At 32.0% G+C, this 288358-nt stretch overlaps 16 protein-coding genes and 1 long non-coding RNA gene across 28 annotated transcripts in view; 12 read left to right on the forward strand and 5 right to left on the reverse strand.

Annotated features, from left to right (window-relative positions):
• Nucleotides 1-988: 988 nt before the first annotated feature.
• Nucleotides 989-8355, forward strand: LOC132724757 (leucine-rich repeat-containing protein 74B-like). Its single transcript, XM_060709714.1, has 12 exons — nucleotides 989-1139; nucleotides 1698-1915; nucleotides 2242-2349; nucleotides 2578-2671; nucleotides 3004-3053; nucleotides 3759-3840; nucleotides 4316-4401; nucleotides 5090-5284; nucleotides 5768-5863; nucleotides 6502-6765; nucleotides 7276-7361; nucleotides 7693-8355. Exons 1-12 carry the CDS (start codon nucleotides 1130-1132, stop codon nucleotides 7850-7852), a joined length of 1449 nt encoding a protein of 482 aa, XP_060565697.1. The 5' UTR covers nucleotides 989-1129; the 3' UTR covers nucleotides 7853-8355.
• Nucleotides 8356-25154: 16799 nt separating this feature from the next.
• On the reverse strand, nucleotides 25155-39090 carry LOC132724736 (post-GPI attachment to proteins factor 2-like). Its single transcript, XM_060709686.1, has 6 exons — nucleotides 38925-39090; nucleotides 34737-34881; nucleotides 32956-33066; nucleotides 28088-28200; nucleotides 25949-26057; nucleotides 25155-25357 (listed from the first exon to the last, which is right to left on the reverse strand). Exons 1-6 carry the CDS (start codon nucleotides 39063-39065, stop codon nucleotides 25224-25226), a joined length of 753 nt encoding a protein of 250 aa, XP_060565669.1. The 5' UTR covers nucleotides 39066-39090; the 3' UTR covers nucleotides 25155-25223.
• A 5866-nt stretch (nucleotides 39091-44956) lies between these two features.
• On the forward strand, nucleotides 44957-70388 carry LOC132724737 (cubilin-like). Of its 3 annotated transcripts, none has more exons than XM_060709687.1 (9): nucleotides 44957-45206; nucleotides 54971-55049; nucleotides 63689-63782; nucleotides 65586-65701; nucleotides 66097-66261; nucleotides 67057-67147; nucleotides 67787-67911; nucleotides 68529-68786; nucleotides 69291-70388. In XM_060709687.1, the coding sequence occupies exons 2-9, from the start codon at nucleotides 54983-54985 to the stop codon at nucleotides 69503-69505; spliced, it is 1131 nt and encodes a 376-aa protein (XP_060565670.1). In that variant the 5' UTR covers nucleotides 44957-45206; nucleotides 54971-54982; the 3' UTR covers nucleotides 69506-70388. The 3 variants fall into 3 exon arrangements, with proteins under 3 accessions (XP_060565670.1, XP_060565671.1, XP_060565672.1); XM_060709688.1 differs by lacking the exon at nucleotides 44957-45206 and adding an exon at nucleotides 50180-50562; XM_060709689.1 differs by lacking the exon at nucleotides 44957-45206 and adding an exon at nucleotides 54195-54573.
• A 4200-nt stretch (nucleotides 70389-74588) lies between these two features.
• LOC132724752 (leucine-rich repeat-containing protein 74A-like) lies at nucleotides 74589-76565 on the forward strand. Its single transcript, XM_060709710.1, has 4 exons — nucleotides 74589-74995; nucleotides 75214-75521; nucleotides 76089-76182; nucleotides 76483-76565. Exons 1-4 carry the CDS (start codon nucleotides 74644-74646, stop codon nucleotides 76563-76565), a joined length of 837 nt encoding a protein of 278 aa, XP_060565693.1. The 5' UTR covers nucleotides 74589-74643.
• A 2041-nt stretch (nucleotides 76566-78606) lies between these two features.
• LOC132724761 (mitochondrial adenyl nucleotide antiporter SLC25A24-like) lies at nucleotides 78607-80137 on the forward strand. Its single transcript, XM_060709722.1, has 3 exons — nucleotides 78607-78867; nucleotides 79190-79275; nucleotides 79648-80137. Exons 1-3 carry the CDS (start codon nucleotides 78676-78678, stop codon nucleotides 79766-79768), a joined length of 399 nt encoding a protein of 132 aa, XP_060565705.1. The 5' UTR covers nucleotides 78607-78675; the 3' UTR covers nucleotides 79769-80137.
• A 3885-nt stretch (nucleotides 80138-84022) lies between these two features.
• Nucleotides 84023-92166, forward strand: LOC132724758 (dynein axonemal assembly factor 6-like). 2 transcript variants are annotated; one of them, XM_060709716.1, is made up of 7 exons: nucleotides 84023-84095; nucleotides 88256-88354; nucleotides 88710-88791; nucleotides 89173-89263; nucleotides 89864-89960; nucleotides 90790-90875; nucleotides 91933-92166. In XM_060709716.1, the coding sequence occupies exons 2-7, from the start codon at nucleotides 88265-88267 to the stop codon at nucleotides 92057-92059; spliced, it is 573 nt and encodes a 190-aa protein (XP_060565699.1). In that variant the 5' UTR covers nucleotides 84023-84095; nucleotides 88256-88264; the 3' UTR covers nucleotides 92060-92166. The 2 variants fall into 2 exon arrangements, with proteins under 2 accessions (XP_060565699.1, XP_060565698.1); XM_060709715.1 differs by lacking the exon at nucleotides 84023-84095 and adding an exon at nucleotides 86521-86580.
• Nucleotides 92167-93323: 1157 nt separating this feature from the next.
• LOC132724738 (leucine-rich repeat-containing protein 74A-like) lies at nucleotides 93324-104938 on the reverse strand. 3 transcript variants are annotated; one of them, XM_060709690.1, is made up of 13 exons: nucleotides 103829-104938; nucleotides 102059-102458; nucleotides 100281-100588; nucleotides 99205-99298; nucleotides 98727-98776; nucleotides 98298-98379; nucleotides 97746-97831; nucleotides 97161-97355; nucleotides 96774-96869; nucleotides 96187-96453; nucleotides 95661-95746; nucleotides 94882-94903; nucleotides 93324-93804 (listed from the first exon to the last, which is right to left on the reverse strand). In XM_060709690.1, exons 2-13 carry the CDS (start codon nucleotides 102441-102443, stop codon nucleotides 93694-93696), a joined length of 1782 nt encoding a protein of 593 aa, XP_060565673.1. In that variant the 5' UTR covers nucleotides 102444-102458; nucleotides 103829-104938; the 3' UTR covers nucleotides 93324-93693. The 3 variants fall into 3 exon arrangements, with proteins under 3 accessions (XP_060565673.1, XP_060565674.1, XP_060565675.1); XM_060709691.1 differs by lacking the exon at nucleotides 103829-104938 and having other exon boundaries at nucleotides 102059-102623; XM_060709692.1 differs by lacking the exon at nucleotides 94882-94903 and having other exon boundaries at nucleotides 93325-93804; nucleotides 103829-104936.
• Nucleotides 104939-108402: 3464 nt separating this feature from the next.
• LOC132724740 (leucine-rich repeat-containing protein 74B-like) lies at nucleotides 108403-124548 on the reverse strand. Of its 2 annotated transcripts, XM_060709693.1 has the most exons (15): nucleotides 124235-124548; nucleotides 123098-123311; nucleotides 122115-122314; nucleotides 120102-120134; nucleotides 119652-119768; nucleotides 118868-118961; nucleotides 117161-117210; nucleotides 116415-116493; nucleotides 116004-116089; nucleotides 115205-115399; nucleotides 114154-114249; nucleotides 113299-113559; nucleotides 112798-112883; nucleotides 112182-112250; nucleotides 108403-109154 (listed from the first exon to the last, which is right to left on the reverse strand). In XM_060709693.1, exons 2-15 carry the CDS (start codon nucleotides 123303-123305, stop codon nucleotides 108986-108988), a joined length of 1743 nt encoding a protein of 580 aa, XP_060565676.1. In that variant the 5' UTR covers nucleotides 123306-123311; nucleotides 124235-124548; the 3' UTR covers nucleotides 108403-108985. The 2 variants fall into 2 exon arrangements, with proteins under 2 accessions (XP_060565676.1, XP_060565677.1); XM_060709694.1 differs by lacking the exon at nucleotides 112182-112250 and having other exon boundaries at nucleotides 124235-124546.
• Nucleotides 124549-128151: 3603 nt separating this feature from the next.
• On the forward strand, nucleotides 128152-134353 carry LOC132724741 (uncharacterized). 2 transcript variants are annotated; one of them, XM_060709695.1, is made up of 9 exons: nucleotides 128152-128303; nucleotides 129513-129584; nucleotides 130672-130976; nucleotides 131439-131543; nucleotides 131675-131779; nucleotides 132115-132310; nucleotides 133050-133130; nucleotides 133398-133505; nucleotides 133909-134353. In XM_060709695.1, exons 2-9 carry the CDS (start codon nucleotides 129531-129533, stop codon nucleotides 134182-134184), a joined length of 1230 nt encoding a protein of 409 aa, XP_060565678.1. In that variant the 5' UTR covers nucleotides 128152-128303; nucleotides 129513-129530; the 3' UTR covers nucleotides 134185-134353. The 2 variants fall into 2 exon arrangements, with proteins under 2 accessions (XP_060565678.1, XP_060565679.1); XM_060709696.1 differs by having other exon boundaries at nucleotides 128167-128303; nucleotides 129408-129584.
• Nucleotides 134354-145272: 10919 nt separating this feature from the next.
• On the forward strand, nucleotides 145273-151639 carry LOC132724742 (uncharacterized). Its single transcript, XM_060709698.1, has 9 exons — nucleotides 145273-145420; nucleotides 146662-146724; nucleotides 147490-147794; nucleotides 148218-148322; nucleotides 148443-148547; nucleotides 148884-149079; nucleotides 149811-149891; nucleotides 150158-150265; nucleotides 150653-151639. The coding sequence occupies exons 2-9, from the start codon at nucleotides 146680-146682 to the stop codon at nucleotides 150926-150928; spliced, it is 1221 nt and encodes a 406-aa protein (XP_060565681.1). The 5' UTR covers nucleotides 145273-145420; nucleotides 146662-146679; the 3' UTR covers nucleotides 150929-151639.
• A 6477-nt stretch (nucleotides 151640-158116) lies between these two features.
• On the forward strand, nucleotides 158117-161917 carry LOC132724743 (uncharacterized). 4 transcript variants are annotated; one of them, XM_060709699.1, is made up of 7 exons: nucleotides 158117-158275; nucleotides 158650-158871; nucleotides 159369-159461; nucleotides 159689-159884; nucleotides 160205-160285; nucleotides 160779-160892; nucleotides 161182-161917. In XM_060709699.1, the coding sequence occupies exons 2-7, from the start codon at nucleotides 158705-158707 to the stop codon at nucleotides 161464-161466; spliced, it is 936 nt and encodes a 311-aa protein (XP_060565682.1). In that variant the 5' UTR covers nucleotides 158117-158275; nucleotides 158650-158704; the 3' UTR covers nucleotides 161467-161917. The 4 variants fall into 4 exon arrangements, with proteins under 4 accessions (XP_060565682.1, XP_060565683.1, XP_060565685.1 ...); XM_060709700.1 differs by having other exon boundaries at nucleotides 158117-158221; XM_060709701.1 differs by having other exon boundaries at nucleotides 158269-158362.
• Nucleotides 161918-170701: 8784 nt separating this feature from the next.
• Nucleotides 170702-174492, forward strand: LOC132724760 (uncharacterized). 2 transcript variants are annotated; one of them, XM_060709720.1, is made up of 8 exons: nucleotides 170702-171000; nucleotides 171597-171790; nucleotides 172018-172041; nucleotides 172292-172396; nucleotides 172733-172928; nucleotides 173089-173169; nucleotides 173480-173587; nucleotides 173874-174492. In XM_060709720.1, exons 1-8 carry the CDS (start codon nucleotides 170899-170901, stop codon nucleotides 174165-174167), a joined length of 1104 nt encoding a protein of 367 aa, XP_060565703.1. In that variant the 5' UTR covers nucleotides 170702-170898; the 3' UTR covers nucleotides 174168-174492. The 2 variants fall into 2 exon arrangements, with proteins under 2 accessions (XP_060565703.1, XP_060565704.1); XM_060709721.1 differs by lacking the exon at nucleotides 173089-173169.
• A 19171-nt stretch (nucleotides 174493-193663) lies between these two features.
• LOC132724744 (uncharacterized) lies at nucleotides 193664-198463 on the forward strand. Its single transcript, XM_060709703.1, has 6 exons — nucleotides 193664-193857; nucleotides 194416-194508; nucleotides 196125-196320; nucleotides 196626-196706; nucleotides 197151-197311; nucleotides 197600-198463. The coding sequence occupies exons 1-5, from the start codon at nucleotides 193808-193810 to the stop codon at nucleotides 197217-197219; spliced, it is 489 nt and encodes a 162-aa protein (XP_060565686.1). The 5' UTR covers nucleotides 193664-193807; the 3' UTR covers nucleotides 197220-197311; nucleotides 197600-198463.
• Nucleotides 198464-201012: 2549 nt separating this feature from the next.
• Nucleotides 201013-208889, forward strand: LOC132724746 (uncharacterized). The gene is made up of 9 exons (XM_060709704.1): nucleotides 201013-201194; nucleotides 203514-203727; nucleotides 204403-204596; nucleotides 204820-204843; nucleotides 205087-205191; nucleotides 206001-206196; nucleotides 206367-206444; nucleotides 206757-206864; nucleotides 207451-208889. Exons 1-9 carry the CDS (start codon nucleotides 201151-201153, stop codon nucleotides 208006-208008), a joined length of 1521 nt encoding a protein of 506 aa, XP_060565687.1. The 5' UTR covers nucleotides 201013-201150; the 3' UTR covers nucleotides 208009-208889.
• Nucleotides 208890-226912: 18023 nt separating this feature from the next.
• LOC132724753 (kinesin-like protein KIF16B) lies at nucleotides 226913-258154 on the forward strand. The gene is made up of 7 exons (XM_060709711.1): nucleotides 226913-227050; nucleotides 228304-229090; nucleotides 252578-252721; nucleotides 253392-253487; nucleotides 253750-253845; nucleotides 255423-255527; nucleotides 256067-258154. The coding sequence occupies exons 2-7, from the start codon at nucleotides 228714-228716 to the stop codon at nucleotides 256206-256208; spliced, it is 960 nt and encodes a 319-aa protein (XP_060565694.1). The 5' UTR covers nucleotides 226913-227050; nucleotides 228304-228713; the 3' UTR covers nucleotides 256209-258154.
• On the reverse strand, nucleotides 229430-232286 carry LOC132724748 (uncharacterized). The gene is made up of 3 exons (XR_009624957.1): nucleotides 231963-232286; nucleotides 231314-231464; nucleotides 229430-230774 (listed from the first exon to the last, which is right to left on the reverse strand). It is a non-coding gene; the product is annotated as an uncharacterized LOC132724748 (long non-coding RNA).
• A 27429-nt stretch (nucleotides 258155-285583) lies between the features above and the next one.
• Nucleotides 285584-288358, reverse strand: part of LOC132724754 (uncharacterized) — a 4475-nt gene continuing 1700 nt past the window's right edge. The window contains exon 3 of the mRNA XM_060709712.1: nucleotides 285584-286221. Within this exon, the coding sequence (XP_060565695.1) occupies nucleotides 285772-286221 (450 nt within the window). The 3' untranslated portion in view covers nucleotides 285584-285771. The remainder of the gene's footprint in view (nucleotides 286222-288358) is intronic.

The raw sequence follows: 288358 nt of genomic DNA on the forward strand, positions 1-288358 counted from the left end.
ATTTTCTACACTTCGTACAATAAACAAATTTTAAATATTAAAGCATTTCAATATGATCAAATTAATGTAGAATGCGACTTGGTAATTTATTCTCTTTTTACTTATTTATTGCTCAGATACTGATCTTTTTCTCTTTATATTAAAGTAATGGTTGAAATTCAGGTTTTTAAGTGACTATTCTGGAATCTTTACCTGATAAAAAGTAACACTTTCAACATTATTCAGTTGATTTTGCCCTAAAGAGCAATGACCAATGATAACATTATTGTGAAAAGATTCCCCAAAGTAGAAATTGTAACAATATTTGTATCATGTACACAGCAGCTCTTCATCAATGGAGGGAATAAAGGAGTCTATCTATCTAACTTTTTATATCATAACATTAACAAATTTTGTTTAAATTGTTTGTTGAGTAATAATTTATCTATCTAATTAAACACATCAAGCGTTCTTATTGATAGTGACATTGATTCATCGTATAAATACCTTGTACGGTCATACTCAATCATTTAAATGTGCAAATATATTTTGTAAAAACATAAAAATTAATGGCGTCATTCTATGCACATTAAGTGAACATGGTTATGAACAACATTGCTGCAAAAGCAACTACACCAACAATAACGTTTTTGTAATAAATATGGTTTCATTATAGTGCTTCCAACACTTAACATGATTTATAACTATGGTTTCCATATTTATACTGTTACTTTTTTGTTGCAAAACACAGCAAATTGTGGATTAATATTGTATTTGAAGAGCATGGCGTAATATATCAGTTGTGCATTGATACACCAGGGACAATTAAAAAATTACCCTTTTAAAAGGAAGTATCGACATGGACTTTAAATATGGAAATGTAAATATAAAGAACATTGATTTTACAGAGAAGTTGTTAGATTTTATTATAAAACATTGATTTGTATAATGATGTTTGCTTAAAACTTCACACAAAACATATCGCACCATTAACATAGACCGTCGCCCATGCACAACATCAATATATTAACTTGAAATGCATTTAAAATAGTTTAATGGAGCAGCATCCTTATTCATTTTGAAGCAATAAATTGAAGCTGGATTAAATTAGTAAATAAAATATGAATTACAGAGTAAAAAGCACACAATAATGATTACAGGTACATATTTTTTCAGTTTTTATTACCTATTTAATATTTATCAATGTATTTTTATAACATAACAGTAGCAATTAAATAAAATAGAATTGAATGACAGTCATAAATAAATCCTAAACTTACCGGTATATTGATAACTTTGAAAGGCATTAAAACTTTTTAAATCAAAATCAACTAATATTTTTATAGAAAATGTTACGAGTATTATATGCTGTAGAACAACAAACCAACAACAAGCAAATATAACATATTTTAGAAGAAAATCAAACAAACAGAAAATACGAAAACTATTTAGTACTAGTCAAACGTACATACATGATATGAGCCGTGTCACGACAAAACCAACATGGTACGTTTGCGACCAGCATGGATCCAGACCAGCCAGCGCATCCGCACAGTCTGATCAGGATTCATGATGATTGCTATCAGTTTCTCTACTTGTAATAGTGTTTGTAAGCGAACAGCATGGATCCTGATCAGACTGCGCGAATGCTGGTCGCAAACGCACTATGTTGATTTTTGACATGGCTCTGCTCATATATTATTTATTTTGCATATCAGAAGAAGACACCTTACTAGATTGTGATGACGACGAAGAACAGACGCCAGATATCAACACGACAAATGATGTTTGTCAAAGAATATATTTGAAAGCTTGTATTCTGTTCAAAGTTACACCATCAACATTCTTGTATAGACACTTGACTACAGTAAAGGTACCACTACAAAACCATGCTATCGGTGATATCGGTGCCAAAGCAATGGCTACAGCACTTGTGGTAAGAACAACACTACCCTTTTCTGTACATTGATATCAGATTGCATTAAATAAAAGCTGTTTAACAAGGTAAGTTGTTTGTTTAATAAGGTGGTCTTAAGTTGCGTTTCAGTTTATTTCAGTTTAGATACTTATTTCATAGAATGAAAGTGTACGTTTTATACACTTTTTCACGCAATTTTGTAAAGAGAAAAGGGAGAGATAAAGAAAAGTATATTTTAATACAATGATAATAACACTAATAACAAAAATTTAATAATAATAATGCTGACAATAATAATAGTAATAAAATGAAAAAACTATAAACGTCGACATATAAATTTTCAGGTGAACAAAGTGGTTCAAGTTGTAGACCTTTCCTCAATTGGGATTTCGATTGACGGCCTTGAATATATTCTAGAAATGCTGGAAGAGAATGTTTCAATAACGGACATTGTAAGTCTGAACCAGTTTATAATAATTCTGACCACTTATTTCTTTGAACTATAAAACAGAGATAACAACTTGATTAAAGTACTCAATGTTTCAGAAAGCTACAGTAACAAAATGCTGCTAAAATAAGACTTATTAGAATTACTTTATATAATTTACAGGTTATTCTCATTTTGAATTCTTTTTTTTTCAAATTAACAATTAATAGTTTGAATTTAATTTGTTTTTCAGAATCTATCCAACAATTTCTTTAATTCCAAAGGAGCGAAACTGATATCCAGCGTGTTCATTAATAATCAAACAATTAAAAAGTTAAATATCTCAGGTATTATGCTTTTACTTCATTATTTCGTCAGATATAAGTACAACATATTTTGCAAAAGATATGCCAAACAAATTTATTTACAAATATCTATATGCAAGTAAACTGTACTGATAAGGAGTTAAGAGCTGGCATTATTGCGTTTTTACTTTGAGCAGAAAACTAATTCTGATAATTTCATTGTAAGTTATTCATCTGCTTTAGAAAGAACATGTTCAATCAAAATATTGTGAAATATGTGATAAAATTTCAGACGAAACGAAAATTATTGTTGTCTTTGTTAAAACATAATTTACGTAATTTAATCAAATGGAGATGCTTTTTCTTCTTTTCAGGCAATGGGTTTAAGGACGAAGATTCTCGTTTTCTAGCTGAAATAATCGAAGTAATAATACATATATAAATTTTAACAATTCTTTTCTCAAATTATGTTGACAATTATTTTCCCGTACATAAGATAAATTTTTACAGCAGAACTAATGACAAAATACCTATTATTAATTCATCTATTATTATCGAAGAAGGGTATTATGACGCACAATAAAATACAAAACTACTTTTTCAATGTCCTTCTTTACAGTTTCCGTCATACCAGTAATGTCTCAATTTAATATTTATTTGCGAAACCCAACGAAATGATATAGAACCTATTAAAGATAATTTGACATCAGCATATTGTTGAAGAATTTTTGAAGGTGACCAGTTGTACAACATTCTTTTACAAAATGGGACTATTTTGTGTTAAAGTATTCATTGTTTTGAAAGGTTTTGATCAAGTTTGCGATGGTAAATATCATTTAACAGCCGAATGACTTTTCTCTTAAATGATTCATAAAAAATGCAAAGAAGGAAACGTGAAATGTCAAAAAAAAAATTGATAAACACACGCATTTGGATGAGTTTATGCAATCATATTAATATTATACATACATATATGTTACAGTTTGCTTGTTTATAAACTGCCGTTCCATTATATTTGAGCAAAACCATTTATTTTATACTGTTGCCATGATTGCCTGTTATTATAGAATTTCAACCAAAAACAAATACAATAAACAACTAATAAACATATTTTGCCAACTATTTTCAGGAAAACAACACAATACAAGAGCTTATCATCAGTCGAAATTCATTTGGAGAATCGGCCGGAGAAAACTTTGGGAAAGCTCTTGGTAAGTAATTTGACCAACAAACATTTACAGATTTGAATTCGAAATTAAAACCTTCAGTTATAAGTATATAACTAAGATAAATTTCTGTATAACCAAACATATATGTGCAGGTTTCGCTCAATATCACCAAAACCTAACGCTACAACCATACGTATATTACTAATCATTTTGGTACATATTCTTTGTGGTATAAACAATTTATTAATTTGCCCAAGATAGTTCCATTTCACTATAAATATGTATTGATGCATTGATGCGAACATGACAACAGACAATCATGAATTCTGAAATATCTGTTATCTTAGAGAATTTGTCAATAAGAATGTGTCTTTCTGACATTAATATCGAGCCATTATCTATTCTAACCAAACATTACTTCTGATTCCAATATGATGTTTAAACTTTTGCTGATTTGTGACAACGATTTGCCAATGTCTTTGATTAATGTTCATGTCACCGTCTATTTTCCCTTCAGAGCACAATAGGACTTTGATACATTTCGATATCAGCTGGAACCATCTCCGACAGCAGGGGGCAATCGAACTTTGTCATGGTTTGCAGGTATAGAAATAAAAACTATTTAATCAATGCTATCTCCCACTTGCCTTTTTTTTAATATTTTCATTATCTCAATGCACTATTTGCTTTTGTAAAAGGTATTTACAAATGAACAGTTGGTGTCAATATGAATTTACAACTTAGTGCTTCAAATTGTCGGGAAATGTTTGCCGTTAGTTATTATCTCGACGGATCAAAGCATGGGCTTCAAGTGTTTGACGTCACAGATTTTTATTTCCTCGAGATAAACTACTTCGTTACTCCAAAGAGAGTGCCCAGCAAATATTACCCGAACTATATAAGTAAAAATGAGTTTGCAATAAAGGACATATCCATATCTAAAAATTATCAATTAAATGGTTCAGTAACAATAAGGTAAATAAATAACATTAGATTAATTATAACAAAACATATTGCTTGCTGTCTTCTTTTTAATGATAACAAAGTTGAACACAAATTAATATTTCCTTACAATTTCTTTAATTGGTCAATTGGTAAAGGTTTATGATATGACAAGATGGTTTGCCAAGAAGCATGCCAGAAAGTTAACAATTCATGTTAAGGACTTGTCACACAATACATATACAGTAGTTTAAACCTATATACCTGAACTGAACTTGTACATATATATTTTTAAAGTTCTTTAAGTGTGTATGGACCAATGGTCTTATATCCCATCTTTGTTTTTTAGAATAACAATACACTTGAGGTGTTAAGATTGAGCTGGAACGGTTTCGGATTAGAAGGATGTCACGAGATGGGAAAAACATTAAAAGTCAACAGAACACTTACAGAACTCGACCTGTCGTCAAACAGAGTAAATTTTGATGCATTTAAACTGCTATTACGTGGTCTGGTAAAAAACAAGATTCTGAAAACTCTAAAGGTTTGCCTTTATACGTATTAAAATATAACAATGTATTTATTTGATTATTTTTTATTTGGGCATCCGTATTAGTGTCACGTACAGTTCAGAACTGTTCACTATTTAGAGAACATGATGTAAAATCGGCCGGATAGCTAAGTCGGGAGAGCCGCGGAACGGTATTCCGAGGGTCCCTGGCTCGAGTCCCGATCAGACTGCACATTTTTTCACCTTTTGACCTAAGCATGATTAAATAAGTATTTCCTTTGACTATTATACTTAAATTATAATATTGTATAACAATGATTGCACATTGGAGTTTTAAAGACAAGCACTAAATTAGAGTCCAACCTACGTCAACGATATTACTATTTGCAACGAGTAGATTCTAGATATAATAAATAAAGTACACAAAACTACATGATAAAGATTTTCTTATTTACACGTTCAAATTTCCTTACTGACAAATTCAAATTAATGAGGAAAACCAATTTTCTTTAACAGATAGGATTCAATCCTATAACAACGGACGGTGCAATGTCCATATTGCGAGCAGTATTAGATGATAGATGTAAGAGTCTGACCACTCTTGACATGTCGGTGAGATATATTCTATATCCATATTCTATATTGTTCAGCTATTGTGAATGCTTGCATTTTGTAGGTAGTTGCGCTTTTGAATGTTGTTTTTACGTATGAATTATTTTTTTACAATAGTATCTCTGATTGTTTTTTTTTTTTTTTTTTTTTTTTTTTTTTCAAAATAAAATTATAAACATTATATGAGTTTTTGGCACCATTATACTCGTAAAAGCAGCATTTTCATGAAAATTATAAAATGTATTTTAAAGGAAAATATTGTGAAGTGAACTAAGAAAGTAATTTTAATTACCAGAAACTGGCCAAAATATGCGAAAATAGCCCTTATTGCGTTGGTCACACAGCAATAATATGTTGATAAATACCGCAAAATCAGTATATTTAATCATATAATACATTTTAAATCATTAACAACATGTAAATAAGTACTTAAATCTACGGAAGCCCATAGGGGTCATTTTGTCTTAGTAGATCTACTTTTTTTAAATTCGTAGTAAATTTTTTTAAGTTTGATTTACTTAAAATAATTTGGCTTATTTGGAGGCATGCAGCTTTAAAGGGAAATTGTTATAAAATTTTGCTCTATTAAAAACAATCTGAACCAGACAATAAAACATATACTTGTATTAAATCTACAGGACGTGTCAGTTGACAACGACTTTGTTACACTTTTAAAAAAAGTTCAACACATTCGACCACTGTATGTAACGCATGGTAACCTGTTACGTCACGATGATCTGAGGAAGGGAGACAATCCAGTGGTTTTGGATACAGATGATCCAGTTACTATATTGTTTGAATGTGTGAAGACAAAGAACCTAAGATTGATTGATCTGATGAAGAACTTGGATAAAGACAACAGTGACACGTTATCACGGGAGGAATTAAACAGAGGATTGTCGGTATGAGAAATTTTGTTATTTATGGTCAAATGAAAACGAAAAGGTCCGCTAACACAGTTCGAGTATGCACTTTTGGCGGAAAATGTAATGCAAGTACGTTGGATGCCCCGTAGCACCGACTGAAACAGAAGTTACCATTTAAACATAAATTCGGCTGAACCTATAATTGAAAAAAAACCAAAACCCAAACGTTGCTGTGTTTAAGCATCACCTATAAAAAGTATAGGAATTTGATGACATTAAAAGAATACTAAATATATTTGAAAATTGATTTTTTAAAATCTATGAAACGTATACAACGACAAGGATTTTCATATTCATTTTCAATCAAAAGCGTCTTTTTTCAATTACAGCTCAGAATAAACTCCGTTTCTTTTTTTCAGGCGAATGCATTAGAGTATGTTCAATTGAAACTCCTCTTAATCGTTTATACTATTGAAAGCTATTAGAACGGAATGACCTGTTTTACTGTACAGATCATGGCCATTTATTATTGTGATGTGTTTTCAGGAAATTGACGTTCCACTGAGCAGACGATCTCTTGACATACTGATGGAAAAGCTAGATATAAACAAAGACGGACAAGTGGATTTCATGTATAATTTCTTTGTCTCATTGAGTTATAAAAATAAGGTCATACTATCTGATCGATTAAGCAACAAAAGAATTTATAAAAAGCTCGTATTTATTCTTTGATTAAACAGTTAATATGATTTTGTCATATTGTATTTGGCTATTATTGAGAACATTGTGTAATGAACTAAAACACATCAAACGTATTTATTGATAACTCTTTATTATTACAAACGTACATTAGACCTATATCAAAAACACGTTAACTTTCAAGGGACCAAAAAGGCTATTAACATTATAAGTATTATAAAATCAAATTTTTCTAATTATTTACCAAATTACTAATGATTTCAGGGAACTGATGACAAAATACAAGGAGCACGTGAGGCGTGTGACCAAACTTCAGCGGGAAGCAGACGTTGACCTCAAACATTATAAACATTTTGATAAACTGGAACAGCTTAGAGAAATGGTCCGATTACGTCTTAGTCTAACACCAAATACAGGCCATTGAATAATAAAATATTAATATTAATGCAAGAAAATCAAAATTTCCCCAAATCTGCGCCTTCCTAACTCGAGTTTCCAAAGAAAAATTGACCACTAAATAGTTACATGTATAACTTTAAAATTTTTTCATTGTTTTAAAGGCATCGGTCCAAATGAATTCTGTTGTAAAAAGGAAACTGCATTGTTTTCAAAAATATTTCGTTGTTAAAGAATGTTTGACACTAAATAGTAAAATATGTTAAGTAAAAATAATTTGTTTATTTTAAAAGCATCATATTAAGGTTACAATAACACTGGCCACCGTTCAGATACAAAGGCTGATAAATTTAGTGCATTCAAACATAGAAAAATATTGAAAAATGATAACTTAAAAATGATTACAGTATTTATTTATAAAGTGCGCTTTCCCTGTAAGCCTGCTTCTATTGTTATATTTCTAAACTTTTGTATATATCTCTGTGTATAGTTTTTTGCATTAAATGCTTTATTCAATATATTGTGTGAAATAAATGTGTCCTCAACTGTTTTATTGTCCTTTTAAATGAGTTTGCATTGGCCACCACCTTGCATTTCCGGGGTACTTCGCGCATGGCTATTGCCACTAAACCTTATTTTCCCATCGAGTAACGGTCAGTGCATACAAGTAAGTAAGTAAGTAGGAAATAAGAATTATGCTTAAACTACTATGAGTTTTAGATCTGTTAACTTTGTTATAGATCTCAAGATGAAGAAAGCAGTCTTAAACTCTTAAATAGTTAACAAGACACAAAGAACTGTACATTTCGAGAAAAATTCCCGTTACCATAGCAACCCAAAGTTTGATGTTACGAAATTCAAAGAAGTAATGTACTGCCGTCTTTTTTTGTAAATCTCATTATCTTAACTCATTTGTTTAAGTAAATGACATACCCGTTTCTAAAACTCTTTTTGTAAGTGCAACAACCACAGGCTTGACGTAGGGACATATAGCAGGACCATGATAGTGCTGTTACCGCTATAATAACATGTCGGGTTTCTAAATGGTCAGCATGAAAATACCAAAGTCATTGCTTAAATGATAGTTTCATCACATCTGGTCCAGTGTTTGTGATTATATGTTATATGAAACAATGGACAAGCAAGCTAGATGCCAACGTTTCCTTCATAAATATTAAAGGCAATGAATAAAGGTTCCATTTGGAAAATAGAAAAAACTTAACTATTTTTTAGCTTGGTGTCTTTGACATCAGTAAATCGTTGAAGTCTTTAAATCATATAGTTAAGAAATCAGTCAGTCTACAAAGGCTCTATATAGGAAAATCTGTTTTTAACTAGAATTATCACTGAATGCGATTCATACCCCCACCAATGTCCTTGACAGAAGACGACTTAGAAAGGTGGTTAAGGGAATAACTTTAGTGGCACAAATACATAAAAAGAAATTATCTTCAGTGAAAAAAGACTAATTGTACAGGTAATAGTATAAATATATATTATCAAATAATGTTCGGAACAGCTACAAATAACCTTTCATGTACTAAACATTTTATTTATAAGTCAATTTTTGACCTTCTTTTAAGTTTCAAGCAAATACCTGTGCTAGTTTCATAAATATTCAAGTACATGTTAAAATTTTAGAACATTTTCTAAGTCATTTTTTTACCTTAAAGTGTGACCTTCAACTTTAGCAGGCACAAAGGTGACATAGATTCTGCACATAACCTTGTTGAGGTGACATTTGAGTAAAGTTTGAAGAAAATTCTTTCATTAGTATAGGAATTATAGAGAGGACACGACATATTGTCTAATATTTGATTGTATGTAAATTTGAAGACTTAAAAAGGGGCATAACTTTGAGCCAAGTTTGAAGAAAATCCTTCAAATAGTGTAGGACCTACATAGCGGACACGACATACTGTGTAATATTTGATTGTGTTTGATATTTGACCTTCAATTGTGACCTTGACCTTGAGCTGACACATGGGCAACATGGGTTCTGCACATCCCCTTGTTTAGGTGAACATTTGAGCCAAGTTTGAAGAAAATCCTTCAATATGTGTTGGACTTACAGAGCGGACACGACATATTAAGTAATATTTGATTGTTTGATATTTGACCTTCAATTGTGACCTTGACCTTGAGCTGACACATGGGTAACATGGGTTCTGCACATCCCCTTGTTGAGGTGAACATTTGAGCTAAGTTTAAAGAAAATCCTTCAATTGGTATAGGAGTTATAAAGCGGACACAAAAATGGAGACGGACCGACCAACCACCGCTACAAAGCGAATCCATAATAGCCCCACAGTATGTGACTGTATGTGTACGTTGACATTTCTGTAAGTTTATCAAGTTATAAATATAAATAAATACAAAAAAAATGACAGCAGGAAACCAGTTCTTTTTTCATTAAAACATACTTTTACATACTTTAAGACCTGAAATTTTACTAAGAACTGACATGCATATCATTTATTAAGTTTTCATCAACATTTTTACACAATAGTGTGAGGTTGTTGTCATCGGCAATTCGCAAATATTGTTTGAATGTTCTCATAAAATACAAAACGTTAGACAAAACTGAAAGCATCTGAACTGCCGCAGTCGGTAGGCTATGTTGCATAATTCAAATCATCTGGACAGAAAAATAATCACTAAAAAACTTACCTTAACCGAGCTATTTTGGCAGTGTACGTTCACTTTTGTTGTCACATGATAAAAGTTGCTTACCCACGGTGATTTTAAAAGCAAGACATTACCGTATGTATATTTTATCCATATTGCCACTTTTTCATGAAATTTCATAAACTTAACTTTTAAAGATTTTCAAATAATAATAGGATACAGACTTATTGAGACAAGATTTTGGACAGATCGTCCAGTATCAACACCAAAAAGGGACTAACTTAAAAATATTACTTAACTTTGATAACATATCTTAAAGTGACATTATGCCCATCCAAGGGTATATAATGAGTAAATGGGTGAATATAAAATAAGTTTTCATTTTGCCATAATTCCTTTTTATTTAATAATTAAGTTTGCATAAACAATAAATAACGCAGAGATCCCAACGAAATTGCTGTAAATATCCATTAGAATTTACATGTAACACTTAGTTTATAAAAAGAGTGGGGCAGTCTTTTTAGATTTTAGGCAGATTTATAATTTTATTCAAAACATTTTCCAATAACAACTGTTGGTCAAACACTATTTTGTCAGTTAATCTTTTGAAATATAAAGTCAATTCAGCTCAATTTGACTATGAAAATATGAGCATAATGTCACTTTAACATTCCTAAAAAATAAGTTTATATAAGCACAAGAACAGTAATATGTGATAACATATCCTGACCAAACTATGAGTAGATAAAAGAAAACAAAGAAGGGGAAAAACTTGTTTATCTTCTATGAAAACTTTATTTCCCAAAACGATATAAGTGAAAGAAAAATAGACATTAAGAAATTCTTAACAGGGGGTATAAATAACAAAATTTTAGCACTGTCTATATAAATAACATACAAATTGTATAGTATATATTTTCAATGCAATATTTCAAGCACAATTCTTTATCTAAATAGTCATGGTCAAAAAAACTTTATAAATTCATAAATAATAAAATAAAAAGAGAGCATATGTTAAATTGCAGAACATAAAAAATTACTGTGTAAAACCATTAGCACTCTAAACTACAAACCCACAATAACATTTGGCACATATTATTTCAGCTTGATATTTAACACTTCAACGTATAGCCACTTTTTATTTACACTAGATTTTTATTTTGCCGGAGTACTTTCATTTTCGGGACAATACAAATGAACCGCGTCAAAACCAACGTTATACATTTGCGACCAGCATGGATCCAGACCAGCATGTGCATCCAAGTAGTCTAATCAGGATCGCTGTTCGCTTACCAACCCTATTTCAAGTAGAGAAACTGATAGCAAACAGCATGGCTCCTGATCAGACTACGCGGATGCGCAGGCTGGTCTCGATCCATGATGGTCACAAATGCATAACGTTGGTTTTGTCGTCACGAGGCTTAAATTTTTTTGTTTTCAAGAATATGGCTATATAAAATATATAATGACTTTGAAATGAAGTCTTCGTTGTTAACCTTAATGATTCTGATATGAAGTGTTCATTACCTTAATGATTTTGAAATGAAGTGGTAATTGTAACATATACCTTAATGACTTGGCAATGAAGTTTTAGTTGCAAATCTTAATGACTTTGCAAAGAAGAGTATGTTGTTAGAGTAACCTTAATGACTTTGAAATGAAGTGTTTGTTGTTAACCTTAATAACTTTGATATGAAGTGTTCGTTGTTAACCTTAATGACTTTGAAATGAAGTGTTCCTTGTTATACTTAATGACTTTGAAATGAAGTGTTCGTTGATTACCTTAATGACTTTGAAATGAAGTGTTTGTTGTTAACCTTAATGACTTTGAAATGAATTGTTCGTTGATAACCTTAATGACTTTGATATGAAGTGTTCATTGATAACCTTAATGACTTTGATATGAAGTGTTCGTTGTTAACCTTAATGACTTTGAAATGAAGTGTTTGTTGATAACCTTAATGACTTTGAAATGAAGTGTTCATTGAAAACCTTAAAGACTTTGAAATGAAGTGTTCCTTGTTAACCTAAATGACTTTGAAATGAAGTGTTCATTGTTAACCTTAATGACTTTGATATGAAGTTTTCTTTGATAACCTTAATGACTTTGAAATGAAGTGTTTGTTGTGAACCTTAATGACTTTGAAATGAAGTGTTCGTTGTTAACCCTAATGACTTTGAAATGAAGTGTTCGTTGATAACCTTAATGACTTTGAAATGAAGTGTTCGTTGACAACCTTAATGACTTTGAAATGAAGTGTTCTTTGTTAACCTTATTGACTTGGAAATGAAGTGTTTGTTGTTAACCTTAATGACTTTGAAATGAAGTGTTCGTGGTTAACCCTAATGACTTTGAAATGAAGTGTTCGTTGATAACCTTAATGACTTTGAAATGAAGTGTTCGTTGACAACCTTAATGACTTTGAAATGAAGTGTTCGTTGTTAACCTTATTGACTTTGAAATGAAGTGTTTGTTGTTAACCTTAATGACTTTGAAATTAAGTGTTTGTTGTTAACCTTTATGATTCTGAAATGAGGTGTTTTTGTAAATCTTAATGTCTGCAATGAAGTATGCTTTGTTAACCTCATTGACTTTGCAATGAAGTGTTCGTTGTTACCATCACTGTAAATGTTGTATGTAAAATAAAATTTGTTTTAATGACATATCTTTCACTTGCCACATTTAAACCAATCATGTTGCCTGATCACTGAAAATACACTGATTAATATAAATGCACCAACCATGGAAAAATGCCAATATAAAATGCTCTGACCACTATACAAGCACTGACTAATATAAATTCACTGAGAACTACAAATCCACTGGCCAATATAAATGTAGCAACCATTTTAAAAGCACTGACTAATATAAATTCAAAGACAAGTATAGTAAATGCACTGATCAATTTATTATCCATTAACCATTGCAATGACTATCGTAAAATTACAAACCACTGACCAACCTTTGTTAATGTATGTTGTATGCATTTCTATAGAAAAAATTAAATGACTTATTCAAATTGACTTACAAATAACAGCTAGGATTCCCCCCCCCACCCCTGAAAAAAAAACAAAAACTAAAATAAATTTGATAATATGAAAAACATAATTATAACAAAGAAAACAACTATATATATATCGAAGATTTAAATCCATTTTACATTAACATGCAATTGACATTATTTTTTTATTGATTGCACTTCATTGTATTTAAAATAATTATGTAATTAAATTGACAGTGTCCCACTATTTTTTTTAGTTTGATTTTAAAGCAACATGCCTCAAGATTCATGCTAATTTTGATGAATATTTTGAAAATGTGTCTAAAATTAAAATATTTATTCAGAAATGATCAAAAGTAATTTCCACATCACAAACAGCACTCACAGTCTATGTAAAGTACTAAAAGAGGTCAAAATATACAAAAATTACTATCATAGTCAAATACTAGAAATATGGTGATAAATACTGCAAATCAGTCTTTAATTGCACAATACATTATTTGAATCTGGAATCTTTAAAAGTTTCCTAAAACTTTATTACAGTTTTGATTGTTTGAAGTTTGATTTTCTTGAATTATTTTGGCTCATCTGGAACCATGCAGCTTTAACATTTAACAAAAATATATATCTCTAAAATGTCAGCTTGATTCTTTTTCAGTTATGTCAAATAACCTTACAGATTGCACTAATCATTTTTTCAATGCATTAAAATATATTCATTATATTTATCCAATATTTTAACATGATACTGCTGCATTACATATATATATAAACCAACAAAAATATCAGCAGTTTGATAACATAAATATAACGAGGAAAAAGGCCTCCTTGAACACATACATGACCTTTAATAACCTATCTCCTAGAAAAAACAACATACAATTATTGGCAAGTTTAGCATTAAAATAAATAACCTTGAAATTCATAATCTTAAGATTTGCACTTATAAATCTTATACGTCTTATTGCACAGTTTTAATTGCGTAATCAAATCAATAAACACCTCTGAATAAAGACAGAAATCTGTTCTGAAATCTCTAAGTAATGTTCTCTACATTTAAAGCCCTAGCACATTTCTATTCTGGAAGCCTTATAGTTAAAAAATATACATCAAAAATAATATTTGTTGCATTGTCATTATAAAAGGATATAGGTTTCTTAAGTTACCTAACTTTGAGTTATCTAACTTGTCATAAAATGTAAAACAGAACTAAAAATAAGAATATTGGTGATATTGATGATCTCTCCATAATGCTACTTTATAGCACTGCAAAATAATGAGAAAAATAAGACAAAAATCAGTTTCTGTCAGTGATCTTCACTCCAAGATAGTTACATACAAAGACCTAAGATATCAGTCAATATCATAGTGTGTTCTGAACAGCATGGATCCTGATCAGACTGCATGGATGCGCAGGCTTGTCTGGATCCATGCTGGCCGCAAACGCACTATGTTTGTTTTGTCATGACACGGCTCATATTAAGTTTCTATAGGTACTTTAAGTGTAACGTACAGACAGAAAAGAACAAAATAATATCAACAGGAACTATTAAAATACATAGTCATAAAAAATCATTTTGTTGTATCCATTTACAAGTATACAAAATGCAAAATGTTTCCTACCTTATAAAATGCAGGCACCAAAAAAAATATTCTTGATGTTAAAGTTAAAAAACAAAATAAAAAAAAAACAAAAAAACAATAGAATTCTTTGACAAACTTACAACTCTATTTTTTCATATCTTCACATGATGCAGTTTGAACAAATATGGTAGATACATAGATAAGCTTAGCATAAAATAGATTTTTGTAAAAAAATATAATAAAACAAAGAAAACAACTTGAAATATTAATTTTATACAAAATGGATAAATAATTGCTGCAAAATCTGACGTCAAATATGTAAAATCTTGTAATGGCACTGATTTTTCATTATCACAAATGCTTTTTTTATATAATTTATATAGAGAATTAACCATTAAATTACTTGACATGATAGATATTGTATATATCATAAAATCTCAACTTATTACCTTAATTAATAGTAACTTTAACAACATATGAAACTTCATACCACCCTGTTGTATTTTTTCCTGTAAAATTAACTCAAAAGCTATGGAAACTAAAACATCACTTAATATAATCAGCAAAACAATCACACAGCGATTCCCCATTTGCTTAAAACAAGAATATCTAAAAAAAACATCATGCTTTTATATTAAATATGATTTTTTTGTTATTTGCTTTAATAACATACATAATATAGAATATATCATAAACTTTGACATTTAACATAAATTCAGCATTTTTTGTTTGTTTGTTTTGGGTTTTACGTCACACCAACACAGTATAGGTCATATCCCGACGTTCCAGCTTTACTGGTGGAGGAAGACCTCAGGTGCCCTTCCGCGCATTATTTCAGGCACGTACGGGCACCTGAGTAGAACCACAGGCGTTCAGTAAGCTAGCTGGATAGCTTACTCACATGAAAGAATCCAAAGTCCCCGTAGGGATTCAAACCCACAGTGGTGAGGGGCAAGTGATTTGAAGTCAACAACCTTAACCACTAGGCCACGGTCCAATCTGCTGGCTAACTGACCATAACATCCTATATATTATCATGGACTGCTTTAAAAATAGAGATCATAGAATACATTCAGGCATATCTGCAAATGAATGATAATACTAGAAATGTGTCATCATGCCACGGATGCCCCCGCATGCAGCCAAAATTTCAGATGGTGCATTAATTATTTTTTTCATTTTAAGTTCAAAGCCCTTAAAACTTTTCAATGTTAACACAAACCATTTCCATACAATGTTCAAGGCACTGAAATTATTCAGTCTTAACCTTTTAGAAATAGCATATAACATATTAGTAGCCAAAATAATGGCTAAAAGAATGAGTGGTGAAACTGAAAGTTCAAAATTTTTCCAACATTCAGGAAAAAGTTTGTCTAAAATCATTGAACCATGACCAAATTCAAACTTAAACTGCTTATTCCTAAGATGTATCTATATTATTTTCAAAGTGAAAGGGACATAACTCTGCCAAAAAATCATCAAACCATGACAAAATTCCAACTTGACCTGCCCATTCCTTTGACAAATCCATATGTCAAATTAAAGTTGAATATGTAACACTGTTGTGTAGATAATGAACAGAAACTGTAAATTTCATATTATTTTCAAAGTGAAAGGAGCATTACTCTGCCAAAAATCATTGAACCATGACCAAATTCGAACTTGGCCTGGGCATTCCAAAAACATATCCATATGTCAAATTTGAGTTGAATGTGTTGTACCGGTGGGGAGATAATAAACGGAAACTGAAAATTCTTACTACTTTCAAAGTGAAAGGGGCATAACTCTGCCAAAAATCATTGAACCATGACTAAATTCGAACTTGGCCTGGGCATTCCAAAATCATATCCATATGTCAAATTTAAGTTGAATGTGTTGTACCGTTGGGGAGATAATAAACGGAAACTGAAAATTCTTACTACTTTCAAAGTGAAAGGGGCATAACTCTGCCAAAAATCATTGAACCATGACAAAATTTGAACTTGACCTGCGCATTCCTTTGACGCATCCATATGTCACGTTTGAGTTGAATGTGTTGTACCTTGAGGGATATAATGAACGGAAACTGAAAATTTCATATTATTTTCAAAGTATCAGGGGCATAACTCTGCCAAAAATCATCGAACCACGACCAAATTCAAACTTGACCTGTATTTTCTCATGACATATCAATATGTCAAGTTTGAGTTGATTGTGTTGTATCGTTGGGGAGATAATGAACGGAAACTGAAAATTTCATATTATTTTCAAAGTAAAAGGGGCATAACTCTGCCAAAAATCATCGAACCATGACCAAATTCAAACTTGACCTGTATTTTCTCATGACATATCAATATGTCAAGTTTGAGTTGATTGTGTTGTATCGTTGGGGAGATAATGAACGGAAACTGAAAATTTCATATTATTTTCAAAGTAAAAGGGGCATAACTCTGCCAAAAATCATCGAACCATGACCAAATTCAAACTTGACCTGTATTTTTCATGACATATCAATATGTCAAGTTTGAGTTGATTGTGTGTTGTACCGTTGGGAGATAATGAATGGAAACTGAAAATTTCATATTATTTTCAAAGTAAAGGGGCATAAACTCTGCCAAAAATCATCGAACCATAACCAAATTCGAACTTGACCTGTATTTTCTCATGACATATCCATATGTCAAGTTGGAGTTTGAATGTGTCCAACCGTTCTTAAGATAATGAACGGAAACTGAAATTTCATATTATTTTCAAAGTAAAAGGGCATAACTCTGCCAAAAATCATCGAACCATGACCAAATTCGAACTTGACCTGTATTTTTGTCATGACATATCCATATGTCAAATTTGAGTTGAATGTGTGCCCCAACCGTTCTGAAGATAATGAACGTAAACTGATGATGACGGAATGACAGAAGGATGGAAGGACGGAATGACGGAACAGGGTAACACTATATGCCCCGGCCATTACATGGTGGGGGCATAAAAATGGTCAAAGAACAGAAAAGGCCGGGTTGCATATGTATACAAAATATCATGAGGCTGTGATGTTACTTAAATTTTCTACCACTAAATGACCATTGATGTTGAAAAATTTAACTTAGTTGGTAAACCGGTAAAGAAAGAGCATCAGACCTGAAATGGAATCCCACAATATGGGACCACATGTTAATGCTGTGAACCACATATCAAGAGGCTGTGGGTAAGTAGTTGCTGAGAAAACTGTAACGAAAATTTCCTACTATCTTTGATCATTTAATTATGTCAAAATTTAACTAAGTCGGCAAACAAGAAAGTGGATGAGCAACAGACTTTTGAAATCGAATCCCACAGTATGGGACCACGTGATTAATGCTGGTATACCAAATATCAAAAGGCTGTGATAAGAAGTTGCTATGTAAACTGTTACGAAAAATTTCCAACCATTAATGTCAAAATTTAACTAAATTGGAAAACAGGAAGTGGATGAGCGACAGACCTGAAATCGAATCCCACGAATATGAGACCATGTGTTAATGCTGTATACCAAATATCAAAAGGCTGTGATAAGTAGTTGCCAAGAAAACTGTTACGAAAATTTCCTACTATTGACCATTAATGTCAAAATTTAACTAAGTCAGCAAACAGGAAGCGGATGAGAGACAGACCTGAAATCAAATCCCACAGTATGGGACCATGTGTTGATGCTGAATACCAAATATCAAAAGGCTGTGATAAGAAGTTGCCAAGAAAACGGTTACGAAAATTTCCTACCATTGACCATTAATGTCAAAATTTAACTAAGTCAGCAAACAGGAAGCGGATGAGAGACAGACCTGAAATCGAATCCCACAGTATGGGAACATATGTTAATGCTATGTGCCCAATATCAAGAGGCTGTGATAAGTAGTTGCTGAGAAAACTGCTACGAAAATTTCCTACCATTGACCATTAATGTTGAAAATTTAACTAAGTCGGCAAACAGGACTTGGATGAGCGACAGACCTGACATTGAATCCCACAGTATGGGACCGTGTGTTGATGCTGTATACCAAATATCAAAAGGCTGTGATAAGTAGTTGCCAAGAAAACTGTTACGAAAATTTCCTACCATTGACCATTAATGTTGCAAATTTAACTGAGTCAGAAAATAGGAAGTAGATGAGCGACAGACCTGAAATCGAATCCCACAGTATGGGACCATGTGTTGATGGTGTATACCAAATTTCAAAAGGCTGTGATAAGTAGTTGCCAAGAAAACTGTTACGAAAATTTCTTACTATTGACCATTAATGTTGAAAATTAAAACTAAGTCGGCAAACAGGAAGTAGACGAGCGACAGACCTGAAATCGGATCCCACTGTATGGGACCATGTGTTGATGGTGTATACCAAATATCAAAAGGCTGTGATAAGTAGTTGCTGAGAAAACTGTTACGAAAGTTTTTTCCCCGCCCGCCCGGACGCCTGCCCGCCCGCCGCCCAACATTCACCATACTATAACCCGGGTTTGCACCAGTGCAACCCGGCCAAAAATATATAAATTAACATTTAAACAATACAGTACATTGAATAAAAGTAAAATATCATGAAGACAGGAATACCCCAAAGAGCTTAATACTTATTACTTACAGAGTTTAATTCATTATTTTTATTTTAAACATTATTTGTTCAAGTCCCTTTGTGTAGGAAGTGTATCTTTTGATATATTACTTTTAGTTTAAACATTTAAATAATTAAGGTCCCTTTGTGAAGGAAGAGTGACAGGGCTTGCACCTCTGATCCCTGGGTTAAGCCACTCACATTTTCATCACTAATCAACCCCTACCCTATTATGTTTAGAGTGATTTAACTAAAGGGTATCTAAAGGAGATCTAAACACCTACACCCATCTATTCTTTTGTTTTTCATTTCTCATTAATGATCCTTTATGTTGTAATTTAGGTTGTTTAACTGAAATTTTATATATGTATATAATGATGCTTATAAATCAATTTTCACACATCGAAGAATATGTAAAATATGTACTGCAAATATTTGTGCACATTATATGTAATCATTAAAATACAGTATATGCATTCATTTCTTATCATAGACTTTAAAAAAATTCTAATAACCTCCCTTTATTTACATGAAATGTTAAATTTTGTAATATCTTTACAAAAAATGCTTTTTGGAACCTACAATATTGATAAATCTTAATTTGAGCATCATATTTATGATATAAATCCATAGAAAAATTGGGTTATGGGATCTTTAAACATGACATGCAAAAATCTTAACATACCTAAGGATTAAAAGTAAGTGTATAAACATTATAATTACAATATTACTACTCTTTTAATACAATCATTTCACATTGTCAGATGTAAGACCATTGTGTGTTTACTTAAATCACATATCAATCATTTCATGGTTAATCAATCTATAAACATATTGCATATATTTTCTAAATGAGCAATATTTCTTCATGTGGAACAATACCATAAAGGATTTAGTCAATTAACATAATTTTCATAACTTAGATGACATAACTGATGTAGTCATAACAACATAACTAATGCAGTCATAATAACATAATTTTCATAATAACATAATTGATGTATTCACAATATTATAACATAATTGTCATAATAACATCACTGGTGTATTCACATTAATTTAATTCTAACAACATAAATGATGTAGCCATATTAACATAATAACATAATTGATGTAGTCATAATAACATTACTGATGTAGTTATAATAACATTGTAGTCGTAACACATTTTTTTTTTTACTCAAACAGATTAAAAAGATACCCTATTGTTCATAATTTTCTATTTAAGTGCTACATATATTTATTTAAGCACTATATGGAAAAATCTGCAAAGATTATTAAGAAATGTGTCACAACGTTTTTTGGGTCATTTTTGCTCATAAAAATGATTTTTCAAGAAAAAGAAAAGCGGGTCGAGAACACAAATTATTTGTAAAGTCCTATATAAAATGGTTATGCAAATCTCTGAAAAATATTTCCAGTCATGTCATTTCAAAAAGCCTCTGTAGAGTTCCTTTAACAAAGCGCAAATTTTATGGTAAAATCAGTAATTTTGTGAGGTGTTATATTTCATTAGTTTCGGAACTGAAGATTTTTGTGGAAAAAAAAATTAACACTTAGTATTATATCAAATTTTAGACAACTGAAAGTAGAAATTCATGTATATTTAGTATAACCTTTGATTTTGGAAAATTCTGATATCTGATTTAACGGTATGCCTTTAAATAGAATGTAATTCAGGCATTGTCATGGAAGAAAAAATGTTTGATAATAACTATCTAAATCATGCTATATATAAAAATAAATAAATTATATAAAATACAAATAAAAACTAAAAGTAAACAAGCATTTGATAGTATTGCGGGCAATACAGTAGTCCCCTACCGGTCCCTCAAAAAGTTCTTTAATTGTCATACACTCCTGTGTATTGCCATTTATAATGAATTTGAGGATGAAGTCTGTATTTGAAAATATCGACCACAAAACATAATAAAATAAGTTTGTCTATATCACAGTAATGTGTTAAGTTTCCATGCTTAGTAAGGAAATTATGTTTATACAACCTTGTCATATTATTACGATGTGGGATTTTAAAGTAAATCCTATAAGGATTAAAGAAGTTGGAGTGAAAATACCAGTTTCTCGAAAAAAATCTAAGTTCAAGGGGGACATAATTCTGGAAATAGTCTTGCTAGAGTATTTAACCTTCTCAAAAATGTCGAGTGATAATAAGAAACATATATATGAAGTTTGAAGTAGATACATTAGGAAATAAAGAAGTTATTTTAAAAAAGACAACATTTTTTCCCCTAAAAAATCTAAGTTCAAGGGAGGTAATACTGATATTTTTTGTGCTAGAGTTATAAAACCTTGTCACATATGATGTGGTTGATGACCAGAACTTATATTTAAAGTTTGAAGTAAACACCTTAAGAAATAAAGAACATATAGTGAAAAAGCTGAAAAATTTAAATCAGAAATCTTGAAATTCAGGCTATTTGTTGCCATAGCAACCAGAATTTTCAACATAGGAAGAAAAGAAAAAGATGTGCATAATCTCCAGACTCCCATCTACCCATATTTCAAGTTTCATAAAAATATTTTCAGTACTTTTTGAGTTATCACTGGATCCAGTTTATGTGTTAAATTTGCCATATTTTCAGACTATTTGTTGCCATAGCAACCAGAATTTTCAACATAGGAAGAAAAAAAAAAGACGTGCATAATCTCCATACTGCCATCTATCCATATATCAAGTTTCATAAAAATATTTTCAGTACTTTTTGCGTTATCGCAGGATCCAGTTTTGTGGACGGACGGACTGACGGACTGACAGACAGACGGACAGACAGACAGACGGACAGAGGGTAAACCTAAAGTCCCCTCCGGTTAAACCGGTAGGGTACTAAAAAACTAATTATGTTTCTTGTGATAAATTTACTTAACTATAACCCTAATACTACACTGAATATTGATAATAAATCAATTTGTCTCCTTGGTGCAAAAATATGGTTAGTTATAAAAGAGAAAAAATACCCACCATTTAATAACAAAATTCTAATAACATAAGAAATTTTTTAATAAAAACCCCACAAATTAAATAAGCAATAATAATGAAAAAATTTAAAAATGAAAAAAAAAACACCACCAAATTAATTAAATAAAACCAGAAAGTTGGAAAATGAAAAAAAAATCCTGGATTTTCTTTTTTTATAGTTAAGAAGAAGAATATCTAAGTGAGTTGGAAAATCTTAAAATTAGAAAACAATCCATAAAATGTTTACTCACAATAATAGCATTATCTCATTTTCAGTAGACTTTGGCAAAACCTGGTTTCCATTTTTTTTCAGAAAATTAGAAGTCCTCCTACACGCCCCCCCCCCCCAAAAAAGCAATAACAAAAAAAAAAAACAACAAAAAAAACCCAAACAAACAAACAAAACACTATCAGCAAAGAATAATCATGGACTGTCAATCATAGACAATTTCTATACATTTTCTCCCAAAGAGCTTGACACTCAATAAAGAAAAAATTGTAGCAAGGCGGAACAAAACATCTATAAATATACATAAAAGAAAAAAATATATCAATATGCATAAAAGAATAAAGTAGAATAAAGTACACAAAATAACCTTGGATAGCTACAAAACCCATCATAGATTTTTTAATAAACATATCTTTCTTGAATATTTTTGGATTTCCTTTTAGATAATTACTGGACAATAAAATAGCAACAGGTTTAAAACAAGATATATTAAGGACAGCACTTCTAACAAATATCTTTGGTATCAATGTAAATTATAAGCGGGATATTACGACCCTTTAATTGCTCACCTGCCTGAAAATTGTTACTAATTATTAGTTTTATTTTATGGTCAACATGGTTAACTTGATTTTTCTTTTGACCAGATTACCTGCATTTTGACCCTGGATGATCCACATTCAAACAAGTCAAGTCAAAGATATCAGCAAAGAAAATGTTTTCACATTTCATATGGTGACATTCAAACTAGAACTACAACATTTAGAGTTGCAATAAGCAAAATATTTGCCCTGAGCTTTTTTAAGCGCATTAGATTATTATATTCATCTTCCCAAGACCTTTTTCTCTTTAATAAAGAACTTGACATATATTTCATAAATATAGATAGTTTGAGCAAGTTTCATTAAAATTTGATCAATTTACTTTTTCTTCAAACAGACAAGCTAAAAATGTGATCTATAGAGTGTAAACAAGGCTATCTTGTGATTTCATTGGGAAACCCAAAATGACTTGCATTAAAACTGCATCTTAAAATCATCAAGCCAGATATTTGACCTATAAACCTCCTTTAACCCTAGATGACCTATGTCCAAACTTGAACTAATATCAATAGAACAAAATTAATATTCTGAGAAAGTGAGATGAATATTCAAATAAATTGTAACCTCTTGAATTTTTTTCTGTGTTTTGAAATCATTACCTAGTTTTGACCTTAAGTTAACAAGAGCCATGTCAACATGCCCATCCCCCGCCAAATGTGTTTGCTCATTGGAAGAATGTATATGTAGTAGAGCAGAATAATTCCATTTTAAGAGGTCTTTTGGTAATGAAAACTGATGGCTATAGTGATTACAGATGTGAAACCTATATGAATACTGATGGCTGAAAATAACAAAGGACAATAACTGAAAAATAATGCAGGGTAGGTTATCATTTTTGTGTGCTGCATCCCTCCTGGGTAAAATCTATCCACCATATGAAGTTTCAAGTTGATACCTCAAATACTTTGTGAGAAAAAAATTGAATTGAAAAATTAAGTATGAAAAATAACAAAGGGCAATAACTCAAAAATTATAAAAGGTAGAGTAATCATTCTTGTGCAGTGCACACCTCCTGAGTGAGATCTATGCACCTATGAAGTTTCATGTTAATATCTCATAGGCTTTTGGAGTTATGCTCTGGACAAAAATCAATTTTGAAAAATAACAAAGGGCAATAACTCAAAAATCATGCAAGGTAGAGTTATCATTCTTGTGCACTGCACTCCTCCTCAATGAGGTCTATCCACCTATGAAGTTTCAAGTTGATAACTCAAATACTTTTAGAGATATGCTCCGGACAAAATTGTCTGACGGAAGGACGGACGGACCGAAGGACGGAAGGTCGGACGGACGGAGACTATTTCTATATCCTCCGCCGAAAATTTTCGGCGGGGGATAATTAAAACTTGTTAATGTTCAACACACACTGGTTTATAAATAATACATTTTTAAGATAATTTTTTTTCAATATCAATTTTAGCACCTTTGAACAACTTATGGAATCTGACAGAAATCTCCACATAGCCTTTACAGCGGACCATCAAAATCTCAGCAATGATTTTGGTAGATGTTGTTCAAATAAATTATCTCAGCAAAAATTTCGGGAGATGTTGTTCAAATAAATTATCTCAGCAAAAATTTCGGGAGATGTTGTTCAAATAAACTGTGTTCAAATAAACTGTGTTCAAATAAACATTGTATAACAATGGAAAACAGACAACAGGTGACATAAGGCAGACAGATATCAGGCAATCAGAAAAAGCGGTGAGTTTATTCAGCCCCCCCCCCCCCCCCCCCCCTTAAAGATCCACAGAGATGTTGATTGCTGCCTTTGTTGTTGTTCCTTGAAGTACCAGTATTTTCCAATGCCAGTATTAGTTGTTACTTGTGTTTTTGTATAAGGTCAGTGAGTACAACAGCGGCAGAATATTCTCTAAAGTCCATAATTGCTGTACCATGAAACAGAATGTTTGTGAAAATTGTCACATACTCACACAAGGCAAACCAACTGTATACTGAAAAAACATACATTTCTATTCTCAACATTTGCACACAACTAAATCACAATTAAATTACTTTTCAGAAAATGTTTTCTCTAATTTTTGTCATGGTATAGAGATGTTCACTAATTAGATAGTAATGTTGTGACTGGCTGTACAGCTCTGTGGGTACAGCACAACATTGTTCTAAAGGTGTTCTGAGGGACTAAGGTACGAGTCCAGGTCAGGCTATACATTTTTCTCAACTGCGCAATTTTCATGTCCAAATGTTAAAAATAATCTGTAAAGGTTAGTCTCTTCATTATGAATTGAATAAATGTGCATAATAATTCACCAGAATAATAATATCTTACCAGGCATAAAAAAAGCATTCTACATGTATTTCCATAGCTAAATATAATCTAGGCCAATGTTTGCTTTTCTTTATTTCAAAATCTTCTAAATTTTTTTGTCTCCTATTCAAACATGACAATTTGTTTTATTTGTTATTTATCACTGTAAAAATAATTGGCATACTTATATTTCGACTGTAATAAGATGTTTAGCAAAACAAGATGGCCAAAATTACCCAATGTTAATTAAGTAAACAAACCTATTCATACTTACTATAAGGTTCACAATACCAGTTATGTCTGAAGTACAGGTACACCGCCAGTGAGAATGCTGATATATTACAGAAGGCAAACAATTTCTTATACTTGTACGAATCATTATACTGAAATATAATAATTACATAATATCCATCAACTTGATGGTCTTAACTAAACAACAGCTGTCGGACTTGGACCACAATAACATTTTTTTTTAATGCGTTTATTGAAGGTCGCCGCCGGAAAGCCCATATTGGCGAACGTACACTCAAGTCGGGACATCCTAGAGCGTCCTGCCGAGAATTTTCGTCGATTTTTTCCCAGCTTTATTGGTGGAGGAAGTCCCTCATTTGTGCCCTTTGGGGCATTATTTCAGGCACGAGCGGGCACCTTGGTAGAACAATCAACCTTCTGTAAGCTAGCTGGATGGCTTCCTCACATGAAAGATTTCGAGTGAGGATCGAAGCTACAGCTGTAGTGCTTGGCAGTACATAAATTACACATAGGTTTGTTACAGTAAAAAATATTATTCATAGGAAAGTACTGTTACCCAAGATGTTAGCAGAGGGTATCAATATTTTTACAAGGGATGACATTTTGCTGTTACTCACAAACATGTGATATTTATTTTACTACACCGAACAAATACTTTATTCAATGGGACACTGTTTCTATTGGTTTTTATTTTTCAGAATTTTACTGTGCCAACAGTACATTTTTCAGAATTTTACTGTGCAAAAGTACAATGTTATATACTTGAATTAATATTAAGAATAACTCCCATTGGCCTATGGTAAATTAACATAACAAAAATGGGGTCATGATGGCCCTGAGTCACTCACCAGAAACAACTGCTTTTCAGTGTTGGAAATTATCCATTGTCAATATTTTCTTATAGCCAATTTGAGCATAGAATATCTTTAAACAATAATTTGAAGAAATGCCATGACCTGGAGCATTTAAGCTTTAGCTTAAACGGGGCCCCTAAAAGGAGCCAATCAAATTAATATGAGCAAACTTAATTAAAGACTACCTAAGAATGCTACAGACAAAGTTATTTCTATTTTCAGCTTTAGCAAATTTTTAAAGGGGCCAATCAAATTAATATAAGCAAACTTGATAAAAGACTACCCAAGAATGCTTCAATGTTTGGTGATCTTCCATCCATTAGTTCTGTAGAAGAAGATGTCTAAAGGTTTTTCTATTTTTAGCCCCAGAGACCCTGAAAAGAGGCCAATCAAAGTAATATGAGCAAAGTTGATAAAAGTCTACCTAGGAATGCTGCAGACAAAAAAAGTTTGGTGATCGTCCATCAATTAATAAGTAGCAGATGTTTAATGGTATTTCTATTTTTAGCTCTGTTGACCCCTAAAATGGGCCATTTGAAATGACATGAGCAAATTTAAGTGTGACTAACACAAGGATGCTACAGACCAAATTTGAAGTAAATCTGCCCAGCAGTTTCAGAGAAGAAGACGATTGTTGAGGCATGACGATAGACTGACGTATGACGGACGCCGGAGCATCCCCCTTGATACTAATACCTCACCCTGAAGCTTTGGTTCTGGTGAGCTAAAAATAGTGAGGGGTGATAATAAAAGTTAACATGAGTTATGTCAAACATTGACATTGATATAAGGGACAGTAGAATAGCCCCAATAACCTTCTATCAAGCTAAAGCAGTAAACCCTTCCTATGTAATATGCTTCAATTGTGGTTAAATGTATTTTTTTTCTCAATCAAATTTTAACATTTTAAAAGGTTCAAGCATTTCAAAAATGCATCAGACCAAACATACTGTAACTTTCATCACAATTTCAAGCTCAGCTGTATCAGTTAAACTTACTTATATCCTAAATCATAACAACTTAGATACAATTGACTTTAAAAAGAGTTAATTTATGCATATCAACAACAGTCAATTGTAACCACGCCCCTTAACTTTCCTGTAACCACACCCCTTAACTCTCCTGTAACCACACCCCTTAACTCTCCTGCAACCTCACCCCTTAACTCTCCTGTAACCTCACCCCTTAACTCCCACGGCACTGCAGAGGAAAGTAAAGAAAATTAGCCAAGTTTTTAATTGATTGGTACATAAAACTAGAATTCTAATGTAAAGCTGACACTTAGAGGGTATTATATCAATACTTACTGTTTTGTTGGATTTGCCCGAGTACTTTCTTGACCACTTACACAGACCAATGGTCAGCAACATGTACATCCATGAGGTTATTATAAACACAATGAAACTGTTCTCATGTATTCCTGTAAAATCATAACACATTGATATTATTAAATCATTGCATTTTCATTGAATAACTTTTGACAAATTAAAAAAACAAAAATGTGATGTGAAAGCATAGAACTTTTTAATATGTTGAAATTTGAAAACCTGAATTGTTTAGGGTGGCGTTTAAGTCGTTTAAGGTGTCGTTTAAGTTGTTTAGGGGTAGTTTAAGTCAATTAGGATGTCGTTTAAGTCGTTTAGGGTGTCGTTTACGGTCATATTACAATGCCTCTTGAAAGCACTCATCAAAAGAGTGTTTTATCAAGTGCAAAATCGTTATTGATTTTTTATTTATTTTTGTTTGGATTTACAGTACACCAACACAATTTGGGTCATATGATTTCTAAACAGGAAAGACGATTTTGGCTAACCTCTGGTGTTACAAACTTAAAGCAACACCAGGGGTCAAAACCACCACACCTGCTGGAGGTAAGAGATGCATAGACTCCAGTAATTCTAACCCATTTAGTCACCTCTTATGATCATGCCAGGATAAATGTTGGCTGCAATTCTGATGCTTTAACCAATAAGGATTAAGCCCATCAGCCACAATGGGCAAATTGCTAATTGAAGTAAACTGAAACATGTAATAGATCGCAGAAATAATTGTCAGCTCAGGTTAAAGTTGTCAGCAAAATATAGCAAAACAAGCAATTATCATAGTATTGCAAGCAATCCATAAGTCCCCTACCGGTTAGAACCCCAGCAACATTCGGATTTCAATTTTACCAGTGAATCAATGACATGAATGAACTTAAATCTTTTGAGTTCTAAGTTTGTCTATTTCACAGTAATGTGTTAAGTTTCCCTGCCTCGTAAGGCAATTATGTTTATACAACCTTGTCATATTATAACGATGTGGGATTTTAAAGTAAATCCTATAAGGAATGAAGAAGTTGGAGTAAAAAATACCAATTTCTCGAAAAAAAATCTAAGTTCAAGGGGGACATAATTCTGGAAATAGTCTTGCTAGAGTATTTAACCTTCTCAAAAATGTTGAGTGATAATAAGAAACATATATATGAAGTTTGAAGTAGATACATTAGGAAATAAAGAAGTTATTTAAAAAAGACAACATTTTTTTTTTTCATAAAAAAAAGTTCAAGGGAGGTAATACTTATAATTTTTGTGCTAGAGTTGTAAACCTTGTCACATATGATGTGGTTGATGACCAGAAACTTATATTTAAAGTTTGAAGTAAACACCTTAAGAAATAAAGAACTTATAGTGAAAAAGCTGAAAAAATTAAATCAGAAATCTTGAAATCCAGGCTATTTGTTGCCATAGCAACCAGAATTTTCAACATAGGAAGAAAAGAAAAAGATGTGCATAAACTGCAGACTGCCATCTACCCATATTTTATGTTTCATAAAAATATTTTCAGTACTTTTTGAGTTATCACTGGATCCAGTTTATGTGTTAAATTTGCCATATTTTCAGACTATTTGTTGCCATAGCAACCAGAATTTTCAACATAGGAAGAAAAGAAAAAGACGTGCATAATCTCCATACTGCCATCTATCTATATATCAAGTTTCATAAAAATATTTTCAGTACTTTTGCGTTATCGCGGGATCCAGTTTTGTGGACGGACGGACTGACAGACAGACAGACGGACGGACAGACGGTAAACCTAAAGTCCCCTCCGGTTAAACCGGTAGGGGACTAATAATACATGTATGTCCCTATGATTCATTGATTGACATTTTTAAGATATTTAATGCCAATAAAATTTATGTTATGTTACCAGTTATAAAAACATGGCATGCCCCAGGTACAGCATGTAAAGGAAATGACACAAGAGAACATGGAATGGTTTTAGCACCAGTCAATTTACTGGTTTGACAGTATGGCATAATTTACAATATTAAGTTTATGACAAATTTGAGTTCATATTACAATTAAAACGATCAATTTCAATGGTGGTATCTCCATATAGAACTAAATCAATTTCATCTAAAATGGCTTGTTAAATATAACACATGAAAGTTTCAAATAAAATATTTATATTGTCACCTTAGTGCAGTAAAGTGGAATAAGTCCTTCTTGATTTAATAGGAGTTAATCAGTTATTGCACTAAGGTGATTATAAATGTTTCAGAGGAAGCTGACATAATCTCGTGTCATAAGCTACAGACCATTGAAAAGCATCCAGGTAATGAGAGTATCTCATCAATTAATTATATAGCCATCATTTTACCTTGCATGCAGTCACAATATTAATTTGCATATTGCAGACAAACTATACATGTACATTGAGATGAAGCATCCATTGTAAACTCAGTTACTTTATTTGAATCAATTAATAAAACATTTATTTGTACAAAACTTACAAATGTTGAACATGTTGAAATAATGTGTAATACATGTACAAATAAACGTAAAATCAATGGTACAAAATTTAAAACAATTCATAAAGATATTCTTAAACCAGTGTTTTTATGTTCCTCCTTAAAATGTTTGCAAAATTAAAGCTACTGACCCACACAATTATCTTGTTGGTGACTGATTTAAAAATACTAACACTTCAAATAATCACCTGTATTTAAAAAACAATTTTTATTTATGTCTACATGTTTAAGAAAATTTCAGAAAAAAAACATTGTTTTTTTTATTTTAATTTAAATATGTTTGAACATCATTTGTTTTAGAGAAGGGTTTATTAATTTTTTTATAAATAATAAAGGAATCTATTACGCACACCTTATAATGTAAAATGATGTGAATAAAAAAATGCATACATGGCTTTTTAAAATGAGATTGAAATGTAAAAACTGTACTTATAATTTTTGATTTTAGATCATTTTTTGCAAAATGAAACAACAGATTAAAAATATAGCGAGATAAAAGTGTCAAAACTTTAATTAGCTGGTAAGCAATCATCTAGCAGTCATTGAATGTAAGATTTTGAATTTACTGGCCCGAATTCCAGTTTTGAATTTATTCTACTATATATTTAACTAAATTTACTTAAAATTTACACTGGCCCGAACTAATTTTCACTGGTCATGGGCCACCGGGGCCAGTGCTTAATTGGATGACTGATCTAGTTAAATGTAAATACATGTTCATGTTTATGAATTTGTGGTGAAATTTTATCTTTTGCCGACACTTTACTTGAGAATATTCAAATCCTTGTGTGTGAAAAGGTAGTATTAACCTCTACCGAAAGACAATAATACTGAGTGTAGTAACACAGTTTGTCTTCTTATCAAAGGGATATTCTAACTAAATAAGATAATCTATATGTTTTATATGTACAGTGTAGTACAGTAAGTTCATTACATGCTACATTAAGAACATTATAAAGTCACATACAGTAAAATTCCTATTAAACGCCCCCGGGGGCTAAACATTTTCCAAAAGAGGGGCTATCATAACAACACAGTTTTTTCTTAAATCCAAAATTCATTGTAAATACATTTAGTGGTAATAACATTAAAACGTGTTAAGATTTTAAAGTTCATACTATAAAATAAAATGGATTCTGAATGATTTGAATGAAATTATGGATTTACTCATGAGTTCAGCACTGATGAGTAGATTGTTTTTCTTATCAAAAGGCCTGGGGGGCCTTTATTAGGGGAGGGGTGTTTATTAGGAATTTTACGGTATATATAAAAACTTTTGATTCAGCAAACAACTGTATCTCAGTATGCATAAATACATAAACATGAGAAAACAAAAGTCCCCTCACCCCCAGAAATATAATAAAATAAATAAAACCATGTTTTACAGAGGACAACATTCATTAAAAAAGATGAATCATTCATAAAAATCTATCTTTTTAACCGCCACATAAAATTTTATCTTATCATTAATTTTGTTTCAAGGTGAAAGATAAATTGTAATCTAAATAGAATACAATGGGTGAAAGAAAACAAATACTACCCAATAACATTTATCTATCAGTATGAATATAGTAAACTTCTATGTAATTCTTTAAAGGTATAAAGCTAGATCTTATGAAATATTTTCATTTTATCGACAGTAAAATTTTATTGGTTCCATAATCTTATGATTAATTTTCAAAAGAATTCTAACATAGAATGTCTCTGTTATTAAATACACATGGATATTGTATGTAAACAGGATCAAATGTCGCGAAACAAAATATTATCCTTCTATTTTAAGTTCGATTGTATCCGTTCAGCAATGATTATGTGCATGCACCATTCCCTTTTGATAAAATTTACTACAAATGCACTACGTATATTTATTTTATGCAAGCATTTTAGAATTACTTTTTAAAATTCAAACAATAATTTTTGCAACAGATATCTAGCTTTATACACTTTAAATACTTCTTTTCATTAATAGTATTTTAAAAATGTAGGACAATTACACACCTTGTAACTTTTACCTGGGCTGACAAAACCCATCTGTGATAATAATTATAATGTTGTTGTTGGTATTTAATTTGTATTATTTCTATTTACATATTAATGAAATAAATCTTTAAATCACATTCCTTATTTCCAATAATGTCTTTTATTTTCACATTTGCTTCCATAATTTGAGTTTCTCAAAATATTTGCTCAATGCAATACGTTTATGAATGACAATGTTTGTTATTGCATTGTCTGCTTATGTACATATTTCAGGGTGATTTTTTGTCTGTTGGATTTTATCCATCTTATACTACATTTGTTTGATCATCTAAAGAGAGATAATCAGCTTTTATGTTGTAGAGATTAAAGTGTCAATCTATATGGACATCAGAATAAGCTTACCTCTATTATCACTGGAAGAAATACATGTGAGAAATACCAACATCATATTCTCTATTATATGTAACAAAATGGCTGTTTTCACCAGGAAAATGTAGGTAGACTGCTTAGCACCTGAAACAAAATCATGCAGGTTATCATTTACATATAAAGGATTAAATAAAGTCGCACCTGACAATTTTTGTAGTACTTAATTCTTAAGACATGTTCATACACTCTAGGTTTTGTTTACACCAATGATCCGGGATGAACCATGATGAACTGGTATACAGCCATGGCTATTCCAGAGACATCCTGGATAAAGGATGTCCATGTAAAACTGACACACCCTGGTTTTATGAAACAACCAGGAGTTTTGGTATTCACCGCGATTGATGAAGAGATCTGTGAAATACCAGCCATGAACCAGGGACATACAGGGTACAACAAGCCTCTGTCTTGTCTGTATGGTGACAGATAAACATTAGTACTCCAGTTAGCATGTTATCACATACACAGTAATGAGTAAAGAATTAAGACAAATTCTAACACGACTCGGAACTTTGTCTCTAATATAAACAAAGAAGTAAATGACTGACATAAGTTGTTTATATACTCTCATAAGAGACTGCTTCCTTTTTTATATGTTCAGGTACTGACTTAGATATTATTGATAAAAACATGCACATTTTAATTGATATTTTCCATTTTTACTTAGTTTTCCTTTATTTTCATGAAAATACATATCATAGACATTCATGAATGAAGTTTTTCAACATTCATAGCCAGTGAAATGATGCCATTCTAAGCATGAAACTCATTGAAGGTCCAAGAATGATATCACTTTAAAGCTTGCCTGTCAGCTTGTTCAGATAGGTTTTTCTAGCACCAGTGTTATACTATAAATTCTAACACGCTTGACACTATTCCCCTATCAAACAGCTAGGGCGATCAAATGCATTATTACACGATATATGCACAGCATAAAAATGAATACTTAAGAAATAATATATCCCAAACTGTGATTCTATCGCTCAATAAAATCACTCTTTGGAGTTCAGATGTGAGGAATTATATCACATGGGTGATTTGGATATATTATTTTGATTCTAACATGACACTAACAAATAAATTTTGCCATACCTCATAATATGCTAAATTGTGCCTGATTTGTTTCTGTACTTATTTCAATGCGTTGAATTTTTAGTGGTTACGTCAAATGTATATAATGATAATGTCACATGTCTAAATATAGAAAGTCAACAGTGACTTTATTGCATAATAACACACGCTTTCGGTTCTTCCATGTTCAATAGAGAAAAATGCGGGTCATGTTAGAATTACTCATCATATATGACATCAATGAACCAAATGTCAGGAAAATTACTTCTACACTAAATGTAGTTAAACATATTTTTATCAATTCTCTTTTTAATAAACATGCTAGAATGGAAATAGGTATAAATTTTTCTTGCATTATAGTTTAATAATAATTAGTTTATTGTTCAAATGCTTTGTAATTAATCACCCAGGCCTATCGGCCTTCGTGATTACATTCCTGCACATCTGAACTCGAACCACATATTATTCTACAACAATGCACTCAAAATTGATATCTATTCCCTAAATCCAGTCTGATAATATATAAATTTAAATTAATGAAACTAGACAATTTTTTTCCCCAAAAAATTGTTAATAAGATACTTAAAAGTTAAAACTTTTTTCATGGAATTATCAACACAATATAATTATGTTAAAAGTGTGAATGCTTTAACAGAAAATTGTATTAAGTTAAAGTTACTTACCAACATGAACTTGTTTATGCCATCCATAGTAAGACATTGCACATAAGAACCTAGGTGCTGCATGTAAAGATATAAATATCCTCCAGATATATTGCTGGGGTGTCCTTCCTATAGCTGCACTTATACTGGGGAGAATATTTGGTACCTGTAACACAAGCTATAAATATTGAAATATTCTTTTCTGATTTGATGTAATTTGTATAACAAAATGCTCACATCCTAATTTAAATATGTAAACTATCAAAATGCTATAATGATTAAATTTGCAGAATGTAAAATTTGATCTTGAAGGTAAGAGTCATTTATGGGTCAACAGGGCTCTCATTTGGTAAAATTTGGGGCCGAATATCGGCCCCATTCCCCCACCAAAAAAGAGTGTTTTTTTCCCCCCTAAAACCGAAAAAAATCCCCCTTGAAATTAATTTTAACTGGCATAGAAAACGCCAATCGGCGAATGTATATTCCGCGTACGGCAACCCGAAATTAGTAAGTATTCCACGAACGGCATTCAGAATTTAGTATGTATATATAAATAAAACGTTCAGGACGGGTTTTAGAATTCCTACATGTCGCACAATTTCAAGTTGTACCGCAAAAAATAACAAATATTTCATGAAAGCAGCTTAATGATGTTATTTGTTAACTGAATCTTACATTCACTTTTTTCTGTTTTTTGTTTTCTGAATTAATTTTCCTCTGTGGAAATTCCCCTTTGGATGAAAAATATTTGAAAATCATGCAAAATTCCCCCCCTGCATGGACCCTGGCCCCAGTCTCAAAATGCTAACGAGAGCCCTGGTCAAGGTCGTAGTTCCTGTTAATAGATACATTTTTTCAAGTACATGTACCCTAACTGATGGACTGAAGATGATTTAGTCAACATTAAAGTTTGTCTACAGAAAGACAGACAGGGAAATACAGACAGGAACACATTACAAAATTAAATATTTCATTAATACCATAGGTGTTAAACTACAAAATGTTGTTACTATGATCTAGGATGAGTACAACACTTTACAGTAATTTTGCATTGAATGAGCCAAAATAATTATGTCATACATGCTGTAATGTCAGCATGATGCCATCAGAAACATGCAAGACTATTTCTGCTATTTAAGAATTTTTTACAACATGTTTATGTTCATTAACTCTAGAAAATATTAATAATGAATCAGTATTACATGTGCTGTTGTGGCTAGGTCACTGAAAGAGATACATGTAACAAGAGGGCAATGATGGGTTCAGATGACTCAGTTGTTAGTTATTGCTTGACCAATGTGCTAATTTCTACTGAGCAGAAGGCGGTCATTTGGTCAGGTTCAAGGGAATCTTATGTCAAATTTTCATTTCACTAAAGATTAATTCAAAATATGATGAAAGAAACTACACAAATATCAGAATATTATGGTTAGAAACAAATTTTAAGTATGCATATGTTTGCCCTTTCAGGCAACTTTAGTGAGTATATAGTTTGATTACGGACATTTTCAGGAGTTTTAATATAGACATATAGGCAGAATTAAAACTGTCTTTAAACCTAGCATGTTGTTGATGAAAGAATTATTTTAGGTAAAAAACTTCAGTGTCCCTGATCTCACTTTTTTATATTTTGGTTTACTGATTTTTTCCAAAAAAAGGTAGAGTCGGCGGCGGGAAAAAAAAAAAAATAACTATAAAATTAATGTGGTGCATACATATACATAGTACTTACTAGAGCAATGAAATTAAATACATCGCCGATTGTCTATTCCAAAGATTGTCTAAATACACAAAAAAAACTTTTGCTCACATTGCCATTGTTTAAAAACACACATGAAATCTACACACCATGACTAATGGCAAGTGGCAAGCCAGCCCTTCAAAAGAATCTGTCATTCTTTGATGTTTACACACTGCTGTGTAATCTACATCATCAAAGGTGCAGAAACTCAGCTGACTTGCACTCATTTCTTTATAGATCAGAAGTTTAAAAAAAACTGTCAAAAAAAGATTACACATGTTTAATTATTGCCCAATGTGAAAATATTTTTATCGGATAATTAGCGGGTCAATTTTTGACATAAAAATCTATTAATAGTAAGTGCATTTTTTTATTTTGTTTGTTTGACAACCTGTATTCAATCTGCTTTTAAAGACTAATTTTTTTTGTTATATCTGAAAATACTGACCTTGTCAATTGCAGTAGATTTCTGGAATGTAATTGCTTACGTAATTTGGCGTGTTTTTTTTGTTTGTTTGTTTTTGTTTTTGTAGTTTTTTTTGTTTTTTTTTTACATTTTTACGCATTTGGACCTTAAATGCATTGATGAAATTTGATCAAAGCCTAATTATAATTCTGTGAGAAATTAATTGGCTTGACCCATTTAACAGACATTCTTTCATAATACACCAATAAACACTTTACTAGACAGGGTATTCTTGAGTAAAGATAACCGGTTGCCATACATGCCATAACGTCCCGGATGCCCGGGATTGTCCCGGAAATCGGATGTCTGTCCCGGAGATGTCCCGGGCATCGATTTGATCCCGGAAAAAAAAAATCATGATATTTTGCAAAATTTTCATAAATTTTCTTAAATCAAATCTCGCACATTTCACCTCTAGATCTTAAAACATAATCTGACCTGGTACACATAATACACAGGAACGTTGACACTTACAAGTTTACAATATACAGCCCCCCAATTATCGACTGTCGATTCCCCTCGGCAATAGATTCTTCATGCATCGGCAATTAACATTCTCTGTTGAATTCGGCAGCGTTTAATGGTCCGGTTAATTAATTGTTTACGGCCCTTAACAATTATCGTTAATCCCCGATAATCATTAATTTTTAGATCAATCGCTAAATTGCCGAAAGTCTAATTATTACAAACAATGTAAATATATCTATCAAATAAAAAAAATAAAGGTGTCAAATAAATCACCTTGCTGTGTTTGTTTTTATAACTGGAAGAATTGCATTACGTGACATGTAGTAATTATCATGACTTTAAGATATAACGACGAACAACATGGCTGCGCCCATTCACCGGGTTTATAACTTACAACTTACTTGCTTTTAGGGAATAATGAATTAAATAAAGAAATACTTTTAAAATGATAAATATGTCGACCTAAAAGACAACTTATAAAACTAGTAAGTTAACTGTTTATCATTAAAATTCAGGTAAAAGTCGTCCTAATTTAATAAAGTTATACGATTGACACCCCCCCCCCCCCACTTTTCCACAACTGCCTACACATCCATTATTGCCGCGATGAAAAGTGTCCCGGAAAGCTGTCCAAAAATTATGGCATGTATGCCGGTTGCGTATCTCACTGTATAAATCGTTTGTAAAATAGTCTGGCATATGGTAGGTTTAACAGTTAATTTAAATACTTACCGTGACGTTTCTTTGATAAGTCGTATTATTAGCGGCATACATTTGTATTTCAAGACAACACAGAATTTTTTTGGGGGCAGATTTTTTTTTTTTTTTTTTCATTTTCCCAAAATACAGAGTCGGCGGGTCAGTAAACCGAAATAATAATGGCCTTATTATATCTGAAATTTTTCACAATGGCTTAAACCAAAGTAATTAAGCTACATGGAAATATGAAAACAAAATGGTACAGTTTACCTTCATCGTTAATTATCTGCCCTTGAATTGAGCAAAAAGTTCCATTTCAGAGGCAGATAACCCAAAAAACATTAGCAGTGATCCCTAATTCATTTTTTTGCTTAAAATATCATATTCTAACTACATGCTTAATTTAAAGAAATTCCATTGAACAGTTTTAATTTTGCCTATGTGTCTATACATGCTATATGAATACTCCCAAAAACATCTTGACTTTAATGCTAAGTTTTGTGTGTGTTTGCAATAAAAGATCTTTTATCATTCAGATATGGCAAAAATCTAAAAAGAAAAAAATGAAAACAAAAACAAAACAAAAAACAACTCTAAGAACAACAAGGGCCACAACTCTGTGGTTTCATCAGGCAATTATTGAAAATAACTTGTTTTTTTCCCCCAGTGATATCAATGTAAATATAATCTGTAAAATATTCTTTAAATCGTTCTACTTAATATATTTATAAATATCATGTAAATTTGCACTTAATTTGAAAATTGCACACGTTTTATATTGACCCGTCCAACATCATCCGAAAATGTAAATGTATCCGAAATACTATCAACTTACATGACAATGAGTTGCAGTTGACCCATGAAAGTCGAACATAACTGAATATGCAACAGCAAAAGTTGTTGCTAATGCAGGTAATGACGTAGTTATATATCCCAGACGTGCAAATGTCAGATAATAAAGTGTGTTTTTGTCCATTGCGATAACTTTATTGTTGATCCCGTTAAACTTTAATTGGTAACGAATACTAAAAATATCATTGTCGTCTCTACCCTCATCCAGTGTAGGCCTGTTAAATGAAATTTAGCATGCATTTTAATACAAGCTTATGATGCGATTATACCCTGGTTAGTCATTTGGAACCCTGTCCGTCTAGGCTCTCTTTAGGGAAAAAAGAACAAAAAGAGGTTACAGATTACTCGTGAATTTAAGGTTCAAAACCGTCTTTCCAGAATAAAATTTCCAAAGGCCCATTATGCCTCAGGAATGCAATCATTTTTTATTACTCACAGACTTTTGTATTTTTTATCTAGTTACAGTTTCCAAAAATTTACACACTTGCCACATATTTTAACTATATTAAGTATGCTTAATGAACATTTCACCATTATATCCAACACTGTCAATAAACATTTTTAGTAGAATCAATTCAAATTACATCTCAAGGATAAATTAACGATAAACTGGATACTAATGATGTATTTGTTATTGAGTCTACTACACCATTTGAAGTTTTAAAATATATTGATAAATTAGATGTGCATAAATCAACTGGTTTGGACGCAAATGGTTTGCGTTACTGTGGTGACCACATCACGTACTACGTCTATTGCGAAATCTTATGATTACCAGTTCTATCGATACTGGCTTAATTCCCTGACTATCTTAGAAGCAGGTATGTTCTACCAATATTCAAAGGTGACGATAAAGAAATTCCAAGCAACTACAGGCCATTATATATATATCTATCCTGCCTACAATTTCCAGAATATTTGAAAGACACATAGCAAATCAAGTCCAATCATTCTTTAAGAAAACAAACATCATTCATAAAACACAATCAGGGAAAAGACAGTGATCTTCATTTCACACAACACTAATTCGGCTTTTAGAAGCATGGTTAACTCATATAGATGCTAGTAGAAAATAACTTAATATGTAGGAACTGTATTTTCAGATCTAAAAAAAGCTTTTGATCTTGTCGACCATGAAATTTTATTGCATTAGTTAAAACTTTATAATTTTTTAGATAAAATATCCATCTTTTAAAATCTTATCTGTCAAACAGAACGCAAGTTGTTTAAGTTGGATGTGCCATGTCCAATAGCAGGCTTGTAACTTCTGGAGTTCCTCAGGGATCTGTTATTTGTTTTCTACGATGGTATATCTTCATGTGTAACCTTCTTTAATAAAGAAATTATTATCATTATTTATTATTGTTATTACTTTTATTTTCTGTTGCTTCTTTTGCATTGTTGGAAAATGGTAAAATTAGAATGAATTAGTATTTTTATGTATGTCTAAATACAATTTTGTTTACATTTTGCTACCTTTATGGCACATAACTGCACGCTCATGGCTACTTTCTTTAGTTGTTAGACATATAATTTATGCTCTTAAGCCATTATTAAAACATTATTAAACAAATGCTTAACATTTGAAGAGAATTGAAAAATATGGATTTCTGAGGCATAATGTCATAGTATACCTTTAACCAAAATAACCGATTCAACTAATAATGGGGGACACATATTCCATTTTCATGTATATTCACCTTATGTTGTTGTTTGCACAACAAAAAAACCACACCTAGAATATATGTTTGGATCCTACCACGTTATTTATAGTTTCTAGTTCCTGTCTTGTGACTGGCAATGACGATAGCAACTTTCGCTTTGACTGGCTTATTAAGGTTTGTACAAAGATCGGCGCTAAAAGTTTGACTGTAAAGTTAATGACACACTTCATCTTCAGAGTATTTTAAGCTAGAATTCTAATTGAAAACCAACTGAAATACCTATTGACACTTAATTATACAAAACATACTGTTGGAAGACACAAGCTGTTTGGTCATATCAGACGAAGCTTATACGTACAAATTCAATTTACATGTATACAATATTTTCATTCAAAGTTCACACTGGTTGTTTGAGACTTGTTTACATTCGTTACTTTTTTTGAACACTTCAAACTAACATATACTTTTGAATTAGGCGGGCAACGACAGCACAAAATTGGGTATTACTTGAACCGGCGCCAGCGGGTAAGAATAATGAGTAATGCTGAAGTCGGTGCAGCGGGGGGGGGGGGGGGTTACAATATTTTCCATAATTCAATTTTTTCTTGAACATTATGGGAAACAAGTCTGTGATTTCCACATACTAATAATTATCAGCATTGCTCCCGCATTATACCTTTTCATCGGAATTTTGTGTTCAGGAGTAATTAAAAATGCGACAAATTCCCTTTGTTTTGTAATATCACGTTTAATCACATACCCATACCGCTTTTGTGACTCCGTAAAAATGGTATTGCAATTAAAAAGTGATAAAGTGATTCTTTTTTACTGTAAACAGTTCTTATTTTGGATACGTGATAAATAAAATGATAATTATATATTCGTGTAGGTTCATTACTTAATGTATTGAGCACGTTTAACCAATGATGGCATTATAATTGAACGACAAAATATTCAAGCTGACCTTTACCTTAAACTATTTGTGTTACTATATGCGGATGATACTATAATTGTAAGTGATAGTCCTGAATCATTACAAAAATTATTGAACGACTTTTACGAATATGGCTCTAAATGGAAACTTACAATAAATAAAAGTAAAACTAAAATAATAATATTTGGATCGAATAAACCCGGCAATTTCCGCTTCCTTCTTAACAACGAACCAATTGAAATAATAAAGGAATATAAATACTTAGGAGTACTTTTCTCATCTTCTGGAAGTTTTCTTAATGCTAGAAACTATTTAGTAAATCAAGCAATTAAAGCAATGCATATACTTTATTCAAAAATATTTAATCTTGATATCCCAATTGACTTACAGTTGAAATTATTTGACCAAACTATTGTTCCTATACTTACTTTTAACTGCGAAGTTTGGGGATTCGAAAATCTAGATTTAATTGAAACGGTACAAAATAACTTCCTAAGAACTATTACTAAAAGCAAAAAAAGTACACCATTATATATGCTATACGGAGAGCTTGGGCGCTATCCAATGGACATAGTCATTAAATCGAGGATGGTAAATTATTGGTGTAAATTAGTTATGGGTAACAGAAATAAAATTTCTAAAGTATGTTATGATATAATGCTCAATTCTGACACAAGCTTTAAATGGTCACAGTGTATTAAACAAATTTTAAATAATACAGGTAACACATACATATGGGAAAACCAAATGAATATCAATCTTAAAAATTTCAGTATGACAATAAAACGTACATTAATTGACCAATTCTTGCAAAACTGGAATAGTTTACTTACAGGTTCTTCTAAAGGTCTGACATACCAATCATTCAAATCCGATAATAATTTCGAACAGTACCTCATTGCATTACCTAATTATCTTAGAATGGCCTTTTTTCACTTAAGAACAGGTAACCACAGGCTCCCTATAGAAACAGGCAGGTGGAGGCAGTCTTTTGTCCAACATGCTGAACGAAAGTGCCAACACTGTCAACTAAACGATTTGGGAGACGAGTTTCATTATATTCTCAAATGTCCTTTTTTCTAGCCTCTAGGAAACGTTATATAAAACCGTACTGTTTTAATAGGCCCAATATGCTTAAATTTTCACAACTTATGTCTTCTAAGTCTACCAAGGAACTTAAAAATATCGCCCTTTATCAAGAGAAGTAATGACTACATTTAAAAGATAGTCCAAATAAACATAATACTAGTGGTCCAATAAGTTAACCTTTCCCTTTCGTTTCGAGAAAGGTCGGCTGTAAATTTGAGAAAATTCTCCGCATAATAGTTTCAAGTAAAATATTTTCCTCTACTTCTACTAAACACGTGCGCAACAATAATTATATATTTGATGATAAATAGTATAACATCCTAAGCTCGAAATTCAAATTGCATTTATAAACATACCAGTTTGTTTAATAATCCTTTTTTTGCAATATCCTTTTTTGTTTTGTTTTCTTCCCGATGCACTTAACCTTGTTAAAAAAAAAATTTAAATAATGCTGTCAATTAACAATGAAAGCACGAAAATTCTCTATGTATAAACCACGTATCTTCATTACTATAAGTGATCATGATAATATTCCTTGGTAGTTATATCATTTGTTTTTTTGATTATATGTTTGTATTTTTGTACATGACATTAAAGAAACTGATTATTGTTGTATTTATTTAAAACTTTGTAACACTACTATACCATTGAAACTAGCTAACTAATTGATCTAACCCCATATTGTTAATATTTTAGATAAATCGTCATGTTGTTACCATGTTTGTAACCTGATTTACCAATAAAGAGTATTGTATTGTATTGTATTGATAATATTATGCTTGCCAGAGGCTCGCATATTATAACTTTATTCAACTCGTTCAATAAAATCAGTATTGAACCTACACTCATTCAATATCTTCTATTTCTTGCTTTTATACATCAAAATAGGGGAAAACAGAATCCCTAAAGAAAGCCCAACACGACAAAATTGAAAATGTTGCAGGCTCGGTTTGATTGAGCCTGTTCATGGACGGTACTGGAAAGTGAAAGTTACCGTCCACGCCCCCTAGCACCGGCTTAAGCCGAATTCAACATTAACACGAAAATGGTGAAATTTAAATGGTTAAAGACTGTTATGAAAATGAAAAGTTGCAAATGAATAAAAAATTAGAGAAATATTTTTTATCTAAGCTATTGGTCCACGTATTTGATAATGTTACACGACACTTTGTGTTTTGTATACCCATACATCGTATGATGTGTTATATTATATGGAATTTGGTATTTGACATTAAACGTCACTCATTTCTTTAACAATTTAATTTCAAATTTTATATCTAGAAGTCTTATCTTTGTTATAAACAGTTCATTGCAATGCTGAATTAACCATAATTGCTTTGATATTGTTAACATTAATTAGGTAGGGTTTGATATGTGAAATGATAGGTATGCATGACCTTTTTTTATAGTTGTGATATGTGTTTTGAATAGTATTGTCACATCTCATAAGCTCGTTTAATTCTCACAATGTTTCGTAAATATATTTAGAGCGTATGGCCTATTTGAAAAGACAGCTAAAATACTACACCAATTGTAAACATGAAATTACCTTATATTATCTAATCAACTTGAATAGATAAAAATTCAGAAGCACACATTTTCCAAAAGTCAAATGTTATGTAAATTATCATTAACGAATACCGATAAATGGAGAGGGTAAGGCACCTTTGTCATTCGTAAAGAATACACGACTTTTTACAGTACGAATACCTCATATACATTTCTAAACCGCTTTAAGAATAATATTACGATATATATCTTTTAATGTATATTTTACATCGTTTAGTTTATTTTTTAATTCGTAGGAATGAATAATTCTTGCTGTTTCAAAATCATAACGAGGAATTAGATTTATACGTACATTGGGGCTTAGAACTGTGTATAAGTATACATATTTTAATAAATCAAGAAAAAGTTTAACCACAACCGTACAAAAAGGTATTAAGACAGAAAAATGGTGAAATATTGCCTAAAATGTTTGGACTTTGAAAAAAACGACAACTTTAAACCTTTTAAACTTGCAAGTATAATGTATATGAATATAAAGCATCATAGTAACGCATATAACATTAGCTATGACTAACGATATCAAATATTTGTAAATTGTTCATTTATACCCACCTGGTCCGACATTGTAAGCTTTTTACTAATAACTATTTTAAAAATATTTTATAACAATCATATTGAAATCGAAAACTCTACTTAAAAATAACATTTTAAATGTAGCAAAAGAGACGCACAAATCCAAAACAATTATGAATAAACTTTTCAATGTTTATAAAATATGTCCAAGTGGCATTTAAGGTTTTAAAGTTTATAATAACTGCAAATAAAAGTCTAAATTGAACTTAGGACGCTTCATCTTATCCTTTAGAAATATTAAAATTGTGTGTATTCATGTTTTTCAAAGGGTTTAAATGACTTTGAAGAAAAAAAAATGGTACGTCGAAATATTCTGTCTCTAGATTCCTGTCAGGCTAATTTAGACAACTACATTCGGAATGTTTCTATTACAGGAATTGAGACTGTCATCATCACTGTGACAAGCAAAACTAGTTTTGGATATTTAAAAGAGGAGGTAATGCTTGCGCGTTTTTTTTTTCAAACCAATTACAAATGCATCATACTAAATGAAATTCGACTAAATCATAAGTAATTAACACTAATTAATGTCTTTTTTTATATTTGTTTAACTATATCTTTCCAAATACGTTGTTTCAAACGTTGAAAAAAAAGTTTGATAAGCGATAAGTTTGTAAAAAAAAGTTTGATAAGCGATAAGTTTGAGGACTCCTTTAATTTTGACCTTTATATTTTAAATATGTTTTCTTTTTAGCCAGGGATTTGATTTTTAACGACTTTTAACGCATTTGTTGCAAGTGACTAACCTTTAGATATGATTTATAAGTTAAAAAACGTTTGTTTTCTAAATCTGTATGACTTGATAACAAAAGAAAACGTCAATTGTGTGAAATGAGCCGTTATGATGATGAATGGCATTTTTACGGTATATAAGTGATTAGTCTATTGCTCTTATATATACGGACTTGTTAAAACTAAATTTACACACGTTTTCTAATTCGAGCGAAATTATGCATTTATCAGACTAATTTCACTCATTTATTGATATGAATGTTTTTACTTCTTTTGTCATAAGTTTGAAAATAGCAGTTATATATCATTTTTGCGGCAGAAATGGTTTGCAACATGCGATGAATGGGTTATGAGAAAATATTTAGTAATCAGTGTAACATTATATATTGAATCATTATTTTGATTAAAGGCAATAAGAAACCGCAGAAAATCTTTACAAGGTGTTACAGGTCAGATTATGTTACCTGATTACGTAATTGTATATATCTTCAAATCGAACAATAAAATGAAGTGTAAAACACTGTATATGTATATGAAAACGAAAAATACCTTGGTATTTAAGAGGGACAGAAAAACGCTCAGTAATTTTAGAGCAGTATGTTAGAGCAGCATACCATAATTATGATAATGGAAATGAAAAAAAAAATAATTAAAACGAACAAATAAAGATACAATTTAAAGAAAACATCTGAACTATTGAATAGTTAAAACATACTTCAGTTTAATAGTGAAGAAAGAAAATAGCATGTTTGGTTTATACAGAATTTATTAGTTCGATTGTGTAAGGAAGCTATTGGCTTATAGACACACGTTTGAATCTGTTCCTAAAACCAACCAGTACTGAGCAATGAGTGTAAAGTTTCTTGCTCAAGGAAACAACGACATGTCTCTGATGGGGTTTGAACCCTTACGACTAGCGATCATTAGATAATTAGTCCGATGCGATAACCACTCGGCCATGCGGTCAAAACTAACCAAATTGAACCAATTGAGTCCAATTCCTAAATCAACACAGTACTGGTGTCATATATAAGGAAGCAATTTCGCCGCTCCAGTTTGTCTTGAACTTAGAAACCCTTGGCTTAGTGGCAGATACCTTAACAACTAAATTTTGTAAATTGGACAAAATTCTCCGCATAATAGTTCCAAGTAAAATATTTTACTCTACTTCTACTAAACACATGCGCAACAATAATTATATATTTGATAATAAATAGTATAACATCCTAAGCTCGAAATTCAAATTGCATTAATAAACATACCAGTTTGTTTAATAATCCTTTTTTGCAAAATCCTTTTTGTTTTGTTTTCTTCCCGATGCACTACGGAAGCGTCCTGGTGCCAATTCATAATGTTCTATAAAAAAATAAACTCCTACGTAGGAGATAAAAAAGCCTAATTAGGAGTTTGTAACTCCTACGTAGGACTTTTAAACTCCTACATAGGACTTTGTAAGTCCTACGTAGGACTTTATAACTCCTACGTAGGACTTTATAACTCTAACGTAGGACTTTATAACTCCTACGTAGGACTTTGTAACTCCTACGTAGGACTTTATAACTCCTACTTAGGAGATAAAAAAGCCTAATTAGGAGTTTGTAACTCCTACGTAGGACTTTTAAACTCCTACGTAGGACTTTGTAACTCCTACGTAGGACTTTATAACTCCTACGTAGGTGATAAAAAAGCCTAATTAGGAGTTTATAACTCCTACGTAGGACTTTTAAACTCCTACGTAGGACTTTATAACTCCTACGTAGGAGATAAAAAAGCCTAATTAGGACTTTATAACTCCTACGTAGGACTTTGTATCTCCTACGTAGGACTTTTAAACTCCTACGTAGGACTTTATAACTCCTACGCATAGACATCGTCGGATACCCACGATTGATAAACATGTTACATAACATGCAATCAATGATGAATGTTAATGGTTCGGCCGTGGGTATCCGACGATGACGCATAGAATACATATCAAAGAACTGAAAGCACAGAGTTCGACAGACATGTATGCAAGAGCATATTATGTAGGAAAATAAATTATATGAGCCGCGCCATGACAAAACCAACATAGTGCATTTGCGACCAGCATAGATCCAGACCAGCCTGCGCATCCGCACAGTCTGATCAGGATCCATGCTGTTTGCTTACCAACCCTATTACAAGTAGAGAAACTGATAGCGAATAGCATGGATCCTGATCAGACTGCGCGGATGCGCAGGCTGGTCTGGATCCATGCTGGTCGCAAACCCACTATGTTGGTTTTGTCATGGCGCGGCTCATATGTGTCAAGTTGTAATTGTGGCAAGCCACTTTAGTAAATACCTTTAGTCTGTAGCCAGAGATGATTTTGTCATTATCTGCATATATTGAACGATGATTCTGTATTATGTACGTTTAGTTATATTTATTAAACACATGTACACAAAATGTATGGGTTAAACTTTGTTCAAAGTAGGATGTACAATATAAAAACATATGCATGCATAATGCTCCTCAAACCGTTATCTTAAACTTTACGGAGCAGGAACAAGACACTTCACTACCCCCCTCCCCCCTGCCCCCTATAAGGATTTAATCATTTGAAATGGCCAAAATGGATAAAATTGCTCGTTTTGTTCAGCTAGTTCGTATTGAAATCGTAATCATTAAAGCCTTTTAAAATTTTGATATATATGCTTGATGTCGAGTAAGTTTTTTTCGAATAGCTGTAAAGCAATTTTTCGGGATACATCGCCAATGCTTACAGACACCTCACCCTAAGACACTGTACACTCTAGAAACCTGAGACACTTTATTAAAAGGTGAAGTGTTGCGGCATGGCCGTGTGACTAGTAGCCTAATGATCGCTAGCCGCATGGGTTCAAACCCCGTTAGGCGCAAGCCGTTGTTTCCTTGAGCAAGAAACTTTACACTCATTGCTAAGTACGTACTGGTTGGTTCCAGGAACGGATTCGAAAGTGTGTCTATAAGCTTATAGCTTCCTACACAATCAAACTTAAATAAATTCTGTATGAACCAAAGGTGAAATGTCCTCTATATTTAAGATTTGAGGGGGGTGGGGGTAAGTGTCTTGTTCCTTCGCCGATATACCGGTCCGGAATGTTGAGATTTGCAAAGCATTCTGTATGCATTTCTTATAAAGTCATAAAGTCCTACGTAGGAGTTATAAAGTCCTACGTAGGAGTTAAAAAGTCCTACGTAGGAGTTTAAAAGTCCTACGTAGGAGTTAAAAAGTCCTACGTAGGAGTTTAAAAGTCCTACGTAGGAGTTATAAACTCCTAATTAGGCTTTTTTATCTCCTACGTAGGAGTTTTAAAGTCCTACGTAGGAGTTATAAAGTCCTACGTAGGACTTATAAAGTCCTACGTAGGAGTTTAAAAGTCCTACGTAGGAGTTATAAACTCCTAATTAGGCTTTTTTATCTCCTACGTAGGAGTTATAAAGTCCTACCTAGGAGTTAAAAAGTCCTACGTAGGAGTTTAAAAGTCCTACGTAGGACTTACAAACTCCTAATTAGGCCTTTTTTTATCTCCTACGTAGGAGTTATAAAGTCCTACGTAGGAGTTAAAAAGTCCTACGTAGGAGTTAAAAAGTCCTACGTAGGAGTTTAAAAGTCCTATGTAGGAGTTATAAACTCCTAATTATGCTTTTTTTATCTCCTACGTAGGAGTTATAAAGTCCTACTTAGGATCGAGTTATAAAGTCCTACGTAGGACTTTGTAAGTCCTACGTAGGAGTTATAAAGTCCTACGTAGGAGTTTAAAAGTCCTACGTAGGAGTTACAAACTCCTAATTAGGCTTTTTTATCTCCTACGTAGGAGTTTATTTTTTTATAGAACATTATGAATTGGCACCAGGTCGCTTCCGTAATGCACTTAACCTTGTTAAAAAAAATCTGTCAATAACAATGAAATGCCACGAAAATTCATGGAAACCGTGCCTAACTATAGTAAATAAAAATTCCCACGGTATCTGTTTACATTTACTATAGGTTTGACTGCATTTTTGATGACCATCATTTGCTGTATTTGTTGTATTTTTATTTGTCACTATTGTTTGTTTGTTGGGGTTTTTTTTGTTGTTTTTTTGTTTTGTTGTTATTTTTTTCACATTTGACAAAGAACATGAACATTGTTGTTAAATGTATTTATTATTCTGTCCCCGCAACACTATGCTCATTTACCTTAAATTGATAACTAGCTAACTAATATATGATCTAACCCACATATTGTTAATATTTTAGATAAATCGTCATGTTGTTACCATGTTTGTAACCTGATTTACCAATAAAGAGTATTGTATTGTATTGTAACTAAGTGACGTCTCCCTTCAGAAATGAAGTAAAATACAAATTATGCTCATTACGCAAATAACCGTTAATGAATACAATATTTAAAAAATATTTATCGAAGGTAGCACTTAATCTGAACAATTCAATTTAGTTCAAATATTTGTTATTCATTATTGAGATATACTGGTTTATATATGAGCCTATACTGTTACAAGAAATAAAATATTTTTTAACATAAAAAATGTTTCAAATTTTCGCTTATAAAGCATAAACGCTGCAAAATGAATCATTTTAATGTGCAAATATCATCATCCAATATGCACCGAATTAGTTTAAGTCCTTGAATAACAAAATAGTAAAATTATAGCCGTTGACAAAAGAAGGAAACTCCCTTTAAACAGAACTTAGTGACATGCTTGTTTTGTTTAAACTTTAAACACCACTTTGTATGTGGTTTATCGTAATATGTGGTATCAAATGGTTTTTAAAACAAGATTAGAAAAGATGAACATGGTTTTATGTACAAGATTTGCTTAAATATTCAAGCAAAACCGATTAATGGAAACTATTTGATCAAAGCAATATTAGCGGATTGATAGGTTTTTACTGTGTCTTCAATATTTTCTATGAAATAACTGGTTATTAAATAACATACTGTGAAATATCTGGTTAATAGATGACAACATACTTTAAAATAGCTTGTTATTGTTATTGGATAACATTTGATGACCATAATGGTTATGAAAGGGAAATGTTCTAAATTTAGGTAAGCTCTTCACCTATTCGCATATCAATTTTATGTCTGGCATCGAATGAGAATTTAAATATGTGGTCAGAACCTGCGTGTAATGTTTCAGAAAAATTATCTTTAAACCATAGTTATCCACCATCAATTGATATTTAACATAAGTTGTACGTAAATTATGTCTAATATTGCTTAAGATATGTAAAGTATAATTGTTTACTTCAAAATATACTTCATTCTATTTTCGCCATTGTGAAAATCCGTATTTTGATGAATGTTTCTTATATAAGCTCCGAAAATTCGCATGTTAATAGTAATTACTGGGCTTCCTGACGTCATTATTTTTTTCTCATTTGTTTACTATAACAATTGAACAATTAATTGTTTAGAGTTAATTTTCAAAGAAAATACTTTAAGCTTTTACTTCATTTTTTAAATTAAGAATATTTGTAACCTTAGAACCGACCATTTTGATAACTGAATACATTTTGCTTTGTCTTGTTATTAACATAAGTCTGGAGTTGTTTATACTTTGATAACATGATTATTCAGATAATTCTTAATTGTTTAATTTAGATACTATTGTTACAATGTAAATTGTTACAAAGTATTAATTACTTTTTTTTCCCAGATATTTATATGTATGAATGCGTTGTATGACGATGAACTGTATGCTTAAGTCTTAAATAATCATCTGTTCTGTTCTGGTAATGTTGAAATTTTGCACACAGACTTAACAAAATATTATATATTTTTTAGTTTGTCATGCGCGCTTGTTATGATTATCTAAATTTGTAGGATGTTGATAAAATAACTACACACTGTAAGTGAGCTCTACAACATTTTGCAACAAACAATGCATTTTTGTACAGGCATTGACATCATTTTAAACTGTATCACACTAGTCTGGCTGGAACCAGCACAAAATGTTCGTGCATTATTTTGTAGCAATCTACCAATCTTACATTATGCTATCCTCTAAAAGTAAGAGAATTTTTGCCAACCGTTGTTTCGTGTTTTTTGTTGTTTTGTCCAGTGTTGTTATATTTTTCTGGTCCTTTGGGAGAATTGATTCCAGCATTTGTAAGTGTTGAAAATTGAGTACCGCTCAAGCCGGTGCTTGGGGACATGATGGGTGTTGAACTTTCTATTTATCCCTCTTGTACAGACTCAGTCGAACCGAATCCTCATGTAATTTTGCTGATTTTAATGCTTCCGATGGATCACTTTTTCAGATATTCGACTTTTGTTCTTAATTTATACAAGATATTTAAGAAACAGATACACGAACAAATAGAATACAGTTTTTATACTTTATGACATAATGTAGTTGATTAACAGATTTAAAGGGTGTTTCTGCGAAATGTTATAGAAAAAGTCAATTGAAACTCTGATATAACCATACAACAACAAACGGAGTCAGTTTTAGTTATACTCTGATACAGTTTCAGACAACTCTTAGGCTTCATATTTTATAATGAAAGAGATCTTTTGGACACAGGGAAACAGCAACTGATTTTTGTTATAAGTTTGAAATGGCTGTTTGTGCAACGTGTCATTAGTCTACATATTTAAAGTACAGTTTAACATTGAGGCATTAAACACTTTAATCACAGGAGTCAATTATCATTACAAATTCATTTAAGTTTGTATCATTTATAAGTAATTTCGTTTAGTTTTTGTACAAGGGAAATTAAATTCTCATATTAAGTGAAAAGTCTGCACACATTTTATTTTTAAAATTGAATAATTATACTATTAAAATGTCATTACGATACTCAAAAAGTTAGTCACACACGATATAAATGATATTTTACAAGTAAGACGATCATAATTTGATACTAAAATCAAAAGACTGATGATAAAAGGTGAAAACTGATGAAAATACAAAATATAATATCATTAACCTGTTTTTGACAAAGAGGCCTAGACCTACAACAAGGAGCACACAAGTCTGTCACGCGATGCGTCGATTACCAAAATATTCTCACTTGAAATTAAGATAAAGGCTACTCGGTCATTGAAACATTACAACTGAAATGGAGTAGAGCATGACCCTTCTTCCATTGAGATTTTGTAATGATAATTGTACTTGTCTACCAATGTATCAATCCCAGACAAGTATGAAGGAAAGTTATATTTAAATATGTCACAATCTCACCATATATTATATATATTATTTTTTAATGAAAATATAGAAAGTAATAAAAAAATATGTAATCTGTATGAAAGTATATGTATACTGTACATTTAAAAAAAAGTTCCATTAGTTCTGTTACATCACATTTCAAATGAATCCATTATTATGGCCTTTACTTTGTTGTTCAACATGTTATTCACGAACATATGAAATAATAGCATCGAACTTTACTAGTTGTTTATGGAACACGATGTATTGTATGGTTATAGTAATTGTTATTGTTTAATTTGATAGAACAGAACAGAACAGAACAACAATTTTATTCATGACTTGTACAATAAGTACATCATATTAAAACATCTTTTCAGTATTAAAGATAATTTAAGCCTTTGTGTGGCATAATGAACCTTTAATTATGAGTTTAGGTAGTAACTCATAAAAACAAAAGTTATGAATTTAAACTGGTTGTTTATTTAAGAAATAATATACTGTATCCCAAACTGTGATTTTATTGCTCAATAACATCACTGTTTGGAGTTCGGATGCGGGAATTATATCACGAGGGCGTAGCCCTCGGAGTGAAATAATGATGCGCATCCGAACGACAAACAGTGATGTTATCAAGCAATAAAATCACCGATTTGGATATATTATTTCGATTCTAACACGACATCAACAAATAAATGCTGCCGTACATGATAATTAGATAAACTGCGCCTCATTTGTTTCCGTACTTATTGTCAGCGCGTCACATTTTTAGTGGTTACGTCACGTGTATAACGATTCCGTCACATATCTAAATATAGAACGTCAAACAGTTATTTTATAGCATAATAATACACACTTTCGGTTCTTCTATGTTCAATAAGGAAAAATGCGGGTCGCGTTAGAATAGTTGTTCATGAATTCAACTTGCTTTTTATGAGCATTACTGATGACTTTAATAGGTGGTTCATAAAAAAATACTCACGATATTTAGTTATTCGCGAAACACCAACTATGAATTCATAAAATAATACTCACGAAGTCACTATATTTTGAAAATGTTACCGTTTTACACACAATTACCGGTATTTGACAATTATTTCTAGCATGAGCATATAATTATAACAATTTCATGTCGTTCAGTTTCTTCGAACGAAATACAAACATTTAAGGAATTGCTTCACTACAGCGGAATGATCATCGTAAGCTAGCACGTGAAATAAAGTTTTATTTCTGTGTTGTGTTTGATTGTTGAATGTCCTTGTATTTTTAAACTTAATAAGAATAAAAATTAATCGTTTAAAGGGCAAAAACACGCGTAAATATCCATTTTTTTAATTTAAGTTTTATATGCACAGTGCTCTCATTAAGTATTATTTGACTTTGGCAAAACTAAATATATACTTTATTATCGGATTGCAACTAATTTAGTGTATGCGTAGAACAAACAGCTTACTGTAAACCGGAGTTTATTTTTGTTATAATGATTATTTGTAAATATTGTAACTTGAGGTCGATGTTTGAAATGGAATTTGATTGAAACACATTTTAATTAGTTACGCAATTTCATTCATGAAAATATTATGAGATTTTGTTCTCGGTATAACAGTTAGTATACTGTCGGATATATCGCACAGAGATGATTATAATATTCTAAACCCAATGGGCCGAAGTAATTGATTTGAATGTTGCGAAAAACGAAAATGATAGTAAATCAAGTCTGTAATTGATTTACATGCGACGGTTTAAAATACGTTTAACCAATAAGACACTATAACTTCAAATACCCGTACAAGGTGTATTTGAAAGTATGAAATTTGTTGTGAATTAAATGTTGGAAAATCAGTGCATTCTTACGGAGCTTTGTTAGATTTTACGAGAACGAATAATTTAAAAAAATAACAAAAGTAAGAAAACTAGTTTTATTATATTTTTTTCCCATATTATTGAAATTACTGAATATTGTAATTTATTCTTTATTCGAATGATTTCTTAGCTTGAATTAAACGTTCAAATACTTTAAAGATAAATGTACAATACCATATTTTAAATACAACGAAGGGAATACTCACACTGACACGCGATGACTAAAGCACGCGCTTGCATGATGACTGAGGGACGCAACATGGACGTGTAATTTTGTTGAATCAGAGACTGATGCTTGATGGAACATATACAGGCCCCTTAAAACATAACTTCTAAATCTACACGGATGAACAGCCAATGAAGTCCTATATGGATAACTTTCCGGGTTTTGCTTCAATTCTTTCGATTTTTAACGGAAAAAAATCTTGTATTTTTCAGATGTAGTTAAAAATGGGAAGAGGTGATAAAACTAGTATCGTGTATATATGGATTCTTTTAGTTAACATCGTTCAAAAAGGTAAGTTTATATTTTTATTGACAGGAGGAAAGGTGATAAAAATATTATTTTACAAAGGTGAAGCTATGATAAAAATGTTACTTATAAAAGAAAAAATGTGATAAAATGCTACTTTATAAAGGAGAAAATGTGATAAAATTTTACTATATCAATTTGAAATATAAATTTTCGTTGATAATATATGGGGATATTGCAATATCATTTTGTCATATTTCATATTGCCATCATTTCGCATGAAACCTCGGTTACATATATAAAAAGTAACAAACTTGATTTCTTCAAGGGATTAACTACATATTTTTGGTATAATAACTTATTTTAAAGAACCAACCAACCCCCCCCCCCCCAAAAAAAAAAAGAAAAAAAAATCGTAAATTTCATTTAATTCATGTGATAAAGTACATAGGAAAATGATAAGTTAGAACTGGTACTATTTTGTAGAAATAATTAATGCGATTTGACTCGGACTTATTTTACAATCACAGTAGGCATACTTTATGTTATTAATAAACAAACCTTCATTTGTTCAAACATTATTAACCGTGAAAATAAACCAATATTAATTTACTGACTTTAACAATATACTTACATATACATACTTATAGTTCAATTTGGTTTATTCAATTACTTAGTTACTCACGCGATATGATGAAAATTTGAATGGTTGATGTTACTTCGACAGTTCATCACATCGCAAGAGACTTGGTTAAGATGTCAGTTTAAATGTCAGCGCTCAAACAATGCCTTGTTTCATACTATAAAATGCAATTCTGCTACCCGATACACTTAATACACGTTGAGCATGCGCTGTAATAATTATCTCCTTATTCTGAAATCCATATCGTTAAATGACCCTATCGTAAAGTATAGTATTTACAATACAAGTTCATTCTGTAGCGTAATTGTTTTTGACCAAGCAGTACAAAACATAACATAAACCTTTGAATAGTTAATGATATCCTATATTTTTCTTTTTCAATTGATTTGAGATAGAATCTCTACAAAAGTATGAAAACGATTATATACCTTTTGAAAGGGTCAATTATACCAGTGATAAGGAGTACGTAAGGTACAAAAGACACACCACGCCTTTATAATATCAATTTTCTATATCAGATAGTTTTGTAGATATTATTATGTTTGCAAAGAATGTTGTCAAAACCGTTTAATAGAATCATAAAAAACGACAATCATGCGCATTTGTCTGAAACCAAATATAATTCGGATGAGATAATTAACATATCTTTGGGTTCATCATTAGTTATTCTTGAAATAGTGTCATCAAAGGGTTGTGGTTGCTAACTATTACCCGTGTTAATAATCTTTCTTAAATAGCTGTCTCGATCAAATAAAAGGGGATTTTTACTAAACAATTTTGTTACAAATGATTAAAGTAAAACAGAATATGACCGAGTTTTGTTAAATTGATTTTTAATTACTTATGCATGTTTATGGTTACTAAGTATGTAGACAAAAGAGATTGAAAACAGAACAGATATACATATTTTTTTTAAAAGAAAATAAAAGATCATATGAACAAATATTGTATGTTTTAGAGCACAATGACCCGAAGTTTTACATGATTCTAAAACTAACTCGAACTCATGACATCGCCCACATCACTGCATTGTGTGGTTCAAACCACATCTGTAATGATATTCTTTTAATCATATTGAACAAAAAGAAAAAGAAAAATATATAAAAATAAATACATGAATCATATTGTAGATTTCCACCTCTTCATACATTCATCATGAATTAAATTGTTATTCTGTGTACATTGTTTAAAAAATGACATAACAGTACTACTTAAGCTACTTAAAATAACAAAGTTTCGAACTTTCAATGACCACTTAATGATATAATATAAAGGGCGTCGAATGTATGACTTTTATGGGAGGGTCGAGGATACAGAGCTTCATGATAATTTCTTACAGAGTGTCTTTTTTTTTGCAGACCATCACTTTGAATAACGTTTTTATATGGAAGCATAAACCTGCCCTTTTTACTTGTGTCTTATGACTTTTGACTAGTGACTTGTGACTTATGACTTTTGACTTGTGACTTTTGACTTGTCTGTTGAACATGATAATTCGGCGCATTTTTGAATGAAATATGGCAGACAACGAGTTTTTACAGATTATTTTTGTTCATTGAATTGTATCAATTAATTTTAATATAATTCACGTTTTAAGTACTTTTCTCGATTTGTTATAGATTGCGTTTGTTTTATTTTAATGTGGTGACAGTGCGTCTGATCATCTTTCCTATAAAGAGTCTAACCTTTAGTTAACTATTGCTAAACAGATTCAGATTAATGTAAACTACTAGATTTCTTCACAATGTGCATTCCAAGTTTATAGATATTCATGTAATTAAGCTTTGGGTGTGTAGTTTTTTCTTCAAACGTACACACTGCATACAACTTATTTAAAACAACGTTTATCTTACATGTAGTAACAAGCTTATGCTATGCACCGTAATTTAATTTGTTATCGTTGTTGTTTGTCATTGTTTGATCATCGTATATGTAGTTTAATAATAATTGAACAACTTTTGGATTTTATGTTGAAAGTGATATTAAGTAAATATCAGCAAAATCTTAGTAAAGAGGAGAGACAATGGTATATGTCCTTATTTTGGAAAGAAGGGAGGTGTAGTTGTATGGGTCGTTGTAAGGTCCAATAAAACGAGGGTAGTTCGAAAAGTGTTGTAACTTTACTTTTTTATGGAAAACTATTAGAGAATGAGATGTTATATAAAGTTTTATTGCATTTGCTAGTCATTTATCTTCGTGCTTTACAACCATATAATAATGCGAAAATCTATGCACGATGCATATCAGCAATTCATAACAGTAGTGGGTATGGTTTATATACTGGGCAAAAAATCGAATGGTTATCTGCAAGATTTAAGAAAGAAAAAAATACGTAGTCTTCAACAGAAAGAACATTCTTTAATGTGCAAAACAAATCTTTATAATATCTTTATTGGTTTTCCAGAAAAAGGTCATGTGGCAATAATTTTCGAACATCCCTTGCTTTGTTTATGTGTTCCTTCTATAGTTTAAAAAAATGAAACAATTAGCTTCAGAAATAAAAGTGAAATCTTTGAGGTCTTTTTCTTTGCAACCAAAAACACCTTTGCATGTACCTCATTGAGGAAAATGCATGCCATTGATAGACATACTACTGCCCATGATGCTGTGCCAACATGACACAAAAATGCACCCCAATTTGACAATCCATGAATTGGCCTCTGAGACCTTTGCCATAGAAAGAGGGACTTGGGCGTGCAGCACAATTTCTATTTATATTGTAAATTTGGCTAGGCTATTTGAACATCCCATCATCATTTACTCCTTAAACAAAATGTTATACAAATGTTTGACCTCTAAGTGTGACATTGACCTTGAAGCGAGGAATTTGTGTGATGTCAAAACATCTGGTAGAAGTGAACATTTTTGCCAGGTTATATGAAAATCCAATCATCAGTGAATGACTTATATTCGAGACACGAAACATTACACCACAATTTGACCTTTGACATTGACATTGACCCATTGACCTTGGACCTTCAAACTTTATATGTAAATGCACCCTCATGAGTTCTACATACCACATCCATTATTCTGTTAATGGTTAAAAGGTCAAGGTAACGATGACCAACAAGTGCAAAGACTTTAAATGGTCATATAATCTCAGTGCTTTGACCTTATAATTGACAAACTTTCTAATATATATACATGTACACACTTTGGTTCGGTACTGTGACACTGACCATTGAATTTGTTACTTTAAAATGTGTGTGGCAGGCATAACTTTCCATGTCGCATCATCATCTGCTGTTTGAATATTGTTGATGTGTTTGAAAACAATTTAAAGAGACTAGAGATACGTTGTACTTTTGTTAATGAGACAGGAGCAGGCACGGGCGAACTTTGTTCTGGACATACATTTATAATTAAACTTGTCAGTTGACCTAAAGTTCTCGTCATGTTGTAAGATAAACTTCAATTTGGATTGGGACTTGTCTGTCAAATTTGGTCGGACACATTGATTGATGGATTTCAAATTACATGTATATATTTTTAAACAGATTACATCAACAATCTTAAAACAGCATACGTGGGTGCGCCATGGTAATAAAATCTCGAAACAAAGTGATACCTCGGAATAAGCCATATCTGCAATTCTCATATTTTTATATGCAAAACACAAATGTCATTAACTGTTCCAGTTTTGAGTTTCTTGTGATTAATCCAAAACACCAAGCTTATTATTGTCATGATTGAAATATTTATTGCGAATACATGTACAAGTGTATATATAGGTACGCTATTACTATGACGTTTAGCAATTTTATTGAATTTGAGGTGCGAACATTAACAAAAGTTGTATACATGGTATATATCAACATAAGAATAATATCATAATTGATCAAAAAAGAAAAGAAATCACTGTCGATTATCAATGAGGATAGTCTATTAATGTTCAACAGAAAAAGGCCGTCTCTGTTTATCTTCCTAGCCTTGTAGGAGTATCGGTTTCTCCACTGGATGGCAGATCGCTCGGTGCAGATATCTGCGGCACCACTGAGTGCGATATAGCGGTAGTTACCGGAATAGGTCTATGTACATTAATTGGAGAGATTTTGAAATAATTTGGCACAAACGTTCACCATCGTAAGAAGATGTACCCGGTATGCAGACATATCTTTAACCTTTAATGATAAAGGTCAATGTATGTCAAGTATGGGTCAACACCAAATGTTGACATTTCAGACGAAGGCTGCTTTTGTCCAAATGAAATTTTGTTAAAACATCAAGGCTTTGGTTTAAATAATAAAGAAGATATAACAGATTAGTTATAACCTGTCCAGGTGACCTTGACCTTCAACTCAGGAATGCGGCTGTATATAGCAACGCCTCGTCTCGTGATGGTGGACATTTGTGCCAAGTTATTTCAAAACCCACTCATTCATATAGAAGTGGACGTTTAACCTCTAAGTGTAACTTTGACCTTCATTGCGGAAATGTGTCTTATACTGGGACACATCTTATGATGGTGAACATTTGTGCTAAATTATTTCAAAATCCTCCATCCATGTAGAAAGAACAAAGCGGTGACGAACTATTTCAATCCAGTTTGACAGTGTTGTGGAGACATAATTACATACATTTGTAGTAGCAATTTATATATTAAAAGCTGTGTAATCGTGTTGCATTGTCGTTTTAGTCACAGGTTGTCTGCTAACCATACCAATTCATTGAGCTCGAAAAACAATTGCAATGCCGTTTCAGCGTCACGTGCCATTTGTAAATCCGGTTTCAAGAGTTGAGCCAATTCTTTAAAATCTTTATTTCTGTTCTTCGGAATGGAATACATCCGTTAACAACAAATTACGTCTTGTATACCGAAATCTTGACTATCAAATAGTTCTGGTAAATAGAACATTACGTTTCCATAATTGAGCTCGTTATTCTTTTGGGGTCTAATAGCGTGAGTATTCCAGTTTTGAGCAATTCGATCAAGGTGTGTTTAAATTAGATCCATGAAGCAAAATTTCAGATGAACAGAATGGACTGGGTCGAGTTGATCATATCGTCAAGAATCACGCAAGTCTTTAAAAAAGCTGAGCCACCACTGTAAATCATGTTGTCGTAAAGAGACCAACCAACGTTCAACTCGCTGATTGGAAGTACTTTTACCAATTATAACACTTCTGTGTTTTGCAAAAGCGTCAATTGCATTGTACCGAAAGAACTGTTGTAAAAGGCATACATCAGAGTTTTCTGTTCTAGCATCACAACGTATGATCCGAAGTGCCTTTTCAATTGACTTCAGGGAATTTAAAAAAATACTTTTAAATGAGGTATGGATTATTGTTTGTATCCGATACCTCTAGCCAGATCAGTTTTCTACTTAATTAATCTATCAATAATACCATGGATACAAAATCTAAAGGGTTTTGACTTGCAATAACCATCTAAATGCCAAATATATTTGGGACCTTTCGCACAATTAACACGCCTTTTGAGACGATGGGTTTTCCTCAGATCAGATGAGTGCCCTCAGGATCTAAAATCTTCATTACCCCCATAACTTCCTGATGAGTTGTCTACACATTATGATTAATTTGAAGCCGTTGCCACAAAAACCCATAACCCATAGTTTGTCCACAAGTATTCAGCTATCAATAACTGTAGGGCTGTAATCCCCGACGTTTTAGGTTAAACTTCTTTAGGAAATCTCTATAATTGCCGCATTGACAACAAAATCTCTTGTCAATTTAATAAAAATCCTAGAATCTCGGTGTATTTGAAACCAAGTTTGAAATATTCAATAATAAGTTAGGACCTCTGATTTAAAGTTTTCTTTGGCAAATAGGTTGGTACAACACACATCACCACATAAAAAAGTGCCAAAATCATTAATATTATTAGCCCAATCTTCATTTTTATTTCTGTTCATCTATATCAGTATCTGTCAGTATCTGTAAAGTATATAAAAATAGTGTTAACAATCAGGATAATAAGTGCAAATAACAACAATATATCTGGTACTATATGTTCTAGCATAGTGTAAAGAAAAATCTAACATGAATTGTTCATGATTTTTTGTTTGTTTCAATCTTTAACTCGCATGTCAATGGTTTGCTTTGGATAATACATAACATAATTTATTTAAGTATGATAGTGCATAAAGGTTGGAGCTAACAGACACTCTCTAGAATCTCTTATAGGAAGGTCAGCAATGGTTGTTTAGTTTATTTGCCCAGTGAAGCACCAGCTAGCACAAACCTAGCAGGGTTTAAATCACAAGTCAAATGTGTGAACCACTCAGTCTGCCTGCTACCCTGAGCGACACTATGCTAGCAAATTGATTAATGTGAATATATATTTTGAAATTAAACAATCCATCAACCCTGAATGTATCAGATACTATCTTTATTTACAGGATATTAACAGCTTCCACAACCGTCATTAAAACAATAAATTTTAAGGGAATCTACACATGAGAGAGGTTTGTATAACACTTACATTTTGAATAAGACAGAACAACTGTCGACAATACGAGATGCTCAGGAGCCTTCAAGTCGCAGCTAATCCAGATGATAAAATACGATTTTAGAAGAGACTGTGTTATAAAACGCCTCAATTAAATGGGAAAAATGTTCTAGAATATTTTAGCGTTTTCGTCTGCCATATTTCATTCGAAAACGCGCCGATTTATGTCAGACAGGTAAGTCACAAATCAGAAGTCAAAAGTCACAAGTCATAAGTCGCAAGTCATAAGACACAAGTTAAAAGGGCAGGTTTATGCTTCCATATTTTTATGACACATAATGATTTAAGATTGACTATTGTTCTATCTGCTAAAACTTACATTTGTCAGTATGGTATAGGCATTAATGGATTTGATTTCAAATTGTAAGATATAATTTCTTTGGAAGTTTTGTTACTATAACGTATTTGTATTTAAATTGTAGCAACATGTTTATATGTTTGACATTAATACAATCTTGTTTCGAACAATGATTTGCAACTGTTAATTTCTGATATGTTTGAAGTTATTGTTAATGATACTTTATAATTCTTTTTATAATAGCTATTTTATTTCCCTTTTAAAAATCGGTCTGAATTTAAAACGCAGTGCATTAAAGTTTATGTTGAAATACACTGTGGCCTCTATTTAAATATATCATATTTATGTTATGGATAAAGATTACAGACTGTTTACGTAAACGAAAAATTTGATTTAATTGAAACATTTGTAACTTGTGTAGACAATGAGTAAATGGTCATAATTTTCAAGTGAAAGGTAAACATTTTTTCAAATAAAAATATTTACTCCTTCAAGTATGGTCATTTTCAAAATATGTCGGAAGAATAAAGTGCCACAGCTTTTAAATCATATAACTGCGATAATGCAAATATCCGAAAATTATTATAAGATCCCATTCAACGGTTTAATGACGTTGTAAAAGGAAACACATGGCGAATTTCATTCTTTCTGTGAAATATTTGTTGCAAATCCTTTATTTCATTCGGGTCAAATTTGACCATATCCGAAAACAAGTGCACGTATTCTGCCTTAAGGTTTCTATAGTTCTACTTGATCAGTTTTGTCAAAATAATTAACTTATATAATTATTAGTTATGATTATAATTAGTTATAGTTATAATTAACTATATATTTGATCGCAAGCCGCATGGGTTCAAACCCAGTCAGGGGCAAGTTGTTGTTTCCTTGAGCAAGAAACTTTACACTCATTGCATAGTACTGGTTAGTTCCATATAGCATATAGCTTCCTACACAATCGAACTAAAATAAATTATGTATAAACCAAAATCATTAAGCTAAAGTAGGCTCTATATATTAGAGAGATACTCTTTTTGCATTTCATATACAATATCGAACACATCGAATAGGCATTCATTAAACAATCTTATATTTCTTTTTTATCTTATCTTTTTTGTAAGTGAATGTAACGCTCAATTCATTACAGTATAAGCATATTGCATATCAATTACAAGTAAAACATATGATTGTCGATTATTTGAATATTAACTTATATTACATCGCCAAAGTTATTTTTTCCCTTATATTTAAAGTGAACATGTAATCTTATTTCAGCGTTCTGTCAGTGCAGCGGCTCACCTTTAACAGTCTCCGCCAGTGAAGAACCTGCGAAGTTTATATCCCCTGGTTACCCTACGTCTTATACAAAGTAAAAATTTATTTAAATAATTGTGTCCGTTAATATTGTTTATATAGGTTAACACAAACATTTCTATAATTCAAACTGATGGAGCAATGAATGCATATATAATACAAAATAATTAAATAATATTTAATTAATTAATTAAATTATTAAAGCTATGACATTTCACTTCGAATGTTTCATCTTCGATACTTATGCATGTATGTATTAATTTATAAACCTTTTACTGATCTATCACTTATATTTGAAATCATATGTTTATGTACATTACATGTTTTGAATTTCTTAAAAATGTTTTTATGATGTCTGTGAAAACCGAACATATAAATGTGTATACTGATGATAATTGATGATTATTGTAGGATTTAGTGTTATTGTTTTATAAAGGTCAAGTTATTAGTTCACTGTCTTACATAATGCTAGTTTCTAAGTAAACTTACCGTTATTCTTATTTAATTGCTTATAATAAAAGTAATTTATTATCTGTATATTTGGAATGCATGATTTATATTTAATTTAAGTTAATGTTTTTAACACATATGGAGTTTTACTTTCAAATTTATCTATTTTTCTTTATTCCATCTTTAAATAGCGTCTGGCTATAACCATACAAACTATTTGTTTAATGAAAAAAAGGCCTTCATGTAATAAGTCTCTAATCCCGATTTCCATATTGGCTATACATATCAAGAATAAGTTTATGCAATTGTTTTAAATCTAGCCAGCGTTTTGAAGACTTTTTTATTTGAACATATTGAGAAGGGATGATTCTTCAAGAGCAATGAAAACACAAATTTAAAAAGTACTCGGTTTGATTGAGTCTGTTCAAGAGATATAAGATGCAACATCTCCTCTAACGCCCCCCCCCCCTGCACCGCCTTGACCGAATACCAAGAAAAAACAGCACATCATAGATGATAAATTTGTTTAAAACTGATACAATAGCTGCTAAGGAAAAACATTCTTAAAGTGTAAATATACCACCAAACATATAGTAAATATAGACCAAGTTAATACTAAACACATACAATTTGTCATTCTTGTCTAGTATATTTTAGTAAAGTTGCAATCATTTTTTTTTATCTTACATTTAAATGTATACTTACAGATCTACACCTCTTCTCTAATATATTCTTGTTTGTATCGTTAGTATGTGTTTACACCAGGAAAAAAGAAATAGGTCTCAAAAATAAGTAGAAACCCCTTTACACATATTTACCCTTTATTAATAAAGTCTTGCACATTGAAAATTTTTCGTAGTAAAATGAAAACTGCGATTTTTAAAAACAGCTCATAAACCGTAGTTTCTTTTTTGTAAAATAATCAACAGAAATTCATTGTTTTGAATTTGTCTGAAAATACAAAGATGTCTATCAATAGAAATACATACATGTATATAGCAAAATTAAGATGCAATGTTTCTTTTAAAGTTGCATGCCATCATATGAACCAAACTATTTCATTAAAAATTAAACCTTAGAAAAATTAACTGAGATTTCAGCAAAAGTGAAATGGTGAAAGCTACAATTTATATGCAATCAATGACTGATTATGCAATGTTTATCATCATATTTTACTGCGTGACTACTAAGTAAGGACTATTTTTGTCCTCTTTTTGGTACATGTATTTTACGTGCATTTTAAGTTCCGTCAGCAATGCGTAACTTTATTTGTCTTGTTCTCTTCACAATATATTGTATTTTATTTTTAATTACATTTTCATTGTTTGTTCATAAAAAGAAGGCGTCCTGCTTAAAGAGATGATAATACAAACATTATATAAAATATGTACATTATATATACTTACAGTGACTTGACCTGTCAATGGTTGATAGACTCAGGGGTGGCTGGACAAAAGATCATCTTGTACTCGGATAACATTAATGTTGATTGTGCATTCGGAGATATCATTAACATTTATGATGGTATTATTGAAGTTTCTTTTGTAGATAAAACTTTACCCTTAACAAGTGTCAGTATTAAGAATAATTGAATAAACAAAATTTATTTGACATATCTGTTATATACAAGCGTCATTGTCCTTTTCTTTCATTTATGAATTCTAAATGAGAAAAATAAGTAAATTAGTAAATGAACAGTAAACTCCGCATATAACGAATTTTAGGAGACCGTCAAATTTACATCGGCAGATATCGTTATATTCGAGAGGCAACCAATTTGAGAACGCGACAACAGCGTTGTTATAAGCGGTCAATCGTTATGTAAAATATGAATACATGATTTTTTTTTTATTTTAAATTTGTGTTTGATCTTATTGCTTGCTTTCTTGTTTATTGGTGTCTTTTTCTGTTTGGTAAAGGTTCAAGTACGTCAGATACTACCTTGCACACAAATTTATGTGGGACAACATTAAAAAGCAATGAATATATCTCCAGTGGAAGATATGTATTGGTTGAATTTACATCGGATTCTGCAACAGTAGGTCCTGGGTTCGAAATGACATACCTTTCAGCTGCGGACACATGTAAGAGTTTGTCTTTGTAAAATGTAAAGCTATGTATTCAGCTCGATTCTGTTTGTGGTCGTAACCATGGCAAAATGTTACTTTTTTGTTAATAGATACAGGTTGTATCAAAACCAATCAATAACTAATTTGTTACGGTAAAACGCAATAAGTTTTAATGAAATTGGAACTTAAGTTTATTGAACAGCACAATCAAATATATAAAAAGTCCGATTGTTGTTAGTGATATGGGTACAAGATAGTGTTGATCATTTATATGTTTTATATTCTTCTTATAATAGTAAAAGCAAGGGAAATATTTGATATAATTTAACAAAAGACAAAGTTTTCACGAGTGTATGTATCTACAAGTTATGCTGCGACATATCTCAATGTGAATAAAAAATTCTCTTTCAAAGAATGATTGTTTAAAGATATATAATGCTCAAATTTGAAACTTGAAAATATTAATTATTGCTTTAAAGTCACTTTTAAAATATAAAATAAACATCTTTTGTGTGCACAAAGAGAAGAAGTGTTACGTTTTAAACGTAATTTCGTTTAAAAAACTGACATTTTTATTTAAGAAAAGATCAAATTAGTTGACCAGCAATAGGGAATGCAACTTGCCAAACATAGTCTGTGCATTCTCATATTCAAATTAGACATATTCAGTAAGAATTTTCCAGATTTAAATAAATTTCTGCGATAGAAGTATTTGCTCAAAGAGGAGCATAGAATATCTTTAAGATATAAGAAAACACACATACACCATTGCATGTAGAGTGGTTTTTAAGAAGATATTTTTCGTTTCAGCGGGCACTGGCTGCTCTTCAGAATACACTTTAACAGCATCAACAACATCGCAATATCTTACCTCACAAAGTTTTCCAGCATTGTATGCCGGGTAGGTAGAAAAAGTTCCCAAGTAAATGCACTTTCAAAAGTTGTAACATTTTTGTTGGATTATAAGTCGAATCGACAAAGAAATGGATATACAAATGTATAGCGAAAGACGTAATCCGTTGTTTATTAATTCAGACGCAAGCATCCATCAACCTTCCATAATTAACTGTTTGGAAGGCTTCCTAAAACTGAAAAGACCAAACTTTACTGGTTGAGGTTCAAACATAAAATTGGGGTGACGGGAACTAAGTCGAAGTCGTTGACCTTAACCACTGAACTAAAGTTCTAAAATTTACCATAAACTATGCAGGATTTGTTCGATATATCTACTGGTCACCGTGCCATAAGATGTTGTCCATTTAAAAAACATTTTTCTTTTAAATCATGTTTTTATAGGTGTTTCATGATGATTATACCATAATCATGTTAACGATTAATTCTTTTAATATTTGACGCATTTCTGTCACGATTTTGATATGTACTGACACACTCAAAGGTACAAATGGAATTAAACGTTATATTTTAAATAGTATTTTAAAAATGTTAACTTCTTTTGCATTCACCAGCTGAATAAATGCTTTATGCAAACTTAGCAACACGACAACACGACAACCATTGATTTTCTTGTTTTCTATCATAGGTCGAGTTCATGTCGATGGCTACTAACTGCATCAAACACCCAGGCTACCATAGATTTTCAAGTTGTTTGGAGTGACGTTGAGACAGATGCTAATTGTGCATATGACAAACTTGTAATTTATGATGGTAATTTATATATATATTACAATACTATTTGAAAACAAGTGTTCAATATGTGCTAATTTCAAAACAAATAGTAATAAATATTTCGAATAAGTCCTCTTAATTTGTATATGTTCCCAGGAACCTGACTTTGATTATAATCCGAAACATTTTGTGGTTTAATATTCTTTGAAATTTAGTACACTTGCATATTACATTTGCGTTAATGCATAATTAGAATATGGAATCAATGAAGCTTGAATCTTTTTGGTTTCATTAAGGAGTCTAACAAACTCAGTTTTAGTTGTGTAGTGAAAGAAGAAAACATTTGAGACGCGTCATGACAAAACCAACATAATGGGTTTGCGACCAGCATGGATCCAGACCAGCCTGCGCATCCGCGCAGTCTGATCAGGATCCATGCTGTTCGCTTACCAACTCTAAAACAAGTGGAGAAACTGACAGTGAACAACATGGATCCTGATCAGACTGCGCGGATGCGCAGGCTGGTCTGGATCCATGCTGGTCGCAAACCCATTATGTTGGTTTTGTCGTGACGCGGCTCATTTTATTTTCAGACAATCAGGTTTAACATTATCAAATCCCTTTATACCATTTATACAAAGATCTCAACATTTCAGGGAGATATGTTTGCGAAAACAAAGTGTTGCTGACTGATTGCTCCGCACGCACGAGCGCAGACGATACGCCCACTGTGTTTACGTCATCATCATACCACGTGCTGGTCACGTTCTCATCAGATCAATCATTTAATAGATATGGTTTTGTTATAAAATTCACTGAAAACCAAGTTAACACTACAACAACAACCACTGTCACACAGGCTTCTACAACACAAGGAAGTTCAGGCCAGGCTGTGAGAACAGAAACAATTATAAGTAAGTCTTCTTACTTCAAATATGAGAGTTTACAACATGCTCCTTTTTCATTATAATGCTTTTTTTCTCACAGTGAAATGTTATGTTCTCTTAAAAGCAAACATTTCATAAATTCAAGATAATGTACATATTTACGCGAAACAGTTTTTACTTCAAATGTAGACAAAGATATATGTAATACTAAGCAAAATTCTTAGTTTATACGGTTATACTTGTGTTACGCAAAATTTTATATAATGTTAGTCAATCACTTTTAATCCACACCCGTCTTCTTAAATTAACAAAACCAAGCTTAAAAGATAATCGAAACGTTTAAATGAAAATTAAACACATCAACGCTATTATTTAAGAAATTTATACTTTGGTGTGTTTTAAACTTTCCTTTTCAATCCCAGAAGTACATCATTATTTGTAAACTTCTTGTTTGATTTGAAATTTAAACATTTTTGAGTTATCATAGTGAGACGTGTATTGTCATAATAAAATTGTAATGTTTTATTTCAGAAACAGAAGTTAGCATAGCTCTGATGGCAGCAAGTGCCGTTGCCGGAGCAATATCTGCACTTGGTATCGTAGCAACGATATGGGTAATCAAATACATCAAAGCCAAAAAGAAAATAAAGAAAGGTCTCATTACTGTTCATTCTATAGCACCGCTTCCAGCCAGACAAACTGTGTTCGCACCAAGGCAACCAACAAACGTTCTATCATTTGTGTGATGATTATTCAAGAATTCCTTGTCTGTTTGTTTACCACGCTTCTTTCAAAATGTGCCAAATGTTCAAGACATAACCAATGCTTACAGGCATAATGTGAACTCATAGTACTATTGCTCAAACTATTTATGTAAACATTATATGAGGCTTATAAAAGCAATATCAAAAATGATAAGAAATATTGATACATGAGTGTATATGCATAATCTATGCCTTATTGACTGCTTATTTGAGCCGCGTCACGACAAAACCAACATAGTGGGTTTGCGACTAGCATGGATCCAGAACAGCATGCGCATCCGCGCAGTCTGATCATGATCCATACTGTTCGCTTACAAACCCTATAACAAGTAGAGAAACTGAAAGCGAACAGCATGGATCCTGATCAGACTGCGCGAATGCGCAGGCTGGTCTGGATCCATGCTGGTCGAAAACCCATTATGTTGGTTTTGTCGTGACGCGGCTCATTTATTGTAAACAGTCACCTGGTAGTTTCAAGTTTATTCTTTTCAGAAAATTGAATGCTCGACGAGTATATCATGAAGTCAACGAGCCATTGGTATTATGAGTGATTTGTTATATACTGTGACAATCTGAAATTTTAGTTTAGTTAAACAACATTTTATTTCAATCAAACATATATACGCAATATAATTACAATAAAATGCTAAAAAGGATGAAGCTTTTTTAGAAATTCTCTCCTTGGAATGAAACGATTGTCATTAATGATAACATTTAAATGAGCCGCGTCACGACAAAACCATCGTAATGCGTTTGCGACCAGCATGGATCCAGACCAGCCTGCGCATCCGCGCAGTCTGATCAGGATACATGCTGTTCGCTTACCAACCCTATTACAAGTAGAGAAACTGATAGCGAACAGCATGGATCCTGATCAGACTACGCGGATGCGCGGCTCATATGTAAACAAAATGTTGTATGATTGTAATTTTTAAATTTCAATATTAAATGTACAAAATTTATCAAAATACAAAAATGATCAAAATGAAAAATAACGAAATCCATATAAACATTAAGACAATTATTTACATTAAGTGAAATTTGAAACTTTACTGTAATATTTTCAGTATTGCTTCATTCCGGGTATCAAAGTATACACAAAATTGATAGAAACATGATCTGTATTTAAGTGTAACATGTTTACTATTTGTGTTGTAATTTGGTGTTTAAAATACATTTTGTTCGGATTTTCATTGCTAGTCAAACATTACAACTTCGTTTGTGTATGGGAACTTGTCTATTGGAATACATAATGTAATAATATTATGGGTATACCTTCTGCATGTGATGTGTTTTGTAGATGTTTTAAAAAAATGAACTACGACATTTTATATTTAATGTATTTATCAAAACATGTTTTCGTGTTACATAAGCTGGTGTAAGACTTCGTATGCAGTATGCTTGTTCATTTATTGTACTCGTATGCCATTTTCTGTAAATAAACTTTTCCTCGCATTGTTTATTATTCTAAATTGATCGTTTTGTCCTTATTTCGCAAAAAAACCCAACAAATATATGTTTCGATTATGTTGCAAGTATAATTAGTTTATAATAGACATCAAATACAACTTATCAATCCTTTAATTGATGTTTACACTAGTAACTGATATACAGGAATATCTAACTAGCATAATTATATTGAGGTATAAATTGGCGCAACTTGTACAGGTGTTTGTCCTTCCTCCCGACTGACTGACTGCATTCGTTAGTGAAATCTTGTGGTCAAAATTCAATAGATAATACTTTGATGACAATATAATGTTAGCTTCATTCTTATGTTTTTAGACAATTCTTACATAGTCAAATGTTGTTTTAACAAAGCACATGTGTAAATTTTTAGCTGCTATAATAATAATAATAATAATAATAATAATAATATCTTTATTTAAAGAAGGTTACACATTAAGAACATACAATAACAATCATATATATCTTATTTCCAAAGTGGCCTTCTGAAAAAGAAAACAACAACAACAACAACAACAACAACAGGACATTCATAGGTAGAAAAATGAATGTATAATATGTAATTTTTAGAATAATACAACTCATATACTTTCGACAGGCACTCAACAATTTTTGTTTAAACATATATGTATATTGCATCATTTGTTCGTTCGTTCATTCGTTCGTTCATATATATTCAATCATTCATTCACTCACTCATTCATTCATTTGAACATCAAGATATGCTTTGTATTTTTCTTTAAAACATTTAAGGTTATTAACATTACGAATATTTAAAGGTATATTGTTCCAAATGTTCATGCCATAATAAGAAAATGTGTCTTTAATATAATTTGTTTTAGGTCTTGTCCATAATACAATATCTTTCCGTGACCTAGATCTTAAGTTATATATTTTGTTGTCGGATAAAGTCATCAGTTCTGTCATATACGTCGGTGCCATGTTATTTAAAGTTTTAAAAACAAGCACCGCCGTGTGGTATTTACATCTGTCAAGGAACGGTAACCTATAATGACCAAATGAAAGCGGTCATCTTCCTATAGTAGTTACTAGACAAACATAAGAATATATTGTCCACAATGAGCCACTTAGTTGATTATAGCCATGACATTAAACATCAAAATTGTAAAAAAAGTATAATTGGAACTAAATTAAATGTCTCTATACAGGTGCAATGCAGTCTAAATAATTGGTAGCTTATGTTTAGTCACCGTGCATATGTGATGTATGACATGTATGATCGGGTACCGAACATGTGTTTTTTGTAGGTCTTCAGACTCTAAATTATATATGAAGTTATCGATCATATTCAATGTTGTGAGATACATGTAGAAGATGAAGTATTTAGTTGTAATTCTATGAAATAAAGTATTATATGCTGTAATAATAAAAAAATCCATCTGTTTGCGGGATTTTCTTCAGCAGGATAACGAAAAATGTTAAAATAAGAGTTCATTTATTAAAAACCTATAGCCCTTCTTCCAATACTTAATTCGAATTTGGCAATGTAAATATGGGGTAAGTAGCTTAAGTTAAAAGTTAATAGTTTCAAACTACAGACAGTTACTTCCCTCATTTAATGATTATATTGTGTTTACAGATCTAAAGTAAATTGCACTCAAGAAAACTAATATAAATGAATGAAACGTTCGCTTGAAATTACACCTGTGTAATTAAAATAAATACAATCAAGACATGTAATATAATATATTGATGTTGTTTGTCATTTAGTTAATAATTTAGATGAGATGAAATCGTTTGACAACATTTGATATACATTAAATTGTTGGTAGTAATATATGATATATCCATCGGTCTATATTTATAATACCACCAGCGCTATCTTCGATTCCCGAACGTTTTTCTTTATTTGCCACACTAGACAAATATTTTACAAAAAGTCATTAATGAGGGTAGTGACAGTACTAAAAATACAAGAATGTTGTAAATATTGTATCAAATTAATATTGACCGAACATGTACCTGAGAACAAATAAAAAAATTCCTTTTTGTAAGCATATAAACACTTCGGCGCTTTTTGTGAATGGAAAAGTTACATTTGAATGGGTAAGATGTCATTCGGAATTGATGAAATATGGAAGTGTAATCAACTGTATGATTTCGACGATGATGTCTGCATCATAACCGTATTTTGTATTTAATACGATAAACTTTCAATCAATCGATCAAATTTATCTTTTGAGCTAAAGAAATGTGTCGATACATCATGATGTGAATATAACAAATCATCGAGACTTTTATATGAGCCGCGTCACGACAAAACCAACATAATGGGTTTGCGACCAGCATGGATCCAGACCAGCCTGCGCATCCGCGCAGTCTGATCAGGATCCATGCTGTTCGCTTACAAACCCTATAGCAAGTAGAGAAACTGATAGCGAACAGCATGGATCCTGATCAGACTGCGCGGATGCGCAGGCTGGTCTGGATCCATGCTGGTCGCAATCGCACTATGTTGGTTTTGTCGTGACGCGGCTCATATCTATATCAAAGATTGGCATACTTTTATATTTATTATGATGGATATGGTTAGATTTGGTAGTATTCAAAATGAGTTAATCTTCAAAGTTTATTGACACCATGATGTTACACAGTTAGGTCTATTATGGAGATGCACCAGATGCAATAATTATGGTCTGTCGAATTAAACATCGGCAGACTAGTGGGTGATTTAAACCAGTTAAACATACAGTATATGTGTTGAGGTAAGGAAATTATTTAGTGTTATTTAATATGATAATAATGTGTAAGAAATCACATGCTTTTTTAAAAAATAAACACAAAATTCGCTTTTTTGTTTGTTTTATGTTTTATTATTGTACTATGCACACAAAGACATATATTTGTTGCAACATGTTCGACAAAATCATTTTGATTTTTTTTAAATAATAAAATATACTAGTAATGCCACCTATATTTGATATAGAATGAAGGATATAAATCATATTTCACCAATAAATTCTTAATAATTATTCTTTTGGTTAGTAAATACAAATTAAACTTTGATAAAATTTTAACGAGACATCTTAATTACACATTGCCGTGTATCAATATTTGTATGTTTATTGTATGTTTAAACATACATGATAATTTCAGTGTACAAAAAGGTTAGTTTTGCCACTTTCTTCTCTTCAATCAAAATCTTATTCATAGTACATACATACTCGTCTATAAATTAAGAAATTAAATGACTTACAGAGTGTTTCCACCGAATGGCGGCATTCTCAATCAGAAATGGTATATTTAAAAGTGAAAAAAATGTTTAACTAAACAATTACTTCATCAAATAAAGGAGCAGTGGTTCAATGAAAGGTACCAATTTGATCAAGATGACCAATCATTTTTTTATTTGCACTCGTGTAAATATGTATGTATAATAGTGAATGCAAAGTTTATTAAGTTACAGTGATTTTAAGTTTGTGGCCAGATTAGAAATATTATACGTAATATAACCGATACGATAATTGCGAGAAAAAAGTTGCTTTTTATATATATTTTCAATATGTTTTATATTTTACAGAAACTATATAAAAGAACAATGATCATATAATACATGTTTCATAATAATCGGAGTAAGATGTCACGGATTAAATCAGATTAATTAGAGAAATACCAACTTCAGAGACCAAACTATGGATGTAAAATCAGCAAACAAGTCTCCGGAAATTAGGAAGCAACCAAAGCAGACAAACCAAAAAACCTTTTCTAAAGAAAGGCATACAAATCATACTCGTGTAAAGAATAATAAAAAAGCTTCAAAAGAAAGAACACCATGTGTGACCGGACAGCCTTCATTTATCAGAAGTGGGTCTACACAGACTTCACCTATCTCTGTGGATGCCGTTCCAATATCTTCTACTCCTACTGAAAATATAAACCCTGATATAAAACCTGCGACTACTGATGAATGCACATCAAGAAAACCACCAACTAAATGTATTCAACGAGAATTCACGTTTACGGGCTATGACATTATGTCCGACGGTTTGTTTATTTACTTTCTTCATTTACACATACCTTGTAGGAACATAATTGTTTTTCTTAAAAATGATTAACAAACAAGTTGAAGACTACTGAAAATCCGACGCGAAGAATTAAAATTTACAGCCATATATGCTTATTTATTGCGAAACAGCAATTTGTAGACATACAATTAAAAAAGTTTTTAAATCTGTATTTATCTATTGTTGTTTTTTTCAAAGTTGAGCCGAAAAAGGTGATTAAAGAAACTGCTTTACAGAAAAGAGATCGGGAGAATGTGCAACAGTATATTGCAGCATGCAAACAATTAGGTGTAGTACCATCTTCGTATGTTTCACGGCATATCAACGACAAAAATCTGGTTATAAAAAGTCAACCTTTGGGTCAAAAAGGAGCACGGGCACTGTGTGTTTCTCTCGTGCATAATCACATCGTGGAAAAGCTTGACCTTGAGGAGAATGATATTGGCAGTGAAGGTGCTATAAGTGTTGCCGAAATGTTGGAAGAAAATGTTAACATATCAGAAGTTGTAAGTTCCCACTGTTTATTGTTTGAACGAAATGCTTCCTCAGATTTTATAGACGTGATTTGAAAAGTTTTATGAATTTATGTCGATGTAACGTAGTTCGTTATCTTGAAACTACAACTACTAAATTACCCTAAGCTGCATAGTTCATGCATAGTCCGGAATGAAGTGACGTAAAATATGAACATTTTCCTTGATAGCGTTGACCTTGTATTTTAAATGTTTTTGGTTTGTTTTGTTTTGTTTTGATTCTTCTATTCTAATTGGTGCCATATATATCCTATATTTTTCAATTTCCATGGAATATTTTATGGATGCCCAAACTTTATTTACGTTTATATTATCCATGTCAAAGTCGGAGATGTTTTATCAAACATTTAGTAGTTATGAGTTTACATAAAATTTTATCTTAATTACTACGATTGTCATTGTTACTTTCTTTTAAAAGCAAAGTCTAAATGATTGTCATTATTACTTTTTTAAAGCAAATTACACTAATAAAATTTATTTTCTATAACAAAAAACATAAAATGATAATTATAAAAATATATCAGAACATATCTTTTTAAGCGCCTAGCTGGAAACTTAATTGGACCACGAGGGATAGAAGCTCTGTCAAACTTGCTGAAAGGCGGACGGAAACTTTATTCTCTTGACGTTTCTGGTACATGTAGTATAAGTGATGTTAAACAAAATATAATATTCCCTAATTATTTTTGAAATGTATAAAATTATATACAGTCAAGTGAGCGGTACATTTCAATGTTAAATGAACATTATTCATTTATATACAAAAATGTACATATACTTCCTTACTTATGTATTTCAATAAAAATCACAAAAGAGAAAAATTATCTTATAATGTACTTATTCATTTTGACAAAATCACGCAAAGATAAACTATCTTATGAATTATTGAACATATCTTTTTTGAATAAAATCAATCATCTTTATCGAACTTTAGGAAGTGGGATAGACGATAACAACGCGAAAGTCCTAGCTGATTTGATAGAAGTAAGTATTGTTTTCATAACATTTGAACGGTAATCTTGGAATGAAAATGTTGAAATATATCTTTTGGTTTATATTTTCTATCTTTATTGATTATACATTGTTTACTTTTAAACGACTGTAAGCTTAATGTGGCATTATTACTGTCTACAGAAAGGCGGCTCACTGAAAGAACTAAATATCAGTCATAATGGAGCAAGTGAAACCGGTGCTATCGATATTGGACGTGCAATAGGTAAATTTTCAAAAGGAAAATCCACATGATACACTGTATATTTAATATATTTATAGTACATGTAGTTTAAAAACCTGACAGCAATCATTCTTGACAAGTCTTTTTAGTGATCTTTTACAATGTGTGTTTGCTTTGTTGGGTTATGTCACACCAACACCGTAAATGTCATAATTTTGCGACTCTCTAGCTTTACTGGTGGCGGGAGACATCTGGTGACCCTCTGTCCATTTTTTCGAAACCAGTGGGCATCTGAGTAGAACCACCGACGTTCCGTAAGCTAGTTGGATAAACTAATACCTATCTTCATGAAAAATTAGAATAAATGTAAACAATCTATGTACACTGTACACTTACTTCTTGAAGTCTCCAATATTTCAGAACACATTTCTTATCAATGAAAATTTAATTGGATATCAAGTTAATTTATCAATATAAATATGTATGTTAAGTACATTTATCTGTACGTGTATCTGTTATAATTATGATTTAAAGTAATTGTGCAGAATACTAATTTTCTACTGTAATCAGCAAGGAATGACACCTTGGAAGACCTGGACATGAGCTGGAATCATATCAGAGGAAAGGGTGCATTCGCCATTTCTCTTGGCATTAAGGTAAAGAACATCTTCATTTGTATGTGATTTTATTTTTAAATACCAAAGCTTTCCAAGTCTTTTTCAATACTTGACCAAAACGAAAGGGTATAAGTGTAAAATATACCTATCACTCCATAGGAATGTTTGATAATATTACAAATTTTAATGAATATCAACTCCTTCTATATCTCAAAAAAGCTCTTAATATTAATGTAATTTTCAATCATCCCTTTGTTTTAGAAAAACGTGGTCTTTTTCTTAAAATTTGCATGGAAAGGTTTTTGCAAAAAACTGGGGGCCCAAACCCGGGAAAACTTAGTATAACGAAATTTGGAAATTTGGGCATCTCAAAAAACCCATAGGGATAGATTGGGGTGAAGTGTCTTAGTCAAGGCCCGCAAAAAAAGAAGGATTAACGAAAATTTAAAATAAATTTAAAAAATGAAAAAATTAGTAAAGAAAACAAGTGATTTTATTTAAAAAAGTAAATTGTTTTCCGTTAAAAGCATTTGAAATTTTTTTTTTCGATGGGGGTTGATTGAAAAGTTAAAAATTTTTACTTTTTTTTAATCCCCGGGAGCAAAGACTAAAAAATTTAAAAAGATAAATTTTGTTTTTTAAAATGAAATTTTCCAAAAATTTGTTGTTAAATAAATTTGAAACAAAAAGTTGGGTTAAATTTGGCTAATTTTTTTAAAAAAAAATTGTTTTTCAGTAAATTAAAAATTTTTGAGAAAAGCAACCCTTAAAGTTAACCAAAGGGTATTGATAAATTTTTTCGTTTTTGAACCCAAGGGGGGAGAACCTTTCTCTCCGGGGTAGCATTTACAATACTGGGGAGCAATAGAGAGTCAGAGAAAAGGGGTATTAACTATGGGTGGTAATTTTCCCTAAGTTAGAAAAATACAATATTTACACATCAAGTATATGTTTTAAAAAATCTAAAGGTGAAATCAAAAAAAAGGCCCCAAAGTGGGGTTAAAACCAAAAATAAAAACCCTTCAAATATTTTTTAAAGGGGGTTTTAAATGAAAAAATAAAGCAAAAAAATTTAAAATAATTTTAAAAAAATTATATTGTATTGCAGTTTTTCCCTTCGCTTTTTATTACATTTGTGTACATGTTGTTGCACACATTAATTTACATTTATCGCAAACTTTTACTTAAACGTTGTCGCACACTTTTAGTTACAATACATTTTATAGCACACTTTTTGTAACTTATAAGTTTGAATTTTAAGGACATCGTTGTACGACCAGAATTTCTTGACAAATGGGACGAAATTAAGCGGAATCGGGCATTACCACTGCGGATTATGTTTGGTCCGGTGATGCAGGCCAAGGCTGCACCAGAAAAGGAAGACGAAGTGATTGACTGGAGAGACCCTGTTATGCGCATGTTTAAATTTATGCATGATAAAGGTTATCGGGTTATTGACTTGTTGAAACGACTAGACAAAGATAGGAGTATGAGTGTTGACAGGCAAGAATTCAAGATAGGACTTGTGGTAACATTGTCTAACAATTTTTTCCCTGATCAATTTTGAATAAGATAAAAAATATATTCAATTCATTTCTTAAATCAGGTAAATGTACATGCATATAAGGCAAATGTTTGCATGAAGTTATAAAGATAAAAAGTGATGTTTTGCGATTTTCTGTTAAATGTTTTTAATAAAAAAAAACTTCTCAAAAGAAGAACAAAAATCTTAAAATTGAATATACTATTATAGCGCATGACTATTCTAGTAATACGCATGGGGAAAAGTTCCATATATACGGTCACTGTGTTTATTTTGACAAATTTTACAAATTGTTATATCAATACAGGCTGAAAATATACCTATGACTGAGCACCAGTTAGACCAGGTTGTGACACGTCTAGATACAGACAAGGATGGGGAAGTAGATATGGGGTAGGTAGCCAGAATAATCGTTGTCATCTTAAACTGAGGTCATATTCTAAATTCAAATATTCAGCCTTTTTATATGAATAGACGTATGCAGTGATATATTGTTATCCTCTTTATATGATACGTATAGTTTATGCTGTCTTAGTCCCTGCAATTGTTAACATTTCCACTTTTATAAGACTGATTTATGAAGCTTAATTGACTAAAGAGAACTTTGTAAAATCAACAACTATTCTTATCTTTAGAATTATGATGTGACTATAATTCATTATTTTAGCAGCTCATTTTCAACAGAGTGCAGTATGCATATTATAATAAAAATAACAGCAGAAATACATTGCAGGAAAGTATTTTTCTATAATCTATGTGTTGCAGGGAGCTCATCCGGGGTGAGAGGGACTTCCGGAAGAAGATGAAGGCTCGTATGAGGAAGATGCTGATTACAACAAAACCTGATCCTACTATGGCAAGATTGATGGAAATTGACGAAATGTGATATTTCTGAAAGTCACTTGGCTTGAATTGATTGGATCTGCATTGAAACTAAATAAAACGATATGAAGTAGATTGCTTTAAATAATGTTTAGGTGTCAGAGCTGGAATGAGTAAAGTCTCGCCTGACTTAAAAAACTAGTGACGTCAATGTGAATACATATGTAAAATATATATTGAATCGCTTGAATGTTGGCACATTATTTTCATTTTTCACGTATCTGTCATTCTGCAGTGTGTTTGAATTAGATAGAATTCAGCTTTGAATGCATTATGTTCATACCAATTCCATTAGTGATCTGTGCAGTGGAAAGGATTAACATGTAATTTATCCGGAGATTAAGAGAATGTTTAATCACATCTACATTTTTGTCATTAAAATATTTTGTAATATAATAATGAAAATAAAAATAAGATTGAGACAGTCTTCTTTAATAAATGATTATTGTGTTTAGCTTTAAAGGAGCTACACTGATGTCCAAAAGTCTAAAAAATAATAGAATTGTAAAATTCTTACATATATCACTGGCGCCATTCAAAGGAAAATTATTACACATGTATAGAAATATACTCGGAATTGATTCATAAATATATTTTTGTGTGATTCTTAGTCAGGTTTGTGTAAAACAGCGTTCAAACGCTTTTTATTTTTTGGCATTTTGAAACTTCTAAAAAGAAAAAAGATATAAATATTGTACCCAGTTTGTTGATCGACTATATCGACTCGTGATGTGATGAACGGTAGTTCCATTGCGACCACGCTACTTAATTTAATTTTCTCCAGAGGGGACCAATAATGTGACATTGGATAATTCAGTCTGTACTATGTCATGCTTTACCAAACTTTTGAGAAAATCCAACATTTGTCTATACAAATGGACTAACATCATTTTTAAAATGTGACTGGGCATTTGATTTTTTTAAAAAAGAGATAATAATATAAAAGATTTACTTTAATTAATTCAATTTACTTATTATTAATTATTGCATCTTCCTTTTAAAGTAAACATATGACTACAAAGATGAAAGTCAATCATATTTACAACATTTGCAGGCACGTGTTATTACCACGGTACCCGCGTGGACACAATATCAGCAATGAGTACAATAGTCCAAATGAGTATTGTATCCGATTCATTCTACAATATTTTTAAAGTACCAAGATTTTGTTATTTGATATGGTTGCAAAATCGAAAGAAAATAAAAAGTATATGTCCATCTACCTTTTTCGTCAAAAATGGGATATATTTCGTAATGTTGACATTTTGTAAACTTTCTCCGAAAATTGATTACTAGTTAACCTAATAAGGGCTTTAATTAAAAGAAAGGCATGCGCATTTTATGGAACAAAAGCGGAAGTGTAAAATATGGTTGAGGTGAATAGGTATAATTGAGGCTTACAAGTAAGATGAAAAGAATAGAAATTACCGTTTGGTGTTCTGAATATCATCCAAGTATCTCTTAAGATTGACCTTGTTTCAAATTGAAAAATTTAAAAGCCTAATAAAATATATCAAACGCAAAAGGTTAAATTGTCCGATAGAACATCGGAATAATTAGAAATATTATTTTCAGCACTTTACTGGATAATATTGAAAGGTTTAATTTCTAGCAAAATGTTTTAATAAATTACTTTTTATTCTCCCTTCTGTTCTAAAATTGATTCGATCCCCTTTTGATGCCATAACAATATTGGTAACTTTTGCATAGAGCTTTATAGGCCCTATTACTCTTTTTTTATTACACATTTATTTATAAGATTTATAAGATTTCAAGATTTATTCAATACTGTCATGGTTCATAAGAACATGTGACATCAAATACAATATTGTGAACATGTAACTACCGTAACGCAGACAAATTTACATTTACAGGAGAATGAGTGGCACTTATAGTTATATTGTACCCCAAAAATAAAATGAAGATACAGTATGACTAAATTTTTAATAGTAACCGAAATTTTTGCTTCATTAACAAAATTCAGGGAGACTAATGATAGGAATATTATATTTATTATTTGCATGTTTCAATTATTCCTTTGCAAAACAAAGCAAGGTAGATTTCAGGTTTCAGATTTTATTCAATACTGTCATGGTTCATAAGAACATGTGACATAAAATACAAAATTGTGAACATGTAACAACCGGAACACAGAACAAATATACATATATAAACAGAAGAAATATACATTAATACAGGAGAATGAGTGACAATTATATTGTATCCATAAAATAAAAAAAAGATATGATTAGATTCTTAATAATAACCGGAATTTATGCTTGAAAAAACAAAATTTCTTGGAGACTAATGATACAATATTATACTTATTATTTGAATGTTGTAATGATTTCTTAACAAAATAGAGTAAAGTTTTTTTTATATGTGACTTGTTTTTACTATTCATAAGATCTTCAAATGTCACTGCATTATGATACCTATAACAATACGGTTTGATAAATAGAGGATATTGAATGAGTGTAGTTAAATAGCGAGCTCGACGAGCTGGCCCGAAGGGCCTGCTCGCAAAGCGAGCTTTACGCTAACCAGTACTTGCTAGTGATGGTTTTGAAAACTTTCGTCCGAAGTACCGAATTGGACACATCGCAACCTTTCGAACTTAAAGATAACGATAAAAACTGAGGAATTCTGACTGAAAACGGATGTCTAGACTGGTCACCCGCGCACGTCTATGAGAACCATAATTGGACAAGGAACCAGAATAACAGAAGCTGTGTATAAAATATCGAACGACAGTTTTAAAACGGAAAATGTAAAATGAAAATCGAAGGCGCCATTTTGTTTGGTATATAAAAACAATTTGTTGTCGAATTTTGTTGTGAAAACTATCTAGAATGAAAGAAAATGGTCTCGTGATATAATGGTCTCGTGATATAATTCCCCGCATCCGAACTCCAAACAGTGATGTTATTGAGCAATAAAATCACAGTTTGGGATATATTATTTCGATTCCAACACGACATCAACAAATAAATGCTGCCGTACATGATAATTAGCTAAATTGCGCCTGATTTGTTTCCGTACTTATTGTCAGCGCGTCACATTTTTAGTGGTTACGTCACGTGTATAATGATTACGTCACATGTCTAAATATAGAACGTCAAACAGTGATTTTATAGCATAATAACACACACTTTCGGTTCTTCTTTGTTCAATAGGGAAAAATGCGGGTCGTGTTAGAATCAGTCGTTAACGCTGTACAGACGTTTAAAGTATTGTTTACGTGACGTCACAATGTAGCGCCAAACAGCACGTGCAAAACAAACAAATCAAGTACGCTATTTTAATGTCGCAAACCGGTGCTAGGGGGCGTGGACGGTAACTTGCACTTTCCAGTACCGTCCATGAACAGGCTCAATCAAACCGAGCCTGCAGTATTTTCAATTTTGCCGTGTTGGGCTTTCTTTAGGGATTCTGTATTTATCTATTTTAAGTTCTCAATACAGGATTGGAGCAGTACCTCTAGACGCTTGCAGAAATCATGATCACAAAATAGACAAATATCGTTTTTTTTCGCCGAATTTTACATTTTTCCATGATTATCTTACTTGATTCGGTGTGAAAATATGAATTAGACCTGTTAAAGTTCATTCCGTTGAGTAAAAAGACAATATTTTAGCATTTTATCATTCAAGCGCCTTGTCCGGTATATACCGGAATATGGTATTAAGTGTGGTGCTCCAATCCTTTTTTTAGTCACAGCCTTTAAGTTTTACATTTATTTCACTTTTAATAATCTTTATTTCGCTTGAAAAATTATAGAAAGAAATAAAATAAACAAAGTTTTATCAACGTTTTCAAAACTCGTTTTTCATTTAACGACAGGGGCGGAGCCATATTTAACACAGTACGTGTGACGTCACACGCACTCGTCACTGCATTTGAAATAAAAATGAGCGATTATTTCATACTATTTCACGTTAAAAGTACACCGAGCTCGCTTTGAGGCTTTGCCTTTTTGGCTTTTTCATATTACTAAATTTATTGAACGAGTTGAAAAAAATCTGGCGAGCATAATATTGTGTTATACAACGAGTTCAATAAATTTAGTATTGAAACTACACGAATATAATATTCTTTTTATCACATAATATAAAAAAAAGAACAATAAACTGTAAAAATGAGTCATTTTTCAACGACGCGCCTATAGTGTAACGCTAACACGTACAAGCTCTGCTTTTGTATGAAATTAATCGTGGTGGTATTTAATTTTCTTTCGGGCCATTATTTAAATTTGGGTGCTTTTCAATGACGCATGCGCAAATTCAAGTTCCTGCCTGATCGTGAATTTACATGCACAAAAACTATTCTAGGTATATTATTTTAAATACATTACATTTACAGGAGAATGAGTGGCACTTATAGTTATATTGTACCCCAAAAATAAAATGAAGATACAGTATGACTAAATTTTTAATAGTAACCGAAATTTTTGCTTCATTAACAAAATTCAGGGAGACTAATGATAGGAATATTATATTTATTATTTGCATGTTTCAATTATTCCTTTGCAAAACAAAGCAAGGTAGATTTCAGGTTTCAGATTTTATTCAATACTGTCATGGTTCATAAGAACATGTGACATAAAATACAAAATTGTGAACATGTAACAACCGGAACACAGAACAAATATACATATATAAACAGAAGAAATATACATTAATACAGGAGAATGAGTGACAATTATATTGTATCCATAAAATAAAAAAAAGATATGATTAGATTCTTAATAATAACCGGAATTTATGCTTGAAAAACAAAATTTCTTGGAGACTAATGATACAATATTATACTTATTATTTGAATGTTGTAATGATTTCTTAACAAAATAGAGTAAAGTTTTTTTTATATGTGACTTGTTTTTACTATTCATAAGATCTTCAAATGTCACTGCATTATGATACCTATAACAATACGGTTTGATAAATAGAGGATATTGAATGAGTGTAGTTAAATAGCGAGCTCGACGAGCTGGCCCGAAGGGCCTGCTCGCAAAGCGAGCTTTACGCTAACCAGTACTTGCTAGTGATGGTTTTGAAAACTTTCGTCCGAAGTACCGAATTGGACACATCGCAACCTTTCGAACTTAAAGATAACGATAAAAACTGAGGAATTCTGACTGAAAACGGATGTCTAGACTGGTCACCCGCGCACGTCTATGAGAACCATAATTGGACAAGGAACCAGAATAACAGAAGCTGTGTATAAAATATCGAACGACAGTTTTAAAACGGAAAATGTAAAATGAAAATCGAAGGCGCCATTTGTTTGGTATATAAAAACAATTTGTTGTCGAATTTTGTTGTGAAAACTATCTAGAATGAAAGAAAATGGTCTCGTGATATAATGGTCTCGTGATATAATTCCCCGCATCCGAACTCCAAACAGTGATGTTATTGAGCAATAAAATCACAGTTTGGGATATATTATTTCGATTCCAACACGACATCAACAAATAAATGCTGCCGTACATGATAATTAGCTAAATTGCGCCTGATTTGTTTCCTTACTTATTTTCAGCAAATCACATTTTTAGTGGTTACGTCACGTGTATAATGATTACGTCACATGTCTAAATATAGAACGTCAAACTGTGCATCTGTTGTATAATAACACACACTTTCTGTTCTTCTATGTTCAAGAGGGAAAAATGAGGGTCGTGTTAGAATCAGTCGTTAACGCTGTACAGACGTTTAAACTATTGTTTACGTGACGTCACAATGTAGCGCCAAACAGCACGTGCAAAACAATCAAATCAAGTACGCTATTTTAATGTCGCAAACCGGTGCTAGGGGCGTGGACGGTAACTTGCACTTTCCAGTACCGTCCATGAACAGGCTCAATCAAACCGAGCCTGCAGTATTTTCAATTTTGCCGTGTTGGGCTTTCTTTAGGGATTCTGTATTTATCTATTTTAAGTTCTCAATACAGGATTGGAGCAGTACCTCTAGACGCTTGCAGAAATCATGATCACAAAATAGACAAATATCGTTTTTTTTTCGCCGAATTTTACATTTTTCCATGATTATCTTACTTGATTCGGTGTGAAAATATGAATTAGACCTGTTAAAGTTCATTCCGTTGAGTAAAAAGACAATATTTTAGCATTTTATCATTCAAGCGCCTTGTCCGGTATATACCGGAATATGGTATTAAGTGTGGTGCTCCAATCCTTTTTTTAGTCACAGCCTTTAAGTTTTACATTTATTTCACTTTTAATAATCTTTATTTTGCTTGAAAATTATAGAAAGAAATAAAATAAAACAAAGTTTTATCAACGTTTTCAAAACTCGTTTTTCATTTAACGACAGGGGCGGAGCCATATTTAACACAGTACGTGTGACGTCACACGCACTCGTCACTGCATTTGAAATAAAAATGAGCGATTATTTCATACTATTTCACGTTAAAAGTACATCGAGCTCGCTTTGAGGCTTTGCCTTTTTGGCTTTTTCATATTACTAAATTTATTGAACGAGTTGAAAAAAATCTGGCGAGCATAATATTGTGTTATACAACGAGTTCAATAAATTTAGTATTGAAACTACACGAATATAATATTCTTTTTATCACATAATATAAAAAAAAGAACAATAAACTGTAAAAATGAGTCATTTTTCAACGACGCGCCTATAGTGTAACGCTAACACGTACAAGCTCTGCTTTTGTATGAAATTAATCGTGGTGGTATTTAATTTTATTTCGGGCTATTATTTAAATTTGTGTGCTTTTCATGACGCATGCGCAAACTAAAGTGCCTGCCTGATCGTGAATTTACTTGCACAAACACTATTCTTGGTATATTATTTTAAATACATTATTTTTTCTTTAACTTTCAGTTTTATTCAATATCATTACTATAGCTATACCGTTATACATTAACATCAAATTACTTTCCGTGGCGTATATTTTATTTTGACCATTGTTTTCATTGACAACCATGCAAATAAAGTGGGAGGGGTACAGCTTTAAAGTTGAACTTGATTTTTTTTCCAAATGGCAGATATTCTTTCCTTAATTCCTTTAAATAATTATTTTTTTTTGATAGATAAGCGATTCATTTTGAAGCATATGTTTGTATTACAGCAATAAGAACTACTAACAGGGCTCGAATTTAACACTCGCAAACTCGCAAAATGGTAGATTTCTAGTTGAAAAATGATTTTGCGAGTTAGATTTATGACTACTCGCAATTTTTTGCGAGTTGAAGAAAAAATGGACCAGCTATGCGTGCACTTGCTGTCTGGTTTACATTTTCTATACCTTAACCTTGCTTAAAAAAGTACACAAATTTAAACCAGTCAAAATGTCATTTTGTCCGTGTAAATCAAGCGTGATCGGAATAAAATGCCTAAACGAAAAATAACGCATTTCTTCCCACTTACTGAAGCAAATGTGTCTTCCGATAACAATACTCTGAGTACAGAAGATGATTCACAGTCTGTCAAAAGAAAGACAATCAGACCTTTAGTTAAAACGGTTAAAAAATGGGAGAAAGAACTGCATGTCAGTCTTATGTATGAAATCGATGACGATGAAAATTTTGCCAAAATATTTTGCGCCGATTGTTGTGCGCATAATCCAGACCAGACATCTTCGGTATGGCAACAATATTGCATTATTATTTTTTAACATGTAGATTGACATTTGATAAGAATCCCTGTCCCCTAAATCAAGTTTTTGAGTAGAAGGTTACGTTGCTGATTCGTACCCTGGGCAGTTCCAACTCGACCAAATAAATTACAATTTTAATTTTGTTATTCTCTATATCCAGCAATAATTTAAACAATTAATGAATGTACGCAAAAGTTTAAACAATTTTGGAAGTAAAAAATCATTGTCGTAAAAAATGCTAGTTGAATTCAGTTTTTGCTTGTTAAAAATTTGTCCACTAGCAAAAAATTGCTAGTGGCCAAAAAAGTTAAATTCCAGCCCTGACTTATAGCTACTAACTTAGTGTGATTCTTAAACGCACAAGGGGCCCACACAGTGTTTGGATGGTATATACTGCTTGATGGCAGTGATTTTTCTGGCTTAATTGGGAAGAAGCCTTAGCCTCTTGATTTTGGGAAAAATTATCGCTAAAATTGCTAATTTTGGAAGAAAAAAGCATGTTTCAGTTCAGATTTTTGGGAAAACTGCATGATTTTAAAGAAAATTTCAATTGGGAAGGGGCCCTTTTTCGGAGTCTGTTATATATGTAGGAAAATCACTGGATGGTGACCTTAAATGAGATTTAAGTCATAACTTTATAATATGTATATAAATATAGGCCAAGGACATTACTCGGTAAATATAGAATTTTCTATCACCCACAAATTCATGCGAGATATCGGCATATCAGCATTATGACAGGGTTGCAGTATATTATTTAAGAGGGTTTGCAGCCCTCCCAGAGCCTTTGGCCCCAATTTGGACTTTCCATGAATTATAGTCTGACACCTGAATTTATGTTATTGCTTCTTTTAATTAGGTCAGCAAAATGGAAGGGGCAATGGCACCAGGAATGCTGTCTACACTATGTGATATGCTTAAACCTCCAGAGGAAGATTCAGATAGTGATGAAGACAAGGTAAATGTTTCAACTATTGTTAAGTGATTGGTAAAACGATGAAAATTTTATGGTGACACTCTCAACTTTCTTGACAGAGGATAATTTTTTTTTATTTATAGAATTTTTCAAAGCATTTTGATTGGTTAAATAACAAACTTTTTGAAAGTGGGCTTTGGATCCTACATAGTTGATAAATGAAACAAATGATTCAAAGTCAGGAATTTTAACACTCAGCCACATGACTATAATTTTTATGTTAAATTATTCACTTGAAGTTGTTTATGACAATCTCATTGTTTAATAGAATCTGCTCTTACACTGATTACATATAAACTTCAATGACTTTGTTTAAATAACAATGTTTACTTTACAGCCAGTGTCAAGTATAGCCCAGCTAAACCCTGGAAACATTGGAACCAAAACTAAACCCAAGAAAGACCTAGGGGAAAAGAAAGGTAAATATTTAAACAGAATGCCTTATGATTAAGCTGTGCAGTTACAGTTGCAATCTTAATACAGTTGTTTAAACATGATTGACACTATTAACAGTATTGTAATCTTGCTATGATCATCAAAAAATTAAACTGTTTAATATCTTTGTTACTTTTTTGAGATCATGCATTGGCTGTTTATGTGTCATACAATTACTTTAATCATACTTAAGCCTCTTGTAGTAGAACTGTAGATTATTTGCTTATACTAAGTGTAAAATAAGTATGATTATAGAACATAACCAATGATGACTTTATAACTTTACATAGTTCTCACAATCTAGATTTAAGTGCAAAGTATTTTTAGCAAGAACATTGACAACTTACATGACTTTGTAATTATAGTTGAAAAGGATACAAAAGATATCTGGGATACTGAAGAAGTCCAGGAAGGTTCTGAGTTCGAGTCAGTATATGATCCACGACCACAACCCGAGTAAGTGATATATTGATATGTAGAGCTGTGCTGACCACATTTTCTTTTCATTATGAATTAAACAATTGCAGCTACATTATCTCCTAAATGTGTTATGAAAATTTTAGTATAAGAACAATATGTAATGATCAACTTATTTAATTGGTACCACTTTATATACTATATATCAGTCTTTCTTATGGAAGGTCAAAATTTGTATTTAGGTGCCCACTTCTACCTGAACTAATGCACAAAAAGGCACTTCCATTAGCCTGGAATGGTACCATATATATATCCTTAACAGTAATGTTGTGAAAAAAAACCCCAATAGAGTTTCCAAGTTTAAAAGTCATATGAAAATGTCAATTTTTAAATTTATATGAAAAGTTATATACTTTGTTCACTGGTATATTGGTCGTTATGGGTACAACTTAACTGTGAATTGTTCTGATACAACTGTACTTAAAACGCAAGTAGTTAGAACTGCTTATATGTAGTCATTTCAATGCCGTTCACCAATTTGGGTTGGGTTCGGGCCAGGAATGTTAGAATTCGTTATGTGAGCAACTTATAAAACTAGTTTGTAGAATCATACTGATACTATTTTGATATTATTTTTAGGTATGATATTATACACAAGCAGGCAGTAACATCTGAGGACATGTTTCTACAGATGGGCAACAAAACACCAGCCACATCTTCCTGTGAAGATATGGTGGTTAGTTTCATTGTTACATTGATAATTGTATTTTATAGTATACTTAAAGGTTTTCTGATAAAACTGCAGTGGTTTTCATGTTAGAAAGTTATCCCGCTAGCTTACTGAAGGTTGGTGGTTCTACTAAGGTGCCCACTTGTGCCAGAAATAATGTAGGAAAGGGCACCTGATGTCTTACTTCACCAGTAAAGCATGCCACAGTCATGACCTCTACAGTGTGGGTGAGATTTAAAACCAAACAAATATACTTTCAAAAGATGAAATACATATGGTCTGTAAGTTTTAATTAGTATTAATTTATTGTGTGACACATCTGGCATTAACAGGTTCAATGTTACCCAAGTCTTTAATATTCTCAGTTTTGCTATGTTAGGTGCGTTTATAATGTAGATTGTCTTATTTTCTATTTCGCAGCTGACTTTATGTTCTAAATATTGTGTTTGAGATTGCATATCCTGATTTTTTTAAGTCTGTTAAAGTATTGAAAAAAAAGATCAGGGAAGTTTAACATAGCCAACTATTTTTAATCCTTCATGTTAATACACATAGTCTGGTTGAACAAGTTTTCTTGATAGTTGATATGTATCTGATATTTTGTTAACAAAGTGGTGAAGTTGTTGTATGACACTTACCATGGTATAATGTGTTATGTCTACAATCATTGCCTGAATTGATTGCAACAGTTAGATTTGTGCCACTTCACCAGTTTTTTCGTGTATTACAGTTTACTTGTAAACAATTAAAAAATTCCTATACTTATTTGTGTGTTAAACAGACTGTCAGTAAAAGATATTTCAATGTTTTCATAATTTTATTGTACTATTTTCAGGTAAAGATTAAATTACCAGACACAAAAATGCCAGATGTTACATTAGATGTTAAACCTAAATTTCTGGATTGCAGAACACCAAATTAGTAAGTAAGATTAAATTATTGGGAAAATAATATTAAACAGGATTGTAAACAATAATTTTTTTATAGGAATTGAGCTGGTATAAAAGATGAATCAATTATAATTATAAGCAACAGGTTTATGTTTCCTTAAGAGACATTTGTACTGGGCTGCTGAATTATTGGTCAGTGGAGCATGATAAGTCTTTCCTGTTAAACTACATATACATGACTGATGTATTGTTGTGACTTAAAGATGTGTTTTTCCCATCCCTGAATATTATTTTAATCACAAAAATTTATTGAAATTAATGAAATTCTTATTGAATATGTCTAATGTGAATAAAAGAATGAAAAAACTATATATAGGAAGCTGTGTTCCATATTATGGGTCAAATAAAGTTGGTTCTTTCTTAAAAAAAAACTGCCAGTTTTTTAACCTCGCTATAAATTCATATTGTGACCACATACAGTGTGTAGAATTTTAAATATTACATATTTACTTTGTGTGAAGTCTATAATATGTTTATTTTATATTTACAAAGAGACTGTGCAATTACCTATTTTTTCCAACATCAAATTTGAGCATAGTATATCTTTAAAATTGAACCTAAAGGAATAAAATTAAGATTAACAAGAATATCCAATGGTAAAGACTTAAGTATCAGACTGTCTAAATGGTTGATGTTGCCTTTCAATGAAATATCTATGTTAAACAGTCAGATCAAACATTGTATAAATTAACTGTTTACATGTGACTATAATTTCGAAGGAAATTATGACATTCTGCTAAAAGGAATATCATATCTAATTGTTATTATAGTGTAATTTGAGGTATATTTAGAGAGATTATCTGTTTTTATTTTCCTATATATGTTCTTTGTGACAGCTGACATTTTAAAACCATTTTTTCCCACCTCTTTTAAAAGATAACTTTACATTGCAAGTTACAGATGTAACAGAGCTATACATTGGAGCTTATGTTCAACTGTTGTATATCTTTCAAACTGTAAATAAATTTTAATTCATTGTCTTTAGTAGACTGTTTAATTTGTCAACATTTGATTATTTTATCTTTCAGTTACCTCGGACTACATTTACCACATCCTGTTGACCATAAAAATGGTAAAGCACAGTGGGATGGTAAAACAGAGACATTGAGTGTAACACTTAGATTAAAACGTGAATATGATTTTATGAACTTCTGATGGCAGTCACCATGTTACCAACCTTGTTGTGTTCACTCAGTGATTATAATAAAAGTAACAGACTTAGTAAGGTACTACTGAAACTGTGATGTTCACAGACACCAGAAATATATTTGCTCTTTATACTTTTATTAAAGAAAAAGAAAATAGTAGGAATATATTAATTGAATTAAAAAGAAATTTAACCATGTGATGGATATCAGTACTAAAATTTGACACTTTCATCTTACTGATCATCATCATCATCACTATCATCATCAAGTATATGACTATAAAGTCAGATCTTCTCAGGATGGAAAGATCTTTATTCCTTGCTGCTTATGATATGTAATTAAAGAACAGCTTAAACAGTTCATCATTGACTAATTATAAATTACATTATTTCAGGCATACAAGTTTTTGTACTATTTATTTTATGTTATACATTCCAGTTTTGATATCATGTTAAAATCCGTCCAACTTATTTATTTAAGATGATATTATTGAATAAATGTTTTAAATCAAGTTTGCCTTAAACCCTTTCTTTGTCAAATTGTCAGTATTTTCCTATTTGACCTAACTTAGGTTACCTCCCTTTTAACGTCATTGAAGCTTTGTCATCCAGAACAGGAGAAATGCATTTTATAATAATAATAAGCTGTCAAAAATACATATATTATTTGAATTATATATTTAGCTTTATTCAAACCTCATACTTAGTAGTGGAAACATTTATGATAAGTATGTGCACTAGCTTATAGCTGGGACATACAGTCTGACATGAGTTTACCTTGTTGTCTCTTCAAGTCCATCATTTTGAAATTGATAAACCTAAATCTCTCAATAAACCGTTTTGAATTCAAAGCAAGTGAAGTCTGTTATACAGCAAGGATTGTGATGAAACATTCTGGTGGCTCCTCAAGAATAACTTAGTTTTCATAATGATAAAAATTTTCTTTGAATAACCTTAAAAATGTTCGTAAGTTTCATTTCAAAGGTAACTGCCCCTTTCTACAGGTGCTAAACGTGTCGGAAAATATCGCACCGTCTTCGTTCTAATAGATGCGGTGTCTTTATAAAGCATTTATTATAATGCTACATTTTGTGATTACACTTGTGGTTAATTTGATTCTGTATAAAATAAACAATAAAATAACAAACAGAACAATGTTTTAATATATCATGTAATTTCACAATTCTTCCAGCGTACAGGGCATCAATATGCATTTTTAAGAGTTCTTTTAATTGATATATATCAATGTCAATTAAGCAGAAAAACTCTACCAAATCACAGAAGATACAAGCTGTTATTTAGGACGTCCTAGATGTAGCACACACTTTAGAATTGTCCTTGATATTTGAGATTATGCATACCAAGCAATAATAGCTATTCCATGAACCATCCTTCAAGTGCTTGACTGTGTAGTAAGAAGGAAAACGAAAACACCTTTCTGAACACTGCAATTAGTTACGATATTAAACCGACAAGTAACACAGTCTCTTTGATCTAATTTAATCAGCCAGTTTTTCATGCCTGTTGAATACTGTAAAGAGATCAAGCATATAGACTGTATTTTGATGTTATGTTCCTCTTTTCATGTCAAAGTTAACACTTCCCAAACATTTCACACGACCGGTGTCATAACAACTCGATTTTAAGTAGTTTCTGAGCGACTGAGTCCCCCGCCGGTTTCGTCTGCCTTAACATCTTGCGCATGCGGAGATGCATCTTCCGCCGGAAGTCTTTTTCGCCCTTGAGCAACTCTCTGAAATATATTCACAATGTTTTAGCTTAGAAATATAAAAAGAGAACATCTTATTTTAAATTCGATCTTCGAATACTTGCGAATATATGAAATATTAACACTATCTTGACAATATTTTAACACTTTGCCATATATTTGACATGAACTCGTACTTTAAAGTTCAAATATGGTTTTATGGAGCTATATTTCTATTACAGTAGTCTGCTGTTTTGTAGAAAATCATAATAATAATAATAAAAAAAAAATATGTTATTAAACATAAAATTTGAAAGTAAATTTACTATGGTTCTGTAAAAAGAATTTGTAATATGATGACAGCAAATGAAAATATTACAATTTTCTTGATACATCTACGAACAAACAAACAAACAAACAAACACATAAAACAACATCAACCACAATAACAACCACAATAACAACAACAACCCCCCATTCATTGCAACTACAATTCCTTTTTTAAAGCTGAACGTTTGATGTATTTCACTTAGACTTTCTAAACTTTTCATAAAAGCAAATTATTTAATCCAGAATGCTAGTAAAAGGACGGTTAATTGTCCTAGTTGTTTTTATGTTATCATTTTTTTTGCTACCAAGAGTTTTATACCGATTCAATAGCATAACACAGTAAGGATGGTAATAGGTGTAATCTGCTCTTCATAATTGGAGGAAATAAAAGAATCTATCTATCTAGTTACTAGTTCAGTACTGATTCATAATCTTTAAACAGGCACCCCGGCGGTGAATGACTGCACTGCTGTTAAAAGTTTTAAAATAAACATAAAACAAACACTATTCTGATATACACTAAGTGTTTAAGTTCTGATGCCAGTTATTTCATGTTGGTATATTAGACAGTTATGCAAATTAATGACATACAATAAGATCGGACATAGCTCCTACTACTCCTTTGAAAATATTCTAGCAAATAAAACAAATCATGAAGCGAAACTGAAACTTAAAAATAATGTATCTTGAGAGTAAAAGAATGCTAAGCAGACGAGAAAATGTCTCACAGAAAAGAAAGGAAGACAAATCTAGCATTGACAATTATCTACATTAACTGTAGCAGTTACCTACCTTGAGAAGTTTCCTAAATAAGCTTAGTTAAATAGAAAGCGGTTAGTTGTTAGTTTCAAAAAGTCAAATTTAGTCATTTCACTACAACCTTGAGATAAGAAATTAGATATTTAACGGCGTTATTACTATTTATGATGGAATGTTGAAATATGCAGTGACAATAATGGCATCGTAACTATGACGTATTTGAACTTGAGGATCGGTACCGTAATGCACATATCATTGTCATGTGTATCATGCACGTTTGTTTGTAGTCGTCCGTCAATCCTCAAAATTTTGATTCAAAGTCGGCTGCCCACCGTCACGAAAAGCTGACGTTATTAGGTAATGAATTACTTATTTGCCATTTAATAATCACTGCGAAAAAAGTTGTCAAAATTACATGTGTTCATTCAAAATTGTAATATTCTTTGATATTTTAATAGTCAATAACATCAAAACGTGTATTAAAGTATTAGTATTACATTAGTTATGATTACAAATGTATGTAGTAAAGATATGTATGGTTTCAAACCGTACCTTGTAGTATTATCATATTGTACATACTATATATATGTTTCAGTTATATTATACAATGACAAAGATTGAAATCATAAAATTTATCACACTTTGAGGAATGTTTTTTGTTAACGCATGTATCTTTTGAAATAGAGCTATAAAGAATCACTAGTTCATAACACTCGTCTTTAAATACTAAAAGGTACGTTCAGCACATGAATAATTAAGTTAGTTTGTTACATTACACACGCATCATTATATCGTCAACATTAGCTACCTACCCGAGATCAACTTCCCCGTCACCATCTGTATCAAGTCTGTCAATAACTTCATCTAGTTGTGCTTCCGTCAACGGGATGTTTTCTGCCTGGTTAAATGAAACGAAAATTTTATTGTTTGTTATATACTATTTAAGTGTCATGCTGAGAGGCAATTACTTTATAAATCTTAAAGTATACCTTAATTTTCCGTAAGTTAGCTCAGTTTTTTACGTACATGACGTTAATTAGCTAGAGAAGACGATTCGAAACAGAAAAAAATTGGCCACAACCAAAGTTGGCCTTTATTTGATAATTTATGTGCTGTTTGCAATTATGTAAATTACTTTCTTTCTCCATTCGACAATATTTTGCTTTATGCTTATTTTAATACATTTACAAAATTTTCAGAACATGAGCATGAATCTGAATGCATGCTCAGTGATGCTGCTGTCCCTTTTTGACAAGTCTGTGTTAAAAGACTCGATTCAATTAATTTGATAATTTTACACATAAGGTGTACGATAATTTTATCGTATTTACTACTCACCATTAAGCCTAACTTAAATTCTTGTCTATCAACACTGAAGCTCCTGTCTTTATCCAGTCTTTTTAACAGATCTATCACTCTATAACCCTGGTCCTGCATGTATTTAAACATTCGAACGACTGGATCCCTCCAGTCTAATGCATTAGGATCTTTGGCCGGAGCATCTGTGGACCGTACCACCGCCCCAAACATGATACGTAACGGGATCTCTCTTTTGCGTTTAATTTCATCCCATTTTTCTAGAAAATCTGACCGCACTACGATATCCTGTCAAGAAAAGAGACAAACTTTACGATTCTTTATGTACATACAAGTATACTTGAAAAGAACCAAAATACAGTGTATGTAGCCTGGTTTGACTGGTTTTCGATAGACAATTTTAGCAACACCTATTTACACTTTTTAAGATGTTACGGAGACTTTAATAACTCCGTTATATGTTCCATCTTGGTGTCGGGACCACACTGAGGGTCATTAAAAATTGTTCTCCTTATATCATTTAAGATGCATACCGACAGAGAAATTATGATAAAATTTTCTAGTGTGCCTGGACTAAACGCTTTATGAAAGAATAACGTGTCACTTACCGAGAGATCCAGTAATCGGATGACACATTTATCTGACTCCTCTATAGCTCTGAGTATTGTTAATGCCACTTCCGGTGAAAATGGATTCTGCCCAATCTAGAAGAAAACATACTTCCGGTTATAAAGCATGTCATATTTAATATCACATATGAAATAATTCATGTTATGACAAGTAGTCACCCTTATTTCAATGCTTATGATATCAGAAGCATGGCAATTTCTTTGTTATTTCATTTAATAAAAAAGTTAAAAACATTTCTATTATTTGCCAACAATGTATTAATTTAGAGATTATGGAGATGCATAAGCGCTAACCAAACACGATTGTCTAAATTTTGTTATTTCTATTAACTTGTTTTTTGTTTCTGTGTTGATGTATTGACTCACTTTTAGCTCTGTAAGTCCGTCATTTTGTTGCAAACCCTTTAGAAACCCTCCAATTCCATCCATTCCAATACGATTATTAGATATATCTAAAGTTAATAACGTTCTATTTTCCTCTAATGCCCGACCTAGACACATAGCACCTTCTTTAGCGAATCCATTCCAACCCAAATTTAGCACTTTTAGACCTACATTTTTCTGAAAACAGAAATTTAGATGCACATAGTTGTGTGATATTTGACAGCCATCGTTAAATATGTTACGTTCAATGTGTACCTATATGTTTCTTGTATATGTTGAGGTCCGTTTGAAATCAAATCTATTAGAGGTAAAACGTTGAACCTTCCATTATGAAGAATTCCTACATCGATACCTTACTCAAAACTCGGTTAAGATGGTCTAACATTGCACACAACTATAATGGCTAGTTGTGAACAATAAAATATAATGTCTAAAATACTGTAGACATAAATGATGTACTTTAACCCCTAACACATTTTGAAAATTTGCCTTTTTGTCCTATACTAACCATGTGTTTTTGTAGAATGCATTGCACTTTAAAGTTAGAAGTGGCAAATTATTCTTTACCTGAACTCCTACGGCAACAGCTAGCGCTCCCCTCCCTCTAATATGGTTCCAACTTAAATCTAATTCTTGTAGGGTGTCGTTTATTGCTGAAATATTGAACATTTAAGTGAAACATCATAATAATAACATAATATAACCACAATTTTTTTCGTCATAGTAACAGTTAAGTAAAAATCATGTTTTATAGTAGATACTTAATTTCATATGTTAAGACAAAAGATTTTGATTCCACAGCAATATATTTCCATTTTGATTTCAATTATCTAATTAATTTCTAAGACATATATATGATATTATATCAATGTTGTCACAAATAAAGTAGTTCAATATTAATATAACAAATGAGCCGCGTCACGACAAAACCAACGTAATGTGTTTGCGACCAGCATGGATCCATGCTGTTCGCTTACCAACTCTATTACAAGTAGAGAAACTGATAGCTAAGAGCATGGATCCTGATTAGACTGCGCGGATGTGCAGGCTGGTCTGGATCCATGCTGGTCGCAAACGCATTACGTTGGTTTTGTCATGACGCTGCTCAAATATATTTACCAATAGCCCGCCCAATGTCAAAAGCACCTTCAGAACTCAGTCGATTGTGACTAACATTCAGCACTTTTAAACGTGAGTTAAACTGAAACAAAAATAACTTGTTTTTGTCTTCTAAAACTAATTTAATATTCGTTTATAAATTACACTTGATGTTTAATATTGTGTTCAGATAAGTATGAAAAGTTGATTTGAATGGCCTGACAAGAAAATTGTAAACAAATAATGAAAAAAAAGAGTAAATAAATAAATAAATAAATAAATAAAAATACTAATAATAATAATAATATTAATAATAATAATAATAATAATAATAATAATAAGAAGATGATGATGAAGAAGAAGAAGAGAAGAAGAAGAAAGAGAAAAATAAATAAAACAACGGAAAACAATGAAAGTTTTTTTCACTTCCTTTTTCAGTGTTTCACCTACCTCTATCATATCAGCTACAAATTTGGAATCTGAATCTTCCAGCCCACTTCCTGAATAATGATGTAACAAATATACAGTTAAACCATGGCTATCAACTAACCACCCGATATACGATCGATACAATTGAGATAACCATATTTAATTTTATGTTAATTTTCTAATTTTTAGCTTCTGTAAGAAAAGGACTTTCGCTTCCTCTGCTCAAGCATACACACATCATTATAAAACAAATAAAGCAGTAGCAGTGCATTTGTCCATTCCGCTAAGCAAAGTAAACATTTATTTTTGATAAAGACCGCAAAATCGATCACCTGTAAAACCGGGTTTACTAACAAACCTGGCATATATTTCGGAATATCAATATACTCGGGCACCTTAATGAGAAAAATTTTGCTTTTTAATATAAGAACTTTCTACTCGAAGAATTCATATTTTTTTTAAAAAGATGACGGTTAAGAAAACTTTAATGTATTATTACCAGATATATCTAGCGTATGAAGAAATTTGCCTTCTTTCAACAATTCAGTAAATGCATAAGCTCCCCTTGATCCTATCATGTTCTCCGAAATTCTCTGTAATTATAATAAATAATCTCCATACAATAATACCTATCCATTAATATGCAAACACTGATGGTTTACAATTATGTTTCTATGATAAATAATTATCTTTCTTAGCGTTTCTATCAACTTATAACATATACATTTGTATAAATAATTAAGTATTTCAATAACAAATTGATTTCTTACAGGGTCATGAATTAGCCAGAAATCGGCAGTTTTTAAATTACTCCATGGTAATAACAACGTAATAGTGAGAAGTCGATGGTACTATAAGTACGATGTTGAGAAGCCGATTGATTACGAAACCACGCTTGTAAATGCTTTAGATTGGTGAAAGTGCAAAATAACGAAACAACGTGACCACTATGGTGAAAGGTCAAAAGTACGATGTCAAAACACGAAATTAAATCAAGTTTTCAAAACAGGGGTTTCATTATTTTGACTTTTCACTAAACAAAATTGTACTCATTACTTTTCATTATCGTACCTTTGACTTTTCACCATTTTTAATTTGTCTTTTCACTATTATAACGTGTTAATTATGTGTGTGGCACGATGGCCCTAACTGAACACCGTAGTCTCTATAGACTTTTTATACAGAGTCATACTTAGGATCTTTAAATTATTGACATGAATAAATATATCATAGAGACTTGGATGGATAAAAGATACTTGTCAATTGAATATCTAATGCGCAAAGAAGTTCTTATCAGAAATCTGTAAAAATGGTAATTTCGTGTTTTGACATCATACTTTCGACCTTTCACCATAGTATTCACGTTGTTTCGTTATTTTGCACTTTCACCAATCTAAAGCATTTACAAGCGTGGTTTCGTAATCAATCGGCTTCTCACCATCGTACTTATAGTACCATCGACTTCTCACTATTACGTTGTTTTGTGTGTGTTGCGATGGTCCTAACGAGACACCGTACTAGACAAGAAAAAACATTGCATCGTTTTATTTCTAGGTATTAATTTCGGTTACTTACAACTTCTGTAATGGTGTCGTTTTCTTGTAACATCTCTGCGATATAAACAGCACCCTCTGTACCGATATCATTATCTTCTAAATCCAATTTTTCAACGAATTTATTATTAACTAGAGCAACACACAGTGCACGTGCACCTTGAGGTCCAATCGGATGACTTTTCATAACTATATGTTTATCATTAATATGCCTTGCAATATAGTTTACTGGATTAATACCATACTGTTTACATGATGAAATATAACATTGCACATTTTCCCGCTCTTTTTTCTCGTCTTCGGATTCCTTCGGCTGCTTAACAGGTTCAGCTATAATCAAATGGTAAAGTATCAATTAAACATTGGTTTAATCATTGAAACATAATCAGATTAATTCTCTCGAGGTAATGACCGTCTCCGGTAACATGTAGACAACAAAAGACATGCACCCGGTGAATAAAAAAAACAAGTCTTTCTCTATCTAGAGGTTGTCGCCCCATAACAGTACGCTTGTACTTTTTGTGAAGTATTGAACCTTGAGTGTATTTTAAAAGCAATTACATTTTAAGTAAAATAATCTTTCATTTATCAAGAGTATGCCTTAAGCAACATTTAATTTCTTCTCTAATAATAATAATAATAATAATAATAAGAACAACAACAACAACAACAACGCCCCCGCCGCCGCCGCCGCCGACGACGACGATGACGACAACAACAACAACAATAACAAAAATAATGAAAATAATACTACTAATAAAAAAATAATAGTTATAATAATACATGATTTACATGTTTATGTTTCTTGGTTATTATTATTATTTTTATTAATGTTGTTTTTTAGATTTAAACAAGAAATGACAATTACAGATTTTTATTTCATGCTTTCCAGTGTTTTATTGTAATATATCAGATGATTATATTCTGATAAACCACTAGTGAAATTTATAAAATATAATTTTCGCTGTAGCCGGACTATAATGAATGCGGATGAAAAGAAAATCATAACTAAATGGAATAACAGGCAGACATAAATGCCGTCATGCGTAAATTTTGCTTCTTTAGGAAAAGAAAGTCGATGTCATCATATATCATGTTAAAAAATGTAACAAAATTAGAGAAATTTAACAGACCTATATTTCAAAATTGATGATGTGACGTCATGATATGATGACGTCACAAAGGCGAATGCGTGACGTTACGCGGCAAAATCAGTAAAAAAATACTTCAAATGACTTAAAAAGCATGAAATAAAAAGAAAATTTATTTGTTTTACATATAAGATTGAAATATATTTCATTCTTGAACACCAGCTATTATATTTTCACTCGTGGCTACACATTGCATCTGGTGTTCACTCAGTGAAATTATATAGAGGATATTGAATGAGTGTAAGTTCAATACTGAATTTATTGCACGAGTTGAATAAAATCATATTATGCGAGCCTCTGGCGAGCATAATATTATTTTATTCAACGAGTGCAATAAATTCAGTAATGAACTTACACGAATTTAATATTCTATTTATCACATACCCAAAATAAAGACCGTTTAAAGTGAAATAAGAGTCCTTTTTCATTGACGCGCCTATAGTATAACGCTAACATTTAGCGCGTCTTTACACTATGTTTGTATAACGCTAATGACGTCACGTCAAAATATATGCACGGCCGTGCAATACCATATTTACGGAGTCGCAAAATCGGCACGGGTGTGTGATAAATTTCAATCTTACATGCAAAACAAACAAATATCCTCTATATATCTAAAAGTTTTCCAAATCTAGATTATTATACTTACTATCAGCCATAATATCATATCCAGTGAAAGTAAATTCCCGTTCAAACGATGACACTGATGTTTTCTTTGACACACTGTTTGTATCACTATCTCTAACTGAACTTCCATCTTTATTAGGAGTCCCAGGTCCCGAATCTCGCCCTGTCCTCACTAGTGAAGCTGTCCGGCTCAGATACAGAGACGCTTGTTTAGAACCTAGTCCAGTTGTTTTCATGTCTGACATGGCTACCTGTCGACTCGGACTTATCATTCCATTTCTTTTTCCACTGCCAATGTGTGACCTCCCGTTTAGACTACCAGCTCTTGATAAGTTTCCTTCGTCCATTTCTGCGATAGGTGAATACGTTACCGAGGTCTTTTGTTTGCTCTTACTTGATAAAGCCATGTTTCTTACTTTTAACTGAAACAACAAATAAACTTTCTTTTCTTCACTTTCATAAAGCAATGTTTACTTAAAGTTGAAATTTAGTCCACAAAATTCTTAAGATTAAGTTTAATGTTTCTGACAAATACATTCATCACGGGACGTAATTAATTAAAACCCCCGTAATCCTAATCGGTGTTGTAAATAAAAAAAATTGATATCTAAATAAGTATTGATTTTCATTTGTAAAAAAAATCTTTTTTAAAAGATGACACGGGATATTTTAATCAAGCAAAATATAACACCGTGCTAATTTGTGACTATATCATGTTAAAAAAAACATACAAAAGTTGAACTGCTTTGATTATGTACAATACCATTTATTTAAATAATAGCTGACTTCAATTTTAAAGTGTTAAAATACAGCCAAAATAGATTACCTATAGATAATACAAAAATCATAGTTCTACACTTAATAACAATGCATTACAACGTGTCATATATAGATATATTCCACACATGATTTAAATCTGCAAATCAAAAGAACATTCATAGAAAATATGATATGAACACATCATAGCGATGAAATAATATGAGCCGCGTCACGACAAAAGCCAACATAATTGGTTTGCGACCAGCAGGGATCCAGACAAGCCTGCGCATCCGCGCAGTCTGATCAGGATCCATGCTGTTCGCTTACAAACCCTATAGCAAGTAGAGAAACTGATAGCGAACAGCATGGATCCTGATCAGACTGCGCGGAAGCGCAGGCTGGTCTGGATCCATGCTGGTCGCAAACCCATTATGTTGGTTTTGTCGTGACACGGTTCATATATAAAAGAACTTTGTCGTAAAAACTAAATCTGATTAATATTTCATATCTTTATTATCAAATAAATTGACATACAACTATTCTAAATATCTATAACATGACGTTTTATAGGCTTTCCTTTTTATATAAAATCAAAATGTCAAAAACTTAATAGTTTTCGACCATGCGAAAATTTCAAAGGTTTTTATTTGATATCTACATTAGATATAAATCAAGATTATCTTTAATAATTGCACTTTGTCGTATCTACATTGCCGCGATATTCAAATTGTACACTAAAAGTTGATTTACTATATCGTGAAAATGAAATTACGCTCTCTACTTATTAACAATTTGAAGTATGAACTCAAGTGGCGTGTCTTCAAGAGTCCTTGAGACACAAAATAATGTCAAATTTATTTACAAAGGGTTTATTTTTTTAGCTTCTGTTGTTTAACATAGTTGTCGCGCTTCTGATAGACTGTATGACTATTAACATAGTAATTGTATACATAAGAAGTTGACAAAAGGTTTCTTACAATAATATTTGTTTGATATCAAACTTAAAAATTTAAATTTGTATATATTCACTAACCTCACCAATTCCTTATTCGCCGCCAAAAAATCATATGATTCTGTCAACCTCCTTTGTTGAAACTCACTGAAGACCTTTTTTCTTTTCCTTTTCTCTCCATTGAATGGACAATAATCTTTTATGCCATTTTAAAATTGCATTTTCTGTACGCTTCTTCAAACAAACATTTCGATGATTGATAAAAACAAACAAAGTGTATTCATGAGTTGGTAAATATGTGCAATCCAACAAACCAGCAATGAAAAATTGTACGTTGTTATCCGCTTCAAGCATACAAAACAATTTATTGAGGAATAAATCAGTCCATGAATCTTTTAAGTACTTAAACGAAACATTTTATTATGCACTTAAAATGATCTCTATTTCAAAAGAGAATGTAACACTTTATTTTCAATCTAGAAGCAAGGTCGTTTCTTCTTAAAGAAACATGAATGTTACAATTTGCAGCAATTGAATACGCTTTTATTCAGTTATCCTCAGATTTTATCACGACGTTTCTTTCACTTCTTTCACGTGCACATGTAGGTGTTCAACTGTTAATAATTATATATTCAATCTTTATAATCATCAAGATCTTTCCTACAAATATCTTAAAGTATGTTTTGATAATTGATAAATAAAGAAACACTTTTAACATGTTTTAAGATAAGATTGTTCTGTAGCGTGTCCATGTTCTGGGCTATAGATGATCGCCAATAGTTTCAATTTTATTCCTTGGAGAAATAGAAAAACAAAACCAAAACTCTTCTTACAGAAAGTCATGACCGTTCCAACCTATCTCCATATACATAACATCAATATTTATCCACTATATCCAAAATAAGATTTAACTATAATAGAAATATGAAATTAAGCTGAAAATTCCTTTTGCAAACAGTTGTATTATTTCTATAAAGTTGTTACGAAGATTTTGATAAGAAAACAATATTTTCAATTTCCATGATCCGTTACAAGCATAACAGGATTTCATTCACAAGAGTTCAAAAACTTGTCAGTATTTGTTAGCAATTAATTACCAAAGTGGCTGATTTTTCAATAGGAATAACGATTATATAACGGGAACCAATCTTTTTTAATATTCCATTTTATTTGGACAACTGCGTGGATTTTAATTTACCCTTACACAAACTTTTATTGTACACAACTTTGTTTAGATAAGAAACTGAATTGTTACAATTACGACGATGGATCGATGTTTAAAACCAATATCCATTTAGCCATATTGGCCAATAACTGTTTAGCGTAACAATAATTACTATAATCGCCTGTAACTTGATCATAAATTCATTTTACATTTTTTATGTTATACTGAAAGAGAAATGACTTTGAAGAGGATGTTTGTAAATGCGTTCAAATAAAAAAAAAGGTAGAGTTCTTTACATGAAATTAATACATAGATTATTTCACTCTATTTTATCGCCACATCAGCGTTGTTTGTGCCGTGTGGAGGCTGTACAATGTCGCCCCGTACATTCAATCAGGGATGTTATATTTCCGATCCTTAAAGATCGTTCAGCACGACATTATTGTTGTGCTTGTGGTATTTTAGTTCTATCTATTCGGCATCTTTCTTGTTGGGTGGTTCCAGTATTCCTCACTTGAATACTGTTGAATCACCCTTAGGATATGAGGCCTGTTTTTTAATTTTGTCTTTTGACGTTATATCTGTTATATGCAGCTTCATAGCCTCAGATCCCCTTTCAAAATTCCATTTTATTTAGTTCCGCCCATTGTTTACGCATTTTTTACTTGGGGACCATATGTCGCTTTTCATGGAATGGCACTAGCGTGTCACATTGAAGGTTCCATGATGACCGCCATATGAACACATCTGCGGATGTTTCAAAATTCTAAATTTAACCAGTTCATGTTAAATGTTGAATTCTGCTGAAGCCAGTACTAGGGGGCGTGGACGGGTAGTTTGCACTTGACAGTACCGTCCATGAACAGGCTCAATCAAACAGAGCCTGCATCTTTTTACAATTTGCCGTGTTGGGCTTTCTTTAGGGATTTTTATTTCACTCTATTTTAATGAGAAAATTGCGTAAACCAGAATTTGATTACATGCTAAACTGAACTATATAATGCTATCATCGTATTTTACGAGGTGTAATACTTTCTGGATGCCAAAATTTTTGTACATTTTGTAATTGATCCGGACTGACCCTAGTTTTGTTGACGAGATTTTCTTTATAAATAAAGCATGAGGGAATGATAACAGAAATAAAAACTGCGGATCCGATGCTCATGATTTCACCAGAGAAACTGTTACTCATGATGATTTCACTAATTGAACTTTAATATGACCGACACGTGGATAAACATCTTATGTCAGCTCTGCACACTTGACTTAAATGCATTATGTATGATATTGAATAAAAATGTATACATACACTGACTATAAAATGAAAATATTTATGTAATATCGAAGCCGTATAGCTTAATATACAAACATAGAAGTTCATTTACTGAGGTTTCACATTGATAATAAATGTGTTACAACGCCCTGACTTTACAAGCCGATCCTTAAAAACTTTCACCTTACTTTGCTTGATATAACTATCCATTACTACTCCTCTTATATTAAAAGAAATACTGTTTATTAATACTAACATAGAAACGGTATACATTGCAGATTCTTTATCTATTTGAATCTTATTGATATTGTCATTATATTTACTTAGTATGGTTTCATTTGAAGAGAGTGTCTTGAATTGTTCTTACAGTGATATAAGTATTAGTATAAAGTCCACGAAACAAAATTTCAAACACCTTAATTATTTCATTATAATATGTTCGAAATTCGTCCTTAAATAAGTAATTGATGAATCGACTTGTTTCCCACAGTAGACCTTCTATAAGTGACCAGTATACAGAAATTAAAGTAGATGGAGTATTCGTATTGACGTTATGAAATTGAAAAAAAAGAAAGAAAACGAACACATGTGATACAGAGTAATCACAAAAGAAATTCTGAATTTTCTATATTTTGTTATTCCGAGAAAAGTACTAATTAAAAGAATGCTCAATTTCATTCCAATAAAATTTTCTGAAAAGCTGACTTATATAACAAATCTTGAAGAAGGGTGATCCCTCGGAACCATTAATGACAACAAAATTGAATTGAAATCGCAGGCTCGACTTGATTAAGTCTGTTTATGAGGGATAATTAAAAAGTGCAACATCTCTCACGCCCCCTAGCACCGCCTTGAACGGTACTTTATTTTCAACACATAAAAGTGCTGGAATAAAAAATGAAAGAATAACGACATATTAAATGATATAATGATGAATATTTATAGAAAACTATTGGTCACATGGTAAAATGGAAATAGTTAAAACTTAAATATAAAAATTGGTAAGATTGACTGTTTAGACCTCTTTTCCATGGACAAACAGCTTTTACATATGGAAGAAAACTTACAGTTCAAATAATTTATAACAACAGTATAAGTTATAAGATTGAAAGAAAATTGGCCTTTAGTTATAACAAAGGCAGTGAAGAAGATTTAATTAGGGGGATTTACTCATCTTTCAAGTAGAATCAAAAGTTACTGTGTTTGAGACATCGTTGCTATGTGTTGTACTTACATAAACAATACTCTTAGACTTTTATTTAACGCCTTTATAAAAAAGATACATGTACCAGTTTAATGCATGTTAAAAGAAAGGTCGGTGATGCAAACCTTAGGAGAAAACAATGTATATTTCAAACTTGGTTAAAATTTGTTGGTTAAAATCAGTTGAAATTAGTCGTGCAAAAATGCATACTGGTAATTAAAAGGTATTGTATGAAGCTATATTTTGACTGTCTGAAATTGGCATAATAAATGTTTGTTGTAGTTTTTCAGCATTAAAGATCAGTCTCACGGTGGTTTATCCACCTGTCCAGAGCTAATTTTGATAGCGACCTCTGTAACGTTATCAAGGCATTGATATAAACAACTTAATTATTGATTTTGAAAACAATATGATCAAAGGGAATCCGGTTGTGAAATATTGGAAAAGTTTTCATGAAGGCGTATTTCTGTTTAAAATACGTTTTATTTTCTAGCTATTTGACTTCTTAAATCATGTGTATTTACATAGTACATGCATATATAGATTGTTGTTGATCTTTATTATTTGAATAAGGATCGTGATAAGACTCTCACGGTTATCGTAATGTTTGTATCTGTATTTGGCACGTGTAAAGTTTTTATGAAATAACTGTGCACGGACAATAGGGGAGCATGTTAACACTGGATATTTAAGGAGAAATAACTAACAACATTTTGTCCATATACGTTGCTAATGAGAAGTGTAGCATCTTTGTACAGCGTTTTAGTATGATTGTAATGTTGTCTTATTGCAACATGTTAACAAAAGCAATATATTCAAGGCCATGGTTTAATCTTCAATCAATTATTTATAACATGTATATGATAATCCTTTTTATATTGTATAAACAATTAATTTTTGGATCTAATAATATTATAATAAATGCTTAATTCAAGAAACACTGAAAACTTAATAAATGCAATGTTAACAAGCATTTAGACAGATGAGGTGCAAGGACAATTTAAGAATTTACATTAATTTTTTAATTTTGTTTGTTAAATAAAGTGTATATATTTATGCAATATTTTCCTCATTTAAAAAGATAACAATCGGTTCGAGAATCTTTCTTTATGTAGCCACCTTTTACTATCATTACAAATCTACACGTTCCAATTGCAAGTTTAACACCACAAATAATATATCATTTTCATTATTTTTAATTTTTATGATACTTCACATAATCAAATTTCTTATAAAAAGTTTATATATAATTTGTGATTTATTCAAACCAATTATACTGTAAATTTATTTATGCATGTGTATGACTAAGATCAAAATGGTATATGACGATAATAATGACGACAATGATGTTGTTGTTGATGTTGATTATGATAATAATGATAATGACGTTCATAATGAATGAATAACAAATGTTCATTCCCACACAACGACAGTTCATCTATTTGTTTTTGAGACAAATGTCTTAATAGATGTATAGTGTATATCCAAAATAAATATACTGTATTTCACATTTTAGCACTCTTTCTTAACATTATAACGTCACTCGTACATGTACAACAAATGATGGTTATACATTCCTCTTTTTTCATATCGTTTTTATCCCATTTTCGGACCGTTTAATGGAGGTAATTTTCTAGGGGTCTTGTTTTTCTTGGTAGTGAACACCTGGGAGTATTTCTGGTCTTGCTCTTTTTCGGCAATTATTTCATCTTCATGTTCTTTTATCAGATCTCGTTTTAATCTACGCTCTCCGTTTATAAATTCCCTGAAATACACACATAATTGTTCATTTAAATAATCCTAAAATACATAAAAAACGCTAATAAAAATACTCTAGGAAAAAAAGATAAACTCATTTTACGGGCAAAATAGTTTTCAGTTTTCGGCAAAATAGTTTTAAGTTTTCATAAAGACATTTTATGTGAAATAGATGCTATCATTTAAGCAAATTCTAACAATCACATTGGAAGAAAAAGTTCATTGTTCCCTTATAATGAACCGTTTTACTATGATAATTTACTAAAATAATATTATAACTATTCCTGTAGAAATCAATTTCATATTATGTATTACTATAGTTAAAGATATATTTCTAATCATTCTGCTGATTTTTATGAATAAAATAAAATTGATAGTGCTTACTAAGTATATTTTCTTACAATGATGATATATCTTAATCTGTACAATAACTGGACATAATATCATGCCAAAATATTTGGTATGAGTTTCAGATATTTTGACATACAAAATACCTGTAACCATTTAACAAATATAAATAATACTCGTAATAACCAAGATATCTCAAATACATGTACTTAAAATAGCAACTGAGCTTACAATCATTATGGCAGTATTAAACAATATGAATATTTATTGACATTTCAATGGAAATAAGTAATTAAAGGTCCATTATGTTACAAAAATGCCTTTATTTCTTAAAAGCTTATTTTCAAAGCCTTTGAATCATTTCCAAAGAGTTACTCATTGGCTAATGATCTGATTCTTCTTTTGCTTGTGTTGCTTTTTGAGTATTTTGTATGGAAGTCAAAATGAGCCGTGTCACGACAAAATCAACATAATTGGTTTGCGACCAACATGGATCCAGACCAGCCTACACATCCGCCTTTACATTTAGAGAAACTGATAGTTAACAGCATGGATCCTGATCAGACTGCGCGAATGCGCTGTCTGGTCTGGATCCATGCTGGTCGCAAACGCACTTTGTTGGTTTTGTCTTGACGCGGCTCATATATTACTTTGTTTACATTTTGCAATCTTAATTAAAATAAATTCCTCATGAAGTGATACTTTCTCCAAATGATTATCGTTAAACATGCTAAAACCCATTATTCAAACGTTATAAAAGTCATGTTTGCCTTTTTAAAAGTTCTCCTTTAAGGCATAATGTGCCTTTCTGATCTACTGAACTACATGTGCTTACATTTTAAATGAAAACAAGTTATTGGGGATTTATTCAGACATGAGAAGCAGTTTTTTTTGTATTTATTTCAGCTCTAATTTGCAGCGCATGATGATGATAAACATATGCATCTTTTATTGGTTAGGTTTGACGTCGCACCAAGCACAGTATAGATCATAACGTCGACTTTCGATGCAGCTTTACTGGTGGAGGAGGACCTCGGGTATCTTACGGTGTTTCTTATAGTTGTATGGGTACTACTAAACATCGTAAATCATGCAATGGAATTATCTATGCTAGCTCAATTTTTTTTCATAGATTAAATCTGAACAAGAAGAAGAATAAAAGAGAGATAAAATTTAATAGAATAAATTAAAACATGCTAAGCTTTATACGGTTGCGTCCCTTGTATAGATACAATGCAAACGGACTAAGGCCGATATGGAAACAAAACATGTAAGGTGAAAATCCATCCATCCATCCATCAATCAATCAATCAATCAATCAATCAATCAATCAATCAATCAATCAATCAATCAATCAATCAATCAATCAATATTTCTTATTTGAATTACATACAATATTTGATTTAAAACTTAACATTTAGATAAGTAATAGAAAGAGCACCGAAACACAAGGCTATCTGATTTGTACGAGGGGGCATAGCCCCCGAGTATAAATCAGATTGCCGAGTGTTTTGGTGTTCTTTCTCTTTTGTATCATAGTCAAACATGACAGCACGTTCCCTGTTGTAATAATATGAAACCACAGAAAAAATTAACCAATGAACGAGCATTTGAATATGATAGTTCTGCCCCTTTCCCTTTCTCTGCCGTCACAATATGTAAACCCCGGCAAAAATGAACCAATCCACGGGCATTATCTGGAGTGCGGGTAACTGATACCCGCACTCCAGTTACCGCACTGTGCATGCATATGTAAACGATTTAACTCTGACACTTTTTCAACAGAAAGGTCCCCAAACTATGATACAATAATTCAATAGACAACAGGATAGGACCCACTAGGTGATTATAAGTAATAGAAAGAGCACCGAAACACGAGGCTATCTGATTTGTACGAGGGGGCGTAGCCTCCGAGTATTAATCAGATTCCCGAGTGTTTTGGTGTTCTTTCTCTTTTGTATCATAGTCAAACATAAAAACACGTTATAGACAACAGGATAGGACCCACTAGGTGATTATAAGGTATCACATACTGCACAATTATTGGTATGATATTTTATGGAACGTCGATCTGTGGATCAGTACTGCAACATTATAAAAGTTATAAAATTGAATGATTTCAGGGATTATGCTACCGAAAGGTTACGTTTCCTGCAAAAAATACCTACAGTAAATATTCATTTTATATGGAAAAAGTTTTCACATATGCTACATATGCTACTGATATTTTGGCTACTGGTCCAGTACGTAACGAGTTTCATAAATGGAAACAAGTCTAAATTATATGCAGCAAGAGCAAGCAAAAAGCCAAAGAAACAAGCGAATGTATTGTCAACAAAAAGGTATTTTTATCTTTAGATGCGGATAAATAATTGAATACACAAAAAACAAAATCTTTTATGCATTTTTTTCTGATAAACACTTCTAAGCCGGCACTTTTCAATTAATATCTTTTCCTAAAAAATTGAGCACACGTTTGTCCCGATGTTTAACTCTTGTTGCCTCCACATTTCATAATTTCTCACATGAATTAAAATACTACATGTGTTATGACGAGTTACGTACGAGTTACCGCGTTTTGGATATACTATGTACCAAAATATATTAATCGAACAGTGCTGATATAGAAGTGTTTATCAAGATAGTTTTCTACTCTATTCTATATTCTATATACATGTATATAAACCTGTGGTGCTCATTAGTGATACGTTCTTCTAACGTGCTCATTTCAGTGTTTAGTTTACCACATAAAAGTCTGCAATATATAGTATCATGAATATACGAGACAACGTAGGACAATAGTCAAGCGACTACAACGTTAAGTTAATATATTAACTTACGAACCATTGAAATCAATGTACAAGCAATGTATTTAAACTCATATTTTCATTGTGAATAATGTGAAAAATATGATTAGTATATTGACAAGTGTTAAACGTTTGTCCAGGGAAAAGTTAAATACCGCTCCATATAGAATCTTAATGTTATTGTCAAAAGTTGCAACCATTAACAACCTTAATATCTGAAATGAACTTGTCCATCTTTCAATCTGGACACAATCATTAATCTTTTTTAGAGAAATTAAAAAAAAAAATGTTTTGAAAAGCGCACAGTGCACCCTTTGATCAGACGGCACGGGTGTACCTGCATTGGTCGCATGGATAGACTGAATAGTCTTCAGCAGCCTAAATGGTTAATTACTAATAGTCATCAGTGTAAAACAGTTTTTGAAATGGTTAATGTTAACTGTTAGTTACAAGTTATTCTTTCAATGTCTTGGTCACGTGATACAAAATACTTACAAGAAGTCAACCTCGCCATCTTTATTAACATCCAGATAATTCATCACAGAATCTAGAGCACGCTCACTTATAGGAAATCCCTCTCTCTACAAGAAATTTATAACATATTGACCGTGTTGGTTTTTTAAAAATATTCATTGAAATTTTTAAAACTGCCAATATTTTTTTTTATCATTTTCTTATTCTATGCTTTTTTTCTCTGGTAAGAATATTGTTAGCCTATATAAAAAACTAATATATACTCGTACTGTTCTTATATTTAGTGTTTACTCCTTTACATCCATATATTGTTTTACTACACATATGTTAAATTACCTCAAGCAAGAATCGAAAAGGGGATAGTTCTAAATTCTAATAGAACTATATGTCGTAACAAAAAAAAAACCCATTATATTTTAAAAATTCGAATTCTTCCATTAAATATAGAAAATCAATAAAATGATTACAAAAAAGAGAAAACAATTTAAAGTCAAGACGTTGGGTATATGTCGTCTGCTGTACCTCGAATGCAAACTTCATCTCGTCTCTCGATAGAGAATTGCTACCGTCTCTGTCCACCTTCAAGAAGAGGTCAAGCGTTCTCAAATGTTCCTTCATGTAGAACAAAATCCTGATCGGGTCAATGTTGAATACGTTTTTGGGGTCTGTGTTTTTGATTTCGCCCTTGTTTAATGGTAATGAGTGGTCATAAGTGACCACCATGAAACGAGACGCTTGTACTTCCTTTAATATCTTCTCAAACTCTTTATCCACAACCAAACCCTGTAATACAAATGAGCCGCGTCACGACAAAACCAACATAATGGGTTTGCGACCAGCATGGATCCTGACCAGCCTGCGCATCCGCGCAGTCTGATCAGGATATATGCTGTTCGCTATCAGTTTCTCTACTTGTTATAGGGTTAATAAGCGTACAGCATGGATCCTGATCAGACTGCGCGGATGCGCAGGCTGGTCTGGATCCATGCTGTTTGCAAACGCACTATGTTGGTTTTGTCGCGACGCGGCTGAAATGGTAACCATGCATGTGTATTATTTTCTGAGTTTCTCTTTGCGTGTATTTGAGTCATCCATACGTTTTAAAAAGAACTTGTTTTTATAACCATGACAGAAAAAATAATGTATTCATGTATAATGTGAAGCGAAATAAAATCGTCTGCTATTAGCGTATGATATCATACGAGTTACGTCCCTTTTATCACACAAATGTATAAATACACATAAAAATATATACATTTAGATATCATGTGAAGCGACATAAAATCGTCTGCTATTAGCGCATCAGCATACGAGTTACTTCCCTTCTATCACAAATGTATAAATACACACAAACACAAAGCACTTAAATGTTCTTACCGTAAGGTCGAGCTCTTTAATGTTGCTTTCCTTTGCTTGATATAATTTTGTCAATAATACACTTGTCATGCTTGCTGTGATAGGGTTATGACATAACTGCAATGTTAAAAGTTCCTATTTAATCAAAGCCATAATCGATTAGAGAGCATTTGCACACCATTTCGTACAACATTAGTACACCATTTCGTATAACGTTATTACACCATTTCGTACAACATTAGAACACCATTTTGTACAACATTAGAACACCATTCCGAACAATATCAGTACACCATTTCGTACAACATTAGTAACCATTTCGAACAATTTCAGTACACCATTTTGTACAACATTAGTACACCATTTCGAACAATATCAGTACACCATTTCGTACAATATTAGTACACCATTTCGAACAATATCAGTACACCATTTCGTACAACATTAGTACACCATTTCGAACAATATGAGTACACCATTTCGTACAACATTAGTACACCATTTCGTACAACGTTATTACACCATTTCGTACAACATAAGTACCCCATTTCGTACAACATTAGTACAACATTTCGTACTTTTAAGGGAAAGTCTGAGAACAGTTTATGGTTAAGGCAGCACACTCAGTACATTGTATTTACAAGTAAACTTTTGTGAAGTGATCGTAAGAAGTCATTTCCACTTTACCATTGGCAATAATAATCCACTTAAATTACCAAAAAAGAGGCAAAAATGTGCAAAAACGGGCCTTACTGCGTTAGTCACGCAATATTATATGGTGAAAGAAAACTTCAAAGTCAGTCATTACTCGATCATCGTGTAATTTATAACTTCAATCTTGAATCTTTTTAATTTTCTTAAATTCTCAATACATTATTCTTAGGTTTGATATTCTTGAGATATATTTGCTCATCTGGAGGCATGCAGTTGTAAGGCAACCATCCTCAATACAGATTTCATTTTCGACATTAACATTATAAGATGAATACTCCGAGTGATAAATGAATCTTTAGTACTTGAATTAATATGCATAAATAAAAGCTTTTAAACAAAAACAAAAATTGGTAAAAACCTTCAATACAGCAAGGGCTTTATTCTGTTCCAAACCTTTGATGAGTTCAAACAATGCTGGTGGGTGTATTCTGTTGTTGGCTAGATCTAGGGCTTGTAATGTTGTGTTCTCTTTAAGTGCATACCCCATAGCCGTACATCCTTCAAACCCAAATCCATTCCATGATAGTAACAAAGTCTCTAACCCTTTGTTGGCCTGAAATATATGAATGTAAGCATAGATGACTGTGAACTTTCTGAACTCCAGACCAAACTGTTCATACATGCTAAGATTATAAGCAAACTATGCTTCCATGGGATACTGAAGTACATTCACACTATACCTTTACGCTAGGAAATGCACATGCTAGCCATAAAGCCAAACAAAGATAGATTTACCGCTTTTAACCATAAAGCTTATAGTGGCGGCATGGCCAAGTGGTTAACGCATCGGACTAGTAATTAAATGATCGCTAGCTGCATGGGTTCAATAGGTTCATGGGTTTCCTTGAGCAAAATACTTTACAATCATTGATCAGTACTGGAATCCAGGAACGTATTCGAAAATGTGTCTTTAAGCTTATAGCTTCCAACAGAATTAAACTAAAATAAAGTCTGTTTAAACCAAAGCTTAGTATGTGAACAACGCATTTTAGAATACTTCGAAGTACCTACAGTTTTATACACTGAACAATGAATATGTTGCATACGGAAGATCTAACTGTCATTTTAGTAGAAATTTTTTGAAATAAATACATTATATGACCTTTATTTCTATGATTTATATATCTATAGAGATAATAATAAACACGTTTGGTTACCTGCACTCCCTTACATAGACCTATTGCACCATTGCCCCGTATATGATTCCATGAGAGGTCTAAAGCACGAAGGGTGTCATTTGACCCTGAAAGTTATGAATATTTATCTTAAAAGTCTGATCAATATCCCGATATAGTACACATGTTGTTCTACTTAAATATTATATTTAATGCAATATTTATAATGATTTGTAGGTAAATAGAAACAGCCGACTATAACAAACGGCCAAAAACAACAACAAATAGACTCAAATATCAACCATACTGACAGTAATGGATTATCTGTATTCATTTGCAATCGATTTTGATCTTGTAACACAGTTGGAATATTTTTTAACTTATGTAGATCTGATATAAAATATATTTTAATTCTGAATAATTCATACAACTAAATTGTTATCGGTTACTTACTAAGAGCCTCGCCTATTTCTTTACCACATTCGGCTAATTTGTTCCCTCTAAGTGCTAGCTCAAGTATAGTCTCACTATTCTGTTAATAATACAACATTAAAACACCAGTCAATAAAGTAATATATTGTATGTTAACGCATGTGATCATAAGCATATGAACTTATATTATATTCATGTCAATTAGATGACAAATTAAGATAAATGCAAATGAATTTCTCGAATTCTGATTGGCTTACATGTTTTTTTATGCTGTCATGTATGAACCGTGAGAAACTAAATGCCCGTTAAGGCACATAACAATATAAACTAATTTTATTGATGCGCCTCGTAATATATTTATTTCAGTCAGGTTATATTCTCAAAGGCATGAAAATAGATTTTTTATGAGTGGTGAAAGCCACGAGTGACATATTGATATTGATTTTACTAAGTACAATACTTTTCATATCAGATATTTTTATTACAGAAAGTTCCATGTTATTTTTTACTTTTTTCTTTCTATGGTTTTGACCTTACAATTCGAAAGACTTCTCGTATATTCCCGTCAATCAAACAATGTATGGCTATATACAAGTAATATTTCACTAATAATAAAAAGTAATAAGAATACACATTTCAGTTGGCTACCATATGTTTTCGGACAAGAGAGTCTAAAGATATCCCGTATTTTTTAGAATAATAAATAACCAAAAGATAAACTTTATTCTGTGAATAATAAATATTCTGATCAAATATAATGAACTGACCTCTATTATCTGGCTTATACTTTGCCCACCATTGTCGGTAAAATTATTATCTGAAAAAGGAAATGCGAACAAAAATATTTAGCCGGACAAATGATAAAAGCTTAAATAACTTGCGTAAGTTTAACTAAAGTTATCCATCCATTATGCCTTAATTTAGTCATAGTGTCTCTTTTTTTAAATAAGTATACACAAGGTAGCACACCTTAATAATTGTAGCCATAAGAGTGGATTTCTTAGATTGGGTGACTATTTAGGATTTAAATTATTGATTTTCTTTAAAATGCATTTTCAGCATCAATTTTGTTTTTGTGTTTCGTTTTTTATAAACTCTGGCAATGGCAATAACATACGTGCAGTTGATAAAAAATATCAGAGTCGCCGTTTTCTGTAAATTGTGTTTCTTGACGTCAGTTTTGGTGAAATCAAACCATTTACAGATAGGGCAGGGCGAAAGGGGTACACATTTTTAGCACTAGCAAAAGCACGTGTTTCTTTGTGATATTTTGCATAACTTTGTTGTTGTAAGGATCAACAGTGTTTCTGTTATTCTGTTATTGAAGGTGTTTTTAGAGAAGCTAAATGTGTTACTTCAGGTCTCGGACCACAGTAGGTTTTGGATTTCACAGCTTTTTGGACTATCTGACTAATGTAAATGGGATAATCTTATTATAGACTTGCAATATTATGGCATATATTATCAACAAAATGTGTTTTCTTTTCCCTTGTTGTGTATTTTTGGGCCAGAAATATCAGACGCATTGCTTATAGGACCTTGACGGCAGAAACTACAATTTAATGTAGAACGCTATCTAAGCACCGTCTCCCGCCAAACAATGTTGTGATCTGACGGATACTTGAATATATGTCATAATTTATAGTTGCTTTCCAAGTTACTTTTCCTCTTTAATTTGCAGTTGAGATAAAGCCTTCGTGAATGTATGCATAATTACATAAAGTAATTATTTCAGTTTCCAAAGTAGGTTTAAGACTATATCTAAATCGTAAAATAAGATTAATCTGTTAAGTTAATCCGTTAAGATTATGAAATAAAGTTAAAGTTCAGGCATTATATATCGTAATTTTATTTGAAAACAAAGCACTTGACATGTAAGAAAAGTAAGTTTCTAATACAAGTTGGCCGTATTTTAAGAATAAATAGTCGCTTTTTAAACGGTGAAATGTAAAATAAGATTAATTCTTCACCTAATAGGATTAATTATTACAATATATGCTTATTTTGATTTTTAAAGATATGCATGTATTTAATATGTCTGCACATTTTAATCTGTACAGTTATAAATAAAGTACATTATTATTTAACAATAGAGTTACATTTATCTGGATTGGGTTAGATAAAACTGGATTATTAAAATAAATTACAATCACCCAGTGTCACATATGACACTTTTTAGTTACCCATAAATCTTTGCGGTCGAATCTTAAATATGAAAACTTACCAAAAAAAATTATGAGAACTGACTATCTTTGTTCAAATATGAACTGTTTACCAAATACATTAAAAAGAAGTTTAACACTTTTTAGATATCCTTTTTGCATTTGGATATTTGGAAACAATATCTGCGCTTTTAGGAAAACTTCTCTTATTATTAATAATAATAATAATAATAATAATAATAATAATAATAATAATAATACTAATAATAATGTTATATAATAATTCAGTTTTATTTCAGGTTATTTATTTACCACTGAGGTCGATTTGTCTAATGGTCCTGTTCTTGCTTAAAAAGTTGGCCAGATCCTGCAGACTGCGGCAACACAAGTTACATCCCACTAGAGACTACAGAGAAAAAAAAAACGATACATTTATTATATACTTAATAACAATATAAAAGCAAACAATGTTGTAGAAATAAGTATTGTACTAATACAGGCATGTTCGGAAAATACGCAGACTTTTTCGTTTTTTTAAGTTGTTTGAAAAAATAAAACAAAAAACAAAAAACAACAACAACAATATTGTTAGATTTTCTGTTGTGTTTTTTTGTAACACTATAACTTCATTAAGACTGTCTGATATAAAAATAAATAAATAAAGTAACACCTTTGTCAGTACAAGATATACAATATCGTTTTAAACATAACTACAACATTATACAACTTTATAAAGTATACGTATAGCAATTAAGTCATACTTTTGACCTGGAAGACAGACAATTAAAAAAAACTGGTGGTGATAACAGAATCAAAACATGTACTATCTTAGCTTTCCTTAAAACGTATATGAGCCGCGTCATGACAAAACCAACATTGTGGGTTTGCGACCAGCATGGATCCAGACCAGCCTGAGCATCCGCGCAGTCTGATCAGGATCCATGCTGTTCGCTTACAAACCCTATTACAAGTAGAGAAACTGATAGCGAACAGCATGGATCCTGATCAGACTGCGCGGATGCGCAGGCTGGTCTTGATCCATGCTTGTCGCAAACCCACTATATGCGGCTCATATGTTTTCAAACACTTTACGTACGAGTTTGACTAGTGATCTATGAAGGGCAGCAAAGTCAGTGAGGTAGGTCATCTGTCTCCGACATAGTTTGTTACCACCAAGGTCTAGTTTCTCAAGCTCGTCGGTCTCATGGCCATTCTAACATAAAAGGAAATAAATATTACAATATTTTAATTTCATATATTTTGTAAGACAATGAAAAAATATAAAAAAACATGACTTTTTGTTAAATATTATGCATATGGCTTTTATGGAGTATGACGTGTTTAATTGTACACATCACGTGACCTAGCAAAATTAAAGATTATTTTATCTGAATATTTCTTTGACAGGCTCACATATGAAGAGAAGGATTTTATTATTTAGCATCAGAATATGTGATTGTAAATAAAATATCGATGGAAAAATTATTTACTTCAATTTAACGGAAATGGTCGTAAACAAAAAAGAAGGAAGTAAAAGTAAGCTTACCGGTTCTCCTCCCTCCCTGTTCACGTAAAACTCCTGCAATACAAGATATAAAGCATAGAAAAATAAGTTGATCAAATATTTATTAAATAATATTTATTTTTAGTTGTATAGATTTGGACCGGTGATACATGGCTCAGCATAAACGACTGTTAACTCATATAACCCGAGCATCTGGGCGAGAGTTATATTGCTAACAGCCGTTTATACATCGACATAAAACTTAAAAATCTTCAAAACAAATTTATGATACAGGACATTTCATTTTTTTTTTAGGAAAAATGAAAACTTTTTCACTTTACACCAGCCGTTTATATAGAGTATATAAACGTTAATATCAGCCTTACAAACGCGCAACATTATACAAACAAGATATAAGCAAAGAGTAAAGATGCTCTTCCGTTCGGTATGTGCAGGTCACTGAGACGCACAAGGCATCATCTTGGATGACTTGTTTGAACTAGGCCGAATAAGAACATTGTACCCCACAGGCCTAAAAATCGCTAATTTATGAGTCGGAGTTAAACCTTGCATTCCGAGGAAGGGGTCTTACAGAGTATGCAGGGGCAACGAGTAAGGGTACCAGGTTGACCCCTAGTGCGCAGTGACGGTTTGAAAAACAGATCCTTTACTTGACCCCGACAGCCTTAAGCAGGGCTACCTACATTACCATTGTCACAGAGTAATGTGCATTTAGGCAAATGACCGCTGGACAGTGACCTACTTCCGGATCAAAATTCATTTATTCGGCTAATACTCTGTCTAAATTGTACGGAGGTAAATTATCATTATTTAAAACTTTTTAAGACATGGCCCATACTGGACAGCGAACGCTATTTTTACTAAACGGATAACACCCGAAGATTTCGCGATATTGATTTAATTCTTGAGATCACATCACATACATTCGCGACATCCTTCACAAACAATATGATTTATACAGTTTTTTTTTTATATAAATGCATTATTTGACATATGCATAAACTCGATCTAAGTTTTATTAGATTTTCAATAAAAGATTTTTGGACATAAAAACTGCACATTTTACATTTTCTGTATTATTTTCCGAAAGATGAATAGCTTAAAATTCTATTATACGACAATCTGTATCTCTGATCTATAGCAAATTACATTTAAATGTATGTCATTAACTTTTATTTGATCAGATAAGAGTCTGTTAATACCCAAATCCTTGTATTGTTGATTTTAACATCAAATTTATTTCGGTGTATTATAAAGTCATTAATAATCTTTGATCTTGTTTGATGATAAAGTGAATGGATTAATACGGAATGTTGAAATGAATTATAAATTTCATCAACGGAATGACATATATTGATATAATAGATACTAAATATTTTATACAGATATAAGACAGATTTTATCGTTTCACTTCATGCCATATAAATTATGAAGATAAGAAAAGCAATGCTATAGTTTTCACAGATATCATTTCTTTTAGAGAGGACATTTTCCTTGCTGTAACAATTCAATTTATCTATACAAATGATTCAAATTCGACCTTAGAATAATAATACAATATATCGGTGTTTTACGAAAAAATATAGAAATCATATATAAAAGTTAATCATAGAAAATGCTTGAATTAAATAATTCAAAGGAATGATGGAGGTGTTAGTATTTTTCACTGCGGATCAGGGCAGTGAGTCACATTAATTTTACCAGAGCACAGCTCAGCCACCGCATCGTTCCTTGGCAGGCTGTCAAGCAGTTTACCTCACTTTCGCAAAGAACTGATAACATCTCTAAAAGCCAGAGCAGAGGTACAATGCAAATGACAGTAGAAAGGATTTCATAATCAATGACATTCATCGTCCGTGAAACGAACACGGATCGCCCGATTCACAGTCCAATGCTTTACCTATTGAGCTAACCGGGCAGTGCTGATTTAAAGGAAAATACATAATATTACATGAAAATCTCTGAATACACGGACTTCCGTTTTTCACGTATGATAGATTGTATTTAAAATGACATACAAATTGTTGTACTTACCAGTAACGCAACGAATAAAGCCTTAATTTCCTTCTTACTGAGGTTGAAACCCTTCAAGGAAATACTTCCCTCGCCAAATTGTTTAGTCACGTTCTTTACAGGTATTTTCCCATACTTTTTACACAGTTTCTTGTACACAACAGCACCTCTGTTCAACTGATTAACATGGTCGTCTTTCGGTTTAGCAGTTTCTTCCTCATCTGTAATTGTTAAAAACTGTGAAGTTACACAAGACATCTCTTTAATTGGTTGATTAATTGATTAAAATTCTAATCCGTACTCCGTACATGTTTTAATAAATAAAAACGTCTTGGAATATTCATAATTTTTCTTTATGAATTTAAGGTTACGCTTTTAACCTTTGTCACAACAAAGAGGGAAGATGTCATTAATATTCAGGTTATAAGTGAAGAATCAATATATTTCATATTTTATGACAAAATGCAAATGTATGCAGATTTAATGGAATACAAAGAATAGGTATAAAGTTCAAAACTAAGTTTAGGAAAATGAAATTATACCCAGATTGTAAAACTTCATCGTTAAGATTACATTGGAGTAAAGATTTTTACTAGTAAGGAAAAATCAATTTGAACTGTTGTAAACAAATTGCTCCTTATTTGATAATGACGTAAGTGTAGATCTATGTACAGATGAACGAACAGTCACTGTTACTTAATAATTAAAGCGCTATAAGTAAATTAAGTTTTATACTTTATATTTATATAATTAATTATATAAATATTATTATTAAATACTATATTTTTATACTTATCGGGACATCCTTTAAATTTTATGAAATAAATTTAATTATAATTATTTAATAATAATATTTATTCAAATGTAATTTAAGTTTCTATTCATAGTACTTCTACGGTTCATATTAAGTTAATTTGCTAGAGACACTTAAAGACAGTTCTTGTCATATTTATGTAGTTGCATTTTTTGAAAAGTTGTCACCTATTTATCTATTTTTTTCTTACCGTCAGTACTATCGAAGATGTAATCATCCTCTGGATCAAAATGCTTATGACTGACCCTGCTGAGACGGGAACCAGTCACTCTTGCCGGAACGGTTAGTCCAAGATGATGGGCACCAGCGGTCTTGTGAGGTGCTTTCATGGGCGACTCCACAGCAACACGGGTTGTCTTGCGGGAAAACAAAGGTCTCTTTGTATCCTCGTTAATCATTGTGCTCTAAAACAACATTAAATTGCTTGAAACTTTATAAAACAGGTACTCTATTCTCTGTATTTAAATTTGATCAGTGTTAAATGTATTTTAATTAGGTTGAAAAAAAACACTTTATATAAAAAGTGAATGTCTGGAAACAATGTCGCATGTTTAGAGACATAGGATGGTTATTTGCCCCCGTGATATTATAGTATTGTACCAGTCTATATTGTATTGTTTTTGACATATTGGGACAACCTCCGTAAATATAATTGAGCCGTGTCATGACAAAACCAACATAATGGGTCTGCGACCAGCATGGATCCAGACCAGCCTGCGCATCTGTGCAGTCTGATCAGGATCCACGCTGTTCGCTATCAGTTTCTCTTCTTGTTATAGGGTTTGTAAGCGAACAGCATGGATCCTGATCAGACTGCGCGGATGCGCAGGCTGGTCTGGATGCATGCTGGTCGCAAACGCACTATGTTGGTTTTGTCGTGACACGGCTCATATGTAGATCTTACCCCTTCAGCTTCATTTTGATCAAATACAGTGCCGTCTAGTTTTTGACCCGCTAGACCACAAGCAGTGTTTCACTTCTATAAAGCAACGGGCATTTTGAGTTTGCATCCTATACGGAAAAGCTTACCTTTTGCAGCTTTGTTTGCACTTCGTACACTTAAGTTAACAGTCTTAGCAGGAAGTTTAGATTAAGAAAAAAGTGAAACAGTCGTGTCTCATAAAATGTATACTATAAGAACTTTTTAAGTCTTGTAAAAATATAAAATATAAACAACTTAAATATGATCATACATTTATGACACTGATATAGCACGAGTTGTCCATGTTGAATAAAACTGTTCATAACTCTAATATGTACTTAAGATTATGAAAATAAAATAGCAGAAAAAAATCGCTATACATAAGAATACTGAATAAGTATATACCTTTTATTTTTAAACTCCGATTATAAATTTATCATGAACACACTGGGAGCATTTTAAAAATATCAACACAAGTACATTTTTTGAGTCCGATGACACTGTCTAATAAGTTCACAATCTGCCATATTATTATGTTATTATTGAGACCACTTTATCATTTTGTCGTGAAAGCTGGTAACCGTATCACCTGAACTACGATTAAGGAGCTAATCATGCCACGGTCTATCATTTCCGATACCTTACCGGTACAAAACAAGATTATCCGGATTTTCTTTATCCGAATTCACTAATCTCATCGGGTTAGAATTGTTGCACATTGATTGTAAATATTTGGCAAATTTTTTATAATTGTTGCATAATGTTGATTTTCTATCCGAACTGTTGCATAAAATTCATCTCAAGCTGCAATAATTTGACCTAGAAGAATATTTTACCATAAATTATCTTACCGAAAGAGATAGCTATCGAAATCTGCAGATTTTCTTTTTCACAAATGATATCTTTTATCTTACAACAATGGAATTTATTGCGGACATCTTGATTAAAAAGATCACAACAATGGGCCTAAGGTTATATCTTTTCAGCATTTTACAGGCTCAGCAAGCTTATTTCAATAAAAGATAAAGTTTTCGTCTGAGTCATTTAATAGAGACTTTAATAAATAAGAGATCAAAAATGGTATATAAACTGTAAAATGTTTTAAAAGTTTTTTTTCCAATTCCTTGCGACAGTTATTATATAAATAAAAACTCATAACGTTGGTTTTGATAAAATCCAGAATTTGTTATTAATAGATAAATTTAAGATTAAAAAAAAATAAATACACCAAGAGAAGCAAAACTGTGTAAGTAAGGTACCAATATTCGTTTTCAATTTGTTTTATATCATTTTTCTTTGCATATCAGGAACAAAATCTGCAGAGTCAATTGCGATTTTATTAAAACTTATGGTATAAAACACTAATAAATCGCCCGAATTTATTGATGTCGCCATTATAATTTTATCAGTCGAGGTTGTGATTTACCTCGCCGCATATCATGTTATAAAGATTACTATAACTTTTAAAATATTTAAAATCAATGGTCATCAGAACGAGAAAAAAATGATTTAATACATGTATCTTGTATTAATTACGAGGTCGAACTATAAAGGTACCTATATCATTTTTCCAATTATAGTAAATTAAAAGTTTTCAGTCAATATTTGAAAATATTAACGTTTTTCTTCTTCAAATTATCTTGTTTACCAAATTGGTCGTGTCTTGACATTGTATGAAGATAAAGAATTTGAATAAATTAGTCGGGTCTCCGTTTATTTACTTCTTCACATGGTGTATTTGAACTAAAAATGCACACTATTTTTTTTACTTTAACATTATTAATTTATAATTCGTAAAAAATAAGATAAAAACCATTTCATAAACATCTCATTTAATATTAATTATACTGCTATACAAAAAAATATTCTAATCAAGTAAATAAAATATATCATATAAACTAAAAATCGTTTGGTTTTAATATAAAGAAACGGTACATTTCCTCAGCCGTAAGAATATGGACTTATAAGTCGTACTTCAGTTTTAGTTTATAAACGCCCAGTCCCGTCCCTTTCCCTAGTTCGTCCAACAATCCAACTAAACCGTCCGGGAAACAAACTTACTTGATTCCCAGGCGGTGCAGGTCACTTTTGTGGTGATTGATCATTAAATATTTTCTACGGTCATTCGCACCTCTGCTCTGGAATGAACCGAAGTTATCAGTTCCTTGCGAAAGTGAAGGCAAATGGTAAACTGTTTGTCAGCCTGCCAATGAACAATGCGATGGCTGAACTCTGATCGAGTTTATTCGATTTTACTTACTGTCAAAAGTAGTAAAAACTAACATTACCTTCACTATTCAATCAAATATGAAGTAATCAATTATTCAAGAAATAACTCAAAAAATCAATCTTCAAAAAATCAATCAAGAAATGAAATGATATCAAATCAAATCAATTAAAAGAACTATCTATAAACTTTCAGTAAAAACAACTTAATCGTTACCATTTTCGTTAATAAATATAAATTTTTACGAGAGGACATTTTGTGGGTGTTTCTTTCATACAAAAATAACCAAGAACTCAACAATATAAACGGAATGTATAGAATTTAACGTTTCCCATTGCACACGGTACCTTACAAATGTCCTTTCATTCGCTCGTGTGGACAGACGTTCGTTGTATATATGAGCCACGTCATGACAAAACCAACATAATGCGTTTGCGACCAGCATGGATCCAGACCAGCCTGCGCATCCGCGCAGTCTGATCAGGATCCATGCTGTTCGCTTACCAACTCTATTACAAGTAGAGAAACTGATAGCGAACAGCAAACGCATTATGTTGGTTTTGTCGTGACGCGGCTCATATATTTATTTTCAAATGTAAGAGATACGGGTATAAGAGATAAAACAATGCCCTCAATAAAATCGAATATTGACCTGACAGACCAGATTTCTAGCTTTCACAGACTTAGCAGGATTATCATATATTTGATTAATAAAACAGTACTAAATCCTGTAATCTTATATTGTGTCAGACCTTATATATCGCTGACCAAATATACAAATGAGAGATGATCCATATTTACTTGTTAAACCATGAATTCAGTAATATTAACAACACGTCTACTGTGATAATGTGAAATATGTCCTCTTTAGAAATCATAAATAAAACTACCCCCAACACTTAAAAAACCCAAAAAACAACAACAAAAACAACCAAAAACAACAACAATAATAACAACAACAACTTAAATAATAATAAAAAAAAATTAAATAAAATAATAGTAATGATTCTACTTCTACTACTGACTATTTCATTGTCGTTTAAATTAGTTACCAACATGTAAGTTTAGTCGTTAATCATTATTAAGACATAAAACATCTTAGTTATTCAAATTTTCAAGTAAATCTTATTGTGAGATAAGATAAATGATAAATAGATGTATTACAAAAAAAAAATCTGCTTTACATTGGTAGACTGCATTTAGCTGCATATTCCAAGTATGTATATGTTTCCTTCGATATAAGGAATTTCATTCTTTTTAAGAATTAAAATTTTATAATAAAATTGATAACTACAAACCTCAAACATATGTTATTTCTTTAGTTACAATTCTTTAAAAAGTCTCATAAAATTTTGTCAACAACCTCAATACACAAAAGACGTTAATTACGTATGCATTTGCCATATTCCACCATCTCTATCATCTTCAAGGTTGAAACAACCGTTGGAGAAAAATATAACAAAAGAACATATCTAAACATATATGCGGCGATGTGACGCTTAAAGCGCACTGGACGAATGCAAATAATATAGGGAGACGACTGATAAGATTAACAAAAGTCCGGGTATTTTTGAGTCATCCCTCGCATTAACCAATGTTAGTTATGTTTATATTATTTAGTGTCATAAGAAATCACAGTCAAACTATGCTGTAGATCAATCGTTCCATTTAAGGTTAAATAAACTTTGACAAAACTGCAAGTGCAAGCGTACACGTCCAATCTACAGTGCCAAGCATACCGTCATGTGGAAAGCAACATGTACGTATGTATCAACTTACGGCATTTAAGCGGAAATCACGCAAAACATACTGACAATAATAATAATAATAATAATAATAATAATAATAATATTCATAATCCCCCATCCCTTTGGGTAACCCCTTGTCGGATAAAGACGACTCGGCACATGATTTAAATAAGAACATTTACATACATGTGTAATTGAAATGATAATTGTAATAAATATTACAATAAAACGATGTTAACAGTTGTTTGTTTAATGACGATTACATTTTGAAATAGTTTCATTTTAGATTAGCAGACGAAATCATTGACAATTTACGATACAGAATGTAAAAAGATACCATATATAGCTTATACAGTGTTTACTTAGTCCCGTAAAGGTTAGCTCCCTTTACCTCACACAACTAAACGAGTTTCAATACTTGACTGGTTTGTTATTACTTCCTTATAGCAACAGTTCTCGAAATTGTGCTTAAATCGGGTTTATTTTGTTTTGGATCACAGTAAGTTTTAAAATAATAACATTTTCAAATCAGGAATAAAATGCGGTTAACTTTATGACATCAGATTAATTACTGATATGTCCAGCGTTTAAAATGTCTACTTTCGGTTTCTATAAATGTACTTTTACTTTGATTTGTACTTTATTCAAACTTCATTTCTACAAATTGTACGCAGACATATTTTCATAATTCTTAGAAAATTATTTATTGCGTTCATAAACAAGGATATGATATGCAAAGAGTAGATTTAAAATATAACGATTTGTACATGTTAAACATATGCTATCTCTTTGATCTTACCGGATATTTTATGAAGTTAAAGATTATCAATATAGTGACATTGAATGTAGTTGTATAAGATAATAATTATTTACGCAAATTTTCATATGAGATATAGGGGATTACAGAAACATCAACAATGTAACAATGTGTGTTCTGTATGTAATTTTCTTGCTTTTGACCTGTTACACTTATAACTGGTAGAGTAAAATAAAGCTATGGTGGCTGATGTCTGCCATTTCGTGTCTTCGCCCCTCAAAAGTCGAAGGCGAAGACACAAAGAAACGATAATATGCTCACTTATCGTGTCTTCGCCTTTGACTTTTGGGGGCGCTCACACGAAGACACGATATGTTTTAGGCGAAATAACGTTATTTTAAATGGCGATGACATGATACCTTTTTCTTCAGAATTATCGTGTCGGCGGCGGCGGGCAAAAATCGTATCGCCCCCCCCCCCTCCTCCATTGCTCCATTGTCGTGGTGTCGAAAGGCGAAAACAAGATAAATGGCAAAATTGTCGAATCTTCATGTTGTTGTGTCTCTCCGCCCCCCCCCCAAATGTCGAAGAGGGTCGAAGAAATTAAGACACGAAATGGCAAAAATCATTCACCAAACTAAATCCTACTTATTCTTCACTATACATCTGTAAGGTTATGTTGAACCACTGACTATTTGTAACCAGCGTCGTATTGCGGGATAAAGACCCGATGCAGATGTCTGTGGCTTTGCTTTGAAGTATACGTTCTTATAACAACTCAGCACTGCATCTATGACAATCTGTTATGATTTATTTAATGTCTGGCGAGCTTTGTTGTCATTTCAGGCCCATGTAACAGGGCACATTAGAAATCCGTCCTCACTGTCATATTCACAAAGGTAAATCAGTGCAGACGATAATTCATTTCTTAAGAACTTTGATTTTTGCTAGGTTGGCGAATGAAAAACAATGGGTCCAAAAAAGAATAAGAAGAAGATTCAAAGGCCTACTGATTTCAAAGAGGTATAAATTTAAGATTATCTTATTTTTGTAACAAAATAGCATTACAATATAATTAAACTATACAGTGGCATTATGTGAAAATTAAATTTGAAGTAATATAACTAATGATATAGCAAAAGTTCAAGATTCAATATTCCAGATTCAATTTTCTGATGTATCTTATTTCAAGCTCATTCAGGTTTTTTATACATAAATGTTAATGACATTTACATTGGTTTGTCGGTCAATACTATATAACTTGTGTTTTCATTACTGCACACGTGGGCTTCAAACTTTACAAATGTTACAGTACAAAAGCACCTCCAGATTCACGTTAATTTTCATGAAAATGTTGGAAATTAATTTAATCTTAAAATATTTCGAGGTGAACAAATAAAGCAATTAACATGTTGCAATCGGCACTTACAATCCAAGAAAATTACCAAAAAAGTGGTCAACTTAGCAAAAACAGCCCTTACTGCGTTAGTAACGCAGTAGAAATATGGTGATTAAATACTGCAAAATCAGTCAAAAACCGCACATAACATTTAAAATATAACTTGGATCTTGCATGTTTTACCTTTCTTAAAATTATAGTTCATTTTTCTCAATTTTGAATTTCTTGAAATATTTTGGCTCATCTGAAGGCGTGCAGCTTTGATCTTTTATAATGTTTATAATTTATTCGAGGTCTTTGCTTTTTACTCGCAAGAGTTTCCATTCTTTTTACTCGCAAGAGTTTCCATTGTTTGTCAGTAAAGGGAATAATGTTAGAATCTCAGAAACACCATTTGACTGGTTAAGGTAACGGAATTGCTAAAGCAATAGAGTGACGAAAGAGCCAAAAAAGTGCATAAGATTTGACCTTTTCAATGTGATGTCGGTCAAATTTCGTCACAAGTGATAAATTGATGATTATGTTCTTGTTCTTGTTCCTTTGAAACTTCAATTGATCTGTTGCGAGGTTTATCTATTCAAATTACTGTATGCAGATTGTCTCACGTGTTTTGAAGCTAAGAAATGATCGGCATTCCTTATTGCTAATCCCATGACGCGCACATTTACAAGTTAAACATCACGTGTTCTGTTGTTATATTTTTTCCTTTAGCCTGCAACTACACCAACAAGGAAAGCCGCATGGAGAGCATCCCGGCAAGCGTCAGATGCTAGCAGTTCAGAGGCTTTCTCTCCTCAGTCACCAAAAAGCCTACCAGGGAGTGCTATGCGTACTAGTCCGTCATGCTCTAGCATAGAGTCGGACTCATCATTTAGGTCACGTGATCGTAGATCTTCAAGAAAACGGTCACGCGTTGAGTTTGACGAAGAAAGTAGATCATCTATAGATTTAGACTCATCGTGTAATAGTAGTGTGTTCTGCACTCAATGCAAAGCAAAAGAATCAGAAGTTGCCAGGTATCATTTAGATTATCACACACTACAAACATCATGTAAAATTTCTTTATAAGTCTCTCTTTGATATTTTGATAAATGCCCTCACTTGATTATATATTGATACCTATTATGTGTTAATTTTCAATTATAAATGCGTCGCAAAACATTATTGCAGTTTGCAAATACATATACAAATTGTCGTTAAGATGTCAAATTTACATTTGAAATAAATTGCTCCTGTTTATAGAAATTCATAATACTGCTCATCCTCTGTAGTTTAATGTAGCCACCACAAAGGTATTATCTAGGACTAAGGATTTCTTCCGTTGATTTGTCAAGTTTCCATTTTTGGAACTGTCTGTAATCAGTATAGATTATAAAATTGAAAAAAATAAAGTCAACCAACATGCTGCCTGGTCCTGCACTTGTGGCAAAGACTATATATTTTTGGTTAAATGGCTCTCCTCTGTTTCTTCATTACAGGTTGATGGAGGAATTAACTATCCGGGAAAACGTTAGGGAACATTTAGCAGAAATGAATGCAAAATTTAAAGATGAGGAAAATGCAAAAGAAGAAGCTTGGATTTTGTATGTCATTTTTTTGTTGTAGAGTTTTTGAGTATTTCTTTTTATAAAACCATCTCTAATGTTAATGACAGTTTGAAATGACTTCTCTTTATAAAGCAATTCTTTATATAAATGTACATAAATCTTTGCAGGCTTAAACAGGAACAAGCCAGCAACGAAACATTGAAAGTAGAGCTGGATGAAATGCGCGCCAAATATGAAGAGGAGAACAGACTTAAAGATGAAGCTTTGAATAGGTAAATCACTAAAATCATTTTTTAATTTGGCAAATGGGGATGCCCAGCTATCCCGGTGAAGAGTGACCTCCGATGTCTCTTCGGTATCATATAAATGTCTTTATTATACCCTTATGATGGGATTTGAACTTATAGTGGTAAGTGGTAAATGATCTTAAGCTAACTTAACTATTTAATCATGAGACTTATCATGTGAAAATAATTTTTATCATGTGCTAGTTTTGAGGAATGACAAATGTCTTAGACTCATGTCTGCAAGGATTGATATAAAATGTTGAGCTATTAAGCTATTAGCATTGTGCCAGGCTTGTTAATTCAATATCTATATATTTAAGACTGAGTGCCATAGCATCGAGCAGACTGCGGGACAACAACGCGAATATTACTGATTTAAGTGATCAGAACAGACCAACAAAGGTGGCTGAAAGCTTTTCTGTAGTGTATGACAACGAGTGGACAGATGCTTTTGATGTACTTCAGGATGAACTTGGTGAAAAGGAGACCATAGATTTCCTTCTGAATAGTTTGATGGTATCATAATTATATATATATATCTAAGAGCAAGGCGTATTACACAAATTACCCTGCAAGATCACATATTTTAAGAATTATATAAAGTCATTCATTAGAAAAATGTTTAAGGTTATAATTCACATATTCATTTTTATTCTTTATTATGTTAAAGGTACATTATGCCACAAAAAATGTTTTTTTTTATATTTCAAAAACATTTCAAGTTCCTTATTGGCCAATTATCTGAACTATCGTTTGCTTCTGCTACATTTTGACAACAATGACAAATTATTTGTCATGAAAGTAGCAAAGTGTACACTTAGTAATATTTTGACTCCCATACAAAATATAAAATCACTATAACTGTACTAATAGCCCAAACATAAATTAGTGTGAAAGTTGCATCGGGTTATAGGCAATTTAGTAACATTTCGAAAGTCATCAAAGTGCACTAGAATTGAAAAACTTTAAGAAACAACAATAAAATGAATTTCTTTGGCCTGATAAATCATTAAACCATGATATCAACGTTATAAAACTTATGTCTGCCTGTACTAAACTAAGAAAAAATTTTTCTGAGGCAAAGTGTTTTTAATTCAAGGCTTGTTTGAAACAATGATATTTTAATCATTCCGTAGATTACGTGGATAAAGGCAATGAGGAATGCGGTTTAGATATGAACTTCATGTATATTATTTATCGTATCAAAATAAGAGAAGCAATTGTAGTTGGATCCAAACATTCATCTCTTTTACAGGAATCATTTAAGATATGCCAAGAAATTTCCGCCGAAAATTATCTTGAAAAAGTCCAACGCTTCATTGAATTCCCAGTACAGGTAACGTTTGCATGTTTTTCTAATGAGTATTATTATTTGAAAGTTGATATTGGAGATAAAATTGTTTGAAACCTTCATAATCATAATTTACTTTCACTTATAATTATAAAAGTGTTACAAATGTATATACAGTAAAATAAGCAACATTTGGGGTTTATAGTAGACTTTCTAGTAGCTGGGACATCTTTTGAATTGTTGAATAGCCAAGAAGCCGATCTCCCATCCTGTTGATGATACATACATGTATACGCATATACACCATTTCAGAGGGAACCTTCGGGTAACACTCATTGTGAGCTTCCAGACAAGTTGATTCAGCAAATAAAAGAGTTCCGGAAGTCACGTGCAACATACGTCATCAACGATGTTATAAAGGTGATTAGCTTATTCAGGTTAATAACTTGTAAATATTAAAAAGGTAAACAAATGACAAGGCAATTATTTTTGGAATACCAAACTTGTGTATATGATGAAAAACAACGATTATTTGATTGTGTAGGGAGGAGTTGGGTTTGGAGGTCGGTCATACCCTCTGATAACTTAAAAAGCATTTGCTTTTGACATTGGCCCAAACATTTAGTACATAAATCTAAAGCTGTAACAAGAAGAGTTTTTTGTATCATTTTTGAACTTGATATGTATTATATGTATTCGAATATCTGTAAATAGTGTAATTGATTTTCGTGTATTATTTGAGATGACTTTGGAATTATCTGAATATATGTAAAACGTGTGACAGGTTTTCTCAGAAAATTAAGAACAATCTTTTCCTTTTTAGGAAGTACTAGACAAAATACAATCCAAGTATGACAGTAAGGAAGAAGTACAGGCGTATAAACGCAAGTGTGCCGAGTTGTGCTGGTTAATGGTTGTTCAGAATCCACCGATGATCCTGTCAACGACCGCTCAACAACAATTTGATACCAATTTGTACAAGGACTATACCAAGCGGGGGAAGTATGTAGACTATGTGGTTTGGCCTGCCTTGTTACTTAACGAAGGCGGTCCTGTCCTATCAAAAGGCGTGGCACAGGGTTGCAAAAAGCAGTCGTAGATGAAATAAGTGTCTGATCCGCTCCTGTCTTATCAAAAGACTTTTGGCAAAGGATGTAATAGCCAATTATAAACAGTTTTAACACCTCAAAATATTTTGCATTGTATATGTTTGTTGTATATTTACATGCTTCCACATAAGTAATATATATATAGTTAGCAAAAGGGAAGTGTCCTTTTTTGTTAATTCTGTAACCAGTTTAAGCATATGTATTTTCTTACAAGAAACACGTGTAAATGTTATAAATATAAATTCAAACATATATAGAATAGAAAAACATGCAAACATTACCTGTACTGGGAGTTCAATGCAGTTCTTGGCATGTTTTAAATGATTTTTGCAATGGAGATGAAAGTTTTGATCCAACTGCAATTGCTTCTCTTATTTGAATACGATAAATAATATAGTTCATATTTTAACTGTTAGAAGGTGCATTACTATTTGTCTTTATCCAAGTAATCTACGGAATGATTAACATATCATTGTTACAAACAAGCGTTGAGTAAAAGAGACACTGTACCTCAGAAACATGTTTTCTTATTTTAGTACAGGCAGACATAAGTTTTATAACGTTCATATCATGGTTTAATGGTTCATCAGGCCCTAGAAATACATTCCATTTTTGTTTCTTAAAGTCTTTTAATTCTAGTGTCCTTAGATGACTATAACCCGATGAATCTTTTACACTTACTGATTTTTGGCATTTACTACAGTTATAGTGATTAAAAATTTTGTATGGAAGTCCAAACATTACTTTATGTACATTTTGCTACTTTTATGGCAAATAATTACTCACTAATTGTCAAAATGTAACAGAAGCAAAAGATAGTTCAGATAATTGGCCAATAAGTAACTTATTATGCTTTTGAAATATAAAAATAAAACAAACAACATTTCTGTGGCATAATGTGCCTTTATCATTCATTATAAAGTTTAAAAAAATGAATACAGTACCCTAAATATAACCTTAAACATTATTCTTTTCTAACGAATGCCTTTATATTATTCTTTAAAAATGTGAACTTGCAGTTTTGCTCTTAGATAGATATAATTATGATACCATCAAACTATTCAGAAGGAAATCTATGGTCTCCTTTTCACAAAGTTCATCCTGAAGTATATATATACTCTGTTTATTTATTTTAATCGAAATTGCATGTTTTTGCGTGTGTATCTTTAGTATGTTTCGTTTATCCTATAAAAATGTGAATTGAGCTGAAAATTTAGAAAGACTTTTTATTCTTACCTTTAAATTGTAGCTGACATAATGCGATAAATCCATTGTGCTTTCCGCTTAAAAATGCGTAAAACTAAGAATTAAAATAGTAATATTCTATAAAAATATACTTCTATTTATACTTCATGATTTTTATGATTGTTGTGACAATTACATAATCAGCAATGTTGTAGACTTACATAAGTGAAGTTTGGTAATAGTGTTAGTTGACATGATCGAGCGGATAAAATACTAGTACTAGTGTTGCACTCAGCTTGCCCCAAAACGCAATAAAGATTTAAATATGTGACTACGCAAAATCATTAGAGGACTCTAAACATAATTCGCGGTTCTGAACAGTGACATCAGAGAATAAATATACTAAATGGAAAATTTATTTCAAATTTTTTTCTACTTATCTTATTTCAATGAATACTTATCAATCAAAGTCCATATTTATTGATTAGGTGAAAACAACAGGTGTCGGCCTCATGTGTAAAATTGCTAACAAGAACACCTTCATATTTTTTTGTTTAGTTCGTAAAGTACTGCACGAGTAACTCTAGTTAAATTTCCAACTAACTTTTACACTGTACAAAAAATAAGTTCGTTCTACAAACAAGAACATCTCGAAACGGACACACGGACTTTTAAGATTTCTTTTGTTTGCAGAAAGGAATAAAATACTGTTCTATTCCACTAAGACACTTCAACAGTTTACATACTTCAATGAAAACATAATATATTAAGTGTTTGAAAAAATATAGTCCAACTTTGACCAATAGTAACACCGGCCACATACAGATTCGTCAATACTCGATAATAACGACCCTTTTTAACTTAATTAACAATTGACGGAGACTGACCATCATCAATGTCCGTATCAGTATTGATAAGTAAATTAATTGATTAGTGAATTGAAAATAAGTGTTCACATTTACCTTAAGTATCATTTCAATAAACAGAAAACGCACAATGTGTAAGCAATATGCTTTTGTATTTCGTATAGAGCCTTATTATTATATAATTTCTAGAAAGGAGTTGTAGTATAGAGCCTTGTTAAACTTTACGGATGTCGATTTGTCGGGTTCAGTTTCCGTTGATTATGATAAGCTAGTCGAATGACAGTTTTAGCCCCGGTGTAAAACTATTTTATAGTTTGAGTAAGACTTTTGGTAGTTTTTACAGATAAATGTACATGCATATTTTCAAAACATGTAGTCTTGTATAAAAAATGTAATGTTGTAAAATTCGATTATTCTCAAATTGCCATCCGTTTCAGCTTTTTATTATTAAATCATATTCTTAAGTACTCACTTTTAGCGTTATAAAGATTTAATGCATGAGATATATATGCATTTTGAAATACATGTATTATCAAAGAGGATATTTTCTAAAAAAATCACATCATTGTTTTTACTCCAAGAGCATAACTCTGTAGATTATAAGTAATGTTTTATCATTGTTGTTTCCCAGAAACGAAATCATTGAATATGGAAAATAACATCCTGGTGTGAATGTTTTACTTTTTTCGTGGAATTGAGGAGATAAAACGTGTGTGAAATGTATCTTCCGGCATTGCGTAACTATATAGTGTATCAAAAAAGGTAATTTTAAGCGGGTATATATTATGTTGATTTAAATTCTTTCATTTGTGTATATTTTGATTAAATAACCTTAGTTTCGATATCGATATAGGTTTATATAATACTACCGGGTACTTTATTGATATACAATAAACGTACAATTTCATGAAGTTTGTACTTGAATATGCATGTGTTTATTGAACTCGTAACGATTATGACAATTTAGAACAACTGTATATATATTTATGTACAGTTGGGTTGGTACACACATTGACAAACGCTATATATTTATATAATTATATGCACTACTCCTAAAACTGTTGCTTGACATCTATTCATCCATGTGTTATAGGGTCAAATAGTTCAATAGTTCTACAGCATTGTTAAGATAAAGAAAGAATCACATCATGCAGAACATGATCCATGGTTTTCCGGGATTTCAATACATCACAAATAGCGACAGTGGACCCCCTCCCACTAAGAAAAGAAAGCTCAAAGACGGCAGTAGTGGTATCGGAGGCTCAATGTATGAAAAAGATTTGGAAATAGACAATTTGCATTCGGAAATAAAACGGTTGGTGTCACCAGTTTTATAACTGATAATTTTTAACAGGAAATGTTGTTTAAAAGTAGAAACAATTCACACTGATTATTGAAAAAAAGAATTAATAAAGGTCACTTGTTATGCTGTGTTTTTTCATTTGATTCTTTCAAAATACTTTTCGTAAAATTATTATACTTTCTTGTTTTAGATGTTATGAAAAGTTTTTAAATTATTGAAATTCAGAAATATGTAAATTATCAATTAGCCAGACCCCTGACATGTTTATTGCAATTTCCGTGTCTGACACATTTATGTTTATTTACGTCACATGTATGACAACATGATTATTATCATTTATTTTATCTACGACATGTATTTGAAGTTTTCTTATCCGATTATCTGTTTGACTTAAAGAAAGGAATTAACAGGCCGCTGACTTTTGACATCTGACGTGTTAATCAGTCTTAATATTTTCATATTTGATAAAATGTATTTTCATTGGTTAATATTTTCCTGTTTAAGGGTCAGTTTTTCATTGGTTAATTATTGAAACCTTTGTTACAATTATTTGTGTATTAGTAAAAGAGACAGAACTTTTGGACATAGAAGGATTCAGGCAGTAAGACACTTAACATGTGACGGTTTAAGTTTAAAGTGTTAGTGCCGCAGTTTTCTGCGGTACATTTTGATGTACATACGAGATGTTATTACAACCGGTTGTAACTGTTATTGTAAATATGAATATTCAGAAAAAAAGAAAACTATATTAAAAATAGAAAAAATGGACTTACTGAGTTTTGTGTTTATGATAACTAAAGGATCTTTAAATAAATACCGAATTAAGATGAGTGACTGTTACAAGAACAGAACAGAACAGAACAGAACAGATATTTTATTAAGACTTGTACAAAGTACATCATCTACAATACATTATATTCACATATGTAATCGCTGCATGAAAATTAACAAACAAAATATGGATATCACAAATTACGTATACAATAGTTTCATAACAACAAACAAACAAACATGCAATCAATCAATCAAACAAACAAACAAACATGTAGCTATGGAAAAATGTGTATTTACTATCTACTTTTATAATTAAATAAGACGCTTTTATGGATATTTTTGAATCAAAACAAAACATTTGGAGAATGAACATTAATTGTAATCAGACAGTAGCATTTGAAAGTACATACCTAATGGAAAGAGCTTCTTTAACAAATTTGGATAAACGTATAAGCTCATTTTTATTTTGTGAGTTTAACAGTTGAGTAAATTTGTAAACTGATGGATTTCTGTAATAGTAGGCTTTTAAGTATTGTTTTCTTATAACATCATAGCATTTACATATACAGATAAAATGGTACTCATCCTCAATATCTAAATCATTGCAAAGCAAACAATATCTTTCTTCACGAGGAATTCTATTTCTACTAAATCTACCTGTTTGAATTCTTAAAGGAAGGCCATTCATTCTTAATCTACAAAAATAAAATCTAAAACACCTAGGTAGTATATTTAAATAACATTCATATTCAAAACAAGATTTAACATTTCTATATATACATAAAACAGGACTTTTTTCAAGATTACTAAACCATTCTTGCTTGAAGGAATCAATAAGACGACATTTAAATTCAGATAAAAACATAACCTTGTCTATATTGTCACAATTATCAAAAATATATGAAAACCCATAATTATTTAAGATATTTTTAACATTAGAAACCCAATTTGTCTTCCCTTTTTTGCTATCTTCAAGTGCCTGAGTGTAAACTGTTTTTAATATTATATTGTCTGTATTTACAAGTTTTAACCAGAACTTAATAATTCTCACATATCTATGAATATATAATGGATATCTGCCAAGTTCACCATATACACTAGTATTACAAGTATTTAATCTAACTTTTAACAATCTTTTACAAAATTTTAAATGTATTCTTTCCATTTCCTTAGATTTAGAATAACCCCAAATTTCACATGAATAATTTAGTATTGGTGAAACGAAGGCATCAAACAATTGACATAATGTTTTTGGACTAAAATCATACTCTTTGCATTTACATAACAGCATATTCATTGATTTTAAAGCTTTTCCAATTAAATGTTCTTGATTTAGAATAAATTTACCAGTATAATTAAAAACAGTACCTAGATAATTGAAATCATTAACAGCTTCGATTTCTTGGCCATCATAGGTCCAATGCTCAGAGGCTAAAAGTGCACCCCTTTTTCGAAAAACCATTATTTTTGTTTTTGAAGTATTAACTTTAAGGCCCCAAGTGTTACAATAAGATAATAAGAGATTCAAAAGAGTTTGTATTTCATCTGGACCTTTACCTATGATAGCCATATCATCAGCAAATAATAAAAGAATTAAAACTATATCATCTAAAGTAAGACCTGCTTCAATTTCAGACTGAAGATATAATTCAAGGTCTTCAACAAAAAGTGAAAATAAAAGAGGGGACATAACTTCCCCTTGACGAAGACCTACAGCATATAAAAAATAGTCCGAATAGCTAGAACATGACTTAACACAAGATTTTACTTTTTGATACATATCACGTATTATACTAAGTAACTTCCCTTGAATTCCGCAATTATACAATTTAAACCAAAGGCCATTTCTATAAACAGAGTCAAAGCATTTCATCATATCAACAAATATAACATATAATCTTTTATTATCATTTAAATATTTCTGAACCAATGAATTAAGAATAAAAATAGCGTCTACAGTAGATCTTCCCTTACGAAATCCGAACTGTGCATCCGAAATAGTGTTATGTTCATTACAAAATTTTTCGATTCGTCTATTTATAACTGTAGTAAATAATTTTGACAAGCAACTTACAAGTGTAATGCCTCTGTAATTATTAACGTCATTTTGATTCCCTTTTTTATGCAGAGGGATAATTATACCTTCGGTCCATTTATCAGGAAAACAGCCCGAGTTTAAAATACAATTAAATAAGTCACAAATATGAGACGATAAAATATCAATACTTTCTATAAAATATTCGTTCAATAAACAATCATTACCATAAGCTTTATTACGCTTCAGTGATTTAACAGCCGATAAAATTTCAGAACAAGTAATAGGCTCGTCTAACTCAGGAAAAATTTCATTAGTAATTGTAAAATCATTATTTTCACAAAATTCCTCAGCTTCAGCATTGTAACACTGAAAAAAGTCATTGCTTAAGTTAGAAAAATATTCTCTAAATTGTTCTAAATTTATTTTATTATCAACTTTTCCCGTTTGTTTTTTAAAATATTTCCAAAAATCTTTCGGCTTACTCTTTTTCAAATTTTCTATTTCTTGCATTTTCTTTCTATAGAACATATTTTTCTTCTTTGTAATAACAGATTTATAAGCAGATTTATGATTACACAAAATTACTCTATTTTCATCCGTTTTACAACAGTTAAATGATTTTAATGATTCTAAATATACGTTTCGTGCATCAATGCAATCTTTATCAAACCATTCTGAGTGCTTCATGTATTTTTTCTGCATCATAGTAATGAACACTTCTAAATTTCAAATTATATGAAAAAAGAGGATCTGCAACACTCCGCATTGTATCTGTAAATTTATTCAATGCGTCATTAACAGACTGTCTACTATTACAATCTAATGTATTAACAATAGTATTAAAAACGGGTAAATTTACAATTATGCCCGAACGAAATTGTTGCCTGCGATCATTGTCCCACTTAAATTTGATCTCAGAATAATCTGCATTATTATCGTGCGTATTATTACATTCAAGTGACAAGGTCAAAGGGGAATGATCACTCCATTCATTAAATGGATGTATAGTAAAGTCACTGATCAATGAAAAATTGCGTTCATTGCATAACACATAGTCTATCACAGATAAACCGTTATGAGATAAAAAAGTATAAGTGTTAGTATTCCCGATACGGCCATTGATAATACGTATACATGATGATTTACAAAAATCTAACAGTTTAATGCCATAATTGTTATGTTTACTATCTATTGTGGCCCTGCATGGGGTACTATCGGGTTCATAATCTATGTCATCAATGATTTTATTTACTTTATCATGTACAATGAAATCATTTTTGTTGCCTACCCTACTGTTAAAGTCACCTAGAAGATAAACACAACCAATATTTTCATAATTAGATACATCATTTTCTAACGTTTCAAATAAGTCTATATTAAAAGTATTATATACAGGTGAATTTTCACCCCAAATATACAAGTTAACGGAATATTATTGTACTACGGAGAAATTAAATTACGGCACAGAATTAATTATTTATTAAAGAATATCATGGACACGGAAACACCTCCACCCTCCAGTATTACCTTAAACCCCGCACCACACACTTCCAAACTTTCAAAAATTATATGTTCAAAGTGTTATATCTGCATTAAATAAATATGTAAACATATTTTCCGTCGGCTTCAAAACCACCAAATCACTTACCTAACTGTTATTAGGTTTACTATCATGATTTGGCATTTTAGCTGTTTTTTCCTGTCTTTTCAGCTTAAAATGTAGCAACCACTGACCCTTTGTCAGTCTTCGATGTGTGAAAATAAGACGGAATTAGCTTATATTTGATGAAGATTACTATTGTTTGAATATCAATAGAGGGCCTTTTTATTTTTGGTCCCCGCAGCATATAGTATTTTGATTAAACTTGATTTCTTTTTTTATTTTAAAAGAAACGTTCGTGTCCATTTACGATTATGAAGATATGAAACAAAAATATCTAATAGAAAAGAATGCTAAGGATGACGCCTTACGAAGGTATTCATTGTAAAAATGTACATACATGTACATAATAAAAAATAGCCCTTTTATTTTTGAAAACATGATGTGTCTTCTTTCAATCTATTGAAGTTTAAGTTATAATTATTTTTTGTTATACACCTCCTCTATTGTTTATGACAGGTCTATATTTTTCGGATAGACCTGTTTAAACAAAAGAAAGTCCGTTATGATGTCTATCTTTTGCACGTGCACAGGTCTGTTCTAGTCAGACAGATCCGGTCATGAAAAACACGTGAAAAAATAAACCTGCATATGCGCAGACAAAGAGAACATGAAATGCAATCAAAAATTGAAAATGAAAATAAAATGTAAACGATTGTCATAATATTCCTGTCTAACAAAATCTGAATACATTTTTTTAAACAAGATAACGTTCCCCTGAAAACCTTCGAATCCAGGGCTTAGTTGCAAAGAATGCTACACAACAACGTTAAAGATATAATCCAAAACTTGCTTATAGTGACATACATATACAAGTACTTAAAGTGGATTGGTCTCTCCCATAAGTTATTAAAATAGCGATAGAAACGATTAGGATATTATTAAAAGAAATCTTTAAAAAGAAATTATAAGTGATTTAGTATAACGATTTATATGATGAGCGATCATATTGTATTCTATAACATTTTACAATCGGATAATGTATTTCACACTTGCCAACAATATACATATGTAAGTATTTCCTGGTTTGCTGGGTATCCGGACATTTGCCTTCAGACAGTTGTTCCCTCAGAAGTTTTCTCCAGTTTTGCAGTAGCGGACATTTGCCCCGTCATATCTTTGGAAGGGTTGGATGTTTGCTTCCCCCCATGATTTAAAAATGTTGAAAATTAATTTTGAATTTTTTATTAAAAAAATTCACCGCCTTTTGTCGAAATTCTAATTGTGCTTAAATAAACAAAAACTGCGCAAATTTGTGGAAACAAATTAATGTCGATGACCTCTGACAAGTAACAATTCGCCACAGCATAAAGGGGGCACGCGTCCGAGAGGACAACTGTTCGGGGGAAGTGGCAAATGTCCTAGAATTTGCAATGTCTTATACGAAATACTATCAACATAATTATTCATTCTTTAACATACCTTCCATTACAGATCCATTCTCTTTATTATTGACAAATTGCACATTTACCTTTTTTATTATTTTTTAAAGGGAAAAGCAGAGTTAAATGCAAGATCTACATTATATTTAAGCAGAACGTTGATAGAAACTTACATGTAAATAAGCTGTGTTAAAAAATAATCTTTGTGCATGACATCAAATTTTCAGGTCAGCCATTGCTCAAGCCTATATAGTTTTACGGTGTGTAAGTTGGATATCAGCCTCGTACATCGATCTTTCTGTTTAGGAAAGACCTGGTCACGAATTTCATGAAACACCTCGAGCGCTAACAGAAACACCTCGTACTCGGTCGATATCCTATACATAAAACGTATAAGTGTTTAGTCGATTTGTCGGTTGCTTTCGTATAGTGGACTAAAACCTTTGTTCTTTATTTTCTTTAGATCCGAAACTGTCATAGTCTTATGACATAGTCATTAACTCATACCTTTATTATTTTATGTTATGCAAGATTGAGTGCCATCAACAACACAACTCCCACCAAAACCAACAACAACAACAAAAAAAACAACAACAAACAAACAACACAGCAGCAAGAAATGATAATAATAATAATAATAATAATAATAATAATAATACTAATAATAATAACACAGGTATAGCACACATTGTCAATGTACATGCAGCTCAATGTTTGAGCGACTAGTATTCCATGGTCGTATAGTTTTCAACATGTTAGTCATACGCATCTTAAAGGTAATAATCATTAAAAGTTATTCAAATTTTCAAGTTAATCCTATTAAGAGATAAGATGAATGATAAATAGATGTTTTACGAAAAATAATCTGCTTTACATTGGTATTAAGCTAAGTGCTCCAAGTATATATGTTTCTTTCGACATTAAGAATTTCATTCATTTTAAAAATAAAAAATTTAGAGTAAAATTGATAACTACAAACCCCAAACATATGTTTTTTTTAGGTTCAATTCTTTATAAAGTCTCATAAAAATTTTACAAGGCCGCCGAAGGTACATTGCTTGTCTTTTGTCAACAGCCTCAATACACATAGACGTTAATATGTATTTTTTCATATTCCACCTACGATTTTTATCAACCAACCGTTGGAAAAAAAAAACAAATCTAAATGTATCTGCGGCGATGTGGCGCTTAAAGCGTACTGGACGAATATAAATAATTATATAATATTTCTATTTTCAAATAGATAAAATATTGAACTTAACGAATGTGTATATTAAGGGAAGACCACTGATAAAATTAAGAAAAGTCCGGGTATTTTTTAGTCATCCCTCGAATATAACAAATGTTAGTAATGTTTGAAATATTTCGTGTCATTAATAATCACAGTTAAACTTCTATGTGTAAGGTTAATCGTTACATTTAAGGTTAAATGAACTTTGACAAAACTGCAAGTTCAAGTGTACACGTCCAACCTACAGTGCCAAGCATAACGTCATGTCGAAAGCAACATGCACGTATGTATCAACTTACGGCATTTTAGCGGAAATCACGCAAAACCTACTGACAATATAAAAAAATATTCATAATCCCCAATCCCTTTGGGTAACCCCTTTTTGGATAAAGACGACTCGGCACATGATTTAAATAAGAACATATATACATATACATGTAAAATTGAAATGACAGTTTAAAAAAGAACTAAATCTGACTAAAATATTTGTATATATATTGTAATAAATATTACAATAAAACGATGCTAACAGTTGTTTGTTTTATGACGATTACATTTTGAAATAGTTTTATTTTAGATTAGCAGACGAAATCATTGACAATTTACGATACGGAATGTAAACATATACCATAGCTTATACAGTGTTTATTTAATCCCGTAAAGGTTAGCTCCCTTTACCTCACACAACTAAACGAGTTTTCAATACTGGACTAGTTTGTTATTACTTCCTTATAGCAACAGTTCTCGAAATTGTGCTTAAATCGGGTTTATTTTGCTTTGGATCACAGTAAGTTTTAAATTAATAAAATTTTCTAATCAGGAATAGGAATAAAATGCAGTTAACTTTATGACATCAGATTAATAACTAATATATTCAGCGTTTAAAATGTCTACTTTCGGTTTCTATAAATGTACTTTTAATATGATTTGTACTTTATTCAAAATTCATTTCTACAATATGTACACAGACATATTTTTATAATTCTTAGAAAATAGTTTATTGCATTCATAAACAAGAATAATGATATGCAAAGAGTAGATTTAAAATATAATGATTTGTACATGTAAAATATATGCAAATATGTAAATATATATCTCTTTGATCTTATGAAGTGTTTACATTTTAATTGTTAAAGTTTATCAATATAGTGACCTTGAATGTAGTTGTATAAAGTTATATTTATTTACGCAAATTTATATGAGTTATAGGGGATTACAGAAAGATCAACAATGTAACAATATGTGTTCTGTATATACTTTTCTTGCTTTTGACCAGTCACACTAAAAACTGGCTGAGTAAAATAAAGCTATGGTGGCTGATTTCTGCCATTTCGTGTCTTCGTTTCTTCACCCCACCTCCCAACAAAAAAGACAGAGGCTAAGACGCGATAGTATGCTCACTTATCGTGTCTTCACCTTTGACGTTTTGGGGCGCCGACACGAAGACGCGATATATTTTAGGCGAAATAACGTTATATTTAATGGCGATGACATGAGATCTTTTTCTACAGAACCATTGTGTTGGCAACGGGCAAAAATTGTATCGGCGCCCTCCATTGCCGTGTTGTCATGTCTTCACCTCAAATGCGAAAGGCGAAGACAAGAAAATTGGCAAATTTGTCGAATCTTCATGTCTTCGCCCCGAATGTCGAAGAGGGGCGAAGAAATTAGGAAATCATTCACCATACTTAACCCTACTTATTATCCACTATACATCTGTAAGGTTAAGTTGAACGATAGGCTGTTTGTAACTAGCCTCAACACATAGAAAGAAATTTATACAAGGGATAAAGACCCGTTACAGATGTCCGTTGCTTTGCATTTAAGAACAACTCACAGTGCATCTCTATCAATCTGTAATGATATATTAAATGTCTGGCTAGCTTTGTTGTCATATAAGGTCCTGTGTTGTTTAATGTAACAGGGCACATTGGAAATCTGTCGTCACTGTCATACTCAGTGCTGGCAATATAAGTCATTTCCTTTGCTTCATTCGTTGATAAGAACTTTGATTTTTGTTTTTGCTAGGTTGGCGAATAAAAAACAATGGGTCCAAAAAAGAACAAGAAGAATCAAAGCAATTTCAAAGAGGTATATATTTAAGATTATCTTATTTTTTTTAACGAAATAGCATTACCATGTAATAAAACTCTACAGTGGCATTATGTGAACATTATAGTGAGTTGAAGCATTATTCATAATAATACCGTAAAAATAGCAAAAGCTCAATATTCCAGATTCAATTTGCTGATGTATCTAATTTCAAGCTCCTTCAGTTTTTTATACATAAATTTTAATGACATTTACATTAGTTTGTCGTTCAATATAACTTGTTTTTTTTATTTCTCTTCACATGGGCTTCAAACGTTACAAATGTTATGAAACTACAATATACACGTACATTTCTTTATAAACTGAAGTAGATGATTTAATTGTTTTCTTTTACATGTACATAATCTTTTAAAATGTTAACTTATTTGGAGGTTCTGTGCTTTTTTACTCGCAAGGTTTGGCATGGCTAGCTTTTGTCAGGAAATGGAAAAAATGTTGGAATCTCAGGTAACAGATCGTTAAAGCAATAGAGTGACGAAAGAACCGAGAGACTGATAGAGATTTGATTTATTCCATCTGATGTCAAAGTTTTGTAACAAGTTATAAATGATGTTTAATTTCCTGTTTCTTTAATTTAAAACTTTAATGAATGTGTTTCAAGGTTTATCTCTCCATAATACTGCATGCAGTTTGTCCACGTGTTCAGAAGCTCAGAAATGACCAGCATGCCTTTATACTAATCCCATGGCAAGCACATTTACCAGTTAAACATCATGTGTTCTATTTATATATTTTTTCCTTTAGCCTGCAACTACATCTACAAGGAAAGCCGTACGGAGAGCATCCCGACAAGCGTCAGATGCTAGCAGTTCAGAGGCTGTCTCTCCACCGTCACCAAGAAACAGACAATGGGGTGCTATGCGTGATACTCCATCATGCTCTAGCATAGAGTCCGAATCATCATATAGGTCACATGATGGTAGACCTTCCAGAAAACGGTCACGCGTTGTGTTTGATGAAGACAGTCGGTTTTCGGTAGATTTTGAAACATCGTGTGATAGTAGTGTGTTCTGCACTCAATGCAAAGCAAGACAAGAAGAAGTTGCCAGGTATCTTTTAGATTACCACACACTACAAAAATTATCTAAAAATTCTTAGTTACTCTCTATTTGCTATTTTAATAAATGTCCTCAATTTATTATATATTGGTACATATTACAATGTATTGCGTTATTTTTCAATCATAGATCTAAGATGTGTCGTAAACAATTCTTACAGTTTGCAAATACATATACAAATTGTTGTTAAGATGTCAAATTATTGCTCCTGTTTAAAGAAATAGCCACCACATGAGTATTATCTACGAGTAAGGATTTTTTCCGTTGACTTGTCCATTTTCCATTTTTGGAACTGTCTATGATCAGTATGGTTTGAAAATAATGAAGTCGGCCTCGTCCTACATTTGTGGAAAGGCTATATATTCTTTCTTCCAGCAAGCACGTAAATGACTCTACTCTGTTTCTTCATTTCAGATTGATGGAGGAATTAAGTGTCCGGGAAAAGCTCGGGGAACATTTAGAAGAAATGGATGCAAAATTTAAAATTGAGGAGAAATCAAAAGAAGAAGCTTTGGCTTGGTATTTCAATTATTTAGTGTCTTTTATGTAGGACCATCTCTAATATTAATGACAGTTTGAAATTACTTCTCTTTATAAAGCGATCTTTCATAATTATAAATGTACATAAAATCTTTGCAGGGTTAAACAGGAACAAGCCAGCAACGAAACACTGAAAGTAGAGCTGGATGAAATGCGCGCCAAATATGAAGAGGAAAACAGACTTAAAGATGAAGCTTTGAATAGGTAAATCACTAAAATCACTTTTTCAATTTGGCAAATGGGGATGCCCAGCTATCCTGGTGAAGAGTGACCTCCGATGTCTCTTCGGTATCATATAAATGTCTATATTATACCCTTATGACGGGATTTGATCTTATAGTGGTAAGTGGTAAATGATCTTAAGCTAGCTAATCTATTTAGTCCTGAGACTTATCATACGAAAATAATTTTATCATGGTGCTAGTTTTAAGGAATGAAAAATGTCTTAGACCCATGTCTGAAAGGATTGATATAAAATGTTGAACTATTAAGCTATTAACAGTGTGTCAGGCATGTTGATTCAATATCTATATATTTAAGACTGAGTGCCATAGCATCGAGCAGACTGCGGGACAACAACGCGAATATTGCTGATTTAAGTGATCAGAACAGACCAACAAAGGTGGCTGAAAACTTTTCTGAGCTGTATGACAACGAGTGGACAGATGCTTTTGATGTACTTCAGGATGAACTTGGTGAAAAGGAGACCATAGATTTCCTTCTGAATAGTTTGATGGTATCATAATTATATATATCTAAGAGCAAGGCGTATTACACAAATTATTCTACAAGATCACATATTTTAAGAATTATATAAAATCATTCATTAGAAAAAAATGTTTAAGGTTATATTAAGGGTTCACATATTCATTTTTATACTTTATAATGTTAAAAGGTGCATTATGCCAAAGAAATGTTTTTTTAATATCTCAGAAGCTTTTGTTTAGTTCCTTATTAGCCAATCATCTGATCTAATGTTTGCTTCTGCTACATTTTGACAAAAGTGAAAATAATATGTCATTAAAGAAGCAAAATGTACACTAAGTAATATTTTGACTCCCATACAAAATGTAAAATAAATATAACTGTACTAATTGCCAAAAACCAAATTGTGTGAAAGTTGCATCGGGTTATAGGCAATTGAGTAACATTTCGGAAGTCATCTAAGTGCACTAGAATTAAAAAACGTTAAGAAACAACAATGAAATATATTTCTGGGGCCTGACGTTATAGCACTTATGTCTGCCTGTACTAAAATAAGTAAAAAATGTTTCTGAGGCATAGTGTGTCTTTAACTCAACGCTTGTTTGAAACAATGATATGTTAATCATTCCGTAGACTACGTGGATAAAGACAATAAGCAATGCACCTTCTAACGGTTAAGATATGAACTTCATGTATATTATTTATTGTATCAAAATAAGAGAAGCAATTGTAGTTGGATCCTAACATTCATCTCTATTACAGGAATCATTTAAAATATGCCAAGAAATTTCCTCCGAAAATTATCTTGAAAAAGTCCAACGCTTCATTGAATTCCCAGTACAGGTAACGTTTGCATGTTTCTAAATGAGTGCTTTTATTTGAAATATGCTATTGGAAATAAAATTGTTTGAAACCTTCATTATCATAATCGACTGTCACTTGTAATCATAAAATTGTTACAAATGTATATACAGAAACATAAGCAACATTTGGGGTTCATAGTAGAAATTCTAGTAGCTGGGACATCTTTTGAATTCTTGAATAGTCAAGAAGTAGATCTCCTATCCTGTTGATGATACATGCATGTATACGCATATACACCGTTTCAGAGGGAACCTTCGGGTAACACTCAATGTGAGCTTCCAGACGAGTTGATTCAGCAAATAAAAGAGTTCCGGAAGTCACGTGCAACATACGTCATCAACGTTGTTATAAAGGTGATTAGTTTATTTAGGTTAATAACTTGTAAATATTAAAAAGGTAAACAAATGACAAGGCAATTATTTTTGGAATACCAAACTTGTGTATATGTTGGAAAACAACGATTATCTGAGTGTGTATGGAGGAGTTGGGTTTGGGGGGTCGGTCATACCCTGTGATAACTTAAAAAGCATTTGCTTTTGACATTAGTACATAAATCTAAAGCTGTAACAAGAAGAGCTTTTTGTATCATTTATGAACTTGATTCTATATGTATTCGAATATCTGTAAATAGTGTTATTGATTTTCGTGTATCATTTGAGTATGACTTTGGAGTTATCTGAATATATGTAAAACGTGTGACAGATTTTCTTAGAAAATTAAAACAATATTTTGCGTTTTAGGAAGTATTAGACAAAGTACAATCCAAGTATGACAGTAAGGAAGAAGTACAGGCGTATAAACGCAAGTGTGTCGAGTTGTGCTGGTTAATGGTTGTACAGAATCCACCACTGATCCTATCAACAACCGCTCAACAACAATTTGATACCAATTTGTACAAGGACTATACCAAGCGGGGGAAATATGTAGACTATGTGGTTTGGCCAGCCTTGTTGCTTCACGAAGGCGGTCCTCTCTTATCAAAAGGCGTGGCACAGGGTTGCAAAAAGCAGTCGTAGATGACGATAATAAATATCTGATCTGCTCCTATATGTACAAGTAGGAGGTCCTGTTATATCAAAAGACTTTTGGCAAAGGATGCAATGACCAATTATAAACAATTTTTAATACCTCAAATATTTTGCATTGTATATGTATGTTGTATATATTAAAAATCTGTTCACATAAGTAAACAATATATATATTAAGTAATCAGTTTTAATCAGATGTAATTTGCTACAAGAAAAACGTGTAAAAAATATAAATTCAAATATTCAATATTGAAATATATATATATATAAAGTATAAAATAAAAAATATGAAGCAAAATTCACAATGTTTATTTGAAAACTCTTTTCATTTATGTAATCGAATCGAATTTGTATGTTTTTGCGCATATATTTTTAGTAATGTTTTGTTTGGGAATTTAGCTGAATATTAAGAAAGAGATGTTTTTTTTCTTACCGTTAAATGGTAGCTTTCATAATGTGGTATAATCCATTGTGTTTTCCACTTTAAAATGCGTATAACAAAGTATTAATATAGTAAAGTTCTAACAAAAATACTGCTAATTTTACTTTTGATTTTTATGATTACTTTACTTCAATAACTTGCTAAGCAGAAATATCCTTTATGTTCATTTTAATCATGTTTCGTTTGTTCTATATTTGAAAAAAAATGTAATCAAAAATGTAATCTTTAAAATAAATTTGACTTGATTATTAACCTTATTGAGTTGAAATTTCGTTATTTTTCAAGATGTTTGTATATCAAATATTAATTTTACAAGACATATTTAATTTAATCTTATATAAATGTTAAAGTTCTTCATTCAGTTAAAGACAACAAGAAGAAAGTATATAACCGCTTTCAAAGAGTAAAATCTCCGTGGTTTTGCGACGATTAATAATCAGTTATGTTGCAGATTAACATAAGTGACGCTTGGTGTTTGTTTACATGATCGAGCGGATAAAATACTAGTACATTTGTACTAGTGTTGCATTTGGCATACCCCAAAACGCAAAAAAGATCTACATATCAGACTATACAAAGTCTTAAGAGGTTCAAACAGTTTTCCAAATAATTCGCGGTTCTGAATAGTGACATCAGAGAATAAATATCATAAATAAAAGACGAATTTCAAAAGTAATTTCTATTTATTTTATATCAATTAATACTTGTCAATCAAAAGTGGCCAACTTGTCCAATTGCGTTCTCTAGCATCATTCCGAGAATGGGGAATAGCGCTGCAGTCAAGCGTATCAATTCTGATGCAAAATTTGTAAATCAAAATTTTTTACAGTTTTGTCAAAGTAATGGATATCACTTTTTGGACAATGATAAAATTTTCAAAGAAAATAATGAAATAGTCCCATCTCTGAATGATGATAGTGATCCTTCGGGTATTCATATTTCAAAATGTGGTGCAGACCAATTGTACATCAGTATGACTGCGTTTTTCATTAATGGAAAAACAGATCAGAGTGGCACACTTTAACAGTACACTCACTAAAAGACCCAGTCATAATGATTAACGGTGATACAGATGTAATTTACTTGTTTGATATTATCTCGAAAAATATCATGGATTTATTTTATTTAAAAAATCATATGTTTTACTATGTCATATAATATCGCATCTATTAATGTAAACGGGTTAAGAGATAACAAGAAGAGGTCTCTGATATTTCAATGGTTGAAAATGAAAAAAATTGATATTATTTTTTTACAAGAAACGCATTGCAAAAATGATAACGAATCTAAGCTCTGGGGAACTCAATGGGGTGGCGACTTTTACTGGTGTAATAATAACAACGGAATCCGAGGCGTAGCGATCTTGATAAAACCGTTATTATCAATACCGGTAAAAAACATTGAAAAAGATGACGGGGGTCGATACATCTCGCTTGAATTGTGCGCAAATGAGAAAGTTTACCGCTTAACGAATGTGTACGCCCCGAACAATGGAACGGAGCGCAAAGATTTATTAACTCACTTTCGAATAAGTTAATGGATTTAACTGAAACGCATATAATTGGCGGGGATTTCAATTGTTGTTTAAACTCTAAACTAGATAGAAAATATTGCGGTAATAATGGATATGATAAAGCAGACGATGGTCTAAATGACTTATTACAAATGATTCGTGAGTTAGATGTGGAAGACATTTGGCGAAAACGCTTTCCTGACATTAAGCAATATACTTTTATGCGAAACGAGTCAAAATCAAGGATCGATTATTTTCTTACTTCAAAAATAATTGATAGCGAAGTATTAAGTCCAAAAATACAACATTTTATACATTCAGATCATGATCTTGTTTCGTTGACTTTAAAAATCGATAATGTTCAAAGGGGCCCGGGTCTCTGGAAACTGAATGCAAGTATTTTAAAAGATATTGAATACGTTCAGCTCGTAGAGACATTTTGGAAAGATTGGTCAAAACATAAAGCTAATTTTAACTCAAAACGCGAGTGGTGGGATATGACAAAACATAAAATTAAAACGCTTTCAATTGAATATACAACACACATTTCAAAAACCACAAAGACGAATTAAAGTAATAGAAGAAAAAATCACAAAGCTTAAAGAAACCAATTCAGCCGAGGCCCAAACTGAAATCAAAATATTATCAGAGGAATTGACTTTCTATTATCAGAAAGAGCTCGAAGCACTCAAAATTAGATCAAAAGCCAAACACATTGCTGAAATGAAACCTCTTCGAAGTATTTCTTTGACTTAGAAAAAAAAGAGGGGCAAGCAAAAATTATGGACGCAAATAAAATCCGAATCTGGAAAACTTAAAAGCGACATAAATTCAATTTTAAAAAGAACAGTGTGCATTCTACAAGAAACTTTTTTCTTCTGAAGGAATTGATCTCTGTTTCGGCAGAAAAAATTGGTTTCTAATATAACTACTAGTATAAATAATGATGAGAAATTTGCCCTTGATTCAGATTTTCGGGAGGAGGAAGTTGAAAAAGGTTATTATGGGTTTTAAACTCACAAAATCCCCCGGTGAGGACGGCCTCACTGCAGAATTTTATCAAAAATTTTGGTACTTAATAAAAAACGACTTTCTTGAAGTAATTTTAGAAATTATTGGTTCTTATAACTTATCAAATTCACAACACAGGGGTGTTTTATCATTGCTTTATAAAAACGGGGATAGATCTGATCTTAAGAATTGGCGTCCACTTACACTTCTAAATGTCGATTACAAAATTATTTCGAAATGCTTAGCAGAAAGACTGAAACCATTATTATCGAAGTTGCTTCATTCAGATCAAAAAGGTTTTATTAAGGGTAGACAAATTTCAGAGGCAAACAGACTCATACAGGACGTAATAGATTACACTGATCTAGAAAAGAAAGATGGTGTTATAATTTTTTTTAGATCAAACTAAGGCTTTTGATAGGGTAGAATGGGATTGGCTTGATATCTGCTTAAAAAGGTATGGTATAGGAGACAAATTCAGAAAATGGGTTCAAATGAGTTTAGTCGGCTCGGAAACAGCTATACAAACAAACGGGTTTATTTCTGAATATTTTCAAATTTCCCGCTCTATTAAACAAGGTTGTCCAATAGCGCCGTTTCTCTATATCCTACAAGCAGAACCAATGGCTTGTGCAATCAGAAACAATATTAATATACACGGCATTAAATTGCCTTTGCTAAATGGCTATGAGCTTGAATTAAAAGTATGTCAATTTGTTGACGATACACACTTTTTTTGTGAGAATGAGTCGTCAGTTCCAGAAATATTTAATACTTTAAAAGAATATGAAATTTCCTCTGGGGCCAAAATGAATAAGGATAAAACAACAGCCATCTTTATTGGAAAATCAAAAGAAAGGACTCCGAAATTTAAAGATATAAAATGGACGAGAAATTATGTTAAAACTTTAGGAATTTGTCACGGCTATAATTATAGATACGAATGAAATTTGGATGAAAAAGATAAACAAAATTAAAAATTGTCTTCAAGTATGGAAAGCTCGGGGCCTGACTTTAAAAGGGAAAATTCTTATTCTGAAACATATGTAGTTTCTATTATTAATTTTGAAATTGAAACGCGCGGTATACGACAAAATACTTAGAAGAAATCGAAAAAATTATGAGCGATTTTCTTTGGGACAATAAGCGACCGTTAGTTTCAAAAAAACACAATTCTCCTTGACCTGAAAGACGGAGGTCTTAACTATTGTAATATTTCAAATATTCAAGCCAGTTTGGATGTTAAAACAATATACAAAATTATACACTCTGACATACAGAACTGGAACGCAATAGGAAAATATTTTTTACAAAAATATGATACTAATGGAGAAAATAAAATTGATTATTTTCTGTGTAAATGTTCTTCATTAGAAAATTTACCTTTCAAATTGAACATAAGTACGTTTTACAACTCCGCTCTCGAAAATTGGTGTCGGTTTAAAGCGAAGTTTAAGCCAAAGTCTCTGTCCGATGTAAAAGATATATTTCTTTTTTGTAACACTGAAATTCGTTTTCGCAAGAAAACACTTTACTTCAATTCATTTGTAAAAAGTAATATATTGTTTTTAAAAGATATTTGGGACTTTGAAAATAATAATTTTATTAGCATAGACACTCTTTTAAGGAAATTAAAATGTAAGCGAAACTGGATTGCCGAATGGCATATTCTCAAATCGAGCATTCCTAAAATGTATATAACTGCTTTAAAAGAACATCATTATGAAACAGTGTCGAATTACACTCACTTAGATGATATTGTCTTAACGAGCAAGACGCAAACAAAAATATTGCCTGAAAATATTAAAATAAAACAAATATCTCATATATGGAATCAAAAGACTGGTAAATTAAAAAGTGAAAGTAAATGGGAAACCCTACTTAATATGGAGTTACCATGGAGTAAAATATGGTGCCACGTTTATGATTCTTTTTCTTCATGCAAAGCTGTACAATTTCAGTGGAAATTTTTACACAATGTTATTTATACAGAACACAAGCTGTCTCTTATGAATTTATCTGACGGTAAATGTTGTATATGTAAATCTCACAGAGAAACTTTTTTCATCTCTTCTGGGAATGTGATTTTTCTAAGAATGTTTGGACATATGTAATTCAAAAACTTAAGTCCGCTTAAATTTTGGAAAATGATTTTTCAAATTTCCAATCTACTGCACTTTTTGGATCTTTTGAACACGCAATGAATGATAAATTGATCAATACTGTTATATTCGAAACCAAATGGGCAAAATGCAAATATCGTAACAATTGTAAGCATAATTATTTATATCAACCAATACCTATTTTGTTAAGAAATTTGATCAATGATATAAAATACCAATTTGAATACAAATGTAGAAATAAAAACGATTCAGTGACAGAATTTTTAAAATATTTGTAATTTGTATGAATATTACCTTTAATATATGGGAAGCAACTTAATTGAAATTATAGATTTAATTCATAAAGAGTTAACACACTTTTCAACCTTGTCATTTTTCGCTTTTCGGACAAGTAAATGATACGTTTGCGAATTGTATATTTTTCACATTATCTATACTGATTCTTATTTTGTAAGAAATCAAATATATATACTTGTATTATTGTAAGGCTGATAGGAGGATGCTCCTCGACCCCTATTATGCCAATGACGGGGAAAATAAACGGGGTTACCCCTTAACTGGGCGCCCGAAACTGGAAAAAAAAATACTTGTCAATCAAAATCCATATTTATTAATAAGGTCAAAAGAACAGGTACCGGCCTCATATTTAAAATGGCTAACAAGAGCACCAATCATCGGCGAGTTTTTGAAGTACTATACGAGTAGCTCTAGTTTAATATTCCAACTAACTTTATCACTGTAACAACAAATTAGTTCATTCTACAAACAAGAACATCTCAAAACGGACACACGTACTTTTAAGATTTCTTTTGTTTGCAGAAATGAGTAAAAAATGTTCTATTTCACTGAGACACTTCCAGAGTTTACATACTTGAATAAAAACTTAGTAACACCGGCCACATACAGATTCGTCAATATTCGATAGAACTGACCCTTTTTACTTCATTAACAATTGACGGAGAGGGAGATGATTCTTATTATATACCATCATCAATGTCCATATTAGTATTGATAAGTAAGTTGATTGATTAGTGAATTGAAAATAAGTGTTTAGATTATCGTTAAGTATCATTTCAATAAACTGAAAACGCAAAAAATACTTTTTTTGTATTTCGCATAGAGCCTTCTTAAATCTCTAGAAAGTGCAGCTTCAATTTTTTAGAACTTCCATGTTTTAGTACCGTCCATTATCATTTCTGGTATTACAAGGTAGCCAGCCTACAGTATTAGAGCCTGGTCAAACTTTACGGATGTGCAGGTTTGTCGGGCTCTTAACCTTTTCCCTCATTTAGACGTGTTTTGACGGCTTTTTTCCCCCCCCCCCCCCTCTTTTTTGAGGCCTCAAACAGTGAATAAATGTCTTATTTAGGCCCCAAACACTGTTTTTTGTTTGAGAAATGTTGTTAAAAAAAGCTCTATCTCAATTCATTGAGAAGTTGCAGCACTTTGAAAGTTTTGATGGAAAATAACAATGCAAAATAGTGATTTTTGGCAATTTTAAGACATCCCCCGTTGCCATGGTATCAGAAAATTTACGATTGAGCATGCTGTTACAGAGGCTTTGGTCTAGTCAACATTTGTGCCAAGTTTCAGCAACATTGAAGCATTTTTCATAGTTTCATAGCAGTTTGAACTTGTAATAGGAGGTTTTTCAATGTAAACGGCCATTTTTCACAATATGCTCATGGGGTAAAAGGTTAAAAATTCGTTTAAAATCATGATTAATTTCTAATCCTAATGATAAGTTAAACCGAATGACAATTTTAGACCCGGTGTAAAATTATCTTGGAGTCAGAGTAAGACTTTTTTGATTGTTTTACAAATACATGTACATGCAAATTTTCTAAACCCAGCTGTTGATAATGTTGTCTGATATAAAAAGGTAATATTGTGAAAACCGAATCTCAAATTCGCATAAGTTTAAGCTTATCATTCTCTAACCATATTTTCAAGTACTCAATTTTGGCTTTATAAAGATTCAATGCATGATGAGATATAAATGCATTTTGAAATACATGTATTATCAAAACAAGAATCATATCCAAGAGCATAACTCTGTAGATTAGAAACAGTGTTTTTATTATTGTTGTGTCCCTTTAACGTAATCAAAATAACATCCTGGTTTCGAAAGTCTAGAGTTTAATTGATAACGAGAATCTTTTACCTTTTTAGTGGAAATGACGAGATTAAACGTGTGTGAAATGTATATTTTCCACATAGTGTAAATATAGAGTGTATCATAAAAGGTAAAAGCGGGTATATATTATGTTGATTTAAACTTTTTCATTTGTGTGTATTTTGATTAAATAGTCTTAGTTTCGATATCGATATAGGTTTGTATAATACTATACCGGGTATATTACTGATATACAATTAACGTATAATTTCATGAAGTTTGGGCTATCAAATATAAATGTATATTATTTTCACGTTACACGAAGGTTTGCGAATAAATGTATTAGTAATTTGGATATACATGTATTCATTGAACTCGTACCGATTATGACCATTTAAAAAAACTGTATATATGTACACACGTTGACATACGCTATATATTTATATAATTGTATGTACTACTCTTTAATCTGTTGCTTGACATCTATTCATCCTTGTGTTGTAGGGTCAAATAGTTCAATAGTTCTTCAGCTTTGTCAAGATAAAGAAAGAATCACATCATGGGGAACATCATCCATGGTTTTCCAGGATTTCAATACATCACAAATAGCGACAGTGGACCCCCTCCAACTAAGAAAAGAAAGCTCGAAGACGGCAGCAGTAGTATCGGAGGCTCAATGTATGAAAAAGATTTGGAAATACATCATTTGAATTCGGAAATAAAACGGTTGGTTTCACCAGATTTATAACTGATAATTTTAGCTAATACATACATCATTTGCATAACAGGTAGTGTTGTTTGTTTTAAAGTAGAAACAATTCATTCTTATTTCAGTGGTAATATATTGAAAAAAGACTGAATAAAGATCACTTCCAAACTTTCAAAAATTATATGTTCAAAGTGTTAAATCTGCATTCAATAAATATGTAAACATATTTTCCTGTCGGCTTAAGAACCACTCCAGTCACTCTTTTTTACAGGTTTACCTTACTGTTATAAGGTTTACTATCATGATTTGGCATTTGACCTGTTTTTCTGTCTTCAGCTTATAATATGGGAACCACTGGCCCTTTGTATGTCATTCATATGTGTACATGTAAATATGACTAAATCAGCTTATATTTTATGAGGATCTCCATTGTAAGAGTAACAACAGAGGGCCCTTTAATTTTTGGTCCCTACAGCCTATATAATTTTGATTAAACTTAATTTTTATATTTTAGTATAAAGGAATCGTGCGTGTCTATTGAAGATTATGAAGACATGAAACATAAATATCTAATAGAAAAGAATGCTAAGGATGACGCCTTACGAAGGTATTCATTATAAACATGTACATACATAAACCTAAAAATAGCCCTTTTTTGAAAACATGATGCGTCTTCTTTCAATGCATTGAAACGTATAAGTTTCTAGTCGATTTGTTGGTTGCTTGGTTAAAGTGGACTAAAAGCTTCGTTCCTTATTGTCATTTGATCCAAAACTGTCATAGTCTTATGACATAGTCATAAACTCATACCTTTATTATTTTATGTTATGCAAGATTGAGTGCCATCGCTTCGAGCAAATTACGGAATAACAATCCAAACATCGCTGACCTTAGTGATGCAAACAGACCTACAAAAATAGCCGAAAAGTTGTCAGAGTTATATGACAACCAATGGACAGACGCTTTCGGTGATCTGGAAAAAGGCATGAACGAAAGAGATATAATCCACTTTCTAAGGGACATCTTAATGGTTAAGTATCGAATGTTCTTTTAAATAGAAGTAAATATCTTATAAAACTTTTTCTTGATTGAACATACTGTAATTAAACATAAATATATGGATACTAGTAATTTGAACAGTGTTGGCTAACGATGCTAGCATTTGGCAAACTGTTTTCTTCAATCTTGCCAACCTCAATTATCGTTCACTTAATTTACGTTTCCGAACGATATTTCATTTTCGGCATAGCATTTAATAATAAAATATTAAATTATTTTAAGTGTATACAGTGTAGATTTAGAAAATGTTATATGTAAGAAATCATATCTCTTATATATTTTTTTCAACAGAAATCCTACGCAGAATGTAAAGCAATATCCTCTGATAACTACTTTGAGAAAATTCAAAGATGTATAGAATGTCCACTACAGGTATATTTTTACATTGTGCATTACAAAATATTTAAGATCCATTTCATACAAATTTTTAGATTAAAGCTGCTGAATACATGTATATTAGTGCAAAATTAAAAGATATCCTTTGACTAGAGGTACAAAATATAATGGTACTTACGGTGGTCCCTTATTTTAGTACATGACAGGTCGATTTGGTACAAAGCAGTTTAAATTGATGAAAATAGTAAACGTATTTCTAATTGGGTGAGTCTAAGGTAACACCACTTGCCTTTCCTTTATCGCTGCAGATAACTCCACCAGATATATTTTTAAACCTTGTATATGAGGAAGCTATCAAGCTTGGCTATGAAAGGTCGATAGTTCTGCTTGGGATCCTGCTCTCGCCGAATAAATGCTTGCGGTGGCATCACATGATATTGTTAACTATTTAAGTGAAAAAATTCGCAATATTATTTCAACAGTGTTCCCTCCAAGCGAATGAAATTTGCTTTAACACTAAACATTTTAGTTCGCAGGGTCTGGGCAGTTGAAAACGGGATCAGTCCTTCCTGATTATTTGAAACATCAAATTAAAGAATTCAGAAAATTTCGTGCTATGCATGTAGTCAAGGATATCGAAAAGGTTTGTTTAACAAAACCCTAGTTAAATTTATTAAGTTTAAGTTTTTTATTGTAACAGAATAATGAAAATTTATTTGGGTCTGTGTATACCTACTGATCATATTCTGTTTTGTTTGATCTGTTTTTAACTGCTACGTCTTGATACTTCACATCATATTGATTTATCTGAAACTCTATATATAATCATAGTTACCATAAAAAATTATAGAAATTGCATTTCTTTATATAATTTAAAATATTTCAAACCATTCATGTTACCACCAATGCATTTTCATTTTCCTACGAAACAGGCAATAAAAGGAAAACTTAACACACATTCCAAAATGAATGCAGGAGTCGATAGATTTATATCAAGCTGTGTTGAGATCACGTGGTTAATGGTGGTACAGGACCCTCCTCTGGTATTGTCTGCGACATCATCTTCAAAGTTTGATTCTAAAATATTCAGGGAATACACAAAGCGGGGACCTAATATCGATTACGTTGTCTGGCCAGCTCTTTTTCTTCATGAAGGAGGTCCTCTGTTAGTGAAAGGGGTTGCTCAAGGATGTGTTCAACACCATCGATATCGATAATTTTATTGATCGTCATTTTGTTTGAATTAAATACATTCCAACTTTATTGACATTTCCATATATATTACTTGTTTTTAGTTTAAAAGGTTTAAACGAACGAACGATTAAACGAAGAACAAACAAGCGAATGAATAAAAAAGTAATGAATTGATTAATAAATTAATTTAGGTTTACAACAATCCGACAAAAGAGTGAATAATTGCCGATTACATAATAATATTCATTTTACAAATTATAATAAAACAACACGTTTTCAAGAAAATAAGTATAACACCTTGTAAAACATAATTTGCATGAGTCATAAGTTCAACGAATGGGATAAATATAACGTTTTAAGTTTTTACTATAGGTTTTTACATGAGGATGATCTCATTACATTATCATATGATCTCTAGAACTAAAAATAGTGTTATGATTGTGCTAAATAACGAACACTTCAATGTACAACGAATACGTAAGTGTTGTTATATTTTTCGTTTTTTGGGTTCATTTGTTTCAGCATGTTTATGTTGATGATTGAATACCGCCAGCTTAAACCGGTGATTGTCGGCGTGAGAAATGTTGATCTCTCATGAATAGACTCAATTAAACCGTGCATGCAATTTATATTGTTGCTTCAGTGTTCACGGAGGACCTACCTTTCTCTATACTTTTACCATCACAGTTCTATCTTTCAGTCGAGAAGACAACTTGTCCTTGCAATCTATCATTTAAACGTTTTGCATACCGGTATTAATATTAAACTATAAAGGGCATATATTAGGAAGAGTATTTCTCATGTATATGTATTAAAATATGAAGGAGTTCTGCTTTAGCCTGTGGGGGGCATGGAAGGAATTTGTATTGACCTCTGCCGCCCTAGAACTTACTTATTCAAACCGAGCCTGTACTAATTCCGTGACTTTTAAGGTTTCAATTAAAGTTTTTTTTCGATCCTTCTATTTAGGACTTTCAATTGATGGATGGTTCGAATATTCCCACTTGAATACATTGAATCACTCTTAAGATGTGTTTTTGAACGGTAAATACCACTACACCACCGTCCATGAACAGCCTGAATCAAATTTCAATTTTAAATTCTATGTTTCTTTACTAAATAGTACTTCAAAGTTTTATAATTGAGTAACTAAGTGCACAAAGTATCAAAATCAAACTTATTTAGACATCATCCAGCCAAAATCATAAGTAAACTAGTAAATGATTAGTTGCGCACGGTAACCTTATAATGATAAATATATCAGTTTGCCACTTATAATATTGAAATTACAAGGGGATTTTCTTCCTCTGGTGTAACTCAGAAGTTTCTGTAGAACGAATTAAACTTCTCTTGATTTCGCCATTTAAATACTTGTTTTTCCTGGATAAATAAGAATCAGATCAATTTTGTTTTTAAAACGAAAGTGTATCCACACATCAGTTTTGAGCTTTACTTAAAATGACCTTTTAACAATCATGTCATTTAACTGGATAATATGTGCATTTTTATTAAAAGAAAGTATAATCATTGACAATGAAATAGAATTTAAAATTGTATTTTCACTAAAGCTGATTCATATTGATATATTTATACAGGTTAAAAATGTAGCTAGCCAAATATCCATCGAAAAAGTACAAAAGTAATGTTACTGTTGACATAAAGATTATATTGTTGTGTGGGCAGCAATACGTTTGTTCGCGAAGGCGGCCGTCTTCTCTCTAAAGGTGTTGTGCAAACAAAGAAGATTTGATAATCAGACTGAAACAAGTAATAATAAAACAACATCTTTACTAACGTTTAACCTGACAAACACTTGCCAAGCAAACACATACAAAATAAGCAAGCCAGCAATAATTCGTCACACCAATCCTAGCTAAGATTTTGTTCGAGATATACATGTACATACATGTACTTGTATTGCTTTTCGTATGTTGTATACAAAAGTCGCGCTCTTATTTTATTTGTTAGAATGTTTAAATCGATAATGAGCAGACTGAGTCTAATCGAGTCTGTAGTATTTTTTGACTGCTGTTTTGACCACCCTGTTAAGTTTCCATTTCTAATAATTTAAATATATAGAATGTTATGTGATTATAAGTTTGTGTTTTTCTTTCAATTTGCATAGATGGATTATTAATATTAGTGATTTTACAATCTAATAAAAATAATTTCCTAAGTAATTACATGCTTAAAGGTTGCAAAGAGACATGAACTTTAGTCAGATAGGGTGATTTTACATTTTGTTCAACGAAACAAAACTATGTTTCCATGCTAAGTGTTAGTAAAAACATTGCTGAAGACATTGATATGTTGAAAAATTTTGAAAAAGAGAATTTTAAAGAATTTAACAAAATTAGGATTGCCAAGTCAATCTACTCTAACAACATTCACATATAAATTATCCAGTTGCATCAAAAATATTTATGCTTAATAAACCGCCTAGACTAATGCCTAAAATATAGAATCCATGTGCATTTGCATTACTGGCTACCTTTATTTCAAGTTTCTTTCATTTTCTCGACAGTTGATTGTGCAGATAATTACAGAGATGCTCTTAGTTATTTATAACATATATAAAACCGCGCTGTCATATTACTTAATTAGAATCCAAACTAAAGGCCCAAATAGATTTGGAGGCTGTTCGTTGCCAAAAATCCAGCCTTGTTGATCTGTGTTGAACAGTTTGTTAATGGACAAAATACAATTGTATTTCTTTGTATGTAAACTCCAATGTTGCATTCTTGAATTGAGTTTGCCGATTTAACATCGTAAAAATGCATGTAAACAAAATACATTTTGTTAAACGACAAAACATTAACTGATAGTAGCAATACCAAGTGTTCGAATACTCATTGTTCGTGTATACGCCGACAAAACAGAAGTTACATTTTTAGCTTTACATTGTCGAACCATCATGATTCGGATCTTTAGACGTTTTTCAATAGGAGATAAAATAAGCTCCGCCCATTTTCCCGCCCACTACATCATCGTAAATAAACGTATTTATCCGCTAATTTTCGGTATTTACCGTCGGCGTCAAGAAGCGGCGTAGTTTCCGTTTACCATACCTTTTACGTATTTAGTTATTCACCAAACATAATTCACTTGCATGATTGCCATTCTATGCCTTTATACAATCAACATCAGCGGACTTTAAAAGGATTATAGGCATATAAGAAACTTAAAAAACACACCAGGCTACTTACTGTCTGAGGTTAAATATTTTTCAAGGAATTAGACTATATTCACCGACAAATAAATTTTACTGAGGGTATTCCAATTTGCATAGAAATGAGTAACATTTACAGTTAAGCTGCTACTTTACCACTTTCAAATTTTCAAGTCAACATCTGATAGAGATTTTGATACGACTAATTACTAATACAGACCAAATTCTGGCTGTTGTCTTTCTTAGTAGTAGCATTTACTATTATATTAGTAACCTTAATTCTAGCGTATGACTTGACAAGAAAAAAACTTTTAACAATAGTAAAATTATAACCAAAGTTGTATAACTTTTTAATTTTTACAATACTGTAGAAATATAATTTCCCATTTTTCCCATTTTGTTTTTAAATAATAATATTTCAATGAGTCCTAATGTATGTATGTTGATTATCAATTTATGTTTACCTTGTTTATTTTATCTCTTAGAAAGCCATCACTTACACAACTTAATAAATATTCTGTGTAGTATTCATGTACATAAAAATAGTTCTCTGTTTTTAAATCATATGACAGCATTGGTGTATACAATATTTTAAGGTTGCTTTGATTTGAAAATACAAAAAAGACCGTCCCTCGAAAGTTACATATTTTTTAATAAAAAAGGCTAATAAAACCTATACTAAAAAATCCCCCCCCAATGGGGGGTAAAAAAGGATCTAGAACGCGAAAGCTACCGAAATCTTTTTTAAACATAAAAATGTGAAAAATTAAAAATTTTGGTTATAAAACCCCGGAATAACGATGAAAACTTTGAATTTTTCGTGTTATACCTTGGTAAAAAATATGTTTTTTCTAAACCCAACAATCTTTAAAATAAGAAGGGGCTTACTGTTCGTTCTCTTATTTTTTTTGTAAAAGTGATTTCCCCATTATCGATTCTGTACTATTTAAAAAATGAAAAACATGCTTTTAAGTGTTGCCGTGTAACGTTTTGAAGGCAACAAAACCGTATCGCTCATGTCATTAAATAGTGGTGTGTGTTATATATATGGGAAGCATTTTTCCTTATGCTTAAATCAGCAACTTTTAGTTTTTGCATATTATTATGTTCATTATAGTATATACATTGTTACAATTGTTACATTATATCTTAACCAATTTTTGCATTACTTAAAAATATCCTGTACTAGAATACGTTTTAACAAAATCAGAGGATGTTGAAAGTCAACTGTAATGCCTGTTGATGTAACTATGTGAATTTTTTTAACATTTTCAATATAATTTGAAATATCTTTGTACAGCACAAAGAGTTACCTCTCCTTTTATTCTGTTTTCGTGAAAATTGGCCCCGCCTATTAATTTTCGTCTATTTCCGTGATAATTCCATATTTGGAAAGTTGCAAAATCGTTTTTTGCAAATGTTAATCGCGTTAGAATGTAAAAGGAAAGTGTGGTGTTGTAAAACATGAGTGTGTCAAGTTGATGCAGTTACATTCTCAACGTCTTGATGCACAGCATTAAACGTATTGTGTACGTTCTTATATGTCGCAAATTTGAAGTTATACATTTATAAATACAGTTTGCAATTTATCTAAGTTGCATGTTAACAGCTTTCATTTATCAAATCTAGATAATCAAAATGCTTAATACCAGTGCAGTATGGAACTCTCTGATCGAAAATTAGATTTTTACTTATCTGTTTAGTAGAACCGAAGTACGCATTGTCAAGTTTCAAAGGCTGGATTTTTGGCAACGAATAGCCTCCATATATAGACTGCTACGTAATGGGAGATTCTTTGCTATAACAGTATAAGTATCGAGAATCAGTACAATTTTATCTTGACATGTAAATGCTTTATAAAGGATACTTCTATAAAAGACAATCTGTATTGAAATGCATTGAACATCTATCATAACTTATCCATTAAGAACATTTAATTATAGAAATTCTATTGCTTTATAAATATGGAGATGAACCTATGACATCATACCTTTAAAGTATGTATCAGCGAAACATAATCACGCAAGTTCACATTTTCGTGAAATAGGCCGTCATTGTTTTATGCTATCTAAATTACGAACATAATACATGTAATCACTTGCTAATGCTCAACTATATGATTTCTCTTTTTCATCATTTTAAACATATTTACATATTTCATTGAAAACACAAATGTATATTGAACGATTTTGATTTGATTGATGTATTACTACATTGTGTATTAGTACAAAAAATACTAGGTAAACGTCAAAAAGTTATATACTGTTCTGTATATTATTTCACAAAAAGATATTGGGGAAAGTGTTACAATCAATTATAATAAAACATTTATAATATCAACCACTTTTGTTAGATTAGTATAGAACTTAAACTTAATATTATCTGTGTGGTAAGTTTAAAGCAAAGGGGTGCGACTTTTATATTTGTCCTAAATATTATTTGCCCTCATTACCAGCCCATGTTTATAACACTACATATGAACAGACATGAGTATGTCGTAAGTTTCATCAATATTGCGGATATACAAAAGCAGGACTAGAAATATCCCATCTGACCTGTGCTTACCGGACTGCAGCAGAAGTATTGATTTTAAACGCACATTAAGCTGTATCCCGGTTGGATGACTTTATCTAAACGATACGTCTATAATGATTATTTCGACAATTTACATAGTTAGCTTTTTATACAACAGGCAACAAAGAGTCACTGTCCAATGATCGTCATCTTCTCTTCTTAGCGTCAGGGCTGGTGTTTCTCAGGGATCTTTTCTACACTGCTTTTCCAAATATTATAAATGACATCGTAATTTACATCGACGCCAATATCAGTCTTTTTGCAGATGACTCAAGTTTATCTCTTATCGTTGATACACCGAAAATCCAGCAAATGCACTAAACTCTGTGGCTGAGCAAAGACTATATCAATGACTATCTCACAGAAAGATATCAAAACTCAACATCCTTCCTTACTACTGCAAAAATGTAATTTCTGAATCTTCGTCTCATACACATTTAAGAGTTGTTCTATCAAACGATTGTTCATGGCCAAATAACCTGGAACATATTAAAAACAAAGCTTGAACAAGGATCAATATTCTCCCAAGCCTAACAGAAATACATTAGAAACATAAAATTTGACATTTATCCACCCATTATAAGAGTATGGAGATATACTTTATGATAACTGTTCAGCTAGCAACAAGCATGAATAATAGATATGATTCAAAACGAGGCTACCAGAATAGTCGAATGTGCCACTAAAATTTATTCTCTTGAAAAATTTTTATGACGACCATGGATGGGTATCAACTCACATTATAATCACAAACTGGCCTTTATTTACAAAACACATAATAGTCTATGTTCTTCTTACTTACACTCTTAAATCCCAAGACGTCACACCGAAAAATACGCCTTTATAAATTCCTCTGGTATTCATTCTATATATTGTCAAATAACCTGTTATCAAAATTCTCTTATCCCGTCCAGATTCCGTTCTTGGAATACCAAATCATCAGATTCTGTACATCAATTTATGCGACTTCTTTGTAATCCACGTAAACCCCCTAATTACTATAACACAGGGCCTCGCAAACTTCAAATCTTGCATACGCGCTTACTTGACAAAAGAACATTTCCGAATTAAACATATGCGCTTGTTGTCAAACAGAGACAGTGTGTCATTTTCTTCTTAACTGTCCTTTGTATCAACATGAGCGAGATATCCTGTTTAGGAACATGATACAGCCGGATAGATCCCCGATCATAACCCGCACTCTGCTTTTGCATTATACTAATTGCCTTTCAAATAACAAAATTGTAGAGCTTTCAGGTTTGTTTACTTTGATATTGATTCTACGAAAAGATTGATATAATGTCTGACTGCTTTTGCTATGCTGCTTATATTCATTTTTGATGTTTGTCTTTTTTTTATCTTTTATCGTTTCTTGTTTTTTTTAATCAAAACTTTCTAAAAATTCTTCTTAACATCAAAAGATGTTTCAATTTTCAATCTTGCATTATCAAATCTGTTTACTTTCTGGTAACATGTTAATTATAACATTGAAAATGTTATTGTTAGATAATGGCTTTTATAAGTTTTTACTTTCAGCCCAGATCTATATTTAATGTAATGTTGTTACTGACATATGTTCAGATATTCTGAATAAAGTATTTTAAAACAAATAGTTAACCTCTTATATACTACTGTATCAAATATCCAAGGCACAATGTTATTTAATACCCGTGTAACTATTTCAATTGTTTCCCTTTCTAATATTATTCCCTTCTGTACTAGTTGGCAAATATTTATTCTACAACAGGACATTATGTCGAAATATAGCTTTTGTAGAGATGTTCAAGCATCCAGCAGGTATGCTATTTATTTTATTATAATCAATTTCTCCTTTCTAGCATTCAAGCACTAATTACAAATTAAAATACAAGTAGTTTTATACGGTTTTAAAAACGAAAGTAGAAATAACTAAAGTTAATAATAATAATTTTTCATGAAAATCAAACTTAAGAATAATACACTATGATTTTAAGACAAGTAAAACGATTCAAGATTTAAGTTATAATTTACATGTAATGCACGATTAAATACAATACATATCAGCATATTTGTACTGCGTTACTAACGCAGTAAGGGATATGTGTGTATATTTTGACCTCTTTTTGGTAATTTATATTGATTGTATTTGCCGTTTGTAATGTATTTTTGTTTCGTTCACAAAATTGTACTGATAAATACTTTTTTGAAGTTTTCATGAAAATTAGAATAAATCTGGAGGCATGCCGCATAGATTTGTTTGGAGGAAATTAAAAAGAAAATAACTTAAAATCTAATGAAATGCTTACACGTTCACATTTACCAATACTGAGTGAAACATTTCGTATTATATTTTGATTAAGGTTTACAATAATGTAACCTGTTAAGATAAAGAGAATTATTATACTTCATATATACTTTTCTCGCTTGTTGTGAAGATTGATATTTGTTTCATCATTTAAAAATGCTTTGTTGAAATTTCCATTTTCTGCAAAGGTGATTTTACCTATTTTTTGGTATAAAAGATGAAAAGATCAATTGAATAATTAAATGAATGACTGAACGAATGAATAAATAAATAAATGAACGATTGAATGAATAAACGAACATGAAGTGTATATTTATCAATCATCTTCTTATCTCGGATACGTCACCAGTCCAGAGATAATGATCTTTGTTTAATGTCGCTTCAAAAAAACACGAGGGTTTTATGACCACTCTTGTCTTTTATACACATTTTTGTTACCGCAATTCTTACAACCGTACTTAGTGCGTTAACGTTAGAGAAAGGATATACTCTTATCGAAACCGGAAGTAACTTTAGTTTGCTAGGCAATCAGAATACAATTGAATGACCCTGAATACTTGTTTGTGTCAGCTAAATAACTATTCTGTCTTTTGCGGAAGTGAAAGCATTGAAATTATTATTATTAAAATTATTATTATGTACACAATTAAAGTTCTTGTCTTATTGTTCAACTTGGTTTCTATAAGAATAAACGTAATCAAATAAAAGATTAAATTTTCTTAGCAATTACTGTTATAGTAGAACACACACAAAAGCACAAGATTAAACCCATAAAAATACCTCTCCGTGCAACACTAAATTTGTTTTTCAAATTTTCGATCTCGATTAAAGTAACAAAAATAGTCCAGTGATAAACCACGAAGTTAGTAAATTTAGCTTTTTTTGAAAATTGACATTATGTCTATTCAAGTGAAAGGTGCCAGTAAGGATAAAGATAACATTAATGTTAGCAATCCGAATCAACTTGACAATGGAAAATGAGCATTAAGTCAATTTAATATATACAAGTGTCTGACCAATACATGTATATGTAGCTGTACGTATTGAAATATACTTTCTTTTGTCGTCTACAACGTATAAACTTAAGTAAACCGCCTCGGAGAGTTTTACATTCTAAATGAATTGGGCCTAGTGATAAAACTTAATATCTTCAAAATAGGAGAACACGAAAGAAAGTTGTTTTTTGTTTTCATTATATAATTATTTTTGACGATATGTAATATTTACGTAATCTTAGTTTTAACGATTTTTAAAAATTGTCTATGCTCATAATGTACAATGTTATTACTTCAGCACTAATCAATTTGTCTTTTTAGCGTCACCTTTCAGACAAAATACGATCTTGATGTAGATAGGTTACGTATTTATGCCAAAAACATAAATGAAACCGCAAAAAATCTCCACAAAGAGCAGAAAAACATCTGGAGAATGATGTCACGGAGTAAAGAAAGCAAACAATTTCCAAAATACATTGAAATATATGAGGAAAGTCTGCGTGAAATTAGAGAAGATCTGAAGAGGATAGGTTCTGTACGTATTAAACATAATACTATTATTATTACAGCTTGTTTAAATTTTAGTTCAGCAAAATATTTAAGATCGCTTCTCTATGATCGTTAAACATTTTCATATAAGTGTCAATGATAGTTTAAATAAAATTTTTGAACATCAATGTTTGGTATTTAAAAGGACTTCATTCAGGGTTTTAACATGACGGGACTAGCAATAATTTCTTGTGACAAATGTTTCATTGAAAATTTTGTTGTAAGTCTAGACTAATAACTCGCGTGCAAAACATCAACATTCTCCCACTCCACTCACTCCTTCCATAATAATTATTCTGATGTTGAAAAATGACCCACAAAAGTTACAATGCTTTAGCTCAAATTGGTTTGGCTAAGATTGCACACAAGTATATTTCTGAACTATCAATTGCATACCTTTCTGTATAAATTACCCCAGCTGATCAAATTAAAACATTCAAATTTTATGTTTAAGGCTATCGGACCACAGAAGAGTTCATTCAAACATTGCTTGAACATTGATACTTCAAAAGCAATACTTTCGATTTTTTTTCAAACAATTAATGAATAAATGAATTCATCAAAATTTTGCTATAATTTCAGATTTTAAATGAAGACAATGATGATACAAGCTTAAACAGTAGAAAGCAACATGACAGATCAACATCATTAAATGTGCCGAAAAAGAAGAACAGTAAAGCTCTTTCAGAAACATTCACGACCGGCGGGGCAACAGAATGTTTTCGATGTCTCTCTAAAGACAAGACAATCCAAGACCTTGAAGTGAATTTAAAAATGTTAGGTTCAGAATAATTTCCATGAAAACCTTAAGAAAACATTCTTCAAGAAATTAAGAAAAACAAGTCATTTTGAATATTCATACCAACGCCAATAAAATGAATGTAAAAGAAAAGAATGATGTGTTACAAAAGCTTTAATAAAGCAATAAATAAGTGGAACAACACATAACCAAGTAACATTACAAGTCACCTACAATAAATTTTCTTTCTTGTTTTCTTTTCAGAATCGAACGGAGCTCTGAACAGAAGTAAGGTGCCATATTTGAATTAATGTGCTTGTTTTGTTTAAATGCTGTTAACTCTTAATGGTATATTAAACTAACAATACGTATGCCAGAAAAAACCCAGAAGAAATTTGATTTTTAGACATTCACCTATTCAAATTATATCATTACTCTGTAATATATTACATATTAGGTAAATAAGTATTTCAATTCGTCGTTGTTGAGTGATTTCAATTACGTATTACTTATCTAAAACCTATATATATATTTTTAGCATAATGCAACTCACTGAATCGCTGGACGATCTTCAAAGACGTTATGACAAACTGGAACGAAGTTTCAACGAAGAAGTACGTGTAAAAGATAATTCACTGCAAAGGTGATGTTTGTAATGTGATTAAAATAAATGCTTGAATCTTGTCAGTTGCTCTGCAAACGGAAATTGAATTTTTCAGCTTTTAATCAGAAAACATTTGTACAAATTAGAATGAAGTTTTTCATTTTTGTTTGAAAAATATGTATTGCAATTTGTTTTATGATTTACAATATTTTTATAAAGCACAAGTATAACAATTAAAGGGTCTTAAAAGGTGCTCGTCCAATAATGTGACGTTGTATGGTTCTTTAAAAACGTTTTAATTGTACTTCATATTTTACAAGATAGAAACTGATTAACACTGTGTAGTGCCATTTTATTTTTTAATGCTTTGGACAGGTTTAGTAAAGAGGCGTCATCTAAATTATGTGATAATAAACCGATCATCACTGATCTCAGTGACCCGACCAGACCTACAAGAGTAGCTGAGAAATTGTCTGAGCTGTATGACAACCAATGGACAGATGCGTTTGACATTTTAGAAGAGCAAATGGAAGAGAAACAAGTGATTCATACATTATTAAACACTTTAATGGTAAGGAAAAGTATACATTTTATTATGTAATAAGTAAGCTTATTATTATACAAAATTATATAGCCATATTAAGTTTTTCCTTTGAAAAAATATATATCAAATATTTATTTATTATTGCAATTTATATATGCATTATCAGATATAATCGTGTTTTTTGCAGACTACATATGATACTTGTCAGAAACTATCGAGCAGAAATTTCTTCGAAAGGGTCCAAAAAGCTATTGAGCTCCCAACAGAGGTATTTAGTATTAATATTATTCCAGTCAGTTAACATATTTCAATTGTTATTTAATGTCAATTTCTCTTCAGTTCGAAACGATGCACCAACACAGGTCTATCCTTTATAGAACTTTCTAAAATTATGATTATGTTTTACTAGTTTAGGATTGGCTATCATTCATGAACAGTAGTCCTGTCAAATATATTAAACTTCAAATCATAATTTACCCGACCCATAATGAAATTTATGTAGTTTATATAATTGATGTACATAATTATTTTGATAGTTTATCAGCTATTATTACTAGCCTAATATTTTTTTTATTTAGGTTGCTGAAATTTCGAAAAACAAAGTTGTTTTATCCGACCAGTTAAAACAAGAAATAAAAGAGTTCAGGAAGAACCGTGCCCCATTTGTTATACGCGATGTTGAAAAGGTAAACTTAATTCATAAATAGTCCCTCTGTTTTGTCTTGCTTGCAATAAAAATGAAGCTACTTGTACATCAGTATTGACTGATCACTGATCATTCTTTAATTGATTATGTCAGCATATTAAACCGTAATTCTAACTTTTCTTTAGCTAACTTGAAATTCTAATTTATAACGTATTCATGTATATATTATTATTTTATTTAAGTGTATACTCATTTAAATCAATAAAAACTAAAACTAGATTGCTTATCGAGCTTAAAGATATTGATATGATAAAGAATAACTTTAGGCTGTACGACCAAGACTGCAGCTAGCCAATCATCGATCAAAAGTTGTGCAAGAATATGTTACAGCATGCGTAGAGATTGCATGGTTGTGCGCTGTGCAAGATCCTCCACTGGAGTTGGATGCAAAATTTACAAACATATTTAATACTAACATATTCAAAGATTATACAAAACGTGGAGAATTTGTTGACTTCGTTGTATGGCCAGCAATGTTGCTTCATAAGGGCGGTCCTCTTCTTTCCAAAGGTGTTGCGCAAGGGAGATGTGATTATTCAGACTCCGACGAGAACCCTTGATATGCCTGATTTAGAAAAGAAAAGGTGGGTTCAATATCCAAACAGGCACATACACTGACAAACATTTCTTTAACCAACAAGGAGAGGGATACCACTATCGTGACCATTTATCCTGTCCGGGACAGGACAATCTAAAACTATGTATATGTCGTCAAGAACAAATGCAGCAATTGAGTATAGCCACAAACAAATCCCACTCATTCCACAAACATTTCACACTTGTCTTAAAAATATAGGAAATTCTGGCATGCATGTCAATTGTAAAAATAAAAAGAATATAAACGGATGCAGCTTTCTTATCGTATAAAAAGTGTAACTATCAGTCAATAAAGATTGTTAGTTAAAGGTCGACTGCTAAAACTGAAGTACAAAGAAACAGTGTATTGAAACGCATTTCATTGTCCCTTTGGGATTAAACTCATTTCTTTTTCATTATTTACTGAAACGAGCATGCGTGTTCAGATAAGTTTATTTTATATAGTTATAAAGAGCTTAATTTAATTATTTCTTACCTAACAAATAGTACTTATATTCTAACTTATGCTGTTAGTCTTATATAGTAAATTTCTATATATGTATCTTCCACTATTTTTTATAATATTTCATAGTTTACGAATATATAGAAGTGTGTACACAACTGAATAAACAATGTAGAGACTATAGAAAATTGGTACCATTCGTATAATCTAAATCGTAAAAATGAATAATTTATTGTTAAAGAAGAAGTATTGTATGAAGAATTTTAAGTTTTATTTCACCAGAAAAATAATAGGCATGTGTCGTTTGTTTTTCTTAAAATTCTGTTTGAATGATGATAGAGTTGGAAGGTTGCGGACATCGTGTGAAAGATAATTCCATTCCCTTATTGCAGTCGGCAAAAATGATTTAAAATAAAGTGATGTTCTGGCATAGATACTCAATATTTCCTAGGTTGTACCTGTCATTAGTTGCTGAGAGATTTGAAGAAAAGATTATCTGGAGCTAGTCCATTTTGAATTTTAAAAAGTAAGATCATTCTATGAATATATCGTCTTTCTTCGAGAGATTCCCAGTTTATTTGATTTAACAGATTTACACGGATTAACAGTGACCTGTTGTGAAACCTGGAGTCTGACCATTTTTTCTTTAACATGACAAATGATGATCCGATCAACACGTTTATTGACTGGTAACTAGTTTATTATGCGAAAGTGATTTGTACCAATATGCGACATGGCATCAAGATCAAGGACAAATCTTAATTATTCTGTACCTGTAGTTCATTTCTAAGGTACTGGGACAGATCGGTATACGATATCGAACAACAGTAATCAAAATGACATTGGATAAAGGACATAACTAGAAGTTCCTTAGTATGTTGAGTAAGGTTATCATTTATGCAAAATAAATATTTATATAACAATTGAAAATATGTAAAAAAAACTTTATTAATAATAACATATACTTGATCTAAACTGAAAGGACTCAACTTTTTTAATAACACGAAGTGACTTACAAATACATTCTTCCGGATATTGATTTCCCCTATGACGCAGATCTAGACCTTATATACTCGTGTGCAAATTTTAGGTCATTTGTCCAAAATAATCTAATTTTGCAAAATGACATATCAATGAAAAGCGTTTCAGACGTTTAACCAAAGTCAGGAAAAGAATTTCCAGATGTGAAACGAAGTTCATTTTAATTCTGGGTATATATCTTTATCATATGATGCCTTTTTTCCCTTTTATAGATAATCCAGCAGTGGAAGAATATTACATGTGTTCGTTGTAGCTTTTAGACCTCAATGAAACTCCATTAATATCGCCCAAAATTTTCATGTTTTTGTTACGTAAAACTTTTGGTAAATCTGTTTACGAAATCCTTACCAGTCTTGTATATAACATTCACAATAGATTTGCTTAAAACATATTAATAACATTTGACTCATCGCCATATCACAGATCAAAACCAACTCAAAAGACATAAGAATATTAATAATTCTTTGTAGCATAAAAATAATATTTGATTTGAAACAAAGATTGTTTTTTGTTATAATAATAATAATAATAATAATAATAATTATAATAATTCATTAATTATATTCATTATAACAATAATAAAATAGAAAAATTGCCTTATTTAGGTCCCCAACACTTGTTTTTGTTTAAGAAATGTTGTTTTAAAAGTGACCACTTTTTCGGCGGGGCCCAAAACCAAAAGATACATCAGGGGGTTGCCAGAAGGGGGATGTGCCCCCTACTGTTTGGGGGGTATGAAGGGGCGGCAGTCCCCCTTATTGCCAAGAAAATGTTGGGCTTGTGAGAGGCTAAAAATGACCCCAGACCAATCATAAGGTAACGTGTAACCAACGCTGAAAAGCATTTGACTCTATCTCAATCCATTTAGAAGTTGCAGCACTTTGAAATCAATTTTGATGGAAAAAATCAACGCAAATTAGTGATCTTGGCAATTTTAGATGTCCCCTCGTTGCTATGGTAAAAGAAAATTTTAGTCTTGGCATGTTGTTACAAAGGCAATGGTCCAGTCAACATTTGTGCCAAGTTTGATTAGTATTGAAGAAGTTTTTATAGTTTTATAGCAATTTGAACTTGTAACGGAGACTTTTCAATGAAAACATTTTTTCACAAATGCTCATGAAGTAATGGGTTAAACGGCAAAACATTAACTGTTTTTCTGATGGTAGAAATACCAAGTGTTCATCATAACATGCGATATACTCGTTGTTCGTGTATACGCCGACACAACAGAAGTTACTTTCCTAGCTTTACATTGTCAAACTATCATGATTCGGATAAGCATTATATAGGTTTTCACGTTTTCAATAGGAGACAAAATAAGCTCAGCCTCACCAGGCTACTTACTGTCTGAGGTTTAATATTTTTTAGGTAGTAGTAACTATTGATAAGACTATATTCAACAACAAATAAATTTTACTGAGGGGATTCCAATTTGCATAGGAATGAATGACATTGACAGTTAAGCTGCTACCTTACCACTTTCAAGTTTTCAAGTCAACATCTGACAAGTACAAATATTGCTGCAATGCATCAAGTGAGAAACTCCGCGCACAAAATGCGCTCATTACAGATACCTTACAAAATCTTTTTCTGAAAAAATGTCAGAAGTGCAATCAATGTCGTAAAAGAGAAAGGAGCTATTTATTTACCAAAACAAAACCTACGGAAAAGACAATTTCAAAATGATAATACTATGATATATCAACAGTAAAAATAGCCTACTTTAATTTTTTCGATAAATTTATGAAGAGTGCAATTTATGGTTGAATATTCATTCATTTTCATTTCATTTTCTACAAAACTCTCCAGTTCGTTTATTCATTACCATAGCGCAAAACAAATGACCTTTAATAGATTTTCGGATTTTTACAATGTGAAGGTCATATCTATTTATAGCTTTCCGATTCATGTACAACAATAAATTCATACATAACCCACTGTGTACTCCAAATAATTTTTCATTTCCTGTATCCTGTAGAAGATACAAATGTAAGATACAAATTACCAAATTTAAGTTTCATTTTTTATTTTATCCTTAATACTGCTTTTATATAGAAAATATGTTCCCGTTCTCTTCCATTAATATGACATACTGCAAATCACCGAATAAGAAACCAATATATGACTTTACTTAACAGAAATCGGAAGGAATTCTTGCATCCGAATTTATTATTAGCTGTAAATCGAATTGATCAATTGATAAAAATCGGGTCCATGGACAAAAAATAGTCAACACAAATAGTTGCTACCTTACCACTTTCAAATTTTCAAGTCAACAGCTGATAGAGATTTTGATACGACTTAATACTAATACAGACCAAATTCTGGCGGTTGTCTTTTCTAGTAGTAGCATTTACTATTTCAGTAAAATAAGATATAGATATATTTTCCGATTTTTTCCCATTTTTTAAATAATAATATTTAAATAGGTCCAAAGGTATGTATGTGGAATATCAATTCACGTATACCTTTTTTATTTTATCTCTAAAAAGCCATCACTTATAAAACTTGTTAAATATTCTGTGTAGAATTTCATGTACTTAAAAATAGTTCTCTGCTTTTGATCAGATAGACAGCAAGTCTATGTACAGTTAGTTATTGACAGCATGTATACATATATTTTAGAGCTGTTATTGATTCAGTACAATGTATAAAAGAATACCTTAACCTACGTTAGCTTACATATATTTAATAATATAAGGTTAAATGACATCCTATGACTCAAAATACCTAAACAGAGATGCTTGGATATACTGAATATTTTTTCAACATTTAAATGGGACAAAGGTATATATATATATATATATATATATATATATTGTCCTTTAAAGAAAAAGGCACAGGCTTACTGTTCAGTTCTCTTTATTCGTGATGCCAAAAGTGACTTCAATGTATCGCATTCTAGTACTGTTTGCTGAATGTAAAAGACATGCGTATTAGTATTACCGTTGGCACACAAACACTACAGTTGTCAAAAATAGTGGTTTGTGTCCTTTTATATGGGAAACATTCCTTATGTTAATTCACCAACTTTAGTTTTTGCATATTATTATGCACATTATTAGTACAAACGTTGTTACATTGCTACATTATATCTTAACCAATTTTGCATTACTTGCATATCCTGTTAACAAATCAGAGGATATTCAAAGTCAACTGTAATGCAGTTAATGTAGTACTACGTGAAATTTATTACAGTTTTATATAATTTGAAATATTTTTGTACCAGCAAGAGTTACCTCTCTTTATATTCTTCTTTCGTAAAAATTAGCTCCGCCTATCAATTTCCGTCTATTTCTGTGAAAATTCAATATATGGAAGTTGCAAAATCGTTTACAAATGTTAATCGCGTTACAATGTAAAAGGAAAGTGTGTGGTCAACCTGGTGCAGTTACAGTCTCAACGTCATGATGCAAATCATTAAACGTGTTGTGTACGTTCTATCGTTTACATTTCTACATGTCGCAAATTTGATTTTATGCATTTCTAAATACAATTTGCAATTTATCTAAGTTGCATGTTTACAGCTTTCAATTTATCAAATCGAGATAATCAAAATGCTTAATACCAGTGCAGTATGAAACTCTCGGATCGACAATTAGATTTTTACTAATCTGTTAAGTAGAACCAAAGTATGCATTGTCAAGGTCCAAAGGCTGGGTTTTTGGCAACGAATAGCCTCCATAGGTAGATTTATGTGTACTACGGTAAAGTGTGAAGTTATTTTCTTTAGGATTAATTGATATCGACCTGGCTTCAGACAGTTGATCGTTTATTTATATAATATATATGTACAAAATATTTCGATTTCACTGCTGTTCACCTATTTTAATAAAAATAGTTTAAAATATTAAGAATTCCTTACGTGCGACACAGATCCATCGGAACCAAATATCAACCATAATTATTTTCGTTTCCAAAACGAACGACCTTTTATAAATGCCTTTTTGGACATGTCACATAAAATGAAACTCTGACCAACCAGGTACGTATATAAACCTGGATCAACTGATAATTCAGCTTAAACTATTACGAGCACAATCTTCGCACTACTGTCCTTGTATGTAATATTTATTTATTAATATTTTTTTATTATAATTTATTTAATTAATTTATTTATAATTATAAAATAAAAATGAAGAATTATAACAACATCAATTTTTGTATATTTTTCATTTGTCAAATGTTTATTATTATATTGTTTCATATTTTATGTACAACTGTCCGTCTGTTGTGCGATCGGTAGTAAGCTATCTACCTTTAAAGTTACGATGCACAGATCTTTGTTTGACATGTGCCGATATAACATATACTAGCGGCAAACAGTAAATTGTGCCAAATACACGGGACAACGCTCCTGAGAGCATCCTAGAATAAAACAATTCCGGGGGGAACATGCCCTTGATCCCCTAGAACCACAAAATCGGTCGCGTGGGCCCGCACATGTGTCATATACTGAAAAAAAAAAACGAAATTAGATCAGAGATTTAGGCTGGTGTTAATTTCTTAGTAAGGGACAAACGTCCAGGATGAAAAGGCACTTGGTAGTATGACCCTTTGTTTTTTATAAGTCATGTTATTTTTGAACCGCGATAACACAGATCCAAATATATCTGCATGTTTTGTTTTTAGAGGAAACCTTTTCAAACGCTTAACTAATATCTAAGACCAAAAATTAAATAATATTGCGTGATCAAATACTAGATAAAATATTGAACTATTAAAGGAAGACAACATCATAATTATTTGATGTAAAAACAAAGTAAATTCTTGGTATTTTTGAGTCATCCCATTGCATATAACTAATGTTCGTAATGTTTGTAATATTTTATGTCATTTCTTATCACAATCAAACTTTGTGTTGTAGGTCAATCGTTACATTTAAGATTATAATATGAACGTTGACAAAACTGCAAGTGAACGAGTTTTCAAATTGTTATCACTTCTTTAAATCAACAGTTCGTTAAATTGTGATTAAATCGGGTTTATTTTGTTTTGGATTACAGTTAGTCTTAAAATAATATCATTTTCTGAACAGGAATGAAATGCGTTTAACTTTATTACATTAGGTTGATTACCGATATATTCTACTTTCGGTTTCTATAAATGTACTATGATTGGCACTTCATTCAAACTTTATCGCTATAAATTGTATGCAGGCATATTTTCGTAACTTTTAGAATATTTTTATTGAATTAATAAGCAAGGATATGATATGCATAGCGTAGATTTAGAATATAATATTTGTACATGTAAAACATATGTTATCTCTTTTATCTATGAAGTGTTTACATTTTGTACTGTTAAAGTTTATCAATTTGGTGACCTTGAATGTATTTGATTAAAAAAATATTTATACGAGTCATAGGGGATTACAGAAACATCAACAATGTAACAATGTGTGTTCTCTATTTACTTTTCATTGCTGATGTCTGCAAATTCGTGTCTTATATAGTTTCTTTGTCCCTGAAATGATCACTTATCGTGTCTTCGCCTTTGACTTTTGAGGGAGACGAAGACACGATATATTTTAGGCGAAATAACGAAATTTTAATAGGTGAAGACACGAGATTTTTTCTACAGAATTATCGTGTAAGAGGGGGCAAGAATCATATCGGCGCCCTTCATTGTCGTGTTGTCATGTCTTCACCTAAAAATACGAAAGGCGAAGACAAGATAACTGGAAAATTTGTCGAATCTTCATGTCGTCGTGTCTTCACCTGGATGCCGAAGAAGGACACGAAATGACAGAAATATTTCACCATACTAAACCCTTCTAATTCTCCACTATAAATCTGTAATGTTAAGTTGAAGCATGTCTGTTTGTAACCAGCCTCAAAATATAGAAATTAATACCGCGTCGTTTTGTGGATCAGATGTTTATTACAACTCGGCACTGCACCTCCATTAATCTGTGATGATTTATTGAATGTCTGGCTAGCTTTGTTGTCATTTCAGGTTCTGTGTTGTTTAATATAACAGGTCACACAAGAAATCCGTCGTCATTGTCATATTCATAAAGGTAATTCATTTCCAAAGAACTTTGATTCTTGCTAGGTTAGCGAATGAAAAACAATGGCTCCAAAAAAGAATAAGAAGAAGAACCAAAGGCCTACTGAATTCAAAGAGGTATATATTTAAGATTATCTTATTTTTGTAACGAAATAGCATTAACATGTTATAAAACCCTACAGTGGCATTTTGTGAAAATTCAGTGATTTGAAGTTATAAACCTATTAAAATCCTATATATAGCAAAAGCCCAAGATGCAATATTCAAGATGCATATAATTTCAAGCCTCTTCAGTTTTTTATACATAAATTTAAAAGACATTTACATTGTTTTGTCGATCAATATAACTTGTGTTTTGATTACTGCAATATCGGCTTCAAACATTACAAATGTTATGAAAGTACAGTATACAAATATTTCATTTCTTAATAATAAGAAATATATGCTTTAAGTGTTTTTCTTTTACATATACATAATCTTTTAAATGTTAAAATTTATTGGTGGCTCTGTGCTTTATAACTCGCAAGAGTTTCCATTTTACCCATTGCTTCCTTTTGTCAGTATGTGGAATAATGTTAGAATCTCAGAAAAAGGACTGGTTAAGGTAACGGAATCAAAGCAATAGAGTGACGAAAGAGAACTTCAGAAATGACCTATTCAATCTGATATCGGTCAAAATGTCGTCAGAAATGATAAATTGAAGATAATTTTCCTGTTACTTTGAAACTTCAATGTGTTTCATGGTTTATCTCTTCATATCATTTTGCAAGCAGTTTATTTTACGTTTTCAGATGCTCAGAAAGGAACATCATTCATTTATGCTTATCCCATGATGCGCACATTTACCAGGGAAACATTAAGTGTTCTGTTGTTATATTATTTCTTTTAGCCTGCAACTACAAGGAAAGCCGCATGGAGAGCATCCCGACCAGCGCCAGATGCTAGCAGTTCAGAGGCATTTTCGTCTCAGTCACCAAATAGCCTACCAGGGAGTTCTATGCGTGCTAGTCATGTTCTAGCATATATTCAGACTCATCACTTAGGTCACGTGATGTTAGATCTTCCACAAAACGGTCACGCGTTGAGTTTGACGAAGGCAGTAGATTATCTATAGATTTAGACTCGTCATGTTATAGTAATGTGTTCGGCACTCAATATCAGAAGTTAACAGGTATCTTTAAGATTACCACAAACTACAAATAGCATGTAAAATTTCTTACTATTTTGATAAATGTCCTTACTTTATTATATATTGATACCTATTATTGTTATAATTTTCAATCATAGATGTGTCGTTAATTATTATTGTAGTTTGCAAATACATATAAATGTCGTTAGATGTCAAATTTACATTTGATATAATTTTGCCCCTGTTTTTAGAAATTCAGAATATTGCTTCTCAATTGTAGCCACAACATTCGTATTATCTAGGACTTAGAATTTCTTCCGATGACTTGTCAAGTTTCCATTTTTGGAACTGTCTATAATCAGTATGTATTATTAAATTGAAAAAAATGGAGTCAACCAACATGCTGTCTGGTTCTACACTTGTGGCAAAGACTTTATGTTTGGTTCCAGCAAGCACGTAAATGGTTCTACACTGTTTCTTCATTACAGATTGATGGAGGAATTAAGTATCCGGGAAAAGCTTAGGGAACATTTAGAAGAAATAGATGCAAAATTTAAAATTTAGGAGAACTCAAAAGAAGAAGCGATGGCTTGGTATTTTAATTATTGAGTGATTGTGTGTATGTTTTATATAAAACCATCTCTAATATTATTGACAGTTTGAAATTACTTCTCTTTATAAAGCGATTCTTTATATAAATGTGTATAAAATCTTTGCAGGCTTAAACAGGAACAAGTCAGCAACGAAAGATTAAAATTAGAGCTGGATGAAATGCGCGCCAAGTATGAAAAGGAAAACAGACTTAGAGATGAAGCTTTTAATAGGTAAATCACTAAAATTACTTTTTCAATTTAGCGAATGGGGATGCCCAGCTTTCCCGGTGAAGAGTGACCTCCGATGTCTCTTCGGCATCATATAAATGCCTACATTTAACCCCTACATTTAACTCATAGTGGTAAATAATCTAAACAAACTTTACAATTTAGTCATGAGACAAATCATAGGAATTTTTTTTATCATGTTCTGGTTTATGGAATGACAAATCGATAGCTTGGTTCGAAAGGGTTGTAACTTCTTCTTTATTTAATATGAGTTACAACCCTTTCGCACCAAGCCCTCGAAATGTCTCAGACTGATGTCTTAAAGGCTTGATACTAATATTTTAGTTATTAGCATTGAATCAGGCTAGCTAGTTTAATATCTATATATACATAAGACTGAGCACCCTTGTATCAGCCAGACTGCAGGACAACAACGCGAATTTAAGAATTATATAAAGTCATTCATTAGAAAAAAATTGTTTAAGGTTATATTTAGGGTTCACATATTCATTTTTATACTTTATAATGTTAAAGGTACATTATGCCACAGAAGTGTTTTTTATATATCAAAAGCATATTAAGTTCCTTATTGGCCAATTATCTGAACGATCGTTTGATTCTGCTACATTTTGACAATAGTGAGAAATTATTTATCATATTAGTAGCAAATGTACACTTAATAATATTTTCACTCCCATACAAAGAATAAAATCACTATAACTGTACTAATTGCCAAAAAATAAATAAGTGTGAAAGTTGCATCAGGTTATAGGCAATTGAGTAACATTTCGGAAGTCATCTTAATTAGTGCACTAGAATTGAAACAACAATGAAATGTATTTCTGGGGCCTGATGAACCATTAAACCATGATATATACGTCATAAAACTTATGTCTGCCTGTACTTAAATAAGAAAAAAAATGTTTCTGAGGCAAAGTGTGTCTTTAACTCAACGCTTGTTGAAACAATGATATATTAATCATTTCGTAGATTACTTGGATAAGGACAATTAGTAATGTACCTTCTAACGGTTAAAACATGAACTATTATTTATCGTATTCAAATAAGAGAAGCAATTGGAGTTTGATCAAAACATTGATTTCTATTACAGGAATCATTTAAAATAAGCCAATAATTTTCCTCTGAAAATTATCTTGTAAAAGTCCAACACTGCATTGAATTCCCAGTACAGGTAACGTTTCCATGTTTTTCTAATGAATATTATTATTTGAAAGTTGATATTGGGGATAAAATTGTTTGAAACCTTCATAATCGTATTCTTCTTTAATTTGTAATTATAAAAGTGTTAATAAGCAACATTTGGGGTTTATAATAGTCTTTGTAATAACTTGGACATTTTTTAAGTTGTTGTATAGTCAAGAAGTAGATCTCCTATCCCGTCGACGATATGTACATGTACATGTATATGCATATACACCATTTCAGAGGGTACCTTCGGGTAGCACACAGTGTGCACTTTCAGACGAGTTGATTCAGCAAATCAAAGAGTTCCGGAAGTCACGTGCAACATACGTCATCAACTATTTTAGAAAGGTAAACAAATGACAAGGCAATTATTTTTGGAATACCAAACTTGTGTATATGTTGAAAAACAACATTATCTGAGCGAGTAGGGAGGAGTTGGGTTTGGGGGTCGGTCATACCCTCTGATAACTTAAAAAGCATTTCATTTGACATTGGCCTAAACATTAAGTACATAAAATCTAAAGCTGTAATAAGAAGAGGTTTTTTGTATCATTTTAGAGCTTGATTCTATATGTATTCGAATATCTGTAAATAGTGTTCTTGATTTTCGTGTATCATTTGAGTTTGACTTTGGAATAATCTGAATATATTTAAAACGTGTTACTGGTTTTCGCAGAAAATAAAGAACAATAGTTTGCTTTCTAGGAATATTAGACAGAGTACAATCTGAGTATGACAGTAAGGACGAAGAACAGGCGTATAAACGCAAGTGTGCCGAGTTGTGCTGGTTAATGGTTGTACAGACTCCACCGCTGATCCTATCAACAACAGCTCAACAAAAATTTGATAGCAATGTGTACAAGGAATATACCAAGGTTTGGCCAGCCTTGTTGCTACACGAAGGCGGTCCACTCCTATCAAAAGGCGTGGCACAGGGTTGCAAAAAGCAGTCGTAGATGATGATAATAAATATCTGATCCGCTCCTATATGTACAAGTAGGAGGTCCTGTCTTATCAAAAGACTTTTGGCAAAGGATGCAATTACAAATATAAAAAATTATAAACAATTTTTAATACCTCAAATATTTTGTATAAAATAAATAATATGAAGCAATATTCACAATGTTTATTTGAAATTTCTTTTCATTTATGTAATAGTGCTGCAAATCAGCCCATATTACTAGCCTATTTAGAGGGGTAACTGGTCTATGTCAGCCAACAGCAAGTTTCATATACCAAAATGTTTGTCTGGATCTGTAGTTTCTGGAATCGATATTCATTTGGCCCAACCCCGATGCGAAGCTAAGATATCCAAGATGGCGTCAAAGATGGCCGCCAAATCCCTAAATATTATAGTATATTTACGTTGGCTTATTTCCTTTTTCAGTTTTGTAAATCAATTGAAATTTTGCATAAAATTTCTTTTTTTCAACTTACTCATGCTATAAATTTTGACTTTATTGATTTTTTTTCTAGTTTTCATCGCCTAATTTAAACGAAAGAAGAAAAAATATGTTGCAAACTGGGTGTGCTTTCTGAATATGTGTAACTTATTAGTTTTATTCTTGTTTAAACTGAATAACATTCATGATTTAGTTTAATACAGCTTTAAAACTATATCTACACATATTTTGAATAAGTTAGAATAAGCGAACTATGCCATAAATGTGTTTTATTGATCTAAATTCATATACAAAGTGGGTGGGGTATTACGAACGGAGAGTCAACTTTAAATTAAATACTTTTTAGTTTTATATTATAATAGTGATGTTAAAAAGATTAACAATTTTATTTAATTGGTTAGTGATGAGACATCTTACCTTTCATAGAAAATGCCCTGCATGTGTGTCTAAATGTTGAAATATCTCTTTTATTTGTTTTATGCACACAATAAGGAACTAATTTACTGACCTGCAATTCCGGTATTTGCGTTGACCTTGTGCTTGCCTTTTGTTAAGGATTTGTTTGCAAGTTTGTTCCTCCTTAGCCATAAACATTCATTGTTAGTCTTCAAATGTGATTTTGATTTTACTTGAAGGTCACTGTTCAAGACCAATAAGCTAAGCATTTATTAGGAAATAATAATATCTATTTATTAAATTACAGACTTTTTCGGACAAGATTAATCTCCACAACCATCATTATTGTAGGTTACTTCCCTCTAACATGTTTTTATTTCAAAGAGTTATACTACTTTATGAATAAGAGAATTTCTTTATTATGCAGGCTGTTGATTTTAAATATTCGAGCGTGCTGTCTGACATGCAGCTCTTGTTTTAAGGCATTGGCTTAACATATAATAATCTACAATTGAACCATATTTGGCGTTTTTGGAGACGATTAAGGACAACTATCCTAGTCGCTCGAGCGTCGGCGTTAAAATTTGCGTACCATCTCAAAGTCCATTGACATATGACATTGAAACTTGCACACTTGTTTACCATCATGCCCTCCACTTGAACACTTGAGGAGGTCTATCAAGCATTTTGACAGAATTATGCCCCGTTTTTCAACTTTGAATTTACAGTACCACCTCAAATAATTTCAAAATTCCATCGACATATCGCTTTGAGACCTTGCACACTTGTTCACCATCATAATCTCAACCTGTGTACAAAGGAGGTCACTGTATCAAGCTTTTTTACAATATCATGTCCCATTTTTTTACTATCAAGCACTGAGAATAGTCGAGCACGCTGTCCTACTGACAGCTCCTGTGTATTAATTTTGAGCATTTTGTTTCAAGTTTGTTGTTAACTTCATGGGAGGAATTAAGAAGAGCTCTTTCACTTGGACGAAAATAGCTAATCTTTTCCCTGGCGGGTACTTGATAGTAATACTTTGTGCTAGGGGAGCGTACAGTAACATGCACTTTTCAGTACCGTCCATGAACAAGCTCAATCAAACCGAGTCTGCAACAGCAGGTTAACAGTGTTATATAATAGGTCCTTCGGGATGGTGATGTTTGTGTCGGTAGTTTTCAATCCGGATCACGGCAGTAACCATATTGAATTTACCAGAGCACAGTTCAACCAACGCATCGTTCTTGGGCAGGCTGTCAAGCAGTTTACCAGTACTAGTTGCCTTCACTTTTGCAAGGAACTGAAACTTCTGTACATAGCAGAGAAGTGGTACAGTGCGAATAACCGTAGAAACTATTTCATTATCAATCACAACGAAAGTGACCTGCTCCGTCCGGGAATCAAACACGGGTTGCCCGATTCACAGTCCAACGCTCTACCTATTGAGCTAACCGGACGACTTGGTCCTTCGGGATCATTGATTGCAAAACTTTTATAGTTGAGGATTGGATACTACTTAGTCGGTACTAAGAGACGTGAGATATGGTCTCTCATGAACAGACCCCATCAAACTGAGTTTGAATTATCAACTTTGCCATGTTTAATTGCTCTCAAAGGATCTTCTCTTTTCCTGATTTTTACAATCATAATGCCAATGACATGTTAGTTTACTTTATATTTACTTTTATATTGTTACTAGAGGGATTTTATGTTAAGTCTCTCTACTATTTCACAACCGGAAGCTATACGTTGCATTAAATAGCACTTACCGCTACCTAGATGATATCCTTAACATGAATAATCAAATTTGATCAAGTGAAATCTTAAATATATCTAAGTGAACGTAAAATGAATAAAACAAACTCTTAATATTTTCAAATTTAAACATTTCTATCATTAACAATAAGATAGTAACTAAAATCTATGATAATTGTTTTTTTTTTAAATAACGTTGTTAACTGTTCACATGTACTTCATGCAACATCATATTGGGTATATATATTTCTAAGTTAATTAGATTTGCCTGGGCCTGCTGTCGTGTGGATGATTCTAATGAACGCAATTTATTCATTACTGGCAATTTTCTTTAACAAGGCTATCGCTATCATAAATTACGTAAATATTTTACAAAGTCCTGTCGAGGTAATTCAGATATATTTAAAATTTAATTGTACTTTAAAAACTCTTTTACGTCTAGGTATAAGCAGGCCTGATTTATGTGGAGATGACAGCTTATCTTTGGCATGCAGGCTTCTTAACCTCTGATCCCCTTTCAAAGTTCCATGCTATTTTGTTCCGCTCATTGTTTTCTTGTTTAGGGCACACACATTATTGTACTTGGTGACCATACGCCGCTTTTTATGGAATGACACTAACGTGTTCCATTATAACCTCATTATAAGCGCGTCTGTGGTTGTTTCTTAATCCAAAAGTTCACCATAACCATGATTTGAATGTTGATTTCTGCTTAATTCGGTGCTAGGGGGCGTGTACTGTAGTTTGCACTTGACAGTGCCGTTCTTGAATAGGCTAAATCAAACCGAACCTGCAACATTTTCGTTTTTTTTTGTGCGTTCTTAATTGTTTTAATTTCGTCTTCTGTCTTGGTAATTGATGTTCTTGTTGCTCTGCCTTCCTTTAAGGCATCGAGTACTTTGGTTATGGTAATTAGGCTGTACCTTAATTGTACATATTTACACGATCATGTATGTACTTTACTTATTTCGTCTAATGTAACCATAACAATTGTTAGAATTTTACTTGGCGGGAATTTATTTTATTTACACTGTGTCGTCATATAGGAACATACCGGTAGTGGTAATTGCAAGTTACCTACCATCCACACCCTCTAGCACCGGCTTAAGCAGAATTCTCAATTTTACATAAACTGGTACACTTTTAAAGGAAGTGAAGACACGTCTCATTGTATCTTCAATGTAAAATGTTCGTGCAATTTCACGACATACAACACATTGTCCACATGAAATAGAGAACAATGGGCGAAACTAAATAAAATGGATTTATATAACGGGATCAAAGGTCAAAATATAATCTTTAAAAACAGGTAACATATTCAAAGGCTTATTATACACTATTTATCCAAAGGGTTATTATACACTATTTAAAAAGAAATACTAGAACCACACAACTCGAAAAAGGTCAAATAGAAGGAATTTAAATAACACAAACACAATTATAAAGCCAAGCTTTACTATTTTCATATAAATATTATGTTTTATCCGACTAATATGCATGTTTCATGAAACCGAAAGTCAACAGAGTAATGATCTATGTAGATAAAATATCAAACTTTTTAAATGACTATTTAGTCAATTTAAGAAACTTTAAAAAATAAATTACATTTCATTTGACATAAAAAGGTCTGTAACATATAAATAAATGAGCAGAGGTTGTTTTGCATATATTGAACTTTTCAAATCCTTAGATGAACTTACAACAAAATCATGCTTATTAAATTGCTCACACATTTTTGAACAGATTTTTAGATCTGACAGGATACCTGTAATAGTATCACACTTTGAAAATCACCTTATGTTTATTAACTTACGTAAATATTGTCATTCCATATAATCAGTATAATCGAGGGGTCAGAGTTTCTTTAGATTTTTATTCATAGTGGGTGGGGTACGATTTGAACAATAATTCATTAAATAACCAGAAGCAAATTGTCATATTCCTGGTTTATTATGTTAATCAGTTACATGGACTGCACTAAAGAAGCTATAATTTGACAGAAACACAAAATTTGGGGAAATAATTGATAGAACAAATAAGTACCAGTTACAACCTTACATTGAAAAACTATTTTAATGTACCGCCTCTCATTTTATATGTCTTACTGCATAATTACAAAGAAAGATTTCTTAAGATATGATATGAATGCATTAAAGCATTACTCTCATGAATACATTACAATAGTGGAATAACAAAATAAGTGATAAATATTTCTCTGTATAAGCTAAGACAAGAGTATCGTAGCGAAAACTCATAAGTTTAGCATTATTTTGCTTGATTACGTATAAAAAAGCAAAAAGCAATCTGTTTTCTCAAATAAAATTAAATCTCTTCGTATAAAACGCTTTAAATGATATCTTCCATGCAAAAATTTCACTTGAAATACAAAAGCGGAAACAAATATGAGCAAATATTAATATTCTAGAATATTTAGGGATTTGGCGGCCATCTTTGACGCCATCTTGGATTTTTAAGCTACGCATCGGACTTGAACCAAATGAATATTCATTCCGGAAACTACAGACCAAGACGAACAATTTGGTATATAAAACTTGCTGTTGGCTGACATAGACCACTTCGGTGTCATTTTACCCTATGAATTTGCAGCACTATAATCGAATTGAATTTGTATGCTTTTGCGCGTATATCCTAAGCATGGTTTGTTTATCTTATAAAAATGTGAATTAAGCTGAACTTTAATAAAGAGATGTTTTTTTGTCTTACCGTTAAATGGTAGCTTTCATAATGTAGTATAATCCATTGTGCTTTCCACTTAAAAATGCGTAAAACTAAGAATTAAAATAGTAATATTCTATAAAAATATACTTCTATTTATACTTCATGATTTTTATGATGACTTTACTTGAATAACTTGCTAAGATGAAATATCCTTTATGTACATTTTAATCATGTTTTGTTTGTTCTATATTTGAAAAAAAAATGTAATCTTTAAAATAAATTTGACTTGATTATTAACCTTTTTGAGTTGACATTTTGCAATTTTGTTTCAAGAGGTTTGTATATGAAATATTAATTTAACTGGTAATTTTTAATCTTATATAAATGTTAAAGTTCTTCATTCAGTTTGAGACAACAAGAAGTAAGTATATAACCGCTTTCAAAGAGTAAAATCTCCGTGGTTTTGCGACGATTAAATAAAATACTCAGTTATGTTGTAGATTAACATAAGTGACGCTTGGTAATAGTGTTTGTTGACATGATCGAGCGGATAAAATACTAGTACTAGTGTTACATTTGGCTTGCACGAAAGCGCCAAAAAAGATCCAAATATCGGACTATACAAAGTCTTTAGAGGACACATAATTCGCAGTTCTGAACAGTGACATCAGAGAATGAATATCATAAATACCAGACGAATTTCAAAAGTAATTTCTATCTATTTTATATCAATTAATACATGTCAATCAAAATCCATATTTTTAATAAGGTCAAAAGAACAGGTGCCGGCCTCATATTTTAAATGGCTAACAAGAACACCAATCATCGGCGAGTTTGTAAAGTACTATACGAGTAGCTCTAGTTTAATATTCCAACTAACTTTATCATTGTAACAACAAATTAGTTCATTCTACAAACAAGAACATCTCGAAACGGAAACACGTACTTTTAAGATTTCTTTTGTTTGCAGAAATGAGTAAAAAATGTTCTATTTCACTGAAACACTTCCAGAGTTAACATACTTGAACGAAAACTTATTATATTAGGTGTTTGAAAAAATATAGTCCAACTTTGGCCAATAGTAACAACGACAACATACAGATTCGTCGATATTCGATAGAACCAACCCTTTTTAACTTCATTAACAATTGACGGAGCTAGAGGGAGATGATTCTTATTATATACCATCATCAATGTCCATATTAGTATTGATAAGTAAGTTGATTGATTACTGAATTGAAAATAAGTGTTCAGATTATCGGTAAGTATCATTTCACTAAACTGAAAACGCACAAAATACATTTTGTATTTCGCATAGAGCCTTCTTATTACAACCGGCTAAATCTATAGAGAGGGCAGCTTCAATTTCTTAGAACTTTCATGTTTTAAAACCGTCCATTATCATTTCTGGAATTACAAGGTGAAAATTTGAAGTTAGCCAGCCGAGAGTATTAGAGCCTGGTCAAACTTAAGGATGTGCAGGTTTGTCGGGCTCTTAACCTTTTCCCTTATATAGACGTGTTTTGACGGCTATTTGCCCCCCCCCCTTTTTTTGAGGCCTCAAACAGTGAAAAATGTCTTATTTAGGCCCCAAACACTGTTTTCGTTTGAGAAATGTTGTTGAAAAAGCTCTATTTCAATTCATTGAGAAGTTGCAGCATATTGAAATCAGATTTGATAGTAAATAACAATGCAAAATAGTGATTTTGTGCAGTTTTGAGACATCCCCCGTTGCCATGGTAACAGGAAATTTACGATTGAGCATGCTGTTACAGAGGCTATGGTCTAGTCAACATTAGTGCCAAGTTTCATCTGTATTGAAGCATTTTTCACAGTTTCATAGCAGTTTGTACTTGTAACAGGTAAACGGCTATTTTTCACAATATGCTCATGGGGTAAATTAAAAGTTCCGTTGCTAATGATAAGTTAAACCGAATGACAATTTTAGACCCGGTGTAAAATTATCTTGGAGTCAGAGTAAGACTTTTTGATTGTTTTACAAATACATGTACATGCATATTTTCAAAACCCACCTGTTGATAATGTAGTCTGATATAAAAAAGTAATATTGTGAAAAACGAATCTCAAATTGGCATAAGTTTCAGCTTATCATTCTCTAACCATATTCTCAAGTACTCAAATTTGGCTTTATAAAGATTTAATGCATGATGAGATATAAATGCATTTTGAAAAACATGTATTATCAAACAAAAATCATCTCAAGAGCATAACTCTGTAGATTAGAAATAGTGTTTTTATTATTGTTGTCTCCCTTTAACGTAATCAAAAAACATCCTGGTGTTTAATTGATAACGAGAATCTTTAACGTACAATTTCATGAAGTTTGTGCTATTAAATGTAAATGTATATTACTTTCATGTTAGACGAAGGTTTACGAATAAATGTATTTGTAATTTGAATATGCATGTATTCATTGAACTCGTAACGATTAGGACCATTTAAAACAACTGTATATATGTACACACGTTGACATACGCAATATATTTATATAACTGTATGTACTACTATTTAATCTGTTGCTTGACATCTATTCATCCCTGTGTTAAACAGCATAGCAAAGTTAAAGAAAAATCACATCATGGGGAACATGATCCATGGTTTTCGATGATTTCAATATATCACAAATAACGACAGTGGACCTCCTCCCACTAAGAAAAGAAAACTCGAAGACGGCAGCAGTGCCATTGGAGGCTCAATGTATGAAAAAGATTTAGAAATACATTATTTGCATTCGGAAATAAAACGGTTGGTGTCACCAATTTTATAACTGATAATTTAAACAAATATATACATCATTTGTAGAACAGGTACCTTTGTTTAAACGTAGAAACGATTTATACTTATTTCAGTGGTGATATATTGAAAAAGGAAAAAGGTATTAATAAAGGTCACTTCCAAACTTTCAAAATTTTTATGTTCAAGGCGTTAACAGCTTGTGCCTAACTTTGCGATGTTAGCTATAATAGCTATATTCTTTGCTACTTTATGGATACTGTTCAACTAAAACCATGTTAGAACGGGAATGATATGCATGACATATTTGTATATTTCGACTTGTGATTTAGCTAATTTGTTGCCACTCCAGTCACTCTACTTTACCGGTCAACTTTACTGTTATTAGCTTTAACATCATGATTTGGCATTTGAGCTTAAAATATAGGAACCACTGACCCTTTGTAAGTCTTCCATGTGTGAGAATAAGACTGAATCAGCTTATATTTTATGAGGATTACCATTGTTTAATTTTAATTTTTGATCACTACAGACTTTAGAATTTCGATTAAACTTAATTTTATATTTTAGTTTAAAGGAATCGTGCGTGTCTATTGAAGATTATGAAGAGATGAAAAATAAATATCTAATAGAAAAGAATGCTAAGGATGACGCCTTACGAAGGTATTCATTGTAAAAATGTACATATCCTTTCAGCAGCTGTAACGTAATAAAACGTATTCGCGAAGGTGGCACTTTTGGTCTTCCGTAGATTCCATATTAATTCCTCAAATTTGGATTAGGCTCCAACATTGAAACATTTGCATGGCATAATACAGGATGTCACGTGATCAAGGTCAAGGACGAATTTCGAACACCGCTATTTCCATTTAAAGACGTGTTTGCGTGCGAATTTGACAAAATTGGAAATTTGAATTCTACCGCCAACACATGTTTCTCACCAGGTGCGTGTCACGTGACTTTTCTTGCCAAAATGTTATATTTTTCGAACAGATAAATGGTCAAGGGTCAAGGTGGGGAACAAACACAAAGTTAACCATGTAGGAGACAGCTGCACTGCGTTTATACTTCCGTTTTTTTTTTTGTATTTTTTTTTTAAGTTAGCCGCGCATACATCACCATAACAGCCTGCGCATGTCGTCACGTCCTGAAATCGCGTGCTCTGACGCGCGCTTTTATGTCACACACCAATAAATCAGAATGTCATAGGGTTGAAACATCGCCAGTAACTGCCTATACGGACTGAGAGGCGACACTTTGAGGTAGGGGGTCTCTATGAAAATGCTTGAAAAGGTGGAAGCCGCCGAAAGGATATGGGAGAAAAGTCATTTTTATTATATAAAAATGATTTTCAGCAGTTTTAATCCTTATTTGATACGAAAAATCGCTTTTCCGGCATAGAATACCACTAAAATAGACATTTTGGGATTTCTGTATATCCTTTCAGCAGCTGTAACGTAATAAAACGTATTCGCGAAGGTGGCACTTTTGGGCTTCCGTAGATTCCATATTAATTCCTCAAATTTGGATTAGGCTCCAACATTGAAACATATGCATGGCATAATACAGGATGTCACGTGATCAAGGTCAAGGACGAATTTCGAACACCGCTATTTCCATTTAAAGACGTGTTTGCGTGCGAATTTGACAAAATTGGAAATTTGAATTCTACCGCCAACACATGTTTCTCACCAGGTGTGTGTCACGTGACTTTTCCTGCCAAAATGTTATATTTTTCGAACAGATAAATGGTCAAGGTGGGGAACAAACACAAAGTTAACCATGTAGGAGACAGCTGCACTGCGTTTATACTTACGTTTTTTTAAAGTTAGCTGCGCATACATCACCATAACAGCCTGCGCATGTCGTCACGTCCTGAAACTGCGTGCTCTGACGCGCGCTTTTATGTCACACACCACTAAATCAGAACGTCATAGGGTTGAAACATCGCCAGTAACTGCCTATACGGACTGAGAGGCGACACTTTTTGAGGTAGGGGGTCTCTATGAAAATGCTTGAAAAGGTGGAAGCCGCCGAAAGGATATAAAAACCTAAAAATAACCCGTTTATTTTTGAAAACATGATGCGTCTTATGTCAATTCATTGAAGTTCAAGTTATAACTATTTTTTGATAAAACGTGTAAGTTTCTAGTCGATTTATTGGTGTTTTTTTTAAAGTGGGCTAAACCCTTTGTTCCTTATTTTCATTGGATTCAAAACTGTTATAGTCTTATGATATAGTCATAAACTCATACCTTTATTATCTTATGTTATGGAAGATTGAGTGCCATCGCTTCGAGCAAATTACGGAATAACAATCCAAACATCGCTGACCTTAGTGATGCAAACAGACCTACAAAAATAGCCGAAAAGTTGTCAGAGTTATATGACAACCAATGGACAGACGCTTTCGGTAATCTGGAAAAAGGCATGAACGAAAGAGATATAATCAACTTTCTGAGGGACATCTTAATGGTTAAGTATCGAATGTTCTTTTTAATAGAAGTAAATATCTTATAAAATTTATCCTTGATTGAACATACTGTTATTTAACATAAATTTATAGATAATTTAAACAGTGTTAACGATGCTAGCATTTGGCAAAATATTTTCTTTAATCTTGCCAACCTCAGTTATCGTTCACTTAATTTACGTTTCCGAGATATTTCATTTTCGGCATCTAATAATAAAAATATTAAATTATAGTAAGTGTATACAGTATAGATTTAGAAAATGTTATTTGAAAGAAGTCATGTCTCTTATATATATTTTTTCAACAGAAATCCTACGCTGAATGTAAAGCAATATCCTCTGATAACTACTTTGAGAAAGTTCAAAGATGTATCGAATTTCCTCTACAGGTATATTTTTACATTGTGCATTACAAAAATATTAAAGATCCATTTCATATAAATTATTAGATTAAAACTGCTGAATGGAGAAAATGTATATATTAATGCAAAATAAAAAGAAATCCTTTGACTAGAGGTACAAAACATAATGGTACTTACGGTGCCTCTTCTTTTAGTACATGGTAGGCCGGATTGGCACATAGCAAGTTTAAATTGATGAAAGTAGTAAACGTTATTTCTAATTGGGTGACACCACTTGCCTTTCCTTTATGGCTGCAGATAACTCCACCAGATATATTTTAATCATTGTATATGAGGAAGCTATCAAGCTTGCATATGAAAGGTCGATGGTTCTGCTTGGGATCCTGCTCTCGCGGAATAAATGCATGCGGTGGCGGCACATGATATTGTTAACTATTTAAGTGAGAAATTCGCAATATTATTTCATAACAGTGTTCCTTCCAAGCGAACGAAATTTGCTTAAACACTAAACATTTAAGTTCGCAGGGTCTGAGCAGTTGAAATCGAGATCAGTCCTTCCTGATAGTTTGAAACAACAAATTAAGGAATTCAGAAAATTTCGTGCGATGTATGTAGTCAAGGATATCGAAAAGGTTTGTTTAACAGAAGCTTAGTTTAATGTATTAAGTTTTAGTTTTATATTGTAACAGAATAATGAAAATTTATTTGGGTCTGTGTACACCTACTGATCATATTCTGTTTTGTTTGATCTGTTTTTAACTGCTACGTCTTGATACTTCACATCATATTGATTTATCTGAAACTCTATATATAATCATAGTTACCATAACAATTATAGACATTGCATTTCTTTATATAATTTAAAATATTTCAAACCATTCATGTTACCACCAATGCATTTTCATTTTTCTACGAAACAGGCAATAAAAGGAAAACTTAACACACATTCCAAAATGAATGCAGGAGTCGATAGATATATCTCAAGCTGTGTGGAGATCACGTGGTTAATGGTGGTACAGGACCCGCCTCTGGTATTGTCTGCGACCTCATCTTCAAAGATCGATTCTAAAATATTCAGGGAATACACAAAGCGGGGACCTAATATCGATTACGTTGTCTGGCCAGCCCTTTTTCTTCATGAAGGAGGTCCTCTGTTAGTGAAAGGGGTTGCTCAAGGATGTGTTCAACACCATCGATATCGATAATTTTATAGATCGTCAGTTTGTTTTAATTAGATGTTGATATTCCATGTTTATTACTTGTTATTTGTGTTGACGTACGATAGATTGAACAAAAGAAAGAAAGAACGAACAAGCGAATGAATAAAAAATAACGAATTGATTAATAAATGAATTTCGGTTCACAACAATCCGACAAAAGAGTAAACAATTGCCGATTAAATATTATAATAACATTCATGTTACAAATTATAGTATAACATCACGTAATGAAGAAAATAATTATAACACCTTGTAAAACATAGTTTGCATTTTTGCATGATTTATAAGAACAGCGAATGGTACAAATACGTTTACAGTTTTGACTTAGGTTGATCTCATGACTCTTATCATAATTATAATCTGTAGAATTAAATATAGTGTTATGTGTTGAATAGCGAATGTAAAACGAAAACGTAAGTGTTGTTATATTTTTCAGTTGCTTTTTCGGGCTCATTTCAGCATGGTAGTATTGATGATTGAATACCGCCAGGTTAAACCGGTGATTGTCGGCATGAGAAATGTTGAACTTAACATGATCTCTCATTTATTTAACAGACTCAATTAAATTGTGTTTGCAATTTATATTGTGGCTTCAGTGTTTACGGAGGACTTTTTTAGACTTTTACCATCACAGTTGTATCTTTCAGGTGAGCGATATCTTGTCAGGTACATGTATTAAAATATGTATGAGTTCTTCTTCAGCCGGTGTTAGGGAACGTGATAGGAATTTTGCATTTACCATTGCCGCCCATGAACTAATTTGATTTATTAAAACCGAGCATATTTCGTGTTTAGCGGTTTTTAAGATTTAAATATAAGTGTTTTTCGATCCTTCTAAATATGCCTTTCAATTGATGCGTGGTGCCAATATTCCTAATCGAATACTGTTAAATCACCCTTTAGATATGTTTTTAAATTTGTATTTTGACGTTTGATCTGTTATAACCTCTGTTTTTGCAAATAATCCATTTTGTTTAGTTCCGCCAATTATTCTCTCGTTTCGGGACTATACGCCTTTTTATGGAACGGCACGAATTATCACAATAAATGTCCCATAATTACTGCCATATTAACACATTTGCGGATGTTTCTTAATTCAAAAATTTCACCATTTCCATGCATAACTGTTAAAATCTGCTTAAGCCGGTGCTAGGGGACTTGAACGGTAAATACACTACTACTGCCGTCCATGACCAATGAAATCAAACCGGAAGCATTTCAAGTTTGCTGTTCTTTATGGATTCCATATTTCTCTACTTTAAAGTACTTCAAAGTTTTATACTTGAGTAAATATGTGTACAAAGTATTGAAATCAAACTCATTTAGATACCATCCGACCAAAATCATTATATTACATTTTAATAAAGTGAAACTAAAAGTATCTATGCTATAAATGCGGGGCTGATTATTTCTGTAAAACAAATCCCCGAATAACGTCGGTGCTATATCTTAATTTTTAACTATTAACCAAACCAACTTAACGGCAACTTTACAATGATAAATATAACTGTTCGCAACTGAAAAAAGGACTTTTCTTCCTTTTAGTGTTAGTCAGAAGTTTCTGTCGAACAAATTAAACCTTTCTTGAGTTCGCCATTTTCCTGGATAAAAATCATTAAATATCTGGATAAAAATATAATCCCTCGGAAGCATTTAAAACAGCAAATTTACATGAAAATTGCAGACTCGGTTTGATTGAGTCTGTACCTGAGGGATAATGATAAAGTGCAACATCTCCCACGCCCTCTAGCACCGGCTTGAGCGATACTAAATTCTCAACACTTAAAAGTGCTGGACTCAATGAAAACTCAAGTGTATCCACAAATCAGTTTATAGCTTTACTATAGTTTACCTTTTACAAATGACCTTTAAACAATCATGCCAATTAATTGAATAATATGTGCCTTTAACTTTATAGAAAGTATAATAATTAAGAATGAATTAGAATTTAAAATTGTACGTTTATTAGAGCTTGTCCATATAATTGCGCAGATTATCAAACCAGAACTGTAGCTACCTAAGTATCAATCTGAGTATGTTACCGTTTGCATGGAGATTGCATTATTGTGCGTTATTGAGTGACCAGCAATATTTCTTAATGATCGCAACCCTCTTCTCTCATAGGTGTTGCACAAACAAGGAAGATTTGATAATCAGACAAATATAAGAAATAGTTTAACATCTAATGATCCTTTTCTGTAAATTTAAGTGAAAAGAACATCACCAATTGTGACAGACCTGAGAAACACTTGTAACAAATACAGAATTATCGTTACCATCATTCGTCACACTAATGCTATCTGAGGTATGTCCATTATATACAGATCGAAACAAGCTATAAAAAGAGCATCGAAACATGAGATTATCTGACACGTAGCCTCCGAGTATTTATGACAAAATGACATTGCCGTGTTTTGATGCTCTTTCTTTTTTTTGGATCATAGGCAAAAAAACCCCGATCAAAACACATTCCCTATCTTAACAATATAAAACCCCAGAAAAAATAAACAATAACGAGAATCTGAATATTATTATGGCTGATTTGTGTCATACGTGTTTTCGCCCCACAACCCCGAAAAGTAAAAAGTCGAGAATTAACAAATTAAAATGGGGGGGGGGGGGGGGGGCACGGAGAAACGAAACACGCTAATCTCGTTAGCACAGGGTGAATTTTAATATATAAATAAGAAATAAAACAGCGGGGGCTAGTAAGCGTTTACGCTCTGCCCCGACATTTAAACTTGTTGATTCTGGACTTCTCGCTTTGCCGGGTCGCGGGGCGAACACGTGCTAATTAGCGGGGGGCGGGGCGATGTTTTATTCATGACACTTTGCCCAGCATTGTGTTTCTTAAATCCCGCCCCGCGCCCCTCTTATAAGCGTGTTTTTCTCCGCCTGCCGCCATTGTTTATGAGGCCCTGTTGCGAGGCAAAAATACGAATGGTACAAATCAGCCAACATGCACACCTGACCTCTGCTTACTTATGCAGTGGTATAATTTATTTTAGCACACATGGAAATACATTATGTTTGTTTTGCTGTACCCTGGTTTTACGTCTTAAATTTCAATAAACGATACCTTTATAACGATAATTCATATAGTTTACTTCTTATACCATCGTATCAAATATTCAAGGTACAAGGTGATTTACTACCTGTGTAGCTATCAATGTAGTTGTTTCCCTTACTTATATTAAACCTTCCTGGTTGGGAAACATTTATTCCACTGTTTAAATTTAAAATAGGACATTATGTCGCATAATAGCTATAGAAGAGATGTTCAGGCATCTAGCAGGTATGTTACTTAATTAATTAAAATCGATTTTTCCTTTAAAGCATTCAAGTGCTCTTTATAAATTATAATACAAGTAGTTTGACACTGTTTTAAAAACGAAAGTAGAAATGAATTAGATTATTGATTGCAGAAAAACGTTAGAGGTTATTATTTAGATATATCAAATTGATCTATTCTTCAACAATTTCAGAATAATTTTCAGTCAAAAGGAATACAGTCTTAAACAGGCATAAATTTGAGTGGAGAAAGTTTAAAAGTAACTTAATTTATTTTAAAGTTTAAATATACCCATTTACCAACGTTTCATATCTGATTTCTATTGATAAAGGTTGTATTTGTACCTGGCGAAACTTAATTTATGTTACCTCTAAAGATAAAGAAAATGAATATATTATATACGTTCTCTTCTTTCTAGTTGAGAAGATTTAAATGCGTTGTGTACATTTTCTGCAAATGTGAAGTGTCTACTTCCTACTTTTTGTATATTGGATGAAAAGAATTAGTGAATAATTAAATCAATAAATAAATGAATGAATGAATGAATGAATGAATGAATGAATGAATGAAACATGGAGTGTAATATTTATCAATCATATTCTTTTTTAAGATACATCACCAATCTGGGGATTATGATCTTAGTTTATAGTCGCTTCAGATAAGCATGAAGGTTCTATGACCGCTTTAATCTTTTATGTCATTAGTCACAATCCTTATATAGTTTATATCTGATAATAAAGCACAATCATACTTATAAGAACGTTTATGTCAGAGAAAGGAGATATTTTATCAATACCGAAAGTAACTTTAGTTTCGATGGGCAATCAGAATAAAATTGAATATCCCTGAATACCAGTTTGTTTTGTCTTTTGCCATATCTACAGTGAATGCATTGAAATAAAATAATGTACACATTTATAATAATTTATCTTATTGATGGTTCTATAGGAAAAAAACGTAATTCAAATTAAAAACTCAAATTTCGTAGCAAGTATCGTTAAAGTAAAACACCCGTTTAACAAGATTAAACGTATCAAAATTTCTCTCTGGGGAACTGTCGTTAGGTCCTTTTACATGAATGGAATGGTTGTTTACGTCTGTAAAGGACATAAAAACATACGCCTTGATAACTAAATAAATAACACAAACACCTTTGAAATATTTATATCAAAGTGCGCATGCGTGAGGTGGTTTTTTCCGGGAAGTTTGTAAAAAAATATGTCGAAATGAAATATAAGTAATTAGTTGTTATAATGAAAAGCTGATGAAATTGAATGATATAGGAATGATATGGGATAATGGAATGTATATCGGACTGTAGAAGAACATAGATAACAGACAAATACACAAGATAAATATACAAATACAAGGACAAAATAATACATTAAAACGATATTCGTAACAAATAACAAAACACGAATATCGAGCACATGACACAACATTAAGTTTGTATTTCGAACTTTCGACCTTTGTTGTAGAAATAAAATATTTTAGTGATAGACAACTAATTATATTTAGTTTGATTTAAAAATTAAATTATACCAATTCAAGTCTAAATTCTAAGTAAAAATTAAAATAACTTGACATTTTGCCACAGTTGAGTTTAATTTTATGTTTTACCTGGGACAACAGATAACACGATATTTTAAGTTCAAGATTTTACTTTAAAACATCTTTAGTAATTCACCAGAACAACGGAAATTTCTATAAATATCGTTCAGAATGTATCAGAAACGCTTAATTCTTAAAAACAATGGACCAGCCTTTTTATTTAGGTAGTTTTTATATTGTATCATTAACATTTTTCATTATCAATTATTGACCAATCACCATTATAATAGCCAATCTTTTGAAATATATACTAATTCAACTCATCTTGACATCAAAAAAGTGAGCATAGTATCACTTAAACATATCAAAGTCTCTGACCAATATATGTAGCTGTGCGTTTTGTTAGATATGAACTTTCTTTTGTCGTCTGCAAGTCAACGTATTACTTTTGTGCATCCCTAAACAAAACGCATGATGACGCGTCCATATATTCGCAACCGGTTACGTCACGGTAATGATCACGGCAGTTAACCGGTTCGCGGAGTTTCACATTCTAAATTAATTGAACCTCTAGGTAAAGCAAATCATCATCCAAGTCAGAGAGTACAAAGAAAGTTTCTTTTACGTTTTTATTAGCAGCAAGAATTATATAATTTATTTTGAAAATATGTAATGTTTGTCATCTTAGTTTTAAGGATTTATTTAAAAGGTCAATGCTTAAAATGTACAATGTTACTATTTAACACCACTGAATATCATTTATCTTTTTAGCGTCGCCTTTCAGAAAAAATACAATATTGATGTAGATTACGTACGTATACGTGCTAAAACTATATATGAAGCCTCGAAAAATCTCTCAAAGGAGCAAAAAAACATCCACAGAAAGAGAGATAAGAGTAAAGGCAGCAAAGAACTTCCAAAATGCATTGAAAATTTTGATGAAGGACTGCGTGAAATAAGAGAAGAACTGGAGAAGATCAGTTATGTATGTATTAAACATTATATATATTATAATATTATTATTGCTTGTGTCAATTTTAGTTTAGCCACAAAATTTAACACTGCAAACGATACATGATCTGTTTTCTATACAAAAAGGAAAACAAACAATTTCCTCAACTGCCTGTAAATGTAGCATTTAAAAATGTAGCATTTAAAAAATGCTTCTCTTTGTATAAATCTTGAAACCTGTTCATGTAAGTGCCTGTGATAGTTTATCGTATGGCATTAACGTTTAGAACATTAATACCTAAAGGGATTTCACTGAGGGTTTGCCATGTACGTCAATACCAATAGTTTGTGTGCACAATTTAAAAAACATGCTCTTACTCCGTTTTTTCCAGAATAATTATACTTATTGTGAAAAATGGCCTAAAAAAGTTGCAAATCGTTTCACTCAAATCGCGCAAAGAATAGCACACAAATTCGATTTTCAATTGATTTCGAAGTATATTTCTCACTTATTATTGGCATATAATTCTATTTTAAGCACCCCAGCTGATCTATATAAGACATTCAACTTTTATGTTTTAGGCTTTTGGAGCTCAGTTGGGTTCCTTTCAAATACATACGAAGTTTGAACCATGATACGTCGAAACAATAATTTCGAACTAATTACAAATACCAAATGAACGTATCAAAATATTTCCACTAAATTCAGATTGTAAATGAAGACAATGATGATACAGGCTTTAACAGCAGAAAGCAGTACGAAAGATCAGCATCATTAAATGTCCCGAAAAAGAAGAACCGACAAGGTCTATCTGATACCTTCACGAGCGTCGAAGCTACGGAATGTTTTCGATGTCTTACAAAAGAAACGAAAATTCAAGACCTTGAATTGAAATTAAAGAGGTGAGGTTTAGTTGAGAGACATTTCTATGAAAAGCTAAAGAAATAAATTTGAAAGTCAGATTCCTTTTTAACATTCACCCCAACACCATTAAAAATAAAATGAAAGAAAAAAGTTTTATATAAATGTATTCAAGATTTACTATGGAAATTATAAAAGGCACAACACATTACCAAGTAATTTTAAAATCATCGACACTACATTGCTTTCTTGTTTGCTTTTCAGAATCGAGCGGAGCTCGGAGCAAAAGTAAGATGCCATATCTGAATAAAAATGTGCTTGTTTGGTATTAATGATGTAAATTGTTATTGATAAAACATAAAATTTACAACTTTAAATATGCCAGAAAAAAGAAGCATTTAGCATTTTCGACCGTACACCTATTCAAATAATACCATTATTATAATATATGAGATAAATAAGAACTTGAAATCATTTTTGTTTATTGTTTACAATTACGTATTGCTTAACTAAAACTCACATGTATTTTAGCATAATGCAAATCACTGAATCGCTGGACGATATTCAAAGACGATATGACAAACTGGAACGGAGATTCCATGAAGAAGTACGTTTAAAAGATGATGCCTTACAAAGGTGATTTATGTTATGTGATTGAAATAATTGAAAATGTTTGAAAATTGTCATTTTGCCCTGCAATTAGAGGTGTAATTTTCCTAATCGGAAAGTATTTTCACAAAGTAGAATAGTCTAGTTACATTTTAAATGCTTAGAAAAAAATTGATATAATTGCGGATATAGTTTGAGAAATGTAATAAAAAATTAAAATCTAGTTTTAAATTTGAGCGTACCTCCTCTTAAAAAATCACATAAAACAAATAAGGAAAATAAATAGCAAAAAACAAGATATATAAACTATTGGTGCAGCTAAAGATATAACATTAATTGATTACCAATCTATATCAATGTTTGATTTAACATTTGAGCCGTGTCATGACAAAACCAACTTAATGGGTTTGCGACCAGCATGGATCCAGATCAGCCTGCGCATCCGCGCAGTCTGATCAGGATCTATGCTGATGGCTATCAGTTTCTCTACTTGTTATAGGGTTTGTAAGCGAACAGTATGGGTCCTGATCAGACTGCGCGGATGCGCAGGCTGGTCTGGATCCATGCTGGTCGCAAACCCATTATGTTGGTTTTGTCATGACACGGCTCATTTTATGTTTGTTTAAAATATAATGTATTACAAATTATATAATGTCTGACAATTTTGTCTTAAACACACGTTTAAGAATAAAAGCATCGTAAAAATTGTACGTCTTATAATGTGATGGTGTGTTGTTCTTTAAATAATGTTTATTTTTTGTACATAAGATATTACAAGAAGCAGACTGATTTACGCTATGAGGTGCAATTTTACTTGTTGCTTTTGTTTTGAACAGGTTAAGTAAAGTTGCGTCATCTAAATTACGTGATAATAATCCAAACATAACGGATCTCAGTGACCAGAACAGACCTACAAAAGTAGCTGAGAAATTGTCCGAGCTGTATGACAACCAATGGACAGATGCGTTTGACATTTTAGAACAGCAAATGGAAGAGAAACAAGTGATTCAAAAATTATTAAACACTTTAATGGTAAACAAAATATAATATTATATTATATGCTAAGTAAGTGAAATATCTAACATATTTTTTACCCATATTACATGTTGCCTTTTGAAAATTATATATAAAATAGTTATCTATCAACGCAATTAATGTATGAATTATCATAAATATCATATATTTAATCTTTCGTTTTGCAGGTGGCATATAATATTTGTCAGAATTCGAATGGAAATTTCTTCGAAAGAGTCCAAAGAGCTATTGAACTACCGAAAGAGGTATCAATTTTATTAAATTCGGAGAACCTATTTCGATATTCCTTTAATGCCAGTTTCTTCAGCCCGTAAAGAAATACCAAAACCGGTTCTGTCCCTCTAGAACTTTCTTAAATATTAGCATGATTATTTGTTTCTCAGGATATGAATGTTATTTGGTTACCATTTATGATAAGTTGTCCTGGCGAATATATATTACTTCGAATAATAATTTACTTGACTCATAATGAAATATATGTATTGTATGTATGTAATTGATGTACTTATTTTGGTAGCATATCAATTATTATTAAGAATCTTATATTTTTGTTTTAGGCGCCTGAAATTTCGAATTACAAAGTTGTCTTATCAGACCAGTTAAAACAAGAAATAAGAGAGTTCCGAAAGAACCGTGCCCCATTTGTTATACGTGATGTTGAAAAGGTATAATGAATTCATAAGTATTCTCTCTCTGTTTCGTCTTACTTGAAATAAAAATGATTTTATTTGAATATCAGTATTGAATGATTATTCTTTAATTGATTATGTCAGAATTTAAAACGGTAATTGAAACATATAAATGCAATACTCTGTGCATTATTGAAATTAATAAAACATTTTGTTTAAATTAATCTTATTTGCAATTTCAAATTCTCAAACATTCAATAAACAGGTCTTTATGTTGTGACATTCTTCTTGTCCATCGGGACCATTGATGTCAGCACTGTTAAGTGTTGAGAATTGAGTACCGCTCAAGCCGGTGCTTTGGGCGTGAGGTGTGGCACGTATTTATTATCCCTCATGTACAGACTCAATCAAACCGAGTCTGCAATTCTCTTGTAGTTTTGTCGTGATTAATGCTTCCGAGGGATCACTTTGTTTCCAGATTTTTTCTATTTGAGTAAATACACATTTTTAATGATTAACAAAAAAAAAAAATAAAATAAAAAAAAAATAAATAAATAATATAAACTAAACCTACATCTCTATTAGATGTTAAACATATTGATATAATTATAAATTATTTTAGGTTGTGAGACCAAGACTGGAGCTAGCCAATCATCGATCAAAAGATGTGCAAGAATATGTTACAGCATGCGTAGAGATTGCATGGTTGTGCGCTGTGCAAGATCCTCCACTGGAACTTAATACAAAATGTACAAACAGATTTAATACTAACGTATTCAAAGATTATACAGCACGTGGAGAATTTGTTGACTTCATGGTATGGCCAGCAATGTTGCTTCATAAGAACGGCCCTCTTCTTTCTAAAGGTGTTGCTCAAGGAAGATGTGATAATCCGACTCCGACAAGACACAATGAAGTATCTGATCGTCCTTTTCCGACTGATACAAGACAAGGTGGATTCAACACCCAAACAGGCACATACACCGACAGAAATTTCTCAAACCAAAAGAGAGAGCAATATCAAGTAAACTATCGTGACCATCAATCCTATCAGGGACCGGACAATCATTACCAACATCCCAACAAATACTCTAAAACTACGTATGTGTCGTCAAGAACAAATACAGCAATGGGATATGGTCACACACAAAGGTTTCCCGCTCAATCAACAGAAATTTAAAATTGTTTTGTCAAAACAAAGTAAATGTAGGGAATTTAGGCGTGCATTTGTTTTTGAGTCAATCGTTAGCAATAAAAATGAAGATAAAGTGTGTAAAGGTACAGTTTATGTCATCTCATTAAAAGTAAAACTATCAGTCGATCAGTGTTTGTAAGAGGTCGGCGTACAAAGAAAGCAGTGTATTCTAACGCATTTCAATGTTCTCCAGGAATTAAATACTATTTGTTTCATGATTAACTTATCTGTTAACTTAGTTACCTAACTTGTATATAACTTACAAATATGTTTATGCATGTGTTATAATTTTATGTATTGTTATGTATTTATTATGTATATAATTATAAAGAGGTTGTTTCCATTATCTCCTTCAGTGATATTCATACCTACTAAATACCGGTTGTACTTATATTCTTACTTATATTCTTAGTTTAATAAAATGTATTTCTCTTTGTAATTTTTACATACATGTATGTATCTTTCTCTATATTCATATTGTTTTATAGCTTATGACAATAAATGTATATAAATTATTATGTAAACAGTTGAATAAACAAAGTAGAATCTATATAATTTCTTAACTTTACTGTTTCTAAAATTGTAAATATATTTCATATTTTGTTCAATAACAATACATGTTTCAAGTCCCATGCCCTGATTACAAAATATACTAAAAGATGGCAATCGATTAAAATATGGAGTGATAAATTGCATTTTTATAGAAGTAAAATGACTGAAATAAATAAACACTATAAGAGTCTTCCGTTCTATTCATTGTATGGTATCGATAGCATATATTTAGCAATTATGTTACTTTATTTTATTTCTGATGACATGAGGGAATAAACTAAGTGACTTTGATATTGTTATCTTGTATACATGCTAAGAAACAAATAATATTCGTCCTAAATAACCAACATATCTGTTATCAATATCTTAAGTATCTAATATTATTGGTTATAAAAGTATGAATAGCAAACAATTAAATTAACTCTTCCATATATACTTTACTTTTAATATTGTACATCTATAACTTTGCATTTAATTGGTTAATCATGACGTTTATATAAACTATATACACGGCTGCCGTATATTTATGAGGCAATTTTATCTTTTTTTTCAAATAAAGAAAGTGATATTTTCTAACTTTGACCAAAATATTTCACATGTTTTATGGCCTTTTGCAATATAACCATGGCCTTGCTGCTCAGGTATACATAAATCAACCGTTTATATAGGGCCATATAACATGTCAAAATTTTTACAAGTAATAATATTTATACCAATTTAAACGAAACGGGATTCCACTTATGTTTTTTGACATGAAGAGACTGAAAGTACGTTTTTATGATCTAGACCTTGCATTCGTGTGAAAAAATTCAGATAATTTGTTTTCCATTATAATTCAAAAATAATGAATTACATTTTGCAAAATAACCTAAGGATTGAAGAGCGTTAAATATTAAAAAAATCGCACGAAGATAATGATGTTGATCACTTTAATTCTGAGCATATATCTTTATTATATATTGCCTAATTTGCCTTTTTAAGTTCTAAAGCTATTTGTGGGAAAATATCATACTTAAATTTATGTTATCGTTTTACTTTTGGACCTCCTTTAAATATCGTTCAAAAATTACGATAAGTTTTAAGGTATTTTTTATGTTAAGTTTTTGGCGATTTTGTAACGACATGAAAGTCTTATGTATAACATTCACTCAAGCTTTGTTTAAACTATAAAATTTAAGCCATCGCCAATATTACGTTCGATCACTTTCGCGATAGATCAAAAAATATGTAAAACCAACTTGAAAAGACATTAAAATAATGATAATAATTAGTTCTTTCAGCATAATATACAGTTTCTTAGACCTATCAAATGACCTTGTCTTATCCATTTAGATCACTATTAACTTTCAAGAAACCATGGATTATGTCAGAAACCTGTTTCAATGAAGGCAGTCAAGTTTTATTCCCAAATGAACGAGTCTGCATTTAATTTTAAGAAAAAGTTTAAAAGAAAATTTTGGATTTCAAAGATTGATTTTATATATATAAAAAAAAAATAATAATAATGATAATAATGATAAACTCTTTATTGAATTCAGGTTTCATATTATGACAATACGTTAAAGAACCAAGCATAAAAAATAGAGACTTTCAAATTATCATACCTGTGAGTCAAAAGTAATACATTAAATTAGAGCAAATAAATTTTTTAATTTAACATTTGTTAATAAGTATTGTTTAAATGTAATTTAAACAAAATAAGACTTGCAAAATTTCTAATTTCTAAAAGAATACTTTCAGGATCTCCCTACTAGAATAATAAATCGTCTGTTTCTTATCGCTTGTTACGGGTCTTTAAAGCATGATTTCTTTTACCGCGTTTATCTCAGTGTATATTTCTTATTCTGAAATAACGGAATGAGATCATATAAATTTGCTGGTGTTAATCTTTAATTTAGGAACGCCTTTGACAAAAGCCCAGGATGAATATGCACCAGGTAGTTTGACACTCTATTTTCTAATAGCGAGGTTACTTTTGAACCGAGATATCAAAGATCAAGATATGCATGCATTATTGACCGGAATTTGATTGAATATCATCACATACATATAAGAGTACGGACCATGAGTTTACTGGAGGAGAGCCAATAATTCAATGGGTTCCATAGCAAACATTGACTTTTTCTTTCAGTCAATGTGTTCTATGGTCCCCACAGACCCCTCATGGCTACCGCCGACTTTCCCCAACCGCCAAAACCCCCCGTTGTTGGGCACTGAAATTGCCCAACGACCAGTCAATTTGCCCAGCGACCAATGGGTTCCATAGCAAACATTGACTTTTTCTTTCAATCAATGTGTTCTATGGTCCCCACAGACCCCTCATGGCCACCGCCGACTTTCCCCAACCGCCAAAACCCCCCGTTGTTGGGCACTGAAATTGCCCAACGACCAGTCAATTTGCCCAGCGACCAATGGGTTCCATAGCAAACATTGACTTTTTCTTTCAATCAATGTGTTCTATGGTCCCCACAGACCCCTCATGGCCACCGCCGACTTTCCCCAACCGCCAAAACCCCCCGTTGTTGGGCACTGAAATTGCCCAACGACCAGTCAATTTGCCCAGCGACCAATGGGTTCCATAGCAAACATTGACTTTTTCTTTCAATCAATGTGTTCTATGGTCCCCACAGACCCCTCATGGCCACCGCCGACTTTCCCCAACCGCCAAAACCCCCCGTTGTTGGGCACTGAAATTGCCCAACGACCAGTCAATTTGCCCAGCGACCAATGGGTTCCATAGCAAACATTGACTTTTTCTTTCAATCAATGTGTTCTATGGTCCCCACAGACCCCTCATGGCCACCGCCGACTTTCCCAAACGCCAAAACCCCCCGTTGTTGGGCACTGAAATCGCCCAACGACCAGTTAATTTGCCCAGCGACCAATGGGTTCCATAGCAAACATCGACTTTTTCTTTCAGTCAATGTGTTTTATGGTCCCCACAGACCCCTCATGGCCACCGCCGACTTTCCCAAACCGCCAAAAGCCCCGTTGTTGGGCACTGAAATTGCCCAACGACTAGTCAATTTGCCCAGCGACCAATGGGTTCCATAGCAAACATTGACTTTTTCTTTCAGTCAATGTAATCTATGGTCCCCACAGACCCCTCATGGCCACCGCCGACTTTCCCCAACCGCCAAAACCCCCGTTGTTTGGCACTGAAATTGCCCAATGACCAGTCAATTTGCCCAGCGACCAATGGGTTCCATAGCAAACATTGACTTTTTCTTTCAGTCAATGTGTTCAAGGGTCCACACAGACCCTCATGGCCACCGCCGACTTTTCCCCAACCACAAAACCCCCCGTTGTTGGGCACTGAAATTGCCCAACGACCAGTCAATTTGCCCAGCGACCAATGGGTTCCATAGCAAACATTGACTTTTTCTTTCAATCAATGTGTTCTATGGTCCCAACAGACCCCTCATGGCCACCGCCGACTTTCCCCAACCGCCAAAACGTTGTTGGGTTCTGAAATTGCCCAACGACCAGTCAATTTGCCCAGCGACCAATGGGTTCCATAGCAAACATTGACTTTTTCTTTCAGTCAATGTGTTCTATGGTCCCCACAGACCCCTCATGGCCACCGCTGACTTTCCCCAACTGCCAAAAACCCCCGTTGTTGCGCACTGAAATTGCCCAACGACCAGTCAATTTTCCCAGCGGCCAATGGGTTCCATAGCAAACATTGACTTTTTCTTTCAGTCAATGTGTTCTATGGTCCCCACAGACTCCTCATGGCCACCGCCGACTTTCCCAAACTGCCAAAAACCCCCGTTGTTTGGCACTGAAATTGCCAAACGACCAGACAATTTGCCCAGCGACCAATGGGTTCCATAGCAAACATTGACTTTTTCTTTCAGTCAATGTGTTCTATGGTCCCCACAGACCCCTCATGGCCACCGCCGCTTTCCCCAACCGCCAAACCCCCCGTTGTTTGGGCACTGAAATTGCCCAACGACCAGTCAATTTGCCAGCGACCAATGGGTTCCATAGCAAACATTGACTTTTTTTTTCAGTCAATTGTTCTATGGTCCCCACAGACCCCTCATGGCCACCGCCGACTTTCCCCAACGCCAAAACAACCCGTTGTGTGGGCACTGAAATTGCCCAACGACCAGTCAATTTGCCCAGCGACCAATGGGTTCCATAGCAAAACATTGACTTTTTCTTTCAGTCAATGTGTTCTATGGTCCCCACAGAGCCCTCATGGCCACCGCAGACTTTCGCTAAACCGCCAAAACCTCCCGTTGTTGGGCACTGAAATTGCCCAACGACAGTCAATTTGCCCAGCGACCAATGGGTTCCATAGCAAAACATTGACTTTTTCTTTCAGTCAATGTGTTCTATGGTCCCCACAGACCCCTCATGGCCACCGCCGACTTTCCCCAACCGCAAAAAACGTTGTTGGGCACTGAAATTACCCAACGACCACGTCAGTTTTGCCCAGCGACCAATGGGTTCCATAGCAAACATTGACTTTTTCTTTCAGTCAATGTGTTTCTATGGTCCCCAAACAGACCCCTCATGGCCACCGCCGACTTTCCCCAACCGCCAAAACCCCCCGTTGTGGGCACTGAAATTGCCCAACGACCAGTCAATTTTCCCAGCGGCAAATGGGTTCCATAGCAAACATTGACTTTTTCTTTCAGTCAATGTGTTCTATGATCCCCACACAGACTCCTCATGGCCACCGGCCGACTTTCCCCAATCGCCAAAAACCCCCGTTGTTGGGCACAGAAATTGCCAAACGACCAGTCAATTTGCCCAGCGACGCAATGGGTTCCATAGCAAACATTGACTTTTTCTTTCAGTCAATGTGTTCTATAGGTCCCACAGACCCCTTATGGCCACCGCCGACTTTCCCCAACCGCCAAAACCCCCGTTGTTGGCACTGAAATTGCCCAAAGACCAGTCAATTTTCCCAGCGAAAAAGGGGTTTTATACAAAATTTTTTTTTTTGGCCCCTGTTTTCTTGGGTCCTTTAAAAAACGCCTTTGGGAACCCGGGGGGAACTTTTTAACCCCAAAAAACCCCAAAAAACCCCGGGTTTGGGGATTAAATTCCCCAAAAAGCTAAACCCAATTTGCCCGGGGAAACCAAATGGAAAACAAAAACAAAAAAACTTTTTTTGTTTTTAAATAATTTGTTTTTAAAAAAATTTCCCCCAGGCCCCTTTTTTAATGGCCACCGCCGCTTTCCCCAACCGGGAAACAAACCCCTTTTTTTGGCAAAAGGGGAAATTTTTCCCCCCAAACCGTCAAATTCCCAAAAGGAAAAATTTTAATTTTCCCTTGAAATTTTTACTTTTTTTTCAACATGTTTTTTTATTTAAATATTTTGGGACCCCCCGGATTTACCCAAAAACCCCCCAACCCCCGTTTGTTTTTTGGAAAGAAAAAAAAAAGGGGCCCTTAATTTTAAAAAAAGGAAAAAAAATTTTCCCAAAAAAAATTACCCCCTTTTCCCCTTTAAAAAAACAAAATTTTTGTTTATTCCCCACAGGGCCCCTTTATGCCCACCCGGACTTTCCCCAACCCCCAAAAAAATTTTTTTTTTCCCCCAAAAAAATTGAAGGGACCAAAAAAATTGCCCAAAAAAGGGGGGGGGAACAATTGGGTTTCCCCCAAGCAAAAAAAAGCTTTTTTTTTCAAAAAAAGGGGTTCTTTAAAAGGGTTTTCCCAAGGAAACCCCTTCAAAAAGGCCCAACCGGGACTTTCCCCAAAACCGAAAAAAAACCCCCCTTGTTGGTTGGGGCCAATTGAATTAATTGCCCCAAAAAGTCCCCAAAATTTTGGAAAAACGCAAAGTTTGTTGTATTTTTGTTTAGTGTAGCATAGACTTTTTATTTCAAGCGTAGTATAGCGTGAAATATTTGTCTAAACGCGTAACGTATTACAAAGGGTGATAAATTTGATATTGGTCAGTGTGTATTTTGCACGGGTTTTTCATTGAAGCATACATGTATTTGTGTGTATATATAATAGTTGTGTAATTAGATACTGGTCATTCTACCAGACAACTCCGAACAAGTCAACTCTTAACTTCATAGTATGTGTTAATTTGGTTTCTTTTAAAAGAAAAAGAAGAAGAGAGCAATTAGTATTAAATTAAAAAAAAGTAGATACATAAAAAAATAAATAAATAAGCAAAAAAATATTATGTCCTCAAGGGTAAGTTAACCTACGATGTAAAACAGGAGGCGGAGACATAAATTGTTGTTTACTCTAATCCGATTCAGCGACTATCCGAATTCACTGACAGTTTCTATTAATTTTCATTGCTTAATCACGTATCATTGAATCCATTACAACGGATTAAAAGATATTTTTATAGCATTATATCAAAATATTTATTGAAGGTGACGAAAAAAAATCAATTAAGCAATTATAGAAGATATGAAGGCAAGCTAAGTGTAATTTTCACACCTTCGCAGATCATACGTTTCACCCATTAATCAAGTGAAATAACACAGCTTTTGTTATTTTGAATGAAGGTGTGACTTTTTGGCAAAATCTGTTCGGATCCGAGAGGTAAATTTCTGAGTAAAATAAGAACAAAAATTGAAAAAATCGTCCGGAATTCAGAGTAGACAGGTTCCGGATCCGAAAGGTTTTTTACTATTGAAAATAGAACGAATAAAATCGGGACCGGACACTTCGTTCGGATAAGAAAGGATTCCGGATTAGAAGGGTTCGAATTAGCAAGGCTCCACTGTATGTCTACAAATTTTGAAAGTATTTAGACTTGCAAATTTTGTTTAAGGAAGATTGTTTTTGTGACGTATTTAACGTTTGCATTTTTCTTAGATACAAAGGTCATTATTTTTGCAGAAGTGTTTTTCAGTATTTTATTTATAAAATATTTTGTGAATAACTTCTTGTCTGATTTAATCAATTTCATATTTGATATTATTTGATAATAGCATACGTTTGTTTACGCAATAAGAATGCGGTCTAACATTCAGCGATCTGTCATTTGAAAAGAGAAATGAAATGCTATACGGTTCAGTTGAGTAATGACTTATTTTTGTTGTAAAGCTACTTATATGCATAGTTGTAAAATGTGAATTTAAAACATCGTTCTAGATATAAAAAAAAAAGACCTGTAGAAATTTGATATTTAATGCAATTTTCATGTTACATGCTTAAATTTAATCCATGATTCCCGTCTTGCATTTTGTTTCGGTAAGGCTGGTAGTTAAAATGGATGTAATTTGTATGTTCTTGTTATACTATATATATATAAATATTGTTATTTTTGTACTAAATTCATGCAAGGGTTATCTTTCTTTTTACGAGAAAGATAACATATTACTACATGTATCTCAATGTATATATATATACAAATTCTGATTGTAATTTTAGGAGAAAATAATGTTTTTTTTTCAGATTACTAGTCTTAACAGGTTTATACTCAAGTCATACTTTAAATGAAATGAAATGAAATTATTAAGAATATTAAGCTTTCTTATGTCATGCTTGACCTTCTCCAATGAAAAGTCTATGTAAATCTAATATTAATTTTGTTCGCTGTATTATGCACATAAATCATGCTCACTTTGTATTGTACATGTATATATGTATGCTTGTATTGCCATCATGGGCGAATAGCCTTATTGAATAAATGAAATAAACTCTCTCATTGACAAACTGACACAGGTTTCTCAGAGAAATTTCATCAAAAGAAAAGAATAATATGTTTTGATCTCTGTGTTTTTCCTGGGCGAGACAGTTCGCGTCTGCGTGCCTTTGATTTTTCAAACCGATTTTTTATTTATTTTTTTATTATTGTTATTAAAGTGGATTATAGAGGCAAGAGACGTATGCTATTATAATTTGTGTGGCCAACATACTATATAAAACTTGAATGATCTATGAAACGAAAACATAATTATTCTGATATTCTTAATTCATGTTTTATTCGACTGCTATTTCACCTGAATAAACACGCAAGTCTGGTCATGCAATCCGAGTTTGTTGTATTTTTATTAAGTGTAGCATAGACTGCCTCTACAATTGTTATGCTGATAATTTCACATCATATTATAAATAACTTTCATTGTCCTCGATAAATGTTACTCACGTAAGTGCGCACCGGGTCAGGCTCTCGTGTTTTTAGCAAAAAAGAGAAAAAACAAAACAAAAAAAAACACACAACGCAATTACATTCGCCTATTTATTAAATACATGTTGTTTTCATGGATCTAATAAAGATGTTTAAAAGGTGATTGCTCCATATATGAATATGTGATTCCTTTACTCTGACTCCAGTTTAAAGACTTATTCGTCACCGTTTTCCGGTATGTTACGGGTTTACCTCTCGGGAATTACACCAACTGAAGTACATGCCACTGTTACGTTTACTTTTCTATCATTATTTCGCCGGGTAAGGTGAAAAAACTTGACGTGCTTGAAAATTACCAATGTTTCCTTAACATCTATTGCAATTTTTTTTTTATAAAAATTGAATTCTTTATTATGATATTCAATGAAATCAAAACAGTCGTAGTGGCATCTTCCATAATAAATAACGAGAGATGTTTTGTGATTAAACTTGTGTATTTTACTTTATTTTTGTATGGAATTATTCCTTAAATGATATTTCATTATTTTCCTACAAAGTAGTATCTGTTAATTCAATAACGACCAAAAACTAAGAATTCGTTAATACACTCCATTAGCGGAATTTCCCACAGCTATGTAAAGAAAGTACCGGAAAACGGCGTTTAGCTAGGTTTTCGAATTCGTAAAAGTTTGCCGTTAAAGGAATTTAATTTTAACTTAATATTAGAAAATTTCTATAAGCTATTTCGAAATGCATTTCTTATACGAGAAATGTTCACGAGATACTATGTCGTGGTCAGGCTGCTAGGCTGCCAAGCTACTAGGCTGCTAGGCTGCTAACTTCACACATTTCGAAGCGTCAAAAAAAAACACAAACAAAACAATGTTCAATATTTAAAAAAATAAAGATCGCGATGCTGAGATATACTAAATATGTGCTTCCGATTCATTTCCGACGGTTTTCATGTTTGTATTATCCATATTTCTTTAGGCTGCTAGGCTGCTAACTGCACAAATTTCGAAGTGTCAAAATAAAAAAAATAAAGTTCAAAATTTAAAAAAATAAAGATCGCAATACTGAAAAAGACGTGTAATGGTCTGAGTATGTGCTACCGATTCATTTCCGACGGTTTTCATGTTTGTATTATCCTTAGTTTTCTTTAGGCTGCTAGGCTGTCAGGCTGCTAGGCTGCTAACTTCACAAATTTCGAAGGGTAAAAAAAAAAGTTCAATATTAAAGAAAATAAAGATCGCGATGCTGAAATGGACTAAATATGTCCTTCCGATTCATTCCCGACAGTTTTCATGTTTGTATTATCCATAGTTTTCTTCAGGCTGCCAGGCTGCTAGGCTGTCAGGCTGCTAAGCTGCTAGACGGCTAACTTCACAAATTTCCAAGTGTCAAAAAAACCCAAAGAAACAAAGTTCAATATTTAAAAAATAAAGATCGCGATGCTGAAATGGACTAAATATGTGCTTCTGGTTCATTTCCGACGGTTTTCATGTTTGTATTATCCATAGTTTTCTTTAGGCTGCCAGGCTGCTAAGCTGCTAGGCTGTCAGGCTGCTAGGCTGTTAGGCTGCTAACTTCAAAAATTTCGAAGTGTCAAAAAACAAAACCAAAAAAAACAATGTTTAATATTTAAAAAAATTAAGATTGTGATACTGAAAAAGACGTGGAATGGTCTGAGCATGTGCTGCCGATTCATTTCCGATAGTTTTCGTGTTTGTATTATCCTTAGTTTACTTACGGCTGCTAGACTGCTAGGCTGCCGGGCTGCTACACTGGTAGGCTGCTAACTACGCAAATTTTGAAGTGTAAAAAAAAAAAAAAAAATCAACTAAAAAACAAAGTTCAATATTTAGAAAAAATAAAGATCGCGATGCTGAAATTGACTAAATATGTGCTTCCGATTCATATCCGACGGTTTTCATGTTTGTATTATCCAAAGTTTTCTTTAAAAAAATAAAAATAAACAGAGTTCAATATTTAAAAAAAATAAACATCGCGATGCTGAAATGGACTAAATATGTGCTTCCGATTCCTTTCCGACGGTTTTCATGTTTGTTTTGTCCATAGTTTTAATTAGGCTGCCAGGCTGCCAGGCCGCTAGGCTGTTAGGCTGTCAGTCTGCTAGGCTGTTAGGCTGTCAGGCTGCTGGGCTGCTAACTTCACAAATTTCGAAGTGTCAAAAAAAAATAAAAAAAATAAGATCGCGATAATGAAATAAGAGATGGAATGGACTAAATATGTGCTTCAGATCCTTTCCGACGGTTTTCTTGTTTGTATAATTCTTAGTTTGATTTAGGCTGCTAGGCTTCCAGGCTGCTAGACGCCAGGCTGATAGGCTGCTAACTTCGCAAATTTCGAAGTGTCAAAAAAAAAAAATTCAATATTAAAAAAATAAAGATCGTGATACTTACGTATAAGGACGTGGAATGGTCTAAGTATGTGCTACCGATATATTTCCGTCGGTTTTCATGTTTGTATTATCCTTAGTTTTCTTTAGGCTGTTAGGCTGCTAGGCTTCCAGGCTTCTAGGCTGCTAGGCTGCTAACTTCACAAATTTGGAAGTGTCAAAATAAAAAAAGGTAATTGTTTTAAAAAATAATGTACGCGATACTGAAATAAGGCGTGGAATGACCTAAGTATTTGCTACCGATTCATTTCCGACGGTTTTCATGTTTGTTCCTTCCTGCTAGGCTGCTAACTTCACAAATTTCGAAGCGTCAGAATGAAAAGATTATGTTAAGATAAAGTTCAACATTCTAAAAAAAAATAAAGAGCACGATATTGAAAAATGCGTGGAATGATCTAAAGAAGTGCTACTAATGTATTTCCGACGATTTCATGTTTGTACTATTCTTATTTTTCTATAGGCTGCTAGGCTGCCAGGCTGCTAGGCTGCCAATTTCATGCTGCTAGGCTGCCAGGCTACCAACTTCAGGGTGCTAGGCTGCTAGGCTGCCAACTTCACGAACATTATGACATAATGACCTTACTTCTTTAAATTATGTAACTACTAGTATATTAGTTACACATGTTATTATTTAGATGCGACTTCAGAACATTACATTACTAGTATATTAGTAACACATAGGACTGCAGTATTTTATGTAACTATTAGTGTTTTAGTTATGCATTGAACTTTTTTTCTTTTTCATCTTTTTTTTACATGCAGTAACTACATGTACTAGTATTTTAATTATACATTGAACCTATTCTTCTTTTTTTTAATGAAACTGCAGTACAGTATAATAGTATAACCATAAGATTTTTTTTCGTTACACAATTATTATTTAAATGTATATTAATTAATCAATTCATTATTTGCATCGGACTCCAGTAAATTATGTTACTACTTGTATATCAGTTGCACTTACATAACTTATGGACTGCAGTTTTTTATGTAACTATTAGTGTTTTAGTTACACATTGAAATTATTTTCTTTTTCATCTTTTTTTACATGGGATTGCAGTACACTATGTAACTACATGTATAAGTATTTTAATTATACATTGAACCTATTTTTTCTTCTTTTTTTAATGGGACTGCAGTACAGTATGTAACTATAAGATTTTTTTCCGTTGCACAATGGATTATTTAAATGTATATTAATTAAACAATTCATTATTTGCATCGGACTGCAGTAAAGTATGTAACTACTTGTATATCAGTTGCACTTACATATGGGACTGCAGTACATTATGTTACTATTTATATATTAGTCTGCATTACATTATGTTAATATGACCATATTAGTTACATAGTTCTGCAGTACACTATGTAACGGGACCATGACTTTATTCTTTACATTCAAAATAGAAGACTTATTATGTTACTATTTAATATAATGTCCTGTCCGCATCGCATCATAAATATTATGCCTTTGAATACATTCGTTTCAAGTGATGCAGTAACGTATTACACATTGAAGTTACATTTTTTTTCACACAAGCAATTAAAATTTACGACTTGAAATATTTCTATTTAGAATGTACCGGCTGTGGTATACTTCATATTTTATTATGGTAAGCATATTTGATACTCAGTGTACACTTTAATTATCTCAATGTCGTATTTTACATCTGTAGACACTTCTAATGTTTGATATTATTTTGTTGTACATTCTTTTTGCATGATGGAGATAATCGTTATCAAGTCCTTCAACACCCATATATAGATAACAAACACACGAACTGGTATTCACACACATAACTTATGTTAATAATTCCATAGCAACCGTATATTGTCAGTAAAATTTTACAAAAATGGTCTCATCGCACATTGTTCTACTTAATTTCCCATTATCATTCACAATGTTGTTTACCATTTTAATTGTTTTCTTTTCTTTTTTGTCACACACTTGTCTGGCTATGGAAATGAGATTAATTGCTGATGTTCCACGCTATATGTACAATGCAACCAATCGTCTACCTTACCTATTTATTGAAACGAAAATGACACTCTCTTATTACATATACCGTTGCCGTTTCTTAATACCTCTGGACATTTCCATATCGATTAACACTTGCATTTTAATTACAGCTATATATTTAGTTATGATTCTAATTAACAAATCCGGCGATATAGAGCTTAATCCTAGTCCTCCTGTAATCGCTGACACACTCAACTCTTCAAATTCATCTATTGAATCTTATGCTTCTCTCCTGAACCGAGGTCTGAGCATCATGCATTTGAATATCCAAAGCCTGAAGCCAAAAATTGACAATTTAGCTGTAGAGGCCCAACCTTATGACATCCTTATTTTCACAGAAACGTGGCTGTCTAACAATGTTACAGACACAGACCTTTACATTCCTAACTTTAGTAAACCCTTCCGTTGTGACAGAATCGATCGTATAGGCGGTGGTGTAGCTATTTATGTCCGTGATTCTTTACAAGCTATTGAAAGGAAAGATCTGTAAGTGCAAGGTGTAGAAGCACTCTGGACTGAAATACATATATGTCGTTGGGGTATATATCGACCTCCGAGTTCAAATAATACACAATGGTTAAAAATGGAATACTTGCTTGATCAGGCACTTAATCGACACGTTGATAATATCTTAGTAGCTGGTGACTTTAATATTAACGTACTTGCCAACCCTTCAAACAAAATGACAAGACTTATACATTCTTTAAATTGCGAACAACTAATAAACTTTCCTACGCATTACACAGAAAGTTCTAATTCACTTATTGATCATATGTTCATTAAAAAATCTCATCATGTTCTCACGTTTTGTTGCTGACCCATTTCTCTCTGACCTAGTAAGGTTTCACTGTCCAATAGTGTCAGTACTTAATTTTACTAAACCACAACACAACTGTTTTCGTCGTAAAATTTGGATCTACGATAAAGGTGAGTATCAAAAATATAACGAAAATCTTAGTTCAATTGACTGGTCATTCATTGACAACGATCAGAACTCAGTTAATATTGCAGATTGTATCGCCCAAAACATTCTTAACGCAGCATCTGAAAGCATCCCAAGCAGAATAGTAACTATCCGGCCAAATGACGTACCTTGGATAAATAATGATGTCAAAAAACAAATAAGAAAACGTAGGAAACTTCATCAAAGAGCTAAATTGCTTAATAATGAAAATGCCTGGGCTAACTTTCGAAAAATTAGGAATGAAACCACAAAACTTATAAAAAAACTAAATCAGATTATCAAAATAACTTAACTACACAAATTAATTCAGACAACATCACAGCAAAAACCTGGTTTAAACTTGCAAAAAAATTAACAAAAAAAAACAAAGTGCATCAACGATACCAACACTTACAGATGGCTCAGCAAAAGCGGAATCAAACAAAGAGAAAGCTGACCTTCTAAAAACCTATTTTAGCAAACAATGAACCATCGAAAACCCATACCATCCCCTTCCACCTCTTGAAATCATTACAAACGTCCTCATTTCTGGTGTAACAGTCACTACTCAAGACGTTAAGAACTTTATCAACTCTATGGACTCAGCTAAAGCACCTGGTCCGGACTTAATTAGCCCAAGGCTCATTAAGGAAGGTAAGGATGAACTAGCTGTACCCCTTGCAAGGTTTTTCAACAAACTTCTTTTAAAATTTGTATTTCCCTCCTCCTGGAAACTTGCCTATTTATAAAAAGTCCGATCCTTCTTAAACATGTAACTACAGACCTATATCTTTATTAAGCTGTCTTGGAAAAGTTATGGAAAGATGCATCCATAAATACTTGTATAACCATGTCATTTCAAATAAACTATTAACACCATTTCAGTCAGGATTCATTAAAGGGGTTTCAACCATAAATCAGCAAACCTTTCTTTACAATGACATCAGGAAAGCCCTAGATGAAGGAAAAGAAGTTCGCGCAGTATTTTGTGATATATCAAAAGTTTTCGACAGAGTTTGGCACCAAGGATTCCTCTATAAAATTTCTTCTTTAGGCATACAAGGTTCTCTTCTTAAGTGGTTCTCATCTTATCTTGCTGACAGAAAACAAAGAGTCATCGTATCAAATACTTCTTCAACACTTTTAAATATCAATGCTGGAGTACCTCAGGGGTCCATCTTAGGCCCTCTCCTGTTTCTAATATACATTAATGACAGTCACTGATATTGAAGCAAACATTCGACTTTTTGCTGACGACACTAGTCTCTACATCATTGTCGAAGATCCCAACTCTTCTGCTGCAATATTGAACTGCGATCTTTCAAAACTTTCTGTGTGGTCTAAAACTTGGCTTGTCTCATTTAATCCCTCAAAAACAGAACATGTCCTTTTCTCAAGAAAACGAAACAAACCCCAACACCCTTGTCTAGTCTTTGATAATGTGAAAATTTCTAGTGTAAAAGAACACAAGCACCTTGGTGTCATCTTTTCTGAAAATGGTAAATGGACATCACATATAACATCAAATGTTAATAAAGCTTGGTAGAGAATTGGTATTCTTAGAAGTCTGAAATTTCTTATTTCTAGAGCGGGATTGGAGAAATTATATGTAGCCTTTATTAGACATTTGCTTGAGTATGCCGACGTGATGTAGGATAACTGTAGCAATGAACTAAAAAATGATATTGAATCAGTTCAGCATGAAGCAGCAAGAATCGTCACACGGGAGCTACTAAGTTTTGCAACATCAACAAATTAATTAGCGACCTCAGTTGTGATACACTCGAAGAAAGGAGAAGAAAACATCGTCTCGTACGTGTATAAAATGAAAAATGGTCTCGCTCCTGATTATCTCTCTGGTCTGATACAAGAACATCTTTTCATCAATCCTACACTCTTCGCTCAAACACCGATATCCCATTAATACACTGCAACTCCCAATCATATGCTACTGCTTTTCTTCCATATACTATTCGCCAGTGGAATTCTTTACCTAGACATATTAGAAATGCATCCACAGTAAGTGCTTTCAAACACAAACTCAACTACAGAAATATGTCGTCAAAAAGAAAAAACACCTGTATAATTTTGGCAGCAGGAAAAAAACAAGTAAACCATACTCGTCTCAGACTTGGACGCAGCTCTCTTAATTTCGAATTACATAGAAGAAACTTAATCTCGTCTCCTTTGTGTACATGTTGTGCTATAGAAACTGTTTCCCACTTTCTGCTCAGTTGTCCTAAGTACCATATCATACGTCAGCAATTCTTTGACGACCTACCCTGTGCACCAACCCTTAATAATCTTCTTTTCGGCAATGGTCGCCTAAGTATGGACATAAATCAGAATCTGTTCACACTTGTCCAGAGCTTCATTGAAGCATCAAAGCGTTTCGATTCATAATTCCCGACTCAGCGTTTGTAAACATCGTATTTCCATGACAAACTGTGTGACACAACTTTTTTTTATTGTTATTATTATTTTCATTTTCTTCTCTTTTTTTTATTAAAAAAGGAAAATGAATAAACAAAAAACCAAGTAAAACCTTTCGAAAAATTATTAATTTAGATCAATTTTGAACTTAAAAACATGCACTGATCATATAAAGTGAAATAATAAAGACGAAACTCCATCATGTAAAGGAATTAATATAAGTGTTATGCTTGTTTTCCAATCCATATATATTGTGATGTAAAAATGTTACATGCTTGTAAAAATTAATGAATAAAATATGTTTAAACTAAAGTTAATAACTAATAATAGAACCGCGTTCGTGAAAATAGATATAGAAACGTCATAATGAAAATATAAATGAATCCAAATAAAGGTTGATACTAAGTATGTTAGTGTTCATCTGAAGCTGTACTACAGGAATAAGAAACATTCTCCGAGTCGAATTTTGTAATTTCTGTAGAACAGCACGGATGAAACTAACATATACATAGATATTTAAAACTTCAGATCAAGTGTAACTTTTGACGACACTTTACAAACCACAAAAAGTGGGATAGCTGCTCTATTTCGCGTATGATATGCCAGAAAACATATCTATAATGATTACATATCAGATTTAGATATTTCTATCCGGACAGACATTATTATTATGCAGACACTAAATAATATTCAGTTTCTTTCTTTGGTGCTACTCATCCTCTTATGTCTGGAAAGACCTGAGCAAGAAACATAACTTTTCTATCCAAAACTAACTGATATATAGAAAATCTATTAAGCTGAAAAATGCGCCGTACGTTATAATTGATATTTGTGCGCCATACGTTATCATTTCCAGGAAATGCCCCGATATGAATATTAACAGCTGTTATTCTCGTCAGAATGGGCATGACTCTTTAGATGACGACATATTACAACTTTTTATAGTCAGTGGTTTCAGTTTATATACATATATGTAAACGAAACAGTGAATTTTAGAGAAAAAACCGTAAGTTACCACGACCAAACCGGTGCTTCGAATCTGGTGACGCGCATTTCAGATGAAGTACGAGACAAAACATCATGAAATGAAATCCTGTGTGCCCGGATAATTGTGAATTTCAGAGAGAAAAAGGGAAAACCTACTTTTCGGCTGCATCCGCCATCTTGTTCATTTTGGAAAGGAACGGCATGATTCTCCCCCGTGTTGACAAAGCTCTATTGCCATTATCGTAGTTATTGCAGAAAATATAAACTGATTTAAATACATGGATAATTGTTAGCTCAGCGCATGTTTAATAATGACAGTAATAACGTGTTCTGATTCTTATTCTTTTGAAGACGCCGACACTATAAAACATATTTTAGTCTTAATTATTTTCCTTTCTGTCCTTTATAGATGATGATTGTCATTTTAGATTTATAAAAAAGATAAGATAAATTTATCTAAAAACGTTTAAATAGTGACAGAGCTTTAATTACATTGGTTGCTGAAACCTGAAATGTTCATGTTCACTATGACAGTCTGATACGGCATTAATTTTTGATTGAAAATATATTAGGTTTCGCTGTGCATTCCATAATATTAATAGATTTTGATCAAGAGACCAGGTCAAGTTACTTGCTTAATTCAGCCAATAAATTATTTACTTCTCTGACCATGACTATCAGACCTCTATAGCATAACACTTCAATGCAATTGGTCATTCATTATCCATTTTTATTGTCTTTGTTCAAGCTTGTTGCGAGAAAGATAAAAAAATATTCTTCAAAACTTAAAAAGACATTATTTTTACCTAATAAGACAACATGCGGATTTCATTAGTATCATGGTACATTGCCACCATTTCAGTCAAATATAATTATCCTTAAATAATGAAATATATAAAAAAAAAATAAAGCCAATAACCCACTTGTTAAACTTTTAAAAATGGGTTTCATTATGCAAGTTTATGTTTATAGTTTGTTTTAATGTATACGTTTCACGTTGCGCGTTTTTACCGCTGTTAAATTGAATAAAATTTAATAATATATTTCAAAAGATTGGCGATTGTTATGTTGATTAACCAATAACTGAAAATATAAGTAATTAATTTTAAAATTAAGAAACTACCAAAATTGTAAAATGACTGTCAAAATATTTTTAAATATTGATCGTTACCGATACATTCTACATTCTGCAAGATATTTATAGACAATTTCGGTGGTAACTTGCATTGTTGTTTATTCTGTTTTCGATATAAAAAAAATAAAACTGAAAAGAAATACGGCAAAATGTCAAGTTATTTTATCTCTACATTTTCACTGACAATTTAAACTTTAATGGGCATATGACTATAACAAAGTGTTCGCAATTTGATCAATTTTAACATAATTGTTAATTGATAATCTATGATATTATACGTTCAGTTATACATACATAATAAAAGCATGATTTGGAAGACTGAACGTTTTGAATGTACTGACATTACCACATGATTGAATGGGACTAATTTTATTGCATTTTCTTTTGAATGTGTGTAGTATTGATCGGGTAACTAATACGAAATTGCTATTATGTAGCTTTTGAATTTAACAAAAAGGAACTTTAATCGCAAAGGTAATTGTTTTTCTTACATTTTATTTGTTAAAACAATATCATACAATATAAGTTATCACTATTTTTTGCAGTTTTATGGGCATATATAAACGCTTACTTAGTCATTATCCCTCATGTACAGACTCAATCAAACAAGTCTGCATTTCTCTTGTAATTTTGTTCTGATTAATGCTTCCGAGGGATCACTTTGTTTCCAGGTTTTTATACTTCTAAGTACTACTAAGTGTTGAGAATTGAGTACCACTCAAGCCGGTGCTAGGGGTCGTGAGGAATGTTGCACGTGTTCATTATCCCTCATGTACAGTCTCAATCAAACCGAGTCTGCCATTCAATTGTTATTTTGTTGTGATTAATGCTTCCGATGGATCACATTGTTCTCAGATTTTTATACTTCATAACAGCAGGTGTCAAGTGCTGTGAGGCAGCGGTTAAAACGTTGCCCCGTACTTCACTTCAGTGTTGTTATATTTTTCTGGTCCTTTGGGATCATTGATGCCTGTTGAGAATTGAGTACCGCTCAAGCCGGTGCTAGGGGACGTGAGGGTTTCACGTATTCATTATCCCTAATGTACAGACTCAATCAAACTGAGTCTGCAATTCTGTTTTTTGCGCTGAATGCTTCCGAGGGATAACTTTGTTTCCAGATTTTTTATATTGCAACCAACTGTTATTATACGACTATATAACCTATCAAGAATCTTAATAACGATTTTTTAATACAGCGAACTACCTTTGAAAAAATAAAATCTTCATAAAATAGCATTAGCCGTGTATATAGTAAATTTAAACGTCCCGAGTATCCAAAGAAAAGCGACGTTACAAACGTCCAGTATCATAAATTCAAATTATAATAAAAAATGTTTACCAGCTATTCTCGTACATATTTTAAAGGAGTCAACTGTCAGCCAATAATTTATTCTTATACATTTTATTTCAGGTGAATATAGCCTGCCTTATTCATTTATCATGATGAAACCAGTCACAACTTTGTCTACCATCGTATGTTGGAGGTATCTCTACAAAATAGAGAAGACCTACCCTTCACATATGTCAATACAAAAGCAGTCGCTCAAAGCAGGTTGACCTCTTTGAAATTCAGTCACTTATATCATATTGATTTTACGATATTATCTTAGCTTCAGCATTTATTTCGGATTTCATTACTGAATTTGATAACAATATCTTTAATATCTTTAGATCAGTCTCACAAAGGTTACTTATCTTTAATGTTTTTTTGTTGTTTGCAATTCAAGCCAGCAGTATTACACATCCTTGCTTGACTTCTGTGGACGGCTTAAAAGAACTAAACAAATATAGTGTTTCATGTAACGACATCTTTCAAAAATGTTTTTGCAAAAGTACCCGAGTGTGACGGAATTTGATAATCATCGTTTGAACAAAATGAAGTATTATATTTGATGCATGTGAAAGAAAGTGATTGATATTCCTGCTGCAGATTAAGAAATATTACAAGATGTCATAGACAGCGATGGGTTGCTCATGTTTTAAAGCTATCATTTTGTATAAGAAGTGACTGAAACGAAGGCAACAAGGCTGGATATTGGTATCATTTTTCCTAAGTTATATTATCATTCCCCTTTTCATAAACTGTGGTCTTAAGTAAACACAAGCTGACAAAGATACATAATTAAAATTGTACAATATGGCACAAAACAGGACAATTAATGAACAACAACACCCGGCGTCAGAGAAAAGTGGTTTTGTAAGCGTTCGAAGTCAGTCACACTCAGGCAGCATCTCAAAAGAATCGGAAGATTATCAATCTGTATCTTCTAATGATGCGTCTTCGGTTATGAGAAGATGGGATATAGAGACACCTATAGAAGCTCCCTTGTGTGAATCATTTTCAGTATCTGACATGTGTACACTCTGTGCAGCAAATGAAAAGGCTGAAAAAGCAACACACATATGTCGAGACTGCTGCCGATATGGCAGATACTATTGTCAACGTTGCTGGGATAATCACAATAAGTTCTTACCCACTCATGATACACTGTCACTTTCCGTTAGCAGCGACAGGTATGTTAAAATAAATACTTTTTAACAAACATGATACACACATATAAGGAAAATCAATGACCCCATGGGGCAGGGCCAATTTTGACCCCAGGGCTTTTATTTGAACAAACTTGGTAGACACTCACTAGAAGATGTTTCATGCTTAGTGTCTAAACTCTAGCTACTTGGTTTGTTTCAAAAAAGATTTTTTAAGTTTTTGCAATCCTGTGCATATTAGGAAAATCAATGACCCCCGGGGCGGGATCAATTTTGACCCCAGGGCTCTCATTTAGACAAACTTGGTAGAAATCCATTAGAACATGTTTCATGCTAAATATCTTAGCTCTAGCTATCCGGGTTCTTTAAAAGAAGATTTTTTAAGTTTTTACTATATGCATATAGGGAAAATCAATGACCCTCTGGGGCGGGGCCATTTTTGACCCCAGGGCTTTTATTTGAACAAACTTGGTAGACACCCATTAGAACATGTTTCATGCTAAATATCTTAGCTCTAGCTCTTTGGGTTCTTTAAAAGAAGATTTTTTTAAGTTTTTACTTTTTGCATATAGGGAAAATCAATGACCCCATGGGGCAGGGCCAATTTTGACCCCAGGGCTTTTATTTGAACAAACTTGGTAGACACCCATTAGAAGATGTTTCATGCTAAATATCTTAGCACTAGCTTTTTAGGTTCTTTAAAAGAAGATTGTTTAAGTTTTTACTAAATGCATATAGGGAAAATCAATGACCCCCTGGGACGGGGCCAATTTTGACCCCAGGGCTTCCATTTGAACAAACTTGGTAAACACTTACTAGAAGATGTTTCATGCCAAATATCTAAGCTCTAGCTCTTTGGATTTTTAGAAGAAGATATTTAAAGTTTTTTTCTTTTGGTTGCCATGGCAACCAGAGTTCTGCATGGAATTAAATTCTTTGAACAATTTTCAAAGGTGACCACCAAAGGAACATTCCTGTAAAGTTTGGATGAAATTTGCTTAGTGGTTTATGAGGAGATATTTAAAATAAAAGTTTACGGACGACAGACGCCGGACAGACGGACGCCGGATGAAAAGCGATCACAAAGGCTCACCCTGTCACTTTGTGACAAGTGAGCTAAAAAAGAAAAGCTAAGCTAAAGTGAATGACATAGTACATGTATATCAAAAGATATAATTGAATAATACTTTTAACTTTGTTTACTACATTAAAGCTCATAGCAGCACTTATAGTTTAATAGATTGGATAATATTTTGCACTTGTATAAAAAGTAGTCATTTTTTCTGACAAAATATTAAAAACAGACCTTGAGGCATGACAAATGAATCAAGAGTATGTTTTTCGAAACAAGATAAATACAGTGCCATATCTAAAAAGATATTTTATAAAACTATCATGAATACCAGGTTTTCAATGTCAGCTTAAATATGTTTGAATAGTTGGGCAATCAGTGTAACACACTATTTATCATTCTTTTCCATAAAAAAGCAATCATATCTTGATTTATGTTCCTCATGAATGGCTCGGGTAGGCTTTGGGCTAACTTGGGCCACATTTTTTGAAAGTCTGTGGGGGTCATCTTCCTCTAACTTTCTATTTTATATATCCCCTCCCTGTCACTAATTCTCAGAGTTATAGCATCATGTAAAATGGTATCCATATAATGATACTTTTTCTTCTTCTTTAATTCATCCAGACTCGCTGAAGTCTGAAATGAGAAATTAACAAGCCTGTTATAACAAAAATCATAAGTGTATACAATTCTCAAAATGCATTACATGTAATTATGTCCTCAAAATTTATTAGTCAGGTTATTCAGAGACTGCAAAATCTCTTTTGATTGAAATTGATATTATATAGGCAATATATATGCATAGTGATCACACTTTCAATAAAAATATCTTATAATTCATAGAGGCAGGAACATTTAATACTAAGATATTTAATACTAATATTTATATTCATATGCAAAAATGAAAAAAAAAATGTTGAGAATCTATATGCCCAAAGAAGATAAAGCACAACATTTTATTAAGGTTTTGCCTCTTTATATGTTTGAAGAACTTAAATCGTTCTATTGAAATAAACAAAGGAACATGTTACATCCATATTAGACTCAGTACAGAGTACATCTATGTTGAACATTAATATAGTTCCAAACAATTCACTTTATTAACACAAACTGGACACTGTTTTCTTTCATTTTATAAAATTGTGATTGATGTTGGAGTTTTGTAAGTAGCATACCTAACAAATCCCCCTTGTTGGTGATTTGTGGTCTATTTGCATGTATATTATAATATATGGCTGCAACCTATAAACAGGTGGTGTGTAAGCAAATCTTTTGGTACAATACATCAAGATGTGCTGGTGAAACCCCTACATGCCAGCTGTACTTCTAAAAATGAATACAAATAATGGAAAAGATATTTTCATTTAAATGATTTTAGTAAGGAAAAATCATATGCTAGATATAATCTCTGTATGTAAATAATTATCTTTGAAAAGATCTTACACAGCTGTATCATTCAATTGATAAGTGTAATAAATGTGCCAATTACTTTATACATAATGGTTGTAGGTCCATTTGTGTTAATATATAAAGATGTTGTAAACATTGAACAGAATATAATCAATAGACATATGAGCTTTGAATTAATCAGGACATATACTCCTTTCCAGTTAGGAAAATAAATCCTTTTTAAAAATTTCACTCCAAACTGCTAGCATATCTTAACAAAGATAGACATATATCCCTTGCAGAATTAATGGTTCCAACATCGAAGCCATTGGCTTCAACATTTTTGATTGGCCAATCTGGTGGTGCAAACTAAAATTGATCCAGGGGAAACCCTGTCAATGTTAATTTCTTTTATTGTACCTGATGAGAACATACCTGCAGTTGAGATATTATGTCATCCTATTCAGAACATCAGCCAGATCTTTCAGACTATGTGCATCTTGTTTCCTTTGCAGCCATGGTTTGTACTGGTTTCTAATGGGCCATGATTGTACTAGGCATTGCTGTATAAACAGAATCCATCCATGCTCAATAACTATATGAATGATGCAGACACTAAAATATATCATTCCCTGAAAAAAAATATCAAGACAAATAAGCATGCATTAAAAAATGGCAAAAAGTCAGCCTTCAACAAGTTTTATGAAACAGTACTAAGCATTTCACATTAAGTTTACATATAAAATGCTTACCATAAACCTATGAAGTATTCCACATTATGCATCGAAACATCTTGCATGCATTAATTTTCTTGCAACAAATGACAATTATGTATTGCTATCTAGCATTTTATCTAAATATTTCTTGAGCAACAGAATAATCATATAAAAATATCAAACATTCAAACAAAATCAAATATATAATAATTGTTTACTTACCATGAATAGTTTATAGTTTGTAGCAGTTTTATAATGAATTGTTCTGTCTCAATTCAACTCCAAAAGGATTTTATTGGCTTTCTTTAGTGCTACCTGAAGATTCAACCATAACTTGCTTAAGATTTAGAAGAAAAAAAATCAATTGTGGAATTGCTTTTTATTTTAGCGAAAAATAATCTACATAAGAATTGTATATATTCAGTCTTCACCAAGTTTTACTATAGGACATGAATCTGCCCTTGTTATTAACAACAAATACCGCAGTATTGCATGCAGTGATAACACCAGTCTGTTAAAAATTCTTAGTTTAAAAGGGATATAACTTAAAATATATTGCTTTCACAGTCATTGAATTTAAGATTTTGAATTCACTGGCCCCAATTCCAGTTTTAAATTTATTCTACTATATATTTAACTACATTTTCTTAAAATTTACACTGGCCCAAACTAATTTTCACTGGCCATGGGCCACCGGGCCAGTGCTAAATTCAATGACTGCTTTCATAAGAACATGTATGCTCCCCTGTTTAACAATTACACTTTGTCCTCATAAGCAAGTCTTTCAAGTTTCATGTTGATACATTTCAAAATATTTAAATAATGCAATTGTATGCCGACATAGCAATGTGACAAAGAATGTAACAGCTTTGAAAAAAAAACAAGCTAGAAATTAGTAATTTTTCATGATGTTTGATTGTAACTAAGAAAGTATACTCCACTTTTGAGGAAACTGTAACAATTTTGTTGTATGGTCTGAGAATTGACTACATAACAGAATCCTTTCCAAAAACGATATATATTATTTCGCAAGTGGAATTTAAGACCTATAATGACCCTCTATTATTTTTTCACCTCAGTGAACAGTTACCTATAATAATATTATGGAGTCATACAAATATCAAACTCATCATTTAAGATGACACCTGAATTATTTAAGTTATGCACGTATATAGTTATATAGAAATTTTGAAAGGTATTGGGTAGATTATAACCTGTCACTTTCGACAAAAATGGTGTACTTACTCTCCTCTGCATATGCACTGAAGTCGAGGTCATCTTTGATGTCCCTGGTATTGCAACACATAATGATGATGAAATTGATTTATTTCTGTAATTGAAAATATAGCATACTAGTACCATGGCTTAAAATCTTGACAATTCAAACCAATTACAATACATGAATTGCTGCACTGCTTATTAGGAAGAAGGGTTGTCTTAAGAATTATGTAACGTTTTCAGCACAATTATGGTTATTGTCCATGATTATTTTTCAAATTGTGAAATGCTGAAATTTTACTACGAAAATGATTCAAATGAGACAAAATTTTGATTTTTTGTGCGATTTTCCAGACAACATTTTATTTTTTCTACTTTATTTCTTTGAAGATTCGACAACCCTGGCTAGTAGATCAATATATCAGACTTACGGGCTTGTTATTGCTAAAATGTCGGTCAAGGTTGCCCAAAAGCAAAAAAATATCTCAAAATCAAAGGACGTCACATTTATAGGACTACCCTTGATAGTTGAACATGCTTTGAAGAAATGCCTGTTCTGCTAGTCAATAGCTCTAACCCTTTTTGAGACACATGTGGCTAATATATTTCACAGCATTGTAGTTACTATAAAGTACAGCTTACAGTAAAAAACAATAACGTGATTGGAAAATAAAAGTTATTCAAAATATAATTTTGTTGTCTCTTAAATGATTCTTAAAGGATAGTGATTGGCCATCTTGAACGATATTACAATGGTTACAACATACGCCATAAAATTGTAAAGGATTAGGCTCAGCCGATCTTTTATTTAATATGTACGAAAATTACAGTGAACGAAAACTTGATACACAGACGTGGATCTGCAAGCTTTATTTCTTTATCATAAGTCAAAACCATCCTAAAAACTATAACACAATATCTGTGTTTATATATTCGTAGGTGACATTTTTCTAAAAGTAGATCTAAGACCAAGAAAAAATTAAATGCAAACAAAAACGATGATCACCTCACCTGTCAATCAGATAACAACTTCACGGTCGCTTTTGGTTTTAATTACCCTTTTTTGAACTTTTCATCGCTTTGAATCACTACCGGAGTATATCCTTGATTGAATTAAATCACAGTTTCTTTCCACTCTTCGCTTTTTCCTTTTCCAATCTCAAAATTTATTTCTCGTATACGTGACACGCCTTTCGTATTGTCCGCCATTATTTTGGTTTGATAAATATTCATATCACTTGACTCAGATCCGAACATTTATGGAAATAATCGAAGGGCTTCCCGCCAAAATATAAATCTTATTTGACTAACCCAGTCAAATAAGAAAATGCATTTTTTAGAATGGTCAGAAATGTTACGGAGAACGTTTCTAAGTTGGAAAACTTTGTCAATACTTGTTAAATAATGCATTTAATAACAATAAGGCGTTAATTTGACAATCTGTTTTGATGAATTTGACCAGGAATATAACTTTAAGTATATCATGAAATCGTAAAAAGAAGTTTCCTTATCATGATATTGTCAGAATTTTTTTATTATTTTTTATGAATATTAAAACAGAAAGCGGTCAGAAAATATCACAAATTTACAGTGTATGACAATAAGAAAAACTTGTCCGGAATTCACAGGAAAAACTTCTGTCGTGATCATTACCATACCTAGTTTTGGGAGACATATGTTTTGTGACAAAAATCCCTTCTAGCTTATATCCATATAAATACAAGATATGCCAAATTATATATGTAATGGATTTGGAAACGAATACAAAATTATTTATAAAGACTTAAGAGTGAGAGTTTTATTATTTTCATTTTGTTTTAATATATACTTTGGCTACACATATGTTGATAGCTACAATGAAATAACTAATACCTACACTGTCATGCGGCCCAGTAATGTACAGGAACAATAATTCTTTTCTTTTTAAACATCGGTTTTCCTGTTTCTGTAAAAATGTTTTAATGTGTTTTTAATTTTTTTTGAATGTCTTATATATTCCACCTAATTAAATGCATTGGAGACTGTAATCAAATGAAACGAAAAATAATATTCAAGGAGAAACATATTCTAGGAATTTTGCTTGTAGTGCTTTGACGTAATCGATGAAAAATCTATCAATTAATATTGGTTTTACTTTGTAGTGCATTAGCAAATTATCTATTTTAAATGGTAATTGTTAAATTTATATAAAGGACTTTGAAGATCATTAATATAACAGCACAGTAATTATATTATAAAGTCCACTTACATCAAATTATCTGTAAAGAATGACATTATATGGAGTCAAACATCCAATTTACCAATTTATTCATCCTGAGAAAATGCAAAAACAAAATTTAATGATCTGTGCTATATCGTTTGCTGATTGTTTCTTTGCAATTTAATTCATATTTTATTTTACCCCTACAAACGAAGTTGAGGGACTAAATAGGAGTAAGCTTGTCGGTCGGTCTTTTTCTTGATTTCCGGACGATAACTTATGTTTTGAATAAGCTATTTCAGTCAAACTTGGTATATGGCAACCTTATGTGAAAACCTCGGCCGGGATTACTTTTGGACCCCTGGAGACAAGGTCTATTCTACTGTTACCAACATAGACAAATGTGTTCCCGGACAATAACTAGAGTTTATTTTTCATTTTGTTTTGTACCAGTATATTTATAGTCAATTACCATGGAGTTAAAAAAACATAAGGTGCTTTAATGAGTAATAGGATTTACCATTAATGATTCTAGAAGGGCACTGATTATGTCCAAATCTGATGAATATTTCTTCTCCAAAGCATCAAATGCATCTGTCCACTGATTGTCATATAACTCGGACATTTTATCAGCTATCTTTATAGGTCTGTTCTGGTCACTAAGATCAGTAATGGTTTGATTGTTATCTCGAAATTTGCTTGAAACAACATGATTCAACCTTCAAAGGTAAACATAAACCATAAATAAATTTTATGAATGAAAACGTATAATTTATAAAACCTCAATTACAGTTATGACATCTTATTTCAGAGTAATCTATATACTATTACAGTACAATATATTATATTGCAAACCGGTTGGTCAATGTGTCAACAAAGATATATGATTTGGGAATGACTTAGCTGAGAACAACCCATTAATTTTACTTGAATTTTTGTTACTTGAAATTGTCTGTTCTTATAATAACTTATATACAGTAGAGTGTTTATGCAGGAAACGGACCTTTGCAGGGCTTCATCCTTCCCGTCTTTTTCAATCCTACACTGTTGACGTACGTCCTCATTTTCTTTCTTAAGCACTGCCATTTTGTTTTCAAAGTTGTCGACGACATCTTTATGAAACTGCGTATTCATCATTGTAGTCAGCCTTTATCAAAGAAAAAGACCTGTTATTTGTCACTATACAATGAAATTTAAGACATCTTAGCAGAAAAAGAAAATTTATTTTAGATTTAAGCATTACAGCTCATCATCATCAACCATTTAGTACATACATATACAATAAGCTAAGTGAATTCTTTTTATAAATATTCGAAGATAAAGAAAAAAACTATATTTCTTGCAGATATACTGTTACTGTAATGAATGACACTCATGATCATGTTTTGTATGTAATGATCCGCGTAGTTTAGAAGTAAAATCGATTTCAAGCCTTAATGTGAAACTAATCAGTGAAAGACTATAGAATATATAAATCTATATTTACTGTTGGATATAGTTTTCCTTTGCTTTACTTTCCTGTCTAATATTTTATGTGGACCTCTCTCTGAGAACCAAGACACTGGTTGTTGCTTGAAACAACATTACTCAATCTTCAAAGGTAAGCATAAAAAGATAAAATATGTTATGAATAAAATTATTTAATTTATATACCCTTTTTTACAGTTCTAAACAATATGTGTTCACATTTGTCTGTAAAGTGCAAAAATTGTGGATATTGTCTCTTTTTGTGTTTAACATGCATGTATTTATGAGGAAAAAGGAATTGGAAAAATCTTTAGCCTTCATATCTTTATTTTGATGTATATAAAACATTGCACATATTAATTATTTGCATTTAGTTATTGTATTCATTATATAAAACTTAATCACAATTTGAAATAAATTGTCATCAGATATATCATTTTATAATGTATGTTATGTTATAAAATTTACGCGGCATCATGAATTCGCTACGCGGTCGATTCGCAAATAATAGCGAAAATTAAATCATTGCGAAAAATACTGGATTTACAGTACTGTATATAAAAGATAGTAAAATACTTTGCCTACAAACTGTTAAAGATGGAAATTAAAGCATAGAGATTTTAAGTTGGAAGATAACTTACTGCCTTAATTTCATCAATCACCTGGTTGTTGTTGGTTGTATTTTTTGGAATTTTTTGGAATTCTTTTATTTCTTTCGTTAACTGTTGTGCAAAGTCGATGGTTTAAAAACCTTATTATAGATAATGGTGAAAAATGTCTTGTATCTTTTTATATGATCTTGCATTTCTAAACGTATTGTATAATTTTGATATTACTTGGCTTTTACAAACTGTTGCATACTTCAAAAAAATGATGATCATGTCTGGAACTGTTCACAAAAGATTATCATAAATTCATTGTTTTAAACTTACGCGTAAAAACCAAACATGTTGTTTTAATAAGCATATTAAAACGCTAACAAAACAATTGACATTACTTTAGTTCTAACCTTTCGTGGGCATACTATAGCACTTTGGAATGTTTCAAAGAAGTAATCCTTAGCAAGTTTATAACACTCCTTGTACGCAGTCTATAAAGATTTGTCATTTTAATATATCGCAGTTTGCTTGAAACAACATGACTCAATCTTCAAAGGTAAACATAAAGCATAAAAATGTTATGAATGAAAACGTATGAATTATAAAACCTCAATTACAGTAATGAACTTAAGCATATTCCTTTTCGATGACATCTTATTTCAGTGTAACTGATATACTATTACAGTACATTATATTATGTTGCAAACCGGTTTGGTCAATGTGTAAACAAAGATATATGATAAGGGAATGACTGAGCTGAGAACAGTGATCACAATATACCCATTAATTTTGCTTGAATTTTGTATCTTGACATTGTCTGTTCTTTTCATTACTAAATATACAGTAGAAAGTAAGTAATTATGCAGGAAAAGTACCTTTGCAGGGATTCATCCTCACCTTCAATCCTACACTGTTGACGCACGTCCTCATTTTCCTTCTTAAGCCCTGCCATTTTCTTTTCTAAGTTGTCAACGACATGTTTATGAACATGCGTATTCATCATTGGAGTCAGCCTTTATCAAAGAAAGTGGACCTGTTATTTGTCACTTTACAATGAAATTTAAGAAATCTTAGCAGAAACAGAAAATTTATTAAGTATGGAAAGCCTTAACTGTCTTATAATTATAAACCTAAATGTTGTTATGTCAATATAGCAATATATTGAGTCCACCTTTCCTTATACAATGTGCACTCATTTATATATTATGTGGATTTATCTTTATATGTAGTCAACTGAACATTATATGATGTCAACGTGTTTTTATATGATGTCAATCCATCATTATACGTTGTGCATTTTTGAATATATAATGTTGAGCCATCCTTATATAAGGTCAAAATAACAATATATGATGTCAATCTGTCCTTATATGATGTCAGTCTGCCATTATATGATGTGAAGTTATAATATATTATGTGGAATAATTCTTATATAGAGTCAGCATTATATGATGTCAACGCGTCCTTATATGATGTCAATCTATCATTATACTCGTTTGATGTGCATTCTTAAGAATATTATGTGAAACCATCCTTATATAGAGTCATAATAACAATATATTATGTCAATATGTCCTTATATGGCGTCAGTCTTTCATTACATGATGTGCAATTACGAATATATTATGTGTTATAGAGTCAAAACAACATTATACTATGTAGAACCGTCTTTATATAGAGTCAACTTAACATTATATGATGTCAACATGTCCTTATATGATGTCAGTCTTTCATTATACGATGTGCATTAATGAATAATTATGTGGAACCGTCTTTATATAGAGTCAACTTTACATTATATGATGTCAACATGTCCTTATATGATGTCAGTCTTTCATTATACGATGTGCATGAATGAATATATTATGTGGAACCGTCTTTATATAGAGTCAACTTAACATTATATGATGTGAATGTGTCCTTATATGATGTCCGTCTTTCATTATAAGATGTGCATTAATGAATATATTATGTGAAACCATCTTTATATACAGTCAACTTAACATTATATAATGTCAGCATGTCCTTATATGATGGCAGTCGTTCATTATACGATGAGCATTAATGAATATTTTATGTGGAACCATCCTTATATAGAGTCAACTTAACAATATATGATGTGAATGTGCCTTATATGATGCCACTTTTTCATTATATGATGTGCAATTACGAATATATTATGTAGAATCATTCTTATATAGAGTCAAAACAACACTACTTTATGTAGAATTGTCTTTATATAGTGTCAGCTTACCAATAAATGATATATTTTATTTTGAGTTTTCCCGCTGTTGCCACGAACGGTGCATAGTGACATATAACCCAGTAAATTTAACCCCATCAGTAAAATGACAGAAGCACACCATATAATGATGCTTGCACTTCACATAAAGCAGCGGTCGTATAACAATAGATGCACATCGTATAATGAAAGATTCACATAATATAATGAAAGATTGACATAATATATTGATAAGTTGACTGTATATAATGATGCAACCACACAATATATTCATAAATGCACATCGTATAATAATAGATGCACATCGTTTAATGAAAGATTGACATAATATATTGATAAGTAGACTGTATATAATGATTCTACCACATCATATATTCATAAATGCACATCATATAATGATTGATCGACATCATATAAAGACACATTGACATCATATATTGTTCAGTTGACTTCATATAAAGATGCATACAAGATCTACATAATATATTCATGAATGCACATTGTATAAAGAAAGAGTGACACAGCAAAGTTCAATTTTTATGATCATAAGACAGTCTAGGTTTTCCATAATTAAGTACATACATATACAATAAGCTAAGTGAATTCTTTTTATAAATATTCCAAGATAAAGAAGAAAAAACTTATACTTCCTGACAGACATACTGTTATTGTAATAAATGACATTCATGATCATGTTTTCTGTGTTACAATCCGCGTAGTTAAGAAGTGAAATCGATTCCAAGCCTTTATGTGAAACTTATCAGTGAAAGACTATAGTGTAAATCTATATTTACTGTTAGATATACAGGATGGTATTTTACTGTAGTTTTCTTTGGTTTAGTTTAATGTCTAAGATGTTCTTTGAGCGTTGCAATTTCACGCTCATATTTTAGGTGGACCTTACTCTTAGAACCATTTTATGTGGTAATTTTTTACGAAACGGTTATCGTTGGCTTTGTAGCTCAACCATCTTTTTTGTCGGCACTACAGAGTAGTGGCCACATATAGGGATCACTTCACCGTCGTGTGCCCGTCTGTCTGTCCGTTTGTCACAAAACTTGTCCGGACTACTCCACATAAACTACTGGTGCAATATTATCCAATCTTTACAGGAATGATCAACTACTGGTATCAAGTCTAGTTGTGCATATTGTCAGCATTGTCCGCATTAATGATTGTTTGCCGAGTTCTGGCTAGTTATGGCCTTTTAATAATTTTTATTTTTAAAGTTTGTCCGGACTAATCCTCTTACACCACTAATGCAATTTCAATGAAACTTTACAGGATTGATCTGTAGCTCAAGTCCTTGCGATATTGCACTGGTTTTCCGGTTGAACGATGTTTGGCCCAGTTCTGGCCCTCGAATGAAAAGGATGTTTATAAAGTTTGTCTGGACAACTCCTTATATACCATTAGTGCAATTTAAATGAAACAGGATTAATCGAAAGGTCAAGTGCTTTTGCATAATACACAAGTTTGTTTACTTGAATGATTTTTGGCCTTGAATGAGATATTGCCATTGAATAAAAAAAGTGTTTTTTTGTGCTGCCAGCTACACAAAAGATTGTCTGGACTACTCCTTAGAAACTACTGGTGAAATTGTATCAGAACCTTAGGGGAAAGATCAATACCATGTCTTGTTGTGCATCTCATCCACATTTTTAGGTTCTAGGTTTTAGGTTGATTTTTGTCAGAATTTTGCCCTTTCGTTTTAATTTTGAAATTTGGCCGAACTACTCCTGTTATACCACTAATGTAATTTCAATAAAACTTTACAGGATTGATCAAAATCTTCCTGTGCATATTACATAGGTTTTTAAATTGAATGATTTTTGCCCTCTTAGATAGATAGATTGATGGATGGATGGATGGATGGATAGATAGATTTCGGCATAAAGGTAAACATGTTACATGATAAACAAACACAATATAGATTGAAACAATTACAAATACATGAATAAATAATAAATAAATAAATGAATAAATACTATATTATGTAAACCATGACATGTTCCCAAAACCAAGGATAACACAAAAAACTGAAAAAAGAGCAAGCTTTTATTTCCATTGTGGTCCTTAGCATTTGGTGGCATGACATAAAGAGGTATATCATAAAACAAAAAAACAATATCGCAAATTATAAGATAAATCACATTAATGAAGGATATCATTTAAAATTATCACAATTTAAGATGTAAGGTAATGTAAATAAAAAGTCAGTATCACATTAAGAAATAATTATGTGCATATTAAGAAAAGATTACATTAAAAAAATTTATCACAGTTGTTATGAGTATGTAAGGAAAGAACATGCCATAGATTACGCTATTCAAAAAAGATAAGTTTTTAAAGTCTTAATAAAACAGTTAAAACAAATTTCAAAAAATGAAACAGTAAACCTGAGCCGAAAAATAATTCAATAAAAAAAAATGAAAATATAAAATTTTCTTGCAAGAAATTTTAAGAAAAACACTTACATGCTACTTAAAAAGTGACTTTTGATGGCTATCTTAAAAAGATGATTTTGTTAATTTCAGTTATACACGTTGGAAGACTGTTCCATAGTTTAGCACCAATAAAACTAAACGACTTTGACCCGGAACCTGAGGAAGACAATACCCTCCTTTTTTGCTCAGTCTGGTGCAATTAGAATGCATAGATTCCTGAGAAACAAAATAATCACTTAAGTACTCTGGGGCCATTTGGTTTTTAACCTTAAAAACGTGACATAACATGACTTGTTCAACTCTTTTACAAACTGGTAACCAATTAAGGGATTTAATGGCTGTCACGAGGCGACACATGTCATCACTGATAGCCCTTGTTTGCATGTTAATCATTAGTGAAGATATAGTCATTAAGTTTCCTATTATGGAAGAAAAAATACCACATCGTCTATTGATGAAAACGAGGCTAAACAAGATGGTTGCAAATTTTCAAACCTCTTCAAAAAATATTTAAAACCTTTGATTTCTTAGTGATATATTTGCTATAAAGTTGCTATAAAGTTAAAAAAAAGTGACAATTATTTGGATCTAAATAGGATTTTATTTTGGAATAGTGCTTGCTTTTAAAAATTTGTTGGATTAACAAAAATGCCCGACGGAAAAGGCAATGGAAATGGCGGCAAAAGTAAAAATGGTAACAATTGTAGTAATCAAAATGGGAACGATACCCGTAACATTGATAACAGTGGTAAAACACCCATCATACAACCATATCCAGCACCAACCCACTATCCATTTCCATTCTTTGGTTATCCAGACGATATGTCAGGTCGTACTTTACCATTCCCTATTCCTCCCCACCCGGGTCATAACGACGACGAGCTAAAGGGACTTATTCGCGAAATGAACTCACGATTGGTATCGATTGAATCTAGTGTAGCTAGAATTGGATCTATAGAACAAGAGTTATCTCACCTGAGAGTACAAATGACAAATATCCAAACAACAAATACTCATCTCTCACAGAAAGTAAATGAAATAGAATCCTCCTGGCAGTTCCTGAGCAAACAATATGATAACATTACCCAGTCCAAAGAAGAATCTGACGCTGAAATAAGACGCCAAAAACAACAAAACACAGAGTTCGATAAACAAATACACAGTCTTATAACACAAAATTCTGAGTTGAAATCCCGTTGCTTAGATCTGCAATTGCGAACAATGGAACACAACTTGATTGTATTTGGCGTGCAGGAGGAGGCCCGTACAGACGAACGCGGCACCAGGATCCCTGAAAATACAGAAACTGTTCTGACTAAAAACCTAAATGAAAAACTCATTGAAAATGGAGACATTAGGGGGACTGGTGTTACAAGTGACAATCTGAAATTTGCTCGTGCGTATCGTGTTGGAAACCCTGCAAAAGCAAAAGATACAGGCAGACCGCGCCCAATCATAGCGCGATTCGAGAATATAAGTGATAGAGATACAGTCCGCAAGGCAGGGATCCAACTCAATGCTGTGTCAAAGTCAATGAAAATCTATGAACATTTCCCTAAAGAAATTGAAGAGAGACGGAAGACGTTATATCCAATAGTCCGTCGTCTGAGTGATAAAGGAGAAAAGGTATCACTTGTCAGAGATAGATTGTTCATAAACAACAAACTGTATGACATAAATACAGGTGTCTATACTGATAAGTATGGTCGCCAGTGTCACATCTACCCGAACCCACCACAATACGATCCGCGTGGTCATCATGATGCTGAATACAGATTAATTGACAGACGTTATTCACGTGATAATAGTGAACCCTATCAATACTCAAATCAAATCAACCGTCCAACCCAATCCAGTAAACATACACAACAGTCTACATACAGACCATCAACACATACGTTTGAAACACCCAATAGATTTAGCGCACTAGCTCGCGATGATTTCGACCGACCCAACCAGAAACGTTCGTATACTTCTCCACTTGAAAGTGATGAACACAAGAGACAAAATACGGATACTTACGACGTCGATTGTGAAAATTACCAATCAAACATATTGCCGACGTCCAGTGCTGACGAACAAGACGAATCACAGAGTAGACCAGTGACCCCTATGCGGGGCCTCAGACAGTAGACAATGACCCATATTACTAGACAAGACAATTTGTATGCGTATGATTTCAATAGACAGTCGGTAAATGTACCGTATGAATACTGTTATATGTTACTAAAAAACTTTCACTTAGTGTATTATAACTGGATTTTAAATATTAACTGTGACTCGTTTGTGCATGACAATGGATATAGTAACGGACTATTTTACTTGTATATCGGACTTATTAAATCATGGTACGTTCTACTTTATTTTCAAGCGTTTTTCATGAATACTTATCGAAACCTGTTTAATGTTAGTTTAATACCTTTTAGCCTGCAGAGATACATGTTTTTATGTAGCTACAATTATGCATTGTACAACTATATTTCTTTCATATTAACCTATAAAAATTATTATGAAATTACGGTCAAATCCTACTATAATAGAGTGTATCGAAATGTTAATTCGTTTGATATGCCTAGAAGCGGCAATTTTCAGTTTGATAATCCATTACTTCGATTGGATAATTTTTCGGAAGTTACGCTGGACCAACGTACGTTTAATAATGATAACTGTCTCAATATCCTTACAATTAACGTGGGAGGATTAATGTCTCGACTAAAGTATCCAGAATTTATTGACCATATTAATAAATATTGTTTAGTAGCAGTACAGGAAACTAAATGTGATGATTTGAGTTACGTTAGCGTTCCCGGTTTTGAGGTTATTATGAAAAATAGGAAGTCTATCATGAATAAAAAAGTGGAGGAATTGCTCTGCTTGTAAGAAATGATATCTCTAAATATATTAACATAAAAGAATCAGAAAGTAAATTGGCACTATGGTTTACCATTTCGAAAGAATTATGTAATCTAGAAACAGACATACTATGCGCAGTAGTCTATATACCACCATATAATTCTATTTATGCTGTAGATGAGCCTTATGTAGAAATTCAAGATGAACTAAACGTATTCTCTAGAAATTATGATTCAATATGCTTGTTTGGAGATTTCAATTCTCGAACTAAAAGTCTAAAAGATTATATAACGCTTGATACCGAACTTTTCGAAAGTCAGCATTTAGATGATATCGCCGACGAATATGAATTTGAAATGAGCAGATTTGATAATTCTTTATACGTACATAAGTTGCGGGTAAATTGCGACAAAACTTTGAATACATATGGAAGTAAGCTTATTGATTTTTTAAATCTTAATAACTTATATATACTAAATGGCCGTACTACTAATGACATGCCTGGAAAAGTTACTTGTAAAGGCCTGAGTACAGTTGATTATTTTATTTGTAACTCGAATATATTGAAGTATGTCACATCCCTACAGGTTTGTGATTTTTGCCCGTTATTTTCAGACGTCCATAGTTCGGTTGAACTGAAATTGTCATTTAAGCTAAATAATCTAATCAAAACACAGTGCGACGAGTCTCCGACTGTGAAGCTTTGGGATCTAAAAAGGGCTGATAACTTTATCAATATCATTGATGAAAGTAAAATACAAATGTTAAACAGCAGTCTTGATAACATTATATTAAGTGACGGCATCGGTCAAAATGATCTAAATATGTTAGTTAACGAAATATCAAATCTTTTCATCGATACATCACGTACAGCGTTTGGCTATAAATTAAATTATAATAATACAAATGATACACAAAGCAATAAATCTAATCCCTCATGGTTCGGACCCAAATGTAAGAAAGCTCGAAGAAATTTTCATACTGCCAAACACTTATATAAACTTCGGAAAAACAATGAAACAAAAGAAAATCTTAGAAGAAAAGCAAACATATACAAAAATACAATGAAGAAATTCCATGACAAAAACAAGTATTCTAATGTTTACAAGTTAAGAAAAATAAAAGGCAATGACTCTAGAAAATACTGGAAAATTTTAAAAGGCAAAAAGGAAAATAAAACTGAAGCAAATATAACACATTTATTCAATTATTTCAAAGGAGTAAACTATAGTACAGGTGAAAGCAATGTAGGTGCCAATAATAATAATAATAATAATAATAATAATAATAATAATAATGATAATAATGATAATAATAATAATAACAGTAATAATGATAATAATAATAATAATAATAATAATAATAATAATAGCAATAATAATAATAATAATAATAATAATAATAATAATTATAATAATAATCATAATAATAACAATAATAATAATAATAATAACTTACTTAATATGCCTATTGATATCAATGAAGTCGTTAATTTAAAAGCAGTTAATAATCTAAAAAATAACAAAGCGAGTGGTTATGATAACATAGTAAATGAACAGATTAAGGCCTCTCTCTCTTTGATGAAACATGTTTATGTCAAATTATTCAACTTAGTGCTTGATACGGGTTTAATCCCAGAACACTGGACAGTTGGAATCATCAATCCAATCTATAACAAGAGCACCGCTAGGCGGAGCATTATATGCCCGAAAGTGATTTTTTTTTTAGTAAAGATGAAGAATTTGTAAGACATGGAAATTAAATAAAGTATTAACTCCTTCACAAAACAATCATCCTTTGAAGTTTCAATATTGTGGTCCAATCTAACTTAAGTTATGCCCCGGAAACTGTTTTCATTTCTAAGGTAATAGTGACCTTGACCTTTGACCTTGTGACCCCAAAATCAACACGGGTCTTCTACCCAATATGGACAATCATCCTGTGAAGTTTAAACACAGTTGGCCAAATCAAACTTAAGTTATGTTCCAACAACTGTTTTCAGTTTCAAGGTCATAGTGACCTTGACTTTTCACCTTGTGACCCCAAAATCAATAGGGGTCTTCTACCCAATATGGACAATCATCCTATGAAGTTTGAAAACTGTGGGCCAAATTGAACTTAAGTTATGCTAAAAAAACTGTTTTCAATTTCTAAGTAATAGTGACCTTGACATTCGACCTTGTAACCCCAAAATCAATAGGGGTCTTCAACCCAATATGGACAATCATCCTATGAAGTTTGTCCACTGTGGGCCAAATGTAACTTAAGTTATGCTCCGGAAACTGTTTTCAGTTTTAAGGTAATAGTGACCTTGACCTTTGACCTTGTGACCCCAAAATCAATACGGGTCTTCTACCCAATATGGACAATCATCCTATGAAGTTTGAACACTGTGGGCCAAATGGAACTTAAGTTATGCTCCGGAAACTGTTTTCAGTTTCAAGGTCATAGTGACCTTGACTTTTGACCTTGTGACCCCAAAACTAAAGGGGTCTTCTACCCAATATGGACAATCATCCTATGACGTTTGAACACTGTGGGCCAAATGGAACTTAAGTTATGCTAAAAAAACTGTTTTCAGTTTTAAGGTCATAGTGACCTTGACCTTTGACCTTGTGACCCCAAAATCAATAGGGGTCTTCTACCCAATATGGACAATCATCCTGTGAAGTTTGAACACTGTGGGCCAAATGGAACTTAAGTTATGCTCCGGAAACTGTTTTCAGTTTTAAGGTCATAGTGACCTTAACCTTTGACCTTGTGACCCCAAAATCAATAGGGGTCTTCTTCCCAATATGGACAATCATCCAATGAAGTTTGAACACTGTGGGCCAAATGGAACTTAAGTTATGCTCCGGAAACTGTTTTCAGTTTTAAGGTAATAGTGACCTTGACCTTTGACCTTGTGACCCCAAAATCAATACGGGTCTTCTACCCAATATGGACAATCATCCTATGAAGTTTGAACACTGTGGGCCAAATGGAACTTAAGTTATGCTCCGGAAACTGTTTTCAGTTTCAAGGTCATAGTGACCTTGACTTTTGACCTTGTGACCCCAAAACTATAGGGGTCTTCTACCCAATATGGACAATCATCCTATGACGTTTGAACACTGTGGGCCAAATGGAACTTAAGTTATGCTAAAAAAACTGTTTTCAGTTTTAAGGTCATAGTGACCTTGACCTTTGACCTTGTGACCCCAAAATCAATAGGGGTCTTCTACCCAATATGGACAATCATCCTATGAAGTTTGAACACTGTGGGCCAAATGGAACTTAAGTTATGCTCCGGAAACTGTTTTCAGTTTTAAGGTCATAGTGACCTTAACCTTTGACCTTGTGACCCCAAAATCAATAGGGGTCTTCTACCCAATATGAACAATCATCCTATGAAGTTTGAACACTGTGGGCCAAATGGAACTTAAGTTATGCTCCGGAAACTGTTTTCAGTTTTAAGGTCATAGTGACCTTGACCTTTGACCTTGTGACCCCAAAATCAATAGGGGTCTTCTACCCAATATGGACAATCATCCTGTGAAGTTTGAGCACTGTGGGACAAATGGAACTTTAGTTATGCTCCGGAAACTATTTTCAGTTTTAAGGTCATAGTGACCTTGACCTTTGACCTAGTGCCCCCAAAATCAATAGGGGTCTTCTACCCAATATGGACAATCATCCTATGATGTTTGAACACTGTGGGCCAAATGAAACTTAAGTTATGCTCCGGAAACCAAATTGCTAACGGACGGACGGACGTACGGACGGACGGACGGACAGACGGACACCAGGGCGTATAACATAATATGCCCGAAATTCTTTCGGGCATATAAAAACAAGGGTGATCCTGTTAAACCAGAAAATTATAGACCAATAACATTATTAAGTTGCCTAGGCAAAGTTTTCACAAGCATATTAAATAAAAGAATCACTGATTATGTAGAGTCAAATGATATTGTTAATAACACACAAACAGGATTTAGAAAAGGGTTTTCAACCTCAGATAATATATTCATTCTACACCATATCATTCAATATTTAAATATTACCGGAAAAAAACTATTTTGCTCATTTATTGATTTAAAACAGGCATTTGATACTGTGTGGAGAAATGGTCTATGGGAAAAATTAATTAATGCCAATATACAAGGTAAATGTCTGCAGGTTATACAAAATATGTACAAAGGAATTAAATCATGTGTGAAGGTAAATTGTCAACTATCTAACTTTTTCTCATGTAATATAGGTGTTCGTCAAGGGGAAAATTTATCTCCCTTGCTCTTCTCGATGTATTTGAATGATCTTAAAGATTTCTTTCAAAATAATAGTAATACACGTGGAATTTTGCTTCATAATGATCAGAATATAAACGAGCTATACAATTTTTTACAAATCTTTATTCTGTTATATGCAGATGACACTGTTATTATGGCCGAGACAGCAAATGACTTAAAAGAAGCGCTTAATACATATGAAAGATATTGCGATATTTGGAAACTTACAGTCAATATTTCTAAAACCAAGATAGTTGTATTTTCAAAAGGGAGACAAAGAAATTATCATTTCACTTATAAAAATGAACAAATCGAAATAGTAAATGAATATAAATACCTCGGCATATTTTTTAATAGAAGTGGTTATTTCGCTAAAACTAAGACACATATTGCAGAACAAGCTACAAGATCGATGTACAGCCTGATAAGAAATTCAAATAGATTAAATTTACCAATTGACTTACAAATTGAACTTTTTAATAAAACTGTTAAACCAATATTACTTTATGGTTCTGAAATCTGGGAATACGGTAATCTTGACGTTATTGAACGCGTACAACTCAAATTTTTAAAACATATCCTTAAACTTAAACGTTCGACGGCCAGTTATTTCATATACGGTGAAACGGGATGCATGCCTTTGTCTGTAGATATCGGAGAAAGAATAGTTTCATTTTGGGCGCGTCTCCTTCAGAACGAAAATGGTTTAATACCAAATAAATTATCATACTTTGTATATCGTCATATGCTAAGAAATACAGTAGATATTAATGATAATAATTTTGAACGTAATTATCCGTGGATTTATAATCTAAAATCAATACTAATAAAATGCGGTATCAACAATGTTTGGATTGATCATAATTTTCCCGGTACCAAATGGTAAAATTAACAGTAAAACAAAAGCGAAAAGATCTTTTCTTAAATGAATGGTATTCAAAGATAAATGAATCGAGCAATAGTTCTTTTTACAAAATTTTTAAAAAATCTTTTGGAATAGAACCTTATCTTTCGTACTCCCAAAATGCAATGATTTTTAATTATGTAAAGTTCAGAACAAGAAACCATAGATTACCAGTTGAAACTGGAAATTGGTCAAATATACCTGTCAATGAAAGAATGTGCATTTTTTGTAGAAATATAATTGGTGATGAGTTTCATTATCTTTTCGAATGTAATAGATTTTCTAATGAAAGAAGACAATTTATAAAACCAAATTTTTATAGACGTCCTAATATGTATAAATTAGAACAACTTTTTACAATGAAAGATTCGCCTGCATTTTATAAACTATGCAAATTCTTAATGATTATTATAAGAAATGTAAGAATGTAATCAAATATTTATGTTTTCATTTTAAAGTCAGTTGTTATTTTGTTATGTTCTGAGATATAGTTTTGTTTTAATGATATTCACTTACCACTTTCTTACTATACAGCAAAGGTCCTTTATACCTCACATATACTTTTTTTCATTTCTCATAAGACTAAGTTTTTGCTGTACTTTTATAGTATTAAACGATTACTCACTGGTTTTTTTCATGAATCATCTTTCATTTCAAAATTTGCTTTTTAGAAATAAATACAAGTATAGTAAATAAGCATTTTGTATGGAAGTTAAAATATTACTTTATTTATTTTACAACTTTTATGACAAATTATATCACATCTATAGCTACATTCTCCTAGTAATAAATATCTTACATTCTTTTCAAGCAGTATTTAAATTTTGTAAAATTCAGGTTTGCATTTTCTTAATAAGTTAAAAAAAAAATGTTTCCTAAGCAAAATATGCATATAATTTAATAATATGTAATAGATATGTTGATATTGTTTAGTAATTATATTCTGATTTAATTTGTATAAATGCCTCGTTAAATATTTTGACATTATCCTCATATTACATGTTGTATGCATGTTTGAGTGAATAAAAGATGTGTTATGTGTTATGTTGTTCTACGTTTAGGTACAATTAAACCAAAATGTTTCAAATTCAATGTTGTTTTTTAAAGCAAAATAAGCATCTACTGGCCAACTGCTCGCTCATATTCCATTATTGAAGCAATATAAATGCCATTCTGAGAGACTTAAAGTATGTTTATTTCAAAGATTGAATGTGTCTTTTATACCCCTTCACCATTATTTAGTGAAATATTTTACGAGATTGTTTCTTGTGTGAATTTTCAATTGCGATTTTCAGATTTGAATTATAGCCTACTTAAATATTCAGTAGAACATTTAAAATTATCAGAATTAAAACTGATTTTGAGGCAAGTACGTGCAGGTGTCCAGCGACGACTTGAGAATCATTCGATCTCAGTTAGTAGTCAAACGTCCGAGACAAATCAGACAGACTGGAAACGTTTACGTTAATGCGCTATATAATCTTCAATATGTAGTACAATATGTTTTGTTTTGTTTTTCGCCTTGATAATATAAGTTTTTATTTACCTGTGTAATATATCGTGAAAACAAACTAAATTAATGATTCAAGCAGACATGTAATATTTTGAAACAATAAGTAAAGTTAAATTGAAACTTAAATTGTTGCTATGTTTCTGGCTGAACATTACTACACATAGTCAATGTAACTCCAAATGTCTCACTAAAAACCTCGTATCACGCAATAAGTATGTAGAATTTACTGTTATGTTTTGCTTTAAACCCAGTATCTTCTAAATTGGGTTTTAGAATTAAGAATACCCATGCGTTTTCTTATTTACGACGAAATAGAAACTAAATAGATTATTTGACATTTGAGCTGTATGCTTCTATAAAAAGTTATATAATTTGGAAGATTCTGTATATATTCTAAAATACAAAGACATTTCTATCTTAATGCGGTAAATCATTAATTATAAGTTGTTACAGTTCATTCTCAAAAAGACAAAAATGGCATACGACTTTGTGACAGTAAGGCAACGATATTGCATCAATTTTCTTTCTATCTTACTTGAATATTTTAAGATATTATAGCATCTGTTTTACCATTTTCCCTGGGACTGGCAGAGTTGCTATTAATTTTCTTATTACGTTAGATACGAGCGTGACTCTAGTGCCAGCGCTCAAAGGAATGCATCGGAAGAGTTAGAACAGAAGGTGAAATCATTAGAAAAAGAAACGGAACGTCTTCAACACGAATTGCAGGCTGAAAAGACTGAAAAATATAACGTTTTTAAAAGGTAAGTTTTAACATACTGAAGTGACTATAAAATATTTGAAATGGTTTATAGCTAAATCCATTGCAAACAATGTACATTTGCAATTATATCTGGTACTTATATATTCATCCATGAAATGTTATGAAAATTCTTTTATATCGGACATGGTCACTTACGTCGTAATAAGAAAAATGAGAATTTAACATCGTTTGCTACGTAAATATTTATTAAAATGGAATAGCAGTTGTGAGAAAAGGTCTTTTGATGGTTCCGAGGAAAAAAGCACGGTTTTTACATCTCGATAAGCATATTTTTGTTTTGAAAACAAGGGAAGCAAACGTGGGTTAAGATAACAAATATTACTTTGTTGTATGCTAATGTTTGATTATTGTCCTGATGAATAGATTATTTGAACGCTGTTACAAATTCTGGGCAGACCCTTCTGTTAATTTTATATGTTTTTAATGTCATACGCCAAAATCTAGTTTCCCTAATAATCGATACTTATCAACGGCAAACATGTTGGATCAATCATCCTTATAGTCGGCAATGACTTTTCTTTTTTTTAAACAACACCAAAGAATAAGAACATTTTTGTTTCGGATAATTTGTTCAACTTTTCAAATTTTATATAATATAACCAAATATATTTATTCAGTCTTTTTTGTGTCACATTTTTTGGTGATTTTAGATTAGAACGAGACAAGTGCGCTGTTGAGGAAGAGCTAAAGAGAATTGAAAAGCACTCTTTAAATGAAACAGTTGCGCTTATAAAACAAATCAAAAGGTATGAAAGACAGTGATTCATAAAAGAATATTTGTGTTCATTTTGATAGTAGGTGAGAATTTGTTAAATGAAAGCCTGAGTCATGGATGAAATGAGATTTTGTATATTAAACATAAAAAGTTAATGGTATTTATACAAAAACGATATCAAGCAAGAATTGTTAAACTAAATTGAAAGATATAATCATTTATGTCTCTGTAGCACAAGAAAGACTTTCTAATCACAGCAAAGTCGATATATATATTCATGTTCTTATTGATAGTCTTCGACAAGAAAATGACGAGATTAATAGTGCAAGGGAAAATGATCGTCACCATTTTAAGGCCGAGATGAAGGTAAAAGAGTGTGGCCTTCAAAGGTAGGTTGAACTAATGCTTTTACAGTGTTTCTCTTAGTCTGATAAATTGAAATCCGTAACAAATAAGACGTTCAATGTCGAAATTCTAGAACAAATACTTTTTCACAACAGAAATTTATAGTAAACGTGAATATTATAAACATAACGACATAAAGTTTTTTGGACATATTTGAGTTTTAATTTCGATTGTCGAAATGTCGGAACGCTTACAATGATTTGCTTCTCTTTAAAAGTGATTTACAAATGATGATTCATTTTTAAAAACTAAGTAAAAAAGCTTGCAGGAAGAGAAATAACTGTATTAAGAAAACAAACAAACTCTGGTCTATACATACATTAACAACAATATTTCACATTGTAATATAGCTAGACACCAATTTTAAGGTCAGACACCTAACCTAGATCAAAGAGTTAAACATGACTGTCACTGCAAGATATCTTTCCGGCCGGATGTGGGTCTGTTTTCAGTTCGACTTCCTGTAAACTTAAAGAGAAGAACTGAATATAAAAAGAGTTTTCATTTGTCAATTTAAAATTACAAAATGAAATCTGGAAATCCCATTGGCCATTCTGAAATAAAATGTAAAGAATAGTTCTTGTCATTCTAAGATAATTTTGAACTAAAATGTAAAGACTTATTATTACGATTTTGAAATAAAATAAAATGTAAAGGATAGTTCTGAAAAAAAATGTACTGGATAGTTCTTTTACTGTTAAGATAAATTGCTCATTAAATTCTGTTTAACAATCTTCTTGCATTTAGATCTAATTACATTTTTATAGTGAACAGTTTATTTTACGTACGAAAATACTACGTTTATTTTACACAAGATCTAAGGTCTAACTTTTGTCTAAAATAACGAGAATAATATATCAGAACTTATCAGGTAACCTTAATTTATGATTTAAATAAGTGTCTTTTATTTTATATGATTATTGGTGTGTTCAATTGATGTAATGTTTAAACTTTTTATATATTTTTGTTTATGAATGAAGATTTTATAAAGAACTGTTATTACCTTACCAACTGCGTAGATATTGGTGTTAGAAATTTGTTTAGGTTTGTTTGCAAACAAATACATCTTAAACAGTTCAATTTGTCATCATTAATAACCCTACAATAAATTATTATGTCATTGTTATACAAGCTATGCAGACATTTCTACATGACTTTACTTGGGAAACTAAGAACTAACATTTGCAAGTATGTATTGTGATGTTTTGTATATAATGACATGCTTGGAATGAGACAATAAACTAAACTAAACTTTGCAAGTAAACCAGTTTGGCCGAGTTTCTTTTTTTAAAGATACTTGGTTTATATACATAATTTATTTTAGTTCGATTGTGTAGGAAGCTATTAGCTTATAAACACACTTTCAAACCAACCAGTACTGAGCAATTAGTGTAGAGTTTCTTGCTCGAGGAAACAACGACTTGCCCCTGTCAGGGTTTGAACCCATGCGGCTAGCAATCATAAGATTACCACTCGGCCATGTCGCCCCTCTAAATAAAGATACTTATTGTTTATACGTCCGTTCGAAAAATAAAAGTTTGGAACATTTGTCTCATTACAGATTAGAAGATATGACACGAGAGAAATGCGCAGTTGAGGAAGAGTTAAAGAGTCTTCTAAAACAGTCTTCTGATGACAAATATGCTCTTGAAAAGAGTATGAAAAGGTTAAAATAATTAAAAGTGTTTTGAAAGAAAAACTCTTGTACGTTTTGTTACAAAAGACAGAATTTGAGAATAAAAACCCTACAATAAATTATTATGTCATTGTTATACAAGCTATGCAGACATTTCTACATGACTTTACTTGGGAAACTAAGAACTAACATTTGCAAGTATTATTGTGATGTTTTGTATATATGAAATGCTTGGAATGAGACAATAAACTAAACTTAACTTTGCAAGTAAACCAGTTTGGCCGAGTTTCTTTTTTTAAAGATACTTGGTTTATATACATAATTTATTTTAGTTCGATTGTGTAGGAAGCTATTAGCTTATAAACACACTTTCGAACCAACTAGTACTGAGCAATGAGTGTAGAGTTTCTTGCTCGAGGAAACAACGACTTGCCCCTGTCAGGGTTTGAACCCATGCGGCTAGCGATCATAAGATTACCACTCGGCCATGTCGCCACTCTAAATAAAGATACTTGTTGTTTATACGTTCGTTCAAAAAATAAAAGTATGGAACATTTGTCTCATTACAGATTAGAAGATATGAAACGAGAGAAATGCGCAGTTGAGGAAGAGTTAAAGAGTCTTCTAAAACAGTCTTCTTCCTTTAGGACATTGAGTACTTTTGTTATGGTCATTGGGTTTACTTTTATATGTTTCTACATGATCATTTAAGTGTTTTACTTATTTAACCTTTTGTAACCATGACAACTGTTAGAATTTCACTTGGCGGGGATTCATTTTATTTACACTGTCTCGTTTGTGGGAACATGGTGGGGCTAAAAGCGAGGTTTGGTGCACCATTAACCGGTTTAAACTCCCCAGCAGTCATTATTATGCTGCTGACCGTTCCAAGGCGGCGCCCCACTGTGTTCCTCAGATGTATGTCTTATGTTGTTTCATACTGTTTTGGCGACACTTTTGCTTGTGTCCCTTGTTGTTTTCTCGTCTGCGGTAAGTATCTTCCCCATTGCCTCTAGTTTTTGTTTCTTTGATTACTTCCCACCCCCTCCCCCCCGGTCCCCTTCCCCTTTGTGGGCCTATTTTTATTTTCTTTGAATTCCTAATCAGTTGCAGATTAATTATCATTTAATGATTAACCTGTCCGTGCTCTGTCTTTGCCCTGTTCTGTTTTTGTTTGGGGTCCCCCTGGGCTCCTTGCCATTGGTTCTTGTTGCTGGGTCATGTGGCGGTTGTGTTCATTGGGCGCCGCCTTTCCTTGTTGATCTTGTTTATCATATTTTCTGATGACAAATTTGCTCTTGAAAAGAGTATGAAAAAGTTAAAATAATAAAAAGTGTTTTGAAAGAAAAACTCTTGTATGTTTTGTTACAAAAGACAGAATTTGAGAATAAATAGTGATGAATAAAATACAAAATCCACGGATTTCATTAAACAAAACCCAATGGAATTATTTACATATAATAGATGATACTTAACAAATGAATGAAATTTTAACTAAATTGAAAGAGTGGAAGAAAAAATCATTTAACTCTTTCTAGTATTTAGACTACATATGTTCACTGTAAATTGATATTTTTTCATGTATTTTATTGATAGTCTTCGACAAGAAAAGGACATGATTATGCACGAAAGAGACAATGATAGACTCAAATATGAGGCTGAAATAAATGTTAAAGAAAATGCTATGGGAAGGCATGTGTTATTGTAAACATAAAGATCAGAATTAACAAAAAAGCAGTTCGTATTATGATGATTTATAAATGCTAACATTTTATACTCGTTATATACCAAATGTTTTTATTAAAAGCATCATTTATGAAATGTATGTACCCTATTTTGTTTTTATCCTAGTATGTCATTGTAAAACTAGGGTATGGTCTGACAGGGTCATTGTCCTATTTGGCTAGTGTGCTATTTGTTATCATATATAATATAAGATCGAAAAGAGGAAAAAGAAAATGAGCAGCAATTGTTATTATAAGCACAGCTACAAATGTTCGTAATAAAAAAACAGGGAGTTTGTATGACTCCCAGGCCGAGATGTAAAGGTCGCTGACTTGAGATCACAGGTCCCTCACCGCTGTAGGTTCGATCCTCACATACATTGTAGGTCGAAATCTTTCATGTGAGGAAGCCATCCAGCTGGCTTACAGAAGGTCGGTGGTTCTACCCAAGTGCCCGCTCGTGCTTGAAATTATGCCCGAAGGGGTACCTGGGGTCTTCCTCCACCAATAAAGCTGGAAAAAAATCGACGAAAAAATCTATGAAAAAAAGAACTATTCCTGATTGTGCATATTTCCGGTATTATCCGAGCTTCGCTGCAAAAAATGACCAGCAGAGCTTCAAAACATTATCAAGCTGTCACATGTTAAACTGCTAGTGAGATTTAAATGAAACTTGATAGGAGGAACCATTACGATACATTGTTATCCATATCGCCTACGTGTCCAAAAGACCTCCAGAGCTATAAATAGAAAAAATCTTGTCCATCTGTCACACGTTAAACTGCTGGCAGGATTTCGACATTTCTTTACAGGAGTGATCAGTACCATCTCAGTTGTGCATATCATCGGAATGCTCGGTTTCGCTGCACAATATGACGCCAGAGCTATAAATAGAAAAATCTTGTCCGGCTTTCACAGATCAAACTGATTGGGGAATTTCAAGTAAACTTCACAGGAGTGATCAGTGCCATCCCTAGTGTTGCATATCGCTGGCACGTTCTTCTTCGTTGCACAAAAAGGCCGTCATAGCTATAGATTTAAAAATTGTGTCCGTCTTTCACAGGTCAAACTGCAGGCGCGGTTTCAACCAAGCATTACAGGACTGATCAAGGAAGGACATATTTCTTTTTTACAAAAATGCCATCTTGTTTATATTATTCACATTATTGTTTCAATATTTAACATTTCAAAGGTGCCAGTGTATTCTAGTACTTAAGAAACAAAAGACTTTGGCAACAAAGGAAATTAATTTTTTACGGTTTCTTATTTTCGTTGTTTAAAACGGGGACTTTCTGCTTAAGCCGGTGCTAGGGGCGTGGCTGGTAACTTGCACTTTACAGGACCGTCCATGAACAGGCTCTATCAAACCGAGCCTGCAACATTTTCAATTTTGCCGTGTTGGGCTTCCTTTATGCATTCTGTATTTATCTATTTTATGTTCACAGCAAATTCATTCAATCTGTTTATCATATTGAAAGGCTTTCGCAAGAGAAAGACAATATAAATCTCGAAAGAGACGATGAGAGAAATCGATATATGAATGAAAAAGCGGAAAAAGATAATGCCCTGGCAAGGTCGGTTCTTATTATATAACAATACTTTTAATGAAATATGCAAACTTTTCTATGCTCTTGTCTTCAAAGAAGCAAAGTGTTCAGATAATATGTATTAAACAATAGGATAGTCAATGTCAAAACACCCATTTAATATTAAGGAAGTTTGTTTAAGAGAAGTCAGTATATAATAATAATAATAATAATAATAATAATAATAATAATAATAATAAAAATAATAGTAATAAAAATAAAAATAACTTTATTACATAGTACAATATACACATAAAGAACTAATTAAAAGTACAAAGTACAAATATATCCTTTGATGGATGAAACAAAATGTATGGATTTACAATTATGGGCTTATTTATATTAACAAAAATTAGAAGATACATGATTACCTAAATTGAAATATATTCATTAACTTAAAACTCTTGCTATCACTACTAAATATGAAACCCAACAAAAAGGTAACCAATGAACGAGCATTTGAATGTGATATTTCCATCGCTATCCCTTTCTCTGTCGTCACAATATGAAAACCCCAGACAAAATGAACCAATCAATGTACATGCTTTGGAGTGCGGGTAACATATACCTGCACTCCAGTTAACGCACTGTGCATGTATGTATATGTATACGATTTAACTCTGTCACATTTTCAACACAAAGGTCCCCAAACTATGATACAATGACATTATATTTACTGCAAATAGATATTTTCGTGTATATTTTCAATAGTCTTCGGCAAGCAAAAGACACTATATATATGTTATTTAAGTATATGGAAACATTCTGTAAAGCTCACTGTTAAGTTAAGTCTCTCTTCATGCAAGAAATGTTATGAGAAACATAAAATCAGAAAAAGGAACTGGTTTGCAAATATACTTATTACATCATTTAGAAAACAAAATGTCTAAAAAGATTATCGTAGAACTTTAAAAGTATTTAAACTTCTGGCCTGGCGTTCACTAAGAAAAGATCATGAGCAGGATCAAACGATTTTATTTTCATTGGTTTATAACACTAGAATTAAAATGTTTGTTATACCAAATGTAAAAAAATATGCTGATTTGTAAAGAAACAAACTATTTTTGGGATACAATCGACGAATATCAAAACAAAATTGGAAATAACCAGATAAAAAAGGTCAGTTTAAGGATCAAAATCAACTTTTTTTTTTCATCAACTGTAAAATGCCAATATCTTGCAAAAATAACTATAACTTTATTCTAAAATTCATAAACATGTCATTTCAAGTCCAGTTTTATCAAGTTATTATTAAATATTAATATATGAGGATAAACAATGGATAATATTTGAATGTTTAAATTTGTCCCTGATCCTTAAATCTTTGTGAATACTTGGCCTGACGATGTGCTGCCGAGATAAACTCTCCCCGTGTGATCAGGATCAAATTTAAAACCCCTAATATTCTTCATTGTATATCCGCATAGATTAAATATCTAATATTTAATTGATAAAACTGGACTTGCAATCACAAGTTCGTAAAATTATGGAATAGATTTATTATTATTTTTGCAAGATACAGGCATTTTACAATTAATTAAAATATTGACCCTGTTCCTTAAATTGATCCTTATTTTGATCCGAATATTTTTGTATGTTTTGTTTTTCAAAAAGTGTTTGGTTTCTTTGCAAATTAGCATTCTTTACATTTTGAATATTAACCATCTGATTCTAGCAACACAATTAATTTTAGTAACATAAACAATGAAAATAAAATTAAAATCACTTGATCCTGATATTTTCTTAGTGAACACAGGGCCTGATGTACGATAACAGTATCGAATTATTTCCGAACTCCCACTTTATAAAATCTGTGAAATGTAAATTTTAGTTAAGATAAATATAAAATAGAGAGAAATAAGAATCCCTAAAGAAAGCCCAACACGGCAAAATTAAAAAAGAAAAAGGATCGGTTTGATTGAGCCCATTCATGGACGGTACTGTCAAGTGAAAACAACCGTCCACGCCCCCTAGCACCGGCTTAAGCAAAATTCAACATTTAACATGAACAGGTAAAATTTAGAATTTTGAAACATCCGCAGATGTGTTCATATTGCGGTTATCATGGAACCTTCAATGTGACACGTTAGTGCCATTCCATGAAAAGCGGCATATGGTCCCCAAGTAAAAAAATGCATGTGCCCTAAACGAGAAAACAATGGGCGGAACTAAATAAAATGTAATTTTGAAAGGGGATCTGAGGTTATGAAGCCTGCATATCACAGATATGACGTCAAAAGACAAATTTAAAAACCAGGCCACATATCCTAAGGGTGATTCAACAGTATTCAAGTTAGGAATACTGGAACCACCCAACAAGAAAGATTCCGAATACAAACAACTAAAATAACACAAGCAAAACAATTATGGCGTGCTGAACGGTCTTTTAGGATCGGAAATATAACATCCCTGATTGAATGTACGGGGCAACTTATTACGGCCTCCACACGGCACAAACAACGCTAATGTGGCGATAAAATAGAGAGAAAGAAGAGTCCCTAAAGAAAGCTCAACACGGCAAAATTGAAAATATTGCGGGCTCGGTTTGATTGAGCCCGTTCATGGACGGAACTGTCAAAATGCATGTGACCTGAACGAGAAAACAATGGGCGGAACTAAATAAAATGGAATTTTGATAGGGGATCTGAGGTTATGAAGCTTGTATATCACAGATATGACGTCAAATATGAACACTGACTGTGAATCAGAAAACCATACCGCAGCTTTACTTTTTAACAATTGAGAATCAGATCCAATACAACCGCATATAACTTTCTGAGAGTAAAACTCTGTTGCCGTTCAAAGTATGAACAAAATGACTAAATATATTATAGAACCTGCTGGATAATCCGATGCATCGGAATAAACTTAAATAAAGTTTGTGTAGGACAATATTACAAAATATACCTTTTATTACATGTATAAAGATTCATATTCTTTAACCAAACTCCGAATTCTTTTAAGCATGGAATTACAGAATTCCACTTGGAAACAATTCAAAAATGTTCTTATCTCTTTTTTCCGATATAAATATCTATTCAACCATTGTTAGATAACCTAGAAAAGGCGATATTCCACGCATTTAGCTAATCATCCCGCAAAAAAGGCGCCAACCTCTCACTCATTCAAAAGTGGATACTATTGTGATATACAGTTTTTACTATTCTTTCAGGAAAACCTAAATACGAGGGCTGTCCAAAAAATTGTGCACTGCAGTTATTGTCGTGAGAGTTCTTGATATAAAAACATTAATTATATATCACTTAAAGGGGAGATCTGTCTCGAATGAGAAAACAAAAGAAAAAAACGTGTAACCGGCATGTCGTGAAAACGAATCGTCATACAGTTACCTTGGTAACGTAATACCGGCGCACGACAAAAAATTGGGTTAATTCATTATTTTGATGCATCACGGTTTTCTTAAAACACAACATATAAGCGTTAAAATTCAGGGAAAAGTATGTGTACGTATTCCAAACGTCGCTATAAAATATTACGTCATTTGCCCTATTGTAATGTCGTAAACAAAAATTTGTGTGAGGTCGTCAATATTGTAATTACGTAAAAATGTCAGTCGCTAAACGTCTGGAAATACGGACGATCATTTCATTTTGTGCAAATATTGGTAAAACACAAACAAATACCTACAAAGAACTTATTAGGGCAAGCGGGGACAAATTCAGTGTCACCAAGGCTGGTTTTTAAATGGCACAAACGCTCTGTAGAAGGGCGAGAGTCGGTAGACGATGACAACCGGTCAGGCAGACGTCCATCCATAATGCCGGACTATGTGACGAGGGTTGTCCAATATATTCGTTCACTGGTGGGATAGTTACATGTCCGTTGCATAAGAACAATAAAAACTACAACATACTTTGCATCAATCATTCCTCTTTTGACAGTAAAACAAATAATAACATAAAAAACAAATGCCACTTTACAAGCAACAAACAATTAATACAATTACAGTGATGAACTAACCCAATTTTTTGCCGTGCGCCGGTATTACGTTACTAAGGTAACTTAATGACCATTCTTGTACACGACACGCCAGTTACCCGGCTTTTTCTTTTGTTTTCTTATTTGAGACAGATTTCCCCTTCAAGTGATATATAATTCGTAAAAGCCAAAAATGTCCATAATTCATGCATACATTAAGTAAAAACAAAAGAGATGAATGATCTAAAATTTTCAACAGCTGATCTATTGCTTTTTACACGACTTTTCAGGCATATGAAAAAATTGAATTTTATTACCATTTTCATTTATGTCAAGAATTATTCCACATAAAAAATCCACTTTAATCTTAATACACGGGTAAAGAAAGCCGTTGGTTAAGAACAAGATTCCTGATATTCGGGAAACTCTCTTTCAAATATATTAAAAAAAAATTATTATTCACTTTTTTGTTCACCTGCGAAGCTTTTAAACTTGAACATCTGAAGATGTCTGGTGTAAGCGCTTTATTAAATTGGATTGGAATCTACACTCGTGACGACAGTTTCAACGCTGTCCGTACGCGAAGCAAATATTTTTAATGGAGCCTTGTTTTAATATGCCACAAATGGAATAAGCCGGTTTTCCACATGTATCACTATCGAAAGTTGATTCTCTAAACATGGCGTTTAAAAAGATTGTAAGCAGCCACTGTTTATGACATTTTCCGTCTTTATTGTCTGATTAAAAAATTGGCTTTTGATATTGGTTAACGATGAGCTGAATCTCCCGGATACCTTCAGGTTAAAAATGGCTAGCTCTGCTGTGTTTTCCAACTGATGTGAACGCCCAATATGACTGCATGACTCAACTATCCAGTTTGGTTTTTCTGCATGTATGACTACAGCACGTTACAACATGGTTTTTATATCAACTGTTACTATAACTTTATTAATAATTTATCATGCAAACATGACTTCAGTAATACCAATAATATATATATTTATGTTATCGAATTCAAATGAAAGCCTTAAAAAGTATCAGTTTCCTCTGCAAATGAAGATGGAGCTATTGATTTTCCTCATTTTAATTACAAAGTGAATTGCGGTGTTCTTTCACTTTAATCTAAATGTTCCTAGATTGGTAAGTAAAACATTATCATGGTATCCTCTGAGGTAATCGTTTGAGGATTATTACAAAAAAGAAGAAATCATCTTTTTTTCTTTTTCATTTATTAAAGCGTAGCTCCTATTTCAACAAAACAAATACAATTTTAGATTACAAATTAAACTTTGAAGTGAAATTTAATTGGAACTTATAGTATTACATGTAAAATAATAAAAATTTGATTCAAATGTATAATTTATTATACGTAACTTTCATTTTCATCAGAGGGAGAAATAATGTTGGAAACTCAATTCTAATATATACAAAAAACATGGTACAGAAAGTGGGTATACCTCAATCATTAATTGATTCCAATCTGTATCTTTGTTGATATGTAAAGATTAATGTTTGTATTTGAATAATATATAAATCAAATTATCATGATTAATTATTTTGATGAAGAGCAAGTATAAGAGTTAAATAGGCATGCCTCCAGATTGTGCCTTACCCTATGAAAATTTAAAAGTATTGTTAAGTGATAAAAAATGTAATTAAAACATTCGTTAACAGCATTTACAATCGATGTAAATTAACAAAAAGGAGTCAAATATGCAAAACTAGTCCTTACTGCGTGCGTAACGCAGCAGCGACATGGTGAACAATACTGCAAACTCAGTTACTCATGACACAAACTTGTCAATATAACTTTAATCAATAATATGTTACTTTTCTTAACATATTAATATATTTTTCTCAAGTGTAACTTCTTTGAAATATTAAGGCTTATATGTAGGCATTTAGCTATAGGACTTTGTAAATATATAATGTACCACTATATTGTCCTGTAAAAAACGTTTTTTACATAGTATATGGTTAACAAGAGAAATTTGATTCACACTATGTGATATAATTTTAATTGTTTAAATGTTTTTTTGGACACGTTAAGGAAAGATGCAACATCTAAATCACCTGATAATAATTCGATCGTTACTGACCTCAGTGACCAGAATAGACCTACAAAAGTGGCTGAGAAATTGTCCGAGCTTTATGAAACCCAATGGACAAATGCGTTTGGCATTTTAAAAAATGGAAGAGAGACAAGTGATTAATACATTATTGGACACTTTAATGGTTAGCATAATAATATGTTGCGATATGTCAATATAGGTTAAATATTTTACATAATTGTACCTATATTTCATTTACATCTTGAGGAATATATATAAAATATTTACCTATAATTGCTATTTATATATGCGTTTTGCAGACTGCGTATGATATTTGCAACAAACTTTCAACGAATAATTTCTTTGAAAGAGTCCAAAAAGTGATGGAGCTACCGACAGAGGTATTTATATTATTATCATCATCAGTTTACCTATTTCCCTGTTTCTTTTATGTCAACAAAACCGATTTTTCTTTATATAGAACAATTGGAAAAAAACATATTTTTTCTACTCCTTAGAGAGTTGGCAATTTTTTGGCTAGCATTTTTGAGTAGTTTGACTGACAATATAATTATTATACTTCGAATCATAATTTATCTGACTAATAATAAAATTGATTTAGTCGTCTACACATTGTATGTTGTAATTGATGTACATAATTTGATAGCATAACAAATATTATTACATATGAAGTATATATGTATAATATGTTTGCTACAGGTTGCTGAATATTTGAATTACCAAGTTGTTTTAACAGACCGCTTGAAACAAGAAATAAAAGTGTTTAGGCAAAGCCGTGCCCCGTTTGTTATCCTTGATGTTGAAAAGGTATACTTAATTACAATAAGTCTTTATATTTAGTCTAACAAAGAAAATAAAAGATAATTTTTTGAATATTACTTTCAGATATACAATTATTTATTATGATATTTACAATGGTGATCAATACATGGTTTTAAACTCGTAGTAATGAAATAACATAAATAAAACGCCATGTTGATGACACAAATTGATAAAGCCATTTATGATTTTGTTTCTGTAAGAGTATATTCATTTAGGATAACCAAAAAAAAATTCTTAATTTGAGCTCAAACATGTTGAAATATGAATGCAGCATGTACGACCAAAACTGAAGTTAGCTGAACATCCATCAAGGGAAATACAAGAATATGTTACAGCTTGCGTAGAGATTGCATGGTAGTGCGCTGTTCAAGATCCCCCCACTGGAGTTGGACGCAACATTTACAAACCGATTTAATACCAAAGTATTCAAAGATTATACAAAACGTGGAGAATTTGTTGACTTTGTGGTATGGCCAGCAATGTTGCTTCATAAGGGCGGCCCTCTTCTTTCCAAAGGTGTTGAGCAAGGACAAAATCAGTCTCCGACGAAAAAGTATGAAGTTCATATTGTCATATTTTGTTCTATACTAGAAAATATGGGTTCAAAAAACAAGCAAACACATACACTTCTGTTGTTCTTGAGTGACATTTCTCAAACAAACAAAGAGAGCAATTTTAAGTAAACTGTCGTGACTATTTATCCCATCAATAACCGGAGCATTATGACCAACATCACTGCAATAAAATTCTATCTATGTATGTGTCGTCATTAACAAGAACACCAATGGAGTATGACCACAGACAACAGTATACCGCTTAATTAACAACAATTTTAACAATAGTCTTTAAAAAATTAAATGTAGACAATGCAGGTGTGTTTGTTTTCAAGTCACTTATTGGCAATAACAAGATATTGTATTGTGTAACGGATGCATTTTTTCAAAAGTATAAAAAATCAGGCTGTAAAGTGATTGGTTTTAAGTCGACGGCTAGAATTAAGTACAAGAGTAACAGTTTATTGAAAAAGCATTTTATTGTTCTCCTATGTTTGTAAATCATTTGTGTCGCGTCACGACAAAACCAACATAGTGGGTTTGCGACCAGCATGGATCCAGACCAGCCTGCGCAAACCCATTATGTTGGTTTTGTCGTGACGCGGCTCATTGTACTATTTTGTTTATGAATAACTTAAAAAGTATATGTAAACTATCAGTCTATTAAATGATTGGTTTAGGGTCGACGGCTAAAACTGAGAACAAGAAGTAACAGTGTATTAAAAAGCATTTCTTTGTTCTCCTGAATTTAAAATACATTTGTACTATTTTGTTTATGAATAACTTATAAAGTATGTGTAAACAGAAAAAAATATTATTAATATAATTAAAAGTGCTTGTGTTAATTACTTCTAAAATGATATTTATACCTTTATACAGTGCTTATATTATAACTTTACGGTTAGTCTTACATTATTACTTATATCGGTTTTTGTTGTTCCTATGCAAATATCTTTCTCTATATTCATAATGTCCTTAGTTTATGGAAATATGATTTAATATGTAAACATTCTTTCTTTTTATTGTATGGTACAAATATTAAGCATATATTTAGCAATTGTATAACGTTATCTGTTATTTTTATGACATAAAGGACCAAAGGGATTTTAGTAGTATTGTAGCCATGCACCTTTAGCTGAAATATCTGGTATATTATTGTATTGTAAATATTCAAAGAAACCAAAATATATTCGTCCTTAATAGCATAAATGTTTGTCTTCATTTAATACAAGCTATATCTCGAGTCTCTATCTACTTTTTTCTTTCATAAATGCCTAAATATCAAAAATAGAGTTAACACTTTCATTAATATTTTATATAACACTGAACGTCTGAAATTTCGCTTTTCATTAGATAAATGTGACGTTTATATGAACCGCTATAGTCTAATGAGGTAATTTCACCTTTTTACTCCCAAATAAAGAAAGTTTTTTGCATATAAAATTTGTCATAAGGGTTTATGGTATGTTATATTGCAGTACAAAAATGCCAATGATGCATGCTAAATCTAAACTTAAATGGACTCCACTGATGCCATGAAAGGACTGGTATATAGCATGTGATGCAGATAAGTGAGCATAATTTTAGATCATTTGTCCTCCATTATCCGAAAACACTCGATTTAATTTGTAAAATGACCCAAAAGACGAAAATTGTTAAAGACTTTAACTCAAATCGGGCAAAAATAACGATATTTGCTTAAATTCTGAGAAAATCTCATCAATATCTTAAGCATGATTTTCACTTTTAAGTTCAAGAGTGCAAGAAAATAACAATTAATGTTTTATTGGACCTTAGTGAAATTCAAAATATCGTTCAAAATTAATTTAAAATGACTTTGTTATGTAAATCTTAAGGCAAATTATTAACAATTATAATGCCAATTTTATAATAACATTCAGTTGATCGCTGCTTTAACATATTTATTAAATTTCACTCAACACCAACACCAAACAGAATCAAATGTGTGCATTTTAATAATGCATTGATTAATGCATCAATAACTATAACGGGGCGTCCGTGGCCAAGTGGTTAAGGTCGTTGACTTCAAACCACTTGCCCCTCACCGCTGTGGGTTCGAATTCCGACAATGACTTCTGATACTTTCATGTGAGGAAGCTATCCAGCTAGCTTACGGAACGTCGGTGGTTCTACTCAGGTGCCCTTTCGTGCCTGAAGTAATGCATGGAAGGGCACCTGAGGTCTTCCTCCACCGGTAAAGCTGGAACGTCGCCAAATGACCTATACCTTGTCGGTGTGACGTAAAACCCAATCAAACAAACAAACAAAAAATAACTATAAAACGTTCTTTATATCAAAAACTACATGTATTATCTTTTGAAGCAGCAGGTATACCATTGTTATCAAGTTCATGAAAATAGATTATATGTAAATTATGGAAACACATTAAGTACTTTAATTATTTTTGGACATATATGTTATCCTTTATTCATAGATAGACTGAGTACACCAAAGGTGATACGAGGGTTGTTCAAAAGTAATAAGATTATATAATAATAATAATAATAATAATAGCAGTGTTAGTTCAAGTTTCAATAAAGTGTGAAGGTAATGAAAGCTTTTAACCTGTTTGTCTATTATGTTAGCGACAAGATGGTGCAGAACTGAACCGCCAACAACAAAAAAAATATTCGCATGCACACGAGAGCGTTTGTCATGGACCTTATTTTGTCTTTTAGTGATCATGAAGGAATCAAATTATATCGATTTAAGCGGTTTTATCAGATATTAAACTCAGGTTGTCGTTTGATGTGATTAAAAAATCAACAAACTTGGCCAATGGCCTTACGAGGTCATTTTCTACACAAAACCGGCGTTAAATAAAGATCAGACATATGCATAAACGTAGCAAATGTGAATCGTAATTATAGTTATTCACCAAAATCACGTAAATATTTGGAGCAAGTCGTTTAGACTTTATAAGTTATCCGTAGCGGATGGACAATTATTAAAGACAAAATATTTAAAAACAAAAGAAATTAACGACGTCATGTCTTACAAAATTGTAAACAAAGGTAATTGCTTGATGCAGGTCAGAGTTCATATTCACTAATCCATATACATTGGTTAAAGATATAGAATATACATGGTTGATGACGGGATAGAGAAGGTTTATCCGGTCAGCGAGAAAGTTTATCTTGACGAGCTTTAGCGAGCCAATATTCACTTTCACAGCGAACCGGATAAACCTTCTCCATCCCAACATCAACCATGTATTTGATTTATCCTGCATTTTATCATGTTTTTAGAATGATTTAATGGTTTCATTCTTCTTTTTCCCTCGATAAAATAGCATCTTTATTTTGTTTTGCTGCTAAACATGTGACGTCATCATATGAAGTAATGACTGCAGATAGATAGGTTTATCCGGCAAGGCTTTATCCATGATGATATAGACAGTAGCGGTATAAGACAGAAACAGATAATATTCCAACACTTTTAATCAAAGGCACATTGGAATAAAGCTGGCTCAGTATGACTCATGACGGCCCTGGTGAGGCAACGGATATTGGAAACAAACAATGTTTAATGATGTTGTACGCCTTACGGAACTGGTCTCTTCATATGGATAGAAAGCATAAATATATAGAATCAGATTGTTACTTAGGTGACATGTACAAATAAGGCGCATGCACCATTTTCTGACAAATTTTGTGCTAAAGTTGTTAACCTTGTCACATATGATGTGGTTGATGATCAAAGACATATATTTGAAGTTTAAAGTAAATACCTTAAGAAAATAGCGATCTTATAGTGAAAAAGCGTAAAAAAATTAAATCTGAAATATTGACGAGGTCGCCGACGCTTGGCCAGTTGGACAGCTCTCAATGTACTCACTACAGTTAAGATAAAAATGATGTGTTTAATCTCCATAATTCCATCTATTCATATTTTAAGTTTCATAAAAATGATTTTACTACTTTTTTAGTTATCACAATTATTGTTATATTTGCCAAATGTTAAGCATATTTGTTTTCATAGCAACAAAATATTTCAATATAGGAAAACAAGAAAAAGACGTGCATAATCTCTTGACTTCAACTACCCATATTTCAATTTTCATAAAAATGTTTTCAGTACTTCTTTCGTTATCACTAGATACAGTTTATGTGTAAAATTAGCTATAATTTTAGTCTTTTTATTGCTATAGCAACCAAAGTTTTCAATATAGGAAGAAAAGGCAAATACTTGAATAATCTCAAGGCTGCCATCTATCCATATGAAGTTTCATAAATTTTCCAGCACTTTTGCGTTGTCCCGGGATCCAGTTTTGAGGACGAACGGACAGTCGGACTGAGGGTAAACATAAAGTCCCCACCGGTTAAACCGGTAGGGAACTAATTAGCTGTTTCAGTTGAAATATGTACAAACGTAGAAACCTTTACGATGCGCGACAGTTAATAAACGTAGCCTCAAGCATACCGAGCAACACGAGACACTTGGAAGGCACATTATCATGGCAACACAGACAAGTATGTCCTGCAATGATAGATTCTGATGTTTTATACAAAAACACATCTCGCTCAATAATTAACGACGGAAACCTTGAGTTTTTGAATACATTGTTCGTACTTAGATTATTTTTATCACTTTTGACTTCTATTTCATATCAAAAGGTTTTTATTCCAATGTCAAAAAGGTTAAAATTATTATTTATGCGAGTAAATATTTATTAAACGTTATTTTCGTGCACGCGTGTGCGAGGCTTAAGTTTGTGATAGAAACTCTGCACTTTATCAAAATCTAACTTATTAAACTAAAAGCATGAATAAAATACCTCAAAGAAAACCCAAAACGAAAAAAATGAACATTAACAACCACTTCAAGTATCCGACTACTTTCTACAACATGGGGCTGTGATTCAGGTCGTTGACTACAAAGCAATTGTCCCTCTTCGTTTTGGGTTTAAATCCCGTTACGGACATTGAATTGTTTCATGTCAGTCACCTATCTAGCTCGCTTACGGAACATTTGTAGTTTTTCCTTAACCCGTTAAGGGTAAAGGTCGTTAAATGACCATTACAGTGTCAGTGAGACCTAAAACCCGGCAAGAGTAAAAAAGCAACAACAGCAATTGATAGTGTGAGAAGAATACAATTAGAAATACAATAAAAAACAATAAAAAGTTTTCAAACATTAACGTTAACGTCAGCAACAGTAAAGAATAGTGTTTTTGAAATTAAAGCCAAAAACATGCCAATTGAATAAATGATTTTTTTGTAATCATACCTTTTTTACGAAGATGTTTATACATGTACTTATAATGGCTCGGACTAGTTTAAACATGTTGCTAAGTCATAGGTTTGGTCATTCTTGAGGTTAAAAACTGTATATGGCGGTAACAGTGGACGAAATAGATTATCGAAATTAAATTGACTTTTATGAACAAAATAACACTGTTTAATATTCATATTTTTCTTGAAAACAATTAACCTTTGTTTTCAGCTTGTTATCCTAATACAACATTTGGCTGACAACAATAACACATCTCCTCTACCTTCATTACATGTGGGTTCTGTCCATCCCGGATTTTATTCTAGTGTCGTAAAATCACGATTACTATGTGTTGAATACATGAACTTCCATGCCAACCTGGGCCACACTTCACAGTCGAGCATGCACCGTCTGTATTGCTGCATGGTATTTTGTTTAAACGGTGAACATTTTTGTCACAATTTTTACCAAGCAGTCCATATGGACACGCTAGGAAAATGCACAATAATGCATATTTATTTTAGTACACGTCACAAGGTCTGTAACCATTTACATTTGTAAAAGTTATATACATTATTTTTACAAATAATTTAACATGTGTATTTTTTTATTTTATCATTATATACATTTCTATAGTATTTTTTCTAATACATGTATTATTATCTATGTTTTAAGTTGAGTTTTGTACGTAGATAAAATGCTAAATCAACAACAAAGCGGTAATTTAACAAATTTAACAAATCATATAGTAACATTGTTTAGCTTAATGAACAACTGTTGACATTTCAGATTAATTTAAAAAGATGTTTTACATTGGAATATATGATTGATTTTAATTTATTGTAAATCAATATACAAAGGTTCAAAAATAAACACAGGACAAGAAATAGCAACGTCCGTAATGTCGATGCATATATTGTATGTATGTATGTATGTATGTATGTATGTACGTACGTACGTACGTACGTACGTGCGTGCGTGCGTGGGTGTGCGTGTGAGTGTTAATGTTTATCATTCTGTAATTAGGGTACTAGTATTAATTACAATATATACATTTTAATGTATACTTGCTGTAGCCATATAAAGTATGTAAATGTCGGCCATAGGTATGTGAACTTCGGGTGATATAATCTAAATCTTTATCATTGACTGACGCTATATCATTCCTTTAAAGGATTTTGATCTTACTTAACCAGCCGGACAAGAAATACTGGAAACAAAACAAAAATGTGAAACTGAATATACAAATACTGAGATGTTATTTGCCACAGGTAGTCTTGTAAAGTTTTTGTGTTTCTATACAGGCAGTGAAGTTTTCCTTGTATTTCTGTCGTTTTAAGTTCAGGCAAATTATTTTGGATATGCTATTTTTATTTTATATAACCTTTGTTGAGCAAATTCGGCACCTATTTCTTTAAGCATAAGGATGAATTTACTTTCACATACATTTGCACTGATATTCACATTTTCAATATCACACAACATGTTATGTACGCATTCATGTGTATGATTTCATCCTGTTCTAAAATAGGCACCTTATTTCTATTGTTGTGATGAAATATTGGTGTAATACAGCGCACACCTTTGCTTTCTTTACTTTCTTTCAGTGAAAAACTTAAATGATACTGCTAGTTGAAAGTCAATCGATTCAGTTCTATTTTCAACACTAAAACTTTCTAATATATTTTAACGCCTCAGAAAATACGCTATAATGTACAACGCTGTTACCTTGTGCATTTATACAAGTAAAATTTCCTATGTCTCAGTCATCCCCGATTCTTCCATGCTTTTTTAATGCACTCATTACGCACCCTAGCACCGGCTTAAACAGCATTCAACATTTCAACATATATCTATTGAAAATATTGGTAGATTTACATAAAACTGCTATTAAAATGGCATCAATATTTACGGACAAAATATTTGTCATTGGTACATTTATTTACAGACAGACTAGTGTTATGGTAGTGTTGGCATGTCTTCCTTATGACGTCATCCAAAATACCATCAATAATTTTATTTGTACGAAACTTAATTGATCATATAATAAGGCTTAAATGATACTGCATATTTTCACAATGTAGCAAATGCAGATTTGAAATTAACAATTTTGGGTAAAATTCGATATTAAGAATACAAATTACTATAAACGCTGTACCAAGTTAAGGACCAAATATGCTGTATGGATGTAATTTCAATTTTAGGTTCACTTTTGGTGCAAACGTTTATAATAATGCTAATTACAACGAAGTTTGAATAAAAAAAAAACGTTCAGAGTTTTACTAAATTGTCAACCAATGGTTTTAATAGCAGGCATGTCTGCAGTTCTCTTGTAAATTTGTTGTGATTAATGCTTCCGAGGGATCACTTTATTTTCAAATTTTTAATGACAATTAATATTACCAAAGGTATATTGAAATTTGTATCAGTGGGAATACTTTGAATGCACCCATTGCATGCTATTTCATTATATAAATCAGTTCAATAAAAACAAACCCTTTTCTTCAGCTTCCAACATTTTGTCTCCTTCAGAAAAAAAAAATAAAGTTCATAAAATAGCAAATGACGCAACGCCCATTTAGCATTACGCTAAACGGTACGTGACGTTAACGCGGAAATAAAAAAAAATAGTCAAATAAAAATAGAATTTCTCAATTAAATCATTGCTACATGAGTACAGCAAATTGTACAATGTTATATACATGTACATAGAATGCGGATCTATACACGTTATTCAAAAAAGTTTATAATTAATAAAAATAAAAAAAAACACATTGATTTGAGAAGAAAAAAAAACATCATAAATATTAATGTATTATTATTATTATTATGTTTTCATGTAATTTCAGTGTAACACATGTAATAAACATTTATTGTTAGTGAACTAAAATATATCTTCTTTTCCCTGAGGTATTTTAATAATAATAAAAATACCATTGATTGTGTTTCAAGTATAAGAGGCGTAATTTTACTATCAAATTTACGACTATCATCTTTAAGAATTATTAACACTATCATTTATAAAGTAGAAAATAAATTGAAAGAAAACAAATATTCAAATTTCAAGGTTTTAAATTCGATACCTTCTTTAACATTAAATGACTTTTTACTTAAAAATATTGTTTTAATTCAATACCTACTTGAACATTGAATGACTTACTACTTAATAATATTTTTTTAATAATGATACTTCGTAAGTTATTTAAAATATATGTTTTGTGATCAAGGGGTTACAGTGGAAATGTAATTGTATGGCTTAAACTAGATTTAATGCATAACGCAGTATCTGTTGGTTTAGCCTTATCATATTATGTACATTTATGATATGCGCCCATACAAAGGGAATCTCTTGAATGCTTATCAAAATATCGATTTACGAAATTATCCTTTACATTCAAAACAGGCTAGCATTATTACAATATTCATTTATGTAAAATACGCTAAATTGAAATGCTCGTTTTTGTGATTTCGTTTGTGAGCTATAATATGCAAGAAAATGAATGAACCGTCCCAGACGGGAATATTTGGCTCTCAGATAATGTTAAGCGGACATTCTGTAGAATCTCATTTCTACTGGTCTGTGAACACCACAAGCAAACGATATTTAAAGTCAACAGTGAAAGAGGAATTGACATGCATTCTTTTGTAACATAAGAGCAAGTTGTAATTGCCCCTTTTTGATAATTTTGATACACTTACCATTTCAATTAGAATCTGTTATAATGCGATTTTAGTTAAGCATGTGCTAAAGTAAAGTTGCAAGATATGGAAAAGTTTGAAATGCTACTCGTGAACAAAATGTAAAATGAGATACGTTAATAAAGAATGAAATAATATCTATTAATTAATAGCCTATGTTTATGAAACAGATTTTCTAGTAAACAGTGAAAAATATCATATTTATATAAGTCTAGCAATAGATAGTCATGAGATATATCAGTAAATTTAAAGAGTAACTTTTAGTATTTTTATGTAAAGATCGAATTTTCTACAAAGCCAGCATAAAATTTCAAATCAGAAAGCGCCTAATGAAAATATAAAAAAAAACCCAGGTGTTTGTCTATGGAAGGGATTGTCCGCCAGTTCACCTATTATGCTTTATGTCATTCCCATTTCCGTTTTTACTTTTGCGATAGTGAATTTGATGTTAGATTTTGGTTATTTTCAAGACTTAGTGTAGTTCGTATCTTTATAATTATAAAGGTATTTTGAAATATATTTTTATTATACGTTAATTTTATTTTTATTCACGTTTTTCTTGTTTCATTCTAAAAATTGTTATATTTTCCCTTAAAATATATTTAATACATTTTAATTCAAAATCACACATTAAAATCAACATGAGGTATTCAGTGTATGGACGCTACCGAATATGAGTTAATTCATTTGTAATAAAATGTTCAACATTTAATCAAAACAGTCGAAACATCATTCGCAGTATAAAATGCTGTTTAAAACAAAATCGTCTTCATAAAAATGTTGACGTTATCAAAAAACGAAGCGGGGAACCAATTTTTGTAGTGCGTTTTCTTACGACAGAGGTCGCTGTTTAATACTAACTGATCCATTTGCGGACGTAAAAATCACCTCACGGAAAAGATCCGATCAAACACCGTGATACCCTGCCTTGAAAAACTGTTACTAGCTCTAGGTCAGATACTCACATTGATATTTCCATAGACTTACATTATAAGAAAGGGTCCCTAAAAATACCTTAAAATTAATTTTCCATCTAAAGAGGTGATTTTTCTAGCAGAACGAAATGACTGACACATAAAAATGTTCCTGTTTTATAGGGGTAGACAACTAATTTCCTTTGTAAAATGACTTCAAAGAGGATTACCCCCATTTCATTGAAATTTTCTGCTGATCATAGGACTGACATACACTTTTTATAATTGCAAATATCCAAGTCAAAATTATCATAGAGACTCATGAAATATTTCATTTTCTTCGGAAAAGAATGTAGTGTTTCTTTTTAAATTAGTTTTTATACTGAAAATACCCCATTTTCGTCCAATCACCTCGTGTATAAAATGAATCATACGGTTTTCCCTGCACTTTTTTCAGCCAATCGCTGGCCATGTTACAATGCGATACCCATACCTCTATATACAACAACAACGAACATGTTCTCTCTTGCATAATGCGCAACATATCATTTTTATTCTTTAAATTAACTCATTTTTGAAGATCTTTCATAAAAGGTATGCATGTGGCATACTGTATGCGGCGGATTTTGAGATATTTTGCCTCAAACTTGGCCTTTTTACTATACGTTATATATAGGGGGGAAAATATTTGGTGGTCATTAACCTCCACATGATCGGATTAGTTTTCGTAGTATCAGATTTGTGAACACCGGTCAGGTTTTTACATTTTTACCAGTTATTCTCCGTTGATTAAAAGGGCCAATTCTAGCGCAAAAACCTAATTAATTTTGAATTATACTTCGAAACTCTTAGTGTGCTACACAATGTCAGCATGGGACTAAAATTACCATGATTTTTGTAAAATAAATTCTGAAACACTGTAAGAATAAAATGTGTGTCAAATTAATTTTAGAAAGCAAATTCAAATAAAGGAAAAATATTTGAAAGCCAGCAAATTAAAATATCTAATTATAGTTTGCATGTTGAAAACCTTAGAACTGAAGTGTAAATTGAATGTTCGCATATTTCAATAAGAACTCGAGTTACGTCAGCAAGTACATCATCTTAATATTGCATAATGATTACAACGTATTAATAATGATGTCTTCATATTAATAACAATGTTTTCATAATTATAATAATAATGTCTTCCTATCAATAAGAATGTCTTCAAAATAATAACAATGTCTTCATATTAATTACAATGTATTCATATTAATTAGAGTGGCGGATAATCCCTTCCATACTTGTCAATATATCGTTTTTGCTATTGATATGTTTAAACATTTCGTTCCTATGGTGTTGTTTATACGGACATACCCAGAATAAATGTACATGTACAGTGTCTTTGCAACATAAAAAGGTGAAATATTTATTGCTTTCTTATTAAAATTATTAAGGTTTTGCTATCCCATTTTCGACCTGCATCGCATAATGATACGTTATACCTAAACACCGCATGAATTATAGTAAAAATGACTTATGGTAAAAATACTGTTTTGTTGCCAAGATTTGGAATAAAATCTAATTTCTATCCGTATATCCGTCCTACTTATTCTCTGACATCTTTTAAAAATAAAAATATAATACACTGTACATACCTTGCAGATGAAATAAATATCCTTATAACCATATCATTATGTTATAATACTTATTATGCATAAATATTTATGATAAATTTCAGTATTAGTTTGGCGAGTGGTTAATGTGTCGGACTAGGGATCTATGTATCGGTCGCCGTGCGGGTACAAACCCCGTCAGGGACAAGCCGTTACTTTCATTGCTCAGTACTAATTGGATCCAGGATCGAGAGTGTGTCTTAAAGCTTATAGTTTCCTACACTAACGAACTAAAATATATTTTGCATATACCAGACGAACACATTTAGAAATAATAACAGGTTAAAATACGACATAGAAGGCCCAGTGCCGGAACGTGATAATCGGCCGGCAAAATGAATAATGGCTCCGAGGTCAAGAAACAACGCAACCACGATGGCGAGAGGTCGAAAATACGATGACGATATTATACACGACATTATACCAGTTTTCACCGTGGTTTCGTGTTATTTATTTTTCTCTCGACTTTAGCGAGATTGTTATGATCTTAGAGATTGTTTTTATTAAATTTTATCCCGATAGCCCTAACGGGAAAACGTAAAAATCAGAAGAAAACTCTGCGGAACAAAATATTTTCCTTGTTTTGTTTATTTGGGGTATGTTCCACTTATTTCTTAAAGCAATATCACGGGGGAGAATCACGCCGTTCGTTACCCAAACAAACAAAATGGCGGATGCAGCCAAAAAGAAGGGTTTTCTCTTTTTTCTCTGAAATTCGTGATGTTCTAATGTAAAGGTACATATTACAACATTCTCCACAATTTTCCTGGCACACAGGATTTTATTTCATGATGTTTTGTCCCGTACTTCATCTGAAATGCGCGTCACCAGATTCGAAGCGAGAGAATTTTCCATCGGCTTGATCGTGGTAACGTACGGCTTTTTTTCTAAAATGCACTGTTTCGTTTACATATATTAACTTTATTTCGTCACTTTACCTGTCCATTTGCACAAACGCGGTTCTATGAAGCACTATGAAAAATAGAAGGCTGCTATGAACGGACTTTGATATATCATCGACTTTTGTTCTTCTATGAACATTTACACAAAGAATTTTAAGAAATTTCATTGGATGACAAATAAAGCTGGACACTAATATTATTTATTTCAGTCTCCTAATTTGGCTCTACACATCCTGTTATGTCTTGTAAAAATAAATTTTCTATTAAATTGAAAATCAATTAATCAGAAAAAATGCGCCGTACGTTATCATTGATATTTTGTACGCCATACGTTATCCTTTCCAGAAAATGCCCGATATTAATATTTACAGCAGTAAATCTAGCCAGAATGGGCATGATTGCTTACTTGACAACATATTACAACTTTTTAAAGTCAGTAGTTTCAGCTAATATACATATATGTAAAAGAAACAGTGAATTTTACAGAAAAAGCCGTACGTTACCACGATCAAACCGGTGGAAAATTCTCTCGCTTCGAATCTTGTGACGCGCATTTCAGATGAAGTGAGGGACGAAACATCATGAAATAAAATCCTGTGTGCCAGGAAAATTGTGGAGAAGGTTGTAATATGTACCTTTACATTAGAACATCACGAATTTCAGAAAAAAAAGAGAAAAACCTACTTTTTGGCTGCATCCGCCATCTTGTTTGTTTGGGTAACGAACGGCGTGATTCTCCCCCTTGAATATGCAAATTACATTTTTTTTAAATACTAGCATTGTGTAACTATACAAATCATGATATAAACAATATTGATGAAATCCAGAAATATAGGCCTAAAGCTTTATACACTAGTATAAACACTATTATAAATACATGTACTATTATGTCTCAATACTTGTTTGAATTTGGGGCATACCGCTCATTTAGACAAAGATGCTTTGGCCCGAGCACCATCCGTTAACTTACGTTTTGTTCAAACTTCGGTTTTACATCGATTTTGTGCTTATATTAAACCATTCACGATTTCTGCTTTCTTGTTACTAAGCCAAGAAAGATATGGATGGGGGCGGGAGATGGGTGTCGTGACCCAATTATTTTTCCAGAACTGACCCGTAAGCTTTATATACCGTTATATTTTTCTGGTCCTTCTGGATCATTGATGCCAGCACTATTAAGTGTTGAAAATTGAGAACCGCTTAAGCCGGTGCTAGTGGGTGTGAGGGATGTTGCACGTATTCATTATCCCTCATGTACAGACTCAATCAAACCGAGTCTGTAATTTTCGTGTAATTTTGTTGTGATTAATGATTCCGATGGATCATTTTGTTTTCAGATTTTTATGTTACTAAAGTATCGGCTGAATAAACTTTTACTCCGACATAGATGCGGATCGTATATACAGTATAGAAGGAAAAATGCGACAAATGTAAGACCTACAACACTTGAAAAAATCAACATAAGTACAAATATAAAGTTGATCTCCAAACTGATGAGACAGCATTTCCCCCAGAAATTACCACCACTGCCCTCAGTACAAGTTCCGTTCAAAATTTTCATTACCATTATACTTTTTGACTTGCGTAAAAGTAATGCTCAATTTTGGAGCAGGCCTTTTATACATGCTCTTCGAGCTCGTAATAAGTTAATTTTTTATGCTGACTTCTATATATTCCTATCCTCTTTATACAAATTCTTCAAGCAAATAGTTGACACTTGCAGTCTCTATTTTCTTTGGAGTCTATTCCAAGGGATAATAAATTATAAACCCCTATCATCATATCCAATATAGGGCGTTTTCTGTTCTAATGTTGTTACTGAATCATTCTTTAAAACAGGTTTGTAGCTTAAAAGATTAAAGCAAAATAGATAAGTGATAGTGTGTAGATAAGCTACGCAATTTGCGGGTCAGTGATTTCCCGTAAATATTACAAAAATTTTCAAAATTTATTTATTTGTTTGTGTGTTTATTATTTATATCAGAGACATAGGTAACAGTGTTGGGTACTTTTTACAACTATCTTTGTAGACATTATGTTTTCTTCACATAAATCAAGGAATACCCCCCCCCCCCCGCCGAGTTGATCTAAAATTCATTCATCGAAAGTGATATAAATTATTCAAGAACAATTAGAATATTTTGAATTAATAATAATCTATAATGAATTTATTTGAATTACCAGGCAAAAATGCAACCGAGAACTGAACTAATTAATAAATAGAGAAATGAATACATAGATGAACATCTGACATTTTCCCTATTTACTATAACCGATTATAGGTTGAAATTATAAAGATTGCTTTTGTTCACCAGAAGCACATCGAATATACACTTCTGATGCGCTTAGATTTATGAATGTATCTTAACATATCTTGTGTATTATATAATTAATGATCCATTGTGTCATTTTCGTATTTCAGCAAATGCTGCTAAAATGTTATTTGGCAAACTGATCATGCGAAACATAAAATACTTTTGAATTGTAGTTTTTATTTTATCAAACCTGGAAAATATCTGGTATCATATTTCCTATTACAGTTGGTATTATTTAGCAAATAATTACCAACAATAATTATATAATTAAAATCGAACCCTTTTTTCTTCTATAAGGGATCTGAGAGATGCCCAAATAATGTTAAAGTGAAAAAAGGAAAGAAAAAAGAAGTTGACTCTTCTGCGGTTTGAACACACGCCCCTCAATTTCAATGTAGTTGACAAGTAATTCCCATTGTGTACACCGGTCTTACTGTTCTGTGTGAAACCACTCTAAGCATGATGGGAACGCCCTTCTTTTAACATGGCGGCTTGAACATGGAAGTCATAGCACAAAACGCAAATTGGGCCACTTGAAAAATTCAACATTTTCCAGACCCTTTTGGCAAAATAGCCATTACATCATTTTTACTCAAAACATGCATCAAACACTGCTTCTAACAATCCTTAAGTGGTTTACAAACCCAATTTCGTTCAACACGCGTGATTGTTCGTCCATTGTTAGTTTAAAACCGAAAGTGAAAGTAGTTTTGAATATTTTAATAAATAGTAACACAGTCGAACAATTTTTATTTAAATAAAAAGATGAATTTCATTTAGACATATATATATTATTTAAATAAAAATTGTAGAATAGTTTAGCTAAATATCCTTCTAATAATAAATTCATGTGAATCACAATTGGCATATAATCAATAAGGTGTAAGAAAGATTTTGACAAAAGTTGTTTAATAAGCATTCGCAAAAACTCCTGATTTTATATTACAGTCTGTCCCACCAAATTTGAATATTTCATTTTGTATTAAATAGAATAGTAAAATCATTGAAATCAATGTCACGTTAACCCTTAGGTCAATATCTCTAGGCATGTTTTACTTTTTTTTTCAAAAAGTCAGTAATATGGTCAAAATGTGAAAATTATATTTTTCCCGTTGACTAACGTTATAACCTGACATGACGTCCATTTCGAAAAGGCGTCGCCCATAAAGACGTCATTTAGGGTTCGTCTCACAATTAGCCTGGAATATACTAGTTAATTATAAAAAATGATTATTCTTATTTACTTACTGATCAATATTAAAAAAGAGAACAAGTTGGTGTCAAAAAGACAATTTTACTAGCAAACCATTGTTTACAATAATCGCTAATTAAAACCATTTAAAGTGAAATACCAGTAACCTCTTTATAAATTCTAACATTCAACAGATTTATATGATTATAATGATCTACTGTCGTATTTTATATTCATTTTCTAAGAGAAAAAGATAAATGAAGTGATTTGATTAGATAGTTTATCACGAGCGTATATCTTGAATACCGCCATGCGTTGTAAGGTAACGGGAACACAAGCTAGAATACCAAATTCCAAAAAAAAATATTATTTTACGACCTTTCTGCGTATAAAAGTAAACTTAACAAAATAACACTATCAGAATTATATCATACAATAATGAATAGAATATGAAGGGAAAGACGGATCGATGGTCATATACATTTAAAAAAATCTATACATTAACCCGTTATTCGCTAATGTTTAATTTACTTAATAAATATATATATCATGTCAATTTAGAAATAATTAAATAACAATTTCAGCATTGCTTTGCTTTTATCCGCAGTGCCTACTTTAACTTTTTTTTTCGTGAAGCCAGCAGCCTAGCAGCATATTAGACTAAAGATACAGCCTAACATACTTAAAGATATACTATGCTCATCTTTTGGTAAAATATTTTTATCTTAGAAATGTATTGAAATCCATGAAATTCTTACTGAATATGTTTAATTTTAATAAAATAATGAAAAAACTATGTATGCGAAGCGGCATTCCCTATTACAGGTCAAGTAAAGTTGGTCTTTTCTTAAAAACACTGCCAGTTTTTTTTAATGACACTATATTATATAAATAACACATGGGTTTGTGGGTAACAGTAAAAATATCATCCCGAGGAGAATACTGTTACCTGAGTATTACTGTTACTCACAAACCCATGTGTTATTTATTTTATTTCCCCGAACAAAAATACTGTGATGATCTGAAATTGTCAACTAAATCTAACTGTAACAAAAATAAACCAAGAGTAACAATAACTAAACTGTCCTTTAAGTGTACTTTAGGCCTACTTGAGAAGTTTTCTTTTATTTTTTAAGCAAGTGATGATATCTACAAATCATAAACATACAATAAGCTAGGTTTTATTTAGAAAACAAAACACTAACCCATTTACACGGTTATGATCTGTGAAATCTAATCCTTTTGTTTCCAGAATATTCTTACCATGGTTTTTGACAGAATAACGATGATATCCTATGTCTGTCCACCATATCTGTAACGTTTCACTGATTAAAATTCTTAAATAATCCTTTGTTGCATACTTAAATCTTCCGCATGTTCGAGTTTGACACATAATTATTTACATTGCAATTACTTCCGTTGGAAACGGATGTTCACTTTTTGACTATTCAACAAAAAGATATTTTATACGCGAAAAGCACACACGGGTGCGAACAACTAAATTTTATGAGTGTCATAGTTACTCCAGAGAAGAAATTGATGTCCTATCTGGGTTTAACGTCGTAAATAAGAATGAATCGATGGAAAAATGGCGGCAATTTTATTTCATTTTATTTAGAAAATAGACCACGTGACCAGATTTTATACTGTTAAAAAATACTGTTACCTATATGTAACGGTACAAAATTCTTAGTCACGTGGTACACTTGCATTAACAGTAAAAATAACTCCCAGAGGCCTATGGGAAATTAGCATTACGAAAAAAGTGAGGGGTAATAAATTTATATGGTGACGAAATAAAGTGTGTAGGGTTCAAAACATAACATATCTACTTTAAATGAAGTCAAAACATGTTTCTTTTAAACATACAAAGAGACTGTGTAGCAATTATTAATATCCTTAAAAATCAAATTTGAGCATAGTATATCTTTAAGAAAGAGCTCGGTATAATAATAATAATAATAATAATATCTAAGTTGATTTTGGAAATATAATGTACCCGGCGGAGCTATGATTACCGGAATACTTTTTTTGTTACTTAATTTTTGTCAAAAAGTCTCATGGACTTGAATTTGCAGCCATTTGAACTCTGGATTGTTGTCAAATCAAGATTCGGTGGTTTGTAGTTGCAACGTTTTTTCTCTCGATCCAAGCGTCCGGAAAACGGAGCTAACATGAACATTTGTTAACAGTTCGGAAAGTCTCCTTCGGGCACATTTAACATGATAATTTTAACTCTACAAATGACACTAGTTAGTAAAACATAAGTTTGCGAGTGGCAAAGTCGCTTTACAACATTCAGGTCGATCTTGAAAATGATACACGTTGTTGCTGGGTCACAAGATTAACGTTCTTGGAGGCGCTTGAACAAGACAAAATAATGTTCTACCGTTTGCGCCTTACCGAAATTTTTATGGGATAAGTCTTGTTTGTTTTACTACAACATTTTTACTAAAGTATTGCATATATCTATTGTTTGTTATAGTAATGAATCTAATTTAATAATATCAATTTGAAAACTAATGCTTAAAAGAAATAGAATTTCAAAGAATCTAAGTAGAAAGATGCAATTACTTTCAAATGTATGAATAATGAGCTGCGGTAAACGCAGATTACTATAAGTAAATTACTGGAATTTCCATAAATGTATTTGTTTTTGTATAACATTTATTTTCATCACGCATATTCTTGAATTGAGTTAATTATATAAAACATTGTTTTTGTCTTCATTGTGTATATTTCTCTTTCCCTACCCCACCACAATTAGACATCAGTTCATAAGTCAAACGTTTATGTTGCTAAAACACCTACGGAAGCGACACCCTAAAGTTCTTCAACAAATTGACTCCTTGCGGTATGAGAACATACTGATTTACTCAGTAGGTTCGAAGGCACTGGCCTTGTGTCGCATAAACTGGTAAATGCTTTGAAGGAAGTCATTTGAATGTGTCTAGATGTCAACGCTAATGACGTTATCACAACGTACAGACTGCGCAGTATCTGCATTACTATCTTTGCTGCGATTTGAATTTGCAGATCGCTATGTGAGTAATTGTTATAATGTTGTTTTTTTTTAAAGTAGAATAAACTATGCATTTATATAGAATCTGTAATATGAGCTTCAAAAAATATTATTGAATCTACGGCTTTGATCATTCCTCGTATTTGGTGTTCTTGCTTATTTAACTCATCGCTGAAAGTTTTCAACCCAACTAAATATATTTCTTTAAAACATCAAAAACTATCACACTTTAGTTACGTCAAGCATGAATATTTTAGTAGTTACCAGCCAAGTCAGACAATTGCTCCTTTCAATTATTATGCCCGGCCTGTATGCCTGATGCGAACATTCATTTGTACAAGCAAGGTTCCAATAAGCGCATTTTGCTGTATAATAAGAGTGCACGAAGCAAGGAACCGCTAAGATTATACAGAAAACAAAACCATTCTTGTTGAAAGATATATTTTCAATAATTTGATGATAATGTTTTGCCAACAATACTGTCAGCAGCTACAGAACAATATTCCTAACAACAATTGATAACAAAACATCAATATACTAAACAACAGGACATTATGTGAAAGAAAAAAGACACTGCACCACTCAAAAGACATTGTTAGAAAGGGTCAATTGTTCATACTTTTGCGCCGACAGAAGATGCTCATAAATAATCTTTTGTGCATGTAGTTGCGAAAAATACCGCCATAAATAGTACAAAATGAACAAAATACAAGTTACAAGTCCAACGATTGCAACTTGAAGACGGTGTTGCGATTTCTGCAGAGGTATTGGGAGCTATTGAAGACCCTTCAACTTGGCCAGAAAGGGATGTCTGTGCTTTTACCAATGATTCCAAACCTGCAGGTGGACAGCATGCTTCTGTTTTTTCATTATGTTCAGGAGAATCCGTGCTTGACCATGTTGACAGAGATTGGTGAGTTGTCGGAAGATAAGCCGGACAGCATTCATATGTTTCGCATTCCAAATCATACAAGATACTTGTAAGAGCGAGGTATGGGCTGCACCAGTAGAAAGACGTGTCGTTTGGGCAGTGTGTTGAATTTTTGTTCTCCGGCAACGTTTGACATTTGCCTCCATAGATAATAGGCTTCTGATTGAAAGTAAAACATAATATAAATTCATGGTAGATATGTTACATAAGTAAGATATTAAACTACTTAGTACTGCAACACTACACAAAATATCTATCTTTTATTTAATATCTATTGTTTTTGTTTTTTTGTTTTCAATTATAGATACATGTGTATATAAATCGGTCATTATCTTTGTTATACTACAGACTATATCCGTTATTATTAACTTGTTTCTTTTTTATACTTAGTCTTTATTTACAGTTATAAATAAATATGGAATGCTATGATTGTTGTAGTAGCATTTTGTAAAATCACTGAAATCCTAGGCATTTTGTAAAATTACTGAAGTGGCTAGTCATTTTGTAAATTCCTTAACTTCTAGGTGTTTTTTTTTCAATTTTGAAATTGTAATGAAGATTTCAAGAAATTGCCTGCAGTATATCAGGCATTTTATAATTACTTTTTAAGAAACTCCCTGGAATCATTTAAGCTGTTTGTTGAATGCATTATATTTGACCAGAGGTGGTATAATGTATGACTGTATAAATGTTATATCTGGTCATTTGGATTAGTAGTAAATGAAATAAGTATCAACCATGAAAAGGGGTGAGAGACTGTCAGTAATTTTCGAGAATAAAGTTCGGCATTATTCAGATATTTACTGGTCATCTATTTAATTGTGAATATACGTGAACAACATTCCGGAAAAAAAAATAAAAAACAACTTCTCATCACATTTTATTTAAATTTAAACAGGATAGTGTTTTTTATATCTGTTACATAAATACAATAGGCATTTTACAAAATGCCTGCTTATATTTCCAGGCATTGTGTAAAACTTCTAAAAGTGTTAGTACTTTTATAGGAAAATTGGCAAGAGGGAATGGTGGAGCAACATTGAAAAAACTAGAGGGAAAGGGATGTAACTTATTGTAGAAGACAAACACTAGATGGGACACAAAAGTGTCATTACAATTGTATGTAACAATAAATGAGACAAACACCTAACAAACACAGGGAGGCACTGCTTTGGAACGTTCAGTATTATAAGCTCTACTGGGGAGTTTAAACCGGTTAATGATGCACCAATCCTAACATTTTGCCCCAGCATGCTCCTTTTAAACAAGACAATGTAAACAAGAACTGATTGAACCGGGTGATGGTCGTCGAATAGGTTTTGGACACAGAAAAAGTATACCTCTTGTAGTTTCAGAGTTATGTCACGGACAAATTAAAAGTGAAATAATTCCAAACCTAGTCAAGACAGAGTAATTGTTCTTTGCACTGCGCATCTACCCAATAATATATATCTACCGACGAAGTTTCTTGTTCATATATCTTATAGTGTTTGAATTATGTCCCGGAAAAGTTCCAAATGTAAATATGAAAAAAGGGCAATGACTCCAAAATTAGGCAAGTCAGAGTAACTGTTCTTGTACACTGCACATCTACCCAATTAGAATTATCTACTTACAAAGTGTCTTGTTCAAATCTATTTACTTTTAGAATTATGTCCTGGACAATGTTCAAAGTGTTCAAATGGACAAAGAGCAATATCCCTAAAATTAGGCAAGGCAGAGTCATGGTTTGTCTGCACTGCACTTCTATCTAATGAGATATATGTACCTACAAAGTGTCATGTTGATAACTCTTATAGTTTCAGACTAATGTCCCGAATGAAGTACAAAGTGTAAAAATGAACAAAGGGCAATAAATCCAAAATAAGGCACGACGGAGTTATGTTTTGTTTGCTCTGTACTTTTACCCAATAAGGTCTATCTACCTGCAATGTTTCATGTTGATGTCTTTTACAGTTTTAGACTTACGTTCCGGACAAAGTTCACAGTATAAAAAAAATGAACAAAGGGCAATAATTTGAAAATAAGGCATATCAGACTTATGGTTCTTGTGCACTGCATATCTAACCAATGAGATCTATCTACCTACAAAATTTCATGTTGATACCTCTTGTTCTTACAGAGTAATGGCCCGGACAAGAAGCGGACGGACGGACGGAAAACCGAACGGACAAAGCGTCGACTTTATGCTTACCTTTCGGGGAGCATAATAAAATTGAATTCTTGCCGAGCGAAATTCCAACAATTGTTATGATAATTAAAGGTGAAATGAGGAAACCACAAAAACGATCATGTA

Source organism: Ruditapes philippinarum, unplaced genomic scaffold, assembly GCF_026571515.1.
Source record: "Ruditapes philippinarum isolate M1 unplaced genomic scaffold, ASM2657151v2 ctg1068_1_1_1_1, whole genome shotgun sequence".
In the NCBI taxonomy this organism is placed as follows: domain Eukaryota; kingdom Metazoa; phylum Mollusca; class Bivalvia; order Venerida; family Veneridae; genus Ruditapes; species Ruditapes philippinarum.

What these genes read in the sequence shown, in the direction of transcription:
- LOC132724741 (XM_060709695.1), top strand. Translation starts at nt 129,531, where the DNA reads ATGGGTCCAAAAAAGAATAAGAAGAAGATTCAAAGGCCTACTGATTTC. An exon ending in AAAGATGAAGCTTTGAATAG is followed by an intron (nt 131,780 to 132,114) that starts GTAAATCACTAA and finishes TATATATTTAAG; the next exon opens with ACTGAGTGCCATAGCATCGA. An exon ending in TCATTGAATTCCCAGTACAG is followed by an intron (nt 133,131 to 133,397) that starts GTAACGTTTGCA and finishes ACACCATTTCAG; the next exon opens with AGGGAACCTTCGGGTAACAC.
- LOC132724736 (XM_060709686.1), bottom strand. Translation starts at nt 39,065, where the DNA reads ATGGACAAAAACACACTTTATTATCTGACATTTGCACGTCTGGGATAT. An exon ending in CAACTGCAACTCATTGTCAT is followed by an intron (nt 34,882 to 38,924) that starts GTAAGTTGATAG and finishes CTTGTGTTACAG; the next exon opens with GTACCAAATATTCTCCCCAG. An exon ending in TTCTTCCAGTGATAATAGAG is followed by an intron (nt 28,201 to 32,955) that starts GTAAGCTTATTC and finishes ATGATTTTACAG; the next exon opens with GAATACATGAGAACAGTTTC.
- LOC132724760 (XM_060709720.1), top strand. Translation starts at nt 170,899, where the DNA reads ATGATGTCACGGAGTAAAGAAAGCAAACAATTTCCAAAATACATTGAA. An exon ending in CTATTGAGCTCCCAACAGAG is followed by an intron (nt 173,170 to 173,479) that starts GTATTTAGTATT and finishes TTTTTTATTTAG; the next exon opens with GTTGCTGAAATTTCGAAAAA. An exon ending in TTATACGCGATGTTGAAAAG is followed by an intron (nt 173,588 to 173,873) that starts GTAAACTTAATT and finishes GAATAACTTTAG; the next exon opens with GCTGTACGACCAAGACTGCA.
- LOC132724738 (XM_060709690.1), bottom strand. Translation starts at nt 102,443, where the DNA reads ATGGCTTTATCAAGTAAGAGCAAACAAAAGACCTCGGTAACGTATTCA. An exon ending in ATATGATATTATGGCTGATA is followed by an intron (nt 100,589 to 102,058) that starts GTAAGTATAATA and finishes ATTTGATTATAG; the next exon opens with CTGAACCTGTTAAGCAGCCG. An exon ending in TATTTAGGAAACTTCTCAAG is followed by an intron (nt 93,805 to 94,881) that starts GTAGGTAACTGC and finishes AATATATTTCAG; the next exon opens with AGAGTTGCTCAAGGGCGAAA.
- LOC132724758 (XM_060709716.1), top strand. Translation starts at nt 88,265, where the DNA reads ATGGAAGGGGCAATGGCACCAGGAATGCTGTCTACACTATGTGATATG. An exon ending in GATCCACGACCACAACCCGA is followed by an intron (nt 89,264 to 89,863) that starts GTAAGTGATATA and finishes TATTATTTTTAG; the next exon opens with GTATGATATTATACACAAGC. An exon ending in GATTGCAGAACACCAAATTA is followed by an intron (nt 90,876 to 91,932) that starts GTAAGTAAGATT and finishes TTTATCTTTCAG; the next exon opens with TTACCTCGGACTACATTTAC.
- LOC132724753 (XM_060709711.1), top strand. Translation starts at nt 228,714, where the DNA reads ATGGCACAAAACAGGACAATTAATGAACAACAACACCCGGCGTCAGAG. An exon ending in AAATATAACGTTTTTAAAAG is followed by an intron (nt 252,722 to 253,391) that starts GTAAGTTTTAAC and finishes TGGTGATTTTAG; the next exon opens with ATTAGAACGAGACAAGTGCG. An exon ending in CTTGAAAAGAGTATGAAAAG is followed by an intron (nt 255,528 to 256,066) that starts GTTAAAATAATT and finishes GTCTCATTACAG; the next exon opens with ATTAGAAGATATGAAACGAG.
- LOC132724743 (XM_060709699.1), top strand. Translation starts at nt 158,705, where the DNA reads ATGGGGAACATCATCCATGGTTTTCCAGGATTTCAATACATCACAAAT. An exon ending in TTGAATTCGGAAATAAAACG is followed by an intron (nt 158,872 to 159,368) that starts GTTGGTTTCACC and finishes TTTATATTTTAG; the next exon opens with TATAAAGGAATCGTGCGTGT. An exon ending in AAGGATGACGCCTTACGAAG is followed by an intron (nt 159,462 to 159,688) that starts GTATTCATTATA and finishes ATGTTATGCAAG; the next exon opens with ATTGAGTGCCATCGCTTCGA.
- LOC132724742 (XM_060709698.1), top strand. Translation starts at nt 146,680, where the DNA reads ATGGGTCCAAAAAAGAACAAGAAGAATCAAAGCAATTTCAAAGAG. An exon ending in AGACAAGAAGAAGTTGCCAG is followed by an intron (nt 147,795 to 148,217) that starts GTATCTTTTAGA and finishes TCTTCATTTCAG; the next exon opens with ATTGATGGAGGAATTAAGTG. An exon ending in AAAGATGAAGCTTTGAATAG is followed by an intron (nt 148,548 to 148,883) that starts GTAAATCACTAA and finishes TATATATTTAAG; the next exon opens with ACTGAGTGCCATAGCATCGA.
- LOC132724746 (XM_060709704.1), top strand. Translation starts at nt 201,151, where the DNA reads ATGTCGCATAATAGCTATAGAAGAGATGTTCAGGCATCTAGCAG. An exon ending in GATGTTCAGGCATCTAGCAG is followed by an intron (nt 201,195 to 203,513) that starts GTATGTTACTTA and finishes TTATCTTTTTAG; the next exon opens with CGTCGCCTTTCAGAAAAAAT. An exon ending in AAAGATGATGCCTTACAAAG is followed by an intron (nt 205,192 to 206,000) that starts GTGATTTATGTT and finishes TGTTTTGAACAG; the next exon opens with GTTAAGTAAAGTTGCGTCAT.
- LOC132724737 (XM_060709687.1), top strand. Translation starts at nt 54,983, where the DNA reads ATGGGAAGAGGTGATAAAACTAGTATCGTGTATATATGGATTCTTTTA. An exon ending in CCTTTCAGCTGCGGACACAT is followed by an intron (nt 66,262 to 67,056) that starts GTAAGAGTTTGT and finishes TTTTCGTTTCAG; the next exon opens with CGGGCACTGGCTGCTCTTCA. An exon ending in TTTCCAGCATTGTATGCCGG is followed by an intron (nt 67,148 to 67,786) that starts GTAGGTAGAAAA and finishes TTTCTATCATAG; the next exon opens with GTCGAGTTCATGTCGATGGC.
- LOC132724744 (XM_060709703.1), top strand. Translation starts at nt 193,808, where the DNA reads ATGTATGAAAAAGATTTAGAAATACATTATTTGCATTCGGAAATAAAA. An exon ending in TTGCATTCGGAAATAAAACG is followed by an intron (nt 193,858 to 194,415) that starts GTTGGTGTCACC and finishes TTTATATTTTAG; the next exon opens with TTTAAAGGAATCGTGCGTGT. An exon ending in GTATCGAATTTCCTCTACAG is followed by an intron (nt 196,707 to 197,150) that starts GTATATTTTTAC and finishes ATTTCATAACAG; the next exon opens with TGTTCCTTCCAAGCGAACGA.
- LOC132724761 (XM_060709722.1), top strand. Translation starts at nt 78,676, where the DNA reads ATGTTTGGTCCGGTGATGCAGGCCAAGGCTGCACCAGAAAAGGAAGAC. An exon ending in AATTCAAGATAGGACTTGTG is followed by an intron (nt 78,868 to 79,189) that starts GTAACATTGTCT and finishes ATATCAATACAG; the next exon opens with GCTGAAAATATACCTATGAC. An exon ending in GATGGGGAAGTAGATATGGG is followed by an intron (nt 79,276 to 79,647) that starts GTAGGTAGCCAG and finishes TATGTGTTGCAG; the next exon opens with GGAGCTCATCCGGGGTGAGA.
- LOC132724752 (XM_060709710.1), top strand. Translation starts at nt 74,644, where the DNA reads ATGGATGTAAAATCAGCAAACAAGTCTCCGGAAATTAGGAAGCAACCA. An exon ending in ATGTTAACATATCAGAAGTT is followed by an intron (nt 75,522 to 76,088) that starts GTAAGTTCCCAC and finishes TATCTTTTTAAG; the next exon opens with CGCCTAGCTGGAAACTTAAT. An exon ending in TTATTCTCTTGACGTTTCTG is followed by an intron (nt 76,183 to 76,482) that starts GTACATGTAGTA and finishes ATCGAACTTTAG; the next exon opens with GAAGTGGGATAGACGATAAC.
- LOC132724740 (XM_060709693.1), bottom strand. Translation starts at nt 123,305, where the DNA reads ATGATTAACGAGGATACAAAGAGACCTTTGTTTTCCCGCAAGACAACC. An exon ending in ATAGATCACTAGTCAAACTC is followed by an intron (nt 118,962 to 119,651) that starts GTACGTAAAGTG and finishes TTTTCTCTGTAG; the next exon opens with TCTCTAGTGGGATGTAACTT. An exon ending in TTAAAGAGCTCGACCTTACG is followed by an intron (nt 113,560 to 114,153) that starts GTAAGAACATTT and finishes TTTGTATTACAG; the next exon opens with GGTTTGGTTGTGGATAAAGA.
- LOC132724757 (XM_060709714.1), top strand. An exon ending in TTCTAGCTGAAATAATCGAA is followed by an intron (nt 3,054 to 3,758) that starts GTAATAATACAT and finishes AACTATTTTCAG; the next exon opens with GAAAACAACACAATACAAGA. An exon ending in AATTAAACAGAGGATTGTCG is followed by an intron (nt 6,766 to 7,275) that starts GTATGAGAAATT and finishes ATGTGTTTTCAG; the next exon opens with GAAATTGACGTTCCACTGAG.